Source organism: Chiloscyllium plagiosum, unplaced genomic scaffold (genome assembly GCF_037043375.1).
Source record: "Chiloscyllium plagiosum isolate Xiang-an unplaced genomic scaffold, Cpla_swu_hap1 HiC_scaffold_25, whole genome shotgun sequence".
In the NCBI taxonomy this organism is placed as follows: domain Eukaryota; kingdom Metazoa; phylum Chordata; class Chondrichthyes; order Orectolobiformes; family Hemiscylliidae; genus Chiloscyllium; species Chiloscyllium plagiosum.
Genome location: NW_028270163.1, coordinates 25,232,058 through 25,467,663, shown reverse-complemented (window position 1 = coordinate 25,467,663; position 235,606 = coordinate 25,232,058). Strand labels below are relative to the sequence as shown.

General features: G+C 43.6%; 2 protein-coding genes and 1 long non-coding RNA gene across 6 annotated transcripts; 2 read left to right on the top strand and 1 right to left on the bottom strand.

The window, feature by feature from the left end:
* The first annotated feature begins 1,313 nt into the window (after nucleotides 1-1,313).
* Nucleotides 1,314-9,125, top strand: LOC122561919 (uncharacterized). Its single transcript, XR_006315150.2, has 3 exons — nucleotides 1,314-1,465; nucleotides 5,653-5,719; nucleotides 8,313-9,125. It is a non-coding gene; the product is annotated as an uncharacterized LOC122561919 (long non-coding RNA).
* Nucleotides 9,126-24,792: 15,667 nt separating this feature from the next.
* Nucleotides 24,793-221,603, bottom strand: acsf2 (acyl-CoA synthetase family member 2). 3 transcript variants are annotated; one of them, XM_043714578.2, is made up of 17 exons: nucleotides 221,503-221,603; nucleotides 220,942-221,068; nucleotides 176,437-176,635; nucleotides 161,936-162,064; nucleotides 160,080-160,133; nucleotides 150,653-150,771; nucleotides 147,335-147,497; nucleotides 144,636-144,731; nucleotides 141,590-141,738; nucleotides 137,112-137,203; nucleotides 128,897-128,973; nucleotides 40,354-40,461; nucleotides 37,058-37,209; nucleotides 35,599-35,740; nucleotides 31,181-31,291; nucleotides 29,685-29,753; nucleotides 24,793-26,586 (listed from the first exon to the last, which is right to left on the bottom strand). In XM_043714578.2, the coding sequence occupies exons 2-17, from the start codon at nucleotides 221,064-221,066 to the stop codon at nucleotides 26,527-26,529; spliced, it is 1,845 nt and encodes a 614-aa protein (XP_043570513.2). In that variant the 5' UTR covers nucleotides 221,067-221,068; nucleotides 221,503-221,603; the 3' UTR covers nucleotides 24,793-26,526. The 3 variants fall into 3 exon arrangements, with proteins under 3 accessions (XP_043570513.2, XP_043570511.2, XP_043570514.2); XM_043714576.2 differs by lacking the exon at nucleotides 221,503-221,603 and adding an exon at nucleotides 221,306-221,442; XM_043714579.2 differs by lacking the exon at nucleotides 221,503-221,603 and adding an exon at nucleotides 221,172-221,312.
* Nucleotides 103,118-125,472, top strand: chad (chondroadherin). 2 transcript variants are annotated; one of them, XR_015761398.1, is made up of 5 exons: nucleotides 103,118-104,320; nucleotides 115,672-115,835; nucleotides 119,319-119,461; nucleotides 122,034-122,236; nucleotides 124,419-125,472. XR_015761398.1 is itself a non-coding variant. In XM_043714580.2 (4 exons), the coding sequence occupies exons 1-3, from the start codon at nucleotides 103,550-103,552 to the stop codon at nucleotides 119,455-119,457; spliced, it is 1,074 nt and encodes a 357-aa protein (XP_043570515.1). In that variant the 5' UTR covers nucleotides 103,118-103,549; the 3' UTR covers nucleotides 119,458-119,461; nucleotides 122,034-125,472. The 2 variants fall into 2 exon arrangements, 1 of the variants encoding a protein (XP_043570515.1); XM_043714580.2 differs by having other exon boundaries at nucleotides 122,034-125,472.
* Nucleotides 221,604-235,606: the final 14,003 nt, after the last annotated feature.

Here is a 235,606-nt window from a genome sequence, read left to right as displayed (position 1 = left end):
GGACCCAACCAGGACAACCAGTACCTACAACAAATCCTAAGCCTCCAGCAACAGACCTCCCTACGGATCCTCCGCTCCACGCTTGCAGCCATGCGCCGCTACCTACATTGCCTGCAATTAGACCTACCCCAGCTCAGGACAACACTCTCACAGACCTGCAAAGGACCTCTACTGTTCTTCATCCACAGAAGAATCCATACACTAAACAAATATTTCTTCCTAGCCATATCGAAAAAATTCCTGAAGAAGGGCTTATGCCCGGAACGTCGATTCTCCTGTTCCTTGGATGCTGTCTGACCTGCTGCGCTTTTCCAGCAACACATTTTCAGCATGGATAGTCAACAGCAAGGGTAGGAAAGTAGAAGATAGAACTTAATACTGAGAAGTGTAAAGTGATGCATTCAAGCATGAGGCTGTTTCAGGGCGTGGATGCATGGTCCTGTTTTAGCAGGTGTCTACATCAGCTTGAATCAACAAATATGTATATGATACTATCTTGGAGTCTGTCTGGAAAATGTTCACGTACAATCAGGGAGTCTGCTCAGTGTCCTCTTCTCAGGGAGTGTACACATGGTCCTGTTTCAGAGATTATCTATCTGGTGTTTTTGTCAGGGTGTGGGTATGCAGTGTTTTAAGTATAGTGTTCATTTTGTCCATTTAAGGCTACCATACATACTACAAGGAGAAGAAGTCAGATGGAGAAAGGAATTCATAGGCAGCGTTTCAAAAGGTAGCATGGCTTCTATGCACTCCCTCAGCTAAAATGTCAGTGGCAAAAGTATTCACAATCTTAAAGGTTGCCCGACAGCAATTAAATGCTGGGAACAATTTTAATTGCTTTAAGGCAAAACTTTTGCACGTATTTAGATTGAGGTTCAGCCAACAGCTCCAGCAGTGCTAAACAGGATTGGTGGCCACTGCTGGGAGTACACATATGTCTAACAAAGAGGCACCTGGGCTTTTGGTAAGTCTGGAATGTCATCGGGGTCAGGCTCCCCCACTCTTGTAAAATGTTAGACAGGTAGGGGGAGGGCTATTGGGTGATAGGCTGGTCACCAGGTGGATTTTCTGCCTCATCCACACAACCTTCAAACTCACTGTCAGGGAGCACAAAACCCAGCCTGAAGTTTTAACATTATGTGCAGTTCTGATTCTCATTCAGTATCTTGCTGAATTTTATTGTTTTGTTCCAGAAACTTCACAGTCCTTTTACAAGGAACTTGTTCATATCTTGTTTCACTTGCCTCACAGTTGCTGATTATTAATCAATTTGAGGAAGGAACTACGTTATTTTATGCTTTGGAATTTCCAGCTGTGTACTCTTGCAATCCTTTAAAAACCATCTCATCTACTAATTCAGTCTATTCCTTCCTAAAAGACTCACTGCCTGACGGTGGTAAGGGTCTGACAGAATCTACTGACTTACCGTGTGTGAACCATTGTTTTAATTATGAAACCACTTGAGGTAAGAAAGAACAGCTTTCATCTTTCAGTCATTGAAATGTTGTCTGTTTTCTTGAATGTTTGAACAATGCAGGTTAAATGTCTGATGTTTTGTGTCTGAACTTCTGACAAGTCAGTAAGTACAGTTACCTCAACCATGAACTGTGTTCTAGTCTGCCCAGCACATTGGACCAATCTCTGTGCAGCGTACATCTGCTGTAATTGTTAAATATGTCTATTCCTTAATAACCACTCATTTTCATCTAGCAGACCATTCTGTGTCGAGCACACATCCTCTTACCAGGACAATTTATGAGAGCTCATTTTGAGATTTTCTTGGGGGGTATTATTTATTTTTGAGGGCTATATTTTTGTTTTCAGGGCTCCTTTCTGTCCTCACTAACTCATTTATTAGGTGATACAGTTACAACAAAATAATATCATTTTGCATTTGTTTTGATACATGGGATATTGGATTCAGACAAAAACAGAATTAGTAGGGTTAAACAATATCCTCCAAAAGTATCAATGCACCATTACACATAAAGGTAGAGTAGGCGAAAATGAGAACTGCAGATGCTGGAGATCAGAGTCAAGATTAGAGTGGTGCTGGAAAAGCACAGCAGTTCAGGCAGCATCCAAGGAGCAGGAAAATCAACATTTCGGGCAAAAGCCCTTCATCAGGAATGAGGTAGAGCACACAAGTAACGCATTAGTTTCCTAGACACCACAGTACTTAAATTGGTACAAAACAATGGATATAAGTTAAAACAAAAGTTATTTTAAAAGATAAAATAACTGACACACATCTCCCACACCCAAACAAGTATCATCTCAAACACCTGATACAAATGGTTGAGGTCACAATTACTATGTTTCTCTTGCATTAAGCTGGAACATTTTAGACAGGCATCTCACTGAATCTCAGACTTAAATTTAACAACTGGTAGAACCACCACAAGTTTATACCCACATAGTAGCTCCTGAACCTCTGCAGCCTAAAAGTGCAGATTCCACATTCATTTGCAAAGAATTCATTATCCCAGTGATTTCAAGTTTTCTTGACTCCCAGTTAGCTGAATATTTATTTTCTGATGGGTTTAAAACTGCTCTGCCTCCTTTGTAGGCTCCTTCTCCCCTTAACCCTTTGTAGCCTCCAGCTTCTCTTACTGCTTATAGCTTCCATATCCAAAATCTACTTGAAACTTTTTCCTCCTGTCCAAAATTTTGTGGCCCACTTACTTGCAGTCTCCGCCCTACAGTTCTCTTGTCTCCTCTCCACCAATTCATCTTGCAGACCACTCCTCAACCCCACTACTCTTGCAATCTCCTACTCGCCCACCCCTCTTACAGTCTTCTCTTCCACTGAATCATATTGCTACCACCTTCTCCACCCAATGCACCCTCTCCTGCTCAACAAAAGTTCCAGCCCATGGCAAAAGGCAGCTTCAGCTCCCCTGGTGACTCCCTCAATAATGTAACTTGCCTTCCTAACTGCTCACAGCTCCTCCAGTCATGGGTTGGCTCTCTCCCATGTTTAAATGTCAACTTCTGGAAGTGGCTTTCTCCCAACAATTGCCCCTATGGTTCAAAGTTCCACAGTGCTTTGGTGGATTTGGGGGAAGAATTCACCTGCCACTCTTTGTGTGTTTTGAATCTTCCCATTAGTGAAAGATATAGATTCTCAGCATCTTTACAGAGTTATTAAAAGCATTGCTGTTATGTATGGAGTTTGAGGAAGAGTATAAGAGTTATCAGGTGGACACAACAGCTTACATTGTGTGGTTTCTTGCATAGAAATGTGAGATTATGTATTATCTCTGTAATCTTGAATGGAGCTAGACCCTAAACAATAAATGTATTAGCAATGGAAAAATAGAGACACTGATTTTAACATAGCATTTGTGAGTCTATCATGCATCAGATACCCAAATCTTTACCCTTCAGAAGACAAGACTTTGAAGCCGTACAAAAGGAAAACCAGTGGTGTTCTTGTTTAAAAAGTGTCTTAGACTCTAAAATTTAGAGAACAAAAAGAAACAGGCAATATCAAACATATAGTTCATTCAGTGAGACATGAATAGAAGAAAGTGTCCCAGTGTTGTATTGTTCTTTGGGCATGAGGCCATAGCGAGGGCCCAGAGAGATTTTCTGATGTGACTCTAAAGAAATTAGGAAAGTCCAAGGAGGCATTAAATAACTCCAACCTCTACTCAACTGGAGTAGGTCAAGGGGAGATCTGATTGAAGTGTTCAAGGCTTTGAGGCTTGTTTACAAAGGGAAAAAGTGTATTTACACTGGTTGGGATAAGATGCTCCAGGATGATTAGATCAATCTGGGCAGTCAATAATGAGTGCCTGATCTTGGGTGAGGTGATAGTTGAAACAGTCATGGAGATGAGTAATGCCGTGTTTAAGGACAGAAAAACCTTACAGAGGAGCATTGAGCCAAATAGTCCCTAGTGTTCCAGTTATGTACACATCAACCCAAATGATGAGAAGGTTTTGTGAGCTTTGAAGAGATTAGAGAAGACCATAAAATGAAATGGAGCCATCTGTTCTGATTGAGAGTACTCACTAGAATTTTGAAGAATAAGAGAGGATCTTATAAAAAAACACATAAAATTATTAATGGGATAGGTAAGAAAGAGGCAGGCAAGTTGTTTTCACTGATAGGTGTGACTAGGTTGAGGGGGACAAGGCCTCAGGATTACACGGAGTACATTTAGGACAGAGATGAGGAGGAACTGCTTTTCCCAGACAGCAGTGAATCTATGGAATTCTCTGCACAAGGAAGCAGTAGAGGCAGCTTCATTAAATATATTCAGAACATATATGGGTTTTTGCATGTTATGGAATTAAAGGTTATGGTGATAATGAAGGTAGGAGGAGCTGAGATGATGGACAGATCAGCAATGATCTTAATGAATGGCGGAACAGGCTTGATGGGCCAAATGGCCTACTCCTCCTTCCATTACTATTAAACTATGAAACTATGAGTGAGAGATTTGTAGTGGAACAGGCTCCAGAAACAATCTGAGTGCCAAGTCATAAAAATGCAAAGAATAGGAGCAAGTAAAAGTCACCTGCCCACTCAACCTGCTCCACCAGTCAATAAAGCCATGGTTGTTCTGATGAGACTTTATTTCCACTTTGCTGTCTGTCCCCTCATAATCCTTCACACCCATCTCAGTCTAACTCTGCCTTGAATATATTCAGTGATCACCACTTACACTGTTCACTAGGAGAGACAACTCCAAGCACTAATGACAATGAATTCTTCCTCACATCTACCTTAAATGGGTGACCCCATATTTTGAAGCTGTGTTTCCTAATTCTAGGGGAGACTAAACGTTTGTCTGTAGCAAGGAGTGGGATTTCTCTACAGGCAGACCTGGATTTAGCGATCAGGCTAGGAGGCTTTGTAAAGATGTCGTCACTCCAAGTTTAAATTAGCTTCGGTGTTACAGCCCTGGTGTGTGGCTGACATTCTACAGTGGAGTTCTTTGCAAACAACCTTGGGTCTTCAGATAATAAAGCACTTCAGCCATATGACCAACTTGTACTGTTTACCCAGAATGGTTTAAAGCTGAAAGGCATTGTTATACAATGGAGATGGTTGATGGCAAGCCTTACCCATTTGTTTTTCTCCAGTTCTGGAGAAAAGGGGTGTGACTGCCTCTTGGAAGCAAATGCCCGGATAATTTTTTCACCCTTGATGCAGTGTCCAAAGCTCAGACCCTAATTCACCAACATCAAGCTTAAGACATTACTACACAGGTGGTTGTTGTTGATCAGAGAGGTGTCCATTGCTTCCACATGTTACAGCTGCAATACACCATCTGCCCTGCCATCTTATTGTGTTTTATTGAACTAATTAAGTTTAAAAATACCGCTCAACTCATTTGTTCCACAAAGAACTGCAAGAAATAATTGTGTGGGAATGGGATTCAGTGTTTGAAGGATGGGTGATTATCTTGAAGTTTTATTTCTTTTACCGTTCAAAATCAGAAATTGTTTACAAAAAATGTCTATAACTGAACTGAAAGAGGTTGGGGGACAAAGATTCCGTGAAAGGGGAGGATATCTGTCAGTTGTGACAGCTGATTAAATAGGTGAGTAGATCTGGGGTTCGAAAGAGTTGTGGAAGGCGATGGATTTATGGAAGAATTAAACACTTCTTAAATTAAATTGAATCTTGTTCTTTCAGATAACTTCATCACAAGATGGAACCAACAAATCCTTCAACAATAGAAGCTGTGTTGTTTTTACTAATGGTATGAATCTATTTCTCTTATTTTGTATGTTATTATTTACCTTTATTGTGAACTTTGTGAACAAAACTGATAACATTCATGCTTTCGCGTGCTTTGCGTCATCTCACTGGTTCAACGATGAGGTCAGCCTTCCAGTCATCATAATCTGGCAACATGACGCACACTTGTCTTCATTCCGTTCTCTCTATCTATATTCCTCCACACCTTCATAAACCTCTTCAAGGCTTATCTTTCATTTGGTTATCCATCTATTCCTTTTCACACTGCAGTTCAGTTCATTTTCCATATCAATCACACCGAATCAATATCAAATATTCTCAAGGCAGGTGCAGAATTGGTGTGATACAACAACAACTTGTATATGTACTGGTACCTTCAACAATACCTTCTAAACTGTACTGATAACTTAAATCTCTTTTCTCCCCCTTCTCTATCTTTTCTGAAGACTTTATAGTATTGAGTATTAACCAACCAGTCCTTAACATTTTTAAGCCACATTTCACTGTCTATGACTACATCAAATCATCACATGGCTAGCTGTGTTTGAAGTTCACCAATGTTACTCACTACGTTTATAAACAAACATTGTAAATCTATCTTTATGGTCCTTACAATCCTTGTAAATCTGCTCCTTTCTGATATGGAGCTAATCTCTTCTCACATACTGTCCCATTCTCTTATTTCATGGTCTTATTCCTCTCTACTCCTCTGTGTGATGCTGCCAATCCTCATGACAATTTAGTTGAAACTCTCCCCAACCACACTGGAGCATGGCCCAGTAATGAAATTGGTCCTAATATTGTTAAGAAGCCATTGCATGTTACCCTGGTTCCAAGTAAGAATTGACCTGGGTGAGTGCATTCCACACAACTGGAAGGAATTGGAGAGGAGTTGGAGGATAGGTATAGTGTGGGCTTAGATACAGAGGAAACCTTTCTCCACAGTGTCCCACAAAACACTTTCAGAACAGATTAACAGCATGGGGTTAGGTGCAGAGTAAACCTTCATCGAAGAAGGGCTCATGCCCGAAATGTCGATTCTCCTGCTCCTTGGATGCTGCCTGACCTGCTGCGCTTTTCCAGCAACACATTTTCAGCTCTGATCTCCAGCATCTGCAGTCCTCACTTTCTCCTCTACACTAATCCTATCAACCACTCAAAGTACAGGCACAGGCAAATTACATGAGGATAAAAGCTCCCTCTGTATCATCCCATCAAACTGAAACAAACATAGAGATTGTCATAATATTGGAAAATGGCAACACAACAAGCTCCCATAAGCAAAAATGGGTTAAATGACCAGGTAATTTGATTGGAATGATAATTTAAGGGATAAATACTAACCCTAGCCCTACTTCAAATCATATTAGAACATAGAACATATAGCGCAGTACAGGCCCTTCGGCCCTCGATGTTGCGCCGACAAGTCATACCAATCTGAAGCCCATCTAACCTACACTATTCCATGTACGTCCATATGTTTGTCCAATGATGACTTAAATGTACTTAAAGTTGGCGAATCTATTACCTTGCAGGCAAAGCATTCCATACCCTTATTACTCTCTGAGTAAAGAAACTACCTCTGATATCTGTCCTATATGTATCACCCCTCAATTTAAAGCTATGCCCCCTCGTGCTCGCCATAGCCATACTTGGAAAAAGGCTCTCCCTGTCCACCCTATCTAACCCTCTGATTATCTTATATGTCTCTATTAAGTCACCTCTCAACCTTCTCTTTAACGAAAACAGCCTCAAGTCCCTCAGCCTTTCCTCATAAGACCTTCCCTCCATACCAGGCAACATCCTAGTAAATCTCCTCTGCACCCTGTCCAAAGCTTCCACATCCTTTTTATAATGCGGTGACCAGAACTGTACACAATGCTCCAAGTGCGGCCGCACCAGAGTTTTGTACAGCTACAGCATAACCTCATGGTTCCAGAACTCGATCCCTCTATTAATAAAAGCTAAAACACTGTATGCCTTCTTAAAATCCTGTCAACCTGGGTGGCAATTATGGGACTCTTTCTCTGGATGAGTGAAGCATCCTTGATACAATCTCTCTACATACATGTAGCTTAATATTAATGTAAGATGATCATTCCCACATCCCCATCAAAGTCTCCAGTTCCAAATTTGACTGAAAATTTTGATTGTTTGAAATAAATTATATTCCCCAATGCCTGTTGTTTAGGATGAACAAATAATCAATTTTTCTATAGCACGATAGTTGCGATCCTGTGTGACCCTTTGCGATACAAAAATCACGCAATACAAATAACACAAAGTCTTGGCAATCTAATCATGTTATAACCAACACACATTTTACAATTTTGCATTTTATAAACAGTGTTCCCTATTCTCCAATCACGTTACTGCCAATTTGCATTAACGAAGGATGTGTTATACCAGAACTGACTATATATATATAATTAAGCATGTTTCAGATTGAATGCGGTGTTTATCGTATCAGTTTGGAGGTTATTTCTGCCCAGTTCTGCAACAGAACCTGGAGAAGGGCAAAGCAAATGAAATTAACTGACTTTTTCTACTTGTTTAGAAACATATCTCTTTTACAATGTTTCCATTCTTTGCAGGGCTGCTTGGAGAACTAAACTACAACGTATTGCTTCTCCACTTCCATGGGTAGGAGACACCAAGCTTCATGGCACACTTACAACATTGTCTGTAAAGTTCAAAGTTCAAATAGCAAACATCATCTTCAGAGCTCTGAAACATCCATTTCAGCTTGCCTGCTGGCCAAGAAAATCTTTTTAGACTAGAATATGAATTTAGAAATAACAGGAAAAAGCAACAAGCAAAATATTCATCTCATTGCAGGATTACCTCTGATAGCTGAGGTACACTTACCCGGATTAGAGAATATGCTCAAGCCATTTAGTCTCCAAAGGGCAACATCTGAGTGCATACTCCCTTATATCGAACAACAACTAAATAAAGGTCTCGGTTTAGGATATCTATTTATCCTTTTGTCTTCACCAGATATCCTTGACAGCTAGTTGCCCTTCATATGCTCACACCTGTTAGAACGATGCTAGAGTTGTAACTATGCGAGGAAAAATCATCACATCTAAACTTTGCTTTGGAGTGGACTTTATGGAAGTTTGAACTTGAACTGGACAGATGATGATTTGGGAGATTGTTTACTTTGTAATGAGTTTCTGCTGTGAATGGTGTCACAATGGGCTGTCACAGTTCAGTGTGGATCATGGTTAGGAAAGTATATGTAACTTTCCTGTGAAAAGGTTTCAACACAGTTCCTAACTGATGCACCAGGTTTACCACAGTAATATCACACTATAATGTCTCAATAAATTTTAAAAAGATGTGTTATAATTTTCACAATATTATGTCTCAATAAATTTTAAAAAGATGTGTTATAATCTGAAGGAGCATTGAAGAGATTGAAACAAAAACCATGACCAGGAATTTCCTGAAAGCTATTCTTAGAGTGTTAGAATCATCAACGTCTGCAGACAGAAAAAAGGGCCATTCCGCCCATTCAAAAATAACTGCTTAATTATCCTAGTCCCATTTTCCAGCACTTGGCCCATCGTCTCATGGGCCTAAGCCTCTTGTTCCTCTACTGCATCTGTAAAGCCACCAAAGTCAGAGTGGGAAAGTGAGGAATTAAGGGCTACGGGGAGAACGCTGGTAAGTGGAGCTGAAATGCGCATCAGCCATGATTGAATGGCGGAGTGGACTCGATGGGCCGAATGGCCTTACTTCCACTCCTATGTCTTATGGTCTTATGGAGAATGAAATCCAATGAAATTCCAAGCCTCTGGAATATAAATAATCCATTTCTCATTGCTGAAGTTCTTCCTTTGTTGTGGTTTGCTTACCTGTCCTGGTGACAGTTCTTGCAATGAGCATTGGTGCACTATTCCACAACAAGGGCATCACAGTTCATAGTGTTCTCAGCTGCCAATCAACCACTAGCATTTTCCCAGATGTTGTTGTCATATTCCCAGTCCTGCCTGATTCTGCTTCTGTTTTCAAGGCCAAGATTGATTGAACTCTGCTAACTCCGTACTGACCAGTAAGTGTAAATGACGGTGCAGGACCTGGCAGGAATCTCATCAATATTGAGGGATCATAAAACAAAAGGTCACTGGATCCCAGCCTGTTTATACCTGCCAATCACAAAGTTGTCACCCAGTCCTGAAACTGCCAGTCAAATAGACAGCAACGGCAAACAGTATAACGATATATCGACATCTGGGTAACAGTGGACAGGCCTTTCAACCAATAAGACTGTCCACACAACTGTAATGCCCTTCCCATAATAATAAATACTCCACATTTATAAAAAATAAACCACTTGATCACCTGGGAGAGGTACAAAAACAAGCTAAAATTCAATCAAAATGAGGAAGCAAAATCTGAGGTCATTTTCAAGCGATCGAGTTATTCCAGGAGATCACTCTTGAATTCCCATTCACAAAGAGCTGGTGTCCTCCATAATCAGAAACAATTCCAACTCCCTCTTGGAGGAATTCAACAAATTGGCACCAAAGGCATGAAGAGGGATGTCTGAAACCAGTCAGAGGATGGGGAGAAGAGGGGAATGAGAAAGGTAAAGAAGAGAAGGGTGGGAGAAAATGGAGAGAAGAAGGGAAAATGGGGAAAAGGAGGATGAAAGAGGGAAAGGGAGAAGGAGGAGGGGGACAGGAAAAAGAAGTGAAGGGGTAAAGAGACAGAAGGAGAGGAGGAAGGAGTAGTGGAATAGAAGATGCAGTGAAGAAGGTAAACAGTAGAAAATGGAGAAATGTGTCAGGTTTTTCTTATTTCTGGGAAGCGAGTGCTGCTGGCTAGTCTTTACTGTCTATCCCTATCTGCCTCTAAGATGATGGTGGTGAGTTGTGTTTTTGAACTAAAAGCAAATTACTGTGGATGCTGGAATCTGAAACCAAAAGAGAAAATGCTGGAAAATCTCAGCAGGTCTGGCAGCATCTGTAAGGAGAGAAAAGAGCTGACGTTTCGAGTCTAACTGACCCTTTGTCAAAGCTGGTTTTTCCCAAGTCACAGCTTCAGCAAAGGGTCAGTTAGACTCGAAACATCAGCTCTTTTCTCTCCTTACAGATGCTGCCAGACCTGCTGAGATTTTCCAGCATTTTCTCTTTGTGTTTTTGAACTGCTGGTCTACTTTTCAAGAATGTAGCTCACCACCCTTCCCATCTTCTTGTTGTGGACACGATACTGGGTCATGTGATTGGTAACCGGACAAGTAGATCCACAAGGACTTTTGGAAGATAGCTCCAAGATTTAATCCAACAGCAGTGAAGGAATGGTGATATGGATAGAATACAACTTGGAAGGAAACTTAACATAGTAACATATAAAATCGGAACAGGAGTAGGTCATTTGGTCCTTCATGTCTACTCCACCATTTAATATGATCAGGACTGATCATCCAACTCAGTGCCATTCCCATTTTTTTTCCCCGTACCCTTTGATCTCTTTAGTCCAAGAACAATATCTAACTCTTTCTTATAAGCATTCAGTGTTTTGGGCATAACTGTTTTCTGTGGTAGACAATTTCACAGGGACACCACCTTATGGATGAAGAAATTTCTCCTCATGTCTAGAATCCCTTGTTCTCGACTCCGCATCATCAGAAATATCTTTCCAGTATTTATCCTGTCTAGTCCTGTTAGAATCTTAATGGTTTCTATAAGATCCTCTCTTTTTCTTCTAAACTATGAATGTAGTCCTAACTGATTCAGTCTCTTTTAATACATCAGTCCTGCCATCCCAAGAATGGTAAACCTTCATTGCACTTTCTCCATAGCTGGAACATCCTTCTACAGATAAGGAGACCAAAACTGCGCATAATACTTCAGGTGTGTTCTCACTAAGACCCTGTACAGCTGCAGTGTTACCTCTCTGCTCCTGTAGTTGAATCCTCTCACTATGAGGGCCAACATATCATTTGATTTCTTCACTGCATGCTGCACCTGCATGGTTAATTTCAGTGGCTGGTGTACAAGGACATATTGCACTCTCCCTTTGCCAAGCCCATCACCATTCAGATCATGATCTACCTTCTTGTTTTTGCTACCAAAGTGGATAGCCTCACATTTATCCACATTATACATCTTCTCCCACTCAGTCAGCTTGTCCAAATCATACAGAAGCTTTTCTGCATCCTCCTCACAGACCACCCTTTCACCTAGTTTTGGGTCATTTGCAAATTTGGAGATATTTCATTTGGTTCCCTCATTTAAATGACTAACATATGTTGTGAAGAGCTGGGGTTCAAGCACTAATCCTTACGGTACCTCACTCATCACTCATACTTCAAAAAGACCTGTTATATCCCTATGCTGCTTTCTGTCTGCCAACACGTACTTTATCCTTTTTAGTACACTATCCCAATCCAATGAACTTTAACTTTACATGCTAATTTCTTACATGGGACCTTATCAAAAACTTCTGAAAATCCAAGTAAACCATATCCTTTGGTTCCCATTAACAACTATTAGATGGTGACATCCTGAAGAATGTCCATATTACAGAAGAGGTGCTGGATGTCTTAAAACGCATAAAGGTGGATAAATCCCCAGGACCTGATCCAGATGTACCCTAGAACTCTATGGGAAGCCAGGGAAGTGATTGCTGGGCCCCTTGCTGAGATATTTGTATCATTGATAGTCACAGGCGAGGTGCCAGAAGACTGGAGGTTAGCGATGATAAACTGCAGAAGCTGGAATCCAAAATAGACAGGCAGGAGGCTGGAAGAACAGAGCAAGCCAGGAAGCATCAGGAGATGGAGAAGTCAATGTTTTGGGTGTAATCCTTCTTCAGGACTAGGGGTGGGTGTGGGGGGAGCTGAGGATAAAGGGGATGGTGGTGGCAGGGTGGTGAAGTGGGGATACATGAAGACAGGCAGAGGGTACAACCTGATTGGTCAATGAGAGAAATGAATCTGATTGGTGGCAGGGAGCAGTAGAAGGGAGGGGGAAGGGCTGGGAAGGGGGTCGGGGAATGGGGAGGGAAGTTATTTGAAATTGGAGAACTCAATGTTGAGTCATCCAGGCTGTAGGCTGCCCTGGAAGAAAATGATGTATTGTTCCTCCAATTTGCGGTGTGGTCCATTGTGGCAATGGAGGAGGCCAAGGACGGTCATGTCAGAAAGGGAGTGGTTACGGGAATTAAAATGAGCGGTGAATGGGAGATCAGGTCGGCTCCTGCAGGCCAGGCTGAGATGCTCGGCAAACCTTTCTCTAAGTTTACATTTGGTCTCCCTTATGTAGAGGACACCACATCAGGAGCACCTGGTGCAGTGAACTAGGTTGGAGGAAAAGCAGGTCTCACCTGGAAGGACTGTTTTGGGCCCAGGATAGAGGTGAGGGGGCTGGTGTACCAGCATGTTTTGCATCTTTTCCGGTTGCAGGAAAAGATACCTAGAGGTTTGGTGGGGTCAGTGGGGAGAGAGGCGTAAACCAATGACTGTTGAAGGGAATGGTTCTTCCGGAAGGCAGAGAAGAGTGGTAGATGTTCTTGGTAGTGGGATCTAGTTCAAGTTGATGGAAGTGTTTACGGATGATGTGTTGGATGTGGAGACTGGTGGGGTGGTAAGTGAATTCAAAGGGGACTCTGTCTTTGTTCTACTGGGGGGAGCATTTAGAGTAGTGGGACGGGGAATGGAGGTGGTGTGGCTGAGGGCTGTCTGGATGAAGGAGGGAGGAAAAGCACGTTGTTCAAAATAGGTGGACATCTGGGATGCTCGTGAGTGGAATTTCTCCTCATCCGAGCAGGTGCAGCGGAGGCGGAGGATTTGGGAGAATGGGGTGGAGTTCTTGCAGGATGCTGGGTGGGAGAAGGTGTAGCCTATAACAGGTAGTTATGGGAGTCTGTGGGTTTGTAGTAAATGTCTGTCTGGAGACTGTCACCGGATATAGAAATGGTAAGGTCAAGAAAGGGAAAGGAGGTGTTCGAGATGGACCAAGTGAATTTGAGGGCAGGGTGGGAGTTGTGGGCAAAGTTGATGAACTGCTCCAGTTCAGCCGATGCAGTCATCAATGTAATGGCAGAAAAGCTGGGCACAGTCCCTGTGGAGGTGTCTGTGTAGGTACTGAAGAGGGACTGTTCGATATAGCCAACAAAGAGGCAGGCATAGCTGGGGCCCATGGCCACCTCCTGGTTGTGGGAATTGAAATGAGCGGTGACTGGGAGGAGTTAAAGGAAACGTTATTGAGGGTGAGGATCAGTTCGACCAGATAGGAGTGGAGGGGTACTGCACCCCCTCCTAGACTCCCACCCACTCCCCAGCCCACACCCCTCCCAATCTCCTTTGTCTCCCATACCCTCTCCTACCCATCTCACCACGTCCAACCCTCACCCAGCACATGCCATCACTCTTACTCTCCCCCACATCAGCCATCTAAGGACCCCTCCTAAAACCCTACCCCAAGCCTTGCCACATATTCACTATCCCCCCAAAACTCAAACTCTCTGAGGCTGAACGGTCTGTCCTCAGAAAAGGGCACACACCCGTACCCCTCCGCCCCCACGTCAACAAATTCCGGAACCGCCACAACATGGAGATCTTCTTCCAACGTCTCCATGTCCATGCCTTTGACAAAAACTCCCATCCTCCCTTTGAGGACCCCTTCTCCCGCCTCCAACCTTTCTCCTCCACTTGGTCGCCACCTGATGGCCTTGTATCCACCCTAGGCCTCTTCACTGCAGACTGCTGATGTGACATCGGCAGCTCAATTTCTCCACTTCCCTCACCCACTCCAACCTCACCTCCTCTGAACGTGCAGCACTCCACTCCTTCCGCACCAACCTCATCATCAAACTTGCTGACAAAGGTGGGACAGTGGTGGTCAGGAGAATGGATCTCTATGTCACAGAGACTGAACGTCAATTCTCCGACACCACGTCCTACTTCCCCCTTGCCCACGACCCCACCGCGACCATCGGGCTAAAATCACCCGCATTGTCCGTGCCTTCACTGCCTCCGGTGATCTCCCCTCCACTGCCTCCAAACGCATTATGTCCCAGTCCAGCACTGCCCAATTCTACCTGCTCCCCAAGATCCACAAGCCCAAATACCCCGTCATCGTCTCGGCATCCTCCTGGCCTACCAAACTCATCTCATGTTACCTTGACTCCATCTTCTCCACCTTAGGTCAGGCATTTCCCACCTACACCCGTGATACCAACCATGCCCTCCATCTCTTCAGTAACTCCCAGTTCTCTGGCCCCCAGCACTTTATCTTCATTATGGATGTGCAGTCCGTATACACTTCCATACCCAAGGACGGCCTCCAGGCCCTCCACTTCTTCCTCTCCAACAGACCCATCCAGTCCCCCTCCACCAATACCCTCCTCTGCCTCGCTGAATTGTCCTCACCCTCAATAACATGTCCTTTAACCCATCTCATTTCCTCCAAATCAAGGAGGCACCCAGATGGGCCCCAGTTACACTTGCCTCTTTGTTGGCTATAACGAACAGTCCCTCTTCAGTACCTACACAGGCACTGTGCCCCAACTCTTCCGCTTGCATCGAGGCAGTGTCCTGCACACAGATTGAACTGGAACAGTTCATCGACTTCACCCACAACTTCCACCCCACCCTCAAATTCACTTGGTCCATCTCGGACATCTCCATTCCCTTTCTTGACCTCACCATTTCTATCTCCGGTGAGTCTCCAGATGGACATTTATGAAAACCCACAGACTCCCATAACTACCTGGGCTACACCTCCTCCCATCCTGCAAGAACTCCATCCCATTCTCCCAATTCCTTCGCCTCCGCTGCAACAGATCAGACGAAGAGAAATTCCACTCACGAGCATCCCAGATATCCACCTATTTTGAACATGTTTTTCCTCCTCTGTCATCCAGATAGACCTCAGCCACACCGCCTCCATTCCCCATCCCACTGCTCTAAATTGCTCCCCAATGTAATTAAGATAAAGTCCCCCTTGTCCTCACTCCTCTTGGGCGGCATGGTGGCTCAGTGGTTAGCACTGCTGCCTCACAGCGCCAGGGACCTGGGCTCAATTCCCGCCTCAGGCAACTGTCTGTGTGGGTTTCCTTCGGGCCCTCCGGTTTCCTCCCACAGTCCAAAGATGTGCAGGTTAGGTCAATTGGCCACGCTAAATTGTCCATAGTGTTAGGTGTATTAGGGGTAAATATAGGGGGATGGGTTTCTCTTCGCAGGGTTGGCGTGGACTTGTTGGGCCAAAGGGCCTGTTTCCACACTGTGGGGAATCTAATCAAATCTCACTTACTACCCCACCAGTCTCCAAATCCAACACTTCATCCTTAAACATTTCTGTCAAATCCAATTAAACTCCACCACCAAGAACATCTTCCCTTCCCACCCTCTCTGCCTTCTGCAAGGACCATTCCCTTCGACAGTTCTTGGTTTGCACCACTCTCCCCACTGACCATCCCCGAACAATGGTACCTTCCATTGCAACCAGAAAAGATGCCAGTCACCACCCATTTCAATTCCCTGAACCACTCCCTTTCTGACATGACCGGCCTTGGTCTCCTCCATTGCCACAACGAACTACACTGCAAATTGGAGGAACAGCACCTAATCTTCCGCCTGAGCAGCTTACAGCCCAGAGAACTTGACATTGAGTTATCCAATTTCAAATAACCTCCCTTCCCTTCCCCTAACCCCCTTCCCAGCCCTTCTCCGCCCTTCTCCCTCCCTTCCACTGCTCCCTGCCACCAGAATTATTCCTCTCATTGACCAACCAGGTCGTACCCTCTACCTGTCTTCACATATCGCCACTTCACCACCCTGCCTCCACCAACCCCTTTTATCTGCAGCAACCTCCATACCCATCCCCAGTCCTGGAGAAGGGTTACACCCGAAACATTGACTTCTCCACCTCTTGATGCTGCTTGGCTTGCTGTGTTCTTCCAGCCTCCTGCCAATCTATTATGACGTTTTTTGAAGCATAGCAGGAGAGTTCTTCCCTATATCTTGTGCAATGATTAGCCAGGCATCAAGATCACAAAAATAAATTAAATCATGTTTGTCTCACAATGCTGCTAAAGTGCTATCTGAAATATTAACTCTGTTTCTCTCCAAAGACACTGCCATACTATTAAGCGTTTTCTGATTTTATTTTGAATTTCTAACATTACAATGTTTTGCAGCTGATTGCATCTCACTACTACTGTATTTGTGGGAGCTTGCTGAATGCAAATTAGCTGCTGCATTTAACAGTGAATGGCACAATGGCTGAGTGGTTAGCACTGCTGCCTAACAGTGCCAGGGACCCAGGTCTGAGTCAGCCTTGGGCAACTGTGTGGAATTTGAACATTCTCCCCATGTCTGTGTTGGTTTTGTCTGGATACTCTGGTTTCCTCCCACAGTCCAAAGATATGCAGGCTAGATGGATTGGCCATGCTAAATTATCCGTAGTTTCCAAGGATGTGCAGGCTAGGTGAATTAGCCACAGGAAATACAGGGTTACAGGATGCTCTTCAGAAGGTCGGTAGGGCCAAAAACCTACTTCCACACTGTAGGAATCCTATGGATTCTATTACACTTCAAAAGTATATAATTGGCTATGAAGAGCTTTGAGTTTCCTAAGCAAGTAAAAGGCACTACAAACATGAAACACTTATTTGATGTGTTTAGGTTTAGACAGAATGCTGGCTAGAATCTGTTTACAACCATTACATTGCCTGATAACTTCATGAAAAGCTAGTGTTCACTTTCATGTTACAAGAAATAGAAACTGATGGCATCTTCTGCTCCTAATTTTTTGAAGTAGAGTCCAGGAACATTTTACAGCTTCTGATGAAGGATATCAATGGAATATTAACAAAATTAAGGTGCTGTAGTTAATAGACATCAGTGAGTGCATTGTGAAAGAAAACAACCACTGGCTCTGTGTGATATGGTTGATAGCACTTTTTAGGAATGACCAGGAGACGCAGAGAATTCCTCAGAAACCCTTACAGACTAAGTTTAAGGAAATAAAAACAAAAATAATATTCAAAAAGTCATGTCCCCACATGCCATCTGCACTTCAGTGTACAGCGGGTCATAATAGGAAACAGTGAGGTCTGCAGATGCTGGAGATCAGAGTTGGCAGTGTGTTGCTAGAAAAGCACAGCAGGTTAGGCACAGCATCCTTCATCAGGGCTCCAGCCCAAAACGTCGATTTTCCTGCTCCTCGGATATTGCATGTGCTTTTCCAGCAACACACTCTCAAAGCGGGTCATAATAATAGAGGGTTGGAACCTTTTCTGCGATGGGAGATGACTCAGAACAGACCAGCATGATGAGGAGTTGCTTTGCAAGAGACTTAATGAGAGGTAATGCACAGCATAGTACAACAGCAAGGAGAAGTAACAAGATAGCAGCAATGATTCCAAACTTGGCAAATGAAGCCCCCCAAACTCCCAAGATGCTAACCAGTCAAAGAACTGATGACCATACCCTGCATTTTCCTTAAGTTCTCAGATTTCTCAGCTTATGCTTTAGTAAATGACCCTTCAGGACTAGTGTTATTAAGTATGAAAGTACAGCAATGTTCCCCAAACATTAAATAGACACACCTTTATCAGCCAATAGCCTATTTTGCCATGCCATTTTGCTGGTTGCATCCAACTGCACACCTAATGTTGAGAGGGCATCATCCGTGTAATTAATAAACCTCTGCTAGTATAGTAAATATAATTAATCCATTCAGCATTTTTGCTAACACCAATGGCAGGGATAAGTGCTTCCCAGCCTGCAGCAATCTCGTTTATGGACAGATGCCCCTTGGCTGCCCTATACTGTCAATGCGGATCGCAGAGTCAGGGACATAATCTCTCCTATGGCGACGCAGTATCTGTTGAAGTGGTATGTCAAACTGAACCTTTGGGGAGATAACAATTTCCTGTAGTCGCATCACTCGGGTGCAGGTGCTTCCCCATTCCAGGGGAAGTGTTGTTCTCAATCCTCCTTCCATGCCACACAGCCACCAAGTACAGGTAGACAACCCTTTATCCAAAATTCCAAAATCTGAAAAGCTCCAAAGTCCAGAGGTTTATTATGAAGACATTTTCTCATTAACAAGGTTGTTTAGCGTGCAATTAACCCAAGTCGACACCCACTCGATGTGTGTCACTCCGATGTGACATGCAGGGGCGTGGTCCAGCACTGGCAGATCTCAATTCTCTCCCAAGGCTTCTTTTACTGAGTGAGTCTGCTCCTCCGGTAAGATTTTTAAAAATTTCACCATCAAAATGTCAATTATTCTGAAATTCGAAAATTTCTGAATTCCGAACACCAGATGGTCCCAAGCATTTCGGATAAGGGGTTGTGCACCTGTATCTGCTAACAGGATAAGCTGGGCATTCAATACACGATCAGGGGATGGGACACCTGATCAGGCACCACACTGGGTGTGACATCCCATGTCTGGGTGCACTTTCCCATAAAATGGCCAACCAGGACATCCTCTCGCTTCGTGAAACATTCAAAGCCCAAATGGTGACAGAGGGCAAGGGCCTGTATTGATAACGTACAGTTGTCTTTGAAAATAGACCAAGGAATACTGTAATCACATTTTCGGATGAGTTCACTTTGATCATATTGGGGAGATGCCTGATATAACATACGTCAATATGGGCAATAGGGCGTATTGCTAGTACAGTTGAGGTAACACGGGTTGTTTACAAGGCAGCGCTTTCTTCTAGAAGGTGTAATTGCATTGGGGCATTGACTATCACATCGACCTCTGTTTATTTGTTAAAAATTTCACAACCATTCCAGCACCTGAGTCTTCAGAGGGTATTGCCTCCACACCATCTACTGAATTGATCAATCACCAACATATATATTTTCCCCCTCACCATCTTTATCATGTCCACATCACCAAATGTTTAAGTGGTCCTTCGGGCACTGGTATGTGACCTATAGGGTTCAATATTCCCTTTCTAACATTAGTCTGAGCACATATTTCGCATTGTAACAGGATGTAATCCATTGTCTTGTTGCCAATCCCAAAGGTGTAGCATTGGCGCCTGCCTGTCCCCACTTCAGGGTCCCTTCGGGAAAGGGTTGCTCAGCAATGGTTGCTGGGTGGGCATTTGAGGTAGGTTCCACCCCCAGTGGTTATCCTGGTCCCAGTCAGGGCTGGCACATGGTGTTTGGGATCATGAGGGCACTGGACATATTTGGTTTTCCCTGTAATTTGGATCGTGGTTGAGTCTGGTTCTGGCCATCCCAATAGAAAACCACAGCTCACCTCTTTTGCGACTGGAAAATCCTGGACTTGTTCATATTGTTTATCTGGATCATGTTGGCGACACCAGAAGGAATACATAGCAAAAGAATAGGGTTAAACTAAGGTGAGTCAGCTTCTCGATTATCCCTCTGTATACCACTTCCCTCAGACAGATGGCCACTTATTTCAAGTCTTATCACACAAGCCATTCGTATTCAGGCCACTCCCAGAATTTTGCTGCATTTACATCTCTATCATTCTTTGGTCATATTGAGCAAATTGGCCCAGTTTCTTCTTGTGGTCAGAGGCATGCTTCATTAACATTACTCTGATTCCGGGGATGGCCCTTGGTTTAGGATGGCTCAGACAGCTCATCCCCATGATATTGCCATTGAAGACTGGACGTTTCATTTTCAAAATAATGAAATACACTTAATGGGAGTGTTGCTGAACAAAGAGACTTTGGAATGCAGGTTCATAGTTCCTTGAAAGCAGAGTCGCAGGTAGATAGGATAGTGAAGAAGATGTATGGTATTGAGTACAGGAGTTGGGAGATCATGTTGCAGCTGTACAGGACATTGGTTAGGACATTTTTGGAATAGTTCGTGCAATTCTGGTCTCCTTCCTATTGGAAGGATGGTGTGAAACTTGAAAGGGTTCAGAAAATATTTACAAGGATGTTGCCAGGGTTGGAGAATTTGAGCTACAGGGAGAGGCTGAATAGGCTAAGGCTGTTTTTCCTGGAGCGTCAGAGGCTGAGAGGTGACCTTATAGAGGTTTTGGATGTAGGTTTGCTCGCTGAGCTGGAAGGTTCATTTGCAGATGTTTCATTAACCTACTAGATAACATCTTCAGTGGGCCTCAGGTGAAGCAATGCTGAAAATTCCTGCTTTCTATTTATAAGCAGGAATTTTTAACATTGCTTCGCCTGAGGCCCACTGAAGATGTTACCTAGTAGGGTAACGAAACGTCTGGAAATGAACCTTCCAGCTCAGCAAGCAAACCTACATCCAAAACCCCAACCTGAGCTACAAATCTTCTTAAAACTTGATAAGACCTTACAGAGGTTTATAAAATTATGAGGGGTATGGATAGGATAAATAGACAAGGTCTCTTCCCTGGGGTGGGGGAGTCCAGAACTAGAGGGCATAGGTTTAGGATGAGAGGGGAAAGATATAAAAGAGACCTAAGGGGCAATGTTTTCACGCAGAGGGTGGTACGTGTATGGAATGAGCTGCCAGAGGAAGTGGTGGAGACTAGTGCAATTGCAACATTTAAAAGGCATCTGGATGGGTATATGAGTAGGAAGGGTTTGGAGGGATATGGGCCGAGTGCTGGCAGATGGGATTAGATTGGGTTGGGATATCTGGTCGGCGTGGATGAGTTGGACTGTAGGGTCTGTTTCCATGCTGTACATCTCTATGACTGCTGGGAACAATCAGGAGTTATTAGGGGCTCAGTCAGTAATCTGGAGTAAAATCCCCCATCCTTCATCTCTATCAGTGTCATCTCCATCCTCAAATAGGATCGGTATGCCAGACATAGGCTCGGGATTCCGAGTAAAATGTAAGTTCTTTTTTTACAGCGTATTGCTTTAACCCTTTTTTATATTCCTCAGTCTTAGTAACCTTACACTGTTTCTCCTGTTCCCTTTGTTTTTCATCTACCCATTCACAGTCAGCTTTTAAAATCTCCCAGCTTTTGAGAGCTTCATCTGCTGTACAGACCTCTATCCCCCTATCACATACATAATTCCTTCAATTGACCAGTAAGGTATTTTTCATTTACTATCGGCTTTATCCTTCCATTCTTTAATTAATAATTAATCAATGTAGCCGTGCTTCAAAGTAACCATGAGGCAATGACACAAATCACTGACAATGTGTTAAGGAATAAAACCAATCGATCCTGCCAATTAATTCTGATTTTGTGATACAATTGGTTATTAAAAAATAATAACTAATATAATCATCATCTGTAATTCAGAGGTGAAAACTGAACAAGTGACGAAGATATTTTAAAAGTCATCAATATAACCTGTAAATTCATTTATTGAAACAACAATTATAAAATGTAATATGTACACAGTTTCCAACTCTGAAAACCATTATAATTACCTGAATCTAGTCCCTTAATGTAAATCCCAGATTAGGTACCTTAAGTCATTGCTGATTTACAATGTTAAAGACTGTGAAATGACTGCAGCTGCATTAAAAGGTCTTGTCTACTCACGGAGTAACAAAATACAGAGGAACAAGATAGGCGGGCAGTATTTTGTTTGGATAATTGATTATTCGGTTAATTGATTCAATGCCTCTCCTCTGGGGCTTGGAGTTCCAGGAACTTTCCTTTCTTCTCTCTCTACCTGGCTTGCTCCCTCTCTCTGTCTCAGGGTTTGTTTCTGAGCAGACACACACTTGTGTGTAAAGGACCTGCAGCACTGCTGAAGCCTCCCATGCCTCCTGCACACCCCCAAATAGTTCAATGGGAATGACACAGCAAGCACTTGCTAAGTCTGCTCCCCGTTCAGGAGACTAGGCAGCTGCACACTGTGCGGGAGCCCCCGCGCTGCCCTCATACACCTTCCCCAACCCCGTCCAACTGTGCCCCTGTCCGTGTCCCCAACCCCCGTTTGACCTGGCCGCCCACTCCCTGCACCCTCATGTGCCCCCTCCCCCCCCACCCTCTGGGGCAGACGGACTGGATACCAACAGCAAGACAGCCGCTGCCTTTGGGGTGGGGGGGGGGGGGTGTGAGTCTCAAAATAACACACACACACATTAACAACTTTTTACTGCAACGTTTTGACAAGTTCCACCTTTGTCCCGTACAGGACAATGTTGGAGAGATTATCTGGGCAGGGGGATTTCGTGTACACCTGTGTGTAGAACTCCAAGGAAAGTGTTGGGAGAGAGAGAGAGAGAGAGAGGGTGGGTGGTTAGTCATTTGGAGAAGGTGCCCGGGCTCTCATCAAGGTCCAGGACTTGTTCTTGGCAGCATTTCCGTTAGCCGGGTTCATTTTTAATCATTGTAAACAAAAGATGTGAAAACACCTCTTTATTATAATGTTTCTATCGGGACCTTGAGATTTTCTATCAGGACCTTGAGATCTTCTTCGGATAATCCGAAATTTGGATAATTGATATTCGGATAATCGAGGTTCCTCTGTACTTCTAATGCACAAATAATAGCCAAATCCGAAGACATAGATATTAACAATAGGATATTAAGTTTTATTACATGATTTTCACAACATAATGTTCAACCAAAACTTCAATTCTCAGTGACGGAGGGAAATTGATATAGAGTAAAGCCACGATTGGCACTCCATAATCATCAATGAGATGCAGCAGTCTTAAGTGGAAACAAACGAGTCCCGAAACAAAATGTTCATAAGTTTCTGAAAACGATGTTATTGGTTTGCGATATTTTGGATCTATCTTTATACTTTCAGTTCTAAATATTTTTTAACTAAATTCTATAAAGTTCATTAATTCCTCGACTCAATGAGCAAATGTTAAAGTCTGAGGTGATTTTCCGCAATGTTATCAAAAGAAATTAAGCAGACACCTGCTGAGGCCAGGATTTACAGTGTTACTGCTTTTACTGCCTTTTGTCAAATCTTTGATTAGTCCAATGAGGTGAAGGGGGTGAAATTGATCTTTGGCAGTAGCATAAAATTATGGGGGATTTGAGAGCATGTTTATACTGGTGTAAAATTGTAAAGTCATCTTCCTCCATATTAAACTGATTTGAATTTAAATAAGATTGGCTGTCATGTAAACATAAAATGTGACGAGTTAGAAATTGACAGTAGAGCAATCATGGTCTGTAAGAAGAATGGGTGGGTTAACATTTCATTAGTATTACTTTTTTTTTTACAAAATTTGCATTTCATAATCATTGATGATTCCTTAAAACCCTTGAAAGAAATCATCTTAAATTTCCAAAGTGCAAATTAAATTCAAAACACTCCCGATCTTGAGCTCCAGGGAATAAAGCACAAACATTCAATCACCAACAAGCAAATGTGCATTCAAACCGGACCACAAAGGGGCAAACTTTCTGTAAGCTACCCTGAATCAGCACTGAGTCAGAGTCTCTCTCTCTCTCTCTCTCTCTTTCTCACACACACACACACACAAACCTTTTCGCAAGCTGCAAGCTGCTGAGTCAGAATCTCTCTCTCTCTCTCTCTCTCTCACACACACACACACACACACACTGCCATGCCTGTGCAGACCCTTGGTATCCACAGGGACTTACTAACACTACACTGCCATGCCTGAGCAGGCTCTCGCAACCGGTGAGGCGGTATCCACAGGGACGTACTAACACTACCCTGCTCGTGCAGAACCTCATGACCGGCGAGGCGGTATCCAGAGGGACTTACTAACACTGCCCTGCTTGTGCAGACCCTTGTGACCAGTGAGGCAGTATCCATAAGGACTTACTAATACCATGTGGAATTTTATATCAGACAATTTCTACTTTCTATTCCTACTTATCTCACTGCACAGTTTACTTGACTAATCCTATGAGTCTCCTCAAATTTCAATTTATTATTAACTCTTTTTTTTGGATCGGAGAGACTTTTCAGCAGCTTTTCTGCATCCCTGAAGACCTCCCTCACTTAACAGAATTTAATCTGAATTATCAAGAAGATGCTTATCTCTTTTTGTGGGTGGCCAGCCCTTATTCTGTCAGGCCTGGGAGGGTCCACGATGGACCAGGAAACATCCTCAGGCTGCTAACCTCCTTTGTATAGGTCTCTTTCTGACCCTGCTCACAGCACCAATTCTGTTGTGGTTGATAGCACCATTTAGGAATGACCAGGAGATACAGAGAATTCCTCAAGATAATAAGCCTTTATTTGCAAACAAAAGTTGTGGCCAAGAGAGAAGTCAACCCCAAAAGCCCACAAACTGCGAGAGCAATCTAATGTTTATGCTGTTCTAAAAGCCACGCCCTATCCCCGTTACATTAGCATAACCAATCGCACTAAGCCTACCTTATATCCCCTTAACCAATCAGAATCTGCCACAATTGTCTTCTGGGTTGCTGCAGACCATCATATTGTGCCATGGTCGTCTTTCTTCACCTTTTGTCACCTGACAGGTCGCAGTCATGCAAGGCTGACTCGAGCACACAACCCAAACCTTACACTTACGCAACATCCCAACATGTATTACTTTGTGGTTATATATTCATATTTACCATTCGTGCAGTGCCTAACTGAGATTGGAAGGAGCACTGTCATTCAACTGTTCCATTTTTATGTAATACAGGAATAAGGTCTTTAAAGTTGTTCAAACACTTAATTAGATCATGATGGATATTTGGCAAACTACAAGAAACAAATTTTAGAGCCAATTGAACAGGTTAATGATTAGAGCCATATTGTATATGTCCCGGATTAATATTCATAGTTTTAATGAACAAAAGCAGTGAATTATAGAGCAGTGTCTGATCAAATTCTATAAATGTATGGATTACAAATCTGCTTTGCGCACACTTCTGTGAGAAAGTGGATGGGGTATTTATGTCAAAATTGGTTGCACCGAGGGGAGGATGCTCTCTTCTTTCCCACCTTGGTCTCAGGGGTCACCACTTGCAGTGACTCAAATAAGTAGGCGTTGGCACTTGTCCCAAACCCCTCATTTAAAATAGAGATCAAAGGCCCAGAGGCAATGGGTGAGACCTTCAGGCTCCCAGGCTCTTGCCAAGGGCAAATGTGTACCAAGCGATGATTTCACCACAGCAATTAAACAAAAACTTGCTCTAAGAAAGAGGACAGACGCACCTCAATCACAGCACCGAGGGGAGAAAGAAATCAATCCCACTGAGTTGCTGTACACAAATGATGTAGAAAGTGTGAAAATTATAAACTAATGTGTGTTACTGTAAGTGCATAGGATAACTATATAGAATTAAACTCTTCCTTCTGACATAAGCAGCAGAAAAGGATAAACGAAGGGAGAGCAAACACAATGCTCAGATTAAACTAGAACTGTACTGATAGAACGGTTTCTTTACTGTTTAACACTTTCACACCCACAGGCGGTTTTACCAACAACATACTAATGCAAAGAATGGTAGCCAGTATTCCACCCAAACTGTGCCCCAAGAACCAAATTTAATTGCACCACCTTTATTCCTACTTTCACCTGTTGTTTTGATGGAAAAGGTCAAAGCTTTTCTTCATGGACAGGGACATTGAGTTATTTTCTCAAAACATTCCCTCAACTTTCTGATGTAATGACGGAGAGGTTCAAATGACATTATATAGGGTCACAGGAGGGAAGAAGATGACAGGCCAAGGATTGAATATTGCAGATTACACAATGCTGGAATGAGCTATATTTTATGGAATTTAAAAATTGTGAAGAGTTTATAAGACTTTTTCAGATGGATTAAGTGTTATTGAGTAGAATGCACAATAGAACGGAGCCCATGAAAGATGTATTTTATAATAAGGAAGGATTGTCTATGGTACAGCACTTATATAGACAGTATAATCAAAAGATTTTAGGTATGAAAGGGGTCGTGGTATTTCCCTCTGTGACAATGATGTGACCTTTCATTACTTAGGCCCAAGTCCCAGTTGTACTTCCATTTGCTCCTTCAGTTTGTATTTTTGAATCTGTAAGAACACAAAAAAAACAAACTCAAGCAATGTATTTTCAAGATAGAAAATGGTCAATTGAAACTAACAAGATTATCACTTTCCAAGGATCAATCACGCCCAGCCACCTTCTCTGTACAATCCCCAATCATTTTGTATCCATAACCAAAATCACCTCACAACTTTCTACCCATTTCCCTCAATCTCACTTTGGCTTCATACCATCATAGTTCTCAAATTATTGTGAGAGAATCGAACGATGTGTTGAGTATTGAGCAGTGGGTCTCTCAGAGTGGAACAATGGGTTGGGTATTGACCACTGGGTCTCTCAGAGTGAGACAATGGGTTGGGTTTTGAGCACTGAGTCTCTTGGACTGGGACAGTGGGTTGGGTTTCCAGCACTGGGTCTCTGAATGGGACAATGTGCTGGGTTTTGAGCACTGGGTGAGGTGCCGGAAGACTGAAGGTTAGCAAACGTGGTGCCACTGTTTAAGAAGGGCGGTAAAGACAAGCCAGGAACTATAGGCAGGTAAGCCTGACCTCGGTGGTGGGTAAGTTGTTGGAGGGAATCCTAAGGGACAGGATGTACATGTATTTGGAAAGGCAAGGGCTGATTCAGGATAGTCAACATGCCTTTGTGCGTGGGAAATCATGTCTCACAAGCTTGATTGAGTTTTTTGAAGAAGTAACAAAGAAGATTGATGAAGGCAGAGCAGTAGATGTGATCTATATGGACTTCAGTAAGGCGTTTGACAAAGTTCCCCATGGGAGACTGTTTAGCAAGGTTAGATCTTATGGAATACAGGGAGAACTAGCCATTTGGATACAGAACTGGTTCAAAGGTAGAAGACAGAGGGTGGTGATGGAGGGTTGTTTTTCAGACTGGAGGCCTGTGACCAGTGGAGTGCCACAAGGATCGGTGCTGGGCCCTCTATGTTTTGTCATTTACATAAATGATTTGGATGCGAGCATAAGAGGTACAGTTAGTAAGATTGCAGATGACACCAAAATTGGAGGTGTAGTGGACAGCGAAGAGGGTTACCTCAGATTAAAACAGGATCTGGACCAGATGGGCCAATGGGCTGAGAAGTGGCAGATGGAGTTTAATTCAGATAAATGCGAGGTGCTGCATTTTGGGAAAGCAAATCTTAGCAGGACGTATACACTTAATAGTAAGGTCCTAGGGAGTGTTGCTGAACAAAGAGACCTTGGAGTGCAGGTTCATAGCTCCTTGAAAGTGGAATCGCAGGTAGATAGGATAGTGAAGAAGACGTTTGGTATGCTTTCCTTTATTGGTCAGGGTATTGAGTACAGGAGTTGGAAGGTCATGTTGCAGCTGTACAGGACATTGGTATAGGACACTGTTGGAATATTGTGTGCAATTCTGGTCTCCTTCCTATCGGAAAGATGTTGTGAAACTTGAAAGGGTTCAGAAAAGATTTACAAGGATGTTGCCAGGGTTGGAGGATCTGAGCTACAGGGAGAGGCTGAACAGGCTGGGGCTGTTTTCCCTGGAGTGTCGGAGGCTGAAGGGTGACCTTATAGAGGTTTACAAAATTATGAGGGGCATGGATAGGATAAATAGGCAAAGTCTTTCCCTGGGGTCGGGAAGTCCAGAACGAGAGGGCATAGGTTTAGGGGCGAGAGGGGAAATATATAAAAGAGACCTAAGGGGCAATGTTTTCACATAGAGGGTAGTACGTGTATAGAATGAGCTTCCAGAGGAAGTGGTGGAGGCTGGTACAATTACAACATTTAAGAGGCATTTGGATGTGTATATGAATTGGAAGGTTTAGAGGGTTATGGGCCGGGTGCTGGCAGGTGGGTCTACATTGGGTTGGGATATCTGGTCGGCATGCTCAGGTTGGACCGAAGGGTCTGTTTCCATGCTGTACATCTCTATGACTCTAAGAATGGGATAGTGGTTTGGATTTTCAGCACTGGTTCTGTCGGAATGGGATAATGGGTTGGGTTTTCAATGCTGGGTCTCCCAGAGTGGGACAGTGTTGGTTTGTGAGCACTGGGTCTCTTGGAGTGGGACAGTGGGTTGGGTGTTCAGCACTGGATCTCTCGAAATGGGAGAATGGGTTGAGTTTAGAGCACTGGGTCTCTGAATGGGACAATGGGTTGGGTTTAGAGCACTGGGTCTCACGGAGTGGGAGAATGGGTTGGGTGTTCAGCACTGGATCTCTCGGAATGGGAGAATGGGTTGAGTTGAGAGCACTGGGTCTCTTGGAGTGGGATAGTGGGTTGGGTTTAGAGCACTGGGTCTCACGGAGTGGGACAATATGTTGGGCTTTGATTGCTAGGTCTCTGAATGGGACAATGTGTTGGGTTTTGAGCCCTGGGTCTCTCGGAGCGGGACAGTGGGTTGGGTTTTGAGCACTGCATACATCAAGGTTTTTTTTAAAATGTGAATTCTTGCTGAGGGGGTGGTTTGGTCTACAACAAAGGGAACCAGTGATCACTAGGTTGTATGCTGAAACCAATTGTAAGACCCACCTTGGTGAAGATCAGTAAATTCAGTTGAGTTTATCAAACTTGGGCCAGTTCAGCTACTCACGATCTGAGCTTTTATAAATATCCTTCTGTTCTACTCTGCTTCTGCGAAAGGTCAAAATGCAAATTTGATATATGAGGTTCTACAGCTATGTCCTGGGCTGATTTCCCATTCCTGTCCTTGAGGAGTGCCTTCTCTTGTGGTCCCAGCAGTTTGAAGCATGCAACCAACCTCCTTAAAATACAAACTAAGGAAGTGTACTCACACCGCTTAGACTCAGTACCCCACTGAATGTGAATTCAGGTTTCAGTGACCATTGTCCAGTGTCCACCCAGAAGGCAGTGCAGACCCTTCACCTTCTACTTCTTAGACGAGAATACTATCTCTGAGCCAAAAGCTCACTCAATAATAAATGCAATACCCATCAGTTCCACCCATTAGCACATCATGGAATCCAATTACAGCATTAGTCTTGGAACCCCACATTGATTGTAGGCGTTGGAGCACATGTGAATGTTCTCTAAGTCCAGATGGTGTTGCAGAAATACTTTTACTTTACTTTTTCAGCTTTCAGAAATGAATATTGTCTTTCCAGGTTTACTGCTACTGTACGTACCTTCCCAGTGGGAGTCCGAGGGAAATCATTGACAAACACCATGTACCGTGGGATCTTGAAATGGGAGATCTGTCAGGAATACAGAAATTGGATAGTTTCAAAATGCTGCTTCATTTTTCCTCTCCCATATCCCTCGAATCGAAATGATGGAGTGATGGTGGACTACGAAGAAAACCTTCCTGTCTTTCTCAGCCTATTTTATTCATTCCCATCCCAAGGCACTAAGTTCCATCGTATTCACTCCTGTCTTGGCATTCAGCACAATCAGTGTCACCAACATGTGGCCACAATCCCTCAACACCAAGTCCCTGTTCTACCTTTGGTGGGTCAACACAGACCACTTAGAGTAGCAACATGACCCCATCTTAAAGAATCGAATGTGATCTCAAGCCATGCTGAACTTTTCTGAAGAGGTGATTTCTAATATTACCATGATCCAGCTATTTTTCAAATTTGAAAGATCACATGATAAATTTCCCTGCGACATATATCCACCTCCTACCTTACTGATTTGGAACATCATTGAGGGAATCTTGAATTCAGAACAATCTTGTTTCCCTACATTCTAATTTCAATGGCCAAATATAATTGGTAGAAGTTAATGTTCCTGACCTGGGTAACGCCTACCAATTGCAGAATGATGGGAAACTTGCAAACCTTCTGTTGAGAAGGCTTGACTGTATTCATATAGAAACATAGAAGATAACAGCAGGAGTTGGCCACTCAATTCCTCGAGCCTGCAGTGCCATTCAGATGGTTGATCATTGAGTTCAATATATAATGCCACCTTTTCCCCATTTTTGTTGGTTCCTTTAGCCACAAGAACTACATCCAACCCTTTCCTAAAACAGATAATGTTTTGGCCTCAACCACCTTCTGTGCCAGTGAATTCCACAGGCCCACCATTCTCTGATGACTGGCATCTCTTGTGGGTGTGAATTCCATTGCTGGCATCACAAATTGTAGAAAATAACCTGGAGTGGTAGGCTGCTGGGACTTCACTAGGAATCATCGCTGGAACCTTGACTTCAATTATTTGAAAATATGTTTGGAGTCACAGCCAATGGGGATCACAGGAGTGGGTGAGGGGGTTACATTCAATACTGACTTCCCTGTCACCCTAGCCCCTTCAGTACCTTAGTAGGCAGCCTGCTAACCTTGCAGTTTTCTGGGCATCTTGTGGGAACCACAGGAAAGCCATGTGACTCCCATTTATGCCATTACCAAGTCTAAATGACATCCGGCCATCGGAGGACAGGTTTCCTCATCGAAGCCTCTTCTTGCCTCTGACTCAATCAGAAGAAAGATTCCCCTCTGCAAGGACATTTCTCAGCAAAATGGGCTGAATTAATTTTTCAGCACCTTGACCTACAATGCTTACCCTCTCTGACTAACATCATGTATTCTAATGACTCTCTATATCCATTGTGAAGAGGACTGTATGTTGTTAATATTATTGCTGACCACATTTAAGTATGATCTACAAAAGCATGTACCTGTCCTTTACAGTACGTTTTAATCTCCTCAGCTGTACATTCCATTCCGTCGTTCACTTTCACACAGGCACAGAGCTCTTCACCCATCTTGTAATCATACACTCCTACCACCTGCCAACAAAAAATGGAGTTAGCTCCCATCAAACAGACACAACCACACCCCCTACCCACCATCTGCACACTGCATCCTGTCATAGACTTACCACTGAGCTAGAATAATTCTTCAAATGTAAGGAGATTTTCTTTTAGCTATATATCACAACCTCTACAATAAACAGGGAGATGGTGAACTTAGATTTAGGGAATTAACCTGAGTGGTTAGAAAGAGAATCAGTGGAAAATATTTTAGTTGTAACAATCATAACTCAGTTCAATTTAAAGAAGTTATGAAAAAAGATAAATATCAAAACATTTCAAATGTTTAATTTGGGGAAAGGACAATTTAACTAACCTGAGATATTACTGAACAAAAATGGACTTGAAACAGCTATTTGAAGGTGAATCAGTGTCAGAGTATTCGAAGGCATTCAGAACAGTTTGTTCCTACTAGGAGAATGAATCTGGTCACAGACATAGACTACGTGTAAATGTCCTGATTTTCCTGAAGAAGGGCTTATGCCCGAAACGTCGATTCTCCTGTTCCTTGGATGCTGCCTGACCTGCTGCGCTTTTCCAGCAACACATTTTCAGCTCTGATCTCCAGCATCTGCAGTCCTCACTTTCTCCTACGTGTAAATATCAAAGAGTTTGGAGTAGGATAAGGCAAAAAGAAAGGATATGTTGAAAAATGTGGTGCTGGAAAAACACAGCAGGTCAGGCAGCATCCGAGGAGCAGGAGAATAGGAGAGCTTCTTCAGGTAGGCATCCTTGCAAGAGGATTCGCAGTAGGTACGTTTCGGGCATAAGCCCTTCTTCAGGAATCCTGCAGATGCTGGAGCACCAGAATTGAAAAATGTGGTGCTGGATCAGAGCAGATACAACACAGGTCCCTTTTATACACTCTACGTAACATAGTCCAGTTCTCCAGAGAGCTATTTTTACAGCATACTAAACCCAAGTAATTTGATAAGTGAAAATTTTAAGAATTTAAAAAGTTAATCTTTTTCTAAAATGTAGTTAGGATTTCGATTCAGATTGTAACATAACAATAACAAATGACATGAACATGCAACAGAGTTGTTACTTGTAATTCACGCACTATTTGGGAATTTCTGTCAAAATATACTGCAGAGGATAGAGAGTAAGCCAGAAGTTATGGCACAGGTTGGTCACAACAATAAAAAGAGAACATGTGCTGAGTTTCCTTGATCAGATTTTCAGGAGGTAAGGATGCGGTTTAAAAAGTAAGCCTTCAAACCCTGAGGAAAAGTCCAGTTAAAAACAACACTTGGAAATGAACGTACTGGTCACACTGGACCTTCATTTTGAGGCAGAGAAGACAAGATGGATGGCTATTTGTCATTCATCAATTTTACTGGCTTTTCCTTCACCACATACAAAACAGAGTAGAGAAAGAAAATAGGAAAGATCAACCCATGGCTTGAAACATGATGTAGGAGGGAAGGTTTCAGCTTCTGGGACCAGTTCTGAGGCAAGAGGCAACTATCTAAAGTGATAGAATCATAGAGATGTAAGGGAAACAGACTCTTCAGTCCAACTCGTCCATGCTGACCAGCTATCCCAACCGACTCTAGTCTCATTTACCAACACATGGCCCATATCCCTCTAAACCTTTCCTATTCATATACCCATCCAGATGCCTTTTAAATGCTGCAATTGTATCAGCCTCCACCACTTCCTCTGGCAGCTCATTCCATACATGCACCACCCTCTGCATGAAAACGTCCCTTAGGTCCCTTTTAAATTTTTCCCCTCTCACCCTAAACCTATGCCCTATAGTTCTGGACTCCCCCACCCCAGAGAAAAGACTTTATCTATTTATCCTATCAATGCCCCTCATGATTTTAGAAACCTCTATAAAGTCACTCCTCAGCCTTCAATGCTCCAGGGAAAACAGCCACTCTGTTCAGCCTCTCTTTATAGCTCAAATCCTCCAATCCTGGCAACATCCTTGGAAATCTTTTCTGAACCCCTTCAAGTTTCACAACAGCCTTCCGATATGAGGGAGACCAGAATCACATGCAATATTCCATAAGTGGTTTAACTAATGCCCTGTACAGCTGCAACATGACCTCCCAACTCCTATACTCAGTGCTCTGACCAATAAAGGGAAGCTTACCAAATGCCTTCTTCACTACCCTATCTACCTGTGACTCCACTTTCAAGGAACTATGAACCTGCACTCCAAGGTGTTTTTGATCAGCAACACTCATAGAGTCATAGAGATGTACAGCATGGAAACAGACCCTTCGGTCCAACCTGTCCATGCTGAACAGATATCCCAACCCAAACTAGTCCCACCTGTCAGCACCCAGCCCATATCCCTCCAAACCCTTCCTATTCATATACCCAACAAATTGCCTCTTAAATGTTGCAATTGTACCAGCCTCCACCACTTCCTCTGGCAGCTCATTCCATAAACGTACTACCCTCTGCATGAAAAAGTTGCCTCTTAGGTCTCTTTTATATTTTTCCCCTCTCACCCTAAACCTATGCCCTCTAATTCTGGACTCCCCGACCCCAGGGAAACGACTTTGTCTATTTATCCTATCCATGCCCCTCATAATTTTGTAAACCTCTATAAGGTCACCCCTCAGCCTCCGACGCTCCAGGGAAAACAGCCCAAGCCTGTTCAGCCTCTCTCTGTAGCTCAGATCCTCCAACCCTGGCAACATCCTTTAACTCCCCAGGTCCTTCCAATTAAGTGTATAAGTCCTGCTCTGATTTGAAAAGGATAAGCTGCTCCTCAAAAGGATGAGGACTGATATCCTCATTGGTGTGTTTTGGGAGAATTTAAACTTAATTTGCAGGGGAACAGACATCAACACATACAAGCAGAAAAGAAAAATTAAGGTACATAAAGTAAGAGTACTGAATACTATTCGAGAAGAAAGTCACATCATATTAGATAGCAACAGATTAAGAACGACTTCAAGGAAATCAAAGGCTTGAGTACAACACACATATGGAAATACAGAAAGTTTGGTAAATATATCTGGTGAGTTAAAATAATTGATGTGATTGACGCAGCAGCAATATGAAAAATATGGCTTACAAAATTACGACAAAGGGGCACTTAATGTACAAGAATATAAACTACTCATAGATATTGCAAAGGGAGAAAGGGTGGGGGGTGGGGGGTGTGGTAACAGTACTGATTAATCAAGATATTTTAGTGTAGGAAAGTAAGGACGTCCTTGAAGGGTGAGGACAAAATTTATATAGTTAGACTGATCGGCAAAGAAAAACAAGTTGATCAGCAAAATGAACAGTGGCATGGGGTAAACCTTTATACACAGGGAGTGATTAAGATTTGAATGCGCTGCCTAAGATTGTGATAGAGGCAAGTTAAATTGTAGTTTCAAAAGAGAATTGGATGATTATGTGAAGAGAGAAAGAATTGCAGAGCACTGGGGAAAGGATGTGGAAATGTCACTAATTGGATTGCTCTTGCAAAGAGCTGGTACAGTCATAATAGGCTGAATGGCCTCTTTCTGTGCTGCAACAATTCTATGATTCCATAGATTGTGTGATTTCTCCCCATAAATTAAATTTGAGAGTTCAGCTATCATTCAAGGGTCAAGACGTCCTTCCTGCAGCCCAGCATTGTGTGCAAGAATCCAGCTAGGTGTAAAGAAGGGTTTTGTATGGTTGAAGCGTAATTTCCTAATGCCTTTTAACCTAGTCCTCTAAGTATAGATTTAGTATTTCATCAACTTTTTAAATCATCAATTGTTCCTATTAATGGCATTTTCATGATCTATGTATCTTGCCCATCGCCACTTCCACACCCCAAATTATTTGTTTTTCCACTGTTTCTAGTCTTTCACCATTTATTAAATATGCCTTTTCTCTACTTATGATTCAATCTAGGCAGTCTACAGTGTTGCCTATCTTTGAATAATTGGAAAATTTGGAAATGTGAACTTTCAAAATAATTGTTCATGTCAATGATGAAGATAAATAACTGAGACACCAGCACAGATCTTTGTGGAATTCTAACAGTCACAAGCTGCCTATGAGAGTACCTCCTCATTCTCCCTACCACCTCTCCTGACAGTTAGGCAATTTTCTGATCAGGTTAATAGTTAACTTTCAATTCTGCAAGCTTCAACTTTAGTTAATAGCCTTTATGAGGAGTCTTATTCATTGCCTTCTAGAAGTCTAAATGAATGACATCAATTGACATTCCCCTCAGTCACCTCTTCAGAAAATGTGAAGAGGTCAGGTGTGACCTACCTTTTACCAACCCACTCGAGCTGGTTCCATTAGTATAAACTGTAGTTTAAATCACTTACCTGGACTTCATGTATTTTTGGATGTGTGTGCAGAAATGCTTCCACTTCTGCTGGATAAATGTTCTCTCCTCCACGGATAACTATATCTTTACATCGGCCAACAATCCGACAGTAACCATAAGCATCGAGTTTGGCAATATCACTGAAAGTGCAGGACCAAGTAATTAACACTGCATTTCTGCAAATTTTACATGAAATCATCAGCAGTCAAAACTAGAGTTTAATTGCAAGCTCTCTGTGGAGCAATGAAATACAGGAGACCGGAGGCTATTGGCCTTCTCTTGGTAAATGTATGTCTCAGTCACATGGAATATGATGTCTCAGCTTTGCATCTCAGTCAGGCTTCAGTTAAGGTTCTAAGCCACGCGAGTGTACTAATTCTGTAATTGACTTCAGTACCCCAAAGGCACATCCCAATAGAAATATTCAGTGTAGAAGAGATCCTTTGGTCTACTGAGTCTGCACCAACGCACGAGAAGCACTTGACTTTCAACCTAATCCCATTTGCCAGCATTGAATGTTATGATGTGCCCAGTACTCATCCAGGTACTTTCAAAAACATATGAGGCAACTCGCCTCTACCACCTTCTCAGGCAGCACATTCCAGAATGGCACCACCCTCTGGCTGAAAAGATTTTTCCTCACATTCCCCCTAAACTTCCTGTCCCTCACCTTGAACTCATGTCCCCTCGTGGCTGACCCTTTAACTAAGGAGAGCAACTGCTCTTTATCCACTCTGTTCACACTCCTCAAAATCTTGTACACTTTAATCAAATCGCCCCACCCATCTCATCTGCTCCAAGGAAAACAACCCAAGCCTATTCAACCTTTCCTTATCTCTTAAAGTTTCTATCCCAAGCAGCATTCTGGTGAAACTCCTCTGCATCCCCTCCAATGCCATCACATCCTTCCTGTAATGTGGTGATGAGAACCACACATAGTACTCTAACTGTGGTCTCACCAGAGTTCTATACAACTCCAACATGATTTCCCTGCTTTTGTAATCTATGCCTCGAATGATATAGGAGCTGTCCCATTTGCCCTTTTCACCACTTTACTAATACGAGATCAATGTCTTCATTAAGGAAGGAGGGCAGAGGGAAATAACAATAACAAAATGAATGGATAGCCAAAGATCAACAAGTATTTGGCACCAAGTTACAGACTGGACTCTAAATGAGAGGCTTGAATAATGTCATAAATGTCAGTGTTTCAATCACTGGAACTCACAATAATGTTGAGAAAGTACATGCTAAAGTTTACTTTATTAAAAAGAAAAAGACTGCGCACGGATTTGCTCACTGTTCCCCATCCCATAGTTGCAAGTACATTTGTAAAAATGTAGGTTCTCACTTAGTCTGTAGCTTGATTGACTCAGTAATGTTGCATGTTGACTGATGTTTTATTTGGTCATCCAATTCCCTAAAAACATACCACAAGCCAGGGAAAGTTGACTCACCCTGTTTTGAACCAGCCTTCTGGGGTGATACATTCCCTTGTCTTTTCTGGTTCATCCCAGTATCCCAACATAACAGTGTATCCCCGGATCCACAGCTCCCCTGCTGTGTTCAAGGGAAGAACTTCCTCACTTTGAAGATGCACAACCTTGGCCTGTAACACACATTAAAATGCCATGAGATAGGGCCAGAGGAGCAGTATGTTGCAGTCATGCTCAAATGAATCACTCTGTTTGCCCATGTTCTAAATGCAAAACATTTACTTCAAATACAGTATTGGCTAATTCTTGAGGTGCCAAACCTCCAGGATTTGGACAGGACACTTCAGAAATTGAGGACTAATCTCACAGACACAGCTGTGAACAATTCAAGAAGAAAATCAAAAAGATATTTGAAAAAAAGACATTTATTTTCTTGTTTTGGAATACTTTTGGCTTAGTAGCTACTAAAAAAATTGAATTTGGAGCAAATGTGTTTGATTGGGACAGTTTGCTTTCTTATTGGCCTGGGAAGGCAGAATCTGTGGAGTTTGCATTATGATCCTATATCAGCTCTCCAAGTTTTGTTACAGTCCTAGAGGAGATCCCAAAATTTGTTCCAATAAGGTTAAAGACTGTTAACCTTTTTTTGTTTAAGTCAGCAAAATTTGAACACCCAGTTGCTAATTAAGAGAATAAATCCACAAGATTCCTCTGTTGTAAGCAAACAGAAGAAATTTTAATATACACAGGTTAATAAAGCAAACAGTCAATATTACCTATCACACTCACACATCAAGAATAAACAAAAGGTAAATATGAAGTAGCAGGCAAACTTTGCCTGTACATATTAGAAAACTGCTTATCAAATAGTTGACACAAACAAAACAATCAAAAACAACTTTGACTACCCACTCAGACATCAGTCAATGCTAAGTGCAAAAAAAATCACTGATGCTTCTGTCTTCCTCGTGAAGGATTTCAGCTCCCTCCACTGAGGACATAACTTCTGATTTCCCTCCAAAATTTCTGTAACTAAGACTCAATGGCTGTTCATCTCCCAGTTTCTCAATCTCTTCCACTGAATTCACAGGGCTGTTGGGAGAAAGTGAGGACTGCAGATGCTGGAGATCAGAGTTCAGAGTGTGGTCCTGATGAGTGGCTTATGCCCGAAACATTGATTTGCCTGGTCCTCAGATGCTGCCTGCTGTGTCTTTCCAGCACTACACTCTTGACCCACATGGGCGTTGTCTAACATTTAAACATTGGCAAATCCAGCTGCTTTGAGCATCACTCTGAAATGGTTTGGATCTCCAGCTGACAGTAATGTTTACTCCACCTAAATTTCTTAACCAAAAAGGCATAATGGATAATGTGACATACAATCATAATCTAATCTAGATCTCTTTCAAATCTAATTCAGGATCCAGCCTTCTTTGACCTTCTTTTCAAGCTGAACTGACATACTATGTACAGTATCCTTCTGTGATGGGCAGGTAAAGTTTCAGCATCTAAACACAGAATGACTCCTGGTTCATAGTCACACTGCTGCTAAGAACTGCTTCTGAGTTTTTTCAAGCTCCAGTCTCCCTAGCTGCATTGAACAAATACTTCTCCAGGGGTTCCATGACCCCAAACCTCAGTGGTATGGAGCTAATGGCAACATTTTAGTTGCGATGGTGCCAACTCTTCTTTTGGCTCTCCCCACCAACCCATCCCCACTCACTGACCACTGAACTGGCCTATTGTACACCCCTGTTCTGAGTCAGAATCAAGTGTATTCTATGCCTTAAACATTACAACCTCTAGTTAAACCAATTATCATTTCTACAGGCACAAAATCAGTTTCTCAAAACACACAGAGACAAAAGAATCCTCCAAAATATAGATTTCCTTACAGTTGGCATGCTGGATGACTGATGACTGATTTATGGGATGGCATATTGAGTACAAGAGTTGGCAGGTCATGTTACAATTGTATAAGACTTTGGCTTGGCTACGTTTGGAATACTGCGTACAGTTCTTGTCGCCACATTACCAAAAGGATGTGGATACTTTGGACAGGGTGCAGAGGAGGTTTACCAGGATTTTGCCTGGCATGGAGGGTGCTAGCTATGAGGAGAGGTAGAGTAGATTAGGATTATTTTCATTGGAAAAAGGAGGTTGAGGGGAGACCTGTTTGAGGCCTACAAAATCATGAGAGCTGTAGATAGGGTGGATAGCAAGAAACTTTTTCCCAGAGTGTGGAACTCAATTACTAGGGGTCATGAGTTCAAAGTGAGAGGAGAAAAGTTTAGGGGAGATATGTGTGGAAATTTCTTCACACAGAGGGTTGTGTATGCCTGGAATGCATTGCCAGCGGAGGTGTAGGGGTGGGAACAATAGCATCATTTAAGATGTATCTAGACAGATACATGAATGGGCAGGGAGCAAAGGGATACAGATCCTTAGAAAATAGGCTGCAGGTTTAGATAGAGGATATGGATCGGCGCAGGCTTGGAAGACTGAAGGGCCTGTTCCTGTGCTGTAATGTTCTTTGTTCTTTGTTCTGGGTAGTTGTAGGAGGAATGTCATATTACCAAATCTATCCAAGCTGAGTTGGCAAATGTAATCATTAGCACTAGCCTTTGAAACTTCTGCAAGCAGTTGGTCATTTAGTGAGAAATAATGTTTGACACAGGGTGGACAGCAACTAGACAAGCCAGAAAGACTCTGCTTTATAGAACATCTGGCATAACATGATATCCTAGCTCGGTGAGTTATGGCTAGCAGTAACTGTGACACTGGTTCAGAACTGAACTCAATTTCTGAGTAGTGAGAGAGTCAGGTGTGTGATTCACTTGCAACCAAGAGCTACAGAAACGGATGTCATCCAGACTGTGAGCCAGTTTTCAGGTGTAATACAAAACCAGTCAGGGCGGGAAGAAACAGAGAGAGAGAGGATGATCAGCGATAGGGAGATATACAGAGAGAAAGCAATAAAAGGCTCGGAGAGAAGTGTGAAATGGAAAAGGAGAGAAAGACGGAAGGATTAAGAAAAGGGAAGTGAAGGGAACAGAAACAGAGGAATGTGATAAAAAGTGCAAAAAGAGGGAAAGATTAAAAGTAAGAGAGAATGAGAAGGAAGAGATCAAGAGTAAAAAGAGGTGAAAGAAAGAATAAAAACACAAATAAGCAGTAGAAGGAGAGAAGGTGAGGAGGGAGAAACGAGATAAAGGATGAGAATAGAGAGGGAAACAGTGAGAAGGAAGAAGTGAAGCTATGCCAACCTTATACAGCTATACAGTTCATCAGCAAAAAATAACCTGCCACCTCCTTACCTCGATGTGAGGGGCAACATATCCAACTGTTTCTAGTTTCCGTGTTATTTCATCCATTGGGAATCCTTGAAATGTGACTGGGCTGTTCTCTGTCATTCCATATGCCCCCTGGTAAAAAGAAAGTCACTATTATTCAGAGTTCAGCAGAATCATTATTCTATTTATGAAACTGTAAGGAATGATAGCGATAGTAACTGGTAGGGGTGGGAAGGAGGGTGTGTGTGACACTATTGACTGAAGAATGGCATGCTGGAACAGTGATTAGCACTGCTGCCTCTCAGCACCAGGCACCTGGGTTCAGTTCCAGCTTCAGGCAACTGTCTATGTGGAGTTTGCATATTCCCCCCATATCTGTGTGGGTTTCCTCTCGGTGGTCCAGTTTCTTCACAATCCAAAAAATGTGCAGATTAGGTGGATTGGCCATGCTAAATTGCCCATAGTTTGTAGACCAGGTGGATTAACCATGGGAAATACCGGATTACAGGGATAGGGTAGGGGGGTTGAGTCTGGCTGTGATGCTCTTCAGAGGTGTAGTGTGGACTTAATAGGCCAAGTGGTCTGCTTCCATACTGTAGGGATTCAATAAGATAATACAGTTCTAAATACAGAGAACACTAGATGGTTTTAAGATGAAATCAATTTGGTTTATTAGGATGCTTTCACAGAGCTTCAAATAAGAATAATGAACAAATTTGCCAGCAAATTTCAAATGTGTCTAACAAAGGCACAACAACAAGAACAAAAGAATTGAGCTTCCTAGTATAGACTTTTAATAAGACATAGTGTCAAGAGTACAGGAGGATTTGAAGTTAGGTCTTGCAGCTAAAACACATTTCTCTGAATTTTCCCTCAGGGTATTATTAGTTCAGTCCTTTTTCTTAGAGCAGCTGGGTCAGGATCTATCACATTAGTAATGTTCTCATCTCACTTTGTGACACCTCATTTGTCAATTGATCCAACATGTCCCATCATGTACGCTTGACTGAGAGCTGGGACCAATAACAGCATGAACTCAAAGGTTTACTTTGGCAAGTGAATCGAACTTTAGGCTTTGCTTGATTGACATCCATAAAAGATTAAAATATTTATCTTTCTGTGATCTCTATATTCAATGTGTCAATGTTTATTTAGACAAGACAAGAGGTGTGAAATGTTTTGAAATGTTTAAAAACACTATATCAATACTTTGATGGTAGGTCTGATTGATATTTTAATGGGGTTGCAGGAAGAGCAATCTTTTCTTTCAAAGAACATACCTTTCTCGGCTGGACCACTGTTGCCATTGTTATTGTATGGTCCATTGGTTTTATACATAGTGGATACACTGGCCTTTTACCAGCACTTAACCTGGTCATCAAGAACTGTCAATGTGACATTGGTCACCTCACTTTCTCTGCTTCCCCCTCACCTATTGCGATTTATCTCCCCCTGAACTAACCGCACTCCGTGAACTCAGATCCAACCCTGCTGACAAGGGTGATGCAACATGCTGTCGTCTGATGTATTATGCTCTACATTGTGGAGGCTGAGCACCAGATCTCAGACATCTCTTCTTATCTCCCCCTGGACCATTACCCATCATGGAAAACCAGGCTACTGTGTCCGCAATAGTGACTAATCTAATTTCATCAGGTGATCTCCCAGTAACTGTCTCCAAATTTATAGTCTCCCAAATATCTCTGGCTCCTCCCTTCTCTTTCTTGACATCTCTGTTTCCATTTCTGAGGATAGTCTGGCCACTAATATCCACACTGGTCACTCTTCTACCTCTCTCAACATCTCCCCAAGCTACCTTCCCCCTGCAATTGCAGAAGGGAAAACACCTGTCCATTTATTTCCTCCCTTCTTATCTATTCATTGTTTACAATGTGGTCTGCTCTACATAAAGTCATAGAGTCATATAGCACAGAAACAGAACGGTCCAACTCTTCTGCACTGACTAGACATCCCAATCTGACTTTGCCCCATTTGCCAGTACTTGGCCCATATCTCTCTAAGCCCTTCCTATTCTTACACCCATCCAGATGCCTCTGATTGGGCGTCCGCTTTTCAGGACACCTACATTCTTTCCACAAAAACCTGGAGCTTCCAGTTTCTTGCCATGTCTACACACTATTGTGTTCCCTGGCCAACAGCAGGCTTCTCCAGTCCTCCAGCAAAGCTCAGTGCAAGCTAGAAGAACAACCTCATTTTCCGCATGAGAAACCTGCAGCCTTCTGGACTCAATATCGAGTTTAATAATTTTAGGGCCTGAGTACCTTCTCCCATGTTCTTACCCGAACCCCCTCACACCAGGCCTTGTCATTGCATGGGCTGTTACCACATATGACCCATTGTCAGCCACTAACAGTCCCCATTATCAGTATTCATTCTTGCAAATTGACTTTTGTCCATCCCTTTGTCTACCCAACTGTTTCTATCTCTTTTTGGGCTCCATTGTTTACTTTTTCCCCATCCCCCACCCTTTCTTTACCATATACTGTACACCAACCTTCTCCGAGCTAAAATCAGTTCTGAAGAAGGGTCACTGGACCTGACCTGTTACCTCTGCTTTTTCTACACAGATGCTGTCAGAACTGCTGATTTTTTTTTTCTGTTATTGGTCCCAATTTTCTTTCCTCCACTGTTGTTCACTTTGTCCTCAGCTGTCTGGGCCCTAAACTCTGGAATTCTCTTTAAACCTTTTACCTCTCAACTGTCTCCTGCTTTGACATGTTCCTTACAAATTAATTCTTTGGCCAGAGTTTGGTCATCTATCCTAATATCTCTCTATGTTGCTCAGTCTCCAATTTTGCTTGATAACGTGCCCCATGAAATCTCTGGTTGATATATTACATCTATATGTATAAATAAAAGTTGTTGTTGAGAGTTGTTTCCAACTCTGGTCTCCCTGCTATAGGAATAATATTATTAAGCTGTACAGTGTTGAGAAGAGTTTTACCAGGATGTTGCCAGGAATGAAGGGTTTGAATTATAAGGAGAGGCTGCAAAGTCGTAGAGTCATTGACATACACAGCTTTGAAACAGACCCTTCGGTCCAACTCGTCCATGCCAACCAGATATCCCAACCTAATTTAGTCCCATTTGCCAGGAACTGGCCCATATCCTTCTAAACTCTTCCTATTCATATGCTCATCCAGATACCTTTTAAATGTTGTAACTGTACCAGCTTCCATCACTTCCTCTGGCAGCTTATTCCATACACGCATCACTCTTTGGGTGAAAAAGTTGCCCTTTCGGTCCCTTTTATATCTTTCCCCTCTCACCCTAAACCTATGCTCTCTAGTTCTGGACTCTCCAACCCAAGGGAAAAGACCTTCTCTATTTATCCTATCCATGCCCCTCATAATTTTATAAACCTCTATGATGTCACCCCTCAGCCTTTGACCCTCCAGAGAAAACAGCCCCAACCTATTCAGCATCTCCCTATAGCTCAAAACCTCCAACCCTGGCAACATCCTTGTAAATCTTTTCTGAACCCTTTAAAGTTTCACAACATCCTTCCAAAAGGCAGGAGACCAATATTCCAAAGTTGCCTAACCAACGTCATGTACAGCTGCAACATGACCTCCCAACTCCTATATTCAGTGCTCTGACCAATAAAGGAAAGCCTTCTTCACTATCCTATCTACCTGCGACTCCACTTTCAAGGAGCTATGAACCTGCATTCCAAGGTCTCTATGTTTAGCAACACTCCCTAGGACCTTACCATTAAGTGGATAAGTCCTGCTATGATTTGCTTTTCCAAAATGCAGCACCTCACATTTATCTCAATAAAACTCCATCTGCCACTCCTCAGCCCATTGGCCCATCTGATCACGATCCCGTTACACTCTGAAGTAACCTTCTTCACTGTCCACTACACTCCCAATTTTGGTGTCATCCGCAAACTTACTAACTATATCTCCTATGCTCATATCCAAATTATTTCTATAAATGACAAAAAGTAGTGGACCCAGCACCAATCCTTGCAGCACCCACTGGTCACAGGCCTCCAGTCTGAGAAACAACCCTCCACCAACACCCTCTGTCTTCTACCTTCGAGCCAGTTCTGTATCCAAATGGCTAGTTCTCCCTGTATTCAATGAGATCTAACCTTGCTAATCATTCTTCCATGGGGAACCTTGTCGAATGCCTTACTGAAGTTCATATAGATCACGTCCATCGCTCTGCCCTCATCAATCCTCTTTGTTACTTTTTCAGAAGACTCAATCAAGTTGTGAGACATGATTTCCCATGCACAAGCCATGTTGACTATCCCTAATCAGTCCTTACCTTTAATAATACGTATAAATCCTGTCCCTCAGGATTCCCTCCAACAACTTGTCAAACACCGACATCAGGCTCACTGATCTATAGATCCCTAGCTTGTCCTTACCACCTTTCTTAAGTAATGGTACCATGTTAGCCAACCTCCAGTATTCTGGCACCTCCCCTGTGACTATTGATGACACAAATATCGCAGCAAGGGGCCCAGCAATCATTTCCCTAGCTTTCCACAGATTCTAGGCTACACCTGATCAGGTCCTGGGGATTTATCCACCTTAATGCATTTCAAGACATCCAGCATTTCCTCCTCTGTATTATGGACGTTTTTCAAGATGTCACCATCTATTTTCCCACATTCTATATCTTCCATGTCCTTTTTCTACAGTAGAGACCAATGCAAAGTATAGGTAGACAACCCTTTATCCAAAATTCTGAAATCCAAAAAGCTCTGAAATCCGAAGGTTTTTTTGTGATTTTTTTTTTCTCATTAACGAGGTTGTTTGGCTAGCAAACAGTTAGCCCAACTCCACACCCACTCAATGTGTGTCACTCAGACAAGACATTGGAGGGGGGTGGTGTTGGTGTTTGGTCCAGCACTGCTAGGCCTCAATTCTGTCTTAGGGCCTGTTATACTCACAATGTCTGCCCTTCGGTAAGATTTTAAAAATGTCACCACCAAACTGTCACTTATTCTGAAATTTGAAAAATTCTGAATTCCGAAAACCAGCTGGTCCCGAGCATTTCGGATAAAGGTTGTGCACCTGTATTCGTTTGGTATCTCCCCCCATCTCCTGCGGCTCTACATAAAGGCTGCTTTGCTGATCTTGAGGGGCCCTATTCACTCCCTAGTTACCCTTTTGTCCTTAATGTATTAAAACCTTTTGAATTCTCTTTAATCCTACTTGCCAAAGCTATCTCATGTCTCCTTTTCGCCCTCCTGATTTCCCTCTTAAGTATACTCCTATTGCCTTTATACTCTTCAAAGGATTCTCTCGATCTCTCCTGTCTATACCTGACATGTGCTTCCTTCTTTTTCTCAACCAAAACCTCAATTTCTTTTGTCATCCAGCATTCCCTACACCTACTGGCCTTTCCTTTCAGCCTAACAGGAATATACTGTCTCTGGACTCTCATTATCTCATTTCTGAAGGCTTCTCATATTCCAGCCATCCCTTTACCTGCGAACATCTGCCTCCATTCCGCTTTTGAGACTTATTGTCTGATACCGTCAAGATTAGCCTTCCTCCAATTAAGAAATTCAACTGTTAGATCTGGTCTACCCTTTTCCCACACTACTTTAAAACTAATAGAATTATGGTCGCTAGCCTCAAAATGCTCCCCCACTGACACCTCAGTCACCTGCCCTACCTTATTTCCCAAGAGTAGGTCAAATGTTGCATCTTCTCTACTAGGTGCATTCACATGCTGACTCAGAAAATTTCCTTCACAAATCCCTCTTAATCTAAACCCTTAACACTATGGCAGTTCCAGTCTATGTTTGGAAAGTTAAAATCCCCTACCATAATCACCCTATTATTCTTACAGATAACTGAGATCTCCTTACAAATTTGTTTCTCAATTTCCCTCTGACTATTAGGGGGTCTATAATACAATGCAAATAAGGTGACCATCCATTTCGTATTTCTCAGTTCCACCAAAATAACTTCCCTGGATGTATTTCACGGAATATCCTCCCTAAGTACAGCTGTAATACTATGCCTTATCAAAAACACCACTCCGCGTCCTCTCTTGCCTCTCTTTCTACCCTTCCTATAGTTTTCGTACCCTGGAATATTTAGCTCCCAGTCCTGTCCATCCCTGAGCCATGTTTCTGTAATTGCTATGATATCCCATGCCCTGAGTTTCTAACCATGATCTGAGTTCATCTGCCTTTCCTGTTAGGCACTTGCATTGAAATAAATGCAGTTTAATTCATCAGTCTTACCTTGTTCTCTGCTTTGACCCTGCCTGCCCTGACTGTTTGATTTGCTTCTTTTCTCAACTGTACCAGTCTCAGATTGATCCCTTTCCTCACTATCTCCCTGGGTCCCCCACCAACCCCCGGCAACCTTTTAAATCTTCCCAAGCAGCTCCAGCAAATCTCCCTGCCAGTATATTAGTCCCCTTCCAATTCAGGTGCAATACATCCTTCTTGTACAGGTCACTTCTACCCCAGAAGAGATTCCAATGATTCAAAGATGTGAATCCTTCTCCCATATACCTGCTCCTCAGCCATGCATTCATCTGCTCTATCCTCCTATTGCTACCCTCACTAGCCTGTAGTAATCCAGAGTAATCCAGATTTTACTACCCTCGAGGACCTCTTTTTAAAATTCCTGCTTAACTTTCTATATTCTCCCTTCAGAATCTCATCCTTTTCCCTTCTGAAGTCATTGGTTTCCATGTGTACAATGACCTCCTGCTGGTCCCTTTCGTTTTTGAGAACATTCTGCATCCTCTCTGAGACATCCTTGATGCTGGCACCAGGGAGGCAACACACCATTCTGATTTTTCGCTGCTGGCCACAGAAACGTCTGTCTGTGTCTCTGACTAACACAATCAATCGCTTCGAACTCGACGTACCCCTCAATACTTTAGAGCCTGTATTGTTACTAGAAACTTGTCTGTTCGTGCTACGCTCCCCTGAAAGTGCATCACCCCCTACATTTTCCAAAAAAGCATGCTTGTTTGAAGTGGGAGTCACAGAAGACTTCTTTACTACCTACCTACCTCTCCTACCTTTGTTGGAGTTAACCCATCTACCTGACTGTATCTGCGGCTTTTTTCCCTTCCTATAACTGCCATCCATCACACCCCTTAGCTCTTGTAAGTTCCTCATTGCCTCTAAATGTCGCTCTAACTGATCCATTCGATCTGACCGGATTCGCAATTAAAGACATTTATTGCAGATATAATCCTCAGTAACCCGTAAACTCTCTCGAAACTCCCCACATCTGACAAAAAGGGCATATCACTCTGCTAAACATCATTTTGCTCCTTCCAATCTACAGACCCAGAAAATAACACTGTCTTATTGCTCTACAAAACACTGCTCCAGGCTAACTTAATATTTCTGGCTTATATTTTTTAAAAATTTAATCAAGAGACTGATCCCAATAAAAACATATAATCAAGAAAGAAACCATTCTATTGACTATTGTAGATTTACAGTAAGGCTATACTTAAAACCACCCAGTTGTCTGTTTCTGTGCTGCGCCCTCTCCCAAGTTACTCCAAGATCAGTTGTGAATTTTGCTGTTTGTGAATTTTGCTGTTTGTGAATTTTTCCTGGACACACTCCGATATCCAGCGATACCTGAATTCAAACAGCAAAGGCAGTAACTGTGCAGATTCATAGTTGTGTCAGTTAGCAGGGTGGGTTTCTTTTTCTCTCCCCCTTACAGACCATGTGCTTGTTGCCTTTGTCTGTCTTTCTCCCTTTTAAAAGTGCTGTTGTTTTGACTTTTTTTTCTCCAAAATTCCAAAAACAATTGCAACAGCATGTAAAACAGTAATTGCTGCTCCTGGAATTTGAGGAAATCACCTCCAACACCTAAAATACCTCAAACAAGGAGCACCTGTTACAGCTACAAATTTTTCCTGTCCTCCATCTTGGCATTTTTCACCACAGTGTAGGAGGTTGAGAAATAACCGTTGAGAGGTTTATAAAATAATGAGAGGTATAGGTAAGATGAATGGCAAGTGTCTTTCCCTTCAGGTGGGATATTTCAAGACTATGGGGCAGATTTTTAAGTTGAAAGGACCAAAGATTTTTTAAAATGGGGCAGTGTTTTACACACAGTGAATGGTTCATGTGTGGAATAAACTTCCAAAGGAAGTGATGGATTTGGGTACAGTTACAATGTTTAAAAGACATTTGAATATGTACATGATTAAGAAATGTTCGGAGGGATATGGGTCAAGCACAGGCAGGTGGGCCTAGTTTAATTTGGGATTATGGGAGGAAATTCCATAAATAGTACCCGTGCAAAGACAGCCAACAGTGGAGTGATGAAATCTAGACATGCAAGCTGCCAGAACTGTAAGACCATAACAGGTCTCAGGGGGATGGAGGTTTCACAAAGATGGGGACAACGGAGAGATTTTAAAACAAGGACAAAATGTTTAAACTCAAGATGTTGCTGGACTGGGAGGCATTGTAAGTTCACAAGCACATGGCCAAGAATGAATGAAATCTGGTGTGACTTACAACATAGGCAGCAGAATTTTCAATGAGCTCAAGATCTTCTGAATACCAAGTAACACAACTATAAATGCCTGTGGTGAGATCACACAGGCAGCAGGCACAGGATCCACACTCCATTGCCTCTACCATACAATGGGATGTAAAGTCAATTTCAACAAACAGCAGCTGTAATCTGATCCCCAATGCCACCACCATCAGCCCAGAGTCTGCAAAAATTCTCAACGAATCCAAGCACTCCCATTCATGGGGATCATGTAGAAATCCCGTTCCAAAGATAACATTCCATCACATTACTCACATTACAGAAAAATACAGATTCAAAGCTCAACATTCTAACAGACCAACACGCTACATTTCCATTATTGAGAGATCTGGCTAACTGTTGGAACAACACATGGCCATCCTATCATTCTGGCTCAGTTGTATCTGGTAGTCATCCTTTATTCTCCTACTTCTATTCAAGATCCAACTAATTGCATTAAGTCACAGACTAAACTGAAATTGAAGAATATGAACAGGGCACAGGTCTATCTGTGAAGTTGCAAAGTAAGTTTGACTTCTACCTTTGTATGTTACTTGTTTTTGCTTTAGTTTCTCGGAAATGTTAAACAGGTACCTTGAAATATGATGTTAGAAGTGTGAAGCTGAGATTGGATTAATTTTCAGTGAAGTAAGAGAGTAACCTACTGTAATAACTTACAGCAAGGAACAATTAAAACCAGAGTCTATAACATTAGAGTGGTGAGTGAGTCAGAATGGCTGTGAATTTTCCTTTCCCTGCTCCTGTGGAATGGAAAGGAGATTTGCAGAAGAGAATGAAATCGCTAAAAAATTAACCAAACAGACGGAAAAACTAAGAATAGCAATCCTGTAATCAGCATTGGAGAAAGAATGCTACATGTCTAAACCTCACAGAGGAGTAAAACTGTGAATAAGAGAGATATTGAAGGCTTTGAAGACATACCTTGGACTCATTTAATATTATTTATGAATGGCATGTTTTAGCATCAAAGGGAGGCTATTTATTAATGTATGATGGCACTGACACTTCTGACTTAATTCTGGGAGCTTGAATAACTGAAAAACAGAAAAGGTGGTAATTGTAAAAAAAGCAGAAGAGAAAATAGGATAAGTAGAAAGAATAAGAAGAAAAATATGTAACTGGAGATGCCTGAAGCTGAGCACATAAGTCATGCACTGACAGGGAAAGGATTTTGCCTGAAACCTGAAAAGGTGAGAGCTATACAAGAGATGCAAAGACCAACAGATCTCATCAGAATTACAGTTGCCCTATTCAAAAGAGATCCTGCTGTAAGAGCATGTTTGCTTAGAAAGGAGAAACCTACTCTCAAGAAAGCTATTGACCTGTGCAGAAACTCTGAGATTGTCAATCAAGAGCTACAGCATATCAATGGAAGAACAGTTGAGGCTTTGCATTTTGCTTGTAGATATTCCAGGCCAAACAAAAACATATTGGGAAAAAGGAATGCCATCTGAAAGATCAAAGCCAGAATATAGGACATATCTATTGTGAAGAACATCTCAACAGAGAAAATGGAGCATGCCCTATCCGAGAAAGCAGTGTTCTCTAAATGCAAGAATGTGAATCATATTGAAGGCAAGTGTTTAGGTAGAAAAAAGCAAAGCAGGTCTACTAAGAAGACTGCTGGAGAGATGTCTGATGACATTACTGATGGATCATATAACTGGTTGGAATTGTCAGTTCTAAAGGTGATAAATGGTTCGTGATTGTTTGAATGATGGCTGCAAGGACAACACCAAATAAAAGTGCCAGATAGAGATTGGTGCTTTATGCAACATCATGAGTACATTGAACTGTGCAATGCAGTTCAAGGTAGTGACTCAAAAATTAAATCTTCGAAGGTAAAGTTGAAGTTATATGATCAAACAATACACATAGCAAGAAAACAAATGAAGCTGCAATGGGAAGAAAGATGTGCTTGAATTCCAGATCATAGACATGAAGCAAAATCCACTTAACTCAGCTGAAGCAAGTCTAAAGATTGCACCAAAAGAGATTTGCAGTCTTTCAGAGGACACTAAGTCATTAACTTCTGAGCAGATCCTAGAAGATTGCAACAACATTGCTATCGCCTTTGAAAGTCTTCCTGGTGGATATCAAATGAACGGAAATGTGAGATCAAATTAGCAGCTGTCCAAGAGAATTCCAGTTGCTATTAAGATTAGCCTGAATGAACACTTAAAGGAACAGAGGACCGCAGGACTAGGAGGACCTAAAATGGGAAGGATTAGGAAGATAAATCATATTTTGAGGAGCTGCAGTTTTATTTTTATTCACTCAATGGGCATGGTGAAAACAGAAAAGGTGGTAATTGTAAAAAAGCAGAAGAGGAATTAGGATACATAGAAAGAATAAGAAGAAAAATATGTAACTGGAGATGCCTGAGCTGAGCACATTGGTCATTCACTGACAGGGAAAGGATTTTGCCTGAATCCTGTCAAGGTGAGAGCTGTACTAAAGATGCAAAGGCCAACAGATATAAAAGTGGTGCAACAATTTGTTGGATTCATGAATTACCTAGCAAGGCTTTAGTGTAATTTGTCATCAAATGTGAAAATCTACACAAGCTGAATGCCAAGGATATGCAGTGATATTGGGGCACGGAACAGAAAGCATCTTTCACTCAAACCAAAAACTGACAATACAGTTTGACATGCTTTGGAAGTAATTAATTCAGCAGTAATATTTAATCTGAAAGACAGACCTCGCTCTGAGCATTCCCCACAAAAAGACCCTCTCCAGGGAAGGAAGATCATGCTGAGCAGATACCAGACAAACTGGCAGCAGCTCACACACATGCTATTAAAATATCTAAACGCTTTAGAGTTAATGGATAAAATGCATGTTCAGAGACCAGCAAATCTGGGACTGACAAAAATTATCATAGTTTTTTCTTAAATAGTTTGTTTTAATGATTATGAGTATTGGATAATTATATGTGCAAAAGAAAGTGCAACTTTTTTTTCTTTTATTATGAAATGGGAGCTGTTTTGTGAAATGCAATTGTACATACAGTCATTCCACTGAATCCCCAAAGGTTCTGTTCTTGAGAAATGCCATGCACGATGAAATTCATGAGTGTGGACCTCATTAAAAAATAAGTTAAACATTACAGTTATGGGATTTTTTGCCCGCAGATGTAGATTTTTGTTGTGTTTTTTCTGATGTGGATAGGTGAATTCATGATTCGTGACTTCATGAATACTAAGGATTTACAGTACTTTACTGACTGACTTACCATGGTCATGTGACCTCTATCCCTGCTGTATCTTTCACTTTAGTTTGTGGCAGTCATTAAACATGTTACTTCAAACAGTGTTTGGAATTCTCCTCCACAATAAACAGAAGAGACTGGGATATAGAACATACTCAAGGCTGTGTTACATAGATTTTGAACTACAATGGATCAGGTGAAAGGTAAAGGACTACTCTCTCAGAGAGAGAGATGGCTGATGATTGTTTAACCTAGAAATCATCTCAACTTAGATTAGGGAAGAAATTGAGAAGGAGAGTGCTTCAATGATAATTTGAACCAGTGTACGAATTGAACCCATGCTGTTGGTATTGCTCTACATCACAAACCAGCTGTCCAGCCAGCTGAGCCCTTTTGTGCTTTTCCAGGATGCTTTCAGGACATCTTCAAAGCATCGCCACTTTCCTCCCCTGTGAATGAGGTCTGAACTCAGCTGTTGCTTTGGTAATCTAATGACAGGCAAATAAATGAGATGTTGCTACCCAGCCAAGCAGGTTTTGAGTGATTAGTGCCTAGTCCAATAATGTCCTTTAAGTAAGAACTGCTGTCCTTACCTGGTCTGGCCTAGATGTGATTCTAGACCACAGCAATGTGGTTGACTCTTAACTGAAATGTAGGTAATTAGGGATAGCCAGTGACACCCACTTCTTGTGAATGAATAAAACATCCAACAAATGAGGACAAAACTTTGTGCTAGCCAGGATAATCAAACAGAATCGAGAGAGTGGCTTTATCAAGGTGTTCAAGCTTAGAGCTAAAAGTGAAATGAAAACTGTAAGAAAGGCGAAACTTTCCCTAAAGGAGATTTATTAGTTACATCAGGAAGATATAATGTTATGAGACTCTTTTAGACAGACATCAAAAAGAATAACTGTTTGTCAGACTCAGGAAATAGTGGTTTTGTTTGTCTCAGCAAAGTTAGATTTGGCAGCTGTAATCATAGATTTACAGAGCTATAAGCAGGGATATATTGGCCCCAGATCCTTCAGACTGATCAGGATACCAGATGTAATATCCAGAACACTCTGGGAGGTAGCAGACAGCAGGAATGCTTTGAAGCAAGTTATCTTCTTGACCAGCCAGAAGGGGAAGAGTGAGATTTTAAAGGTAAAGCCATACTAACAGTAGTCACTGACACAGATCAAAGAATCAGCAGAATGAAAGCAACAACTATACTGGGGGTAAGAAAAAACTGCAGAAAACTCTTAACAAACAGCTCAACTGTCCATAAACCAATCCTGGTTCTTGAGTCTCTTGGCTCTTGACATTGGAGAGAATTTTGTCAAAGTGCATTCTGAAAGAAGTAGACATGAATACAATGTTTATGAGAATCGAGTGACGCAAAGGCAGGTTTCAGAATTAGGAAGTGGAGGTGAAGTAAAAATCTAGAAGCCTGGCTGAAAGCTGGTACAATCAGACAAGAGTCAGTTTCAAAGCCAGCAGAAGTAAAGCATTGACATGAAAATTAGATCCTGATCTGCATTATGAACCAACAGATCTGTTACTTGTTCTTTAACATTACTGAGACAAGTTTGGAACTTGGGTTTCTGGTAGTCTCAAGTTTCTGTGTTTTTACTTGGGCGTGGGATGTAGACATCTCTGGCTAGACCAGCATTTATTGCCCATTTCTACTTGGAGGTGGTGGTGTGCCAAGTTCTTAAGCCACTGCAGTTTATCTGCTGCAGAACTATAGGCAAAGTTACAGGATACTGATTGGGAAACAGTAAAAGACCTGCAATACAGTTTCAAGTTAGACTGTGTGTGGCCAGGAGGGGAACTTGCAGATGGTATTGTTCCCGTTCCAGGTGGTAATAAGCAGTCATGCAGTTCTGTGTTTTATCTTCACTAAGTCATATTCTCAGTTTTAAGTGCGCTTGGTACTGCTTTCATATAATCTGCATTGACCCAGAGTTGGTCAGACATATGAACTCACAACAAAATCGAATTTAACTGATTATGAGGCAGAAGGTCCTAAAAACAGGAGTCACGGGTGAAATGCTTCCAGTGCCTAGTATCGTGTCTAACAGTAAGGACAATTATTGTGCTTCGCAGAGGCCAATCATCTTAACATGGTTTGGGTAAAAAGTAAAGCATCCTCCACTGTCACATTGTAGACCATCAGGTCCATCAAGCCTGCTTTCTCATTCAATATTGTTACGAGCCACTTGGGAAAGTATACTGACTCAAATGTTAATGATTTAATTAAAACAAGACTCTAAGATTCGACCAGAACCCCGCACAGCCTGATTGTACCCTGAACCCCAAACGGCCTGATTCCACACTGAACACCACACAGCCTGATTCTAGCCTAAACCCCACACCACCCGAATCTACCCTTAACCTCACACTGCCCCATTCTGCCCTGAACTGCACACCGCTCGATTCTACCCTTAACCCCACACCACCCCTTTCTACCCTGAACCTCACACCACTCGATTCTACCCTTAACCCCACACCACCCCATTCTCCCCTGAACCCCACACCACCCGACTCTACCCTGAACCCCACACTGCCCGATTCTACCCTTAACTCCACACCGCCCGATTCTACCCTGAACCCCACACCGCCTGACTCTACCCTGAACCCCACACTGCCCGATTCTACCCTTAACTCCACACCGCCCGATTCTACCCTGAACCCCACACCGCCTGACTCTACCCTGAACCCCACACTGCCCGACTCTACCCTGAACCCCACACTGCCCGATTCTACCCTTAACTCCACACCGCCCGATTCTGCCCTGAACCCCACACCGCCCGACTCTACCCTGAACCCCACACCGCCCGACTCTACCCTGAACCCCACACCGCCTGATTTTACCCTGAACTCTACACTGCCCAATTCTATCCTGAACCCCACACCGCCTGATTCTACCCTGAACCCCACACCGCCTGATTCTACCCTGAACCCCACACTGCCCAATTCTACCCTGAACCCCACACTGCCAAATTCTACCCTGAACCACACATCGCCTGATTCTACCCTGAACCCGGCACTGCCCAATTCTACCCTGAACCGCGCACCACCTGATTCTACCCTGAACCCTGAAGTCCACATTGCCTAATTCTACCCTGAACCCCACACCGCCCAATTCTAGCCTGAACCCCACACTGCCCGATTCTACCCTAAACCCCACATCACCCAATTCTACCCTGAACCTCACACTGCCCAATTCTACCCTGAACCCCACACCGCCTGATTCTACCCTGAACTACACAGCGCCCAATTCTAGCCTGAACCCCACACTGCCCGATTCTACCCTAAACCTCACATCACCCAATTCTACCCTGAACCCAACACCGCCCGATTCTACCCTGAAACCCGGATCCACTGATTCTACCCTGAACCCCGCACCGCACCATTCTACCTCCTACTGAAGATTAGATCCTCCAACCACAAAGTCCCTGACTTACCTCTTTGTTGGAATCAAGTTAACAGGAACACTGGCCACAGTCTTATAGTTAACAAAAACTATTACAAATAAGTAAATTCTCGTCAGAAGTAAATGGCCATGAACTATTAAGGTAAGGCTCTATTACTTAAAACTTTAATCTCCCCTCCCCGTAAAACACCCATACACACATACAAACTTGGATAGACAAACAAAAAAAATCATTGGTTTTATGAATGATGCAAAAATCTTGGGAAGCACAAGTCAATAGCACCACAAGGATCGTTGAGATGTTCCTTTAGGCTTGCCAGATTTACTGTTCCTCAGTCTTTCTTCTCCAGATTATTTTCCTTCTCATGGAGGCTCAGGATGGTTGGTACACTAATTCCAAAGTCTCTTAGTTACTGGACACAGGTTGCAGCATATTATAACTGGTTTCCTTCAGGCTTCAGGTATTTTTTACTGCAGACACCTGTCCTTCCAGCAGTTGAAGGCTTCTGCCTGTATCATTCATACCCACCTCTGTTCAGTTGCCCAGGAAATAATAAAAAAGTTGTCACCAGGCTAATAAATATCAGCACCTATGACTGGCCACAATTGCATAACCCAATCAGTTACTTTGTGCCAGCCAAATCTTTCTCTGCACATGCTCAGTGATGTGCCATGTACAAACGTCTCCCTTCTCCCCACTGCTCCCTATATCCCTTGATTCTCTGAGAAACCAAGAATCTTGTCTCTGCCTTAACCATTTTCAATGATGGCATATCTGCAGCATGGAGGTGGTTAGCGCAGTTGGCTGGACAGCTGACAGAGCGTTGCCTACAGTGCAGGTTCACTTATTGCACTGGCTGAGGTTACCATTGATAGTCCTGCCTTCTTAACCTCATCCCTTGCCTGAGGTATAGTGATCCTCAGGTTAAACCACCACCAGTCATCCTAAGGTGCAATCCACTGAAATGGAGAAGTCAAAAGATTCACAGCCTTTTGAGTGAAGATATGTTTCCTCATTTCAGCCTTAAATTGTCATCCCCCTATCCTGAGACGACACCCAGAATTTTAAGATTCCCTAACCAGGGGAAACAAGCAGTTTATTGCTACCTTATAAAGCCTCTTCAGAATGTTTCAATTAGATTACTCCACAACAGAATGGGCACAATTTATTCAGCCCATCATCATTGGATGATCTTCTTATTCAGATACTAATTACACAAACCTTCACTGTCTCCAAAGCAAGTATATCATCCCTAGGTATGGAGATGAAACATGCGTAAAACTCTGCAAATAATCTTCCAACAAATCCTTGTACAATTATAGCAAGATTTCTTTATTCTTGCACTCCAAACCACTTATGGTAAAAGCCAACATGGCATTTTTTGTCATAATTGCTGTACCTGCAAGCTAATTTTCTGTGCTCCTTGTCTGAACACACCCAAGTGCATCAGAATATTAATGCTTCCAATTTTGAAAAATATATTCTGTTTTTGTGTTCATGTTACAAAGTGAATAACTTCACACTTCCCCACTGTATTTTTCATCTGCCATGTCATTGATCATTGACTTAACCTATCTATATTTCTTATCAGTCTCATTGTGTCCTGCTTACTGCTTGCATTCCATCTAGCTTTGAGTTGGAAACAATCATTGCCTTTTGTGTCTGTCTAAGTCATTAACACAGATTGTAAATAGCTGAGCCTGTCAACTCAAAAATGAACCCTTTGCTTCCTGTCTGTTAACCACTCTGCTATTCAAATCTGCTGGGCCAGCCAAATGCTTACAGAACAAATAACATACAGCCATAAGAACAGTCCCTTCAGCCCCACCAAACCTGCATCAACACATGACACCTTTCTAAACTAAAAGACTTTTGCATCTACATGGTCCATATCCCTCTATTCCCTCCTTGTTCATGCATCTGTCAAGATGCCGCTTAAACGTTGCTCCTGTATCATCTTTATCATCTCCTCAGCAGCACATTCCAGGCATTTACCATCTTCGACGAAAAACCTTGCCTCTCACATCTCCTTTGAACTTCCCCTTTTACCTTCAATTACTATTCATCCTGATAATCGACATTTCTACCCTGGGAAAGCGACTCTGACTATCTATTCTATCCACACCTCTCATTATTTTGTAATTTTGTAATTTTATCAGGTCACTCCTGAGCTTCATACATTCAAGTGAAAAAAAAATTGTCCAATTTCTCCTCATAGTTAATACCCTGAAAATTAGGCAACAACCTGGTAAACCTTTACACCCTCTACTGCTAATCTGTTCTGTCTCCGTCTTATCAGCTCACTGTGGATCCCATGTAACTTCATCTTCTGTATCCACGTGTCATGAGGAACCTTGTCAAAGGCTTTGCCAAAATCTATGGAGACAATATCCATGGCCCTGCCCTGATCAATCATCTTTGTCTCTTCCTCAAAAAACTCAATCAAGTTTGTGAAACATAGCCTTCCCCATACAAAGTCATGCTGCATATTGCTAATAAGTCCATACTTTTCCAATGTGAGTAAATCCTATCCTTAAAAGTCTTCATCAATAATTTCACTACCACTGACATAAGGGTCACCAGCCTATAATTTTGTAGGTTATCCCTATTGCCCTTCTTTAACAAAGGAACAACATTAGCTATTCTCCAGTCCTCTCAAACCTCTCCTGTGACTAAAGATGACACAAAGATTTTGTACAAGGCCTGAGTAATTTCCTCACCTGCTTCACTCAGCATTCTGGGATAGATTCCATCAGGTCCTGGAATCTTGTCTTAACGCTTTTCAAGACACTCAACACTTCCTCCTTTTTTATACAGACGTGCTCTAGAATATCAACATACCCCTCTCTGCACTCACAATCCATCATATCATTCTCCTTTGTGAGTATTCATTAAGGACCTCACCCACTTCCTCTGGCTGCATGCATAAATTCCCTCCTTTGTCCTTGAGTGGGACTATCCTTTCCCTAGCTACCCTGTTGCTCTATAAAAACGCCTTTGTGTTTTCCTTAATCCTGTTTGCCAAGGACATTTCCTGGCCTCGTTTAGCCTTCCTAACACTTTGTTTAAGTTCTGCCCTGCTTTCTTTGGATCTTCAAGGGCTCTGTCTGTCAGTTTCCTTAAGCTTATGGAGATATGTAACCTTTTTGATTAGATTAGATTACTTACAGTGTGGAAACAGGCCCTTCGGCCCAACAAGTCCACACCGAAGAGCAACCCACCCAGACCCATTCCCCTACATTTTACCTCTTCACCTAACACTACGGGCAATTTAGCATGACCAATTCACCTAACCTGCACATTTTTGGACTGTGGGAGGAGACCAGAGCACCCGGAGGAAACCCACACAAATTCGGGGGGAATGTGCAAACTCCACACAGGCAGTTGCCTGAGGAGGGAATTGAACCCGGGTCTCTGGTGCTGTGAGGCAACAGTGCTAAGCACTGTGCCACCATGCCACCCCTTTTTCTCCTCTTCTCCTTTTAGAATGCCTGAGTCCTGACTACCAAAGCAAATTGTCTTCACCTAGCTCAAGAAAGGCACTCAAACAAGATAAGGATAAAGGAGACATTTCAAAGACTTCCTGAAGGCTTCTCTCAAACAATGCATCATAGATGTCAACAAATGGGAGATCCTTGTTGAGGAAAAACTGACTTGGAGGAACCTCCTGTCTGAAGGGACACAATTCTTCAAGAACACCAGGTTGCAGAAGGAAAATGGAACAGGAATCTGAGAAAGGAATGTGGCGATTTAGAGGCCAAGTACTAACTCCATTTTCTGGAAAAAAACTGCAAATGTGCGTTGGGAGATACAGCTCTAGGATTGGGCTCATCAAACACACAAGGACACACAAAACCCATGACCAGAGACATGGAATTTCCAATGTGGACAATCATACTCATTAATGAGTGATTGCTGCTGCCAATGACAATTGCCCCAACTCCATAAGCCCTTACCTAGCATCTTCACTTTTGTGTGACATCTTTTCAAATACTTCTTTTAAGGTAAGTGTACAATATTGATTGGCTCACCCTAATCTACGCTACCAGTTACATCCTCAAAAAATTCTAATAAATTTGTCAAACATGATTTGCCTTTTGTAAAATGTTGATGTCTCTCGATTAAATTTTAAAAATATAAGCCGTAAGTATTAAGTTGGCCTGGAGCAGTGTTTTTTTAAGAGCAATAAGACGGTGCTATTTCTGGGTCTGTAGATTGTGAAGGAGCAAAGATGGCCTTTAGTAGAGTGCTATGCACTTCTTGTTGGATGTAAGAGTTCAGGGAGAGTTTACATGTTACTGAGGATTATAGCTGCAGGAAATGTCTTTGGTTGAAAATCCTATCAGATAGAATGGATTGGTTGGAGCAACAGACAGAGGCAATGAGGAATTTACAAGTGCTAGGGAGTGTGATGGATGACAGTTATAGGAAGGGAGAAAAGCCACAGATACAGTCAGATAGATGGATTAACTCCAGGAAAGATGGGAGAGTTAGGCAGGTAGTGCAGGCTATCCCTATTTCAAACAAGTATGCTGTTTTGGAAAATGGAGGGGGTGAGGGACTCTTATAGGAATGTAGCACAAAGAGCTAGTATCAAGACAATCTGGTATCAAGACAGACTCTAAAGTAATGAGGGCTATATCGGGTTCCAAGCAATCGATTGTGATAGGGGACTCTCTAGTCAGGGTCACAGTCAGATGTTTCTACAGCCAGCAGCAAAAAATCAGAATGGTGTGTTGCCTCCTTGATGCCAGGATCAAGGAAGTCTCAGAGAGGGTGCAGAATGTTCTCAAAAGCGAAAGGGACCAGCAGAGGTCATTGTACACATTGAAACCAATGACATAGGAAGGGAAAAGGATGAGATTCTAAAGGGAGAATATAGAAAGTTAGGCAGGAATTTAAAAAGGAGCAACTCGAGCATAGTAATATCTTGATTACTCCCGATGCTATGAGCTAGTGAGGGTAGGAATAGAAGGATAGAGCAGATGAATGCGTAGTTGAGGAGGAGGCTGAAGAAGGACTTATGCCCAAAACGTCGATTCTCCTGCTCCTTGGATGCTGCCTGACCTGCTGCGCTTTTCCAGCAACACATTTTTCAGAGGTGGTGTATGGGACAAGGGTTCACATTTTTGGATCATTGGAATCTCTTCTGGGGTAGAAGTAATCTGCACAAGAATTATGTATTGCACCTGAGTTGGAAGGGGACTAATATGCTGGCAGGGAGATTTGCGAGAGCTGCTTGGGAAGATTTAAACTAGTAAGGTGGGGGAGGGGGATGGGGCCCAGGGAGATAGTGAGGAAAGATCAAACTGAGACTGGTACAGTTGGGAAAAGGAGCAAGTTAAACAGTCAAGACAGGCAGGGACAAAGCAGAGGACAAGATAGGACTATAAATTAAACTGCATTTACTTCATTGCAAGAGGCCTAACAGGGAAGGCAGATGAACTCAGGGCATGGTTAGGAATCTGGGGCTAGGATATCATTGGAATTACAGAAACGTGGCTCAGGAATGGGCAGGACTGGCAGCTGAATGTTCCAGGATACAAATGTTACAGGAGGATAGAAAGGGAGGCAAGAGAGGAGGGGGAGAAGCGTTTTTGATAAGGGATAGCAATACAACTGAATTTAGGGAGGATATTCCTGGGAATACATCAATGGACGTTACTTGGTGGAACTGAGAAATAAGAAAGGAATTATCACCTTATTTGGATTGTATTATAGACCCCCTAATTGTCAGCAGGAAATTGAGGAACAATAGGGTGGTTATGGTAGGGGACTTTAACTTTCCAAACATAGACTGAGACTGCTTTAGTGTTAAGGATTTAGATGGAGAGGAATTTGTTAAGTATATACAAGAAATTTTCTGATTCAATATGTAGATGTACCGAGTAGAAAAGGTGCAAACTTTGACCTACTCTTGGGAAACAAGGCATGGCAGGTGACTGAGATGTCAGTGATGGAAAAGGATAGACCAGATCTAAAAGTTGAAGTTCTAAGTTGGAGGAACACTAATTTTGATGGTATCAGACAAGAACTTTCAAGGTGATTAGGGGCAGATGTTCGCAGGTAAAGGGATGGCTGGAAAATGGGAAGCCTTCAGAAGTGTGATTTAGAGAGTCCAGTATATTCCAGTTAGGCTGAAAGGAAAGGCTGTAGGTGTAGGGAATGCTGGATGATGAGAGAAATTGAGGTTTTAGTTAAGAAAAAGAAGGAAGGATATGTCAGGTATAGACGGGAGAGATTGAGTGAATCCTTAGAAGGGTATAAAGGCAATAGGAGGGAAATCAGGAGGGCAACAAGGGGACATGAGATAGCTTTGGCAAATAGGGTTCAGGATAATCCAAAGAGTTTTTAAAAATAAATTAAGGACAAAAGTGTAACTAGGGAGAGAATAGGGCCCCTCAAAGATCAGCAATGCAGCCTATGCAGGGTGCTGCAAGAGATGGGGAGATACTAAACAAGTATTTTGCATCAGTGATTACTGTAGAAAAGGATATGGAAGATATAGAACTAACTATACCTCCTAAAGATGAGGAAATAGATGGTGACATCTTGAAAAATATCCATATTACAAAGGAGGGGAGGTTCTGGATGTCTGGCAACACATAAAAGTGGATAAATCCCCAAAACCTGATCAGGTCTACCCTACAACTCTGTGGGAAGCTAGGGAAGCTGGGCCCCTTGCTGAGATATTTGTATCATTGATAGTCACAGGTGAGGTGCCAGAAGACTGGAGGTTGGCTAATGTGGTGCCACTGTTTAAGAAAGGTGGTAAGGACAAGCTAGGGAACTATAGACCAGTGACCCTGACGTCGGTGGTGGGCAAGTTGTTGGAGGGAATCCTGAGGGACAGAAATTACATGTATTTGGAAAGACAAGGACTGATTAGGGATATCCAGCATGGCATTTTGCATAGGAAATCATGTCTCACAAAGTTGTTTGAGTTTTGTGAAGAACTAACAAAGAGGATTGATGAAGGCAGAGCGGTTGACGCAATCTATATGGACTTCAATAAAGCGGTTGACAATGTTCCCCATGGCAAACTGGTTAGCAAGATTAGATCTCATGGAACTTAGGGAGAGCTTGCCATTTGGATACAGAACTGGCTCAAAGATAGAAGACAGAGGGTGGTGGTGAAGGGTTGCCATTCAGACTGGTGGCCTGTGACCAGTGGAGTGCCACAAGGATTAATGCTGGATCCACTACTTTTCATCATTTATGTAAATGATTTGGATGTGAACATAGGAGGTATATGTAGTAAGTTTGCAGATGACACCAAAATTGGAGTTGTAGTGGACAGCGAAGAAGATTACCTCAGAGTAAAATGGGATCTTGATCAGATGGGCCAATGGGCTGAGGAGTGGCAGATGGAGTTTAGTTGAGATAAATGCAAGGTGTTGCATTTTGGGAAAGCCAAATCATAGCAGTACTTATACACTTAATGGTAAGGTCATAGGGAGTGTTGCTGAACAAAGAGACCTTGGAGTGGAGATTCATAGTTCCTTGAAAGTAGAGTCGCAGGTAGATAGGATATTGAAGAAGGCATTTGATATGTTTTCCTTTATTGGTTAGAGAACTGAGTACAGGAGTTGGGAGGTCATGTTGTGGCTGTACAGAATATTGGTTAGACCCCTTTTGGAATATTGCGTGCGATTCTGGTCTCCTTCCTATCGGAAGGATGCTGTGAAACATGAAAGGGTTCAGAAAAGATTTACAAGGGTTCAGAAAAGATTGCCCAGGGTTAGAGGATTTGAGCTATAGGGAGAGGCTGAATAGACAGGGAGTGTTTTCCCTGGAGCGTCGGAGGCTGAGTGGGGACCTTATAGAGGGGCATGGATAGGATAAATAGACAAGGTCTTTTCCCTGGGGTGTGTGAGTCCAGAACGAGAGGGCATAAGTTTACGGTGAGAGGGTAAAGATATAAAAGGGACCTAACAGGCAACTTTTTAATGCAGAGGGTGGTGTGTGTATGGAATGAGCTGCCACAGGAAGTGGGTGGAGGCTGGTACAACTGCAACATTTAAAAGGCATCTAGATGGGTAAATGAATAGGTAGGGTTTAGAGGGATATGGGCTGAAAATGTGTTGCTGGAAAAGTGTAGCAGGTCAGGCAGCATCCAGGGAACAGGAGAATCGACGTTTCGGGCATAAGCCCTTATGCCCGAAACGTCAATTCTCCTGTTCCCTGGATGCTGCCTGACCTGCTGCGCTTTTCCAGCAACACATTTTCAGCTCTGATCTCCAGCATCTGCAGACCTCACTTTCTCCTTAGAGGGATATGGGCCAAGTGCTGGCAGGTGGGACTAGATTGGGTTGGGATATCTGATCGGCATGGATGAGTTGGACTGAAGAATTTGTTTTCGTGCTGTACATCTCTATGACTCTATGACTACTATGATTTTTCTGGGTGACTTGATTCCAGCATTTTCCTGATGATTGATGTCAGGTTATCAGACCAACTGCTTCTCACTTTTTCCCCACCTTCCAGGGCAGTTACAGCAAAGGGTTAGATACAGAGTAAAGCTTGCTCTGCACTGTCACATCCAACACTCCCAGGGTAGATATTGCACAGTTTACAGTACCAGTCCTTTCATGCTCTTCATCCTGAACCAGTAATGTTGCATGGTCATATGCCCTCTTTCTGTTTTCTGGAGGCTGAATGTTGGCAGAATGAAATGTTTCATTAGGACTGTTTCCATTGCAATGGTGCCCTTTCAAGTAAACCTTGGTTCATCTTTTGCTGAAATGTTTTTCTGGAATTTTCCATTTTGTTCAACAAGCAGAAATGGAAAGGGAAATGAATGCCAGTGTGAGATGGACAAAAATTTCCAGACCCATTGCAGACTAATGATTACACTATCACTCCTACTGCATAGAATGCCAGGCACCATTCAATACTCGTACTATTGGGAGACACCCAACTTTCACAAAGTAGTCTTTCATAAGAAACAACCACAGCCATCTTCATTCTACATCATGAGCCTTTTCATTACCACCTGTAAGATTTGACTTACTTTAGCCAACTCTCAACATGATATATTTAGTCTTCATGGTGACTCATTCTGTTTCAAGTTAACTTGTTTTTGCCAAGTTTCTTTCCTTTAAGCCTTTCCTTTTCTGATTCTGGTCATAGTAAAGTTCAATGCGAACCTCCAGATCTTCACCCTAATGCTTATTATCTATGATTGAATGCAGTCAAGACATTTAGTCGAGTAGTGAATCAGCCATGTTCCATCTTAACTGAAAAATGTGTTGCTGCAAAAACGCAGCAGGTCAGGCTGCATCCAAGGAGCAGGAGAATCGACGTTTCGGGCATAAGCCCTTCCTCAGGAATGTTCCATCTTAACCACAGCAGATGAAATGATCTGCATGCCAGTAGGCTTCACTGAAACCTCTACACAAAATTATAATAAACAATCTCGACTCCAGGTACATTCAGCACAGATTTATAAGAATGCTGGTGGGACTGGAGGATTTGAGTTATAGGGAGAGGCTGAATAGGCTGGGGATTTCTCCCTGGAGCATTAGAGTCTGAGGGGTAGCCTTACAGACATTATAAAATGATGAGGGGCATGGATAGGGTGAACAGCCAAGGTCTTTTTCTGAGGGTGAGGGAGTCCTAAACTAAAGGGCATAGGTTTAAGGTGAGAGGGGCAAGATTTAAAAAGGACCTGAGGAACAACTTCTTACCGCAGAGGGTGGTGCATGTATGGAACGAGCTGCCAGAGGAAGTGGTGGAGGCTGGTACAATTACAACATTTAAAAGGAATCTGGATGGGTATATAAGTAGGAACTGTTTAGAGGATATGGGCCAAATGCTAGCAAATGGAACTAGGTCAGATTGGGGTGTCTGGCTGGCATGGAAGCATTAGACTGAAGGGTTTGTTTCTGTGCTGTATAATTCTATATTCTTTCTTAGCTGCAGAAGAGACCCAGACAGTGTTGGACTGATGTCTCTCATGCCTTTGTCCTTCTAGGTTGTAGAGGTTGTGGGTTTGAAAGGGAAGCATTTTGGAGGGCTTTAGGAGTTGCTGCAATACATCTTGTAGATGGTAAATACTGCTACCAAAGTAAATTGGTCGTGGAAAGAGTGAATATTTATGGAGGAGAATATAATTCCAGATGATGTTGAGCTTTTTGAGATTTGTTGGAGCTGCAAACATCTAGACAAGTGGTGAGCTTTCCATCATTCTATTAATCTGTGCCTTGGAGATAAAGGTTTACTAGGTTGATTCCTGAGATTAACAGAGTCCAGGCATAAGCTTTTCTGATCAGAGTTTTATTCTAAATCACACAAGGTCAATTCCAACCCTAAAGAATATCTGTTTCCCATATATAGATACCCAATCAAGTTCTCACTCAGTTCCCCACAATTAAGATATGATTGCTACTTCTTCCCTTGTTTCATTTGGCCTCAGACATATTTGCCAGACCCTATTAGATAATAACACTCACAACTACCTTCTTATGGCAACTGAGGTTGGGAAATATTTGCTGGTTGTGAGATGTCCACGTTCCATTAACGAAATTACATGTCGACTTGTGTATACATGCACATAGGAATAGAACTAGGGCAGAAAAACCCTCAAAATGTTCCACCATTCAATGGGATTATTGCTGAATTGCCTTTGTGAAAAACCCACTAGTAGTTCATTTCACAAACACTTACCAATCTTGATTTAAATTTAAAATGCCTTTTTTAAAATTTTACAACTCTTTGTGCAGACCACAGCTTCTGAATTTCATACCTAAAATGTTTGGCTGTAAAGTTTTTACCATTCCCTATGTGCTAGATTCCCCATCCAGTGCAAATTGTACCTATCTACTCCATTGGTTTCCTTAGTATCTTGAAATCATGAATCAGATTATTTCTTTACTTTCTCATCTCCAGGGAATGTTACCATCGTTGATGTAATCACTCCTGTAATGTAACCCATGAAACCAGGTATCATTCTGGTAAAGATAAACAGAAAATGCTAGAGAAACGCAGCAGATCTCGTAGCATCTGTAGAGAGAAACATCACCCTCTACAGATGCTGCCAGACCTGCTGAGTTTCTCCTGTATTTTCTGTTTGCATTTCAGATTTCCAGCATTTGCAGTTCTTTGATTTTGTTTTGTTTTTATTATAATTCTGGTAAATCTTCTCTAAACTCCTTGCAAGTCCGATATATCCTTCCTAAGATGTGGTTCCACGAACATCTCAGAGTACTCCAGATGTCGTCTAGCTCCATATAGCTTTGTATAAAGTAGCAAAAAGTATGCTTTAGAAATAAAAGCTCCATAGTGACCATATCGCAAGGTTTGTGAAGGTTTGTAGCTCAGGCTGAGGTTTAGGGTGTAGGTTTGCTTGCTGAACTGTAGGTTTGATATCCAGACGTTTCATTACCTGGCTAGGTAACATCATCAGTGGCGACCTCCTGGATGAGGTTCCTGGGGTTTGTGGTGATGTCATTTCCTGTTCGTTTTCTGAGGGGTTGATAGATGGCATCTAGATCTATGTGCTTGTTTATGGAGTTGTGGTTGGAGTGCCAGGCCTCTAGGGATTCTCTGGCATGACTTTGCTTAGCCTGTCCCAGGATAGATGTGTTGTCCCAGTCGAAATGGTGTTTTTTTTCATCCTTGTGTAGGGCTATGAGGGAGAGGGGGTCGTGTCTTTTTGTGGCTAGCTGGTGTTCATATATCCTGGTGGCTAACTTTCTTCCTGTTTGTCCTATGTAGTGTTTGTGGCAGTCCTTACCTGGAATTTTATAGATGACGTTGGTTTTGTCCATGGGTTGTACTGGGTCTTTTAAGTTTGTTAATTTTTGTTTGAGAGTGTTGGTGGGTTTGTGTGCTACTAGGATTCCGACGGGTCTTAGTAGTCTGGCTGTCATTTCTGAAACTTCTTTGATATATGGTAAGGTGGTTAGGGTTTCTGGCTGTGCTTTGTCTGCTTGTTGTGGTTTGTTCTTGAGGAATCTGCGCACTGTGTTTTTTGAGTATCCGTTCTTCTTGAATACGTTCTTTAGGTGGTTCTCCTCTGTTTTCCGAAGTTCGTCTGTGCTGCAGTGTGTGGTGGCTTGTTGGAATAGTGTTCTAATACAGCTTCGTTTGTGTGTGTTGCGATGGTTGCTGGTGTAGTTGAGTATTTGGTCAGTGTTTGTCGGTTTTCTGTATACGCAGGTTTGTAATTCTCCCTTGTCCTTTCTTTCTACTGTGACTAATCATCAAAAAAACCAAAATAGAGGAAGACGAAGCAATGATCTCATTCAACCAAACAGCACTGTTCACCTCCATCAACATCGACCTAGTAAATACTTGCCACACTTTTAGAACAGACCATCTCACACACACACCAACTACCATCAATCACATTACCAACGAAAACATCATGAAGCTAGTGGACCTGTGCCTCACCACCCACTTCACCTTCAACAACATAGTCTACAAACAAACCAACGGCACACCCATGGGATCTCCACTATCAGGATTCACAGCAGAAGCGGTAATGCAAAGGCTAGAACAAACAGCCCTACCAACCATCACACCAAAAATCTGGGTTCGCTACGTAAATGACACCTTTGTCATCACAAAACGAAACAAGATAGAAGAGACATTTAACATCATCAACAACACCCTCACAGGCATAAAAAGCCATGATAAATGGTTATTTTTAACGACTGGAGGTTTGTGGACAATAATGTTCCCAAGGATAAGTGTAAGGGCTAGTGTGAGTTTGTCTCCAGTAGGGTGCTTTACCTTGTGCAGCAATGTTTATGTACTGTCTGATAACATGAGATGCTTGAAGTGGATATCATGGTAGTGAAGAATTCAACAGTCATTTCTTATAACTAACTATTATGTACAGATATTACATTCCTCAGGCTCTTTCAGCGATGTGTCATACTTCAAGTCATCTGACATGAGATAGACTGTGAGATCCTTATACCTTCAGGTAACATGCTTGGATACAGTCATGATAATTTAATCATACTAACTGTGAGACATAAAACAAGAGAAACTGCATTTTCATATACAGAAGTGACCTTGGATACTGAGCAGAATAAAATGTCAAATTTTGCTGAGAACATCAAGCTTGGAGCAGTGACAAAAAAGTGAAGAGGATGCTACATAAAAGCAAATTACTGCGGATGCTGGAATCTGAAACCAAACCAGAAAATGCTGGAAAATCTCAGCAGGTCGGGCAGCATCTGTAAGGAGAGAAAAGAGCTGACGTTTCGAGGGTCAGTTAGACTCGAAACATCAGCTCTTTTCTCTCTTACAGATGCTGCCAGACCTGCTGAGATTTTCCAGCATTTTCTCTTTTGGTTGAAGAGGATGCTAATTGACTGTAACAAAACATAGCTAGGGTGGTAGAATTGGCACTCATGTAGGAGATGGAATTTAATACAGATACGTATGAAACGATGCATTTTAGATAATAGAATTACTGCCTGCTTCTAATAGGTGTCCAAGGACGGAGAAATCAGGATGCACGTGCATAGATCTTTGAAGGTGTCAGGACACATTGAGGAAATGGTTAGCAAGGTGTATGAGATCTTGGGCTTCATATATAATGGTATTGAGTCCAAAGACTGGAAAGTTAAACCTTACAGGGCCTAGGCCACATAGAATATTGCATCCAGTTCTGGTCACCGTGCTTTAGCATATATCCGAGAATCCTTGAGAAGGTGCAGAGAAGATTTATTGGAATTGTCCCAGAGAGGAGGGGTATTTAGTTACCACGCTAAGTTGGAGAAGCTTGTTTTCCTTGAAGCATTGGAGACTGAGGGGAGATGTAAGAGATTTTTAGATTTACACACGTGCTGCACTCTCCACCCTATTAGGAAAGGGATGGTTTTAGATTCTCTTCCTCCTCCTCCTCGAGCTCATTATTTAATTGTTTACTCATTTATAACTGAATGTTGTAAGACTGCAAAGCTTGACCTGATCTCCTGATTTCGAGATTGTTTAGTTCCACTGCACACTGCCTCCATTGTTTAGCAAGCATATAATCTTCTTTTGCATTTTCACCAGAAGGATATCTCATTTTTAGATATGTCACATTCTGCTGCACTCCTCTTTGATCAATGTTAATTCCCTCCCTTGGGGGTAATGGAAATGCAGGGGTATGCCAGGCCATGAAATCACAGACTGTTTGCCTCCACTATTTAGTTTAAAATCCTCCATTACTTCCTTTGTTATGTAGTTTACATGACCACTAGCCTCATCACGGTTCAGGTGTAGACCACCCGTATGGTACACCCTCAATAACATTCCCTCGATTATTTTCCCCAGGACAGGTTCCAGTGGCCCACAAACTGAAACCCACTGCTTTCATTCCAGTCTTTGGATCACGCATTCATCTCTCTAATTTTATGTACCCTTTGCCAATTTACATACAACACAACTAATAATCCAGAGATTATAACATTTGAGATCCTGCTTTACAAATTCAATTTAGTGCCTAGCCCCAAATATTCTCAATGCAGAATCTCTTTCCCCGTTTTACCCAAGTCATTGGTACCTATATGGACCACAACTACTGGATCCTCCCCTTCCCACTGCAAACTCCAATGAATGTTGTCTGATGAAGTGTTTGACAAAGTACCATATAAGAAGTCAGTAAATAAAATTATTACCCATGAAATTGGAGGGCCAGGGTTCACTTAAATGAAAAGATTTGCTTAAAGACAGAAAGTAACAATTTGTGATAAATGTGTTTTTTCGACTGTAAAATGGTAGGCATTGGAATGCAAAGTAAAATTTCAAAATTGGACAGTAATGCCAAACTTGGAGGGTCAAACAGTAAGGATAACACCAATCACCTGCAACATGACACAGTCGGCTAGCAGAATGGCCCCTCTTGTGGGGCACAGCATAACTGGAAGCTATCTGTTTAAGAAAGTCAATAAGAAATTCAATGATGATTTCAGGAGTTTCTTTGCTCTAAATGAGTATGAGAATGTGAAACTCATTCCCACAGGTATTAATTGAAGCAAGTAGGATGGTTTTCACAAAAGACTAGTAGAATGGGCAGACAAGAGCAGAATTAATTCAGTGTGTGTGAAGTGCTAAAGTTTGCAAAAGGAAGAGAGAGAGTCAACATAAAGTTTACAGGGACAGAAGGAGTTAAATGGGTCATATACATAGATCTTTCAAGGTGGACAGTCAGACTGAGACAGTGGTTAGCAAAGCATTTGGGATCTTACTTCCCCTAAGAAAGTCATTATTCACAAAAGTTGGGGAATTATGCTGATCCTTTGTAAAACTGAGGTTAGGACACAGCTAGACTAATGCATCCAATTCTGGTCACCATCATTTAGGCAGGATGTAGTGTGTAATGAGGGGGTGCAGAGGAGATCGACCAGAATGGTTCCAGGAATGAGGAAGTACAGCTACAAGGTTAGGTTGAGAAGCTGAATTAGTTTTTCTTGGAGAAAAGGGATTCAGGGAAGATTGGATACAGGAAACAAGATTTTGATAAGTTAGTCAAGGACTAGGGGACAGAGGTCTAAACTCTTGAGGAAGTGATGGAGGGGGAATATTACAAAGAATGATTTTATGTAGCAAGTGGCAATGACCTGGAACTCACCACCTAAGGTGGTGTTGAAAGCAGAAATGATCAATGATAACAGAAGGCCATTGGATTTAAACTTGAAGGAAGTATGTTGGCAGGTCTACAGGATAGAACAGCAAAATGACCAGATTACTCTCTGGGCAGCTAGTGTGGGCTTGATGAGCTGAATAGTCTCATTCTGTGCCATAAATGACTCCATATTTCTTTGATAACCATCTTCACAAGGGCAAATAGGGATGGCAATAAACACTGGCCTTTCTATGGCACCCACATCCCAAGAACGAAACAAATATTGACAATCTCTGCTTCCCTTTCAGTACCTGGGCCAGTAGTTCTCCTTTCAGTCAGTAGCTGCATTTCCGCAAGATTCTTGTGTGTTTATCGGGGAAAGTATACACAAAGAAGGACTTACAAAGTCAAATGGATTCTCTGTCAATATTTACAATAATGGGGTCTCGCAGAGCGAAGATTTTAAACTTTCCATGAGCTTGGTTTCTCTCAGAGCAGGCTTTCTGCAGACATGCCTCATATACAAAGGCATTGAGGCTTTTTAAATGTACTGTTGATCAAAATTCAGAGCTATATTTAGTGGACTAAGGATTAAGAACTAAGTAACTGAGAACATTTCATTCCTGGACCAAGTTTTTCTTTAAATTAAATGTTATGTTTGGATCAGCAATCTTTAGCCTGGGATGTGGTTTGGGAAGTTGGAATTCTATATTTGCATTGGAATTATCCTTAGTTTAGTAACATGTTTATCCGGACTCAGCTATGATACAGTAGACAGTGCAAAGTGAGATGTTGACAGTTCAATATTATGATAGTTTTGATATAGTGCATAGGCTTATGTGTGCGTTAGGCATCTGTACAACGTGCATTCAATAAGATTTACTGTTTAATGACAAAAGGCAGAATCTTCTCTTTTGCTGGACTAATCAGCAACGAGGCCAAGCCCATCATTTGCAACAGTGAGGGCAGGCAGAAGCTCAGTACATAATGACATTTGGTGTTTGTGTACCGAGGATCTATGCACAGCTTGATGCAGCCACACAAAAGGTGGCCATCAGAATTAAAGTGTTAGGTACATCCCAGTACCTATCCCCACTTATTCAGTGTTTTGTAAATGGTATCCCTGTGGTCCCATCTTAGACCTCCAGATGAGGTGGAAGATGGCTCGGGTGACTGCACCGGTGCAGGCCCTGGGAATGGACCAAACCTGCGCCACGCACAACAGAAAGAGTGCCTCACACCTGATGACCACGTTTTTACCCACAATTGAGAGGGAGCTACCAAAAGCCAAGTTTCCATCTCATTTTAGCAATATGATCCTACCAAGATTTTGCACACACACCCTGGCCTCTCCAAACCATTTTCCCAGCATCTTCAGGTAAGCTGCCCTGACAGTGAAGTGAATAAAGGATTGGTCGGCCCAGTTCCCAAAGAACATGACCTCATTTTTGCCTCGATTTACCTGGGCTCCCAGTTCGAACAGGTTGCAAATATTCATGAGTCTGCGCACTGAGTAGATCCGAGCAGAAAACGGCGACAACATCCATGTACTAGGAGGTTTTAATCTACAGATCTCTGCTGTCTGGTATAGTTACCCCTCTCAGGCTCGCATCCTTCCTAATAGACTTAGCAACAGGCTCAATACAACACACAAACAAGACAACAGAGAGTGGGCTGTCCTGCCTGACTCCTGATCGGATTCCCACCCATTAATTGAGACTGCACTAATGATGCTGGTGAAGAACAGTCGTACCCAATTGCAGATTCCCTGCCCAAATTCCATTTTGGAGAGCACATTCCACATGTAGGTGTGCAATATCCTGTCAAAGGCCTTCTTCTATTCCAGGCTGGTGAGGCAGGTGTCCATCCCCCCCATCCTGCACGTAAGCGATCATATCTCTGAGGAGCTCAAGGCTCTCAGAGATTGTCCTACCCGGTACAACACAGGTTTGGGTGGGGTGAATCACCGAGCTCAGAGCTGACCTGACCTAGTTGGCGATGATCTTCGATATGATTTTGTAGTCTGCATTCAATAGTGAAATTTCTAATTTCTAATTTCCTCCCTCTCCATGCCACTTGTAGATGAGGGTGATGGGCGGCACGATGGTACAGTGGTTAGCACTGCTGCCTCACAGCGCCGGGGACCTGGGTTCAATTCCCGCCTCAGGCGACTGACTGTGTGGAGTTTGCACGTTCTCCCCGTGTCTGCGTGGGTTTCCTCCGGGTGCTCCGGTTTCCTCCCACAGTCCAAAGATCTGCAGGTCAGGTGAATTGGCCATGCTAAATTGCCCGCAGTGTTAGGTAAAGGGTAAATGTAGGGGTATGGGTGGGTTCCGCTTTGGCGGGTCGGTGTGGACTTGTTGGGCCGAATGGCCTGTTTCCATACTGTAATGTAATGTAATGTAATCTAATCTAATGATACTTTTCCTCATTGATTTGCACATGCTACCTGCCAGAAGCATTCTACTGCACACCTCCAGCAGGTCCTGGCCAATCAAATCCCACAGAGCTGAATACAACTTCGCCTGCAAGCTGTCACTTCCAAGAGTTTTATTCTTTTCTAAGGACTGTCTCAATGAGAGAGTTTTGCTTCTTCAGACCCAGCACCGCTGAGTCTGATGAACTGACAGTGGTTTATAATCTAAGTGTAGGTTCAGTACATTATCATTTTGCTGGAAGTTTTGATGAGAGAATATGAGAAGATGAAACTCACTTCATCAGGGAGTGGTAGAAACAATTTGTACAAATGCACTTAATGCAGGGTATTTTATAAATTCATAAATCGTACGTGGATAATTCAGGAGAGCTTAGGGGCAATTAAGTACCAAAAAGCTAATGAGTGTAGAAGCACAAGGAGAGATCCTTGTTCTTTTTTTTAACAAAAGGGAGGGACAAAGCAGACATTGAACTTGAGGATGATATGTGAAATATTGGATGGCATTTGATGGTTGTATGGGTGAGCCTGCCCACCCTCTTGACATCTGGTGGAAATCAGGGTGGACACTAGGATTAGGCAACCCTCTGAATATGAATAGCTTCACCAACGATTTTCTCCTGAAGGGCAGCAGCTCTCCACAATTGGCAGTGCCACTGGGTGCAGAGGCCTTCTGCAGTACTTCAGGCCAGGGCATAAAGATTGAGCCAAGATGGCGGTGGGGTAGCAGGTGTTCAGGTTTCTGGTCCACAAATCGTACCTTTCGGTCTGCTTTCTTTGTTTTTTTGACTGTTGCTATATTCCTTTTGCTTTTTTCACTTTAAAAGCCTTTTTCAGTATCTTCGGCAGGGCAAGAGTGGGTCCAGCCTCCCGAGCATGTGTAGCAGTGGTGGCAAGAGCTGGCTCTTCCCAGTGATTGACAGTGGCAAGACTCCTGGGGAGGAGGGCGAGCAGAGAGCAGAGGAGACAGCAAGCTGAGCAAAAGGAACAGTGAACCTAGCGTGGAGGGGAGAGTGAGCACAGAGTGGAAGTGAGACAGAGCTCAGTGCAGAGGGGAGAGAGAGCTCAGTGCGGAGTGGAGAGAGAGAGATCATTGTGGAATGGAGAGAGCGCTCAGTGCGGAGGGGAGAGAGAGAGCTCAGTGTGGAAGGGTAAGAGAGCTCAGTGTGGATGGGAGAGAGAGCTCAGTGTGGATGGGAGAGAGAGCTCAGTGTGGATGGGAGACAGAGCTCAGTGCAGAAGGGAGAGAGAGTTCAGTGCAGAGGGGAGAGAGAGTTCAGTGCGGAGTGGGGAGAGAGAGCTCAGTGCAGAAGGAAGAGCGAGCACAGTGTGGAGGGGAGAGAGAGCTAAGTGAAGAAGGGAGAGAGAGCTCAGTGCAGAGGGGAGAGAGAGCTCAGTGCAGAGGGGAGAGAGAGCAGTGCGGAGTGGGGAGAGAGAGAGCTCAGTGCAGAAAGGAGAGAGAGCTCAGTGCAGAGGGGAGAGAGAGCTCAGTGCAGAAAGGAGAGAGAGCTCAGTGCAGAGGGGAGAGAGAGCTCAGTGCAGAGGGGAGAGAGAGCAGTGCGGAGTGGGGAGAGAGAGAGCTCAGTGCGGAGTGGAGAGAGCGCTCAGTGCGGACGGGAGAGAGAGAGCTCAGTGTGGAAGGGAGAGAGAGCTCAGTGTGGATGGGAGAGAGAGCTCAGTGTGGATGGGAGACAGAGCTCAGTGCAGAAGGGAGAGAGAGTTCAGTGCAGAGGGGAGAGAGAGTTCAGTGCGGAGTGGGGAGAGAGAGCTCAGTGCAGAAGGAAGAGCGAGCACAGTGTGGAGGGGAGAGAGAGCTAAGTGAAGAAGGGAGAGAGAGCTCAGTGCAGAGGGGAGAGAGAGCTCAGTGCAGAGGGGAGAGAGAGCTCAGTGTGGAGGGGAGAGAGAGTTCAGTGCGGAGTGGGGAGAGAGAGTTCAGTGTGGAGTGGGGAGAGAGAGCTCAGTGCGGAGTGGGAGGAGAGAGCTCAGTGCAGAGGGGGAGAGAGACGTCAGTGTGGAGTGGAGAGAGAGAGCTCAGTGCAGAGGGGAGAGAGAGCTCACTGCGGAGAGGCGAGAGAGCTCAGTGCGGAGTGGGGAGAGAGAGCTCAGTGCGGAGTGGGAGGAGAGAGCTCAGTGCGGAGTGGGGGGAGAGAGCTCAGTGCGGAGGGGACAGAGAGCTCAGTGCAGAGGGGAGAGAGAGCTCAGTGCAGAAGGGAGAGCTAGCACAGTGCAGAGGGGAGAGAGAGCTCAGTGCAGAAGGGAGAGAGAGCTCAGTGCGGAGCGGAGAGAGCTCAGTGCGGAGGGGAGAGAGAGCTCAATGTGGAGTGGGGAGAGAGCTTAGGGCGGAGGGGAGAGAGAGCTCATTGCGAGGGGAGAGAGAGCTTAGTGTGCAGTGAGGAGAGAGAGCTCAGTGCGGAGAGGACAGTGAGACCAGTGCGGAATGGAGAGACAGCTCAGTGCAGAAGTGAGAGAGAGCCCAGTGTGGAGGTCAGGGTGGAGGGGAGAGAGAGCTCAGTGCAGGGGAGAGAGAGCTCAGTGCGGAGGGGAGAGAGCTCAGTGCAGAAGGGAGAGCTAGCACAGTGTGGTGGGGAGAGAGAGCTCAGTGCGGAGGGGAGAAAGAGCTCAGTGTTAAGGGGAGAGAGAGCTCAGTGTGGAAGGGAGAGAGAGCTCAGTGCAGATGGGGAGAGAGAGCTCAGTGCAGAAGGTGAAGAGAGCTCTGTGCGGAGGGGGAGAGAGAGAGCTCAGTGCGGAGGGGGAGAGAGAGCTCAGTGTGGAGGGGAGAGAGTGCCCAGTGCAGAAGGGGAGAGAGAGCTCAGTGTGGAGTGGGGAGAGAGCGCTCAGTGCAGAAGGGAGAGAGAGCTCAGTGCGGAATGGAGAGAGAGAGCTCAGTGCAGAGGGAGAGAGGGAGCTCAGTGTGGAGGGGAGAGAGAGCTCAGTGCAGAGGGAGAGAGGGAGCTCAGAGCAGAGGGGGAGAGAGAGCTCAGTGCGGAGGGAGAGAGAGAGCTCAGTGCGGAGGGGAGAGAGAGCTCAGTGCAGAAGGGAGAGCGAGCACAGAGTAGAGGGGAGAGAGAGCTCAGTGCGGAAAGGGGAGAGAGCTCAGTGCAGAAGGGAGAGCGAGCACAGTGTGGAGGGGAGAGAGAGCTAAGTGCAGAGGGGAGAGAGAGCTCAGTGTGGAGGGGAGAAAGAGCTCAGTATGGAGGGGGGAGAGAGGTCATGCGGAGGGGCGAGAGAACTCAGTGTGGAGTGGGGAGAGAGAGTTCTGCAGAGGGGAGAGAGAGCTCAGTGCAGAGGGAAGAGAGAGCTCAGTGTGGAGTGGGGGGAGAGAGCTCAGTGTGGAGTGGGGAGAGAGAGCTCAGAGCGGAGGGGGAGAGAGAGCTCAGTGTGGAGTGGGGGGAGAGAGCTCAGTGCGGAGGGTGAGAGAGAGCTCAGTGCGGAGGGAAGGGAGAGCTCAGTGTGGAGGGAAGAGAGAGTTCAGTGTGGAGTGGGGAGAGAGAGCTCAGTGCAGAAGGGAGAGAGAGCTCAGTGCAGAGGGGTGAGAGAGCTCAGTGCGGAGTGGGGAGAGAGAGCTCAGTGCGGAGGGAAGAGAGAGCTCAGTGTGGAGGGAAGAGAGAGCTCAGTGTGGAGTGGGGGGAGAGAGCTCAGTTTGGAGTGGGGAGAGAGAGCTCTGAGCGGAGGGGGAGAGAGAGCTCATTGTGGAGTGGGGGGAGAGAGCTCAGTGCGGAGGGTGAGAGAGAGCTCAGTGCGGAGGGGAGAGAGAGCTCAGTGCGGAGGGAAGAGAGAGCTCAGTGTGGAGGGAAGAGAGAGCTCAGTGTGGAGTGGGGGGAGAGGGCTCAGTGTGGAGTGGGGAGAGAAGGCTCAGAGCGGAGGGGGAGAGAGAGCTCAGTGTGGAGTGGGGGGAGAGAGCTCAGTGCGGAGGGCGAGAGAGAGAGCTCAGTGCGGAATGGAGAGAGAAAGCTCAGTGCGGAGTGGGGAGAGAGAGCTCAGTGCGGAAGGGAGAGCGAGCACAGGGTAGAGGGGAGAGAGAGCTAAGTGCAGAAGGGACAGAGAGCTCAGTCTGGAGTGGAGAGAGAGCTTGGTGCAGAAGGGAGAGAGAGCCCACTGCAGAGCAGAGAGAGAGCTCAGTGCGGAGGAGAGAGAGAGAGAGGTCAGGGTTGAGGGAGGAGAACTCAGTGCAGAAGGGAGAGCTAGCACAGTGCGGAGGGGAGAGAGAGCTCAGTGCGGAGGGGAGAGAGAGCTCAGGGTTAAGGGGAGAGAGAGCTCAGTGTGGAGGGGAGAGAGAGGTCAGTGCGGAATGGAGAGAGAGCTCAGTGCAGAGGGGGAGAGTGAGCTCAGTGCGGAGGGGAGAGAGAACTCCGTGTGGAAGGGAGAGAGAGCTCATGTGGAAGGGAGAGAGAGCTCAGTGTGGAGGGGAGAAAAGCTCAGTGTGGAGGGGGGAGAGAGCTCAGTGCGGAGAGAAGAGAGAGCTCAGTGTGGAGTGGGGAGAGAGAGCTCAGTGTGGCTTGGGAAGAGAGAGCTCAGAGCGGAGGGGAACAGAGAGCTCAGTGCGGAGGGGAGAGAGAGAGCTTCGTGTGGAGTGGGGGGAGAGAGCTCAGTGCAGAGGGGTGAGAGAGCTCAGTGCGGAGTGGGGAGAGAGAGCTCAGTGCAGAAGGGAGAGCGAGCACAGAGTAGAGGGGAGAGAGAGCTCAGTGCGGAGTGGAGAGAGAGAGCTCAGTGCAGAAGGGAGAGCGAGCACAGTGTGGAGGGGAGAGAGAGCTGTGCGGAGGGGAGAGAGAGCTCAGGGTTAAGGGGAGAGAGAGCACAGTGTGGAGGGGAGAGAGAGGTCAGTGCAGAATGGAGAGAGAGCTCAGTGCAGAGGGGGAGAGAGAGCTTAGAGCGAATGGGAGAGAGAACTCCGTGTTGAAGGGAGAGAGAGCTCAGTGTGGATGGGCGAGAGAGCTCAGTGTGGAGTAGGGAGAGAGAACTCTGTGGAGGGGAGATAGAGCTCAGTGCGGAGGGAGGAGAGAGCTCAGTGTGGAGTGGGGAGAGAGAGCTCAGTGTGGAGGGGAGAGAGAGCTCAGTGCGGAGGGGAGAGAGAGCTCAGGGTTAAGGGGAGAGAGAGCTCAGTGTGGAGGGGAGAGAGAGGTCAGTGCGGAATGGAGAGAGAGCTCAGTGCAGAGGGGGAGAGTGAGCTCAGTGCGGAGGGGAGAGAGAACTCCGTGTGGAAGGGAGAGAGAGCTCATGTGGAAGGGAGAGAGAGCTCAGTGTGGAGGGGAGAAAAGCTCAGTGTGGAGGGGGGAGAGAGCTCAGTGCGGAGAGAAGAGAGAGCTCAGTGTGGAGTGGGGAGAGAGAGCTCAGTGTGGCTTGGGAAGAGAGAGCTCAGAGCGGAGGGGAACAGAGAGCTCAGTGCGGAGGGGAGAGAGAGAGCTTCGTGTGGAGTGGGGGGAGAGAGCTCAGTGCAGAGGGGTGAGAGAGCTCAGTGCGGAGTGGGGAGAGAGAGCTCAGTGCAGAAGGGAGAGCGAGCACAGAGTAGAGGGGAGAGAGAGCTCAGTGCGGAGTGGAGAGAGAGAGCTCAGTGCAGAAGGGAGAGCGAGCACAGTGTGGAGGGGAGAGAGAGCTGTGCGGAGGGGAGAGAGAGCTCAGGGTTAAGGGGAGAGAGAGCACAGTGTGGAGGGGAGAGAGAGGTCAGTGCAGAATGGAGAGAGAGCTCAGTGCAGAGGGGGAGAGAGAGCTTAGAGCGAATGGGAGAGAGAACTCCGTGTTGAAGGGAGAGAGAGCTCAGTGTGGATGGGCGAGAGAGCTCAGTGTGGAGTAGGGAGAGAGAACTCTGTGGAGGGGAGATAGAGCTCAGTGCGGAGGGAGGAGAGAGCTCAGTGTGGAGTGGGGAGAGAGAGCTCAGTGTGGAGGGGAGAGAGAGCTCAGTGTGGAGTGGGGAGAGAGAGCTCAGTGTGGAGGGGAGAGAGAGCTCAGTGCAGAAGGGAGAGAGAGTCCAGTGTGCAGTGGGGAGAGAGAGCTCAGTGTGAAGTGGGGAGAGATTGCTCAGTGCGGAGAGGAGAGAGAGCTCAGTGCGGAGGGGAGAGAGAGCTTAAGTGCAGAGGGGGAGAGAGTGCTCAATGCGGAGGAGAGAGATACCTCAGTGTGGAGTGGGGAGAGAGAGCTCAGTGCGGTGGGGAGAGAGTTCAGTGCAGAAAGGAGAACTAGCACAGTGCAGAGGGGAGAGAGATCTCAGTGTGGAGGGGAGAGAGAGCTTAAGTGCAGATGGGGAGACAGTGCTCAATGCGGAGAGATATCTCAGTGTGGAGTGGGGAGAGAGAGCTCAGGGGAGAGAGCTCAGTGCAGAAAGGAGAACTAGCACAGTGCAGAGGGGAGAGAGAGATCCTAATGTGGAGGGGAGAGAGAGCTCAGTTTGGAGTGGGAAGAGAGAGCTCAGTGTGGAGGGGAGAGAGAGCCTAATGCAGAGGGGATGAGAGAGCTCAGTGCGGAGTGGGGAGAGAGAGCTCAGTGCAGAAGGGAGAGCGAGCACAGTGTGGAGGGGAGAGAGAGCTAAGTGCAGAGGGGAGAGAGAGCTCAGTGTGGAGGGGAGAAAGAGCTCAGTATGGAGGGGGGATTGAGGTCATGCGGAGGGGCGAGAGAACTCAGTGTGGAGTGGGGAGAGAGAGCTCTGCAGAGGGGAGAGAGAGCTCAGTGCAGAGGGAAGAGAGAGCTAAGTGTGGAGTGGGGGGAGAGAGCTCAGTGTGGAGTGGGGAGAGAGAGCTCAGCGGAGGGGGAGAGAGAGCTCAGTGTGGAGTGGGGGGAGAGAGCTCAGTGCGGAGGGTGAGAGAGAGCTCATTGCGGAGGGGAGAGAGAGCTCAGTGCGGAGGGAAGAGAGAGCTCCGTGTGGAGGGAAGAGAGAGCTCAGTGTGGAGTGGGGGGAGAGAGTTCAGTGTGGAGTGGGGAGAGAGAGCTCAGAGCGGAGGGGGAGAGAGAGCTCAGTGTGGAGTGGGGGGAGAGAGCTCAGTGCAGAAGGGAGAGAGAGCTCAGTGCAGAGGGGTGAGAGAGCTCAGTGCGGAGTGGGGAGAGAGAGCTCAGTGCAGAAGGGAGAGCGAGCACAGAGTAGAGGGGAGAGAGAGCTAAGTGCAGAAGGGACAGAGAGCTCAGTCCGGAGTGGAGAGAGAGCTTGGTGCAGAAGGGAGAGAGAGCCCAGTGCGGAGCAGAGAGAGAGAGCTCAGTGCGGAGGAGAGAGAGCTCAGTGCAGAAGGGAGAGCTAGCACAGTGCGGAGGGGGGAGAGAGAGTTCAGTGCGGAGGGGAGAGAGAGCTCAGGGTTAAGGGGAGAGAGAGCTCAGTGTGGAGGGGAGAGAGAGGTCAGTGCGGAATGGAGAGAGAGCTCAGTGCAGATGGGGAGAGTGAGCTCAGTGCGGAGGGGAGAGAGAACTCCGTGAGGAAGGGAGGGAGAGCTCAGTGTAGATGGGAGAGACAGCTCAGTGTGGAAGGGAGAGAAAGCTCAGTGCGGAGGGGAGAAAGAGCTCATGTGGAGGGGGGAGAGAACTCAGTGCGGAGAGAAGAGAGAGCTCAGTGGAGTGGGGGGAGAGAGCTCAGTGTGGAGCGGGGAGAGAGAGCTCAGAGCGGAGTGGGAGAGAGCTCAGTGCGGAGGGGAGAGAGCTTAGTGTGGAGTGGGGGGAGAGAGCTCAGTGCAGAGTGGGGAGAGAGAGCTCAGTGCAGAAGGGAGAGCGAGCACAGTATGGAGGGGAGAGAGAGCTAAGTGCGGATGGGAGAGAGAGCTCAGGGTTAAGGGGAGAGAGAGCACAGTGTGGAGGGGAGAGAGAGGTCAGTGCACAATGGAGAGAGAGCTCTGCAGAGGGGGAGAGAGAGCTCAGTGCGAATGGGAGAGAGAACTCCATGTGGAAGGGAGAGAGAGCTCAGTGTGGATGGGCGAGAGAGCTCAGTGTGGAAGGGAGAGAGAGCTCAGTGCGGAGGGGGGAGAGAGCTCAGTGTGGAGTGGGGGGAGAGAGCTCAGTGTGGAGTGGGGAGAGAGAGCTCAGTGCAGAAGGGAGAGCGAGCACAGTGTGGAGGGGAGAGAGAGCTAAGTGCAGAAGGGAGAGAGAGCTCAGTGTGGAATGGGGAGAGAGAGCTCAATGTGGAGTGGGGAGAGAGCTTAGGGCGGAGGGGAGCGAGAGCTCATTGCGAGGGGATAGAGAGCTTAGTGTGGAGTGAGGAGAGAGACCTCAGTGCGGAGGGGAGAGAGAGCTCAGTGCGGAGGGGAGAGAGAACTCCGTGTGGAAGGGAGAGAGAGCTCAGTGTGGAAGGGAGAGAGAGCTCAGTGTGGAAGGGAGAGAGAGCTCAGTGTGGATGGGCGAGAGAGCTCAGTGTGGAAGGGAGAGAGAGCTCAGTGTGGAGGGGAGTAGGAGCTCAGTGTGGAGGGGGGAGAGAGAGCTCAGTGCGGAGGGAAGAGAGAGCTCAGTGTGGAGTGGGGGGAGAGCTCAGTGTGGAGTGGGGAGAGAGAGCTCAGTGCGGAGGGGGAGAGAGAGCTCAGTGCAGAGGGGTGAGAGAGCTCAGTGCGGAGTGGGGAGAGAGAGCTCAGTGCAGAAGGGAGAGAGAGCTCAGTGTGGAATGGGGAGAGAGCTCAGTGCGGAGTGGGGAGAGAGACCTCAGTGTGGAGGGGAGAGAGAGCTCAGTGCAGCGGGGGAGAGAGAGCTCAGTGCAGAAGGGAGAGCGAGCACAGTGTGGAGAGGAGAGAGAGCTAAGTGCAGAAGGGAGAGAGAGCCCAGTGTGCAGTGGGGAGAGAGAGCTTAGTGTGAAGTGGGGAGAGATTGCTCAGTGCGGAGAGGAGAGAGAGCTCAGTGCGGAGGGGAGAGAGAGCTCAGTGCAGAAGGGAGAGCGAGCACAGTGTGGAGAGGAGAGAGAGCTAAGTGCAGAAGGGAGAGAGAGCCCAGTGTGCAGTGGGGAGAGAGAGCTTAGTGTGAAGTGGGGAGAGATTGCTCAGTGCGGAGAGGAGAGAGAGCTCAGTGCGGAGGGGAGAGAGAGCTTAAGTGCAGAGGGGGAGAGAGTGCTCAATGCGGAGGGGAGAGATACCTCAGTGTGGAGTGGGGAGAGAGAGAGTGTGGTGGGGAGAGAGCTCAGTGCAGAAAGGAGAACTAGCACAGTGCAGAGGGGAGAGAGATCTCAGTGTGGAGAGGAGAGAGAGCTTAAGTGCAGATGGGAGACAGTGCTCAATGCGGAGAGATATCTCAGTGTGGAGTGGGGAGAGAGAGCTCAGAGCGGAGGGGGAGAGAGAGCTCAGTGTGGAGTGGGGGGAGAGAGCTCAGTGCAGAAGGGAGAGAGAGCTCAGTGCAGAGGGGTGAGAGAGCTCAGTGCGGAGTGGGGAGAGAGAGCTCAGTGCAGAAGGGAGAGCGAGCACAGAGTAGAGGGGAGAGAGAGCTAAGTGCAGAAGGGACAGAGAGCTCAGTCCGGAGTGGAGAGAGAGCTTGGTGCAGAAGGGAGAGAGAGCCCAGTGCGGAGCAGAGAGAGAGAGCTCAGTGCGGAGGAGAGAGAGCTCAGTGCAGAAGGGAGAGCTAGCACAGTGCGGAGGGGGGAGAGAGAGTTCAGTGCGGAGGGGAGAGAGAGCTCAGGGTTAAGGGGAGAGAGAGCTCAGTGTGGAGGGGAGAGAGAGGTCAGTGCGGAATGGAGAGAGAGCTCAGTGCAGATGGGGAGAGTGAGCTCAGTGCGGAGGGGAGAGAGAACTCCGTGAGGAAGGGAGGGAGAGCTCAGTGCAGATGGGAGAGACAGCTCAGTGTGGAAGGGAGAGAAAGCTCAGTGCGGAGGGGAGAAAGAGCTCATGTGGAGGGGGGAGAGAACTCAGTGCGGTGAGAAAAGAGAGCTCAGTGGAGTGGGGGGAGAGAGCTCAGTGTGGAGCGGGGAGAGAGAGCTCAGAGCGGAGTGGGAGAGAGCTCAGTGCGGAGGGGAGAGAGCTTAGTGTGGAGTGGGGGGAGAGAGCTCAGTGCAGAGTGGGGAGAGAGAGCTCAGTGCAGAAGGGAGAGCGAGCACAGTATGGAGGGGAGAGAGAGCTAAGTGCGGATGGGAGAGAGAGCTCAGGGTTAAGGGGAGAGAGAGCACAGTGTGGAGGGGAGAGAGAGGTCAGTGCACAATGGAGAGAGAGCTCTGCAGAGGGGGAGAGAGAGCTCAGTGCGAATGGGAGAGAGAACTCCATGTGGAAGGGAGAGAGAGCTCAGTGTGGATGGGCGAGAGAGCTCAGTGTGGAAGGGAGAGAGAGCTCAGTGCGGAGGGGGGAGAGAGCTCAGTGTGGAGTGGGGGGAGAGAGCTCAGTGTGGAGTGGGGAGAGAGAGCTCAGTGCAGAAGGGAGAGCGAGCACAGTGTGGAGGGGAGAGAGAGCTAAGTGCAGAAGGGAGAGAGAGCTCAGTGTGGAATGGGGAGAGAGAGCTCAATGTGGAGTGGGGAGAGAGCTTAGGGCGGAGGGGAGCGAGAGCTCATTGCGAGGGGATAGAGAGCTTAGTGTGGAGTGAGGAGAGAGACCTCAGTGCGGAGGGGAGAGAGAGCTCAGTGCGGAGGGGAGAGAGAACTCCGTGTGGAAGGGAGAGAGAGCTCAGTGTGGAAGGGAGAGAGAGCTCAGTGTGGAAGGGAGAGAGAGCTCAGTGTGGATGGGCGAGAGAGCTCAGTGTGGAAGGGAGAGAGAGCTCAGTGTGGAGGGGAGTAGGAGCTCAGTGTGGAGGGGGGAGAGAGAGCTCAGTGCGGAGGGAAGAGAGAGCTCAGTGTGGAGTGGGGGGAGAGCTCAGTGTGGAGTGGGGAGAGAGAGCTCAGTGCGGAGGGGGAGAGAGAGCTCAGTGCAGAGGGGTGAGAGAGCTCAGTGCGGAGTGGGGAGAGAGAGCTCAGTGCAGAAGGGAGAGAGAGCTCAGTGTGGAATGGGGAGAGAGCTCAGTGCGGAGTGGGGAGAGAGACCTCAGTGTGGAGGGGAGAGAGAGCTCAGTGCAGCGGGGGAGAGAGAGCTCAGTGCAGAAGGGAGAGCGAGCACAGTGTGGAGAGGAGAGAGAGCTAAGTGCAGAAGGGAGAGAGAGCCCAGTGTGCAGTGGGGAGAGAGAGCTTAGTGTGAAGTGGGGAGAGATTGCTCAGTGCGGAGAGGAGAGAGAGCTCAGTGCGGAGGGGAGAGAGAGCTCAGTGCAGAAGGGAGAGCGAGCACAGTGTGGAGAGGAGAGAGAGCTAAGTGCAGAAGGGAGAGAGAGCCCAGTGTGCAGTGGGGAGAGAGAGCTTAGTGTGAAGTGGGGAGAGATTGCTCAGTGCGGAGAGGAGAGAGAGCTCAGTGCGGAGGGGAGAGAGAGCTTAAGTGCAGAGGGGGAGAGAGTGCTCAATGCGGAGGGGAGAGATACCTCAGTGTGGAGTGGGGAGAGAGAGAGTGCGGTGGGGAGAGAGCTCAGTGCAGAAAGGAGAACTAGCACAGTGCAGAGGGGAGAGAGATCTCAGTGTGGAGAGGAGAGAGAGCTTAAGTGCAGATGGGAGACAGTGCTCAATGCGGAGAGATATCTCAGTGTGGAGTGGGGAGAGAGAGCTCAGAGCGGAGGGGGAGAGAGAGCTCAGTGTGGAGTGGGGGGAGAGAGCTCAGTGCAGAAGGGAGAGAGAGCTCAGTGCAGAGGGGTGAGAGAGTTCAGTGCAGAAGGGAGAGCGAGCACAGAGTAGAGGGGAGAGAGAGCTAAGTGCAGAAGGGACAGAGAGCTCAGTGTGGAATGGGGAGAGAGCTCAGTGCGGAGTGGGGAGAGAGACTTCAGTGTGGAGGGGAGAGAGAGCTCAGTGCAGAGGGGAGAGAGCTCAGCGCAAAAGGGAGAGCTAGCACAGTGCGGAGGGGAGAGAGATCTCAGTGTGGAGGGGAGACAGAGCCCAGTGCAGCGGGGGAGAGAGAGCTCAGTGTGGACTGGGGAGAGAGAGCTCAGTGTGGAAGGGAGAGGGAGCACAGTGTGCAGGGGAGAGAGAGATAAGTGCAGAAGGGAGAGAGAGCCCAGTGTGCAGTGGGGAGACAGAGCTCACTGCGGAGGGGCGAGAGAGCTCAGTGTGAAGTGGGGAGAGAGAGCTCAGTGCGGAGAGGAGAGAGAGCTCAGTGTGAAGTGGGGAGAGAGAGCTTAAGTGCAGAGGGGGAGAGAGTGCTCAATGCGGAGGGGAGAGATACCTCAGTGTGGAGTGGGGAGAGAGAGCTCAGTGCAGTGGGGAGAGAGCTCAGTGCAGAAAGGAGAACTAGCACAGTGCAGAGGGGAGAGAGATCTCAATGTGGAGGGGAGAGAGAGCTCAGTTTGGAGTGGGAAGAGAGAGCTCAGTGTGGAGGGGAGAGAGAGCCTACTGCAGAGGGGATGAGAGAGCTCAGTGCGGAGTGGGGAGAGAGAGCTCAGTGCAGAAGGGAGAGCGAGCACAGAGTAGAGGGGAGAGAGAGCTAAGTGCAGAAGGGATTGAGAGCTCAGTGTGGAATGGGGAGAGAGCTCACTGCGGAGGGGGAGAGAGCTCAGTGTGGACTGGGTAGAGAGAGCTCAGTGCGGAGTGGGGAGAGAGAGCTCAGTGCGGAGGGGAGAGAGCTCAGTGCAAAAGGGAGAGCTAGCACAGTGCGGAGGGGAGAGAGACCTCAGTGTGGAGGGGAGAGAGAGCTCAGTGCAGAGGGGGAGAGAGAGCTCAGTGCGGAGCGGGGAGAGAGAACTCAGTGCGGAGGGGAGAGAGCTCAGTGCAAAAGGGAGAGCTAGCACAGTGCGGAGGGGAGAGAGAGCTCAGTGTGGACTAGGGAGAGAGAGCTCAGTGTAGAAGGGAGAGCGAGCACAGTGTGGAGGGGAGAGAGAGCTCAGTGCAGAAGGGACAGAGAGCTCACTGTGGAGTGGGGAGAGAGAGCTCAGAGCGGAGGGGGAGAGAGAGCTCTGCGGAGGGAGAGAGAGAGCTCAGTGCGGAGTGGGGAGAGAGAGCTCAGTGCAGAAGGGAGAGCGAGCACAGTGTGGAGGAGAGAGAGAGCTCAGGGTTAAGGAGAGAGAGAGCACAGTGTGTAGGGGAGAGAGAGGTCAGTGCAGAATGGAGAGAGAGCTCAGTGCAGAGGGGGAGAGAGAGCTCAGTGCAGAGGGGGAGAGAGAGCTCAGTGCGGAGGGGAGAGAGAACTCTGTGTGGAAGGGAGAGAGAGCTCAGTGTGGAGGGGAGAAAGAGTTCAGTGTGGAGGGGGGAGAGAGCTCAGTGCGGAGGGGCGAGAGAGCTCAGTGTGGATGGGGGGAGATAGCTCAGTGCAGAAGTGAGAGAGAGCTCAGTGCAGAGGGGTGAGAGAGCTCAGTGTGGAGTGGGGAGAGAGAGCTCAGTGCAGAAGGGAGAGCGAGCACAGAGTAGAGGGGAGAGCGAGCTCAGTGCGGAGTGGGGAGAGAGAGCTCAGTGCAGGAGGAGAGCGAGCACAGTGTGGAGGGGAGAGAGAGCTATGTGCAGAAGGGAGAGAGAGCTCAGTTCGGAGTGGAGAGAGAGCTCAGTATGGAGGGGGGAGAGAGCTCATGCGGAGGGGCGAGAGAACTCAGTGCAGAGGGAAGAGAGAGCTCAGTGTGGAGTGGGGAGAGAGAGCTCTGTGGAGGGGAGAGAGAGCTCAGTGCGGAGGGAAGAGAGAGCTCAGTGTGGAGTGGGGAGAGAGAGCTCAGAGCGGAGGGGGAGAGAGAGCTCAGTGTGGAGTGGGGGGAGAGAGCTCAGTGCGGAGGATGAGAGAGAGCTCAGTGCGGAGGGGAGAGAGAGCTCAGTGTGGAGGGAAGAGAGAGCTCAGTGTGGAGTGGGGGGAGAGCTCAGTGCGGAGGGTGAGAGAGAGCTCAGTGCGGAGTGGAGAGAGACAGCTCAGTGTGGAGTTGGGGGAGAGAGCTCAGTGCAGAAGGGAGAGAGAGCTCAGTGCAGAGGGGTGAGAGAGCTCAGTGCGGAGTGGGGAGAGAGAGCTCAGTGCAGAAGGGAGAGCGAGCACAGAGTAGAGGGGAGAGAGAGCTAAGTGCAGAAGGGACAGAGAGCTCAGTCCGGAGTGGAGAGAGAGCTTGGTGCAGAAGGGAGAGAGAGCCCAGTGCGGAGCAGAGAGAGAGAGCTCAGTGCGGAGGAGAGAGAGCTCAGTGCAGAAGGGAGAGCTAGCACAGTGCGGAGGGGAGAGAGAGTTCAGTGCGGAGGGGAGAGAGAGCTCAGGGTTAAGGGGAGAGAGAGCTCAGTGTGGAGGGGAGAGAGAAGTCAGTGCGGAATGGAGAGAGAGCTCTGTGCAGATGGGGAGAGTGAGCTCAGTGCGGAGGGGAGAGAGAACTCCGTGTGGAAGGGAGGGAGAGCTCAGTGTAGATGGGAGAGACAGCTCAGTGTGGAAGGGAGAGAAAGCTCAGTGCGGAGGGGAGAAAGAGCTCAGTGTGGAGGGGGGAGAGAGCTCAGTGCGGAGAGAAGAGAGAGCTCAGTGTGGAGTGGGGGGAGAGAGCTCAGTGTGGAGTGGGGAGAGAGAGAGCTTAGTGTGGAGTGGGGGGAGAGGGCTCAGTGTGGAGTGTGGGGAGAGAGCTCAGTGCGGAGGGGGAGAGAGAGCTCAGTGCAGAGGGGTGAGAAAGCTCAGTGCGGAGTGTGGAGAGAGAGCTCAGTGCAGAAGGGACAGAGAGCTCAGTGTGGAATGGGGAGAGAGCTCAGTGCGGAGTGGGGAGAGAGACCTCAGTGTGGAGGGGAGAGAGAGCTCAGTGCAGAGGGGGAGAGAGAGCTCAGTGTGGAGCGGGGAGAGAGAGCTCAGTGTGGAAGGGAGAGAGAGCTCAGTGTGGAGGGGAGAGAGAGCTCAGGGTTAAGGGGAGAGAGAGCTCAGTGTGGAGGGGAGAGAGAAGTCAGTGCGGAATGGAGAGAGAGCTCTGTGCAGATGGGGAGAGTGAGCTCAGTGCGGAGGGGAGAGAGAACTCCGTGTGGAAGGGAGGGAGAGCTCAGTGTAGATGGGAGAGACAGCTCAGTGTGGAAGGGAGAGAAAGCTCAGTGCGGAGGGGAGAAAGAGCTCAGTGTGGAGGGGGGAGAGAGCTCAGTGCGGAGAGAAGAGAGAGCTCAGTGTGGAGTGGGGGGAGAGAGCTCAGTGTGGAGTGGGGAGAGAGAGAGCTTAGTGTGGAGTGGGGGGAGAGGGCTCAGTGTGGAGTGTGGGGAGAGAGCTCAGTGCGGAGGGGGAGAGAGAGCTCAGTGCAGAGGGGTGAGAAAGCTCAGTGCGGAGTGTGGAGAGAGAGCTCAGTGCAGAAGGGACAGAGAGCTCAGTGTGGAATGGGGAGAGAGCTCAGTGCGGAGTGGGGAGAGAGACCTCAGTGTGGAGGGGAGAGAGAGCTCAGTGCAGAGGGGGAGAGAGAGCTCAGTGTGGAGCGGGGAGAGAGAGCTCAGTGTGGAAGGGAGAGAGAGCTCAGTGTGGAGGGGAGAAAGAGCTCAGTGTGGAGGGGGGAGAGAGCTCAGTGCGGAGAGAAGAGAGAGCTCAGTGTGGAGTGGGGGGAGAGAGCTCAGTGTGGAGTGGGGAGAGAGAGCTCAGAGCGGAGGGGAACAGAGAACTCAGTGCGGAGGGGAGAGAGTGAGCTTAGTGTGGAGTGGGGGGAGAGGGCTCAGTGCAGAGGGGTGAGAGAGCTCAGTGCGGAGTGGGGAGAGAGAGCTCAGTGCAGAAGGGAGAGCGAGCACAGTGTGGAGAGGAGAGAGAGCTAAGTGCGGAGGGGAGAGAGAGCTCAGGGTTAAGGGGAGAGAGAGGTCAGTGCAGAATGGAGAGAGAGCTCAGTGCGAATGGGAGAGAGAACTCCGTGTGGAAGGGAGAGAGAGCTCAGTGTGGAAGGGAGAGAGAGCTCAGTGTGGAGGGGAGAAAGAGCTCAGTGTGGAGGGGGGAGAGAGCTCAGTATGGAGGGGCGAGAGAGCTCAGTGTGGAGTGGGGGGAGAGAGCTCAGTGTGGAAGGGAGAGAGAGCTCAGTGTGGAGGGGCGAGAGCGCTCAGTGTGGAGTGGGGAGAGAGAGCTCTGCAGAGGGGAGAGAGAGCTCAGTGCGGAGGGAAGAGAGAGCTCAGTGTGGAGTGGGGGGAGAGAGCTCAGTGTGGAGTGGGGAGAGAGAGCTCAGAGCGGAGGGGGAGAGAGCTCAGTGTGGAGTGTGGGGAGAGAGCTCAGTGCTGAGGGGGAGAGAGAGCTCAGTGCGGAGGGGAGAGAGAGAGCTCAGTGCGGAGTGGGGAGAGAGAGCTCAGTGCAGCAGGGAGAGCGAGCACAGAGTAGAGGGGAGAGAGAGCTGTGCAGAAGGGACAGAGAGCTCAGTGTGGAATGGGGAGAGAGAGCTCAATGCGGAGTGGGGAGAGAGACCTCAGTGTGGAGGGGAGAGAGAGCTCAGTGCAGAGGGGGAGAGAGAGCTCAGTGCGGAGGGGAGAGAGCTCAGTGCAAAAGGGAGAGCAGCACAGTGCGGAGGGGAGAAAGAGCTCAGTGTGGAGGGGGGAGTGAGCTCAGTACGGAGGGGCGAGAGAGCTCAGTGTGGAGTGGGGGGAGAGAGCTCAGTGTGGAAGGGAGAGAGAGCTCAGTGTGGAGTGGGGAGAGAGAGCTCTGCGGAGGGGAGAGAGAGCTCAGTGCGGAGGGAAGAGAGAGCTCAGTGTGGAGTGGGGGGAGAGAGCTCAGTGTGGAGTGGGGAGAGAGAGCTCAGAGCTGAGGGGGAGAGAGAGCTCAGTGCGGATGGGAGAGAGAGCTCAGTGCGGAGTGGGGAGAGAGAGCTCAGTGCAGAAGGGAGAGCGAGCACAGAGTAGAGGGGAGAGAGAGCTAAGTGCAGAAGGGACAGAGAGCTCAGTGTGGAATGGGGAGAGAGAGCTCAATGCGGAGTGGGGAGAGAGACCTCAGTGTGGAGGGGAGAGAGAGCTCAGTGCAGAGGGGGAGAGAGAGCTCAGTGTGGAGCGGGGAGAGAGAGCTCAGTGCGGAGGGGAGAGAGCTCAGTGCAAAAGTGAGAGCTAGCACAGTGCGGAGGGGAGAGAGAGCTCAGTGTGGAGGGGAGAGAGAGCCCAGTGCAGCGGGGGGGGGAGAGAGCTCAGTGTGGACTGGGGAGAGAGAGCTCAGTGTAGAAGGGAGAGCGAGCACAGTGTGGAGGGGAGAGAGAGCTAAGTGCACAAGGGAGAGAGAGCCCAGTGAGCAGTGGGGAGACAGAGCTCACTGCGGAGGGGCGAGAGAGCTTAAGTGCAGAGGGGGAGAGAGTGCTCAATGCGGAGGGGAGAAATACCTCAGTGTGGAGTGGGGAGAGAGAGCTCAGTGCAGTGGAGAGAGAGCTCAGTGCAGAAAGGAGAACTAGCACAGTGCAGAGGGGAGAGAGATCTCAGTGTGGAGGGGAGAGAGAGCTTAAGTGCAGAGGGGGAGAGAGTGCTCAATGCGGAGGGGAGAGATACCTCAGTGTGGAGTGGGGAGAGAGAGCTCAGTGCGGTGGGGAGAGAGCTCAGTGCAGAAAGGAGAACTAGCACAGTGCAGAGGAGATGAGAGATCTCAGTGTGGAGGGGAGAGAGAGCTCAGTTTGGAGTGGGAAGAGAGAGCTCAGTGTGGAGGGGAGAGAGAGCCTAATGCAGAGGGGATGAGACAGCTCAGTGCGGAGTGGGGAGAGAGAGCTCAGTGCAGAAGGGAAAGCGAGCACAGTGTGGAGGGGAGAGAGAGCTAAGTGCAGAAGGGATTGAGAGCTCAGTGCAGAGGGGAGAGAGACCTCAGTGTGGAGGGGAGAGAGAGCTTAGTGTGGAGAGGAGAGAGAGCCCAGTGCAGAGGGGGAGAGATAGCTCAGTTCGGAGGGAAGAGAGAGCTCAGTGCGGAGGGGAGAGAGAGCACAGTGTGAAGTGGGGAGAGAGTGTGGAGTGGGGAGAGAGAGCTCAGAGCGGAGGTGGAGAGAGAGCTCAGTGTGGAGTGGGGGGAGACAGCTCAGTGCTGAGGGGGAGAGAGAGCTCAGTGTGGAGTGGGGAGAGAGCTCAGTGCAGAGAGGGAGAGACAGCTCAGTGTGGAGTGGGGAGAGAGAGCTCAGTGCGGAGCGTAGAGACAACTCAGTGCAGAGAGGGAGAGAAAGCTCAGTGTGGAGTGGGGAGAGAGAGCTCAGTGCGGAGCGGAGAGAGAGCTCAGTGTGGAGGGGAGAGAGAGAGAGCTCAGTGCGGAGGGGAGCGAGAGCTCAGTGTGGAGGGGGAGAGAGAGCCCAGTGCAGAGCGGAGAGAGAGCCCAGTGTGAAGGGGAGAGAGAACTCAGTGTGGAGAGGAGAGAGAGCCCAGTGCAGAGGGGGAGAGATAGCTCAGTTCGGAGGGAAGAGAGAGCTCAGTGTAGAAGGGAGAGCGAGCACAGTGTGGAGGGGAGAGAGAGCTAAGTGCAGAAGGGAGAGAGAGCCCAGTGAGCAGTGGGGAGACAGAGCTCACTGCGGAGGGGAGAGAGAGCTCAGTGCGGAGGGGAGAGAGAGCTTAAGTGCAGAGGGGGAGAGAGTGCTCAATGCGGAGTGGAGAAATACCTCAGTGTGGAGTGGGGAGAGAGAGCTCAGTGCAGTGGGGAGAGAGCTCAGTGCAGAAAGGAGAACTAGCACAGTGCAGAGGGGAGAGAGATCTCAGTGTGGAGGGGAGAGAGAGCTTAAGTGCAGAGGGGGAGAGAGTGCTCAATGCGGAGGGGAGAGATACCTCAGTGTGGAGTGGGGAGAGAGAGCTCAGTGCGGTGGGGAGAGAGCTCAGTGCAGAAAGGAGAACTAGCACAGTGCAGAGGGGAGAGAGATCTCAGTGTGGAGGGGAGAGAGAGCTCAGTTTGGAGTGGGAAGAGAGAGCTCAGTGTGGAGGGGAGAGAGAGCCTAATGCAGAGGGGATGAGACAGCTCAGTGCGGAGTGGGGAGAGAGAGCTCAGTGCAGAAGGGAAAGCGAGCACAGTGTGGAGGGGAGAGAGAGCTAAGTGCAGAAGGGAGAGAGAGCTCAGTGCAGAGGGGAGAGAGAACTCAGTGTGGAGGGGAGAGAGAGCTTAGTGTGGAGAGGAGAGAGAGCCCAGTGCAGAGGGGGAGAGATAGCTCAGTTCGGAGGGAAGAGAGAGCTCAGTGCGGAGGGGAGAGAGAGCACAGTGTGAATTGGCGAGAGAGTGTGGAGTGGGGAGAGAGAGCTCAGAGCGGAGGAGGAGAGAGAGCTCAGTGTGGAGTGGGGGGAGACAGCTCAGTGCTGAGGGGGAGAGAGAGCTCAGTGTGGAGTGGGGAGAGAGCTCAGTGCAGAGAGGGAGAGACAGCTCAGTGTGGAGTGGGGAGAGAGAGCTCAGTGCGGAGTGTAGAGACAGCTCAGTGCAGAGAGGGAGAGAAAGCTCAGTGTGGAGTGGGGAGAGAGAGCTCAGTGCGGAGCGGAGAGAGAGCTCAGTGTGGAGGGGAGAGAGAGAGAGAGCTCAGTGCGGAGGGGAGCGAGAGCTCAGTGTGGAGGGGGAGAGAGAGCCCAGTGCAGAGCGGAGAGAGAGCCCAGTGTGGAGGGGAGAGAGAGCTCAGTGTGGAGTGGGGAGAGAGAGCTCAGTGCGAAGGGGATAGAGAGAGAGAGCCCAGTGCGGAGGGCAGAGAGAGAGGTCAGTGCGGAGTGGGGAGAGAGAGCTCAGTGCGAAGGGGAGAGAGAGAGCCCAGTGCGGAGGGGAGAGAGAGGTCAGTGCGGAGTGGGGAGAGAGAGCTCAGTGAGAAGCGGGGAGAGAGAGCTCAGTGCGGAGGGGAGAGAGAGCCCAGTGCGGAGGGGAGAGAGAGCTCAGTGCAGAATGGGAGAGAGAGCTCAGTGTGGAGTGGGGAGAGAGCTCATTGCGGAGGGAAGAGAGCTCAGTGTGAAGTGGGGAGAGAGAGCTCAGTGTGGAGTGGGGAGAGAGAGAGCTCAGAGCGGAGGGGAGAGAGAGAGCTCAGTGCAGAATGGGAGAGAGAGCTCAGTGTGGAGTGGGGAGACTGAGCTCAGTGGGGAGGGGAGAGAGAGCTCAGTACGGAGGGAAGAGAGAGCTCAGTGTGTAGGGGAGAGAGGGCTCAGTGCAGAGGGGCAGAGAGAGCACAACGCTGACAGGAGAGCTAGCCCACCATAGGGGAGAGTGAGCCCTGTGCAGAGGGGAGAACGAGCCCTGTGTCGGCGTCAGTGATGTAGGCCCAACAGTAATGGATGGCATCGGAAGATTGGTGACTTCATCATTGGTTGGGTCCTGCACTATCGGCATTGATGTAGTGGCAGGATGGCACCATGACAATATCAAACGCAGTGAAAGTCTCCGATGCTGATGTGCCTGGCATGGGCAACGGCAAAGGTGAATCGGCCCAGAGGAGAAAGATGGCGCCTAAGGATTGGCAACTCTGACATAAGGTGAAAGATAGGGGGTTTAGAAGGGATTTGAGGGAAAATGTTGTCACCCAGTGAGTGGTAGGAATCTGCAATGCACCACCTGGGAGGTGTACAAAGTTAAAAATCAGATTGATCAAGATGATTTTTCACTTTGTCCACTCCAGTCCAACACCAGCACCTCCACATCATGGGAGATGTAGTTGAAATGGGAAACCTCACAACTTTTAAAATGTACTTGGATGTGCACTTGAAGTGTCATAACATTCGAGGCTTTGGGCTACATGCTGGAAGGTGGAAGCAGCATAGATTTAAAGTAATTTTTTGTTGCTGGGCCCAAGTGTCTCTTCTGTGATGTATGATTCTATATCACTTCCGTACCACTGGCAGATCACTCTGTTGGAAACAAGATGCCTTAATTGAATCATACCCTCACCAGGTCATTGGTATATCTGATAGGGCACTGGCAACTTTGCCACATGATGTGTCCCCATCATTGCTGCTTTAAAACCACTGGTGAGGTTTTTAATAGTGCCTTAAGGGGTTATCCTTAACTCTTCCCACTCTGGACTTAATGGGAGGGAAGTAGTTGGGAAGGTGACAGGTTTTTGCACTTCCTTCCTATGCACCCATTGCATATTAGCCCCCACTTCCCATCACAATTCTGCAGGGAGCTTTAAATCCCAGTTATTGGATGAGGATAAACCTTGTGTTTTGCAGCTCTGGAAATATATAAATAACCAAGCCCAGATTAAATCCATCACAGGTTTCTCAGGCAAGCAATTTAAAAAATAGCAAAACCTCTCTCACAGTAAAGGCTGTGGGCTGTGCCAACATTGCGGCCTTAGAACAGAAAACTTGTTCTCCAGAACAAACCACACACTTATCCCCTGGCATCTCGAGGACAAAGAAAAAGAGTGTCCAGATTGATCCTGTCTACAAAAAGCAGGGCAAATCCAATCTCGCCAAATCGCACACCATCACACAAAATGATGGCCAGTGTCACTGACAGTATTCAAGTGGCAATGACCTGCTCATCAACGCTCAATTTGGATTGCACCAGTACCTCTCAACTCCAGACCTCAGCCTTAGTTAAAACATGGACAAAGACACTGAATGCTAGAGTTGAGATTGAAGTGATATCAAGGTAATATTTGACCAAGTGTGCAGGTAGGGGATCCTAGCAAAAGTGAAATCAGCGAGAATCAGGGAGACACTCTTAATTGGTTGGGAGTTATTCCCAGCAGAAGAGAAGATAGTTGTCAAGGAATGATGCCCCAGGACATGGCTGCTGAAGTTCCGAGGGCAGTGTCCTCAGCTTAACCATCTCATCCATGTTAATGGAAAACCACTTATCATCAACTTATTCATAATAGCATAACACACTACTGAGTCAAAAAGTGTAGTGCTGGAAAAGCACAGCCAGTCAGGCAGCATCCGAGGTGCAGGAGAGTCGATGTTTCAAGCATAAATTCCTCATCATTGAAACGTCAATTCTCCTGCTCCTCGGATGCTGCCTGACCTGCTGTGCTTTTCCAGTACCACACTTTTCGACTCTAACCTCCAGCATCTGCAGTCCTCACTTTCTCCTAACACATTACTGAGGCAAGTGGGATTTAATAAGGAGACAACCTCTGCATGACCCCTTCCACACTAATGTCTTATTAATTATATCCTTAACATTAGCAGGAGATAGGTGGGGAAAATTGATTAAGCACTTTAAGATCAGAGTTTAATTTGGAAGATGCTGGATAGCTCAGCTAAGAGAGTAGCTGATCTTTTAAATGTGAGTGTCTGGGGTTCAAGTCACTGTATGGGTGCTGCTTTCAACTTAATTTATTCCCTATCATCAGCCCATTTCCCAGTTGTGCCCATGGTGATGTTAGAAGATTAGTCATCCAGGGACCTTGGTTAAAACTTTCAGGATATGGCTTTAAATCCCAACTAGGCAGTGCATCTGAACTCAAATTATATGGCCAAAAACAGGTCCAGACAGATGGGAGCTTCAGCCTGATTGCTGCCTTTTTTCTGTGGTTATGTGTATGCCTGGGTGTTCCTGGAGAGGGAGCACATGATGAGTTTGAGGCTTTCCATGACTGGTGACTGGGGGAGGTTGGACTGTATCATCACATGCACAAAAGGGTGATCATTTTCTTCTGAACTAGTGCAATAACACAACCCAGTGTAAAAGGGACTGATCTCCTTTTCTCAAATATTTATCAAAAATGTATAGCAAGAGATTTCTCTCCTTTGTTGGTTTGGAAAGATCCGGACATTTGCAATCTGCAAATAATCTGATAGTCTATAAACAGTTAAGAGTTTGGTTTCCTGCTTCACCGACTGGCTTCAGAATGAATTAATACTTAACATATTCCCTCCAACACAAAATCAAAAGTGAGGATGTTCACTGGTTCATTGCAAGTTCCCTTTCAAGTCACACACCTCCCTTCACTGTCACTATGTCAGAACCTTCCAAACAACAGAGTGCACCTCTACCACACGGATAACAGTGGTTCAAGAAGGTAGCTCAGTAACACCTTCTCAAGGTTAATTAGGCACAGATAGCACGTGTTAGCCTTTCCAGAGATGCTCACATCCCACGGTAAATGCAAACAATGTAACAGCCCATAAATTTTTATGTCTGCCTACAGTAGGGGAGGAGCAGCACACATTGAAATAACGTAGAAAGACAGTCAGTAAAACATCAAAGCCAGAACAAAATGAATTTACCAGCCAAGTATTGGAGCAATCTAGTTGTCATATAGCCCTGGCCCATTTGTATCGAAGCCATAATGCCACTCACTGCCTGACTGTTGGGGGCTGTGACCACTAAATAGAAATAAAATCTCCATGGTAACTGTAAAGACTGTTTCTGAAACTTAGTTTGGGAGACTTAATTTTGTTATTCACTTTCCCAGACAAACTGCTCTCCAACATAAATCTGGACATGGTTAAAAAAGTCTTTTTTGTTGTCTGAATGCAGGTGGTGAATTGTAATCAAGCCCCATGCTTCTATGAGTCTCACAAATATGTAATTGACCAATTGAATCACTAAAATGGTTACCTTACCTGACTTCGACTGCTATCTAGGACAAAAATAAAACTCTCCCAAGTTTCAATCAATAAAACGTATTCATTATACAAAATATTATCCTTTAACAGGTGGCAAAACAGATTATTAACTATGACTATGCAAAACTTAAACTTATCCTCTTTAAATCCAAACACACAAGTACACAAAAATAGATAGTGGAGACAGATGGCTCCAGAGGTCATCATTGGTGGAAAATATGGACAAAAAAGATCAAAATCTCTGGATCAATGTCCAAATTAAAAGAGTGGAATGAGGTGTCTTTCTCAGTCTTTTCAGTTTTTGGCAATAATCGCATTGTTGTTAACTCCAGAGCAATAGAAAATCCTCAACTTGGTAGGCCGTCATTTTGACCTAGGTCTTTGCTCCTGTTAGAAGTTCTTTTTTGCAGTTTTTGAGGGGTTTTTTTTTGCTCACACCAGATGAGAAAGTATGAGACCTATCTTTATTTGTAGGCTTTCTGGAGGTCAGAGTACAACGTTCTTTCTCCATTTTGTGACAAACAACAACTTAAAAATTCAAAAGGCTGTTGCTAGGCAACTCTTCAACCCAAAGGTACCTAGTGTCAGCTTATCCCACAGAGGTATCAAACATAGCTTCTCCAGAAATTACAAAACTTTGTTAAAACAATAAGTGAACACGATGTATCTCTACTTTTGACCTTTGAGTTGTGAAAAAAAACACACCTGGCTGTTCTCTGCAATGCAAGTGTCCAAAGTTCCAATTTTTTCTCAATCTCTGCACACAGCTACCAAGTAACTTTAACCAGAGCTCTGCACACAGCCTGTAAAATAATTTCAAGTCTATTGTATTCGAGAATCCTTGAAATCAACCTTCCAGTCGCCTTTTTATTTTTTGTGTTGTATGTGGCCATTTGCTTTTTCATGATTTTTGTTGTTACTAGAATCTCTTTGCTTTTTAAAAGTTTAGTATTCTTCCACCATTTAGAAAATATTTTGATCTCTTTTTCTGGGCCTAAAGCAGATGATTCATGCTTGTCCACTTTAAAATTGCAGAGAAAGTGAGGTCTGCAGATGCTGGAGATCAGAGCTGAAAATGTGTTGCTGGAAAAGCGCAGCAGGTCAGGTAGCATCCAGGGAACAGGAAAACGTCGATTCTCCGTTCCCTGGATGCTCTGGTTAAAGTTACTTGGTAGCTGTGTGCAGAGATTGAGAAAAAATTGGAACTTTGGACACTTGCATTGCAGAGAAGAAGGGCTTATGCCCGAAACGTCGATTCTCCTGTTCCCTGGATGCTGCCTGACCTGCTGCGCTTTTCCAGCAACACATTTTCAGCACTTTAAAATTGCATCAACCACAGTTTCACCCAGTGTTTAATTTGCCAAGGCCTTAAAAAAGACAAATAACATTGGCATATTTTTAATATGAATCAATAAATAGCCATAATGTATATATGTGTCAGAGCTTTAACATTAAAAAAAATTAAGATTACTCAGGAATGTTAGAACAATGAATTACAATTACAGAAAAGTTGACATAATTACAGTCAATAGATTGCAGCAGTAACCATTGATTGAGACACTTTTGGATCCCTTTTCTGTCTAATGATCAATCATTAATTTGCACCAATATGGTCCACTTGAAGTAAAAAAATGACCAAAAATGCTTCATAGTAGCATAATCAAACCAAATTTGAACTTGGCTGCATTATGAGATGCCAGAGAAGGTGCCCAAAATTTTGGAAAAGGAGATAGACTAAATTGACTACTTTAAAGGAAGAAAGGTAGAGAGGCAGAGAGCATTAAGGATGGTGCTTAAGGCTAAAGGCCAAGCCACCAACATTAGAGCAATTAAAATTAGGAATGTCTAAAATGCTAAAATTAGATGAGTGCAGACTGCTCAGAGAGCTAGAGAGTTTGAACGATTTATAAATAAAATGTGAAGGTTGACTTCAACCTGCTTATTGAGTCAGCTTTAGGAGACTCAGCCTTGATTTTCATTTTTGATAAAGTGTGGCACTGGAAAAAGCACAGCAGATCAGGCAGCATCCGATGAGCAAGAGCGTCAACATTTCAGGATTAACACTTCATCAGGACTGGGGAGGGGGAAGGAGGCTGTGAAATAAATAGGGGGAGGGGAGTGGGGCTGGGGAAAGGTAGCTGGGATGATGATAGGAGGGCGATTGTGATAGGTTGGTGGGAAGTGTGGAGTGGACAGGTGAGAAGGAAGGTGAACAGGTAGGTCAGGTCAAGAAGGCGGAGCGGAGTCAGAGGGTTGGATTCGGGAATGGGGTGGGGGTTGGGGAGATTTAGAAACTGGTGAATTCAATGTTGAGGCCAGGTGGTTTTAGGCTCCTGAAGTGGAAAATGAGGTGTTCCTCCTCCAGTTCATGGGTAGCTTAGTTTAGGTGGTAGAGGAGGCCTAGAATAGACATGTCATGGGGGAAGTGGGAGGTGGAGTTGAAATGGATAGCTACAGGGAGGTGCGTTGGTTGCCACAAATGGACCAGAGATGTTCCCTGAACCGTTCCGTGAGTTTGCATTCGGTCACTCCAATGTAGAGGTGACCACATCGAGAGCAACGGATGCAGTAAATGTGGTTCGAGGATATGCAAGTAAATCTCTGCTGGATGTGGAATGATCCTTTGGGGACTTGGATGAAGGTGAGGAGAGAGGTGTGGGCATAGGTTTTGCCCTCTTACAGTGGAAGGGGAAGGTGCCAGGTGTGGAGAGAGGGTTGCTGGGGAGTGTGGAGCTAATGAGGAAGTCACGGAGGGAATGGTCCCTATGAAATGCAGATGGAATGGGGAGGGAAATATATTTTTGGTGGTGGGGTCTGATAGTAGGTGGCGAAAATGGCAGAGGATGATATGCTTGATTTGGAGATTACTGAGGTAGAATGTGAGGACCAGGCAGATTCTATCCTTGTTGGAGTTTGGGGACATGTATGGTTCAAGGGCAGAGGTGCAGGAGATGGAGTAGATGCAATTGAGGGTATCAGTGATAACAGGGGAGGGGAAATTACAGTCCTGGAAGTAGGAGGACATTTGAGGTGTCCTGGAGTGCAATTACTCATCCTGGGAGCAGATACAGCAGAGGCAGAGGCATTGGGAATAAAGGATTGCATTTGTATGGGGGAGGCAGGGGTTGGTGAGAGGAGGTGTAGTCAATTTAGCTCTGGGAGTTGGTAGATTTGAAGTAGATGTCGTGACATGTCCCTTCTGGGCATCCTGCACTGCTTAAACAAGGCCACCTACCAACTGAAGGAGGAACACCTCAGCTTCTGCCTCAGGAGTCAACAACCACACAGCCTCAACATTGAATTCACCAGTTTCCAAATCCACCCTCTCCCCCCCTCACCCCATCCCCAGATCCAACCCCCCCCCCAACTCAGCTTCACCTTCTTGACCTGACCTACCTTCCTTCTCACCTGTCCACTCCATACTTCCCATCAACCTATCACAATTACCTCCTACTTTTGCCACCTATCACCATCCCAACTACCTTACCCCTAGCCCCACTCCCTTCCCCCTATTTATTTCTCAGCCCCCTTCCACCTCCCCAGTCCCAATGAAGGGTTAAGCCCGAAATATCGATTCTCTTACTCCTCAGATGCTGCCTGACCTGCTGTGCTTTTTCCAGTGCCACACTTTATCAACTCTGACTCTCCAGCATCTACAGTGCTCACTATCTCCTTGTTTTTCATTTTCCCAGTCAGTCGAATCGCCAACATAAATCACACTACTGATAAATAATCTGCAATATTTGCCCACAGTGTTAAATTTAAAGATGAGCTGTGGATCAAAACCACAGGCATTACATAACGCTCAGTTCGCATTGTATGGTGCACTGGTGGGACACTCTGATGAAAAGCTGGTTCTCATTTATAGTCAGATGTGAAATATTATGAGTAAATGGCAGATTGTGCCAGGACAGTGACACAATGGAGATATTCAGGTCCAAAACAGATCTTCCAACTGGGAATACGGTCCATAGCAAAACATTAACTCATTCATTGCATATTTTATCACTGAGTGGAAGAACCTCCAACAGTTTAGGCCAGATTTTAGTGGAATGGAGCAACTCACAACATGCCCCATTAGAATCAGGTACAACTGTATTTTTAGATTAAAATATGTTTGCTCACAATTTGTTGACAGTGAGATGATAATGGTGCAATGGGGACAACTGGAATCTGGGACCAAAGTGCATAATGGGACAAACAGTATCTCTTTAACCAATTAAATTATTAGGACTGAGAAATAAAAGGATGAAAATCAGAGAGAAGGGTGCTAAATCAGATGCAGAAAGAGAAATAGAGAGAAAGAATGACAGGATTAAGAGAGAAAAGAAAAACTATGATTTTTTTTAGATCTCTTAAAAGAATTAATAGTGTGAAGGAATAAGTCTTCTCATTTCCAGTTGTTCAGCTTTTGGATCAGTGAAGTCGATTGTCAATGTTCAACGTTAGCAACATTTTCTGGTGAATTTGATAAGAAATGAATGTGCAGCAATTATATCATCACTAGGAGGCTAAGCATGAGATGCAGTTTTGCAAAGACAACACAGGAAAGATGAAAATTGATCTACAACTTGTAATAATTCACAATTTCATGTGGGATTTCTTAGTCATCAAAAGTTGCTGATCAATCTGTTCATTAAATAACACCATGCACTGTTCAAACTTTGTTTCAGCAAAGCCCTTTATCTAGTGAGGTCATATTGGACAGATGGCAATTGTGATCACTCTGTACAAATCCTAAATCTCTCATCCTGGTGAAGTTATAATTCCAGGCATCACAAATCATAGCCAAAATGTTGTAACCCCATTGAGATGGCTGTTACAAATCCCATGGCACGATTTTAAGAGTGGAATTTGCCTAACATTCATCTCTCGGACACCTCCATTGAAGACAGATTAATTGGTCCTTCTTTAAGTTGCTTTTTTTGGGATCTTGCTATGGTGCTGACCATACCTGCCAAATAACATGTTCATAAATACAATTTTACGTAAAGATTAACTAATGTTAACATAAAATTGATTTCTTCCAATATATCAATATCGTACAAATCGAATACAAATAGTGGGCATTTCTTGTATAGGCAATATATTAATACCGGAGGAGAAAGTGAGGACTGCAGATGCTGGAGATCAGAGCTGAAAATGTGTTGCTGGAAAAGCGCAGCAGGTCAGGCAGCATCCAAGAAGCAGGAGAATCGACGTTTCGGGCATGAGCCCTTCTTCAGGAATGAGGAACCTTCCGAAACGTTGATTCTCCTACTCCTTGGATGCTGCCTGACCTGCTGCGCTTTTCCAGCAACACATTTTCAGCAATATATTAATACTAACTTGATGCCACAAAGTTTTCTCGCACTCAGTAAATCAACGCCTTCTTGCAAGCTTCTGCTCCTATTGACAAGATTTATTGTATTGTCTAACCTAGAATGTCAGCAAAGTGGATGTATAGCTCTCTGTTCCTCCATATAAGCAATACATAAATATTGTGCACTGCAGCCCCTGTATAGATCCGCAGAGGACACCACTAGTGACATTCTGTCCAAATGATTACATATCTAGTGTCTCCTACCTCCATCCATTCCCTATCCAAGCCAATAGGTTGCCTCCAATTCCATTTGCTCTCAAGCATTCTGTAACTCTTTTCCATAGTGATGAATTAATGGACAAAATTCCATCATACCCAGTGAAGAAGCAGTGAGACACATGAGAACAGAGACAGAAGAAAATCTGAACTAAACCTTTGAAAAAGCTAACATGAAAATAAACTTGGAAAGGCACATTGCAAGGAAAGCTTGAATTCCACATTAGTTATATAAGGTATGAGCTAACTTCCCAAAAATGTGTTGTTTTTTCTGTCTGTAAAATGTGGTCTTTCTTGCCTTTGCAAACTATTTTGGAAGCTGGGACTGTCTCTCTTTTTTCAGCACATTTTAAGATCTGGAGGATTAATAAGCCATTTCACAGATTACATAAATATGAAAGACAGGCACAGCTCCAGCAGCAGCAAGCTGGTGCACAGACCTTGCCAAATCCCTGACAGTCAGAGCCTTTTTTCTCAAATTTTAAAGAGGGAGAAACCAGAGGGGAAATAATTTTCTTGCTATTTTTGTTGAGTGTTTTGTTTAAATTAAAAGCCACTTCCAGAAGCACACAACATACCTGTAGGTTACTGATCTTAAAATTTCACCTTTTTTAAAGGATGTAAGCTCTCTGCACTGGCCACGACTGCATGCTTGATTAGTTTGCCATACACGACTGAGAGTTCGTTTCCCATGTGGTGGGAGAGAAACAGAGGGAATATATTTCAGGTCAGTGACCTTTCAGAGTTCTGACCAAGGGTAATCGACCTGAACCTGAACTCTTCCTCTCCCCAAGAGGATGTCAGACCTGCTGAGTAATTTCAGCATTTTCTTTTCTGATTTGCAGTGGTTTGCTTTTCGATTTAAGTCTCTTCTGTGCTCCCCTGTTTCTGTTGCTGCTGTCCAGATGATCAAGCCGAGGTGGATTTTGGAACTAAATCGAGATTGTGGCAAATTACAGGAGATGGATCCAACTGCGAGTACCTGGCTGTGTTTCGTCCGCCTCAATCTGTAACGCTTTGCCTTATTTACACACCCAAAGCAGGTCTCCTGCCTCTTGGCTTTTGCAGTGTTAAATGGTGAGCAGTTGGGGAGCAGTCTCCGCCTCTAAAGGTTCTATCCTGGAGCTGAGGTTTGCAGGTTATAAATAGCGGCTCTCTGGGTTGCAGTGTTCGCTCGGAGCTGCAGGATCCCTGCTCCCAGTGTGTGTGCGTGTCTCCTGGCCGGACAATGCATTACCTTAGCTGGCTGTTCCTCGCCCCGCTGTTAGCCCTGGTGACAGCAGCTCCTCGCTGTCCCAGTGGCTGCCATTGTCTGGGGGACCTGCTCCACGTGGTGTGTGAGAACAGAGGGCTGAAGAAAATCCCAAGAGTTCCCAACAAGGTCCGGCTCCTGAGTCTGCAGCAGAACAACTACCCCATCCTCCCTTCCAATGGCTTCAGCTCCATGAAGGGCCTGGTTTCACTCCATCTCCAGGACTGTCACATCCGAGAGATCTCCCCCAATGCTTTCCGTGGGCTCAAGAAGCTCGTCTACCTGTACTTGTCCAACAATGAGATTAACACCATCAGGCCAGGTGCCTTCCAGGACCTCTCACAATTGACCTACCTCTACATGGACAACAACCGAATCAGTGAGCTCGCCAAGGGGCTGCTGAACCCACTCAAGAGCTTGTTCCTGCTGCAGCTCTCCAACAACAGGATGCACCAGATCAAACCGGGCACCTTCGCTGGCGCTAAGGAACTGCGGTGGCTCCACCTCAGCGGTAATGACATGACCACCATCCTGCCCGGCGCCCTGGATGATGTTGAGAACTTGGCGACCCTTCACCTGGACAAGAACAAACTGAACAGCTTCCCGGCAGCGGCCCTCAGCAAGCTCAGGGTGGTCGAGGAACTGAAACTCTCCTTCAACTCCATCAGAACCATCCCTGACAATGCATTCCGCTCGTTTGGAAGATACGTCGAGCGTATGTGGCTCAACAACATGGGACTGGAGAGGGTAAGATGGTTTAGCTGGTTGTGCCGCTAGCACTGTACTCAGGGATAAGTGCAGTTCCAGGGATAGCCCGTTTGGCCAGATTCAGCGCCAGCTTCTGATTATCAAGAATAAAGTCTTCTAGTCTCACTTAGTGAGGCTATCCTGTAAGGGTTTGAGGAATCATGCTGGTTAAATCCGCTCACCGAGATGACTCGGATTTCACTCACGCATTGAGTGCTGGGCAGCGAGAGACCTAACAGTGAAACAGTGTGGCTGGCAGAGACTCTTGCTGCAATCCCCACACCACTCCATATAACAGATAGGAAACAGGTGGGACATCTTTCAACTCATTTATTAAGGTATTCCCCATCAATCCAAAGAAATTGCAAAGGCAAAAGGGAAAACACAAAATTATCACATTGCAGAAAGAGGCCATTCAGCCCCTCCTGTCTGTTCAGGATCTCTGCATGAGAAATTCACATAGTGTCACTCCCCTTCCTTCTCTGGGTGACTCTGCACTTCCTTCCTTTTCAGCAAACAGTCTAATATTCTTTGAATGATATGACTGAAGCTGCCTCCACCACACCCTTGAGCAGTGCACTCCAGACCTTAACCACTTGTTGCACAAAAATAATTCTTCTCATTTGACTTTTGCCAACTATTTTAAATCAGTGCCTCTGTGTTCTTGATCCTTTCATAAATGAGTATAATTTCTTGCTATCCACTCTTTCCAGACAGGGCAGGAGATTGTAGACTGAATAATCAATCACTCCAAGCGATTTGGTAACTGTTTGTACCCCTGGGCTAGCCAAGGACTGAAGAGGAAGAATTTTGGACTAGAACCTTTGTAATCCTTCCAGGTGATATTTGTTTAGTCCACAGCTTGTGGCATCACTGCTGTGTTTTGTAATACAAAGCTTCTCAACTTGCAATGTTAGTGGCTGGATAGAAAATTAAACAATTTAAGTTTGCAGCAGCAACTTTTTTTGTTTCTGGGATGTGAGTGTCTCTAACAAGGCCAGCATTTATTATCTGTCACCAACTGCCTTTGAGAAATTAGTGGTGAGTTGCCATCTGTAGGTACATTCACAGTTTTGTGAGGGAGGGAGGTCCAGATTTTTAACCCAGTGAAAATTAAAGAATGGTGATATTGTTCCAAGTCAGGCTGGTGAGTGACTTGGACAGGAATTTACAGTGATGGTTTTCCATATATTTGGTGAATTTTTACTTTGAGATGTGACAGGTTTGAAAGGTGTTGTTGAAGGAGCCTTGCTAAGTTGCTGCAGTGCATCTTGTAGATGGTACACACTGCTAGCACGATGTGTCGCTGGGGAAGGAAGTGAATGTTTAAAGTCATGAATGAATATCACTCAAGGCATGTTTTGTCCTGGATGATATTGAATTTCTTAAATGTTTTTGGAGCTGCACTCATCCGACAATTGGAGAGTATTCGATCATTCCCCTGACTTGTGGTTTGTACATGGTGCACAGGCTTTAGGGAGACAAGTGATGTTACTTGCTGAAGAACTATCAGTCTTTGACCTGTTCTTGAGCCAAAATATCTATAGGCTTGGTCGAGATCTGTTTCTGGTCATGGTAAGCCTCAGAATGTTGATAGTAGGGGATTCAGCAAAGGCAATGTATTTGGGATATCATGAGAAAATGGTTTGATTTCTCTTGTTGGAAATACTTGTATGGCACAAATGCTATTACCACTTTTCAGTCCATGCCCAAGTGCAGGTCAGATTTTGGTGAATGCAGGCACAGACTGATTCAGTATCTGAGGAGTTGCAAATGATACTGCTCACTGAACAATCATCAACAAATACCATCACTTCTGACAATATGTCAGATGGTAGGTCATTGATGAAGCAGTTGAAAATGGTGGGCCTAGGAGCCTGCTCTGTGGAACTAATGATGTGGAGCTGAGATGATTGGCCTCCAACAATCAAACTATCTGTCTTTATGTTATGCATGACTCTAACCAGTACAGAGTTTTCCCCGATTTCATGTTGCTAGGGCTCCTGATGCCACACTTGACCACATACTGCCTTGATGCACTTCCAATGACACTTTCCACTACTTTGCAGATAATTGAGATTAGAGTGATGAAACAATAATTGGCTGGATTGGATTTGTCCTGCCTTTGCAGACATGTCATTCCTGGGCAAATTTCTACTTGTTGGGTAGATGTCAATACTGTAACTATGTCTAGAGCACAAGTCTTCAGTATCACAACTTGCATCCTGTCAGGACCTATAGCTTTTGCTGTATCTAGCATCTTAAGTCACTCCTTAATATAATGTGGAATGAATCAAAGTATCTGAAGACCGGCAACTGTGATTGTGTGGATCACCGGAGAAGGCTGAAATGGACCAGCCTTTTCTTTTGCATTTACCTGCTGGGTCTTTCATCATTGAGGATAGGGATAGTTTTAGAACTTCCTCCTGATTACATCTATCTGACATTTCCCTGCAACCAGTTTTCTACAAATTGTATTCTATCACAACTGCTTTTATCAAGTGTGATTAATACCTTAGAATGTAGGATTGGCATTCCTGCAAAGAATTCATTACAACTTCCTGGTAAACTTCCAGTTAATTTTTCAGGATCATCAATGTAGTTGTCCACTGGTTTTGGTAAATGCACAATGCCAATGACTGGTTTCTTTGAAGTTTAGTGCCAGGTCTGCTCTGAATGAGTGTGTTTCAAATGGCACAATATTGAGGCAATGAATTGGCCTCAGTACCCCAGGATGTGTAAAGGCAAATAATCACCCATCAGGCCTCCTGCTCACCATCATTTGCCCTTTGGCACACGTTCGTGAGTAGAAAGGATGGTATTAAGCTATACTTCAGATCATAGTCAAACAGTCTGCTAATGCAATGTGAGTTTTTGTATGAAATTGTTTGCTTTGGAGGTCCTTGGAGGTTTTATAAAGCTGAGCCTAGCCGGTGTCAGTCCGTTTGGAACAGGGAAGAACAGTGACCTTAAAAAGGAGACATTTTGAAGAAAAAGAGTTTTTGAATTTATACAGTTCCTTTCATAATCTCAGGACATCCCAAAATGGTTTTCAGTGAATAAAATACTTTGAACTGTAGTCACAGCTATAAATTGGGATACATGGAATCCAACTGTGTACAGGAAGGTCCCATAAACAGAATTATAATAACAAGTGAATAATCCGGTTTTACTCATTCGTTTAAGAGATAATTGTTGACTAGAAGACAGAAATGTACTCGCTTTAAAAGAATGTTCTGGAATTCATCACTTCCACCCGAGACAGGACACTGAGAGGTAGCAACATTGCAATCTGAAGAGTCCATTGATAGCCACCAGTCTGGCCACAAAGGATTAGCAAACTGTCTTACTGTGAACTGCCGAAGTTTTTTTTTCCTAATTTATTATAAATGTTTCAAACTAAACAAATAAATAAACATTTCTCCAAATCCAAGTCTTTCAGGAGACTGTATGGATTATAAACATATGACACAAACCCAGCTCTGTGCAGCTTCATTAATGTCCACTGGGGTCTGTAATAAGTAGACCATTGAGTGGTGTGTGTTCCTGAAAGAAAGGCAACATTCAGGCATGTTTCTCCATGCTGAGGTAGATATTTGCTGCCAAGCACAGTCATGGGGTTTATTTGAAGTATTCTGGATTTACTCGAGCATATAAACACAATTCACTCTGTGAACAGAATTAACACTGTTCCAGATTACATTCAGACTGGATTTATTCTACATTCAGAGGTAAAGAACCACCTCTGCTTTTGATAACCTGTTATTTTCAACCCATTTTAATATGAGAGCTCAAAGCCTATAAAAAACTGCTCAAATGCATTTTGCCTTATAAAACAATTTGCACCATGATAGTCAACTTGCTATTAAGTATCACCTGGTGTAGCTCAGGAGCTCCACTCTGATATAGCAAAGAAAGACCTGGATTGAGAAGGTGCACAACTCACTGGCCACTGTTTTCGCTGAAGCCTTTTGTCATCCAATACATGTTTTGTTTCTGCTCACTTCTTTGAATGACCTTCCAAACAGTCACCCTCCTGAAGTCACAGTCATCAGCGATTGTCTCCCAGTTGTCAGTGCCAGCGTCCAACATTTTCATATCTCACTTGCAGGTATTCATGACCCAGAAACCAGTTCATCACATAGAAGGTCTTTAGGTATATGACTATCATCCATCTGATGAATGTGATTGAACCAGTGCAGACATTGCTGGCTTAACAATGAGTGGACATTTATGAAATTACCATGCTCTAGAACATCTGAGGTGCTGACCTTGTCCTTTCAAGAAATGTTCAGGATATGTCTGAAAAAGTAAAGGTGTAAACTGCTTAGCTTTTTCTCCTGCCTAGTTTATGTTGCCACATTGTGGAGGAGATGCTGATAGGGGAGGTTTGGTAGACTCATGGTTTAGCATTCTCAGTTAGGTTATTGCTGTTCCACACTCCATTACTCAGCTTAGACATAATATTTTGTGATGTTTGTGCTGATTTCAGCATCATGTCACAGCTTGCTGGTGATAGTGGAACTTAGAGATGTGAAGCTAATAACAAACTCATGTGTCACATTGTCAATATAGCAGTGTGGCAGCATCATGTTCCTGATATTGAAGTTCAAACCAAACTCTCCACAAGCGTGAGAAAGTTTGCCCCTTTGCTGAAAAAGCTGGTTCTTGTCATGTGTTGCATTACCAGTGTACAGCAGTTCTCTGATGAGGACTAGCCACACCTTTGGATCTCAAGTGAGCAAGAATGACAAGCTTTCTATCAGTCCTGGTGTGCAGGTGGACACTCTCAGTTAATGACCTGAAGACAAATGACAGCAGTAAAAAGAAGAATATGCCAAGGATTATTGGTGCCTGAGCAGAATCCTTGTTTGACTGCAGTGCAGATTTTGAAGGGTTCCAATGTTATCCTGTCATTAGCTGACCTTATCAATCAAGTTGACATGAAGAGATGACATCACACTGAGCAGCTTCAGCAGGCAATCTTCTCATCAACAATAGATCACCTCTGCTCATAGGTTCAAATGCCTTAGTGAGATTAATGAAGACAATTTACAGTGATCTCCCTTGTTTACAGCATTATTCTTGAAGGTACTGGGTTGAGGAGTTCGTGTCAATTGTAGATCTTACGGTTCTGAAACCCACTGGGATTCGGGCAGATACATTCAGGCAGGACCTGCATCTGACAAGAGCGACACAGACAAATTTGTTTTCCCCACAATGCTCAACAGGGCAACACTCCAAGAGGCATTGCAATTGCTGCAGTTGCTTTTGCTTCCCAACCACCACCCCCCCAGCCCCCCACCCCACCACCCTAAACCCACATCCTTACAGCAGAAGCTGCGAAATTCCCACTGATGTCACAGGAATATGGTTTCCTATGTTTGCTGAGTTGAGATAACATTGCATCAACACCTATAGCATTGTCCATCATAAGTGAGTCAACAGTTTTGCTGAACTCTTCCACTATGGATAACCAGTTTTGTTTTTGTCAAGCGTTCCATAATCAGTGTTCTCCACACAGTTCAGTTCAAAGTAATGTTCCATCATGTCTTAAATTGTTTACTGCAGTTCATGATGACCTTACTTGTCTTTGGTTTCAATGAACCATTGTCTTTGCTGATGAATTAGTTGCTTTTTTGACCTATTCATATACATATCTATGACATTCCCTTGTTAAAGGATATCTAGATATTCTTGTTGAATTATCACTGAGAGCCACTGGCAAATGACTTTGCAATCTGTTAGACTTCAGTCTGAGTGATTCGTAGTGCATTCAGTTTTGAGAGATGATAAAAAAAGATACATTTTATTGAGATTATTTCCAAGAAATACCAATTCAAGGGCAAAACCAACATTTATATTTCTGTGAAAAGAGATGTTGATTGGTTGGCAAATAGACTGTGATTTGTGGAGAGATTGCCACGGAGAATGCAGCAGTTAATGATAAATTGACAGTGACAGGCCAGGTTTTGCCATTATTTTAAACCAGACAGTATAACTTTGATTGGTCAGGGCTTTGACCTGAGAAGTGAGCCAGCAAATGGCTGTTACCTATTTTGTTGAGGTGAAACTGGCACAGTGTATGTACATATTCTTTCTGTCATCAAAGAACAGAGCCCTGTGTGTTAATATACATATTAATAACAAGTCAATGAACTGTTGGTTTATATCCAGGTAGATATTATGACTCATGTTGATGTTTTGAATGGAAACATTTAAAATGTTTCATCCTAAGCCCAATACACATTGATCTCTATCACATTCAACACTGATAGCCGTGTGATCTGAGAATGCTGTTCAGAAATTGACATCTGGTGATGATCAGCTCCAGCTGGTGCCATTTCCTGATTTTGAACATCTCTAGTACACTTGGAGGTGTGGTTTGTTCTGAAAGGTGTTAGTTACACAAAGCTCATGGTAACAGAAAAGCTCAAGAAAAGTTTCTCACCATTCTTATTTAGCGTTCTCAGGCCATGATCTCTGAGGCAAAAGGGCCATACCTGATGGTCCTTGCTCATTGTTGCATTGAAATCCTCTAACCTGTAAAGATATTCTGATATAAGGATTGTGCTGGTAGCAATGTCAAGCTCCTCATAGAACTTGTCTATCACTTTTGGATTGGATCACAGCTTTGAAGCACAGATATTCATGAGGTGAGCTGCGCAATTGAGTTGAAGCAGTTGGAGAGAACTTATTCTTAAATTATTGTGAGAGGGATCTACCATTGAGTGTAGTGAGTTCCTTATTACAAAGCCTACACCTTGCTCGTGCATTTCCTCTGAACACTTCTGCTGCCAGATGTAATGTTTTAATGTAATGTGTAATGTTTTTCTTTCAGTGAATCACTCTCGGAGAGCTCGTCTCTTGTAGGGATGCTATTTCCATGTTCAGCCTCTCAAGTTCCATGTCGATCACAGATGCCTTGCGTGCGTTATCAACCAACTGCAAGTCATCTGTCAATCCTGTCTGCACATGGTCCTGATGTTCCAGCTTGTCAAAGAGATGGCATCTCCTTCTTCTTTTTCATTGTTTGTTTGTTTGCTGGTGTGATGAATTCCGTCCACTTGTTGAGCACAGCCTCAAAGCTCCAAATACCTATTGAAGCTGGTCAACCGTGGAAGGTCAGCATATTATAGGCTGGAGGCTTCTCACCTAATGTAGTGGTGGTGGTCAATGACATGGTAGTTCCTTTCAACGTCTGGAGCCATAGTACTCATTATGTAAGGTTGGGTTTATCACTTGTGACTGCTGTCTCTCACTTTGTGTTATTGCAACAAAACTGCAGTGGCCTCTCCAGGGTAGAAAATTTACTGAGACTCTGGATTGATCATAAAGTTAGCCTCCAAATTGAGTATAAAATAATGTAAGGCACAACGTTTGTTCTGAACTGATTGCAGGAGTTTCCAGAAACAATGTCATAATTCGACATTAGTTTGCCTTCCTGTGCTTCTTTATGTTTTGGGGTTTCCGCCCTTAACTGTAACTTACATCTGTAAAGCAGTTTCCCACTTAGTTCAGACAGTTCTATCGTGAGGGCAATAACACTGATATTGCAGGATCAGTCCCCATACTGAGCAGGGTGTCTGTCCCAACTGAAATAATACTGAACTTTTATGACAGTTTTATACATCCATCAGATCAATATGAAGTGCTGATGGTGCAGTGAAGGGAGATAGCATGCTTTCTGTCTTTGTGTGCCAGTGTTCTTCTCATTTTCATTCCACACTGCTGGCTAGCAGCAATGCAAAAAAGACAGCTGAATGTGTAAGTCTCTCCCTGTCAGTGCACAACCTCTCTATCAGCAAATCTTCAGCTGTCCCTCTGCATAGTGCCGTATGGAAACTGGGTCACTTATGGCCCAGGCTAAAACTTCAGTGGAAATAGAGGAAGTTTGATCCCCAAATATAGAAAATGGACTTCCAGTGGCATGTGGATATGCCCTGACACTCAAGAGCCACATACCTACCTAAGGGGAAATAGTTTTACTCAAGAGTCTATGCATGTAATTATCCTGTCATGTTTGCCTCAAGGAAATTTGATTTCAGTTGTGCATCTGTGTAAATATGGAAGTATGACTCAAAACACAAAACACATTAAAGTTCTGAACTGTAAGAATCCTACAGAAATATGTATCACATTAGGTTCAAGATCTCACTAAATGCAATATAAACACAGTACCTGTTTATAAGATAGTGAGTGAACAACACAGAGATCTTTGAAGGTCAAGCTCCATATCTTCACTAATGTGGTCTATTACCCTTCATCGTCACACATATAGAACTGAGGGGGCAAAGGAGATCAATCCTTTTTTACTGATGTTAGGGGCTGATAATTTGTCTGAAATGTAATGAAGTTATCAAAATGTACTCCTACCTCTATTTGTTTTTATTTCTCCCACTCATTTGTGCTCAGATTTTCTCATCACTGCAACACATAAGAAACTAAACGGAAAATAGGTCATGATTTATTCCAACCCCTTTCCACTCTCAATTTGGGAAGGCAATTGTACAGTGACTTCATTAGTAAACAAGATTGATGTTTTGGGTAAATGTGTATTGAAATGCCACCAAAATTTGAATAAAAAACAAAAGATTCTGTCAGTTTAACATTCCTCAAGCTCAGAACAGCAATTAATGGCATTAAAATTGAGACTTTGGCACTTTCCTGTTATATTAAGCTAAACGTGTGGAGGTTAATGATAGGTGTTGCTGCTGACCTGGTGAAATCACCTAACATTGGACTTTTAATCCTTATTTTCTTCCTTTCGTTGCACCCATTTTCCTATGCCTTTGGGAGTTACCCCCTTCCATGGTACTGCGTAGGAAACAAACTCATAACATTTGAACCAATCACTGGGGCCAGTAGATTATATGCAATACAGCAACAGACGGACAACCCAGCACAATTAGGGTTTGACCTTGTATTTCCCCCTTTCTGCCAGTTCCAGACACAGGACACTTAAAAATATGCAAAAGATATACCATTTATTGAAGGAACTTAATTACTTTTTGAATGAAAAAGCACTCTCATGTCCTTCTACTCTGAACAACAGCAGGCATCCAAGATAGAATTTCAGTGGAAAATTCCACTCGCTGTGACTTCACACCAAAGGGCAAGTTTTATAGTTTCAGTGCTATAATATAGCCAGTGATTGCAAGCAGTAGTCATAGCCAAGACTGAAAACAGTTGAGAAAATTGTTTTCAGATTTTCAGGTCAGGTTTTGCCAACCTGAAACATGAAGACAGAGGAGTTACTGAGGTCTTTGGATTAACTCTTTAGTTGCTGAATTTTATCCCACTTATGAGCATGATCAACTCATGCATACGTTTCATTTTACTCAACTGAAGGTTCTGGGGGACAATTGAATCATTGTGAGTATTATTAGGTACCCTTGTCAACATAGCCAAGTTTAATCCAAAATTGGACTGGGGATACCGGCAGACATTTTAGTTACATAGGATTCCACAGATCATCATTTTCACTCAACATCCACTCTTGCCAAAGTGATGGAGTTGAAGCCCGACTTGGTGTTCTCTTCTTTCTGGCTCAGATGTGTAGACAAATTGGAAGTCAACAGCAGACCTGATTCAAATGGACTCAGTCAGCACAGACTGGAGATAAAACTGGCTGTCTGCAGGTTTACACTGATTAGTATTAGCCATGACCTTCAATCAAAACGTCATCACAATCATTAAATAAAGGTCAAAATTAATGCATGTCCAATTTTCCTTCTTTAATTACTTATTTAATGGGTAATCTCAAGGTTATGGCCTTTACTTGAAAGTGATCCAAAGACACAGTAGCAAGTTGTAAAAAGGACCTGAATGAGTCTGATCATTTGGAGGAGGGAATAATAAATATTGCCAAATTGTTGTAGAAACCCAGCAATTCAACAATATCATTTATGAGGAATAATCCCAACCTCCATCTACCTGGTCTGACCTATAGGCAACTGAGAGATATGAGGAATGGGAAATAAATTAATCTAAAATGCTCTAACTGGTACCATTGGTTATCCTCCCTTCATCCTGCTCCACTCTATTTCATGGAAACTGAAATATCTGTACTTCCACAATCCCCTCAAATCTCCAAGCTAAATATTCCTCCTAGCAACCTGGCATAAGCAAAAGATTATGCTGCTTCAAAAGAAATGTAAATCAAAACTTTTAATCACCAATTAAACATTGAGGTTTGTTTTTGATAATAAATATTACACACCGTGAACATTTGAGAAATTTCATTTAGTTTTGCTTGTGTTTCTGTGCTGATGATAGTTGTCAGAACTGGTAGCGAACATCACTGTGCTCCATCCTTTTGGTGTCCAATGGGATAGCAGGATTGACATGGCAGAGTCTACTTAGTGAAGATTTACTTCATATTAGGAATTCCTACACTTACTGGCTGTAAGTAAATTCCAATTCTACAATCCATTCAAGAGCTCCTGTTAATGTGATATTTGACTAGGTTGAAGAGAGAGAGCCTCCTTCAGTGTTGTACAGAATAAGGCATCAGAATATTTGTAGCCTTATGTCCTGCTCATATGCGGCCCTCAGTTGACTTACTACTCCATCTGTCTCTGTGCCTCCACTCATGGCCTATGGGTTTCCCACTATCAAGGGTGGCTAGAAAGGTGGAGAATCAGAATCCACAAAAGAAATGAAATGGTCTTATTCAAATTGAACATCTGAATGGGATTATTGATCCTTTATTTCCTTTGTGTTCTTCTTGGGATGGTTGGACTTTGTTTGGTATCGATACACTGTGAGATGACATTACCGTAATTAGGAACTCACTGTTTGTGGGCAATCAGGCACATGCCCATGTCCTGCCACTGTGTACTGTGGCAACCTGAGACTAGTCCTCAGGTGCAACACTAGTTGGGCCTTTGACGAATTATTAGTCCTCCTACCATAAAGCTTTCCTATTGGTCCCTACCTCTGCCCCCAAATATGAATTTTAAACATTGGTGAGTAGATGTTCCTCAGCCAGTGCCACAACTGCAGCTTAGGTCGTCCATGACCTTTAATAATCAAAGCTTAATCTTATACCATACATCACAGATGCCATTCCCATACTATCAAGCATAACAGTGCTGTCTGACAATACTTCACCATGTCAGCATTAATCATTCCAACAGTCTATCAGTATTATATTGGTGTATAAATAGAAAGCTTACATATGCGACTGGAGTAGGTTGATTGCCATTTCTCTGGAGATATCAGCAGTTTTACACTTTAAGCAGTTATGTTGGTTAATTGAATTTTTAAAACTATTCTACACAATATGCACATCTTTGAAGAAGTAATTACATGAATTAAATGAGGTCTAACTAAACTGTTGTGCTTAGTTTTCAGATGGAGCATTCAATGGCGTCACCGGCCTGTCAGCCCTCCACCTGAATGACAACAAATTGGAAACTCTACCTTCAAACCTCGTCTTGACCAAAATGAAGAACATGACTCTCTCCAACAATCCCTGGCATTGTTCCTGTCCACTTGCTGCAGTACGAAGGTAAACTACTTACTAAGTCCAGCTCCAAATTCCTTTTAAAACTAACCTTTGAGCAAGTGTCCAGATTTCTATATATTGCACATTTATGACTATATGGGACCTAAGGTGGCTGCATGGTAATTGTTCCTCCCAGAGAAGTTTTATTACCCAGTCTGTATTAAATATAATCACTTGCCTTCCTCCTTACTACCATCTCACATCCAAGCCATTGGACATTTCATTTTCTCAGATTTTTCATGTCTTCTACTGCACAGTTAAGCCATCAGCTGTTGAAGCCTTAATTTGTAGAAACAACTCAGATGAGTCCCCAAGCTTCTCCATAATCACTGCCATAAATTTTAATCAAATAAGCTTGACCACAACTGAGACAATAAATGCTAAAAGACTCACCATTTACAATGCTTCTGCTAACTTGTGTAGTTCTCTAGCAATTGCCACTCTTCCAGTCAGTTACCTCCTTACAGAATGCAACCATTTCAATTTTGGTTTGTAATAAGAACAAAGAAAAAAATAACAATAGATCACAGGTACAGGCCTTTCAGCCCACCAAGACTGTACCAACACATGATGCCTTTTTAAACTAAAAACCTTTTGCCTCTACGCAGTCTGTATCCCTCTATACCCGGCCTATTCATGTGTCTATCATGATGCCTCTTAACCATTGCTATTGTATCTGCCTCCACCACCTTCTCTGGCAGAGCATTTCGAGAATTTACCACCCATTGTATAAAAAAAACTTGCCTCTTACGTTTCCTTTACCCCCTTTTCCCTTAAATCTATGTCCCCTAGTAATTGACATTTCTACCCTGGGAAAAAGACTCTGACTATCCATTCTATCCTTGCCTGTCATAATTTTGTAAACTTCTATCAGGTCGGCCTTTATCCTTCAACATTCAAGTGAAAACAAACTAAATTTGTTCAATTTTTTCTCATAGCTAATACCCTCCAAACCAGGCAATATCCTGCTAAACTGTTTCGGCAATCCTCTCCAAAGCCTCCACATTCTTCTGGTAGTATGGTGACCAGAACTGTGTGCAATATTTCAAATATGTCCTAACTAAACTTCTATACAACTGCAGTATAACTTGCCAATTTTTATACCCTACTCTCTGACTGATGAAGTCAATCATGCCATATGCCTTCTTGACCACATGATCCACTTGTATTGCCACTTTCAGCAACCGTGGACCTGTACACTTAGATCCTTCTGTATGTTGATGCTACTGAAGCTTCTGCCATTTACTGAAAATGGCTCTCCTACATTAGATCTCCCAAAATACATCATCTTTCACTTGTCCAGATTAAACTCACTTGCCATTTCTTCGCCTATATCTCCAGCCTGTCCATATCCTGCTGTATTGTATGGCAATCCTCATCACTATCCACAGCTCTGCACTATCTTTGTGTCATATGCAAACTTCCAATCAAGCCACTTATATTCTCTTTAAACAATAGGGGTCCAAGCACTCATCCCTGTGCAACACCACTAGTCACAGATCTCCAGTCAGAAGAACACCCTACCACTGCTACTCCCTGTCTTCTATGACTGTAGAAGTTCTGTATCCATTTTACCAGCTCACCACAGATCCCATGTGGCTTCACCTTTTCTATCAGCCTGCCATGAAGGACTTTGTCAAAGACCTTGCTAACTTCCTCAAAAAACCCAAGCAAGTTTGTGAGACATGACCTTCCTGCTCAAAGCCATGCTAACAATGCTAATAAGTCCATATTTTTCCAAATGTGAGTAAATTATATCCTTAAGAATCTTCTCCAATAATTTCAGTAGCACTAACATAAGGTTTACTGGCTTGTAATTTCCTGGATGATCTCTGTTGCCGTCTTAAACAAAGGAACAACATTTGTTGTTCTCCAGTCCTCTGGGACCCTTCCTATGACTGAAAAGGATATAAAAAGATTTCATATAAGGCCCCTAAAAATTTCTTCACCTGCCTCCCTCAGCATTCTGGGATAGATCCCATCAGACCCTGGGGACATGTCTACTTTAATACTTTTCAAAACACCCCAAACCACCTCCCTTTTTATAATGACATGCCCTAGAATGTCAACATACCCCTCCCGAGATTCACCATCTACCATGTCCTTCTCCTTTGTGAATACTGATGCAAAGTATATCGTACTGAAGAATCTGTACCTATATACCTTGTACCTAAGATGGCACCGTAAGTGGTGACTTGTGAACTTTTCACTGTACACTTTTGAATACATGTGACAATAAAGCTAATTCATTCATTCAAGTATTCATACAGGCCTCATCCACTCTCTCTGGCTCCAGGTATAAATTTCCTCCTTTGTCCCAGAGTCGACCTACCCTTTCCCTAGCTACCCTCTTGTTCCTTATGGGATATATAAAACACTTTGGGATTTTCCTTAATCCTGTCTGCTTTGCCAGTCCATCATCTCAGAGTGCTACTCAAAACAACTGTATTCATGTAACACTGTTTTAATTGCAGAGTATCATGATTACACGAAGGTGAAATTGTGAAAACACTTTGACCTTAAAATGTGGAGTGATTCTCAAAATACACTCAAGTTATGTTGCATACATAATAGGAGAGATGCATCATTTAACATGGTTCAGAATAACAAAGCAGTGTGAGTTATATATAAGCTGGAAAATTTGTCCCAAAACCTAATTATGTTTGCATTGAAACTAAAGCAAAGAGGTATGAAGGAGAAAATGGAACATGAGCTAATTTCAATGGGATGAAGGGAAGTTAGGCCTTATCAATGTACTAGAAAAATATAATCTGACAGGGACCTAACACTGAGAGGGGCTTATTCAAAACGGAAAGGAAACAACACCAATGTTTGTTCGGTAGCTTGGCACAGACAGAGAGAGATGTGTTGCATCTGTTCCTCACCTCTCAGTTGTCCGTAACGAGATTTTATTTTAGAGGAATGTGTTAACCCCTTGAATGTTGTGACTTTATGGACCAGACACAAAACAGACTTTCTTCACGTTTAAAAATCAAAAGACAGTATAAGTGTTTTCACAACACCCAAAATGTAATTACAATAACACTCAATCCTCACACATATTTAGTACATGCTTGTACAAGAACAAATGATTTCTAAAGCTGTAACATCCACATGTATTAATAACAGAGCCAGGCCACTTGTGCACACTGTCCTTAAGATTATGTTTGATTTTTAAGAGCCAAACGAATTTTATGATTCTCCGGAGACAACGGAAATGGGAGCATTTCTGGCTGTTTCAAATGAAATTGTGGCTAAGCTCCTGCAGTGAAGAAATATAATTTCGCAAGTCAACAAATTAGCCCCTCTTCTGTGTCTAGTATGACTTTTGAGGAAGAATGCTTCCTTGTGCTCAACAGAAAATAGCTTCCCTCTGACCTGCAAATTACAGACTGACCTACTAGGCAATCTTTGCTTAGTACACTGTCCTTTCATAAGAGAACAAGTCATGGATAATAAATTGCTGTCTCTGTTCTCCATACCTAGATGGATGGATACTAGCAGGATTCGTCCAGATGGTGTCTGTGCTTCTCCAAGTCAATACCGTGGTCAGCAGATCCGGGAAACCTCTGCCTTCAGAACTTGCCCAAGACGTGCAAAGCGTAACAAGAAGAATGCACTCTGAGCAGGTATGTGAGAGACTGGGTCAACACCATTAAAATGGATGCTTTCTAATTTTACTGCACAGGAAAGCTCCACCTTTACTCTGAGTTAATAGACCTCAGGCTGGGTGGTGTAATGGATGCTGTAACTGCAACAAATAAAACGTTAGAAATGTTACAAGACAGAAAAAAGGACTATTTAGCCCATTGTGTTTATACCAGCTGAATAAGATAGCCACCAATTCTAATTGTAGGTTACAATGCTTCAGATGCAGAACCAGGTTTGTTTCAAATGAGTTGATATTTCCACTCAGCCAAACTGGGCAGTGAATTTCACACAGTCACTATCTCCTTGGTGAATACATTTTTCTTTCTACCCCTTCTAATCCTTCTAGCAATCATCTTAAATTTTTTACTCTGGCAATTGTCTTCTCCACTTGGGCAAACAGGCTTTTCCTGTCCATTATATCCAACCGCTTCATTATTTTGGATTTAATAAGGAAACAACCCTCTAAGGAACAGTCTAAGGAAACAACCCTCACACATCCAGTCTTTCCATGTGCCTGCAATTTTTAAGCCCAGCCAACATACTCTGGAATCTTTTCTGTACTCTCAGAGTGTTGAACCCTATCTGTAATGTGGTGTCCAGACCTGTACAGTGAAGTCCTGTTGTCATCTAACCAGTATCTTGTATCTTATCAATACATTCCTGCTTTTGTATTCAGTACCTTGCCCAATGAACGGAAGCATCCCATATGCCTTCTTTATCATCTTATCTATTTTCCCTGCCACCTTCAAGAACCTGTGGACATGCACTTCAAGGTTTACCACTTTGTCTACACTCTCAATCCCTTCCCATTTATTGTGCATGTCCTTGTTGTGTTTGCCCTTCCTAAATGCATACTTTGAGATTTTGTGTCAGAAGAATCTGCAATTAGATTTGAAAAGTTATTTGTGGGTCCAGTAAGGGCCATTATGTTTGTTTAGTGAAAACATGGATAACAGGGGGCAGAATATCCTTACATTGTTATAGTCATGTCTCAATTGGTAGTACTCTTGCCTTTTAATCAGGTGATTGTGTGTTCAAGTCCCACTTCAGGATTTAAGCACAACATTCTGGGCCATCACTTCAATTCAGTTCTGAGGGAATGCTGCATTGTTGGAGGTGTGTCTTCAAGTTGAGGAAACTCAATCAAAGTCTCTCAAGTTGATATGAATGATATGAATTATTCCACAGCTCTCGATCAAAGAAGAGCAGGCAGTTACCTGTGCCAATATTTATCCCTAAATCAATATCACATCACTGTTGTGAGAGCTCGCTGTGCACAAATTGGCTGCTGCTTTCCTTACATTACCACAATAATTGCACTTCAAAAGCATTTCATTGCCTGTAAGCATTTTTGGACATCCGGTAGTCAAAAAAGAAGCTAGGCAAATGCAAGTCTATTTTCTTTCAAAATGTCAGGCAGGTAGAAATGCTTATTCCAACTAGCTTTTGGTCTCTGTTCAGTCAAGGAGGGAGGAGGACAATAGTGAGCTATCATTCTGGCATTTGCAATCTTGCAGTTCTGTTCCAATGGCAATGCAACAGTGAAGTGCAAACCTGTACCTGGAGACTGGATCAGGTCTGGATGGGGTATGGCTCAGCCAGTGTGGACACTGGTTCGGTCTGAGTGGGGTATGGCTCAGCCAGTGTGGACACTGGATCGATCTGGATGGGGTATGGCTCAGCCAGTGTAGACACTGGATTGGTCTGGATGTGGTAAGGCTCAGCCAGTGTAGATACTGGATTGGTCTGGATGCGGTATGGCTCAGCCAGTGTGGACACTGGATTGGTCTGGGTGGAGTATGTCTCAGTCAGTATGAACACTGGATCAATGTGTTTGGGATATGGCTCAGATGTTTTAGACTGGATAGGGATATGGGCTAGCCAGTGAGGGGGTGAGGGAATGAGACAGTCTGACTTGACATATTCTCTACAGCCAATAACTTGCTGAAACTAAATACCAAGGTTAATATCTGGGTGAGATGCTGATTCATTGTTACAGCCTGTGGAACTTGTATCCACAAAAACAATCAGGAATGATTCCATAGACTTAGCCTGCAGTTCTTTGATTTGAGAAGGTTGAGGGGTAATTTGGTTAAAATTTTGAAGGTGGTCAAGGATTTGAAAGGATTGACAGGGAGAAAGTATTTCCTCTGTAAGAAGAACCCAAAACAAGGGGTCTTTAGTTTAGTAAGAGAGGTGGATTGTTCAGGAGTGAAATCAGGAAGCACATCTTCATACAAAAGGTAGCAAAAGGTTGGAACTCTATCCCCCAGAAGACTGCAGATACTCAGGAGCAACTGGGCTTTTAAAGGTGAAATCAGCAATGTTTTTGTTGGGTAAAGATATCAAAGTGTGTGCAGCAAAGTTGAGCAAAAACAGTTTTTATAGATCATCTATGATTTAATAGAAATGGTAGAACAGGCTATAAGTGGTGAGTGTCCTACTGCTGTTCCTCTAATGGGAGAATTAGCACCAAGTTGTGGTACCTATTTGCTCAGAGGGATGTTCATCCCAAGTATAGTTCCCTGACAAGTTTTGTTTCTCCTGTAGGTGGTGGGAATGTCCGTCCTGGAGACTGACTCCTCGTTTGACAATACCAACTGCTGACTCCTCACAGCCACTTCCCGCACACACAGAAGGAATTTCTCAGTCACCATTGACAGTAATCGTGAATCAGCTACAAATTCCTCATAGCTTTGAAGAGCACGTAACGGATTGCAGCTTCAGCACAGCGATACCTCTTCACAGTCGAAGTGTGTGCACTCAAAATTCTCAGCGCTTAGAAACAGCAACGAAAATCGAGTAGCTAAACATAAAAATGGGGCAAACACGCTTCTAACTAGAAGCATCTCTTCCAAGTAAACATACACAGGCTTTGTCATGATTACTGTATTAATATATATATATATTCACATATATATTTATGTATTCATATAAGACATTTCCTGGGATCTAGATAATCTGTTGGAGATACTTCCTTCCAATCTTCCCTCACCCTTTTATTATTAATATTAACACAGTTAATATTACACCCTACTCCTCCACTGAAGTACCTTTTCGGGAGAGGGACAAGTGCATTGGGCCAAATGGTTCTTACCGATTCCTAACAAATACATTCAAATGTCTTTTGAAATTATGACAAATGACATGCTCCCAGTGCTTGTTCTGCCAAATTATTTTATAATTTACTGTCTGATTTGAAGTAGATTTGCTTAACTTGCCCGCTCATTTTCCATTCCCAACCCTAGAGTCACTTAAATATGATTGTAGACTATATCGTGGTCTCATCTTGTTAGCTGGTACCCAAGGGACATTACATTCAATTTTGATCCATAGTATTTACAAAGACAAAATATGATGGGTAAAGAAGCAAAACATTTTTGAGTTGCCTGCACTAATGCATCACCAATGTTTCAATGTTATATTTAAGCCAAAATAGGGTAGGGGGAGGGATGAATTCTGGATAAAGCAGTATTTGTGCACTTAGCTCTTCTGCCTCTTTAAAATAGCCCTATATAAATGAGTTTCAATGGTGTGCAAGTAAGATCCAATGCACCAAACTACTGCAAGTTGGCAATATCTCTCAGTTAGGCCAGAAGGTCTGGTCAGTATCAAAAATGAAAATATTTTACCCTTCATTAAGCCTAGTTGGGGTCATAACTTGATCCTAAAACTATGATCCATCAGTTAATACCGAAGTGTCATATCCTGATTATTAAAAGAAAAGTCTATTATTGTATTGCTTTAACTTTATTTTCATGGAATGGCATACTTCCCAAGGTAGAGGGTGAGTTAGCTGGACAGCTAGTTTGCAATTCAGAGTAACACTAATAATGTTGGTACAATTTCTACACCAGCCGAGGTTATTGTGAAAGATTCTCCTTCTCAACCTTTCCCCTTACTTGAGGTATGGTGACCCTCAGAGATTAAACCACCACTAGTCATTTCTCTCTAATGAGTGAGCATTCCTATGGTCTGATAGGACTCTGGTGATTTTACTATTTTTTTCGGTTCTTGGATAGCTTGGTGGGGAATTGAAGATTACTGCAACTGTGCATTGCAAGCCAGAATCTGCAGTACGCAGCCATCAAACTAACCAATAACCTCAAGTCATGTCAAAATTTGCTGATCCAAGTGACCAACAATGAAGTTCTCAATTATCTAGCCATACCTCTATCCAGCTTATACAGGCTAATTCTTGAAACTCTGTTCCCCTAGTGAATTTTATAAGGTGAGCAAACTCTGGTCACATTCCCAAAATTATTCCCTAAAAGATTTTACGAACCCAGGATAGCCAGAACTGTCACTCTCTCCTGTTCAGAGAGAGACCATTGATTGCATGTCTGTGAAAGAGACCAGACAAAGGAAGTTAACAGATCATAGCCGATAGTTTAAACAGCTTGAAATCCTAGTACCCAATTGGATAATCCTAATTCACCTGCAGGTTTATGACTTCATGAATTTATTTCATCAATTTAGTTCACACATTCAATTGTGAACTCACCTTTAGCTTTCCATCTTTTAAAAAAATTCAAAGACAGTGAGCATTGTGGGTGAGGTACTCACTGCATTTCTAAGCAGTGCACTGTGTGTACAACCTATGATCTTTGGCCCCCTCCCAGTATTCCAGCCTTCGCCGTTCAGGCACCATGCTGTATTTATATTTCTTACTGGATGATATCATCTATATGCTTGGGAAATTTGCCTCATTGTGGCTGGATCCTATTTTGAAACATTGAGATCAATTATTATCAGCAACGTATAATAACTTCAGATCAACAGGAGTAGTGATTTAAACAACTGATGCTGAAGGGTTGGTGTACATGACTACAAGATCCACAAATACCATTTTGGCCATTCCTTATGTCCGGCTAATTACATGCAGCATTATATCAATTGTTATATCATTGACAGACTCTCATTTATGGATACTAGGTATCCCTTTTCAGATTACCCAATGTTCACTGAACTTCAATCTGATGAATCCTGCACCCAAGCAAATTTACGTAAAGTCAAAGAAAAAAATCATCACAGAACAACGGAAAAACAGAGAATGGCTTCAAGTTGTTGCTGTGTCTTCAAAGTGAATGGAAAAGAATATGATACTAAAGATATATCAGCAGCTCCCAAACCCATGAACCTGAAGGGCACCAAAGATAAGCAAACACCACCCTACTAGTCCCCCTCCAAAACATATTGTATGCTGTCTTGGAACTATATCACCATTATTCACTGGTGCTGGGTTAAACTCCAGCAGTCTGGCTGTACCAACATGGACAACAGCAGTTCAAGGTGACTTATCACTATCTTTCAAGAGCAACATAGGAAGGATGATGAATATTAGCTATGCCATTGATATTCACCCAAGAATGAAGATAAAATATTGCAACAGTCGAATTGAATGAGCAGCCAGTGCAGTAACTGAGAATGAAAACATTCAATACCAGTATACCACCCTCCGAATCCTACATTAAAATATAAATATGGACTGAACCTGTCCTGGGCATCTCTAATATTGCCTACCCTCTGGAGTAACTCATCAGCATCCTGGTAGAACAACTTGCAGGTAGTTATGAGCTGAAAGTTCATGAGCACACTGCCTTTAACTAGCTCACGACCAGACATCCATCCTCCCCTTTGCAGTTATAATATAATTTAGAAGGTTCACAATTATCTTTTTAAAAAAGAAACCCTTATTGATGAGGGAAGTACCATGGAGAAGCACAGCGATTTTAATCTCAAGGTGTGTCGCATGCTGCGAGGGGTTGCTATAATATTTCATCTTCATGCTGTATATAAAATGTTAGTAGAACCTTAGTGCAGGTCACTCTTAACATAGCCCAAGAGAGATTATGGGCCTTAAAAGGATGTCTCGGGAGTAATTTCTGCTGCCAAGCTGATATTCTCATCTCCAGTAAGTGTGAATTGCTGAGCAACTCTTCTGCACTTTACTTGCTGCATCTATCAATAAAAACATATTTTCATATCACTTGGAAGGGATCTTCTCATGCTTTATTTATCAATAGTTTCCTCTACTGTTTTTGTATTGAAAGTATTAAGTCCTATTGGGACTGGCATACCAGCAAGTGACTGATAGTCTTCATAAGATGAGAAGCTAGTTTTAGTTACATAGTTGACCAGCTTGGTGAGTGGGTGGAGGAAGAGAAAGGAGCGTCACAATCCAACCTTCACCTCAACTTGTTGTCCACTAATTTTTGCAATGGTTAATGACCAACAGCTACCTTGATCTTATCCTTCATCCCAGGGATAACAGAGTCAATTGTCACCACCAAATTATTGCCTGGCTCTGACTAGTTACTTTGGTATGGATTTGTATGATTCCTTTACCAAACAATTGGTGAAAGTGGCATTGGGGTAAACGAATGCAACAGATTTAGTTCAGATTTAAATGAAGGTCTAGTTTTGACCATTTCCAATCTACATTTTGTCCAAAGGAATTAAAAATGAAGCAGCCCACAGGTCAGCCACTTGAATAGGCTGCCGGATCCTGACTGGCAATAAAGGATGCCCCAAATCATTGTTGATATTTCAGCCTAAATAAATTTGAAGTCTTGTTTTGTTGCATGTTTGGTATCACACTTGCTTTCTGTTTTCGTGACTTGGCCGCATATTCCCATCCACAGGTTCATTTTGTAACATTACAAATCAAGAGTACAACTTGGCTATGAATATGATTGGGTCAAAAAGGACCTGCTTGTCTCTCAAGACTGACCCACACACAATGGTGCTTGAAACATCCTGACTAAGCACTAGGTATACTGTAAACTTATCTCAGGCAAAAAAACCCAGCAAAACCAAGTCAATAAGGTAAAGATACTCTGGACTAGGCTTTTGAACACCCCACCTGCCAACAGGGGACATCATATGAGGAGGTCACATGATCAAGACTGTCCTAGAAAGACTCCAGCCTCCTCTAAAATTCCAACCTCTGCTTCTGTCAGGAACCTGTCTGCTCCCTCCTGAAAGTGAAGCAGACACTGCCCATCACAGCAGCCAGGGTACATTCCAGTGGCTCACTACTTCCTGGGAATAGATGATCTGCCTGATATTCCATCTATTCTTCTGAATGCACATATGAAACTTGTCAATCTGTAAACTAGAATAATCCATCAAGTTTACTCTGAATTGGTTATGTCCACCCAAGTGACCATTGGGCAGTTTAAACCCATGTGAATGCCTTTGCTTCTAGCAGTTACTCCTGTATCACATTGAGTCAGAAACTGCAACAATATTATTTATTTTTAAATATATCCGTACTAACTTAAATATCAGACTGCCCCCTTGCATGCCAACCTGCAAACCCTCTTTCAGATTTCATTCCGATTCAGACCCTGATCACCAACCTCATTAGAGATAGCACTAACGTCACCAGAAAGGCACTGAAAAGTATATTACTGAGCCAAAAGTGCACAATCTAGTCAGAAGCAATACATTTAAAAGCTCCATCACATGGAACCGATAAAGATTTCAACAATACAAAACTTTGCCAGCAAATTTATACAATTATTGAAAATTTGTATCTTGTGTTCAAACTTATTGTTGTCCTTCAAGTAAAGCATTGCCTCATCTTTGAATTAAAAAAAACTCTCCCATCTCAGTGTTTGGCATTGCTAAAGCTAATGTCAAATAAAAGAATAGAAGTAGGCTATTTCATTCCTTGAGGCAGTTCCACCATTCAATAAGACCATGGCTGGTCAGATTGTAGCCTTTTCTGATACCCCACTATGACCCTTGACTCCCTTGTGGACCAAGGCTCCATCTGACTGAGCCTTGAATATACTTAAAGACTGAACCCCTACTGCGCCTTGGAGTAGGAGAATTCCATAGATTAACTAAACTCAGAGAAGAAATGGGAGACCAATTACTTTGAAACATTGATCCCTAGTTCTAGTGTCACTTACAAGCGAAAATATCCTTTCAGAAGATTATGTGTTTCAATCAGATCAACTCTTATTCTTCTTGACTCCAGTGAATATAAGCATGACTAGCTCAACCTTTCTTCATAAAACAACCTTGTGAATGTTTTCTAAACTGTATATAATGCAAAAATACCTCCTGTTAAATAAGAAGATCACCATCAAGCTGTAACAAGACTTGTATACTTATATATTCCATCTCCCTTGCAATAAACCCCAACATTCTAATTGCCTTCCCAATTACTTGTTGTACCTGCATATTAACTTCTTGTGATTCATGTTCAAAGACATCTGGGTCCCTCTATACTGCAGAATTCTGCAATGTTTTTCAAGTTAAAAATACTCAACCTTTCAATTTATGCTGCTCAAGTGGCTAATTTCACGTTTTTGCCGCAAGATGCAAGAGTAAGAAAGTAGCAGACCCTTTGGGACAGGTCAGGTTCAAGTTCCAGACATGTGTCTTAGTTATTTTTAAATAACATGTTATGACATATATCTGGTGCAGATGGGACTTGAGCCATTGAGATTCGTAGATGTTGTAGCTCAGAGGCAAGGGACACTACCGCTGTGCCACAAGAACACCAGTCATGTGTCATTTGTGTCTGAACCATCTGATTTAATTTATTTTTATATATGGCATTGTCGACTTCTGTCCACTCACTTAACCTTTCTATGCACCTTTGCAGTCTCTGTATCCTTCCCACAACTTACTTTCCTACCTATCTTTATACCGTCAACAGATGTTGCTACTCATGAGCTTCCAATTTCCTTCAATATTCAAGGCAAGCGATTTCAACTGAAAGCTCATTATTTACACAAATATCACACTTTAACATGAATAATTAAGGCAAAACCAGCTTGATCGGCTCTTCCAAATCATTAAACAAAGAATGATCAAGATGCCAAACTTCTCAACTCAACATATAAATCCTCAGAAGCAGTCAGGATTGATGCATTCAAATTAGACCAATTCTTTCCAGAGAATATTTTGGGATACAGTACATCAGAAATTTGAGACATGACATGGAGTGAGTTTAGTGAGATTGGGAAGAGCACTGACTTTGTACCTATGCTTCCCAGACTCTTCATCAATGAGATTTTGCCCATCTAATATTTGGATCTGTTGAAGACCAATTGTTTTGATAACTCGACATCCCTATTATCATTGAATTGTGTGATTACCAGGTTGGTAGATGGAGCTTGGTCTTTTTTCATCCAGCAAACCCAATGTTCAAAGTTACGTTTAAGCAATTGACAATTCTCTGAGGTAATGGAAAAATATCATGATTACTATCATTAGAAAACAATCAGCAGCATCTCTGAAATGTACATTATGGGAAACCCCAGGCACAGTTCAGAAATTTGGGTGAGAAATGGGAATCAATCAACCTACGATGTCCACCTAAATTAAACAAACTACATCACTAACCAACCTTTGTAGAAAATACATGGGAACATAATTTGAAAGGTACTCACAACAAATTCAGTGATGTTCATTTCACTTTGGATTTTCCTGGCCACTTCAACAGGACATGAAGCACCAGCAACGATTGCTGTTGAGGGAACAGGAAAATAGGTGAACAGTAAGATGAGGCTAAAATAGATCGAAACAAACAAGGAAAAGTCATTCCTCATTCATTATCACCTCTGCAAAACTCATCTTATTATAGCAAAGCTCAGATTTGAAGAGATACTAAATCCTGAATCAAACTTGAAATTTCAGAAACATAACAAGAAAATTTACCTTTCTGTTCTGCTAATCAGTTGTAATAAAATTCACTATCCATAAATCTTCAAACATGGTAAAGATTGTTATGAAATTCATGGTTTGCAAGGCCAGTGACAGAAGAACGTTCTGGCTATTAGCAGAACAAATGATTTGTCCAATGATGTGTTGGATGCACTAATCATGTTTTCAGGGCTTGTACTTTCAGGGTCAGATCCAAACTGAAAATAAAACTGAAGATTCAGGTCTCTGGGGCAGGAGTTTCCAACTTATGGGTAACTACCCCAAGTGGAGTCATGGTATGAAATGTCGAGATTGCTTTGTTGCTTACCCGTTTAGAACTGAAGCCTTTATTTCATATTAGCTCACCTCATTCTTGTTCTCAAAATGTATCGCTTCATACTGCTCCATAATAAACTTCCCAGTATTACTCATCATTCCACTAGCCTATCATTATTCTCCTCATAGATCACAATACAGCTGTCTCAAACTATCAGTCAGTACCCTCTAACATCCTGTGTTACAACACTACTGATGTTAATCCAGCTTCTTCACACTTTTTCAATAATTGCTCTCATCATATTGCCCTGTATTTTTGGCTGTATCTTCGTGCATGTTTTTCTAGTTCCCTCATAATGCTACACAACAACTCACTTCTTTAAATGAAAAATATGTAAATTAGTTGAAGAAAACGGAGAGAAAACAGTTGATGTGTTTATTTGAGATTATTTGAAATGAAGAGTGCCTGATATTGTGCTTGTCAAACACACATTGTACAATGAGAAACAGCTCCTGATTATGTAAAACATTGGACACATACTTGAAGTAGAATATGTGCAATGAGATTCTGTTAGCATCCTCAGACCAGTTAGACAAGAGTAACCTTCATAGTTATCAATGAAAACCTATTCCGATTTCCTTAGCAACCCCCACCATTTTGAATTCATCTAGAACTCACTACAACTGGGTGTCAATGGTTAACTGAAGAGACTTCTCCTGCTCAATACAACAGGATACTTTGGCCTTTTACTCTATGATATTTTCCATTTCTGTCAATAGCCACTTGGTTGCCATGGGGGATATTGTGGTCTACTGCTTTTCTTTTATTGTGAAAGACTTTTATTCTTTACAAAATTATAAAATTACAAAATAAAACAATCTGAGAGTATAACAACATAAACAATAAACTATCTACTACTCTACAAAACAAATTTTAAAAAGCTACCCATACTACAATTCAATAAATAATTAAACAAAATAAAATAAATTAAATTAAAATAAGTTACACCACTCAGCACAACCCCACCAAAGCTCCCCATCATTGGAAGCATCAGTTGGCATACCCATATTTATTCGGGATTCTTCCTCTGAGGGCACCCAGCCCATCAGACCCAGGTCTCGTGGCTAAACAAAGGCCCTAGTTAATACACCTGACAAGTCTGCTTCTATATAGTTAAGAAAGTGCCGCCACATCTTATTAAAAAATTCCGTTTTCTGGTGCAAGATACTTGTAAGGAAGTCTAGGGGAGCACGTTCCATAATTAACCTACGCCACCCCGATACGCCCAGAGGACTTTCCAAGATCCAACTCATCAGAATGTTCTTTCTTGTGCAATATTTAAGAATATTACACAGCTTTTTCCCATGCTCATCTAATGAAGGCAGATTCAACAGGTCCAAGAGAAGAGATACCGATTTACTTTGATTTCTGTTCCCAGAGCCCCCTCCAAAACACTTGCTATAGCACCCCCAGTACTAGAAAAGCTTGTGGCATAACCACAAACAATGGGTGAGAGTGTCAATACCTATTTTGCACTTGGGACAGATTGGAGATGCTCACTTTTTAAATTTTGCAAGGTGCTTTGGGGTCAAATAGAGCCTGTGAAGAACCTTCAGCTGCATAGCCTGTGTACTATTACAAATCGAGATCCTTCTTACAATCTCTCAAATGTCTTCCCATACCTCTGATGAGATCTCCACTCTCAATTCTTGTGCCCAGACCCTGCAGAGCCGTTCAGTATCTTTCGAGGCAGCACCTCCCAGTAAATGGTAATCGAGAGAGTACCTGTAGTCTGAAGCACTCTCCTCTCTACCTCAGACCTATAAGGATCAACCAATAGTGTGATCTTTTTCTGGATAAAGTCCCTGACCTGAAAATAATGCAAGAGGTCCCTGCTGGACAATTCAAATTTGTGGCTCAACTGATCAAAGGGCATCATGACCTCCCCCTCAAGTAAGTTTCCCAGACAGACACTCCTCTGGATGCCCATAACCTAAACCCAGAATCCATCAACCCTGGCCAAATTCCTGCCATTCCTACTATGGAGGTGAAAAAGGTGGTTTTATATAAACTGCCCTCAATTTCTCACATCATTCTCCATACTTTAACTGTGTTAATGATAATCAGGTACCGAAAATACTCCGTGACTGTCCTCATCTTATTAATAAATAAAAAATTAATAAGGGGACATCTTGCCCGCAAGCCTCAATATCCAGCCATATTGACCTTGGATCCTGACAAGCCCAATTGTTCACAAAGGATAATAGGGAGCTTATTTGATATCTCTTAGAATCTGGAAAGTCGACCCATCCACCACCACCACCCCAAACCTCCCCCCCTCCCCCCCCTCCCCCTAACCATTTCCTGGGGAAGCTGCAATTTGGCAAGCTTAATGAGAGGCCACCTGCAACGTCAAATAAAAGAACCGAGCCAACTGTTAAGTTTCCGCAATGCTTGCCTAGGCAACATCAGGGGGAGCATTCACATGGGACATAACAAGTGGAGAAGAACATTTATTTTAACAAGAGCTATTCGACCCAACCAAGATATTGGAAGAGCCTCCCAACGCTGAAGGTCCAGCCTTATCTTATTAAGCAAGCGCACAAATTTAGCCTTGCAAACTGGTCAAAGGCGGGAGTCATAAATATGCCAAAGTACAGAAAACCTCTCTGTGACCACCTAAAAGGGAATCGGATTTCACCTTCAAGATTAGGTACTTGCCCAAGATCCCCCACAGGCATGGCGTCCGACCTCATAAAATTAATCTTATACCCTGAGAAAGAGCCGAATAAATTGACACATTGTATTAAATTAGGCACAGACATTGTTGGGTTTGATAGGAAAAGTAGAACATCAACTGCAAAAATGGTGATCTTATGCGCACTGATCCCACCTCCGGGGCAATTATATTCAGGAATCTCCAGATAGCAATCACCAACGTAGACAACAGCAGTGAGAGGGGACAGCCTTGTTGGCTGCCTCTACCAGTACTGAAATTATCAGACCTTATGCCATTAGTAAGGACCGCTGCCATAGAATGCTATAAAGCACTTCCTCCCATCTGGCAAAGACCCCACCAAGGCCAAACCGCTTCAAAACGTAAAAAGGATATGCCAATTCCATTCAGTCAAGTACCTTCTCCACATTTAGGGAGACCACCAAGCCCAGAATCAATCTCTGCTGGCACACCTGGACCATTTTCAGTACTCTTCTAATGTTATTAGACGACCTACGGCCCTTAATAAAACCTGCCTGGTCCTCCTTTACAATAAAGGGCAACACCGTCTCCAACCTCAGCGCTAGTGTCTTAGACAGAACGTTTACATCTGAGTTTAGCAGCAGGACGGGTCGATATGAAGCACTGTCCTCCAGGGCTTTCCCTCTCTTGAAAATGAGAGAAATATTAGCTTCTCTCAAACAGGGCAGGAGGCAGTCTTTACTGTACGAATAATTGTAAGTGTCCAGCATTGGCCCAGCCAACATATTCATAAATTCCTTATAAAACTCACTTGGAAAGCCATCCGGGCCGGATGCCTTACTACTTTGGAGCTGCCTTGCTGCCTCTTGTATCTCTTGCACTGTCAAGGGAGCATTCAAAAGGGACGCCTGCTCCGGAGTCACACCTGGAAGGTCCAGGTTCTTAAAGAAGGAATTCACCTTCACCAACCTGTCCTCACAGCCCTCTGACCGATACAGCTTGGAGTAAAATTTCCTAAACGCCACATTGATCATTTTGAAATCACAAGTAGAGTGCCAGTACCCCCTCTAAGAGATGCAATAGATTGTGGGGGGGCTCTTCTTCCTAGCCAGATATCCAGGTCTTTACCTGGCTTATCACCATACTCAATGTTTCGCAAAAGAGATCTCTCTCTTTGCTGTCTGAGTAAACGCGGAGCTCAGAGCAGCCTGAAGAATTGTGATCTGCTATAACTTAATCACAGATGGCCTGTCAAAGTACGTAGTGTCCGCTGCCTTTAACCAGGCCTCAAGTATACGTTGCTGCTTTCTCCTCTGTCATTTCTGACTTGCTGAATAAGAAATAATTATACTCCTTGCATAGGCCTTGGCAGTATCCTAGAGCACTGACGGGTTACTAGCCATACCCAAATTTATGGGCAGCACGGTGGCACAGTGGTTAGCACTGCTGCCTTGCAGCGCTAGAGACTTGGGTTCAATTCCCACCTCAGGCGACTGACTGTGTGGAGCTTGCATATTCTCCCCGTGTCTACATGGATTTCCTCCCACAGTCCAAATATGTGCAGGGGAGGTGAATTGGCCATGCTAAATTGCCCGTAGTGTTGGGTGAAGGGGTAAATGTAGGGGATTGGGTCTGGATGGGTGCGCTTCGGCTGGTCGGTGTGGACTTGTTGGGCCGAAGGGCCTGTTTCCACACTGTAAGTAATCTAATCTAATAATATTTTAAACTCCCACGAAAAGTACTCGATAAACTTACTGTCCTTCAGGAAAAAAGGGTCCATGCGCCAATGCCACAAACCTACCCCATTACCCTTGGACTTAACGTCCAAGTACACAGCCGTGTGATCAGAAATGGCTATATTCCCAATTTTACAGGACAGCACCAAATCCAAAAAAAAAATGATAGAGAAAGAAACAGAACAATCCTTGTGTAACAGTTGTGCGGATTTGAGAAAAAGTATCTACCCCCTGGGTGAAGGTATGTCCATACATCCACCAATCCCAACTCCCCACATAGGTCCACTAGTTGTTTAGATTGTGGGGAGGTGCCTGGGAGACTACTGGGCATCCTGTCCACTGTGGATCCATGAGACGACTGAAGTCTCTCCCTATAATCATTGGTGCACCCTAAGGGCCACCAACCTGGAAAGTGCATCTGTAAAAAATTTAAGGGGGTGTGCCAGTGGGCAGTAAACATTCAGAATACCATACTCCTCACCATGTATTAAAGCTTTGAAAGTCACAAACCACCCATATTCATTCTTAGTTTGATCTAACAGTTGAAATGGAAGATTCTTCTGAACTAGTCTAGCCATTCCCCTGCTTTTAGAATTAAAAGATTAAAATTACACCCAGCTGAAAACCCCCTACTGCAACTTTAGATGCTCCTTGTCATCAAGGTGAGTTTCTTGCAACAGAGCAACATCAGCCCTCTCCTTTCTAAGACTCAAAAGTACTTTCCTTCTCTTAATTGGTGAGTGATTCCTCTTAATATTCCAGGTTCACCATTTAAAAGAGCATCTAGCCATAGCCATCTGAAACAGCCCGTGAACCCCCCAAAGGAAGAGCCCCACTCACGACACGCCGAATGGAAACCATAAAAGACTCATACAGTCTAAAAAACATGACTACAGAAACTACCAAAGCAAAACTTCTAAAAACTACACCAACCATAAACCAATACAAAAAATAGATAATAGGATCCTCTGCCCCTTGCCCATGGGAGGCACTCACACTACCCTCAAACACCTCCATGACTCCTTCGAGCTGAAGCCACACCCCAAACCCAGGCAAACAAAAAGTAAAGAATACATAAATCTTTCAAACAAAGAAATTAGAAGTGAGCATTTCACCTATCCCACCTGTACATCGACCCCATTATTACTGGTAAAAATCAAACCAAAAAAAATCCCAACAACGCTTCCCAAACCTCAAAAAAGTGAGAAGGGAAGAGAAAAAGAAACATATTAAAAGGACAAAACCAGACAAATGAAGCAAACAAAAGAAAAAGAAAAACCATCATTGTCCATATTGCTTGAATCGGCCAGTCCATTTTAAAGTGTCCAAAAAGTCCTTTGCCTGTTCTGACGAATCAAAGACATGCACGGACCCTCCGTGGCTGAAACATAATACTGCTGGGTACTTTACAGAGTACAGAGCATCCAATTCCCTCAGCCTCTTCTTTACTTCTTCCTCTTACAGATCACAGCCACAGAAAAGTCTTGAAAAAACATAATCTTTGATCCCTTGTAAGTCAGGGCCTGAACTGTGGCAGCCATTGCTCAAAAAAGCTGACTGGCTGATCTCCTCCATCTTGCTCTGACATCCCATTAACATGGATATTCTTCCTCCGACCTTGATTTTCGAGGTTGTTGACCTGCTCCACTAAGGGCTGCACCTGCTTCTCCAGAGCCTGGATCCGTCCCATCGAGGATTCAGCTGCGGTCTCCGATGCCACAGTCCATTGCTCAACCTCCTCCACATGGTGCCCAAGACACTGCATGTCCTGCTCATGCTTTTGAAGCATTGCCGATATCAGTTCCAGCCTGGCCCACGTCTCTTCCATCGCTGACTCAATCTTTTCTCGGAGTTTGACAAACTCCAAAGCCAGACTCTGCTGAGCAGGTAAGTACAAAGGGGTTTCCACGGAGGTCGACACTGCAGCCACGGGTGTGTCATTGCTGCAGGGGAGTGCCGTGCTTGTTGCAACCTACACGGTCCTTTACCTTTAGTCATCTTCCCTAATTGCTTAAAAAGAATATATAAAGATTCCAGGAACTTAAAACTATCAATTTTTACCAAAACAGCTAGTCAGGGGAGGGTAAAAGCACCACTTTTCCTGATGTGGTGCAGAGCTCAGCAAGGTAGACCTGTTAGATAATTGCCACCTTGAATCCCCGTAATCTACTGCTTAATGGAACTGGTTGAGATTGCACAACCCATTTCACATTTAATCCTTGCAGCCAACATGCAGAGTCTACTATCCTGTCAGTTTTAACTGAATTAAAAAATTGTACTCCACAGTTCTTCATCCCACTCAAAGGATTTAGTCAAAAATCCTAAAGCAGACTACCCAATGAGTTAATGGTAGGACCTGGGGAGTGTTGTCAAACAGAGATACCTAGGGTTCAGGTACATAGCTCCTTGAAAATGGTGTTGAAGATGGTGTTTGGCATGTTTGTCTTCATTAGTCAGAGCACTGAGTAAAAGAGTTGGGACATCATGTTGCGGTTGTACAAGACATCAGTGAGGCCACTTTTGGATTACTATGTATGTTCTAGTCACCCTGCTATAGGAAGGATATTATTAAATTGAAAAGGGTGCAAAAAGATTTAAAAGGATATTACCAGCACAAATGGGTTTGAGTTATAAACAGAGACAGGAATGTTTTTCCCTGGAGCATAGGAGGTTGAGGGGTGACCTTATAGAGGTTATAAAATCATGAGGGACATAGATAAGGTGAATAGCAAAGATCTTTTCCCTAGGGTAGGGGAATTTAAAACTAGGGGACATGGGTTCAAGGTGAGAGGGGAAAAATTTAAAAGGAACCTGAGGGGCAACCTTTTCATACAGAGGGTTGTGTTTATATGAAATGAGCTACCGGATGAGTGGTACATGCAGGTACAGTTGCAACATTTAAAAGACATCTGAGTAGGTATATGAATAGGAAAGGTTTCAAGGAATATGGGTCAAACACAGGGTAAGTTTGGGAACCAGGTTGGCAAGGACAAGTTGGACCGAAGGGTCTGTTTCCATTCCTGATGAAGGGTTTATGCCCGAAACGTCGATTCTCCTGCTCTTCAGATGCTGCCTGACCTGCTGTGCTTTTCCAGTACTCCACTCTTGACTCCTCCCTGTTTCCACGCTGTATGTCTTTATGACTCTCTGATTCAATGACCATCCAATGACTACCCATACATATGCCATTATGTTCCTGAAAAGACAAAGGCAAATATTTTCCTTTTCAAATGCAGTGGCTAATGTCTTACCTGCTTCAAGTGTTGACAAGTCAATAGTAGAGAAGACCTTCTGGTTCAGCATGTCAAGGTACATTGTTGGTGTCCCGTAAATAACCGTACACCTAGACAACACAGCAGATCACACAGAATGTCAAAACATGCATAATTCAATTTTTATTATGTTTCTATTTCTCTTCAGCTGAGCCTTGTCGAATACCAATCTGTCTTTCTTTTCCCTTTCTGGTCTCTATAATTTTACAATGTAATTCTGCTCAGTGTCTCACTGAACCCAGTTTCTTTACTTTTTTCAGCTTCAAATTATCCATCCTACCCTGTAATTCTCACTTATTCTTACCCAATGGAATCTCCTCTCCTCAGTCTCTGGGTCTTGTCAAGGCATTTTTCAGTGATAGCTTGGACATCTGATTGTTACCTAATAGATAGCCCTACATTTGGCAGATATGGCTATTCAACTGATAGAAGGTATAAACTAAGGATCTCACCCCTTCAAAATCCACTCCAAACACATTAGACCTGTGACTCAATTGAGCAGGGAAATGTTAAGTTTGAGAAAGAGGTACGCAGCCCCAACAGGAGCCCATTGAAGCATTCATTCACTGCCACCCTGATGAGCAGTAACCCCAACTGCCCTTCTCATCCAGCTAAGAGTTAATTGCACGTCTTCCTTCCTAAAGGTCTCCGCCCACCAAAAGCTGTCCCATTTAACAATGTCTGTCAATCACCAGTTCACCCTGCACACCCTTCAGAGTGTTTATTTGCCAGTGGACAAGACCTTTGAAGGTCTTACACTTGCAAATGATTTTAACGATAGCATCACAAAAATCCGGCTGAGGGGTGATGACAGTTCCACTCTGCCCACTTAATGAAATGTTCCCAGTAGTCTACAACTTGAACCCCAACCTACTCAGAGCCATGCAGTGGCAGTGTGAGCCTTAGCACCTTCGTCTCTCTCATACTCATCAATCTCAAAGCAGGGAGATCAATTGTTTCAGACAGAAAGATAAGAGAAATTCTTCTTTCAGAGTGCTGTGAATCTTCAGAATTCTATACTCAAGAAAACTGTAAAATCAGTCACAAAGTATATTCAAAGCTGAATTTTTTTTAAAAATCCACTTTGCCCTAAGGATATCAAAGAATAAAGTGACAGGACTAGAAAGTGGTGCTGATAAAGTTTAGCCATGAGGTTATTGAATGTAGGACAGTTAAGAGGGGCCAAATGTCCAACTCTTCCTCATTTATCAATTATAATTAGGCCAACACACTGTTCTGCAGCTGTTGCTGAGGATCCTTATTTTGAACTGCCAATTGAAGTACCATGCCATGGGTCTCACTAATATAATTTCACTCCTTTTGTTCTTAATTTTGTCTCAATACCAAATGTTTCCACACCCAGGGTGACTCCAACCTCCATCACAATTCTTCATGTTCTCTCTCCTCAGCTCACTGTCCTTCTCTTCTTCCCCTTCTTTTAAACTCCCATTTTGTTATCTGCCATTGTCTCCCTACTCTCTTGGTCTCACACAAGGACTAGTTCATTGTATCTTACACCATCCACATATTGATTGAACTGAACTGAACTGCTCAATCACACATTCAACTACATCCAGTAAAACTTTCTGCCCTGCTTAAAAAATATTCACTGCTCTGGGATCATCCTGGAGAGCATCATTAACTCTTGAGTTCTTTTCACCACCACAAACAATCATCTTAAACCCTTCCTTCCGTAACATCCAAAAACTGCGAGGAGCTCATGGACTTGTTCTAAATGGAGGGCATGTGTTCTGCTGTTTCTATTGTCTCCCCACTGTTCCTCACAATGAGTGTGAAATACAACATAAGCTTTATACTCACATAAAAGTGCAACACTTATGGTTTAGGATTTAGGATATGTGGTCCTGGTTCAAGTCCCACCTATTGTGTAGCTGTGTCATAACATATCAGAACAGATTAGTTCAAAAAATATCCATACATATACTTTTATTCACAGGTCACACATCGTAAATTAGACACCTCAATCCAACAGCCACACTTTCATCCTCCTCATGTACTGAATGCTGACCATCTGGATATTGTTAACCCCCAATTGATAAATAATTAACCCTCACATCCTCCTGCTAACTGAGCCAAGTTCTACCAAACCAGCCCTGACCTAGCCCTGTACTGGTATCTTTCCCTAATTAATCTCTAAACTCCTTCATGTGGTCTCCAACCTCATCTAGTCCATAAGACCCACCTTATGTTCTCCGAACCATATTCTCATTAAATTACTGACTACTTCACCTACCCTCCTGGTCCTTATGTTCTCTGATATTACAATGGTTCACAACCTTCAGATACTGTTCCCGTCCCTTTCCATTCTGCCATCATCACCCTGTCCTTAAAAACACACACTATTGACTCTTCTGTCCTTGATAACTACATCTACATCTCCATCTCCAACACTCCCCCCCACACCCCCCCAACTTTTCTGGCAAAATCTTTGATTTATCACAACCTTTTTTTTATTTGCTTGTGTCATTCCCAATTGTTCTGTATTGAACTGCCCATAACCTATATACTCTGCAATTAAAGTTTTCCACCTATTTGGGTTACTTTGCTGTCAAGTATTAGTGCTATGGAATGGAACACATACCACTTCAGGAACCAGCATTAGAATCAAACATGCTTAGTGCAGGCACAGAATGAGGATAGATACAGAGTAATGCACACTCTATACTGTTCCCATCAAACACTCCTAATGCAAATACACCCAAGTTAGATCTAGTGTAAACCTTCCTCTATGCTGTCCCATAGATCATTCTCAGGATAGGTACAGCATGGATTAAATACCATATTAGAAATATGATTGCTTTGTTTGGAGATGGTATCTTTTGTTTAATATAGCATAAAATGAAGAGGATCATATGACCTGTTATAAAATCAGCCTAACAACAGGTGTAGTTGATGTGGCTGTTAAAGATTAAAAATATCAAGGCCCAATATGTTTTACTATAAAAAGGCTACAAGGTTTTTGCACTTGGACTCAAAGACAGTCTAAGTCTAAGTATTTACAGTCCTTAGACTCCTAGTTTCCAAAGTCCCAGGAAGATGTTGAGATTGTCAGGTTATAAATAATTATGCTTTAAACCATTCATTTACTTCCAAAGTAAAGGCTGATTGGCTTTGGAGAATGGCTATTCAGCATTTCTACCTGGATAAAAGGACCACATGATTCACATCTCTATTCACTTAGAGATAGACTTTGAGAGAGAAAGATTTTCGGATATCACTAAAACTCACAGACACAGGGAGAGAGTCTGTCAGGATCTGAAAGAGAGGGGGCAGATTGAGGCTAAAACTCCCTAAGTTTCACTGCATTGGATTGTGGTGGAAAGTAATATTCAGATTTAAAATCCTCAAGAATTTGATCTTTTCAAAAAGGCTTGAAGATTTGTTTATTTTGTGCTTGATTGGAATCACATCCACAAACATCTACTCCCACATGCAGCATTGTGTACTATTCACAAGATGCACTGCAGATATTCCTTAAAGCTTCTTAGATAGCAACTTTCAAACCCAAACTACCATCTAGAAGGACAAGGGTAGCAAATAGATGGGAACATGTCCGCCTGCAAGATCCCCTCCAAGTCACTTACCATCCCTCCCAAATGGCACACAGACGGCAGCCGTTCAAGAAGTCAACTCACCACACCATTTCAAGGGCAACTAGGGAAGCAATAAAAGCTGACCAGCCAGCGATGCCCACATTCCATGAGTGAATTTTATAAAAGGTGAATCATGAAGGAAAGCTATGAAAGATAGCTCTTGGGTTAGTAAGGGAAGACAATGAAGTAAACTCTTAAGAGTTAGGAATTGCCTTGTATTGAGTCCAGGAAGTCTGAATGACAAAGGAAAGGACAGTGTAAAGTATACCTGTGAAATAGGTTCTATAATTGCAGTGAAAATAAGAAGGAAGTGTTCTGTTCTGTTGTTTCATGTTTAAGTTGCCAACAAACTTTAGTCAATAGTGTTTTAGTCTGGTTATTAATGTAAAAGCCTTGAAGAGATATTGTCATTCTTTAAGCTGTAAACTGAAAGTTTGAACTGCACCTTTTCAAGTTTTTTGATAGCTGTATGATATCACCAGCACAGTAATGCTTAACTCTACACTGTGATTGTCAAACACTCCACATATATCACAGGGCCATATAAAGTAGTAAAACTCCTTTTATACTGGTCCATCAGCAAGTAGCATGATGAGTGAAGCATTTTGTTTTCATTTTCCCATGTCAACCTTGCTTTCACTCTGTGTAAGTGAGGTAATGGCTTAGTGGGAGATCCATGTTTATGTTATTGACACCAGAGTACAACATCATCATTATTTCAACAACTAGGTCCCACCTTGTTGTAATGTTTATTGAATCGTGTCCAATAATGCCCTGGGTGCCCAGTTACAGAAGCTGTTTCTGTACTTTTACTTTTCAGCTGGACAGAAATTGCAGTCATACCTTTCTCGCTGGACTGCCTCAAGACAGGCCCGTCCGTCAAAATGTGGAGAGCTAAATACCACCATGCAGCCATAAATGATCATGTTCATAGTAGCTCCTACACAACCAAAGCAGTGAAAGAGTGGCACTGGAGAACTGATCCGAGCATTCTAAAAGTAAGAGACAGAGAGAAAAATAAGATAATTTCTTAGCTTTTTGCCAAAGTTTTCATCTTCTCTGTACTCTTGTGACTCTCTTTGGGGTAAAGGTACCTTGTTAACTGAAAACAAATGATATTTTATCCAAGTGACTGATCTTGCAGCTCACACAGTGCATGGCCTTCCACTTGAAGGCACATCGTGCTTGTAAACCTTTAAGGTGGTATTGTGGAAAGTGATGGTCTATTCTGTAACACACAGGCATAAACCAATAGCAGACCCCTGTAGAAATACCATGGGATCCATTGACCCATGTAGAGCATACGGCCGGATTTTCCAAGGATAATCTCATACAGATTGCCACTCTGACCTTCCCTTTTTTACAAAACAGGGAAGCTCTGCATTTTTGAATGGAGATTCTGACCATGGCTCGCCAGAAATGCAGAGCCATAATTCCAGACTGACAATTCCCATATGGTACAGAACTGTGCGGGGAAGGCAAACCATGCCAATTCTTCATAGCAGTCCGCTACATTCTTAAATGGAAAGGTCCTGACAGCTACTTTGACAAGTACACAAGAGAAGTGTGGCATTAGAATGATGGTAGGGTAGTTGGTGCCAGATGGATAGGGGATAGGGTGTCAGTTGGGTAGCTGCCAGGGTGCCAGTTGGATTGGGTGGAGGAGTAGGAAGCCAGATGGGTAGGGTATCAGGTGAACAGGATGTTAGGTGGATAAGGTGCCAACTGAATACTGTGGCTGCTGGAGAGAGAATTGGATGCCAGCATAGAACACTAGGCAAATTAGGAGTAGGATGCCACTTAGGAAGGGGGTAGGATAACAAGTGGATAGAATGTAAGTTGGCAAGGAGGCCAATTTAGTGATGCAGTGTTTACAGTCAGTCAGAGTGGGAGGGAGCAATTGGTTCTGGTGGGGTTTTGGTTCTGTCAGTCGTTGGGGACGGAGGGATGCAGTGGTTGAGTCCAGAGGCGGGCAGTGGGGAGATGGGTCAGGTCTGTTATGGGGGATGGGTCAGGTCGGGTCTGCTCCAGTAGTGGGGGAGGGGAAGGTGGGAGGGTGTGGAGCAAGACAAGGGGACAAGACACGTGGGAAGGGATGGGGAATTAGCCGTCAGCTCAGGGGCTTGGGGATGTAACTGGTCTGGGGAAAGTATAGTTAGATGTGTATTTAACAGTCTAACTTTCCCTGAGTATATATTTTACTTAATTTCATTGGAGCCCTCTGAAGTATCTGATTTAAATTGAGACTTCTGGAGAGTTTCAGCATAGAGGAATAGCCTAGTGGAAAATTCAATTTCCTGAGCAATTTCTTTGGTGTCTGCTCCAAAGGAATTCTACAGAGACCCCATATACAACTTCCACCTGTGCAGGGAAAACCATTGTCTGCCTGGCCTTAGTTATCCTAATATTTTTAAATTTTATAGTTACCCTTGATCTATTTTACCTTTTGGAAAAGTTTTTGTTGTTGTATTAAGTATGTGCACTGCCAGAAACACAAACAGAATGTGAGAAAAGAATATCACACCAGAGTCCATCAGCAACCTCAGAAGGGTGGATAACCCTGACTTTTAAAAAAACTGAAGTAACAAAATTAAATTGAACACATCAAATTGGGTGAAACCAGAATGAAATTCAACATGACATTTCTAGTCCTGAAGATATGTAGTGACAGAATTTATCTAAAGGGTGAGATTCATTGATATGAAAGGGTCAACACCTTGCCTAAAATACTGCTGGAGAACAACATATGATTGAAACCATCAAGATAAGGAATTACTTGATGCTAAGGCCAGGAGAGAAGGACACCAAATCTGTTCAGCAATGTTACTATACACTTCTAGAGCAGCTCGAACATAGAACACTTAGCTCAGAGGTTGAGATGCTAAAGCTGTGCCAAAAGAGGCTTGAGAGGATATCACTGTAGAGTTATGGATGTGATTATCAGGTCAATCACATCCAACATATCAGTCAATGGTACAATTTAGCAGACCAATCAATAACAAACTCAAGTCTCACAAGAGTTGCATAAGCAAGTTAACCCTGTGGCAAATTTGAAAGAAAAATGAAAATTGTAACGGTTGAATTAGGACATTAATAATCCAGAGATTAATAATTTAGATAGGCTGTGCTCAACTCCCACCATGGCAATTTGAGAATTTCAAAGCAATCTGCAAATTAAGAAGGTGAGATCATAAAATTGAGCATGAAGATATCAAGTTGTCCATAAAAAGAAGTCCTGGGTTTATAAGTGATCCCAGTCCCATACTAAAGGTGTTGTCTCATAATTGACCCCTGAAATGACCAAGCAGATTGCTCAGTTAAAGGTTAGTACAGCTGGAAAATAACTGGTCTGCTTTCCAGAGAATCAATCAAAAATAATCCTACACTAGCTCCTTAAACCGGTCCAACTCAGCCCCAGGTGATTGCCTTAATCTACTTCTCAACATGTTATCAACTTCCACCGGAGAAAGTGAGGTCTGCAGATGCTGGAGATCAAAGTTGAAACTTTATTGCTGGAACAGCACAGCAGGTCAGGCAGCATCCAGAGAACAGGAGATTCGACGTTTCGGGCACAGGCCGAAGAAGGGCCTGTGCCCGAAACGTCGAATCTCCTGTTCCCTGGATGCTGCCTGACCTGCTGTGCTGTTCCAGCAATAAAGTTTCAACATCAACTTCCACCCCCAACCACAACTTGGTATACCTCCTACTTGAGGAACTTAACAAATTTGAGGTTTCATAACATAAAAATAAAATTTGGAAGCAGGAAGTGTGATGTGATTATGTTTAAAATCAGTTCACAAGTATGATGCCAGAGAGGTAAATAAAAGACTTTGTAAATTTGGTATCATCAATGAAGAAACTTTAATACAATCAGGATCGATAAACTCACCCGCCAATCGTAACCCATCCTGTATCCTATGAAACGAGCATTGTTGACAATGTTATGATGGGAAAGGGTAACTCCTTTGGGATTTCCGGTTGTGCCCTACAGAAAACACATGTGCTTGGTAAAAGGTATATCAGAACATTTATTTATGCAGAGCTGTTACTACCATTAATGGACCTCTTGTCCTCTATGTTCTGGAACACCCCTTTAGTGCTGAACTTCTAGTTAAATTGCATTGTTTTCCAGTGTTTCCAGTTTTTTCAACAAGCCATGGTTCAAAACCATTCAGAAGTCTCATGAACAATACTGTGGTTGAGGGAAAGTTTAGGTATGGGCCTTGCCAATCTATGCCTTGGATCCCCTCAGATCATCCATACCAACCTACAGCACTTCAATGCCCATTCACCCAGAACAGACTCTGTACAGAATTAATGGATAATATAGTAACCATTTTGGGAATATAAAACAGTTTTTAAAAAAAAATCATTAATTCATTCCCTTCTTTAAAATCTGCTTTTACTGGAGTCCTATAAAAGAGCCAATCAACCAGACCTTTGCATTACTCTAAGTGTAAGCACTTGACACCTCTTTATTTTGCGTAAATAAACACTCATCAGTTAAGAAATAGATCACGGAAATGATATAAATTAAGCAATGCTTTCCCTTCCTGGACTCTCAGCCAAGAATTCATAATGTGACCTTTATGCCTGGAGATATTAAAGTCTGAAATGAATACACTTCCAGTCTTCTCTGAAATAAATATTATGTGTTCCTATTGCATATGGAAGGAGGCAGAGGAAGTTTTGGGGTCTGGTTATAGGCTTGCTTTTATATCTGGAATTAACACACACAACAGTGACATTTTTGTCTTCTGTGTTCCTTATCCAACTGAGTAGAAAGCAAGAGATGGAGTCAACCAGGCATTCAGCTTAAGGACTGAAAAATGTTGACTCTATTGTTCACCACTCTCAACAAGGATGGACACGTGCTTAGATTGAAGACTGGATTTGAGAGGAATTAATGGAAGCTGGAAGATTTGTCGAGCTTGAAGCTAGGGGATGAAGTCGAAAGTGTGATGTTCACTGAGTGATAATTCTTGGATAAAAATTTACCCAGCTGGGAATATAAAAATGAAGCAGACTATTGGAAGCTATTGAACTGCCTATGATACGAACAATAATTCCATTGAGAGTGTGATGTGTGATAAGTAGATAAGAACTGCTTATTTCTGTAGTTTAAAGTATAAGTTGCCTCCCAAAACATCAATACTCATGTGTTATTCTTTCAAATGTTAACTCAAGGTTCAAAGTTTTCTCTATAAATTTTTAGTTTCTCCAGAGATCATAACATCTTTGTAACTTTTATCCCAGTAGATCAATCTAGGACTTTCCGTTAATCTCTAGCAGTCCCGTGACCCAGATATGTTGAGAAACTGACTTCACCACTGGGCGCATGCTCCCACATTCTACCCTAAATTTCCAACTGACAATTCACTGCATATTCTTTTTATTTAGTGATGTGATGTGAGCATGGCTGGCTAAGCCAGCATTTGTTGCCCATGCCTAATTATCCTTTTATTACTGCAACCCATCTGACGAGGGTACAACCATGGTGCTACTAGGGTGAAACTTGCAGGAGTTTGACCCAGTGACACTGAAAAAATGACAATATAGTTCCAAAGCAGGATGGTATGCAGCTTGGAAGGAAACGTGTAGGTGGCGATGTTTCCATCTGTCTGCTGCCCTTGTAGTAGAGGTCACAAATTTGAAAGGTGCTGTCAAAGAAGGCTTGGGGGCTGAGAAAGTACAGGAAATATGTAGTGTAGTATTTATGTTACTGGGCCAGAAATCGAGAGGCCTAGAACTCTGCAAAGAAGAGGTTAAATCCTAGCATTGCCACTTGGGAATTCCAACTTAATTTCTTTCAGTTTTAATTTAGTCAGTAAAAGTGTCCACAAAATAATTATATGTTTGTAAAAAAAAAATTCCAATTAGGGAAGGAAACCTTTTCTCCATAACTGTAACTCAAGTTGTTGACCATTCACTGACCTCTGAAGTGGTCAAGCAATCCATTCAAAATTAGTACAAACATCAAATTTGATGAGTTACAGAATACAGTGCATCACCTTGTCAGGTAAAGATAAAAGGAGCCGTAAGTCCTACTAGACCAGCAACTCTCTTGTCAGAGGCTTAACCTGAGGGTCACTACAGCTCAAATGAGGAGAGAGGTTGTGCAGGAGAATCCTTCATGATAACCTCGGCTAGTACAGGAATTGAACACACACCGTGGGCAATACTCAGCATTGTAACAGCTGTCCAGCCAACTGAACTAACCAACTCCAGAAAAGACTGACTTAATCATTTGTATTGTCCGTATGCCCATATTATGGAAATGCACATATCAGGAAAATAAGTTTTAACAAATTACAACCTAACTTAGATTTACCACAAGTTAAAATTACTTTCTTGTTTTTATATTCTATGCTTCAAAGATGTGAATTGCTTTTTCATGGCCTCATCAATACCAGGTAAAAACACATACCACCAAGTTCCCTTTGTTTCTTTACTTCATTCAAAACATTACCATTTACACTGCATTTGTCTCCTGTTCTTAACCTCACATCATTCTGACTACAAACAATTTCAGAACACTGTGATAACTTTCTAAAGTTGATTTAAGGGATGAAAGTACAGTTGGTTTACCGAGGTGAATTGGATGTTTATTGGGTCATCAAAACTGATTTTCTTTTGGAGTCTCAGTAGTAGCTCTTGATGGCTGCTTGAAGCTGCATTAAAGACCTCATCAAAGCTGTACGTTCCAGGAGGCTTACTACCAATCATGATGATTGTCCTCAGATCTGGAAGTCTAAACAAACGGAATTCAGGAACAAATCAGTGGTGCCTCATTTGCACAGTGTCTGAGATCTCTGACATTGATTACGAGTTTTCATAGCAGTATCTAAAGTGCAGATTCTGAGATTGTGCAGTTAGACACTGCCCTTTCAAATTCCTTATATAAAGATGATGAAAATCTCTGCTAACTGTAATCTATCACCAGAGTTCATACAGATTATCTAATCTCAGTGAACATGGACTAACAGCATTGACTTGTCCCAAATTCCACACCACATTAGTTGGTATGGTGAGGAATTATTCTGAGTTTGATGCAGAACTTATATGGAGCTTTACTCTACCTAATCTGTGCCCTATCCTGGAAATGTTTGATGATTAGATTAGATTACATTACATTACAGCATGTAAACAGGCCCTTCGGCCCAACAAGTCCACACCGACCCGCCGAAGCGTAACCCACCCATACCCCTACATTTATTCCTTACCTAACACTACGGGCAATTTAGCATGGCCAATTCACCTGACCTGCACATCTTTGGAGTGTGGGAGGAAACCGGAGCACCCGGAGGAAACCCGCACAGACACAGGGAGAACGTGCAAACTCCACACAGTCAGTCGCCTGAGGCGGGAATTGAACCTGGGTATCAGGCGCTGTGAGGCAGCAGTGCTAACCACTGTGCCACCGTGCCGTGGCATGGTGTAGAGGGACCTTTAATTTAAAACTGTCCCAGGAGTATCTGATGGACCAATGTAGAGAGAGTTTTACTCTGTTTCTATCCCACACTATAACTGCCCTGGGAGTGTTTGAGTCTGACACTGGGTGTCTGAACTGAAAATGTGTTGCTGGAAAAGTGCAGCAGGTCAGGCAGCATCCAAGGAACAGGAGAATCATCGTTTTGGGCATAAGCCCTTCCTTAGGACACTGGGTGTCTGAAGTATAAATCAGAACATAGTAAGTCCTCACTTAAAGTTATGGTTGTCATTTTAAATTAAGTGACTTTAAGTGAATCACATTTCCCATTAAAACAAGTGTAAAACTTATGGTTAGATTCTGTAGAAGCTTCCTTTTCAGATAAGAAAAGACATTGATCATTGTAAGTAAAAATACTTTTTATATTTCTAAATTCCTATCTTGGCAAATTTAAAGCCTTTGTAAACAAAATAAATTTTAAAACATATGTAAAAGAAATGCTAACATGCCACTCACCTCCTGTTCATTGCCAACTGTACTCACTGAACCTCCTGCCCCAAAAATCTTGCTTTCTGGTCACCTGGTCACTATAGACCTTTCCTCTCACAATCTTCCAATGTACAGCCTCTCCCAAACTTTTACCCACACACCTGCTGTTGACACTCCAATTCGCGGCTTCTGCCGCTCCAAGGCTTGCCCCTTTATTGATCCTCCTTCACACCAAACCTAGTGCACCTCAACCCTGCTGTTTTCCTGTCCTTAACCCTCACTAAGAGTGAGGGAGATCAGGCACAATCAACTGCAGTGACGATTACTGTACATTCAGCAACAAAATACCATCCTAATAAAATTAACCATTGCATGTGTGGAAGTCTCAGAAAGGCAGGACTACCAAATAAAATTCAAAATACTGCAGATATTGAAAATCTGAAATAAAAATCCAAACTTGGGTGTGGAAAGGCAGAACAGCTTAGGATCTTGTATAGTGAAAACCATATCCTAGGTTTCCTCATTGCTGCAGTAACAATATCTATCTTACTAATGCCATCATGTAATAAATTACTTCTCATTTTGACATGAACCTCTTCTTGTTAAGACTTACTAGTGACTTTCTGCTGCTAGTGTAAACCATATAGGCCCTTACATCTAGTCAAGGGAAGGGGATGGTGGCAACAAATTAGCTCAAGCACAAGCTGTTTTGCATCACAACAGACAGAATATTTAAATTATTCAAATATTGATTAGAATAATGTTAGATTAAACAGTAAAAAGAGGGATGAATTTCTAAACTGTATTCGGAAGAACCTCCTTGATTAGTATATTCTTGGCCGAAAAAGGAAAAAGATGTAACTGGATCTGATACTGGTAAATGAGAAGTGCTAAGTGTCTATGTGAGAGAATTTGGGTAAGAGTGGCCACTGTATCTTAAGATTTAAATTAATAATGGAGATTCATATTATGCAATCAAATATAAATGTTCTGAATTGGAGGAGGGATAATTTCAATGTGATGGGAATGTATTTACCCACATTAAAACAGAACCACAGACTAACAGGGTCTACTGTATCAGAATAATGAGTCATCTTTAAAGAGGAGAAACTTCACGTACATTCCAACAAGGGCAAAAGGTAAAGGAAACAGAAACCAGCACTCCTCACATGACAAGGGCGATAAGAGAATATGCTGAAACACAAATGATGTATGCCAGCACTTCAAGGAAATATACTTACAGGACAATAAGGACTGAGGGGAGGCTGTGCGAACGACTACATTGTTCTCTGAGGAGCTGGCATGGGCTCGACTGGCTGAATCACCTTCTTCTGTGCTATAAATGACTTTATGACATGATAGATGGGGAACCAAAGTTCCCATATGTCTGGAAGCCACAGGACTCTTCTCTAAATATACAGAGTAGATTCTGATGAGATCATCTGTCTGAATGGGGAAGCTGCAGTGAAGACGGGGAAGTGAAGTAGGGGGTCAGAAGAGGTAAGACAGTTCAGGATTTGTTCACGTCCATTCTTGTGAGGCCAAGAGCAGTTGGAACACAGAAAACAAAAGCCTCCTGTGTCATAAGTTCCTCCTGTTCTCAAAAGTCAGACAGTCCAGAAATCCATCCTTGGAACAGTACAGAATCTGTTAGTTCAGTCCTTGCTGACCATCTTTCCTGCCCAATCTCCCTTTCAAATGTCAAAACACCCCCCCCTTTCCTGCCTGATTTCCATATCCCTTCCATCACATCCACCCCTCTTCTGCCCCATATCTCTAAACCCCAAGCTCCTTTATTCTCTCCATCTGTTTACTTATCCACCACACCTACCATCTACCAACTGTACCCTCTGTCTTCCAGAACACTTGTCCCTTTCTCTGTTTGCTCCTCCCAAGGAGTTGTGCCAGACATTTGCTAATAACATTAATTCCTCTCTGCTTCTTACTCTGAGCCAAGTTGATGTGTCTGTACTGACAGCAGTATGTACCTTTTGCTCCTCAGGTCCCCAGGAGTGGCTTTTTCCAATTCTGGACAACATTGCTTAATGATGTCATAGTAAATTTGGGTCTTAAACTTTGTGGGACAGACCAGAGCCTTACAGCCAACCTGTAGAAAGAAACGGAGACATGAAACAGAGACTACATTCACTGCCACTACCACAATGCTCATTAAATTCACATTCTTCACCCACATTACAACTCCACGCAGTCTTTGTCACCACAACAGCCTTCACCATAGTCATTGGCACCACCACACCATTCTCCACAGTCACCACCTCCACCACAGCCATTATCTCCACTTCCCCATCTGGGCCACAACGACCAGAACAAGTCCCCCTTGGATTGCTCCGGTTGATCTGAATGGGCATGTCACGAGAATATGCAAAGGGGAAAAGTGTGCACTTGTATTTGGAGAGATGAGTCCGAATTCATTGAATCACTACAATGTGGAAGCAGGTCATTCAGCTCATCCAGTCCACACCGATTCTCCGAAGAGCATCCACCCAGACCCACTCCCTCGTCCTATCCCTTTAACCCTCCATTTCCCATGGCTAATTCATTTAGCCTGCACATCCCTGGACACCATGGGCAATTTAGCACGGTCAATCCACCTAACCTGCACATCTTTGAACTGTGGAAGGAAACCAGTGCACCCAAAGGAAACCAATGCAGACACAGGGAGAATGTGCAAACTCCACACAGACAGTTGCCCGAAGGTGAAATTGAACCCAGGTTCCTGGCATTGTGAGATTGGTGTGCTAAACACTGTGCCACCATGCTGTCCCACAAATGGAAAAGCTATTTCTCTGTGCCGTAAATACTTTGTAACAGAAAAGTAAGTGGTGGATAAGCAACATCCAGATGGTATCCTGTTGAATAAGAGGTTTCTACCTGGTACATAGCTCATGCGCCTTGTTACTAGGTCCTTTCAGATAAGATATTTCTCTTGCTGAGGCTTTTATGGAATCAAGAGGTGAATTCCTTCCATCAGAATTCCCAATCTCTGTGCTATTCTAACCATTTATATGGTGGTCCATTCAGGTTTCTCATAGTGAATGAGAAGACAATGAGAAATGATGATAGTGGGGATTATGCCTTGAATGTCAAAGGAAGCTTCTCTCCACAGATGCTGCCAGACCTGCTGCGTTTTTCCAGCATTTTCTGTGTTTGTTTCTGATTTCCAGCATCCACAGTTCTTTGGTTTTTTTGTTAAATTCTCTCTTGCTAGACATGATTATTGCCTAGCATTTCTGTGGTGCAAATATTATTTGCCACTTATCAGTCCAAGTCTGGATGTTGTCTGCCGTATACAGATATGCACTAAATCAGTATTTGAGGAACTAAAAATGGTACTATGTAATCATCAGTGAACATCACCAAATCTACATTATATTGGAATGAAGATCACTGATGAGGCCACAGATGTTTGGACGAAAGAAACTACCCTGAAGACTCCTATAATAATATCCTGAGACTGAGATGATTGTCTCCAACAATCAGAACAAGCTTCTTTTTGCTGGATATGTCTCCAACCAGTGGAAACTGATTACTATCATGATACAATTTTGATTCCAGTCTCTTATGAGGAGCAACTGGTTCCGTTCCCACTGATTGCAGTAAAAGGCTCAGGCCCAAGCTTGATGGGCAAAATTGGTGAGAAAGATTCACCAAGATTGGCTCAACATTTTTTGATTAGAAAGTGGCTGCCTGAGTGAAGTCCTACTTAAATACCTGGATGTTTTTCAGGAAAGTCTAGTGACTATCAAAGCAGCCAAGGCCATTTTGCAAGAAGCCCAGAGCCATTTGCCTTACGGGCAAAAATACAGGCAGAAATCAGAAAGCGAGAAATTGAAGGAATCAGAAAAACCAGTCCAGTTTGTGAAATGGACAGGACAGGCCGTACCAATCATGAAGACTGACTGGTAGGTTCATCTTTGTAGAGATTTTCAACAAATGGTAAGCCACTATTTGCAGCTGGAAAAATACACAATCCCTTACATAGAGGACTTATATGTAAAGCTACAGGAGGGCTGTCCTTCATGAAGCCTGACATGAACCATGCGTACTTACAATTGCAGTTAGATGACGATTCCCAGAGTATGCTATAATTAATTCTCATAAGGGTTTGTATCAATACACGAGGCTGCCATTTGGGGTTTAATCAGCTTATGCAATTTTTCCGCAGATGATGGAGAACATTTTACAACGTCTACCCCATATCACCAATTATCTAGGTGACATGCTAGAAAAAGGGAAGACCAATAAGGAGCACTTAGAGAATTTTGACATGGTTTATAAATGTTTCTTCCAGGTAGGCACATGCCTTCAGAGGGTTGGGCTACATATTCGACAAGACCCATTGGAAGATAAAGTGAGGGTGGTCAAAGGTGCCCCAGCTCCCACATCTGTACGGGAGCTTAGGTCTTTCCTTAGGCTGGTGAATTATTATGGAAAGTTCATACATAAGCTGGCTCCATCCTGGCACCTTCATATCAACTCTTAAGAAATGGTCAGCCTTGACAATGGATGCTTTGCCTAGTCATAGCTTTCAGGAAAGTGAAGAAACAGCTATCATCCTCAAAGGTGTTGGCACACTGTGATCCCATGCGAGATCTGATATTGACATGCAATGACTCCTCGTACGGCATCAGGGTAGTTTTAACTCATATGGCTCAATGGAAAGGAATGCCCAATAGTGTATGCCATCCAGGACTTTGGCTAATGCAGAGTGTAATATGCCCAGATAAAGAAAGAAGGATTGGCAGTCATGTTTGGAGTCATGAAGTTTCAATAATACTTTTACGGACGTAAGTTTGGAATCATTATGGATCACAAACTTCTGCAAGGTGTGCTTAAAGAAGACAAGGCAGTGTCACCTGTAGCTTCACGCTGAACTCAGCAGTGAGCTCGAACACTAAATGTGTATAATTATGAGTTGGAACATCATCCAGGAGGCCAAGTGGCAAACGCAGGTGTATTGACCTGCCCCAATAGCATTTATACCACCAGCAGTACTGCTACCTGAAGGGCCTGTGAGGCTTTTAAAATTTCAGACACACTTAAAATCAAAACTGACAATATCTGACTTTACACACAGAAAGATCCATTCCTGGCAAAAGTGAAACAGTTGCAGATGATAGGGGGAACCAAAAGGCCAACACAATCAGAACTGAAACCTTTTTGGAGCTGGCAATACCAGATCACACTGGAAGTTGGCATATCATTATGGGGAGCTACACTGATTGCCCCAGATAAAGGTCACCACCAGATATTGGCTGTACACCAACAGGGTCATCCAGGGGTTTCCAAAATGAAGACGTTGGTGTGAAATTATGTCTGGTGGCCAGGATTGGATGCAGACATAGCTGCATTGATGGGGAAGAGCCCAAAGTGCCAACCAAGTCAAAATTTACTGCCAGACGATCCCTCACATTCGTGGGAATAATGGCTGGGTAAAACCTGGACTCACTTACATGTCAACTATGCAGGTCCTGTCATGGGATCAATGTTCTTAGTCTCTGTATGTGTCCACCCAATGTGGCTGGACGTACATAGAGTTCATTCGTCAAACATGGGGATGATGACAGAAAAATGGCATACATTAACATGATTCATGCAATACATGAACTCCCAGAAATGGTGGTCACAGAAAATGGGCCAACATTTACCAACAGGGAATTTCAGAATTTCCTAAAGTCAAATGGTATTTATCATAAGGACAGCTCCATACTATCCATCATCCAATGGTCTGGCAGAAAGAGCAGTCCAAACTTTGAAGGCAGGCTTAAAGAGACAGCCTACAGCTTCACTAGATACCTAACTGTCCTGTTTCTTGTTTGATTATAGGACCACACCTCATGCAACCACAGGGATAGCTCCAGCACAGTTGCTAATGAGGAGAAGATTCCACATCAGGTTAAATCTGATCTTCCTGGACTGGGTGAGGGGGTGCTGTGGAGGCAACGTTGAAACAGTATCAGAAACACCAATGCTGGACACAAGACTCTGCAAAGTGAGAAAGAAACTTTATTTCTGGGGATGAGGTTTGGTGTAGGGACCACGGGATTGGCCCTGCATGGGTAAATGACATGGTTGATGCAAGGTCAAGTCCAGTAGGTGTGATGGTCCTGAACAAGCACATAGACCAAATGAAAGCCACAAACTTGCAAACTGGGTGGGAGCAAATTTTGCCCGGCTCCTTGACAGCCTTTCTGACTGTTCCAGAACATGTTCTCCCTCTCCATCAAGCGCTGAAGATATCTCAGAATCTGAGATGGACACAGCAGATGTCACTGCCTCAACACCTTTGCTGCCTGAAGAAGAGAATAAATTTCTTCCGAGTGTCTCCAAGATGCAAGAGACAAGCTACTGTGCATAACATGTTGTCTGTATCAGAGGCAGAGTTGGAGGAACCTGACTCAGTGCTAAAATGCCCCAGGAGGAGCTACAAAAAAAAACTGATCTATATCCTCAGACTCAGAGTGGGGAGGGATTTGGTGATTGTAATGAGGTCAGCCAGGTGGACCTCATCGAATAAGTTCCCTGATCAGGACTGTAAATTTGGTCCAATCAGGGAGCCTGGGCTAACAGATAAGTTCAGGAGTGTCAGATGGTACGTAGGGGCAGACCGAGAGCTAGAAGACAGGTATATGTTCCTCAGTGCTGTCACCCCGGGCAAGTACGGGGGTGGGCTGTCACCCCGGGCAGGTACCGGGGTAGGCTGTCCTAGAGGTGGCCGGAAGGCGTGAGAGGGTGGTTAGGGAAGCCGGAAAGTAGGTAGCCTGTCCTGATTGCTGTTGTGCTCGGGGGGGTTGGGGAAATAGGGCGGGCTGTCCTAGAGGTGGTTGGAAGTTGTGTCAGGGCGGACTGAGAGCCAGAAGGGGCATGGGGTGGACCGAGAGCCGGAAGGTGGGTAGGGGCGGGCTGCCTTAGAGTGGTCAGAAGGTGGGAGGGACGGGGGTTTGCTGGGTCTGTATTGTATGTACTTTTTTTTGTTATGTAACTGGATTGTCCTTTTACGTACAAATGTCTTTTATATATGAAATTGGGATTTGAGGTTTGTCCTCATCTCTCTGTAAACTGGTTGAACGGTAGGGTTTGTGGCCTGGCTTTGCTGCTCCTCTCCCTTGTCAAATCGCTGTTGTACACAGCTGTAAATGTTAACTGTTTTTTTTGTAAACTGTTTTGTAATTTGTTTAATACAATTAAAAAAAAGTTCAGGAGTGTCAGATGGTACGTAGGGGCAGACCGAGAGCTAGAAGGCAGGTATATGGTCCTCAGTGCTGTCACCCCGGGCAGGTACGGGGGTGGGCTGTCACCCCGGGCAGGTACCGGGGTAGGCTGTCCTAGAGGTGGCCGGAAGGCTTGAGAGGGTGGTTAGGGAAGCCGGAAAGTAGGTAGCCTGTCCTGATTGCTGTTGTGCTCGGGGGGGTTGGGGAAATAGGACGGGCTGTCCTAGAGGTGGTTGGAAGTTGTGTCAGGGCGGACTGAGAGCCAGAAGGGGCATGGGGCAGGCCAAGAGCTGGAAGAGGAATGGGACAGGTTGCCTTAGAACGGCTAGAAGGTGGGAGGGAGGAGTGGCTTGCTGGGTTGCTGGTTGGGTGTGGGGAGGAGGGGATAGGGGGCTCTACATTCTATGCACTGTTTTATTTCCAGTTGGACTGTCTTGTATGTATTTGTTACTGTTACTTTTCATGACTGAAAGTGGGATTTGAGGTTTGTCCTCATTTTCCCTGAAAACTGATTGAACGGTGGGGTTTGGGGCCTAGCTTTGCCACCTCACTTCCCTGTAAATTGCTGTTTCTCTGTTTACAGCTGTTCTTGTTTATTGTTTGTTTGTAAACTGCACTGTTTGATAAAATAAAAATAGAAATAAAAATAAATAAACAGGACATTTAGAGTCTCCACACTTCAGAAACTGACTCCAAGATGGCTGGAAAAAAAAGAACAGTAGTGTCAGATGGTACGTAGGGGCAAACCGAGAGCTAGAAGGCAGGTAGACTGTCCTCAGCACTATCACCCCAGACAGGTACCGGGGCAGACTGTCCTAAAGATAGCCAGAAGGCGTGCGAGGGCAGTTAGGGAAGCGCAAGGTGGGTAGGCTGTCCTGATTGCTGTCGTCCTCGGGGTGGGGAGGGTGGGGAAACAGGACAGGCTGTCCTAAAGGTGGCCAGAAGGTGTATCAAGGTGGACCGAGAGCAGGTGGGGCCAGGCAACTGCTGACGTCCTCGCAGGAAAGCCAGCATAGGGCAAGCTGGTCAGTTCACGGGGAAGCTGAGCGAGGCGGCTGATGGCAGCCCATAGGAAGCCCGACCGTGAGAGGATCAGTCAGTGTGCAGGTAGGCTGGGAGACGGACAGTCAATGGCCGATCCATAGGAAAGCTGGCCAGGAGAAAGGGTCAGTCAGTATGCGGGGCAGCTGGGTGCTGGAAGGCCAACAGCCTGACTGTAGGAAAGGAGGGTGGGGGTGATTGGTTAGTACACGGGATGACTGGGAGCCGATGGCCAATGACCATGTTGGAGGAAAGCGGGCTGGAGAGGGTCAGTCAGTATGCAATGCAGCCGGAGACCGGAAGGCCAACAGCCAGCTCGTAGGAAAGCAGCCCGGGGTAATCCGGTCAGTACACAGGGCGACTGGGAGCTGGACGGTCAATGACCAGTCTGGAGGAAAGTGGGTCTGGAGAGGGTCACTTAGTACATAGGACGGCCGGAGACCAGAAGGCAGACAACTGTCCTACAAGAAGGCTAGCCAAGGGTGGTCTGATCTATGTGGTGTGGATGGGTGTCAGGTGTCTTGTTTATAGCTATTTTGGGTCTGTGTTCTATGCCCTGTTTCTCATCTGATTGCACTGCCTTGTCTGTGTTTGTTACTGTTACCTTTGACTGAAAGTGGGATTTGAGGTTTGACTTCATTTCCCTAAAAACTTGTTGAACGGTGGGGTATGGGGTTTGGCTTTTCTGTCCCTTCCGCTGTATAAAGTTTTTTTTTGTGAACTGCTGTTTTCTGTTTATTGACAACTGTATTTTGTACTGTTTAATAAAATAAAGAACAGAATGTCAGACTTCCTGTTCACTCTGAGAACTGGCTCTGAGGCAGCTGGATCTTCCATTTGTGTCAGGGAGGGGACTGACTCTGAGCTGACTCTGGGCCACAGTCAGTGTGTATTGCTGCTGTTGGTTTCTGTTTATTTTTGGGGAACCTGATTTCTAAACTGGCTGAATCATATAGCCAGTTTGTTAACTGGTATTCCTTTTTATTTAGGACTGATTCCTAAACTGCCTGATCTACACAGTCAATGTGTTACCGGTATAATTCAGTTCTCATTAGGAGATTGTTAGTTCACTGGCTGGTTACAGCCTATGTGTTATTCTTTTTTCTTTTACTTTGTGAAAAGGACTTTGTTGATTTTGTGGCAGGGCTGAGCCCTTGCATTCTGGTTTTCTTTTTTTTTTCCATTTTTTTTCACTTTTTTGGTGTTTGGACTGAGTCCTTGTGAGAAAATACATCTTTCCAGATGAGCTGATCCTGTGGGTAGACCTGGCCCTTTGACAGTGGACTAGACCTCTGTAAAGGCTGAACACCTGTATGTGCGCTGGGAGGTGAACATTTGCTGAGTCCTGCAGTTCTGGAGTGGACTTTGCTTTTGGAAGTGGACTCTACCTTCAGGAGTGGACCAAACCCCTGTGAGTTAATTGCACCTTTACTATGTACTGTGTTCCTGTGAGTGGGCTTGGTTCTCTGTGGATAAACCAGGCCTCTATGGAGACTGAACACCTGTGTGTGTGTGTGTGTGGTGGGGTGTGTATTTGCTGTCTTCAGGAGTGGACTCTGCCTTTGGTTGTGGACTCTATCTCTGACAATGTATTCTGCATACTGGAATGGATTCTGTTCCTGGAAATGGACTTTGCATTTTAAAGATAATTGTTTATGGTAATGGACTCTGTGTACCAGAAAGGACTCTGTGTGTTGGTAATTGACTCTGTCTTGTTGTTTGTTGGTTTATCATCTGCACTGTCTTGTGTGTCACTCCAGGCCTCAGTGTGAGCTAGGAGGCTCACAGGTCATCCCAAAAAGCTGTCACTCTGAGAGCTGAAGGGTGGGTAGGCCATCCTGTGAACAAGAAGGTGGGTACACTGCCCTGAAAGCCAGAAGGTGGATAGCCCACCCTGATGCCAGTCACCCTGGCAGCCGGAAGGTAGGTAGGCTGTTCTGAGGGCTGTTGTCCCGAAAAGGGGTTATCAGGACAGTCTGTCCTTGAGGTGGTTGGAAAGTGTGTTAGAGTAGCCGAGAGCCAGAAGTTATGTAGGGGCAGGCCGAGATCCAGAAGGTTTGTGGGCTGCTCTATGTACAGTTGTCCCAGGGAGGGGGATGGGCTATCCTAGAAGTGGCCCAAAGGTGTGTCAGGGCAATCCACAGGTCGGATGGCGCATTGGGATGGGTGAAAGCCAGATGGTACATACGGGCAGACTGAGAGCTGGAAGGAAGGTAGGCCATCCTCAGCACTGTCACCCTGGGCAGGTATCAGGGCGGCTGTCCTGGAGATGGCCAGAAGGCGTGAGAGGGCGGTTAGGGAAGCCCAAAGGTGGGTAGACTGTCCTGATCGCTGTTGTCCTGGGGGCGGGGGCGGGGCTGTAGGGAAACAGGACAGGCTGTCGTAGAGGTGGCTAGAAGGTGTGTCAGGGTGGACTGAGGACCAGAAGGGGCATGGGGCAGACTGAGAGCTCGAAGTGGCAGGCTATCTTTGAGTGGCTGGAAGGTGGGAGGGACAGGTGTTGGCTGGGTTGCCAGGGATGTCGGTGATACATGCACTGTTTTACTGTTCGGTTTATCAGACTGTCTGAATGTGATTGCGTTTACTGTTTCATTCTTGATTGATGTAAGGTGGGATTCGAGGTTCATCCTCATTTCCCTGTGAACTGATTGTACAGTGGGGTTTGGGGTCTGGCTTTCCTGCCCCATTCCCTTGGAAATTGCTGTTTCTTGTATATACAGTTAGATTTAACTGTTTGTTTGTAATTTGTACTGGTTAATATGAAAAAAAGGAGTGTCAAACATCCTGTTCACACTGGTAGCTGGCTCTGAGTGAGCTGGATCAGTGTTAAGGGCTCTCCACATGTAAGTAAAGGGTCACTTGGTATCAGGAGTTATTTCATATACCACTGTGCCATTACCTCTGCTGGGTCTGTCCTGTTGATGGGACACAAAATATTCAGGATGGTAATGGTGCTGCCTGGGACATTGTAAGGTATGATTCCACTAGTATGGCTAAGTTGCACTGTTGCTTTAGCACTGCCCTCCTAGCCCTGAGGTGGTTGTGAGATGATTTCATCCACTGAAAGATCATAAAAGTGACACTTGTAGTTCATTTCTCAGTGAGGGATTCCTGTACTGAGCACACCACCAACCCAGCTTACCTTCCTCAGCACAAACTCCACCTCACGAGCCTGGTATGCTGGATTAATATTAGCCTATGATCAAAGGAGAGGAGATCAGAGTTAAAAAGTAAAATTTAATATCTTGTGCAGTGCAAAGCAAACTCAGCAGCTTGACACCATTTACTGCATATTATTGAGAAACAACTTGGCTATTCATCGGTTAGTGCAAAGAAGTTTAAAAAAAATCAATTTTCCTGATCCAACTCAGGAATTAGATGGGAAATTTCAAAGCTGCTGGTTCTTTAAAAAAAAAGACTATTCACATTTACCCAGTGAGAACAAATATCATGGAATATTGTTACTAAGCTCACAATCAATAAGCTTATGTTACATGTATTAGAAACAAATGTTACAATTTCAAATCATGTGGGTCAGGGATAGAGCCAACCCTCACCAATAGCACAAGGCCATGGAGATTTGACTCCTGGCCCTATCATTATGCTTTCAGTGAGTTTCCCACTCAATTCCAGCAAGAAGTCATTCATTGGTTGGTAGGCGGGTGTGGCATTTCTGGTGGCATGTTGCCAAGGAACTGAATCCTTTTTAGATATGCCTAATGCTGACCTTGCCATGAACTCCTACACATCTCTGAAATGGGGTGATCGCCTGGCCTGATGACAATGGTAGATTGAGGGATATGCCATGCTATTAGGTTAGACTGTGGTTAGATATAATTCTACTACTGCTGATGGTCACAATGCTTTATGGATGGTTAGTTTTAAGCTGCTCATATGAATGCTGAAGCCACCCCATTTCCACAACAATGATGGATATCATCAGTGGGGATGGGATTTTGACTTGGCAAGGACTGAACACTCCTACCGACATGGTCATGGACAGATGCAACTGCAGCAGATAACTTGTTAAAAATAACAGGCAAGTTTTTTTTTCTCTTGTTGGTTCTTTCACCATCTCCTGCTAAGTCAATTTGGCAGAGACATCCTTCAAGACTCAGCCTGCTCTGTCAGTTGTGGTGCTACTTGTGGAGTTGTAGACAGTGCAGAAAGATATTGGAGGTTACAAAGGGACATAGATAAGCTGCAGAGCTGGGCTGAAAGGTGGCAAATGGAGTTTAATGTGGAAAAGTGTGAGGTGATTCACTTTGGAAGGAGTAATTGGAACACAGAGTACTGGCCTAATGGTAAGATTCTTGGTAGTGAGGATGAACAGAGAGATCTTGGTGTCTATGTATATAGATCACTGAAAGTTACCATCCAGGTCAACAGGGTTGTTAAGAAGGTATACGGTGTGTTAGCTTCTACTGGTAGAAGGATTGAGTTTCAAAGCCATGAGGTCATGTTGCAACTATATAAAACTCTGGCGTAGCCGCACTTGGAGCATAGCGTACAGTTCTGGTTGTCACATTATATGAAGGATGTGGAAGAATGGAAAGGATTTAGAGGAGATTTACCAAGATGTTGCTTGGTATGGAGGAAAGGTCTTATGTGGAAAGACTGAGGAATTTGAGGCTCTTTTCATTAGAGAGAAGAAGGTTGAGAGGTGATTTAATAGAGACATACAAGATGATCAGAAGATTAGATAGGAGGTACAGTGAGAGCCTTCTTCCTCAGATTGTGATGGCTCGCAATCATGATGGGACATAGCTTTAAACTGAGGGCTGACAGATATCGGACAGATGTCAGAGGTAGCCAAATAGACAGGCCAAACCACTTTAATTCCTTCTCATTTTGGCCTGACAGCTCTAAGGATGAAGAAATCACTTCAGGAATGGGGGTGCTGCTGGGAAAAGCACTGCTTTCTGAATACATTGAGCAAGTGGCTTTATGAGGGTTACCTGGCCCATGCCAATATTGTTGAACTTTTTCACTACTTACCAAAATGATACCAGCTTGTGCTGTTGCAAACTGCATCAATACCCACTCATACATATTTGGTCCCCACATGCCTAGCCGGTCTCCTTTCTCCAGTCCAATGGCGAGCAGTCCTGCAGCCATTTGGTCAACCTGTGAAAGGACAAATGTTACATAATCAGAATACAGAAGATGCAAATATACTATAACACATCTAAACAAATGCATGATCCAATAAAATCTCTTCAAGCTGGTTGCTTCAAACTGATTGCAGAGGATGTTGTGCATTAAACAAAAAAGCAGAAGGAAGCACCTCCAATAAATGTGCCATCCTCAGTAATGACCTGTGCTGGAATGAGTGTAACAGGCACATCTGATCTTGACTGATACTGTCTTCAAATATGAGTGCATGTGTACTGAGGTCAGTTGTCAAACCACTAATAAAAACAGAAAATGTTGGAAATATTCCACAGCTTTGGCAGCATCTATGGAAAGGTAATTGTTCGCAGAGCTATCAAAGAGAAGTCTCAATTCTGCGTTCAGCAGTATATGCAACCTTTATTCAGAGTTAGAACATAGAACATAGAACAATACAGCACAGAACAGGCCCTTCGGCCCACGATGTTGTGCCGAACTTCTAACCTAGATTAAGTACCCATCCATGTACCTATCCAAATGCCGCTTAAAGGTCGCCAATGATTCCGACTCTACCACACCCACGGGCAGCGCATTCCATGCCCCCACCACTCTCTGGGTAAAGAACCCACCCCTGACATCTCCCCTATACCTTCCACCCTTCACCTTAAATTTATGTCCCCTTGTAACACTCTGTTGTACCCGGGGAAAAAGTTTCTGACTGTCTACTCTATCTATTCCTCTGATCATCTTATAAACCTCTATCAAGTCACCCCTCATCCTTCGCCGTTCCAATGAGAAAAGGCCGAGAACTCTCAACCTATCCTCGTACGACTTCCTCTCCATTCCAGGCAACATCCTGGTAAATCTTCTCTGCACCCTCTCCAAAGCTTCCACATCTTTCCTAAAGTGAGGCGACCAGAACTGCACACAGTACTCCAACTGTGGCCTAACCAAAGTCCTGTACAGCTGCAACATCACTTCACGACTCTTGAATTCAATCCCTCTGCTAATGAACGATAATACTCCATAGGCCTTCTTACAAACTCTATCCACCTGAGTGGCAACCTTCAAAGATCTATGTACATAGACCCCAAGATCCCTCTGTTCCTCCACCTGACTAAGAACCCTACCATTAACCCTGTATTCCGCATTCTTATTTGTTCTTCCAAAATGGACAACCTCACACTTGGCAGGGTTGAACTCCATCTGCCACTCCTCAGCCCAGCTCTGCATCATATCTAAGTCCCTCTGCAGCCGACAACAGCCCTCCTCACTGTCCACAACTCCACCTATCTTCGTATCATCTGCAAATTTACTGACCCACCCTTCGACTCCCTCATCTAAGTCATTAATAAAAATTACAAACAGCAGAGGACCCAGAACTGATCCCTGCGGAACTCCACTTGTAACTGGGCTCCAGGCTGAATATTTACCATCTACCACCACTCTCTGCCTTCGACCGGTTAGCCAGTTTTCTATCCAATTGGCCAAATTTCCCTCTATCCCATGCCTCCTGACTTTCCGCATAAGCCTACCATGGGGAACCTTATCAAATGCCTTACTAAAATCCATGTACACTACATCCACTGCTCTTCCCTCATCCACATGCTTGGTCACCTCCTCGAAGAATTCAATAAGACTTGTAAGGCAAGACCTACCCTTCACAAATCCGTGCTGGCTGTCCCTAATCAAGCAGTGTCTTTCCAGATACTCATAAATCCTATCCCTCAGTACCCTTTCCATTACTTTGCCTACCACAGAAGTAAGACTAACAGGCCTGTAATTCCCGGGGTTATCCCTATTCCCTTTTTTGAACAGGGGCACAACATTCGCTACTCTCCAGTCCCCTGGTACCACCCCCGTTGCCAGTGAAGACGAGAAGATCATTGCCAACGGTACTGCAATTTCCTCTCTTGCTTCCCACATAATCCTAGGATATATCCCGTCAGGCCCGGGGGACTTGTCTATCCTCAAGTTGTTCAAAATGTCCAACACATCTTCCTTCCTAACAGGTATCTCTTCTAGCTTGCCAGTCCATTTCACACTCTCCTCTTCTACAATACGGTCCCTCTCGTTCGTAAATACTGAAGAGAAGTACTTGTTCAAGACCTCTCCTATCTCTTCCGACTCAATACACAGTCTCCCACTACTGTCCTTGATCGGACCTACCCTCGTTCTCGTCATTCTCAGGTTTCTCACATACGCATAAAATGCCTTGGGGTTATCCTTGATCCTATCCGCCAACGATTTTTCATGCCCTCTCTTAGCTCTCCTAATCCCTTTCTTCAGGTCCCTTCTGGCTATCCTGTATCCCTCCACTGCTCTGTCTGAATCCTGTTTCCTCAACCTTATGTAAGCCTCCTTCTTCCTCTTTACCAGACATTCAACCTCTCTCGTCAACCAAGGCTCCCTCACACGACCATTTCTTTCCTGCCTGATAGGTACATACATATCATGGACACGTCGTATCTGCTCTTTGAAAAAGTTCCACATTTCCACCACATCCTTCCCTGACAGCCTAAGCTCCCAACGTATGCTCCTCAAATCCTGCCTTACAGCATTGTAATTTCCCTTCCCCCAATTATAAAATCTACCTTGTTGTGCGCACCTATCTCTCTCCATAACCAAGGTGAAAGTCACAGAATTGTGGTCACCATCACCAAAATGTTCACCCACTAACAAGTCCACCACTTGTCCCGGTTCATTACCGAGTACCAAATCCAATATGGCCTCCCCTCTGGTTGGACAATCTACATACTGCGTTAGAAAAGCTTCCTGGACACACTGCACAAACACCGCCCCATCCAATCTACTTGATCTAAAGAGCTTCCAATCAATATTTGGGAAGTTGAAGTCGCCCATGACTACGACCCTGTGGCTTCTGCACCTTTCCAAAAGTTCTTTCACCATATGAGTGTTCATCACTGATATATTATTTTTACAAGATTAGATGTATAGATTAGGGAGGTGAAACAATGACATCATGATCTCATGATAGTTCCCAGACCTCATTATCATCAGGATCTTACAATATGTCCTATTAATTTACTTTCCAATTTTAACAGTTATACTCTTTCTCAGACATTTGCTAGACTTGCTTATCTCTGAAGACTGTGTTCAAAAATTCTGTCATTCACTGTATTTATTACCATCCTTATCGAATTCTGTTACTCATCTTGTACTTCCTACTATTCCAATCACTATTCTATCCTGTTGACAAGGTGGACTGAATGACAAATGGGAAAGCAGATGACCTCTAAACGGCACTAGCTTGAATTCGAGAAAATAAACAATGGCAGCTTCCCAACCGCAGTAAGTGAACCTAGATAATAATGGAGATAACTCAAATTAATTATTATGTCTAACAATCAAGGCGGGGAGGGTGGAGGGAGGAGGACAGAGATATGTTGGAAAACCTTAGGAATTCACAAGAAGATGCTAATTCCTACTAATTGCTATAAAATTTTAATATCAGTTCTAATATAAGACTAGTTCTATACAAAGTTAAATGGTTATACCTAATGTTAGAATTCTTTAGCCAATGAGTTGTGAGCAGCTTTTGTTCCAGCTGACCTTGAAATGTCAAACAAACACTACCCCCCTATCTAGTAGCAGCATGGTGACTCAGTGGTCAGCATTGCTACCTTACATTGCCAGGGACCTGGGTTCAATTCCCATCTTGGGCAACTTTCTGTGTGGAGTTTGCACATTCTCCCCATGTCTGCATGGGTTTCCTCCTATAATCCAAAGGCATGCAGGTCAGGCGAATTGGCTATGCTAAATTGCCCATAGTGTGAGGTGCATTGGTCAGGGATAAATACAGGGTGGGGGGATGGGTCTGGGTGTGTTATTCTTCGGAGGGTCGTTATGGATTTGTTGTGCCAAAAGGCCTGTTTCCATACTGTACGAAATCTAATCTAATTATAAGTCCTTGTCTGTCTGTAAGTTAATTTGAACAGGAGATTGCTTCTCAGACGAAATTTACTGTTCCTACTCTAAATATTTCTGTATCATTTTGATAATAAGACTGAATTAATAATACTGAAACTCAATCACTTTCCCAGCTCAAGAATCTTGGCTGAATTCCTAAGGTCTTCAAGATATCTCTGTCCTCCTCCCCCTATCCCCCTTGATCGTTGGACATAATAATTCATTTGAGTTATCACCATTATTATTTAGGTTTACTTACTTCAGTTGGGAAGCTGCCATTGTTTATTTTCTCGAATTCAAGGTGCTGTTTAGACGTCATCTGCTTTCCCATTTGTCATTCAGTCCATCTTGTCAACAGGATGCTGGCTCCTCTCCACTATCTATTTATTTTAAAGGAATTCAACCAAATTTCCTAAGAAATGCAATCTACACCTAACATCAATGTTCAATATTCAATTACCTATAGAGTCTCCGTTATTGTGGGATCACACTTTTAATTCTTGCTAATTAGAAAGGCTGTCAGTTCACAAACATCTCTTATCAGACTCTTAAAAATAGCCAGGTCTGTGAATTTGTACAAGACTTCCTGTATTTTAATTTGTAAGATTCTTTGTTTTATCTGTTAATTTTGGGTTTATCTTCCATTCCAAGCTACCATTGTGCTAACTTATGATCTCACTTTAATTATGAACTCAGCAAGCCAATTCTGTTGCTGCAGTTAAAACTCTTTTTCTCCATAATTATGTGAACTAAAAAATGCACAGACAGCCATCTTGTGCCACCTTTGGCCATGGGCTGCCTCAATAGTGATGTTTCAGGTTGATGATCTGCTTTTTGACAACAGGTCACAGATCTGAAATATTTTCATCTCACCATTTTTGTTGGAATTTTAAATTTCTGTGCCTTACCCAGCCGACACATAGTGTGGCTGTTTTGTGGGTCAGGAATGGCTTGGGTCAAAATCTCATGTGCACATCCACATCAGGGTTGCCAAGAAGATCCTCAGTGGAAATTTGTTTTTCCTGTTGCCCCAGTCTTTTTATCAGATCAGGTGGATCTTGGAGGCTTCCAAAAATCTGTTTCAGAGTTCAAAGAATCTAGAGCAGAAGCAGAGGAGCTGATAACATTCTGAAAGGTAAATGTTAAATGTTTTGACAGCTTCAAATGGCATTATTAAATGCTACCTTTTAAGTTAGGCATGTTTTTATTACAGTACAGGATTCAATCATCAAAAGAGAAGTTGACCATGGTAGACTGGTTGATAATGTTAGATCTCATAGAATACAGGAAGAACTAGCCATTTGAATACAGAACTGGCTTGAAGGTAGAAGACAGAGGGTGGTGGTGGAGGGTTGCCATTCAGACTGGAGGCCTACGACCAGTGGAGTGCGACAAGGATCGGTGCTGGGTCCACTGCTTTTTGTCATTTATATAAGTGATTTGGATGTGGACACTGGAGATATAGTTAGTAAGTTTACAGATGACACCAAAATTGGAGATGTAGTGGACAGCGAAGAACGTTACCTCAGAGTACAATGGGCTCTTGATCAAGTGGGCCAATAGGCTGAGGAGTGGCATTTGGAGTTTAATTTACATAAATGTGAGGTGCTGCATTTTGGAAAGGCAAATCAGAGCAGGACTTATACACTTAATGTTAAAACCTGCTGTTTTGCTGAACAAAGAGACCTTGGAGTGCAGGTTCATAGTTCCTTGAAAGGGGAGTCGCAGGTAGATAGGATAGTGAAGAAGGCGTTTGGTATGCTTTCTTTTATTGGTTAGAGCATTGAGTATAGGAGTTTGGAGGTCACATTGTGGCTGTACAGGAGATTGGTTAGGTCACTTTTGGGATATTGTATGCCATTCTCTTCTCCCTCCTGTAGGAAGGATGTTGTGAAACTTGAAATGGTTCAGAAAAGATTTAAAAGGATGTTGCCAGAGTTGCAGGATTTGAGCTAAGGAAGAGGCTGAATAGGCTGGGGCTATTTTCCCTTGAGCATCGGAGACGGAGGGGTGACCTTACAGAGGTTTATAAAATCATGAGGGGCATGGATAGGGTAAATAGCCAAGATCATTTCTTTGGGGTGCGGGAGTCCAGAACTAGAGGGCATAGGTTTAGGGTGAGAGGGGAAAGATATAAAAGAGACCTAAGGGGCAACTTTTTCAAGCAAAGGGTTATGGAATGAGCTGCCACAGGATATGGTGGAGGCTGGTATAATCACAACATTTAAAAGGCATTTAGATAGCTATATGAATAGGAAAGGTTTTGAGGCATATGGGCCAAGTGCTGGCAAATGAGACTAGATTAGGTTGGGATATCTGGTTGGCATGGGCAAGTTGGACTGAGGGTCTGTTTCCGTGCTGTACGTCTTTATAATTGTATAACACTACAGATTAAAACCCTAATCTCCTTATAAACATCCCTTTATGCATGCACAGACAGATAGCCACAGACAGACAAACTACATATGGACAGAGATAAAACTGGAAATTCAGTAGATATTGCTCTCAAGATCTGTGAGCTGTTTTTTGTTGACCAGAAAGCTTCTTCTCAGCATTCCTTTTCTGAATGTTTCCGTTAGTTTGTAGGAGACACAGAGTGGTTAATTCACTTATAAAGGTTTGTGGACTTATCAATTAAAAATCACGGCTTGCTGCTGAAGGTAAGGAAAACACTTCTTCAAGTTTTTTTTACTGCTAAAAATACATTGGTGAAGATCTGATCCTTTTTTCCCAGTACCTTGTCCCTAGTCCCAAGCTGTTCAGTTATCTAAAAGCCAATCACAAGGTTGTTGATAATTCAAAAGGCCTTTGTCATTGACATTATAACTATAGACCAATCAACTTCTTGTCAACCGAAGACCCATGTGAATATAGAACCTCACAGCTCCAGAAACTTTGAAGCTGCACTCATTCAGGAGTGGAGAAAATTCCATTTCACACCTGACTAATGCTTTGTAGATGATGGACACGTCTTGGGAGACAGGAAGTGGCATTCTCGCAGTATGATTCCCAGCCTCTGGCCTGCTTTTTTAGCCACAGTATTTATATGGTTAGTCCAGTTCAGTTTCTGGTCAATGGTAACCCCCAGATTGTTAATAGTGAGGTGTTCAGCAATGATAGTGATATAGAATATCAAGGAACATGGTTGTAATTTGTTTTGTCAGAAATGGTCATTCCTTGGCATTTCTGTGACACAAATAATACTTGCAATTTTTCAGCACAAATTTGAGTGTTGTCCAAGTCTTGTTGCATTGGACATGGACTGCTTCAGCATCTGAGGAGTTGAGAATAGTGCTGAATTTCTTGCACTCATCAGTAAACATTCCTGCTTCTGACCATATTATACAGGGAGAGTCATTTATGAAGAAGCTGAAGATGGTTGGGGCAAGAACATTACCCAGTGGAACTCATGCGGTATTCTGGGCTAAAAGGGAAGTGAATCATTAGGAAAGCTGCAGAGTATTGATTCACTTCTGCAAAAGACTTGTATAAATGCTGCAAATTATTACTGAAAATATTTTCAAAGATTGCTCCTTGCACTGGAAGATTTGTCATCAGGACTGCGTTTATAGTTGCTACTAACTATTCTGGATGAAAAGACCAGATGAGAAGGATTTCATCATTGAATATTGTTGTTTCTGACAGTTTGCATAAAATGCTAGATGAACTTAAAAAAATCTTCTAGGCGCTCATGCAGAAGGAGAACATTATTTTAATGTCCTAGTTTTTTCTGAATGACTTTCCAAAGTTTGTTCTCTGTGATCCTTTCCATACTTCTCAGTTTTAATCGGTTTGTTCAGATTGAAACCAGTTGAAAGATCATTGTGACCACCTTGTACAGATGACAGTATTGGTACATGATTGGACATGTAGCATATCTTCATTAACATTTATTATCGCCTAAACTAATCTCATCATAGGAAGAGGTGGCGAATCCTGCTGACCCTGGTCATGAAGAATATCAGAGAGATATACTGCTGTGCTGCACTAATGACTGGAGAGTCAGAAACTGCAGGATTTTCTTCCTGAATTGCCAAAACTGGGCATGAGTGGCATATTCTCTGGTTCACCTCAAGGTGCATTTCCTGTGAAGGAACTTCTAAAGAAAATTTCAAACATGACTGCAAGTATTCATCTTGAAGCTGATCAAACTCTTAAAAGAGTCAAGATGCATCTTGGCAAAAGATTAATCAATCTTTTGGTAAGATGTTTCAGTTATTTGAAAAAAATGAGCAAAAAACTTCATAAAATATTGTCCAATTTTTATGGGTGAAAAGTCATGTTTCTGGAGAGACTGAGGTAATTCCTCATAACATGGAATATCGTCATCATTTTAGCATGGAGTGTATTTTACTATTTGGAGAAAACATAGTGAAGGTTCTGATTCAGCTCTAATTCTGTAAGATGTAAGTATCAGGTAGCACAGTAACTGTTGTTCTTGAATTAAGAAAAAAAGCATCAAAACTCTTGACTTTTAAGATGACTGACAATGAGCAATCATCAATTTCTGCTGTAGGGTCAATGATTTCCACTTGACCAAGATTGTGTGCAATTTCCATGTTTTCTTTTCATTCTTGTTCAATCTGCTAGATTCTAAATCATTCAGGGGTTGATCTGATGAGGATTACTGAAGAAAAAGCGTCAAATGGGGAAGAAGTAATAAAACGCTTGATGTCTACTTCAATCTGTGAAAAATACTATTGGCAAGCCAATTAAATAGAAGAAGCATGCACAAAGACAATTCAAATGAGCAGCCAAACTGAGGTTCAGGTCGCAAAATCTTTTGAGGATTCTGGGTTATAGGAAGAACAACATCCAAAAACTTACTTCAGTGAAGTATGATAAGTTTAGGAGAAGGGAGATGGCTGTACAAAAACAGGAGAAGCAGGAAGAGTGTGTATCAACAACCCAAGTTAGCTGTTGTTGATGCAGTGAGGCTAAAAACACATGCATAAATATTTCTTTCACTAAACAGACCAAGTGCCAGTTTTGCAAGAAGGGTCAGTTCCAAGCTATTTTGGAGCAAGAAAATTTACAGAATAAGCCAAAAACAAAACCCTCAAAAGGTGCAAGATTCATGCCATACAAAATAAGAATGATCTGGAGAAGCCTTTCCTTAATAAGGTAAGGGAAGGGTAAAGTCACCATGAAGTCTTTTTATTTTATTGACTCATCTATTTTACATTATGTTTACCTTATCTTACTAAGGAAAGGCATTTCCATAGGGCAACTCCATTATTACAAAGGGAAAACTGACGGTGGTTTAATCTGAGGATCATCATGCCTCAGCTGAGGAGAGAGATTACTAACAAGACTCCTTCATGGCAACACTTCAGCCAGTGTGGGAATTTAACCCATGCTGTTGTTTTCAATTAAGGAACTAAGTAGAAGTTACTGGAGTGCTGATACCCTAGTAAAGGGAAAAGTGGCATGTTTTAGATATAGGATTTAGCTTTATAATTTTTGATACAAAACAATGGCAAGAGGTTCTCTTCAGCCACCATGTATAAAACCATACAGGCCAGGAGGTGTAGAACGCAAGGTAAGAGGACAACATGAACCAAAGTCGTTTGACATTAACCAGGAAAGCCTGTAGTGAATTTCACCAGATTTGCAAACTGGAGGAACTTGAAAGCTGAGAAGACCAACCTAATAGCATCAGAGTTAAATTTCCATTGCTGTTCAGAGGAGTAGGAAAGTAGAAGACACCATAATGCATCACTCTATACCCTGAAACAATATCAGTGTGTCTGTCTACATTCAGAAAATGGTCTTCATCTACTACAGATAAAGATGATAAAAAGAGAAAATTGACTACGTTGAAGCAAGGAACTATTTCACCGATGATAAAACTGCAGGCTGAAGCTGGAGAATGGTTCCAGTACACAAAACCAAAAGAATCTTTCAGGATCTGTAGAGATGAATTTCAGTTAGGTATTAGACAAGGTTCCCCACAGGAGACTGGATAGTAAGGTTAGACCTCATGGAATACATGGAGAACTAGCCATTTGGATACAGAACTGGCTCGATGGTAGAAGACGGTGGTGATGGAGGGTTGTTTCTCAGACTGGAGGCCTGTGACCAGTGGAGTACCACAAGGATCGGTGCTGGATCCACTACTTTTCGTCATTTATATAAATGATTTGGATGTGAGCATAAGAGATATAGTTAGTATGTTTGCAGAATACACCAAAATTGGGGGTGTAGTGGACAGTGAAGAAATTACCTCAGATTACAATGGGATCTTGATCAGATGGGCCAATGGACTGAGGAGTTACAGATGGAGTTTAATTTAGATTATTGTGAGGTGCTGCATTTTAGGAAAGCAAATCTTAGCAGGACTTATACACTTCATGGTAAGGTCCTAAGGAGTGGGGCTGTTTTCCCTGGAACGTCGGAGGCTGAGGGGTGACCTCATAGAGGTTTATAAAATTATGAGGAGCATGGATAGGGTAAATAGACAAACTCTTTTCCCCGGGGAGGGGAGGGTCAGAGTCCAGAACTAGAGGGCATAGGTTTAGGGTGAGAGGGCAAAGATATAAAAGAGACCTAAGGGCAATTTTTTCATGCAGAAAGGGGGGCTGTTTATGGAATGAGCTGCCAGAGGAAGTGGCGGAGGTTAGTACAATTGCAACATTTAAAAGGCACCTAGATTGGTATATGAATAGGAAGGGTTTGGAGGTATATGGGCCGGGTTCTGGCAGGTGGGACTAGATTGGGTTGGGATATCTGGTTGGCATGGACAAGTTGAACCGAAGAATCTGTTTCCTTGCTGTACGTCTCTAACATTCTACCTCACACAAATGAACAACACAGCGTGAATGCAAATTTCACCCCATGTTGTTTGTGAGTTAAATCTTTGCAACATTGGGTAAAAAAAAGAGTTTAATCTTCATAAAGCTAGATGCTAATAGTGTTTTTTTGTAACTAACCCGCATACGAAGAACCCTAGTTGTTCCCAACTTTCATTCCACCTGTTGGTACAGTTTTGTTTCAATTGTTTACCTTTCAGTGTCATATCAAGAGCAGAAATTCTGCAGAAGACATTGCCAAACATTCCAGTAGAAGTGGATGGAGCTATATTGTTATAATGATCCATCCATTGATCCACTCAGACAGAGCATGACAAGAGCACACGCACTTTGCTGCAATGTGTACAGGAAGCTTGCTCTCATCAAGAAACACAAATCCACACAGTCCATTGTCATGTTCTTTGAGCATATTGTGGATGCATTCAGTATCAGAGTTGACCAAAAAACATTAGCAATTAAGGAAATTCCAACCCTTTGGAACATAGCTGAGCTTCAGAGATTCATAGATCTGGTAAATCAAGTTGCAAAGTTTCGAACCATAATAGTTGTTGTCAATGAGCCACTACATCAGCTGACAGAACAAGCCAACATATGACATAGGAGGAAGCACAGCAGAGGTCTTTTGAGAAAATCAAACCTGTTGATATCAGCTGATATTTTAGCTCCCTGTGACCCATAGCTTCCTACAGCCATTACTGCAGATGCATTTTCTGCAGGACAAAGATCCGTACTTTTTCCGAGTTTACGTGGATAGAAAATGTCACCAGTTTACTACACAACCAATTCTCTGACAGACGGCTGAACAGAGATAGACAGTGATAGAGTTAGAAGTATTAATTGCTATGCGGGCTTGAGAGAATTTTACAGATTATGTCCTACGTCGTCATTTCAAGATAAAGGCAGCCTTTATTATCTTCATAAATTCATGTAAGTTGCCAAAAATGACTCCAGCAGTACAACAATTTACATGGAGGATGATGAGATTTGATGCAGATGCCTTGTCTCCTGTATCCCCACGGTAAGATGTGAATAAGGATACAGAGTTCTCATTGAAGAGGTGGAAATCTATCTTTACATTGTTAACAACTAGAACTTCAAGATGCACAGACATCCGAAATGAACCTATTCATGTCAGAGGCCAATGCATCCAAAGATGGCCAGCTGACATGTTACACAATCCCCTTCTTGGGCAATAAAATAAACAGATCAGACACTTTTTTTATTTGGTTTGATTTATTGTAGTCACATGTAACTAAGTACAGTGAAACGTTTTATTTTGTGAGCAGTATAGGCAGATCATAGGAAACCATAGCAAACAAGGACTTACAGATCATAGGGTGCTTAGACAGAATGGGGAATACAAGGTTACAGCTGCATAGGAGGTGCACAAAGCAACATCAACATTAGCAAGGTCCCATTATTTGAATTTAGAGAGTCGATTCATCAGTCTATTAACAGCAGGGAAGAAGCTGTTCTTGAAACATTTGGTGCATGTGTTCAAACTTCTGTATCTTTTGCCTGATGGAGTGGATTGGAATAGAGCATTACAAGGTTGGGAGGAGTCTTTAGCGATGTTGGCAGCCTTTTGGTGGCAACAAGAAGTGTAAGTGGATGGGAGGTTGGCATCCATGGTGGTCTGGGCTGTGCACACCATCTTGGTATGGTCTTGGGCAGAGCAGTTGTCATACCAGGATGTTATGCACTGGATAGAATGCTTTCAATGGTGCATCTGTAAACATTTGAGAGTGTCCTTTATGGACATGCTGAATTTTTAAGCCGCCTGAGGAAGAAGAGGCATTGTTGAGCCTTTTTGACCAAAGCATCCAGGACAGGTTGTCGATTATCATCACTCTCGAAACTTGATGCTCTTAGACCATAAGACCATAAGACATAGGAGTGGAAGTAAGGCCATTTGGCCCATCGAGTCCACTCCGCCATTCAATCATGGCTGATGCGCATTTCAGCTCCACTTACCAGCGTTCTCCCCGTAGCCCTTAATTCCTCTAGACAACAAGAATCTATCAATCTCGGCCTTGAAGACATTTAGCGTCCCGGCTTCCACTGCACTCCGTGGCAATGAATTCCACAGGCCCACCACTCTCTGGCTGAAGAAATGTCTCCGCATTTCTGTTCTGAAATGACTCTTGACCCTCTCCACCTCAGCTCCGCTGATGTAGATGGGGCATGTCCTCCTCCTTTCTTCCCAAAGTCAATGATCAGTTCTTTTGTTTTGTCAGTATGGAGAGAGATTGTTATCACTGCACTATAACACCAAGCACTCTATTTCTTTTTGTATTCTGACTCATCACTGTTTGATCCAGCCTACCATAGTGGTGTCATCAGTAAACCTGTGGATAGAACAGAATATCCTTTGCTTTTTTGAGTAGAATATCCTTTACTGTCACATGCACTCCAGTACGGAAGTACAGGAGTACAGTGAAACATTTTTACAATGGCTACCTTTAATGGTGACACCTTAGGTACAAGTACCTAGGTACAAATATTACAGTTTAAAAAAAAGCATTGTCACAGAGTAAAAAAAAATATAGATTAACATGAATCTGTGAAAAAAAGTTCAGAACGATAATAAGTAACCTTAAGTACTTAGGTTCCAATCCATGGCTGCAGACCCCAGAGCATCAGGCAACATTGTCTCCATGTGCCAGCCTCGCTGCTGCCACTCCAGGAATCACCTATTCACTCCGCTGCTGCCTCAGGACTCAGCTCGTTCTGCCACGAGACTCAGCCCATGCTTGCTCTGCTGCTGGACTCGGCCCGTGGTCACTCTGTTCTGCCGCTGGACACAGCCCACTTTGCTGCGGCACTTGGCCCACTCACTCCACTCCTTGATTCCATTCTCCGGTGGGGGTGGGGGGGGGTACAAAGTGGAGAAAAAAAACTGAAGGAAAAGGGAAAGGGAGTGGTGAGCAAAGGAGCTCCAACTGGGGCTTCCAACTCTGCCGCCATCTCACAGAGAAGGTGTTACAGCTACAGAGAAGGTACAGAGAAAGATCAACTCTAGTATATGAGGGGCCTGTTCATAAGTCTGATAACAGCGGGGAAGAAACTGTTCTTCTGCCAAACAGACCTGAGATGCTGCTTTCATTGAAAAGTCCAGATGATGGCCTATTCACTGAACTGGAGTTCTCTGTCAATTCTCCGGCCCAGCAGATCCAAGAGATCACACAGAGTTCCCACTCTCCTCCAAAGGAGCTGAGATAATGTGCAGGTAGACTTGTAATAGCACCACAGCAGTTATTCCTTCATGAAAGAAACAGAAGTCATAGACCTGCAAGAAACTGTAATATCATGGGTAGAATCAGAGACTTGGGTTGAGGTGTTGTATAAGGGGTTAAGTCCGAATGTGTTACCTTAATGAGAGACACTATACATCCCCATTGCATGTTTGTGCAATGTCACATGATCTTGGTCTCTCCTGCAGCTTCGTAACAAGATAAACATACAGTTAGATGGTTCTTAAATAAAGTTAATGTTTTCAATATCTCAGCAGACTAACCCAATATTTTTTGGAGCACAATGAGTTAAAGAATATTTTAGTTCAAACATTATTAATGACACAAAATATTTGAAACACAAGAAGGGAATAAAATATGAAGAATCTTTAAGTCGAAGCAGTGTTCTGACCTCCTGTTTGAATTGTCCAAATGTTTTCCTGATTCCATCCTGCAGAAACACCATAGCCTCTTTATCAGGGCTCTTATTGGCTATTTCTTCAAGGCACTGACCAATGCTTTTGGAAATGAGTGGGATATCCACAGCACCATGAACATAACTGGTAGTGAGGGTTGGCTTCGTTGGGATAATTACTGGATAATGAAGTTTTCTAAAAAAAAAGTGACATTTTAGTCATGTTATAATACATGGAGATGAAACATTAAACAGACTCCACCTATTTCACAGGAGGGTTTAAAAGATCCAGCAGTAGAAGTCAAAGAGGAACTAGGTTATCCTGACCATTATTTGTTCTACATCAACCAACATCATGACCTGATTACCTTATCGTTGTTTACAGGACATTAGCATGGAATCTACATTTCTACTTACATATAAGATACAAGACTCTATCCGCTAGTCTAAATTTTACAGCTGCTACTAAGTCCTACTTTCCTCCATTACTACTTATTTATCCTCACTTCAGCACCGAGGTTCCCTTAATTACTCTTCCCAATTGTCATTATTCCTATTTTCCTCTTGTTGTGTCATCATCCTTCCCTTGATAATCCATTAGTCTTCTTTTGTTTTCCCCTCATTGTCCTCCATCATGTTCAGCAACAGCAGTCACTATTTTTCCCAGAACAGTGGCCCCAATTCACATTAACCACCAACTGTCTGATTGTTTGAAGAGGGAGAAACTATCATGCTGTCCCAATTCTCTCATTCGACTCAAAATTCCCATCTTGTGCTACCCTTGGTAGCTATGCAAACTTCCTCAGTGAAAGATATGTAGTCCTCCTTTGAATCCTAAGCTTTTCCACAGTTTCACTGTACTTGGCCTGCTTTCTGCAGCTTTACAATTACTGCTTTTTAACAAGTCCTGCTCCTCATGATTTAATAAATGATTCCTGTCTATTTTGCAACCTGAATAATGTCTCCCAAACTATCCTTTCTCATTGGACCAGGTCTTCTCAAGCTTTTAATCTTGCTGGCTTTATCAAGTTAATGTTGGTTTGTTCGCTGAGTTGGGGGGTTGCCATACAAACGTTTCGTCACTGTGCTAGGTAACACCATCGGTGCAACTTCACAAAGCTGTAGTTCTACTCTGCTTCGTAATATATGATCTGGTCTGTAAAGGAGGATGTTATCATTTCTAGTTTTTCTCTGCAGTGGTTTGTATATGGGGTCTATTTCTACATGCCTTGATGGCATTCCAGGATGAAAACCAGGCCTCTAGGAATTCCAATGGATGTCTCTGGTCAACTTGTCCTAGGATGGTTATGTTATCGCAGTCCAATTGATGGCCCTCCTTGTCTGCATATATTGAGATGAGGGAGATTTGGGTGGTTCGTTGCTAGTTGGTGCTTGTGTATCCGGGTTGCCAGTTTTCTGCTGATCTATTCGATGTAGTGTGTATGGCAGTTGTTATGTGGGATTTGTTATGAAGGTGTAGAAGTACTTTTAAGAAAGTTAATCACCAAAAGAATTATTTGACAGCACCAAGTGTTCTGAACAAGATACAATGGCACCAGGGAAACAACACACCATTCTGCTGTTTCTCTGCTGGCCACAGAAACATCTGTCTTACCTCGGACTACAGAATCCCCTAACACAATTGATCTCTTGGAAGCCGACGTACCCCTTGTTGCATTAGAGCCAGTCTCAATACCAGAAACTTGGCTGTTCATGGTACATTCCCCTGAGAATCCATCACCCTCTACATTTTCCAAAACAGTATAGCTGTTTGAAATGGATATATCCACAAAAGACTCCTGCACTAGCTGCCTACCTCTCTTATCCTTCCTGGAGTTAACCCATCTATGTGACTGTATCTAAGACATTCCCCCCTTCCTATAACTGCCATCCATCACATACTGTTGCTGTTGCAAATTCCTCATCGCTTCTATCTGTCTCTCCAAACGATCCACTCGATCTGATAAGATTCGCATCCATAGGCATTTATGGCAGATATAATCCGCAGTAACCCTTAAACTCTCTTTAAACTCCCACATCTGACAAGAAGTACATATCACTGCAAAGGCCATTTTTGCTCCTTCACAATCTACAGACCCAGAAAATAACACCGTCTTATTCCACTACAAACACTGCCCCAGGTTAAATTAATAGCTATGGCTTATATTTTAAGTTTAATCAAGAGACTTATCTCCAAAAACATATAATCAAGAAAGAACCCACTGTACTCACTAATACAGCCTTTCTCTTAGACAGACTTAAAACAACAATTAACTTATCTGATTCTGTGTTGTGAACTTCACCCAACAGATCCTCCAAGATTAGATGTGAATTTCACTGTTTGTTAATTTTCCCAGATGCACTCCGATGTCCAGCGATACACGAATTCAAACAGCAAAGGCGGTAACTGTGCAGGTTCTCTCTCTCTCTCCTGCACTGTCCTCACCATGTGCTTTCTTTGTCTGCTCTTCTCCCTTTTAAAACTGCTGTTGGTTTGACTTTTTTTTTCCAAAGTTCCAAAACAATGCAACAGCATATTAGATTAGATTAGATTAGATTACTTACAGTGTGGAAACAGGCCCTTCAGCCCAATAAGTCCACACTGCGCCGCCAAAGCGCAACCCACCCATAACCCTACATTTACCCCTTCCCTAACACTACGGGCAATTTAGCATGGCCAATTCACCTGACCTGCACATCTTTGGACTGTGGGAGGAAACCGGAGCACCCGGATGAAACCCACACAGACACGGGGAGAACGTGCAAACTCCACACAGTCAGTCGCCTGAGGTGGGAATTGAACCCGGGTCTCTGGCGCTGTGAGGCAGCAGTGCTAACCACTGTGCCACCGTGTCGCCCAAATTGCTGCTCCTGGAATTCGAGGAAATCACCTCCAATACCTAAAATACCTCAAAAAAAGGAGCAGCTCTTACAGCCAGAAATTTTTCCAGTCCTCCACCTTGGATTACCCAGAATCCCAAGTTGGGCTTCTTGCATGGTTTACTGGCAGGTACCTTTATCAGAGAGGGCAAAGAAATTTCTACATTTGTGACCCCTTCGGAATGAAGTACGCATCCGCCACATTCCAAAGACTCATGAACAGAGTTGTGGCTGGCTTAACAAACTGTGCAGTCTATTTGGACGATGTAGTGATCTTTCAGTCCTGGAAAGATCACATAGTACAGTTGGCAGACCTCTTTGAATGACTACAAGAAGCAAAACTCATGATAAACTTAACAAAACTAAATTTGTGAAAGCAGAGGTGATATTCTTAGGACGTAACATCAGTCATGGAAGGTTGAACTCATGGAACACAAAGACGAAGGCTATTGAGGAATTTCCATGTCAACCTCGAAGAAAGAAGTGCTTTGATTCTTCGGACTCAGTGGATTCTATTGGAAGTTTGTTCCAAACTTCAGCAGTGTAGTGGCACCGTTAATCGATTTGCTGAAGAACAACACAAAGTTCCAGTGGACAGACAATGCCAACAGGCATTTGACCATTTGAAATCAATATTAACCACCATACCAGTTTTAGCTACACCAAACCTTTCGAAACCTTTTAAAGTCTCCATCGATGCTAGTGACATAGGAGTTGGAGCTGTACTCCTACAGGAAGATAAGGATGGGATTGAACTGCCAGTTGGTAACTTTTCAAAGAAGATCAACATCCACCAGAGGAAATACTCCACGATCAAAAACGAACTATTGAGTTTGGTACTGGCCTTACAACATTTTAATGTGTATGTCACAAGCAATGCGTTGGAGACAATTGGGTACATGGATCGCAATTCACTTACATTCTTAGAATGCTTTAAAGACAAGAATATGAGACTATTTCACTGGAGTCTTATGTTACAGACTTTTAATTTAAAAATCATACATGTTGCCGGTCATAAGAATGTAATCACAGATGCATTATTGTGGATTTAACTGATAAAGTTTAGATGAGATTTGTATTATATAACACCCACACACATATGGGAAGAAGTTAAGTTGAATTTATATTAAAGATATCTGCATGTTAGAGTAATGTGTTTAATAAAAAAGCCATCTTTTCATTACGATGGTTCATTTTTGTCTGGGGTGGGGGGGGAGGTATTATGAAGATATAGAAATGTACTGTACCTTTAGGAAAGTTAAACGCTAGCAGATTATTATCAAATGCTCTGAACAAGATACAATGTAACCTTTCGGTCCAGCAGCTAGTGTAGCTGGTTGCCAGAAGACAAAAAACAAATTCAAAACTTAGGCCAATCAGTTTAAATCATACCCCAAAAAATACCAGACTCCAATCAATTTTGAATTGAGGATATTGACAATATTAAAAGCCAATGACACAATCCAATGCTTTGGGGGTATAAGACCGGGAAAACCTGAACAGTTGAGAGAGAAATGCCAAGTCACCAACACATGCAGACTGCCCGCAGAATAGCTCTCTTAAAAAGGTACTTTTAATCGATCAGTGACCTGTGAAGCATAATCCATAAGAAGAAGAAAAGGCGACAGAGGAAGATACAAACAGAAGGTTCGACAGCTGGATGGTTTTGAAATGTGAATTTTTGGGAAAATCTTAAATCGGGGGTTTTATCGGACTCGTATTGTAGAAGGGGAAGTAAAAGATAGGTTGTGAGTGTTTCTTTCATTAATGGTATGTCAATGGAAGTAAACAATGCTGTAACGTCAAAGGATACCATGATTTCATCATCATCGAGTTTTATGTTTTTGAGGTTGTTAATTAGTTTCTGTGCTGAGTGGATGGCGTGGGTTAATCCATTGAAGAGGTGTTTCAATCTCTGCTGTAGTTCCTTGGCCAGCTTCTGTGTTGATGTGCCCGGTAGACAACCTATGGGTCTAAGGGGGGTGTATGGTTTATAGGAGTCTGTAAAAGCGGGAGGTGTTTGAGCCTTCTGGTTTCATTCTGAGGTAATCTGTCTTGTTATCTGTCCAGTTTGAGTTTTTTTCAGTGTATAAATGATCTGTTTTCTAACTGTGGCATGGGGTCTGTCTCCACCTGTTGTTATGTGTCAGTATCTGCAAGTCGTGCCTGTGCTTTTATAAGTTAATTTCTGGTTTTGTGATGTCCCTGGATTAATATTTATTTTGTGGCCCTTTAGTTCAATCTCTCTAGCTGTGCCTCAACATACCCTGTCACTATGGCAGTACTATCAACTTAAGTAATGGTTTATCTTCTCTCTTTTCCAGCCTGGATGACTGCATCATTTTAAAGACATCCCAGTCTATCAGGATTTGAAATTTTACACAGTGCCTCCGATATCTGTTCGCTTACCAGGGAACTCAGCGCCACTTCCTTAGACCACTGTCTCATGCTGCAGCCTCTGTTGATAATTCGCCTACTTTAGAGAGTTATTAACTCTCCTGTTATAACAAATTTCTTAGCAGGTCTGAAGTTATTTTAATCATTCAATTAAATATTCTTTCATGGTGAGGATTACCATGATAGTTTCTCCAGCTGTGTTCTTAAATCTGCAGCACTTCTCCTTGTTTGTGTAAATTACCACAAGTTACTTTAATTCAGTTACTTATTAAGAAACTTCACAGTATATCAAATACAAAAACAATTAGTTCAGCTTTAGTGCATGCAGCAATTAAAATAAGACCCCTTTGTAGTGATTGTAATGAGGTCAGCCAGAATATGAGTTTCCTGATGGGAGTTGTTAATCTGGTCCAATCAGGGAGCACTTGCTGACATAAAAACGTTGAGTGTTGACACCTTGCCTGACTCTTTATGAGGCAGTACTCTCATCAAGGACTGTTCATGTGTAAATAAAGGGTGATTTGGTGACAGAATACCAACCTCTATAGAGTTATTGCACTCAAGTAAACAAGTTAAGCCTTACAACCCAACTTAACTATTACCCCAATAAATGGTGGGTTTTAGCGACAATTTCAGCCAACAGTGTCTGTCTCTGGATATGTCCAGCAATTGCAGAGTAGTTCTACGGAGTTCTGTTGCCAAAGAATCCTGAAGGTGAATTCTTAGAGGATTTGTCATCTCGTTAAGCTCATGGTGTGACATTATTTAGGAACTTCTGACGTCACCAGGTTTGTTGCTTGCTTTTTTTTAAATAAGGAATAACTTCTCTGTTCCTTGTTACATTCAGTGTTACCTATCTGTTTGAAACACAGCTTGTCCTGTCATTGTCTCCTTAAATTCTTCTGTAGGCAATCTTAATGGCCCGTTTGTCACAAATCAGCTAGTTATCAAGCAGATGTTAAAACAGTTTGGCTATGTGGTGTCAATGCCTTCGTTTCCCAGGGATGGCTTATTGGCATGTTGCTTTTAATTCCTTTATAACAGTTTGTCCCTGTTATTTTATCTCAGGAAACAGTTTATTCTACTAAGAGTTACAGCTAATTCTTTCAATCCATGCAGTTATTGAAGTTCTGAAATTTACAGCCATGCTGTTCACTGAGTTACATGAGCAGATGACTTAGGTTTAAGCATAAATCTGAAGATCTCACACTACTTACCATGTAGTGTATGATCTGGACTGGGATGGACAAAGTCAGAAGCCACACGACATCAGATTAAAGTCCAATAGGCTTATGTGAAAACACAAGCTTTCAGAGAGCTGCTCGTTCGTTAAGTGATGACTTCACCTGAGAAGGAGCAGTGCTCCGAAAGCTTGTGATTTCAAATAAACCTGTTGGACTACAACCTGGTGTCATGTGATGTCTGATTATCTGGTGTATGAGCAATCAAATCAAAACCATGCTATTGCCTACTTGTTTAATGGGCATGCCATTACCCAGTATGAGCTTCTGATCATGATGAAAACTGCTGCCAATATCATCCTCAAGTCTCAAAAACTACAGGAAATGTTTGTTCTAGTGTGGTAAAGGAAGACTATTTCCTGGTGTAACTGGATGAATATCTTGTACTTAACAAGAATTAGTTAATTGCATGTTAGCAACTAATAATATATTACATTGATGCAATGGATGTTGTTATAGAAATTTTAAGGAGAGTCAGATGTTAGGTCTCACCCTTCGAAACTTCAGTCCATACAATATTATCATAGGAAAGGGTGCATTTGTACTCCTCCATATTAACTCTTTCAGGCCCATATACAATCTAATTCTGTAACAAGGTTTAAAAAAGAGGTTACATAAACAGAAAATGATAGAAAAACATAAATTTCATCTATGCAGTTACTGAGACTCCCAACCAACAGAAACACAGATATTCAATTAGCAAACTCAGTGAAAATCTTTATTGAACCCAGTCAAGCCCTGATCTTTGAAGTTTAAGCAATTTTCGACATCATCTCCTTATTCCTTTAATATTTAAGATTCACCTTTTTCTCAACCTTTCCACTGAACTTGTCTTCTTGGATTCTCTTATAAAGTGTCCTTTCCTAAGTACTTTCCTTATTTAGTTTCATATTGTGGCCATTATTCCTTTCCTTTGAAAAGTCATACTTGATCCATTGCTTATCTCCAAATACTGTTCATTTCTGTTTTGCCTCTCTTCTGCTCGCTCCTCTTATATGGACTTCCAGATGGCTTTCGATAAAGTCCCACACAAGAAATTGTTAGCAAAGATGGAAGCTCACTAAATTGAGGGCAAATTACTGACATTGATAGGAAATTGGTGAGTACCTGGAAACAGAGATTTGGAATATTTGGGACGTTGACCTCAAATTAACAGGACGTGACTAGTAGTGTCCCACAGGAATGTGTTGAGGATTTCAATTATTTACAAAATTCATTAACCATAGAGTCACGGAGTTGTACAGCATGGAAACAGACCCTTCAGTCGAACTTGTCCATGCCGACCAGATACCCTAATTTAATCTCGTCCGATTTGCCAGCATTTGCCTCATATCCCTCTAAACCTTTCCTGTTCATATACCCATCCAATGCCTTTTAAATGTTAGAATTGTACCAACATCCACTACTTCCTCTGGCTACTCATTCCATACATGCAACACATTTGCATGTAAAAGTTGCCCCTTAGGTCCCTTTTAATTTTTTCTCCTCTCACCCTAAACCTATGTTGTCTAGTTCTGGACTCTCCCACCCCAGAGAAAAGACCTGGTATATTTATCCAATCCATGCCCCTCATGATTTTATAAATCTCTATAAGGTCACCTCTCAGCCTCCAATGCTCCAGGAAAAACAGACCAAGCCTACACAGCCCCTCTCTATTGACCACTTGGATAATAGCATAAAAATTCAAATAGGAGAAAGTGCAGACTGCAGATGCTGGAGATCAGAGCTGAAAAATGTGTTGCTGGAAAGGCGCAGCAGGTCAGGCAGCATCCAAGGAGCAGGAGAATTGACGTTTCAGGCATAAGCCCTTCTTCTAAGCCTGCTTGGCACACCCTTCTCATTCCTGAAGAAGGGCTTATGCCCGAAACGTCAATTCTCCTGCTCCTTGGATGCTGCCTGACCTGCTGTGCTTTTCCAGCAATACATTTTTCAGCTAAAAATTCAAATATCCAAATTTGCTGAAGGCAAAATTGGGCAGCATTGTAGACAATATTGATGACAGCCTAAAATTATAACAACTATGTGTGGGATATAGGTGAATTAATGTTATTTCTGCAATTATAAGTTCTGATACAGAGTAAATGAACTCACATCAGTGTGTAATTGTTTCAGCCAAAAGCTGAGTCAACAAGAATGGACACTATATAGAGGAAATATATAATCAGTTAAAATGATATGTCAGCATGAAACGTGATTACAAAACAATGGTAATGTATGGGTGAATAGATAAGAAGTTGTAAGAGAATGCAATCGCTTGTATAACAGTAGGTAAAAACATCTGTTTCCCACTTGTACGGAGACACAGGAACAAACCCTAATTAAAGAGGTCATGAAGGTCAGAGTGGCCTCCGGAGAGGCCCAGATGGAAGGAGTAAATACTGATAAAGAAAGAATATGCCTAGCGATGACCTACAGTGGGATGACGTCAAACGACCTTATGGGCCAGAGATAGGCATTTGTCATGGACAAGGCCGGAAAAACAGAAGTTGTGGGATCAGTCTTAGGGAAATGAGGGACGTAAGCGGAGGGGAGGGGGGGGGGGCAAACAATGAAATAAGAAAATAATATGTAGGGACTCAAATTATATAAATTTCAAGAGTTTGTTGAATTTGATGTGTATTTGTCCTCTGCCTTGTCTGGCATTAGACATTGCACCCACTTGCAAGTGTACAAATAAAGGACACTACTGATTCAGATTTTTGTCTCGGACTGCAATTGTTTAGTGAGTGAGCTTTGTTTCTCACAATTGGGGGCTGTCCGGGATTTTCTTCCATCACCGGGGGGAGTGGCTGGCCTTGGACACTGGGAAGACGCATCCCGTTCCCCATTGAGGAGCGGTCTCGTGTCCCGGTTTGGTCTGCTCCCTTGGGCGACTGGTGTGAATCCCACAAGAGAGACATCTGAATCAGACAGTGATAGGAACTCGGTAGCAGATACGGTGAAAAAGGGGCCAGGCAACTCTGTGCACAGACCAAGGTAAGAAATCTGACTTTTAAGTATTGCCTTGGTGGCCGGGAAAAGAGGTATTTACTCGCTGAGTGACTAGCGAGGGCCCCGGGAAATGGAGGGTAGGCAGAGTAGCTGTCACGGAGTAAAGGAAGAAAGAGTCCCTGGTAATATTCCTCCTGCAAGTCCGTTGGGGAGGATGTTGCGGGATTGGACAAGTAATACTTGTACAAGGGCAAAAGATAAAAAGAAAATGATTAAATATTGTTGTTTAGTATGGACCAAAGAACCAATCCTTCGTCCGTCTGTCTTCTGGCCAAAGTATGGTTCGGACGAGGATTGGGTCTGTCAGTATTTAGGTTTGTATGTGAATGGAAAACAACCTTTTAGTCAAGAGGAGGCGGACTATGTGTCCTGTTGGAAGGGCAGTTTGGGAATGATGTTAGTAAAGACAAAGGATTCCCCCACTGCCCCACCTAGTCCCTGGGATCCTCTTGGCTGTTTTCACCCCCCGTACCATAAAATCAGATTAGGTGAACATGGGGGAGGAGGAGAGACAGGCAGACAGGGACAGGGAACAGATGACTCACAAGAGGAGGATGAGGGGACGGTGGACAGGGATGTTGTTGTTCCTGACCCTCAATCCTCAGCAAAAGAAAGGGAAGCTACAGTAGATGTAGAGGAGGCCTCCAGGGATCTAAATCAAAGCCTAAGGGGGGAAAACAAAAGAAAAAGGGGAAGAACGTAACGACTTATCCCCTTCCGGAGGTACCCATAGGGGACAAAGAGATTGGGTTTGTAAGTGCCCCCCTCACCAGTGGGGAGGTCAGAACATTTAAAAAGGAAATGAAGGTCCTGGTTGAGGATCCGGTGGGGTTGTCTGAACAAATTGATCAATTTCTGGGGCCTAGTCTGTATACCTGGGCTGAGTTAATGTCTATTTTGAATATACTATTTACTGGGGAAGAAAGGGGACTTATACGAGGAGCTGCCATTAAAATATGGGACAGGGAACACGCGATTGGAGATGGGGATGCTGGACAGGGAGAGGTGAAGTTTCCCCTCAAAGACCCCCAGTGGGAAAACCAAAACCCGGAGCATAGAGAAGAAATGATGGAATTGAAAGACCTGATTCTAAAAGGAATAAGAGAGGCAGTTCCGAAGTCACAGAATTTGACTAAAGCCTTTGAAGTTAGACAGGAGAAAGATGAGACTCCCTCAGCTTTCTTGCAAAGATTAAGGGACTCAATGCGGAAATATTCTGGAATGAACCCTGAGGACCCAGTGGCCAGTGGCACAGGGTCTTTTGAAAGTATGGCCAGATATACAGAGAAAGATACAGAAGATAGAAGGGTGGAGTGAAAAACCATTAGATGAATTGTTGAGAGAGGCACAGAAAGTGTTTGTAAAGAGGGAGGATGAGAGACAAAAACAGAAGGTAAAAATGATGGTAGCTACGGTTGATGAGGTAGTTAAGAAAAGAATGGAACCAATAGTGAGCAACCAGAGCAGCGGGTGGCAGCATGTAGGACAGAGAGGAAGAGGGAGAGGGAAAGGACAAGGGGGAGCATTTGATAGAGGGTTTGGGCGACAGGGGCAGAGATGGAAGTCTCTACAGGCAGGATGCTATTATTGCGGAAAGATAGGGCATTTTAAGCGGGAGTGTCCTGATCTACAAAGGGAATAAAGGGCAATTCCGCTTATGAATTTTGATGAAGAATAGGGGTGTCAGGGGTTCCTGCCCTCGGGGGCCCACCAGGAACCCTTGATAAACTTGAAGGTGGGACCCTGTAGGGAAGAGGTAGTCTTCCTAGTAGATAAGGGGGCGGCACGGTCATCACTGAATTTTAAACCAAAGAAGGCAGAAATGTCAACACGGTCAATTACTGTTTTGGGGGTAAAAGGGGAAGGATTTACTGTTCCGGTATTTGAACCTACGATGATAGAAGGTCCTAAGGATAGGGTCAAAGGGGAACTGCTGTATATCCCTGATATAGGAAGTAACTTACTGGGGAGAGACTTAATTATCCTCTTAGGACTGGAGATTGGAATTCAGGAAAAAGAATTAGTTGTACAACTGGCAATGTTGACAGAGGATGTGGAAAGAGAGGTAGACCCTATTGTACGGGCTAGAGAAGGGAATCGTGGAAAACTACAGATCCCTCCCCTTACAATAAATTTAAAACGGAAAGGGGACGTTGTCTGTGAACGACAATATCCTATTTCCATAGAAGGTAAACGAGGACTGCAGCCAGTAATTGAGGGACTGACTAGAGATGGACTGTTGGAGCCATGTATGTCTCCTTATAATACCCCAATACTACCAGTGCGGAAATCTGATGGAACTTATCGATTGGTGCAGGATTTGAGAACATTAAATCAAATAGTACAGATCAGGCACCCCGTGGTGCCAAACCCCTACACGTTATTAAGTAAGATCCCTCATGATCACAAATGGTTTAGTGTGATAGATTTAAAGGATGCCTTTTGGGCTTGTCCCTTGGCAGAGGGAAGTAGGAATTTGTTCGCCTTTGAATGGGAAGACCCTAAGACAGGATGAAAACAGCAATACCGGTGGACTGTGCTCCCCCAGGGGTTTACGGAATCCCCGAATTTATTTGGACAGATGTTAGAACAAATATTGGAGAAATTTAGCAGCCCCAAGGGGACTACCCTGTTGCAGTATGTAGACGACCTCTTAGTATCAGGAATAAGAAGAGAAGGAGCAGTAGAAGCCACTAACAAATTATTGAATTTCCTGGGCCAGCAAGAACTGCGAGTATCTAAAAACAAATTACAATATGTGGAGCAAGAAGTAAAATACTTGGGACATTTAGTGAGTGAGGGCAAGCGAAAGATAAGCCCGGAACGTATAGAGGGAATAGTGGGGATGCCACTGCCCAGCACTAAATGGGAGTTACGTAAATTTTTGGGTCTAACGGGATATTGCAGATTGTGGATGGATTCCTATGCTCAGAAGACTAGGAAATTATATCTCAAACTATTAGAGGGGGAGCCAAAATGTCTAAATTGGGATGATGAGGAAAAAGAACTAGTTGAGAAACTCAAAAGAGATTTGATTCATGCCCCCGTGTTAGCCTTACCTTCCCTAGATAAACCTTTTCACCTCTTTGCCACCGTAGATAAGGGAGCGGCTTTGGGAGTATTAACCCAGAGGTGGGGAGGGATGAGACAGCCAGTAGCATATCTTTCAAAGCTATTGGATCCAGTATCCCGGGGGTGGCCTGAGTGTGTGCAGGCTGTGGCTGCCACTGCACTGTTGGTGGAGGAAAGCAGAAAGCTTACATTTGGGGGAGCCCTAATAGTAAGCACCCCACACCAAGTGAGAACGATCCTAAACCAAAAAGCAGGGCGATGGTTGACAGACTCGCGGATTTTGAAATATGAGGCGATACTGATAGAAAAGGATGATCTAGTGTTGGTCACTGACAATTGTTTAAATCCAGCTACCTTTCTTTGGAAAGGGGAAGGAGACTCTCCTCAGAATCCAGGGCACGACTGCCTTGACATTATTGAATACCAAACTAAGGTCCGTATGGACCTGAGAGATGTTCCACTTCATGCGGGGGCTAGACTTTTTATAGACGGATCATCCTGGGTGACTGAAGGGAAAAGACATAATGGGTATGCAGTTGTAGATGGGACAAAAGGTAGTGTGGTGGAGGCAGGAAGGTTGCCAAATGGGTGGTCAGCTCAGACCTGCGAACTCTATGCATTGGAAAGAGCCCTTAGGGCATTAGAAAATAAAGAAGGAACAGTATACACTGACTCTAAATATGCATTTGGTGTTGTGCACACTTTCGGAAAGATATGGCAGGAAAGAGGACTGATCAACAGACGGGGGAAGGAATTAGTTCATGAAGAATTGATTAAACGGGTCTTGGAATCTCTATTACTCCCCCGAGAAATAGCCGTAGTGCACGTGAATGGTCATCAGAAAGGAAATGAACTAGAGGTTAGGGGAAATAGAATAGCTGATGAAGTGGCTAGGGAAGCCGCCCTGAACCCACAAGAAGTGGTGATTCATTCCCTAATACCTACTGTCCCAGGTCCTAGGGAAATTCCTATATTTACAGAAAGAGAAGAAAAAGAATTGAGAGATTTAGGGGCTACAAAAACAGCAGACGGGCATTGGAGGTTACCTGATGGAAGAGAAATGTTAAACAAAATGATGATGCGGGAGATTATGGCTATCCTACACCAAGGCAGCCACTCGGGAATACAAGCAATGTGTGATTTAGTTCTTAGGGAATATGGATGTAAAGGAATATATACCATTGCTAAACAAATATGTGAGGGATGTATAATATGCAGAAAGGTAGATAAAAAAGTCTTGAGAAAACAGGCCCAGGGAGGAAGAGACCCAAGATTGAGACCCTTCCAGAGTATACAAGTAGATTATACTGAACTACCTAGAGTAGGAAGACTAAAATATATGTTGGTCATAGTAGATCATCTATCTGGTTGGGTTGAGGCATACCCCCTAGCTACTGCGCACTGCAAGTGGGGTGTCTAAAACAATATTAGAGCACATAATTCCCCGATATGGGCTAGTGAACCGTATAGATTCCGACCAGGGAACTCATTTTACCTCTAAAGTGTTACAGGGGGTAATGAAGGGGTTGGGAATTTCCATACTCCATGGCACCCGCCATCATCAGGAAGAGTTGAGAGAATGAACCAAACACTCAAACGACAGCTCTCTAAATTGATAATAGAAACCAGACTCCCTTGGACCAAATGTTTACCTATAGCTCTTTTGCGAGTACGGACAGCCCCAAGGAAAGATTTGGGACTATCCCCCTATGAAATCTTATTTGGATTACCGTATCTGGGAACGAATGGAGAATTGCCAATTCCTGAAACTAAAGATTTGTTTTTAAAGAAGTATATACTGGGCTTGTCCTCCTCTTTATCTTTTCTCAGAAAACAGGGTCTATTGGCACAGACTCCACCCCTTGAATTCACTGTTCACCCCATTCGGCCGGGTGATTGGATTTTAGTAAAATCATGGACAGAGACTAAATTGCAGCCGGACTGGGAAGGGCCATATCAGGCTCTTTTGACTACCGAAACGGCAATAAGGACGGCGGAAAATGGCTGGACTCATTACACTCGGATCAAAGGGCCAGTGGACCCTCCAGTTGAGGAAGAAGTCTGGACGGCCGAATCAACGCAAGACCCGCTAAAACTCAGACTAAAGAGACTTTGAGTAACTGACTATACAGTAGCGACGCGAGCGCGGGATTATTTCTGTAAGATTGTATATTAAGTCTTTTTGTGCTTCAGCATGATGATTGGAATACTGGGAATGTTTAGAGTTATGATGCTAGCCCTCTTAGTTTTGGGATTTTGTCAAATATCATTTTCATATGTATTATTAACGGTTCCTGAGTCTGATAATCCACAAGTAATAGACACTGATGCATGCAGCTTAGTAAATTGTGGGGATGTAGCTAATCAAAGACAGTACCGCAGTTCAGAGATACATCTTAACTCCTATGGGGATGGCCTTGGGGATGGTATTTGGTATAATGGTCTCGTCACAGTACACCGGGCCCCCTTCCGACCAGCTCGCGATTGTCCCGATAAAAAGTGTAACCCAATATACCTAACAATAAGGAAAACCACATGGCATGAAGCAATTCTGGGGGGGGGGGGGCACTTATGAGATACAATTAAATGAAACATTTGGGATTGAAATGAAAGCAAATGGGATGGATTTCGTGGGCTGTTGTTTTTGAATTAGTGTAGGACAGGGAAAACGGGTAGAATTACTGGGTAATAGGATACAACCCTTCACCCCTCCCGATGATCCTAAAGTAGTAAAAATTATAGAGGTAAAGGATTTGAAACAGATCATCGAGATAGAGACTGGGTACGGGGATACAAATGCCTGGGTTGAATGGGTAAAGTATACTGTAAAAAGTCTGAACAAAAGCAATTGCTATGCATGTGCCTCCGGTAGGCCAGTGGCCCAGGTGATTCCCTTTCCACTCGGGTGGAAGCGAGACAGGAAGGGCATGAAATGTATGATAGCCCTGTATCAGGATGAGACTGCATGGAATGATAGGAATTGTACCTCCCTATCTCTAATGTTCCCTCCCTTGGAGAAGAAAGATGCAAAAGTCCCCCCCACATTTTCCGCCGCAGTTGGAAATCACACGTCGTGTGTGCACAGGCAAGGTATAAGTCGGTCGAGAGATTTGGGGGAGCTGAAATTATGTACAGAGATTAAGAATGTAACCGAAACGGAGAAGGGAGGGAACTACTCAGCATTAAAGGTTCCCCGAGCGGATCTGTGGTGGTACTGTGGAGGCAAAATATTGAGACCCACCCTACCTCCGGATTGGAAAGGGATACGCGCAATTGTACAATTGGCAATTCCATTTACCTTGGCATTTGAGAAGGAAAAGATAGTAGGAAAAAGGGAAGGGGTAAGAGATTACTGTTAGATATTTCTTTTGATGGCAGGATTTATCTCGACTCGGTGGGAGTCCCTAGGGGAATGCCTGATGAATTCAGGCACTCCCCTAGATTGCAGCAGGCTTTGAGTCAGCTCTCTTTTGGTGGGTAACAATTAATAAAAATGTAGATTGGATAAATTACATTTTCTATAATCAACAGCGATTTATAAATTATACAAGAGATGTGGTTAAAGGAATATCAGAACAGCTTGATGCGACAAGTAGAATGGCATGGGAAAACAGAATAGCCCTTGATATGATTTTAGCAGAAAAGGGGGGGTGTGTGTGATGTTAGGAGGAAGCTGTTGTACCTTTATTCCTAATAATACTGCAGCTGATGGTTCAATTACTCAGGCCTTACGGGGATTGACTACCTTAGCAGAGGAATTGGCTGAGAATTCAGGAGTAGACATATCTCTCACGGGATGGCTTGAATCCTGGTTTGGAAAATGGAAGGGGGTGGTGGTTTCTATCCTTACTTCCCTGATAGTAGTAGTCGGGGTATTGGTGGCCATTGGCTGTTGTATCATACCCTGTATACGAGGGCTCACTGAAAGACTGATTGAAACAGCCTTGATGAAACAGATGCCCCTAAGAGGGAATCAGACAGAGGAACTTTATCGACTAAATAATGAGGAGATGAGTGAAACCAAGATGGATGAAATCTCTGGAATGATGCTTGCGAATTTCGGGAACGATGTTTAAAACAAAATGCAGAAGATAACAAATGGTAATTTTTTAAAAAAAGGGGAAATTATGGATATAGGTGAATTAATGTTATTTCTGCAATTATAAGTTCTGATACAGAGTAAATGAACTCACATCAGTGTGTAATTGTTTCAGCCAAAAGCTGAGTCAACAAGAATGGACACTATATCGAGGAAATATATAATCAGTTAAAATGGTATGTCAGCATGAAACGTGATTACAAAACAATGGTAATGTATGGGTGAATAGATAAGAAGTTGTAAGAGAATGCAATCGCTTGTATAACAGTAGGTAAGAACATCTGTTTCCCACTTGTACGGAGACACAGGAACAAACCCTAATTAAAGAGGTCATGAAGGTCAGAGTGGCCTCCGGAGAGGCCCAGATGGAAGGAATAAATACTGATAAAGAAAGAATATGCCTAGCGATGACCTGCAGTGGGATGACGTCAAACGACCTTATGGGGCCAGAGATAGGCATTTGTCACGGACAAGGCCGGAAAAACAGAAGTTGTGGGATCAGTCTTAGGGAAATGAGGGACGAAAGCGCGGGGGGGGGGGACAAACAATGAAATAAGAAAAAAATATATAGGGACTCAAATTATATAAATTGAGAGTTTATTGAATTTGATGTGTATTTGTCCTCTGCCTTGTCTGGCATTAGACATTGCACCCACTTGCAAGTGTACAAATAAAGGACACTACTGATTCAGATTTTTGTCTCAGACTGAAATTGTTTAGTGAGTGAGTTTTGTTTCTCACATATGGATTAGATGAATTAGTAAAATTCTGTTAGATGGATTTTAATATAAGCAAGTATGAGGTTATCTATTTCAGACAGAAAAGGGATACATCAGGACATTTAGTTAAACAGGCACAAAGTTAAATACACTGGAGTTTGGGGAATCAGATGCAGAGCTCTTTTAAATGCAACAAACTGGTGCAGAAAACAGTCAAGGCAGCAAATGGAACACTGGCCTTCATATCTAACAGGCTAGAGTATAGGGATGTATACGTTGTGCTGCAGTTATACAATATCCTAGTAAGATCCCACTTACAGTATGGATAGTAGATCTGAGTATGAAGGATGCTTTGGTCCTGGAGGGAGTTCAACGCAGGTTTACAAGGATGATACCTTGACATCAGGAGTTATGAGGAGAGATTAAATAAATTAGGCTTTTATTCTTGAGAATTTAGAAGAATAAGGAGTGATCTAGTTGAGGTATTCAGGATATTAACAGGGAAAAACAATGTAGATAAAAATAACCTATTTCCACTGGTTGAAGATTCCAGAACCAGTGTTATACTATATGAATTAGGGTCAGCTCATACAGGAGAGATGTTAGAAAGTATTTCTACACATAAAGAGTAATAGAGGTTGGAACTCTTCTTCAAATGGTGATAGATGTTAATTCAATTGCTGAATTTATATCTGAGAGCATTTTTTTGTAAGTAAGGGTATTAAGGAATATGGGCTTAAGGCAGGTATATGGAATTAGGCCATAGATCAGCCATCATTTTATTGAATGGCAAGCTCCAGGGACTGTATGACCTACTCCTGTTCTGATGTTCCTTTGTTCCTATGTCCCTATATCTTATCACTGGCCAGCTGGTTTGAATCCCTGTCTTCATCCTGATAACAGCATTGACCCTACTTCTCTCATTGGGAATTGAACAGCAGCTACATCCATGTTAGCTTGTGAACCCAGACTATTAGCAATCTCAACCAATAGAGCAATCCAGTATACAAGAGTTGTATTGTAAGTAATCCAGTATGTTCTCTGAACAGTATAGTCCCCCAGGTGAGGTAAAGCATATTTAGTAGTTGCATTCTAAGGTTTCATATTACCCTTTGACAGAATATTCTAGAGGATCTGGAGATAAAAGCTGGTCATTGTTTCCACATGAACGTTCATTTGAAAACAATAAATTCCAGATTCACCAGAGAAATCCAGCTTGCTCCCCATCATTGTCCCAAACATCATTTGTGAAGACCATTCTCTTGCTTGAAGGGAGGTAGTTCAATGAGTGTAAAAAAGTGCAGTTCAGTGAATAGCACTGCTTCCTCACAATGCTAGGGACCTGGGTTGATTCCACCATCGGGCAACCGTTTGTGTGGACTTTGCACATTTTCTCTGTGTCTGCATGGGTTTCCTCCAGGTGCTCCTGTATCCTCCCACAGTCCAAAGATGTGCATGTTAGGTGGATTGGCCATACTAAGTTGCCTACAGTGTCCAGGCATATGCAAACGAGGTGAATTAGCCATGGGAAATACAGGATTACAGGGACAGATCTGAAAGTTGAAGTTCTAAATTGGAGGAAGGCCAATTTTGATGGTATTAGGCAAGAACTTTCAAAAGCTGATTGGGCACAGATGTTTGCAGGTAAAAGGGCGCTGGAAAATGGGAAGCCTTCAGAAGTGAGATAACGAGAGTCCAAAGACAGTATATTCCTGTTAGGGAGAAAGGAAAGGCTGATAGGTATAGGGAATGCTGGATGACTAAAGAAATTGAGGGTTTGGTGAAGAAAAAGAAAGAAGTATATGTCACGTATAGACAGGATAGATCGAGTGAATCCTTAGACTGTAAAGGCAGTAAGAGTATACTTAAGAGAGAAATTAGGAGGGCAAAAAGGGGACATGAGATAGCGTTGGCAAATAGAGTTAAGGAGAATCCAAAGGGTTTTTACAAATACATTAAGGACAAAAGGGTAATGAGGGAGAGAATAGGACCCCTCAAAGATCAGCAAGGCAGCCTTTGTGTGGAGCTGCAGGAGATGGGGCAGATACTAAACAAGTATTTTGCAGTATTTACTGTGAAAAAGGACATGGAAGATATAGAATGTAGGGAAATAGATGATGACAACTTGAAAGATATCCATATTACCGAGAAGGAAGTGCTGGATGTCCAGAAATGTATAAAAGTGGATAAATCCCCAGGACCTGATCAGGTGTACCCCAGAACTCTGTGGGAAGCTAGGGAAGTGATTGCGGGGCCTCTTACTGAGATATTTGTATCATCGATAGTCACAAGTGAGGTGCTGGAAGACTGGAGGTTGGCTAATATGGTGCCACTGTTTAAGGAAGGTGATAAGGACAAGCCAGGGAACTATAGACTGGCGAGCCTGACGTCAGTGGTGGGCAAGTTGTTGGAGGGATTCCAGAGGGACAGGATGTACATGTATTGGAAAGGCAAGCACTGATTAGGAATAGTCAGCATGGCTTTGTGCATGGGAAATCATGTCTCACAAACTTGATTGAGTTTTTTGAAGAAGAAACAAAGAGGATTGATGAGGGCAGAATGGTAGATGTGATCTATATGGACTTCAGTAAGACATTTGACAATGTTCCCCACGGGAGACTGGTGAGCAAGGTTAGATCTCATGGAATACAAGGAGAACTAGCCATTTGGATACAGGACTGGCTCAAAGGTAGAAGACAGAGGGTGGTGTTGGAGGATTGTTTTTCAGACTGAAGGCCTGAAAGTTGCATTACAAGTTCAGTGGGACTTCAGCCTGTAACCTCAACTGCACACAACATATCTGATCAAGAGTCATATCATTCATAATTGAAGGTGGGCTTTAAGAGTAAAGTTGGACCACTCAAAACCTCAGATAATTCAGGGGCAATATAGTGGAAACAGTAAATATCACTGAGAAGAAACCACCTGTAGAAATAAATTTAAAAATCAACTAAGGCACTAAAACACAAAGAAAATCTCTCAAAAGGGGACTGGTTGCCCAGAAGGTCACCTCCCCATTGGAAACTTGCCTTATGGCTATATAATGTGCTACAAGCAGGCTAAGTTGACTAATTGCAAGAGCTGCACTGCTGACTGGGATGAAGTCCCTTCCTTGGGCTTATAACAGCACAAGCCTAACAGTGAGCACAGCAGAACTGCACACAGGTTCACCTGGAGACATAATAGATCCTGGAGCAAGGGAAGTGTAGAGTATTGGGTCTGGGAGGGACTGGAAAGTTGAGGGAGAGTTCGAGTGGAGTGAAAGGTGGGTTTCTGAGAAAACACAGGCGGGAAGGCAGGGTGTACTACCTTTGGGAGGGCAGCCCCCACGTGCAAAATCTTCTGAAGATTTTGTCCCCTCAGGGGCATCCCCTGTGCAAAAATGAGCCCCGAGAAGACATTGCCCCTCTTTATTCCTGCAATTTTATAAATTGCCATTTTTAAAAAAAAATCTCATTAGCTCTGAGTTTTTAATAATCTCAATTCAACATTCATTACAGAGTTACACATAGTGATGAATCGACTGCTGATTTCAATGCTGGATCACCCCCAGTATTATGGGGGTGAACTCAGTGATGGGTTGGGCACCTTACCTGCTGAAAACACACCCCTGGGTGCTTTAAACATTCAGCCTCTGATCTGTAGCTCTAGTAATCAGTAACTTTGGTAGCAAATTTCACAGCCTCTCAAGAATGTGGCAGACAAACATTTCTCCTTTTCTCAATTGTAAATCTCCCATATTTCATCTTTAATCAATGTTCATTCAATCACTGGAAATATCCTATTGTAATCTTTTCTGTTCCCTAATTTTAAGTACCTTTATCAAAGTAACTAGCTTTATCCTCTAACAGACACAAAGTACCATACTGGGTCTGGGAAGGATTGGAAAGTTTAGGGAGAGTTTGTTTTGGAATCTTTCATTATATTTATGTTACATCATTGCAGATTTTGTTTCTACAATACTTCTCTGTGCCCTTTCTATTGCCTCATCATCCTTCCCCTTTAGTGCAATCCATGACCGTATGGAATACCTTCCACAGCAGTTCCACCTTAGTTTTAAAAGCTATGCTGACAAGCCAAGGTTTATTAAATTGTGAAATTTCTTCTTCTGCAGAATTCCATAACATTTTCTAGTGAGTAGACACTTCTGAATTAAAAGTGGTCTAACAAGAGAGTAGTGAAAGTTGACCATCATGGTGTGGGTACTGGAGTCACGCAAGGTCAGACCAGGCAGAAGTGCAACATTTCACAGCCACAGCACTTGACAGAGTGACTCAGCCTCACTCTTGTATCCAGCAATACTAAAGGACAGACTGCTGCTCTCCACATGCTCACTGAACAATGAAAGGAAGGAAAATGTCTTGAGAAAGTTTTCCTAATTGTGATGCAAAGACAGGATGTTGCACATGATGGAAGTTAAATCCAAGCATGAAACAATTACTGAAAAAAAAGCACCAATATGATTAATTATTGCAAATTGCAATCACAGAACTCTTACAGCGCAAAAGAAGGTAATTTGGCCCATCATGCCTGCACTGGCTCTTCAAATGAGCATCATTACCTCGTGACAAGCTCCTCCTTTTCCCCATACCCTTAAGTATTTTTTTTAATCCAAATAATTGTCCGATGCCCTCTTTAATGCCCCAATTATACATGTCTCCATTATAATCAGGGTGGAGATTCAGTTTGGAGGAATGAGGGAAGTAGAATTTAAGGTTCTGGTGGGTATGCAATCAGATAAGCCAGGGCAGAGGCTCTCCCTTTTAATCAAGGTAAAATTTGTAGTCAAGCAGTTGTGCGCTTTATGTGTGACTGTTCAGGAAACTTTGCCAGGGATTCTGAGACCCCTGGGAAGCTGGGAATTAGGGGAATTCTCTTGCCCCCTTGCTGTTAGATGGACCTGGAAGGAAAGGAGGAACACACTCGATGTACCTCATAGTGCAGGGGAATTAGCTAAAATGAGCTAAAATTGCCACCGTCCTTAAGCTAACAGTGAGGCTTGTTGTCAGTAAGACTGATAATGTCAGGCCTCTCCGATATGCGTGTGTAGTGCCAAATGGGATAGTGTAGGATGACCCCTACTGAAGAGTGAAGTAGGGAGCCACTCCCGAATTCTTATGAGAACTGGAGCTTCCTGTTCCACATTTAACACACCCAAAGGAATCAGTTTATCATAGCACACCAAACAAGTTTGAGTGGTTTTATCAGCGACTCACAGAAAACAAAGGAAATTGACCCCTAGAATTTAGGGTGGGAGAATGGTTTGTTATTACTTAGCTATATTAGTAAATTTAGATGCAGATGCCGAACACATTTTTAGACCTGACTTAGTGAAAAAGTGTAACCTTTCATTTGATCCAGTAAATTGTGGTATTGATAAATGGAAGAGTTGGCAGATATGCCAGTGGGCCTAATACTGAGAGGATCTTTTGGAAAAATTTGGGATAACCCCAGGGACATGTCAAATGATCCAGAGGTGCAGAATATTATTGGCAATCATAGGGCTACCTTCACAATCCAAAGACACAACTGTGGTTGAAAGATGGGGGAAGTGGTCAGGGGGACTTGATTCAAAGCCACAGAAACAGTTTGGGGTTTCCCAAGCAGCAGAAGAAGAGGTTTTGAAGGTGATAGCCAGTTTGTTACAGCAGGGATGTTGCATCCTGTTGCTTCCACAAAGAAGTGACCAATTTGGCCAGTAAGGAAACCAGATGAATCTTGGCAACTAACAATTGACTACCAAGAGCTGAACAGAGTTACCTCAAGTAATAACACCCACGAAGGCATCTAATCCTGAGACTTTGATTAAAGCAAGCCCCTCAGACTCATTATTTCTCCATTTTGGATAACAGCAACAGATCGCAGTCTATCCTATTGAAGGAAGAATATCAATAAGTTTGCCTCTACAGCCAGCAATATACTTGGACCTGTCTGCCCCAGGGATTTCACAATTCTCCCTCCATTTTCTACCAAAAGTTAGCCCAAGTGTTTTTTTACGACTTGTGTGTTTGATCCAGTATGTGGATATTCTCCTTTTGCCAATGTGCTCTAGGGGGGGAGCCTCTTAGCAAGCTGCCCCCCCTTCTTGCTTGTTTGGGTCTCAAAGTCAATCCCAAGAATGCCCAGATCCTGAAAACTTAAGTCAACTACTTACGAACTATGGTAATCCATGTTAAATGTGAAATTGCGAAGAAACACAAAGACGGAGTATTACAATTGCCCCTCCCTTGTGATATCAAATCACTGTGACCCTTTTAGAGCTGATAGATACTTTCAAAACTTTGCCACCAAAGCTGCTCCACCGACTGACCTTTTGGAAAAGGATGCTGCATGGCTGTGAACTGAGCAGTATACTCAGGCCATCTTGGAGCTGAAGCAAACTCTGTCTCAGGCTCTGGTATTACAGGAACCAGACCCAACACTCCCCTTTGCTTTAAAAGGTGGCTGGGACAGAATCAACTATCTTTGCAATCCTCTTACGGGAATGCCACAAGCAGCTTGGGTCTATCACTAATGCATCCCTTTTCCTAACATTGGTAGAGCAGGGGTCCTCAATCCATGAATGACATCTGCTGGCTGGTTTTGAGGCAGTGCAAAACCTCACATATATAAGCAGCCTGAGTCCCCTAATGACCCTCTCGGTGCACACCCCCATCTAGCTATTGCTGGATGGGTGGATTAAGAATGACACAGTTCACCAAAACCAGAAAAGCACAATGGATTCTTATGTTGCAGGTCTGTAATATTGCTGTCAAGTGTCAAGGCACCCATCTTTCTCACCAATAATCTCAGCTATAATAGCGAACCGCACAAGTTTCAGTTTTGGACAGCAAATGATCCTAAGGGACCATTTGTGCCAAAACAAAAGGGAGGGAAGCATGGCAAGGATGAAGAAAGCACTAATCCGACCATAAAAACTTCTGTTGATTGGTCCTCTACAGTAGAGGGTGGAATTCAAAAAACAGGGAGTGCAATTAAGACAAAGGACCTAAAAATGATCAAATTAGTATCAGATTGTGAAACTGTATATAACAGGAAGTACTTTGATTTATTACAGAAGCATCATGAGACTGCATGGAATGGTCATAATATTGCTACTCCTGAATGTGACAGCACAATTCAAGACCACAGTGAAGAAAAGTCTTTGGATGCCTCATTGAACAAGGCAGAGTGAAACCCATTTCAAAGAACTTTGAGTGAAATAATAGGGGTGCAAGTGGCTTTGAATTGCAGCTTGTGTATGCTCCAGTTGGGACATGGAAGCACCAGAGAAAATAACTGAAATTAAGGCATGGTTGGGGAGGCGGGGGGAGGGGGAGGGAGGTGGTTGGGAAAACTCAGGGCTGTCATTACATTTCCAGGTTACAATACCTTTTGTTTTAAATTCATGAATTTGACAAAGGAGTCTGATTTTGTTTGTAGAGTAGTATGCTTATGTGGGATACATGACAAGTTTATGAATATTCCATGCCATAAATATTCCTCATTCAATTACATGGTGAGGCAGTTGTAGATTACACAAATTACCTCTTTCTCTCTCTCTCTGCGTGGGGAAACAGTGCTGAGAAATGGATATGAGAAGTAAAGCTGATAGAAAAGTCTCCCAAGACTGTGTCAGGGCCAGATACAGGATCACGTTATGAGGTTTGTGCAAAACCTAATATGATAATGTACACCAATAAAGCCAATGGTACTTCATTTGACATCTATCCAGTTCCCTCTCCCACAACAGAACTGTATGGGAAGTTCATTCAGATATTATGAAAGCAGGAGGTAAGAGCAGATGAGAAAGGGGAACAATTGGAGTGGCTTATACAGCAAAGAGAGAGGCTGTAGCTAGCAATGGATCCATGGAGGAATGGCTCTGAATAAATATGAGTAAACAGAAAAGACTGTAATGTGCCCAAATCCAATATACCCTGAGCCAAAAGTAAAAGTGGGCTTACAACAACATTAACTGGTGCAAATTGCATGCTGGAACTAGAAAGTGATTCAGATTTAGTGAGTACAGCATAGATGAGACATAGCACCTATTGTCTCACAACTGGACTAACTTTGTACCACTGTGGCAGACTAGAATGCTCAATCAATCAGGAATAATTCTTTTTGCTTCTCACCGGAGATCACGACTGTAAAGGTAATGTGGAGTTGAGCAGATTAAAGAAACATTGAGAGACAATAAAGAAAACTAACAAAGTTATTGCCAGTACAACGTGGGAAATTACAGAATAAATCAAACAGAATACATAAGATCCAAGTGAAAACTCAAGATGGCAATACAAATTGACAAAGATATTGACAAAACCAAAATATCCATATGGTGGATGATAGTTGGGATTGGAGATCAACACACAGATATACCCCTGGGTTAGAATGACTCCACACATTGTCAGATACATCAGAAAAGTAATAACAATGTATTTAACATGGGTGGTTATATGGGTAAGACAGACTACTATGATGATGTATAGAGTTAAGCATAGCATGTTTTAAAGTGTAATGATTGATACTATGTGTGTAAGCTTTTTAAGCCTTGACTCATAAATGGAATGGGTAGGACAGGCAGTGGTGATCCTATGTGTTGACACCGATGTGATCAAAGGGCAGAATGTATGGCTGCATCGTAATTCCTAAACTGTATCAGAATGGTTAACAGCTAGCTCTCTGCAAAGATGATGGGGGAAAAATGGCAAACTTCACAGGAGCAATAGCTTACCATACAAGGCAGAACCAGGCACTGTTGGTTAAGCAGGAATCTGATGATAAGGGCTGCTAAAAGTCTGCTTGGCCTTCATGGTTACCAAGGCTACTAATTAAAGACAGAAAGGAGGACAATGAAAAAAGATGTATCTTGTCTATATGACCTATGGATGGATGATCTTAGAGTCACAATGGCTCTGGGCAGGACTTTAACTTTCAAGAGAAAACATGCAAAAATAAGTGTTTTGAAGACCTTGGCAGCAAAATCTAGGAGTAACCATCATAGAAGCAGGATCTTAAGCTCAGAGTTCAGAGAAGAAGGGGAGACCCAACTGAGTGACTGAAGCTTGGTCAGTTATCCCCCACCAGTGCAGGTAATACCTCTGTTTCAGTAGTGATTCTGGAGCAGATTTGTTTATTACCTAATACAATTTTATGCTGTGGTGTTAAAATGACTGAGTGATAAATAAATAAAGAAGTAGATTACAGTAACAGTGTAGACTATATAATTGTGTTCAGTTGCATTGATCCAGACAGGGCAACAGACACTCTACCAGTGAAAAGGAACCAGGTAGGTCCTTAGACCCAGTCAAGGAAAGAGAATGGTGGCAGCAAAATAACCCAACCACAAGCTGGTAATTGTTGACATGATAAAACGTGCAACGTGGTGATCTGCAGTGCAGATTAGAATTAGAATTTGAATTTAGTTACAGGTAAAAATGGTGTGAATTCCAGTCAATCAAGAGCAAAGAATTCCCAGGACTTATGATCAGGACCTACAAGACAATTTTCTGATTCAGTACGTGGATGTACCTACTCGAGAAGGTGCAAAACTTGACCTATTCTTGGGAAATAAGACAGGGCAGGGGACTGAGGTGTCAGTGGGAGAGCACTTTGGGGCCAGCGACCATAATTCTATTAGTTTTAAAATAGTGATGGAAAAGGATAGACCAGATCTAAAAGTTGAAGTTCTAAATTGGAGGAAGGTCAATTTTGATGGTATTAGGCAAGAACTTTCAAAAACTGATTGGGTGCAGATGTTTGCAGGTAAAGGGATGGCTGGAAAATGAGAAACCTTCAGAAATGAGATGACGATAGTCCAGAGAAAGTAGATTCCTATTAGGTGAAAGGAAAAGCTGGTAAGTATAGGAAATGCTGGATGACTAAAGTAATTGAGGGTTTGGTTAAGAAAAAGAAGGAAGCATATGTCAGCTATTCCTGAAGAAGGGCTTATGCCCGAAAGGTCAATTCTCCTGCTCCTTGGATGCTGCCTGGCCTGCTGTGTTTTTCCAGCATCACATTTTTCAACTCTGGTCTCCAGCATCTGCAGTCCTCACTTTCTCCTATATGTCAGGTATAGACAGGATAGATCAAGTGAATCCTTAGAAGAATATAGCAGCAGTAGGAGTATACTTATAGAGAGAAATCAGGAGGGCAAATCAGGAGATAACTTTGGAAAATAGAGTTAAGGACAATCCAAAGGGTTTTTACAAATACTTAAGGACAAAAGGGTAACTAGGGAGAAAATAGGGCCCCTCAAAGATCAGCAAGGTGGCCCTTGTGTGGAGCCACAGAAGATGGGGCAGATACTAAACAAGTATTTTGCATCAGTATTTACTGTGGAAAAAGACATGGGAGATACAGAATGTCAGGAAATAGAATGGTGACATCTTGAAAAATGTCCATATAACAGAGAAGGAAGTGCTGGATGTCTGGAAATGCATAAAAGTAAATAAATCCCCAGGACCTGATCAGGTGTACCCTAGAACTCTGTGGGAAACTAGGGAAGTGATTGCTGAGCCTCTACCTGAGATATTTGCATCGTCGATAGTCACAGGTGAGGTGCTGGAAGACTAGAGGTTGGCTAACTGGGTGCCACTGTTTAAGGAAGGTAAGGACAAGTCAAAGAGCTATTGACCAGTGAGCAAGACTGTGGTGAGCAGGTTGTTGGAGGGAAACCTGAGGGACAGATGTACATGTATTTGGAAAGGCAAGGACTGATTAGGGATGGTCAACATTGCTTTATGCATGGGAAATCATGTCTCACAAACTTGATTGAGTTTTTTGAAGAAGTGACAAAGAGGATTAATGAGGGCAGAGTGATTGATGTGATCTATATGGACTTCAGTAAGGTATTCAACAAGGTTCCCCACGGGAGACTGGTGAGCAAGGTTAGATCGCATGGAATACAGGGAGAATTCGCCATTTGGATACAGAATGGGCTTAAAGGTAGAAGACAGAGGATGGTGGTAGAGGGTTGATTTTCAGACTGGAGGCCAGTAGAGTGCCACAAGGATCGGTGCTGGGTCCACTACGTTTCGTCATTTATATAAATGATTTGGATGGGAGCATAAGAGGTATAGTTAGTAAGTTTGCTGATGAAAACAAAATTGGAGGTGTAGTGGACAGCGAAGGTTACCTCAGATTACAATGGGATCTTGATCTCATGGGCCAATGGGCTGAGAAGTGGCAGATAGAGTTTAATTCAGATAAATGTGAGGTACTGCATTTTGGGAAAGCAAATCTTAGCAGCACTTATACACTTAATGGTAAGGTCCTAGGGAGTGTTGCTGAACAAAGAGACCTTGGAGTGCAGGTTCATAGCTCCTTGAAAGTGGAGTCGCAGGAGATAGGATAGTGAAGAAGGTGTTTGATATGCTTTCCTTTATTGGTCAGAGTATTGAGTACAGGAGTTGGGAGGTCATGTCGTGGCTGTACAGGGCATTAGTTAGGCCACTGTTGGAATATTGCGTGAAATTCTGGTCTCCTTCCTATCAGAAAGATGTTGTGAAACTTGAGAGGGTTCAGAAAAGATTTACAAGGATGTTGCCAGGATTTGAGCTATAGAGAGAGGTTAAATAGGCTAGGGCTGCTTTCCCTGGAGCATCGAAGGCTGAGGGGTGACCTTATAGAGGTTTACAAAATTATGAGGGGCATGGATAGAATAAATAGACAAAGTCTTTTCCCTGGGGTTGGGGAATCCAGAACTACAGGGCATAGGTTTAGGGTGAGAAGGGAAAGATATAAAAGAGACCTAAGGGGCAACATTTTTACTCAGAGGGTGGTACGTGTATGGAATGAGCTGCCAGAGGAAGTAGTGGAGGCTAGTACAATTGCAACATTTAAAAGGCATCTGGATGGGTATATGAATAGGAAGGGTTTGGAGGGATATGGGCCGGGTGCTGGCAGGTGGGACTAGATTGAGTTGGGATATCTGCTCGGCATGGACGGGTTGGACCGAAGGGTCTGTTTCTATGCTGTACATCTCTAATACTCTATGACTAGACATTTACATCTTTAGAGATATAATGGGTTTAATAATGACTCATACAGACAATCAGCAGTTGCAGCAGCTTAACTGTGATATAGCCTGCAGAGAAACTCACAAAAAGATTAACAAGAGAGAAACAATATTAAATAATAATGCCTCTTCGTTCACACCTGGTAATAAGTATGAGCTAGAAGTTATTAATATTTGTCATTTATAGATTCCATCACAAAGTGAGAATCTGTGGGAGCAGTCACAATTAAAGGTTCCACTAGGAAGTGAACAGGCTTCAGAGCACCATGTGTAAAGTTAAAAACCACAGCTGGGTAAAGGTATAAAAGTCTGAGAAGGAAAGAACACTCACTGCTTAGAAAGTGCATTGCCATCATAGTGAAGGAACACTATTAGGGGCAGCTCCAAGAGGAAATTCCAGAGCATAGATGATTCCTGAACTTGTATCATCCCCCTCTAATGTGTTAATACCATGATTAATTAACAAAGCCATTCCATCAGGTTTTTAAAGCTTCCTTCCGAAATATCCTATCTTTTAATATATAGGACCCAATCTATGTCATTGTGCAGATATATATCTGTAATGACTATCAGATCATATTTACCTACTCGTATTTGCACTATCAGTTCACGGTTTTCTTTCAAATACTACAAGCATTCAGAATGAATTCATTTTTTTCCTTTTGTTATTTTTGTAACCTCTAGTTTTATCTGTTGATTCATGTAGATTTAAATTAGATGAACAATCAAGACAGCTAACTACATTGGTAAATTAATTTGGAAGGTTTTCTTTAACAGACAGCTTTTCAGGATCATTATAAAGATTTTTTAGTGGACTATATGTAAATCAAGGATGAACAGTATGGATTTATTTCAACTGAAATCAAATGTTAAATATGATGCTTTTAAAACAAAACTTCTGCTGTTGTGTATCTTTCATTGTTTTCACAGTTTCCAGTTACCAATTTGCTTGCTCAAGTTAAATAACTTGCTGATTTAGCTTTCTTCAAAAAAATGTGTCACATGTTTAGAATTCATAGCATTCTTCCTATTATTTCATGGAATGTGAACATCACCGTCCAAACCAGTATTTGTTGCCCAACCCTAATTGCCATTACGAAGGTTATTGTGAGTCTCTCCTGAATCCTTGCAGTCCATGTTGGGTCAGTACATGTACAGTGATGTTAGAGAGGAAGATGCAGGGTTTAGATTCAGTGTTTAAGAAATATCAGTGAAGTCATTTCCAAATTAAGGAAGACAGTGATTTGAAGGGAAACATACAGGAATTGGTGGTCTCATGAGTCTTCTGTCCTTTTTCATGTCAGCAGATATACATTGTGACTTTAGAAGGTACTATCAGAGGAAGTTTAGCAGGTTGCTATAGAGTACCATATACAAGTGGACATTATTACCATTATGCAATGGTTATGGAGGAAGTGAATATATAATGTAATGGACAAGGTGCCAATAATCAGCTGCTTTGTCCCGGATAACGTTAAGCTTCTTGAACGTCGTCAGAGTGCACTTATCAAGGCAAGTGGAGAATATTCTATCACAATTCTGACTTGTGCCTCATAACAATGCGAAGACTTTCGGGACTCAGTTACTTGCTACAGAATTCCAATGAGCTATCCTTTCAGACACAGTGTTGATACAACAGCTTCAGTTATGGGCCTTAAACAAAAACAGAACTCGTTGCAAAAGCTCAGCAAGTCTGGTAGCATTGGCGGAGAGAAATCAGACTTAACGTTTTACGTTGAGTGATCCTTCCTCAGAACTCAGTTCTTACTTCAGAACTCACTTCCTTTGTCAGCTCATCCATATGTTCATTACCCTCTGTGTGAAAAAGTTGCCTCTTCAGTCCATTTTAAATCTTTCATCAACAACGTGGGAGGGGAAATTGTAGTCTTTCAAGGAGGAGGCCATCTGGTGTCTTCTGTGGTGGAACTGGTCCTCCTGGGAGTAGATGTGGTGGAGGCAGAAGAATTGAGAATAAGGGATAGCATTTTTGCAGGAGATCGGGTGAGAGGAGGTATAATCCAGGTAGCTGTGAGAGTTGGTGTGTTTGTACAAAATGTCAGTGTTGAGTCAGTCACCGTTGATGGAGATGGAGAGGTCCAGAAAGGGGACAGAGGTGTCAGAGATGGTCCAGTTGAATTTAAGGTCAGTGTGGAATGTGTTGAAGTTGATGAACTGTTCAACCTCCTCATGGGAGTATAAGGTGGCGCCAATGCAGCCAAGGAGATCAACAGCCGGAAGAGTGAAGACACAGGAGCAGACCAAGACTGTGTGATCTTGAGATTAAGTTAATGTAATGTTTAACAAGTGTGTTATTGGTACAGCATTTTTTATAGAGTTGGCGTCAGGTAGTAAGTAGTTAAGAAAAAGGGGGCTTGGATTTATGAATAGTTGTTGTTTAGTGTTCACTATCAGAGTTAAGAAAATAAATTGTTATTTTTCTTTAAATAGTGGAATTTAAGATTTCTCCATCACTCATATTTTGACAGATTACGAGGCAAGGTGAGCTTTTCTAGGTGTTGGGCTTAATTAACAGAGGGAACACCTCTGTGCTGTAACAGTACTGACCAATAAGAGCAAGCATACCAAAAACCTTCTTCACTACCCTGTTTACCTGCAACCTCACTTTCAAGGAAGTTTGAGCTGCACCCCAAGGTCTCTTGTTCGGCAATACACCCCAGGTCTGTACCATTAACTGTATAAGTCCTGCCCTGATTTGCTTTCCAAAATGCAACACCTTGCATTTATTTAAATTAAACTCTATCTGCCACTCCTCAGACCATCAGCCCATCTGATCAAGATCCCATTGTACTCTGAGATAACCTTCATCACCATTTACTGATGGGGAGCCACCATGTGAGACAATCTGGCAAATGGGGCTTGGACAAAGCTTATTATTGTGAAAGGCAATTGAAATGTTTCATAGCACAATCTAAAGAGCTTTCTGGTTTAGCACATGGAATTATAGGAAGGTAAGTAAGCTAACATCAGTATGATCTTACCAAACCACACAGTTGCTCTGTCATGAGAGAAAAAGACTACTGTTGCTGGTTTAAACTGAGGTTCGCTATGCCTCAGGCAAGGGGAGAGGTTGAAAAGGAGAGTCCTTCATGATAACCTCAGCCACTACAGATACTGACCCCATGCTGTTAGCATCATTCTACTTCACAAAGCAGCTGTCCAGTCAACTGTGCTAATTGGCTGTAAAAAAAATACTTCGAAACCTATGGTATGACTCCGGTCTTTTCCCACGCTGCGTGACTCTATGACTTCAGATTCAAAGCGTTAACTACCAGTCCTGCACTTTCGGGTTTTATTTCAGACTTCCAGGACCTACAGTTTTTGCTTTTACTTCAGCTCAGACTACAGTCTACAGTGTATGACTAAACTCATTATCACTGCAGCTGGGACTTCCAGCTTTATATTGAAATGTGCTTATTCAAAAATAAAGTGTAAATATAAATGAACACAATAGTTGACCAGAAAGAGAGATAGGGAGAGAGGGTGAGAATGAATGACAGGGAGAGAGTCATGGAGACAGTCAGAACCTACACAGATATAAACACTAGCAGATCAAATTAGAGAGAATAATAGATGATACAGAAACACATGCAAAGATACAGGGCATATGCTAGAGAAAATTAGAGTCAGAGTTATATGCAAGGTAAAAACAAAGACTGCAGATGCTGGGAGCCAGATTCTAGATTAGAGTGGTGCTGGAAAAGCACAGCAGTTCAGGCAGCATCCGAGGAGCAGGAAAATCGATGTTTCGGGCAAAAGCCCTTCATTAGGAATAGATTAATAGATGAAGGGCTTTTGCCCGAAACGTCGATTTTCCTGCTCCTCAGATGCTGCCTGAACTGCAGTGCTTTTCCAGCACCACTCTAATCTAGAATCAGAATTATATGCAGAATGGATTAAAGAGAGACACATGGGATAACAGGCAAAATACATTTGTCAGCTGACCTTTTCTTTAAATATCTACCTGAGTTCAGGATTGTGAGTTGCTATCATGAGTTTTCATGTGACTGAACAGGCTGATACTACGGATGTGGAACAAAATCAGAAATTGCTGGAAAAACTCAGCAGGTCTGGTAATATCCATGGAGAGAAAGCAAAGTTAATGTTTCAGGCCTGGTGACCCTTCCTCAAAACCCTGGCTGTCAACCTGTAGATCCGCAGACACATAATTCCTGGGGCACTGGGATCCTCAGTGCAACATTTAATTCTTTTCCTCCTTCTCTGCCATTGGTCAACCTCATCATTAAGATGTTGTTACTGAAGACAATGCAATTTGGTGGACAGGTGATTGTCTTTTAGAAAACTGAAAAGAAGTTTCTCCTAATCGATAAGGTCAATACCCCTTCCTTCAAGGAAAGCTTCAGGGTGTCTTTGAAGTGTTTTCTTTGCTGGAAGCTGGCTATTTGCGAGTTGAGAGAACAGGACTTGACAAACCCCTTCATCCCAGAAATTAGCCTTGTGAATCTTCTCTGAACTACTTTTAATACATGTATATCTGACATTAAACCAGGAGACTAAAACTTACTTACTACTCTTAATATGGTTTCAGCAATGCCCTTTACAGTTGTAACAAGAAAACCCTACTGTTACACTCCATTCCCCCTTGCAATAAAGGCTGATATTCCAATAGCTTCTTAATTAATTTCTGTTCCTGTATTCACTTATTACAAAAAACTAGCATCCTTCTCGACCAGACTTTCTCCAGTTAAACAATTCTTAAAATGTTCCCCCATAATATGATGTCTGCCAATTTTTTGTTCACTTGTGCACTCTTTGTATCCTCCTCACAAATCACTTTCCTTGCTGTCTTGATATCATTAAATGTTTTTTTCTCCTTACATATATTCAGTAGCTTTATTCAAATCATTACTGCAGGACATAAATTATTGAGGACACAATAGTGATTGATGTCTGTGGCTTTCCACTAATTACATTTTACCAACCTTAAAATTATCCATTTATGTAAACTTTATGTTTCCTATTAGTTAGCCAATTCAATATTCATGATACTTTTTTACCCCGGATACCATGAGTTCTTACCTCGTGGCATCTCTTTGAATGTCTTTTGGAACTTTAAGAGCTGCATATCTGTCGTTTCCTCTTTATCCAACCTGTTTGTCATATCCTGTTATGACACAGAGGTGAACCCCTCTGTTAATTAAACCAAACACCCAGAAAAGCTCACCTGGCCTAGTAATCTGGTAAAATATGGGTGACAGAGAACTCCCAAATTCTCCTATTTAAACAAAATAACATCAATTTATTTTTAACTCTAAAAGTGATTAAACAAAAACTATTCACAAATCTTTCTCTTAATTGCTTATTATCTGTCTCCAATTCTCTAACAATATGCTGTTCCAATAAGACACTTATTAAAATTACATCAACTTCATGTCAAAACCACACAATCTCTTTCTTCTTCTGTGCCTTCCCTCTTCCAGCAGCTGATCTTCCTGGATCATCTTCTTTCTTTTTATTGTGAGTATGTTTCATATGAAAAGTACCTTTAGATTAGATTACTTACAGTGTGGAAACAGGCCCTTCGGCCCAACAAGTCCACACCGACCCTCTGAAGAGTAACCCACTCAGACCCATTTCCCTCTGACTAACGCACCTAACATTATGGCCATGCTAAACTGCCCAATCTACCTGACCTGCACATCTTTGGACTGTGGGAGGAAACCGGAGCACCCAGAGGAAACCCACACAGACACGGGGAGAATGTGCAAACTCCACACAGACAGTCACCCGAGGCTGGAATCGAACCTGGGACCCTGGTGCTGTGATGCAGCACTGCCAACCACTGAACCACTGTACGGCCCTTAATAGAGCTGCAGTGACGTGATCTGAACACATCATGTTCTGATCTGGAGTCAGATGTGCTTCCATTGCGCCACAAGCCCACACCCCATAGATAGAGAGTGTTTTCTAGTCTCTTTGCAAGCAAGATGTTAGATGGGCAATTAACTCTCCAGGAGTTTCTCTCCCATGACAGTTGCTTTCTGACCAATTTTCAAAATGTCTGCATTCTTATAAACCCCCCCCCCCCCAATATTGGACCGTCTCATTGGTTTGATGTTGGCAAAACAATAAATTCAAACTTGATTGTGTTTTAGTATACTGGGGCTTAATTTAAATTGATTGGTTAAGTTTAAATTGTTGTGAACACAGCAACCAAAGCTCAGGTATCCATTTCACAGCCAAATATCACATATTTTTAATTTTCTAGTACACTCTGTGACTGCCATTTAGTCATACACACAGGTCTCAGTTCAGAACAACATTCTCTCTCTCAAAGGTACAGTACATGCCTTCAATTTCATAATGCCTCCCCCCTTAAGAAAAAAATGAATCATCATAATGAGTAGATGGCTTCATTTTTTTCTCTGATTCTTAATCCTATTACTATGATATACTTATGTCATTAATTTCAGCTCACATATATAACATTGGAATCAATCAAATCCTATCTACATTTCCTTTAAATCAGCGATAACGCATCTGCTATCACATTTTTATGATCTGCAACATGTACAATTTGTAAATTAAAAATCTGTAGCATAAGACTCCAACAAAATAGTCTCACTTTTGTCTTTAAATCTTTCCAACAATGCAAGAGGATTGTGGTCCATGTACTCAACCATCTCCAATACATTTTTCGTCACATAAACATTAAAATGTTGTAAGGCCAGTACCAAATTCAATAACTGCTTTTTGACAATAGAATATTTTCTCTAGTGGGAGTTGAGTTTCTTTGAAAATTGGCCGATTGGCCATACAATTCCATCACCATCTTCCTGTAACAGTACAGCTCCAATTCCTATATTGCTAGCATCGATTGCAACCTTTAAGGGTTTTTAAAAAATCTGGTGTAGCTAAAACTGACGCTGTGGTTAGTACTGCTTTTAAATTCTCAAATTCCTCCTGGCATTGTTCTGTCAATTTTGTTTTTTCTTTAGTAAATCTGTTTGCGGTGCCACTACGCTGCTGAAGTTTGGAGCAAACCTCTGGTAGAATCTGCTCAGTCTCAAAAAATCGAAGCACTTCTTTGTTCGAGGTTGGTCATGGAAATTCCTCGAAGGCCTTCATCTTCACATTCATCGGGGTCAACCTTCTATGTCCAACATCATGTCCCAAGAACATCAACTCTGCCTTCGCAGATTCTGTTTTCTTTAAGTTCATTACCAGTTTTGCTTCTCGTAATCGTTCAAAGACCTCGTTCAAAGAAAGTGATCTTTCCATGACTCACTAAAGGTCACTACATCATCCAGATAAACTGAACAATTTGTTAAACTGGCCACAACTCTGTTCATGAGTCTTTGGAATGTGGTTGGTGCATTCTTCATTCTAAACAGCATCACTTTGAATTGATATAGAGTGCAGGAACCTCTTTTGCTTTCTCTGATACGGTACCTACCAATAACCATTCAGTAAGCCCAACTTTGTGCTCTAAATGGCTTGTCAAACTTTCTCTATATAGTCCTCCAACCTTGGTATTGGATAGGAGTCTGATTTAATTATGCTGTCGATCTTCGGTCCACACAAAATTGTTGAGTCCCGATAGGTTTGGGAACTAAAACAATTAGCAAACTCCATTCACTCCGACTTGGTTCAATGATATCTTCATTGAGCATCACATCCACTTCCTTCTGGACCTGTGTGGCTTTGAGAGGATTAAGCCTGTAGGGGTGTTGTTTTATCAGAACAGCATTCCCTACTTCCACCTCATGCACAATAATATTAATCTTCCCATCTATTTTGGTGAATATGTCCCCATACTGCTGCAACAAACCTTTCAACTCAGTTTTTTGCTCATAAGACAGATAGCTTACTGACCTATCTCACTCCTGAAGGACCTCCTCATTGTTTAAGATACTTTGAGGCACATCAAAATCCATGACATCAGGATTTAATTCCTCACTCTGTGGGGCAGGAACTAAAACCTGTTTCTCCAGTTACCTGTCTCTATTACAATAATGTTTTAACATACTCACGTGACATACCCGATACAGATTTTTTTCTATTCAGCATCTTTACCTGATAGTTTACCTGACTCAGCTTTTTCTCAACTTAATTGGAACCACTCAGCCTGGCTTTGAAGGGATTTCCCAATGCTGGTGTCGATACTAATATGTCATCCCCACAGGCAAACATCTGAATTTTAGAATTTTTATCTGCCACCTGCTTCATTATATGCCATGCCCTCTTTAGGTGCTGTATAGCTACCTCAAATACATAATGCAAGTGTGAGATCTCCGACTTCAGTCCTATCAATTTTTAAAATTAACTTCAAAGGCTGTCTCACTTCCAGTCTGAATATTAACTCAAAGGGAGCAAAGTGAGTAGATTTGTTTGGGGCATCTCTAATGGCAAACAATACAAATGAGATACCATTATCCCAATCATTTGGGTAATCCTGACAGAATGCTCTTAACATGGTCTTCAGGGTCTGATGCCATCTTTCCAAAGTTCCCTGGGTTTCAGGGTGGTTCTCACTTGATTTAAAGTGCTGTATGCCTAAGCTATCCATGACTTTCTTAAACAGCTTAGCAGTACAGTTAGACATTTGGTCTGATTGAATCTCTCTGGGTAGCCCATACTGGGTAAAGAAAGCCATGAACTATCCCACCACCCTTTTTGTCTTAACACTCTGTAATGAATTGCCTCCGGAAATCTGGTAGACACATTCATTATGGTTAGCAGATACAGTTCCCACTTTTAGTTTTATAGAGGGTTCCTAAACAATCAATTATAACCCATGTGAAAGGTTCTTTGAATGCAGGAATTGGCAACAAAGGTGCTGGTTTTATTACTGTGGCTGTAAGCCTGTAGTTTTCCTTCTGCTTGGCATGTCTGACATGTGCAGCAAAATTTAACCACATCCTTGTGCAATAAAAGTGCTTTTGTACCTTAGCCTGAGTCTTCCTCACACATAGATGGCTTCCTACTGGTAATTCATGTGCTACCATAAGACTTCCTGTCTGTATGTTACCTGCAACACAACCTGGTGCACCTCCATCCATTTGTCCTCTGCACTAACCTGCTGTGGTCTCCATTTTCGTCTTAAGATTCTATAACCCTCAGGAATATATTCTGATTCATTTTCTGAGTATGCATCAATATATATATCTTTTATTGTCTCATTTTTCTGGTGTATGTCCATTAGCCTTTCAGGACTCTGCCTGACCCTCTACCTATTCAGGTTTTTCCTACACCATTACATCAAACGGGGTGTCAGCAGACTGTACCACAACTCCTTTGTCTTTTTCTCTAGTTTTTGCTTCTTGCTGTGACGTATGACAGTGGGATCTTGATACTACAATTCCAGGGTATTTATCTTTTAGCTCCTCAGCTCCCTGGTTTTCCTTTGGCTTCTCCACCACAAGGGGCATCACTCCCACCTCGGATCCTGCTAGGTCGTTCCCAAGACCAAGCTGTATTCCTGGAACTGACACTGCCGATGTTACTTCCCCAGTCTTGGTTTGGCTCTCCAACGTGATCTTACACAGGTGAATGCAAAATTTCTGTCCATTTATTCAACAAATTATCATCAGGTAACATATCAGAAAAAGTGCAAATACTTACACCTTACTATTAGAGACTGATTAGCTCCCGTATCTCTCAAAATTGTAACTTCTTACCATTCTCTCCCTGTTCTTCCTGAGCAAATTTTACCCACAGAGATGAAGTCTTTATAGAGATCGGGCACTAACTCAATATCCAGCCCCTGCCTAGGCTGTGCACTTTCATTCAGCTCCTCAACTTTTCCTCGGGTTTCCTTTACTGCTTTTACTAATCCCAATGGCTTACCTCTTTTACCACATCTTTTCCCACAGTGCTTTTCTTCAATGACCAGCACTGTGATCTTAGGTGTCCCACCTTCTGGCATTGAAAACATCATTTCCCAGTGCCCTTCTTAAACCACCGACACTGTAATTTCATGTGACCCACTCCATTACAGTGACGACACTTGAGGCCTTTAACCTCTTTTCACACTCTTGGGCTTCTTTTTTCATCTGTGGTAAACCCTTCCCAGTGTGGTCTACTCTTTGTTTTGTAGTGAAGGATCTCACCTTCTCCCAATTTCTATCTCTCACAGGATGAAATTCCTGCTGGAAGCTAAATTTCACCTGATGCACCCATGCAAATTCACTGCCATCTCTGCCACTGTTCTCACTTCTTGAACTTTCTGTACATTCACATGAATTCTTATCATCTTTGAAAGTGAATTTTTAAAACATCTCCAACAGAATAATCTCTCCTAAAGCCTCATAGGTTTTGGCCTTAAAAATAGATAAAACATATCTATCAAAATGACTGTGTTTAATTATTTTAAACTCAACATAAAGAATGAACCAGGTCAGACTTATGTTTCTGAACCACTGTCTATGCACTTCTGCTACCAATTCATTGGCACTCAAAATAGCCTCTTTGACATCTGCATAATCTCTCAACCCCTCATCTGACAGCGCTGCAAATACCTCACTAGCTCTGCCTACCAGTTTAGTTTGAAATAGCATTACCCACAGTTCTCTAGCCGCTCAATCTGCACACCTAATTTTTCAAATGAAATAAAGAAGGCTTCCACCTCTTTCTCATCAAAATGTAGCAATGTTTTAACATATTTGTATATATCACTATCTACTCTCATCACCTTCATCCTATTAACTTGACTTTTCTGACTGAGTCACAACTTCTGAAGTTCACATTCTCTCAGAGGGGAAAGATATAAAAGAGACCTGAGGGGCAACTTTTTCACATAGAGGGTGGCACGTGTATGGAATGAGCTGCCAGAGGATGTGGTGGAGGCTGGTACAATTGCAACATTTAAAAGGCATTTGAATGGTTATATGAATAGGAAGGGTTTGGAGGGATATGGGTCGGGTGCTGGCAGGTGGGACTAGATTGAGTTGGGATATCTAGTTGGCATGGACGGGTTGGACTGAAGGGTCTGTTTCCATGCTGTACATCTCTATGACTCTATGGCTCTTTATTTTTGCTCAGCCAAGAACCTTATCTCCCTTTCTTTATCTTCTAATGCCAGTTGCTTCATTTGCAATTTAAGTTTCTCTGATACACCTAAGTGTTTGACCAACTCCATCACATTTTCAGCTTTCCTTTTGTCCCTGGTTAAGCCCAATTCTAACCAATTTGCTAATTCTAAAAGTATATCCTTTCTCTGTCTTTCTAAACTTTCTTGACAAATTTGGGAAGCATCTTCAAACTTCAGAACCTCTTTAGAAATGTTAAGAGTCATTTCCCTCATTTTCAATTTAACCAACCACAAGTGACTGAACTTAAAACTTAAGTGAGAAAATTTGTTTATTTAAAGATCTAGTACACTAATCACCAAGTGTTTAAATCTGCTGGGAGCTTTCTTTCCCCCAAATCTGTTCAAATCTGTCCAAATCCCAGACTGGATCTGTCTAAACCTGTCCAAATCTCACATGACGAGCCCACAAACTGTTACAACACAGAGGCGCACCCCTCAATTAATCAAACCAAACACCCAGAAAAGCTTGCCTCCGCCTCATAATCTGTTAAAATATGAGTGACAGAGAACTCCCCAAATTACACTGTTTAAAGAAACTAACACCAATTTATTTTCTAACTCTAAAAGTGAGCATTAAACAAAAACTATTCATAAATCTTTCTTTTAATTGCTTATTATTTGTCCCCAACTCTCTAACAATATGCTGGTCCAATAAGACACTTATTAAAATTACATCTACTTAATTTCAAAACCACACCGTCTCTGTCTTCTTCTGTGCCTTCACTCTTCCAGCTGCTGATCTTCCTGGATCGTCTTTTTTTTTACTGTGAGTATGTTTCACATGAAAAGGTACCTTTGATAGGGAGTCAGGGGGCTGAGATGAGTATGGTTGCCATTACAAAAGAGATAGTGCTAGAAAAGCTAAAAGGTCTTAAAATTGACAAATCTCCTGGCCCTGATGGGCTACATCCTAGAGTTCTGAGGGAGGTGGCTGAGGAAATAGCGGAGGCGTTGGTTGTGATCTTTCAAAAGTCACTGGAGTCAGGGAAAGTCCCGGATGATTGGAAGATCGCTGTTGTAACCCCCTTGTTCAAGAAAGGATCAAGACAAAAGATGGAAAATTATAGGCCAATTAGCCTAACCTCGGTTGTTGGTAAAATTCTAGAATCCATCGTTAGGGATGAGGTTTCTAAATTCTTGGAAGAGCAGGGTTGGATTAGAACAAGTCAACATGGGTTTAGTAAGGGGAGGTCGTGCCTGACAAACCTGTTAGAATTCTTTGAAGAGGTGACAAGTAGGTTAGACCAGGGAAACCCAGTGGATGTGGTCTACCTAGACTTCCAAAAGGCCTTTGATAAAGTGCCACACGGGAGGCTGCTGAGTAAGGTGAGGGCCCATGGTGTTCGAGGTGAGCTACTGGCATGGATTGAGGATTGGCTGTCTGACAGAAGGCAGAGAGTTGGGATAAGAGGTTCTTTTTCGGAATGGCAGCCGGTGACAAGCGGTGTCACGCAGGGTTCAGTGTTGGGGCTGTAGCTGTTCACGTTATATATTAATGATCTGGATGAAGGGATTGGGGGCATTCTAGCAAAATTTGCCAGTGATACGAAGATAGGTGGACAGGCAGGTAGTACTGAGGAAGTGGGGAGGCTGCAGAAGGATCTAGACAGTTTGGGAGAGTGGTCCAGGAAATGGCTGATGAAGTTCAATGTGAGCAAATGCAAGGTCTTGCACTTTGGAAAAAAGAATACAAGCATGGACTACTTTCTAAACAGTGAGAAAATTCATAAAGCCAAAGTACAGAGGGATCTGGGAGTGCTAGTCGAGGATTCTCTAAAGATAAACATGCAGGTTGAATCCGTGATTCAGAAAGCGAATGCAATGTTGTCATTTATCTCAAGAGGGTTGGAATATAAAAGCACTGTTGTGCTATTGAGACTTTATAAAACTCTGGTTAGGTTCCATTTGGAGTACTGTGTCCAGTTTTGGGCCCCACACCTCAGGAGGGACATACTGGCACTGGAGTGTGTCCAGCGAAGATTCACACAGATGATCTCTGGAATGGTAGGTCTAACATATGAGGAACAGCTGAGGATCCTGGGATTGTACTCACTGGAGTTTAGAAGATTAAGGGGAGATCTAATAGAAACTTACAAGATAATACATGGCTTGGAAAGGGTGGACATTAAGAAATTGTTTCCGTTAGGCGAGGAGACTAGGACCCGTGGGCACAGCCTTAGAATTAGAGAGGGTCAATTCAGAACAGAAATGCGGAGACATTTCTTCAGCCAGAGAGTGGTGGGCCTGTGGAATTCATTGTTGCGGAGTGCAGTGAAGGCCGGGACGCTAAATGTCTTCAGGGCAGAGATTGATAAATTCTTGATGTCACAAGGAATTAAGGGCTATGGGGAGAATGCGGGTAAGTGGAGTTGAAATGCCCATCAGCCATGATTGAATGGCGGAGTGGACTCGATGGACCGAATGGCCTTACTTCCATTCCTATGTCTTATGGTCTTATGGTCTTATGATAGAGAGTGTTTTCTAATTTCTTTGAGAGTAAGAGGTTAGATGTGCAATTAGCTCTCCAAGAGTTTTTCCCTCTGACAGTTGCTTTCTGACCAATTTTCAAAAGGTCTGCATTCTTATACTCCCCAACATTGGATTGTCTCATTGGTTTGATGTTGGCAAAACAATAACTTCAAATTCGATTGGGTTTTAGTACTTTGGGGCATAATTTTAACTGATTGGTTAAATTCAAATTGTTGTCAAAACAGCAACCAAAACTCAAGTATCCATTTCACAACTAAGTGTCACATATTTTCAATTTTCCTGCACATTCTGGGACTGCCATCTAGTCAGGTACTTGTAAGGTCTCAGTTCAGAACAGGTACAGTACATGCCTTCAACTGCATAACAATCCTCAAAGAATGCTAATAAACTTGCCAAACAGATTCTCTATCACAAAACCATGTTGACTCTGTCTAATTGCATTCCAATTTTCTAAACATGCTATTATTATCTTTCTAACAATGGATGCCAGCTTTATCCCAATTACAGACATTACAATAAATGGCCTACAAAGAATAGTAAAGTACAGAAACAGGCCCTTTGGTCCACCAAGACTGCGCAAACTCATGATGTCAGTTTACAACTTCCTGTCTCTTTCCTTACTTAAATAATTTCCAATCCATTAAAAATCCCTTTACAGAATTTAGAGAACTTTAAAAATTACAACGACTTTCTCTGTTTCTGCCTCTTTCAAGCATGCAGGTCATTATCTTTAGAGACTTTTTAGCCTTTATCTCATTAATATTCCCAATTTTTTCCTGATGGTGATTGTTCATAATTCATTTCTCCCATTTGTCCATTTGAATATCTACTATTCTTGAATGCATCTTGCCTCTCCTGCTGTGAAGACAGATACAAAGCATTTTTTCAAAGCCTTCCTTCTGTTATTTTTTATATTTCTTGCTAGCTTTCCCTTATACAACATTTTCTCTCTCTTTTCTCTCGGTCATCCTTTGCTGGTTTTTATAACTTTAACATCTTCTGATATGCCACTAAAACTTTACAGCATTATATATCTTTTATTGCAATACGACACTACCCTTATTATAAAAGCAAAATACTGCAGATGCTGCGAAACTGAAATAAAAACAGTCGATGTTGGAGAAACTCAGCACATCTGACCCGTGTCAGTGCAGAGAGAAACAGAATTAACGTTGAATGTCCTTGGATGTTATCAAAACATAATACTCTTATCAATTCACAAGCTGCCAGCAAATATTCTACCTCCCACACAAGGTGAAGTAGACCCTCTAAAATATGCTGATACAAGTTACTCCCCACACTTCAACCATTCGTCTCAAAATGACCACAAGACCCGGCGATGACCGACAACAAAAATCTCCCAGTCACAAGAGTATACTGAGCAGATTGCATTGGACGGGCACACACGAAGTGAATTATGGAATGAGTCAAAAAGTGAAAAGAAAAGATTTTTCTCTCGTTTCCTAATCCTATGTTTTTATTTGTAATGACCGAAGACAACTGTTCTCCGAGACTTAGTCTCAATCAGAGGCAGTCTTTACCTGTATGTGGTAAGTGTTCTTGTCTGGCTGCAACTGTTGCATTTCCAGAAATCTTCCCGAAACAGTCGCCAGCTCCGGTTCCAGGGGCCAGTGCAGCTCCTCAGCTCCAAAGCAAAGCCCAGCATTACTAAAGGAGGTAAGGAGAGGTCGATAAATTCCGAGTACTCCCTCTTAATACACTTCCAACTGCACTTCCGCGATCTACACTAAAATATGTTGGCAGATCCCACCAGTTCAATATCAGCGAAACAGTTGCTCAAAATGAAAGCTGGAAGTTCCAGAAAGAATTCGACACAACAGCAGAAAGAAAGCCAACGTTTATACAAATCATTAGGGGCTAACGTGACACTGCAACTTTGCTCACGGTTAGAGTTCAGTCTCTTGAGACGAGATATGGGAGAGTAATCAGGCAACTCAGTAATCAGACCGGAATCCAGCGCCACGCAAGTAATTGGTTCCTCAGTGCTGTCCACTACAGCCGTAAACAGCACCAGCTCCAACTACACCGCAGCACTGAGGCAGAATCCGCATCTGCAATCATACAGCATTAAAGAAAGATACCGTTCGCTCCATCGTGTTTCTGCCAACTCTTTGGAAAAAAAGCTCACTGCTTCAACTTCAGCCGGCGTTTGAGTTGAACCCTCATTGTTGACGTTATTCTGCATGACAAACTTTACGTCCAGCCAATAGCCTGATGAGTTTCACCAGCGATTTTTGTTTTTTTTTGTCTTTGTGGATACCAGAGTTTCAAACAAAAAACATATTGAAAAGCTTTGGAATATGGTGGGTGGTTTATACAATGAGGCGTGACCTATGTTTAGGGTGGAATTTCCCTACAGATCCAGCTTACATTTGGCAGAAACGGCAAAGGTGAAGATCCGGACATTTGGTCTCATCTGCTTTCAAAAATTACCAGAACACTGCAACATTTAATACAAAAACAGGATTGTCCCAGCGATACCAGAATGGCTGCTTCTTTAGAACGTTCTGAAGAAGGATCACTGGACCTGAAACATTAACTCTATTTTCTATCAAGATGCTCCCAGACCTGTTAGGTTTCTCCAGCAATTTCTGTTTTTGTTTCAGATTTACAGCATCTGGAGATCTTTTGTTGTTTTGTTTCGCAGGAAACAACCACGCAAGCAATTTTTAAAGCTAATGCCAATCATTGATCTCAGTTCCCTAATTTGTGTTGGTGCTGTCACTTTACAACCATATGTTATAACTGGAATCAATGAACTGATAGTAATTCAATTGCTTATACATTGTCTTCCTCAAACGCAGCACAGGTTGGGTACTGTTAGAAACGAAAATCGCTTCTCAATAATCGCTCTAGACAAATTCAGGAAAACAAAGTTTTATTAACAAGTCAAGTCTGCAGAGTCGGGCACCCTTAAAGAAAAGGCGCGCTGAGGCTTACAAAGTCTCCATTATATATAGCACAAATCCCTCCTCTCCTTGGCTCCAACAAGCCATGAGGTTCACATTCTTAAAAACATCATTATTTTTATCACAAAGTCTGCAACAAAAGGCTCCAGAGTCTCCAAAGTTTGTTGTTTTTCTCACCCTGTAGTCTTATCAGTCAAAGGCTTTAATCTGAAACAGATGTCTCAAGTCGTTCTCCCATCCTGGAGTCTTATCAGTCAAGGACTTATCCTTCCCTGCTGTGTGAATGGCTTCATCAATCAAGAGCCTGCTTGTTTTTACTATCGCTCACAAATTGTCAGCATTCTGCACAATTTAAACTATTCTACTTTTGAGTATATAAAATGGTTGTTAGAAAAGAAACAAAAGTTTTGTCTTTTATTATAGATCAGTCTGTGGTCCAGGCACATCTTAAAGTTTAAACCGAAATTACCTCTCACAATTCCACCCTTTTCTTTCTTTAAGATGTGCCTGACCAAGATAAGCCCCCCCTTCCCTCAAGGGCCCGGGAAATCCTTGGTCTTTCGCAGCAACATCACTTTAAGTTCCCGTGTCCCATGTTGTGGAACCACCACTGCCTGGAGTCGGGAAATATTTTTCTGAATTAAAAACTGAATACAGGGAGTTAGGCAGGGTAATACGAGAAGAAGAATCATGCCTCCCCCAACCACCAGCAACGCCGTGCGCCACCAGCTACCACCTAGGAGACCATCCCACCATCCGATGCCACTAAGAGGATGCCAAGATTGTACTGGCACATGGGCCAATCTCCGAATTTCATCGGAAATTTTCAAAACCGCTTTACCATTATCGTCAATTTCTAGACAGCAGTTTGTCAGGTAAAATTTCCCGCACACACCCCCCTCCGAGGCCAACAGATAATCCAAGGCAAGTCAGTTTTGATATATAGCAGCCCTCATCTGATCCTGCTGCTGAGCCAACAGCTCTAGGGCCAGGGCAGTCCGGTTAGTAATGACCTCTACGACTGCTTGGAGCCTGATAATTCGATTTAGCATATAGATAGGAGTGCGATATCCCCATGATCCGTCCTGTGCCCAAGTAGCCGGCCCATAGTATTCAATAATCCGGGCCGGTGGCCACTCATCCCCCCAATCACCGACTTGGATATCCCTTGGCGACCTACGCAGGGAGTCAAAGAGTTTAACTCCCAAATCATCGCCTTCCTCCCGGGGTAATAGGAAGAACGCAGGTCGTATTAGACCCAGGAAGCATACCCCAGCCCATCCCATGGGCAGTTTGGAGTATGCCTGATTACCGCATATCCAAAATAGGCCATCTGGAGCAGGCCCTCCCTGCCTCACAACGTCATCCCACAACTCCTTTACCCCAGGGACGCCCTCATAAGGACCAGGACCACTGCAATTCCAGTATTCGGATTGTTGACCCCGTGGCAGAGTCTGGACAGGATTATTCCAGCATTGATTCCCCTGACAACCACCGCTCCACACTCTTTTCATGCCATCGGAAGGGTCAGCACTTAGCTCGTAAGAGGAGGAATCAGAACGTAACCGAATGCAATTTTGATGATCTCGGTGTGCAATGTACCAAGCAATATTCTCAGGCCACCATACTCGCATGGTTGCATCCAATATATTCTGACAGGGGCTAATCCCTACCTTCACGGTCCCCTTGCCTTCAATACAGAACTGGCCCTCAGGGCTGTTTGTCAGTCTCCACCCCTGGCTTTTTCTGTCGTTGTCATGAGTCCAAGTGGTTTGCAGCAATTCCCCTATGTCTAAGCTTTGACCAGTCCACGGCCATTGTTCCGACATATGCGGCCCCCCACAGACCCAGCAATTGCTAACATTTAAAACAGTGGCTATTCTAGAGGTGAGATCAATAAACAGGTTTTGTGTAACATCAGGGAGTTCAATCTGTCCTTCTACCTCTTCGTATACAGATGGCACTTTAGGGAGCACGACCGTTCCCTGACGGTCTTGCTCTTTCCCCAACCCCCGATCAGTGATCTGTATCTTGGTCTCCTTGACTCTGTCAACCTGCTCCCTGAGCAACACGGAGGATAGGTCCCACCTCCCAGTTTTGCTAATACACACCCAGCGGTCATTTATAGGGCATCCATGGATTTTGCCACCGTATCCTTTATTATATATCTGATAATAGGGTCTCCCATCCTCCCAACATTCATGGCGTGCACTCACATCGTAACACCTATCGTCCACATAGGAATGGGACACAAATGATCCCGAATAGATTCGAATCCCAAGTCTTACTGTAGTTCGACATTTGTCACATCTCCCCTCACCCTCCCCCACATACAGGAGTAAACTGATCAATATCCCCACCAATACAGTCCAAGTAGAGTTCATTATTGCTGTCTTTTCAGTTTTACCGACAACAGCTTGTCCCCTTGCTCGCATGTCCAGGTGCTTTCTTCTTCAGGCGGAACAGGCCCCTTTATCCTTGATGCGTGGACCCACCCTTTTTCTTTCGTTCGAACAGCTGCTTCAGTTGTTAACAGAACCAGGAACGGTCCTTCCCACCGCGGCTGGAGCTTTTCGGCCTTCCAGGTTTTAACAAGTATCCAATCTCCGGGCTCCACCTTATGCAGGAGGAAGTCGAGCGGCGGAGTCTGAGCCAGGAGACCTTTCCTCCGGAGTTCTGAAAAAGAACGGGATAAGGCCAGTAAATAGGTTCGGATAAATACATCCCCCCCTTGTAGAGTGGGACATCCATCAACCTTACTCCAATACGGTAATCCGAACAGCATTTCATAGGGGGAAACCCCGACATCTCGGCGAGGTGCCATACGTATTCTCAATAGGGCAATGGGCAGGCACTTTGGCCAGGGTAACTTAGTTTCTAACATCAGCTTAGTCAATTGGGTCTTGAGCGTGCCATTCATTCTCTCAACTCGACCCGAACTCTGAGGATGCCAGGGTGTGTGGAATTTCCATTGGATACCCAGGGCATTACAGATCAAATGGTGTAGCTTAGAAATAAAATGCGTTCCGCAGTCGGAGTCAATAGATTCCATTATGCCATATCTCGGGATTATGTTCTCTAACAACAGTCGGGCCACGGTTGGTGCATCGTCTTTGGCAGTTGGGAAAGCCTCTACCCAGTGAGTGAAATGGTCTACTATTACTAGCAGATATTTCCATCTCTGTACTGGGGGTAATTCTGTAAAGTCGACTTGGATCCTCTGAAATGGCCTAATCGCGAGGGGCTGACCACCAGCTGGCATAGAACGCATGGCTTTCTGATTAATACGCCGGCAAGTGGGGCATCCGACTACCTCTTGTTGGGCTAATGTGTATATCCCCCTGCATACATAGTCTCTCAGGATTGTGTCACACATGGCTTGCACCCCCCAGTGGGTCTGATGGTGTAATCGGTGCAGAATACTCCGGGTGATCTGTTTGTTCAGTACTTGTCTCCCATCAGGAACCGTCCACTTTCCGTTAGTATCTAGCCGGGCTACTTCATTCAACCCCCGCAAGTCTTGCACCAGCCTATATGTCCCGTCCGGCTTCCTCACAGGGAGTATTGGAGTATTGAAAGGGGACATGTATTCCTCCAGTAGTCCATCTGTGATTAATCTTTCTATCACAGGTTGTAACCCCTCCCGTCCTTCCATAGCAATCGGGTATTGTTTCCTTCTTACCGGGCCTCTTCCTGGTAACATGGTGATTTGGAGAGGTTTGATGTTTAGACCCCCTCTGTTCCCCTCTCGGTACCATACTTCCGGGTCTATTTGTTGATCATCTTCTTCGGTGAGGGCGAACAACCTTACCACCATTTCCCCGTTACTTGGTACCGTTCCGATCCCTAGTTTGACCTGCAAGTCTCTTCCTAACAAATTAAACCCCGCCGATGGCAGTAGAAGGAGGTCTCGTTTAGTAGTTCTGTTTTCATACCCAATTTCCACGTCCTCCACCACTGGGACTTGTAATTTCTGTCCTCCAATTCCAGATACCCCCATAACTTTTCCTCCGGCTCGGGTGCCGGGGGGTATTTGGATTATACTTGATCTTTCGGCTCCCGAGTCCACCATAAATGTGATCTCCGATCCTTGGGGCCCTACTTTCAAGTTTACCAGGGGTTCCTGTCGATAGTCCTTTTGCCCCAAGGGTAGGAACCCCCGACCTCCCTAATCTTCCTCCATCAGGGCGTACGACCTCACCTCCTGCTTGTAGCGGGAGCACTCCCGTTTAAAATGTCCCTCTTCATTACAATAGTAACATCTGAGTGTCCTCTTCGTTTCCCTGTCGCGGTCTCGCGTTCCTCCACTCTTCCTTTGTTCCGGCCATGGTTCTCTTTTCCTCTGCTCTTGCCACGACTCTCCCCTTTCCTGTTTCTGCCACGGCTCTCCCTTTTCCTTTCTTCCAGCTGTCATTTGTTGCACCGTTTGCATCATTATCTTTGTCACCTTCCTTTGCTTCTCATCGTCCCTTCTCACAAACACCTTTTGCGCCTCCCGTAGTAGTTCACTTAAAGATTTACTATCCCAATCATCCATTTTCTCTAACTTCTTTCGTATGTCCGGCCAGGCTTTTGATACAAACTCTACCCGTATGAGTTGTTGCCCCACGTCCGTCTCAGGGTCCACCCCAGCAAACTGCTGCAAATTCTTCCTAATCCTGTCTAGGAAGTCCGTAGGGGTTTCCTCCGGGTTTTGATGATTACCAAAGGCCTTGGTAAAATTGTGCCCCTTCGGGGCTGCGTGTCTTATTCCTTTTATCCAATATTCCCGCATGTCTCTCATGTTGCGCCGTCCTCCCTCCGTGTTCTTATCCCACTCGGGGTCGGTGAGGGGAAACTTCTGCTCCCCTCCTTTTCCCCCCTCTCTCTCCCAGACCAAGAGCGCAGCTTGTCGTATCATCTGACGCTCCTGGCTAGAGAACAATGTTTTCATGATGGAACACATCTCTTCCCACGTGTAAGTATTCGGAGCCAGGAACTGATCCAATTGTTCAGCAAGTCCCATGGGGTCCTCTAGTAGACCCTTCATCTCCCTCCTGAAATTCCGTACTTCAGTACTCGTCAAGGGAACGTTCACATATCCCGTCCTTCCTTCCTCGCCTCCCATGGGCACTTCCCGGAGTGGATTCATTCTTGCAATCGGGACAGAGTTCCGTCTGTGACTCTTTTCAGCTTGAGATCTAGTCTGTACTCCTGAGGCACCTGGTGGTTCCTCCCCATTTTCTTCCCCTTCCCCTGAATCGTCGTCACCCGAAGGAACATTCTGTGGTGCAGACGGGGTCACGTAGGGCGGCGGTAAGTGATCTAAAGGGTCCCATTCTTTCTGCCCTTTCGAGTCTTTATTAGTTACCTGCATTTAGCAAGATATCGTAACCGGCAGCCAACAAAGGGCATAATCACTTTCTTCCAGATTAACATCAGGTTTTGAATAGACATATAAAATGAGGGCTTGCCGGACCCAGTCTTCGTCAGTACCGAATCTAGGCCACCACACTGAGTCGCCCTGAATAGGTTTCTGGGACCACTTTTGACAGTATTTTACCATCTTCCTTTTAGATTTTCCCTTTCTTCCACCCTGATCCCAATTATTTAGCATTTTCCCTAACGGACTATCGTCAGGTACCCCGGGGTATGTGTCATTGTCCCTGTTTAAGCCTACCTTTCCCTTAATCGACTTAGATCCCTTATTTCCCATTTCCGAGGACTTCGTATTTTTCCCGTGATAATCTATCACAATGTAGCCAATTCCCGGACCTTCAGTCCCGTGATCGCCCAGGTTCCTTTGCAGGCACCCCCGGTCTTTGGATTCCTGTGTCCTACGTCTCTGTGACACAAATCACAGGCACCCCGTAGGTACACGTTCCTCCTCAAACACGGTCTCTGCAAAACCCCTCACAGGCGAGCCCCGGTCTCTAGATTCCTGAGTCCCACGTCTCTGTAGAAAAAATCCACAGGCACCCCGTAGGTACCCAGTCCTCCGGAAACACGGTCCCCGCAAGTTTTTTCTTACCTGGGTTCGGTGCACCGAAATTACTCGATCGTTAACCGTCCCCACTGCCTCGGGTACACCCCTCCTTTGTTTTCCTGAGCCTCCCGGATATCACTCGCTCAAACCGCGCGGGGCGACAAGCAAGGAATCAGGGACTGCTGAACTCAGCAGGGTGCACCTTCTCCGATATCCTTCCTCAACTCCCCTCGCGGCCGGAGTGTTGATCCCGGATGACGAGCCCCCAAGTTGTTAGAAACGAAAATCGCTTCTCAATAATCGCTCTAGACAAATTCAGGAAAACAAAGTTTTATTAACAAGTCAAGTCTGCAGAGTCGGGCACCCTTAAAGAAAAGGCGCGCTGAGGCTTACAAAGTCTCCATTATATATAGCACAAGTCCCTCCTCTCCTTGGCTCCAACAAGCCATGAGGTTCACATTCTTAAAAACATCATTATTTTTATCACAAAGTCTGCAACAAAAGGCTCCAGAGTCTCCAAAGTTTGTTGTTTTTCTCACCCTGTAGTCTTATCAGTCAAAGGCTTTAATCTGAAACAGATGTCTCAAGTCGTTCTCCCATCCTGGAGTCTTATCAGTCAAGGACTTATCCTTCCCTGCTGTGTGAATGGCTTCATCAATCAAGAGCCTGCTTGTTTTTACTATCGCTCACAAATTGTCAGCATTCTGCACAATTTAAACTATTCTACTTTTGAGTATATAAAATGGTTGTTAGAAAAGAAACAAAAGTTTTGTCTTTTATTATAGATCAGTCTGTGGTCCAGGCACATCTTAAAGTTTAAACCGAAATTACCTCTCACAGGTACAGTATAAATTTCTGTCTATACTGTACCTGTGAACATTCTGAGGGAAGGTGCAGCAAAGCTTCAATCCAGAGTAAAACTCTTTTCTATACTGCTCCCATCAACACTCCCAGGCAAGGTACAGTGTAGGTTACATACAAAATAAAGCTTCCTCCACAATGTTACAATCCCATGAGGACCTATAACATTTTAAAAGGGTTGAATTTCCAAACAAATAATGGAAATATAACAATGGACGAGCTCTCACCTTTTAAGACTTCTACTGTAACAAAATAAAATCAATATAGATCAAGCATTAACTAATAAGTAATTAATGTACCAAACTAAAGGAAAAAGTATGTTTTGTATTTAACAATTAAGAAAACCAAATGCATATTATCAAACACTTTTGCTCATCATCATGCTTCTGATAGATATGCAGCATTAAAAGAACCATCCCAAAGTCATTTTCAGCTCTCCAAAGAAGGTAATTTCTCCCCACCATGCTAGGTTAAAGTTTGAAGTGTTCTTCAACAATTGTTCCATTCTGCCTGGGATTTCACAAATTATAATTATCACCAACAACACCTCAACCTATTTCACCTTACCCTATAGCTCAAATCCTGGCAAAATCCTTCTAATTCTTTTCTGAACCCTTTCAAGTTTTCGATAGGAAGGAGACCAGAATTGCACACAATATTCCAACAGTGGCCTAACCCAATGCCCTGTACAGCCACAACATGACCTCCCAACTCCTGTACTCAATACTCTGACCAATAAAAGAAGGCATACCAAACACCTATCTTCCTCACAATCCTCTCTACCTGCGACTCGACTTTCAAAGAGCTATGAACCTGCATTCCGAGGTCTCTTTGTTCAGCAACACTCCCTAGGACCTTACCATTAAGTGTATAAGTCCTGCAAAGATTTGCTTTCCCAAAATGCAGCACCTCACATTTATCTGAATTAAACTCCATCTGCCACTTCTCAGCCCATTGGCCCATCTGGTCAAGATCCTGTTGTAAAACAGAGGTAACCCTCTTCACTGTCCACTATACCTCCAATTTTTGTGTCATCTGCAAACTTACTAGCTATACTTCTTATGCTCACATTCAAATCATTTATATAAATAATGAAAAGTAGTGGACCCAGCACCGATCCTTGTGGCACTCCACTAGTCACAGGCCTCTAGTCTGAAAAACAATCCTCCACCATCACCCTCTGTCTTCTACCTTTGAGCCAGTTCTGTATCCAAATGGCGAGTTCTCCCTGTATTCCATGAGATTTAACCTTGCTCACCAGTCTCCCATCGGTACCTTCTCGAACGCCTTACTGAAGTCAATATAGATCACATCCACTGCTCTGCCCTCATCAATCCTCTTTGTTACTTCTTCAAAAAACTCAATCAAGTTTGTGAGACATGACTTCCCATGCACAAAGCTATGTGGACTATTTCTAATCAGTCCTTGCCTTTCCAAACACATGTACATCCTGTCCCTCAGGATTCCCTCCAACAACTTGCCATCAAAGACCATTCTGGCAAAGTTCCATACTTTTTCATTTCTCTTCACAGTGGCTGAACTCTGTTCTGCAAGATGGTCAGAGCACTGAGTATCAGAATTGGGAGGTCACATTGCAGCTTTACAGGATGTTGTTTAGGCTATTTTTGGGAGTATTGCATGCAAATCTGGTCTCCTTATCGAAAGATTGTTGTGGAACTTGAAAGGGTTCAGAAAAGATTTACAAAGATGTTACTAGGGTTGGACGATTTGAGCTATAGGGAGAGGCTGAATAGGCTGGGGCTGTTTTCCCTGGAGCGTTGGAGGCTGAGGGGTGACCTTATGGAAGTTTATAAAATCATGAGGGGCATGGATAGGATAAATAGACAAGGAGTTTTCCCTGGGGTGGGGGAGTGAAGAACTAGAGGACATAGGTTTAGTGTGAGAGGGGCAAGATATAAAGGGACCTAAGGGGTAACTTTTCCATGCAGAGGGTGGTGCATGAATGGAATGAGCTGGCAGAGGAAGTGGTGGAGGCTGGTACAATTACAGCATTTAAAAGGCATCTGGATGGGTATATGAATACGAAGAGTTTAGAGGGATATGGGACTAGATTAGGTGAGGATATCTGTTCGGCATGGATGAGTTGGATCAAAGGGACTGTTTCCATGCTGTACATCTCTATGACTCTATGACTGTATATTGTGAAAGGTGTTAAAACTGCCATTTCATTTCAATGGGTTTCTCTCCTGATGGTAACTGGATCACATTAGTATTTCTGTGAGCCAAAGTGCTTAGAAAAGATATTTTAAAACACACAATTGTCTTGTAATGTTCAGTGTTGATGCAACTGTCCTCATTAATTACTCCCAGTGAAGGTACAGCAGAGATTTGATATAGAGTAAAATATCTTTCACACTTCCATATTAAATGATCAAGCAGGTACAGTACTAGTTAGATGCAGAACACAGCTCCTTGTAAAGCAATAATATCCAAACTCTTTGCATTGGGGGTGTGGCATATTTCAACTTTTCTTTCTCTTGATGGGGGCTGTAATTGGGTTTGGCAGAGTGCAGTAAGCAAATGTTAGAAGAATAAAATTTGGCATACCAATAGATATAAAGTTTTTTAAAATTCCAAAACAATAAATTAATAATTTATATAAATTAGTAATTCATAAAATTGCTATTAAAAAGTGCCAAGCAACAGGACTAACTAATAAAACTTTTTTTCTATTGCCTTGGTTAAGAATCAGAGCTAAAGGTGGATTAGGTCACTAGTCCTGATCACCCTAAGCTGTGGGCGGGCATTGAGGCCGAAAGACTTGGGTTTAACTAACACTGATCTTGCTTTCATGTCTGGCAACATACACTCTGAGTCGGCCTTGGTACAATTCATATGGAAGTGTGGGTTGGGTGAGGGAACAATGTTAGAAGCATTTTGCCTTTCAGCCCGGGTGTTCCTCTATATCAACAGATTGGTCTTGCAGAACGGGGAGGAGGAGAAGGATGGATTTGTGTCTGATTTACTGAAGTTTCAAGGTTCACAGAAACTCTCCTACTCTCCGCGTACACATATAAACACACACACACCCTCCCACTCCCTTCCTCCCACACAAAACACACATTCCCCACTCACTCCTCATGTATGCACATGCACACCCTCAATCCCTTGTTCCTGTACATGCACTGTCCCATATCCACACTGTCTCACTCCTTCACATGCTTTCTGTAATTCCAACACATACTTACCCACTCCAACATTAACTTACCAACTTACACACTCCTTCACTCCCACATAAATGCTCCCAAGTGATCGAGAGGCCTGCTCCATCACTTTGACTGCAGTCTTTCAGGGCATTGGCACTGCCATGAAAGAGAGAGTGCTGTTTTCTCACAACCCATTTGCTATCTTGGATCCTCCTCCCCTGAATCACTTAGCATTTCAGAATCTTCTCCCCCATTTGCCTCACCATCTCAGAGCCTTCTGCTCATCTCCCTCTCCATCTTAAATCCTTCACTCCCACCTCCCTCACTATCTTAAATTCTTCTACACTATCTCCCTCACTATCTCAGAACCTTCTCCTCCAGCATTTCAGAGTCTGGAACCAGTTGTCACATCACAGTCTGTTCCTCTCACCCACCTATCAGGTATCCTATCCTTTGTAATCTCCCCCACAGAAGCATCAGACTTGCTCCCAATGTCCAGTCCTCAAGCACATTAAAAATAGGGACATTTGTTGCTCTTTCAAAACAGAAGCTACCTGGTATTTATACACAGAATCCCCACAGTGTGGAAGCAGGCCATTTGGTCCATCAAGTCCACACAATGGCCTCTGAATAGTTCCAGAGATGCAGAGGAAAGGATAGCAAAGATGATTCTCAATAGGAGTGAGAGAGACAGGGTAGTTGTCATGGGGGTTCTTCAACATTCCAAATATTGACTGGGAACACTATAGTACAAGTACTATAGATGGGTCAGTTTTTGTCCAGTTTGTGCAGGAGGGCTTCCTGACACAGTATGTAGACAGGCCAACAAGGGGCGAAGCCACATTAGCTTTGGTGCTGGGTAATGAGCCCGGCCAGGTGTTAGACTTGGAAGTAGGTGAGCACTTTGGTGATAGCGATCACAATTCTGTTATGTTTACTTTAGTGATAGAAAGGGATAGGTGTATACCACTGGGCAATAGTTACAGCTGGGGGAAAGGCAATTACGATGCAATTAGGCAAGATTTAGGAAGCATAGGATGGGGAAGGAAACTGCAAGGAATGGACACATTAGAAATGTGGAGCTTATTCAAGGAAACACTCCTGTGTGTCCTAGATAAGTATATACCTGTCAGGCAGGGAAGAAGCTGTAGAGCGTGGGAGCCGTGGTTTACGAAGGAAGTGGAATCTCTGGTCAAGAGGAAGAAGGAGGCTTATGTTAGGATGAGATCTGAAGGTTCAGTTAGGGTTGAGGGTTACAAGGTAGCCAGGAATGACCTAAAGAGAGAGCTCAGAAGAGCCAGGAGGAGACATGAGAAGTTGTTGGCAGATAGGATCAGGATAAACCCTAAGGCTTTCTATAGGTATTTAAGGAATAAAAGAATGACGACAGTAAGATAAGGGCCAATCAAGGATAGTAATGTGAAGTTGTGTGTGGAGTCAGAGGAGAGAGGGGAAGCACTAAATGAATATTTTTCGACAGTATTCACTCTAAAAAAATGACAATGTTGTCAAGGAGAATACTGAGATACAGGCTACTAGACTAGGTGGGATTGAGGTTCACAAGGAAGAGGTATTAGAAATCTTGCAGAGTGTGAAAATAGATAAGTACCCTGGGCCAGATGGGATTTATCCTAGGATCCTCTGGGAAGCCAGGAAGGAGATTGCTGAGCCTTTGACATTGATCTTTAAATCGTCATTGTCTACAGGAATAGTGCCAGAAGACTGGAGGATAGCAAATGTGGTTCCCCTGTTCGAGAAGGGGAGTAGAGACAATCCTGGTAATTATAGACCAGTAAGCCTTACTTCAATTGTTGGTAAAGTGTTGGAAAAGGTTATAAGAGATAGGATTTATAATCATCTAGAAAAGAATAATTTGATTAGGGCTAGTCAGCACGGTTTTGTAAAGGGTAGGTCGTGCCTCACAAACCTTATTGAGTTCTTTCAGAAGGTGACCAAACAGATAGATGAGAGTAAACCGGTTGATGTGGTGTATGTGGATTTCAGCAAGGCATTCAATAAGGTTCCCCACAGTAGGCTATTGTACAAAATGCAGAGGAATGGGATTGTGGGAGATATAGCAGTTTGGATCAGTAATTGGCTTGCTGAAAGAAGACAGAGGGTGGTGGTTGATGGGAAATGTTCATCCTGGAGTCCACTTACTAGTGGTGTACCGCAAGGGTCAGTGTTGGGTCCACTGCTGTTTGTCATTTTTATAAATGACCTGGATGAGGGTGTAGAAGGGTGGGTTAATAAATTTGCAGCCTTTCCTCATAAGACCTTCCCTCCATACCAGGCAACATCCTAGTAAATCTCCTCTGCACCCTTTCCATAGCTTCCACATCCTTTTTATAATGCGGTGACCAGAACTGTACACAATGCTCCAAGTGCGGCCGCACCAGAGTTTTGTACAGCTACAGCATAACCTCATGGTTCCGGAACTCGATCCCTCTATTAATAAAAGCTAAAACATTGTATGCCTTCTTAAAATCCTGTCAACCTGGGTAGCAACTTTCAAGGATCTGTGTACATGGACACCAAGATCTCACTGCTCATCTATACTACCAAGAGTCTTACCATTAGCCCACTACTTTGCATTCTGGTTACTCTGACCAAAGTGAATCACCTCACACTTGTCCGCATTAAACTCCATTTGCCACCTCTCAGCCCAGCTCTATAGCTTAAGCATGTCTCTCTGTAACCTACAACATCCTTCGTCACTATCCACAACTCCACCGACCTTATGTTCAAACCCTCTGAAGAGCATCCCATCCACACCCACCACCTCCCCCCCGCCCCATCCTATCCCTGTAACCCTGCATTTAACTGGCTAGTCCACCCAGTCTGCACATCTTTGGACTGTGGAAGGAAATCCACACAGACTTGGGGTAAATGTGCAAACACCACACAGTCGCTCAAGGGTGGAATCGAACCCAGGTCCCTGGTGCTGTGAGGCAGCAGTGGTAACCACTGAGCCATTGTGTCACCGCAAAGTAAAGAGGTCCTTAGTCCCTAGGTGGTTTCAAATCACCAACCTTCTGGTTAATATTCGAACATGCTAACCTACTGCACCCACAGAAATGGGCACCATTTCTTTTCTGAATTTGCTGCCCATAGGCTCGGTAGTGAACCCATCCATGGCAAGGGTGGGAATGTAGCACCTTTGGAAGGGATGAGCTTCTCCATGATGTATCTCTAACATGAGTTTAACTACATTTACAACATGGCTTGTAGGCCAGATAAACCCTCCAGGAAGGTCACATTCTGGCCGGAAGGCTGCCTATTT

Excerpts from the sequence above, each read along its gene's own strand:
- chad (XM_043714580.2), top strand. The coding sequence starts at position 103,550 with ATGCATTACCTTAGCTGGCTGTTCCTCGCCCCGCTGTTAGCCCTGGTG. Across the intron at positions 104,321-115,671 it reads ACAACATGGGACTGGAGAGG|TTTTCAGATGGAGCATTCAA; the intron begins GTAAGATGGTTT and ends TGTTGTGCTTAG. Across the intron at positions 115,836-119,318 it reads CCACTTGCTGCAGTACGAAG|ATGGATGGATACTAGCAGGA; the intron begins GTAAACTACTTA and ends CTCCATACCTAG.
- acsf2 (XM_043714578.2), bottom strand. The coding sequence starts at position 221,066 with ATGCTGGGCTTTGCTTTGGAGCTGAGGAGCTGCACTGGCCCCTGGAAC. Across the intron at positions 137,204-141,589 it reads GAGGCAGTCCAGCGAGAAAG|GTGTACGGTTATTTACGGGA; the intron begins GTATGACTGCAA and ends TGTGTTGTCTAG. Across the intron at positions 29,754-31,180 it reads AAACGTACTGTAAAGGACAG|ATCTCCCATTTCAAGATCCC; the intron begins GTACATGCTTTT and ends TATTCCTGACAG.